The 288358-nt window shown below is 46.1% G+C and overlaps 2 protein-coding genes across 3 annotated transcripts in view; one reads left to right on the top strand and one right to left on the bottom strand.

Annotated features, from left to right (window-relative positions):
* The first annotated feature begins 89422 nt into the window (after positions 1 to 89422).
* Positions 89423 to 212742, top strand: KCNMB2 (potassium calcium-activated channel subfamily M regulatory beta subunit 2). 2 transcript variants are annotated; one of them, XM_056850013.1, is made up of 5 exons: positions 89423 to 89538; positions 186658 to 186777; positions 196281 to 196430; positions 202452 to 202647; positions 212184 to 212742. In XM_056850013.1, exons 2-5 carry the CDS (start codon positions 186722 to 186724, stop codon positions 212466 to 212468), a joined length of 687 nt encoding a protein of 228 aa, XP_056705991.1. In that variant the 5' UTR covers positions 89423 to 89538; positions 186658 to 186721; the 3' UTR covers positions 212469 to 212742. The 2 variants fall into 2 exon arrangements, with proteins under 2 accessions (XP_056705991.1, XP_056705989.1); XM_056850011.1 differs by having other exon boundaries at positions 196260 to 196430.
* Positions 212743 to 279330: 66588 nt separating this feature from the next.
* Positions 279331 to 288358, bottom strand: part of ZMAT3 (zinc finger matrin-type 3) — a 25739-nt gene continuing 16711 nt past the window's right edge. Inside the window, exons 3-6 of the mRNA XM_056850171.1 lie at positions 287038 to 287157; positions 284655 to 284821; positions 284399 to 284499; positions 279331 to 279561 (exon numbers count right to left, since the gene is read on the bottom strand). Coding sequence (XP_056706149.1) covers positions 279350 to 279561; positions 284399 to 284499; positions 284655 to 284821; positions 287038 to 287157 — 600 coding nt within the window. The 3' untranslated portion in view covers positions 279331 to 279349. The remainder of the gene's footprint in view (positions 279562 to 284398; positions 284500 to 284654; positions 284822 to 287037; positions 287158 to 288358) is intronic.

Genomic DNA, 288358 nt, shown 5'->3' with positions numbered 1-288358 from the left:
AAGACAGCGCAGTCCTTAAAAACAAACCCCTGAAGAAAACAATCCCCCCCAACAGTCATGGGGGGGGGACGGGACGATCCCCAGGCCGCGTTAACTCCGCTCCCCTTCGCCCCCCAGATCTTCCGGCGGCACATTCCCTTGCAGATCCCTGCCTTTTAAATCCCGCCTGGTCGTTTCCTTCGCCCCCGATTTTGCAAACAAAACAGTTTCTTTCTCAGATCTCTAGAGACGAAGGTTTTCTTATCAGCTTTTAAAATCGGGCTCGCCACTAGTTGTGCAAACCCCCCCCCCACAAACACTTTTTTATTTTGCAAAATGCACGCGTTGCTCCCTTTTCCCCCCAAACCCTGCCCCCCTCCCACCTGTTTGCAACGCGTTTGCATCGAGAGCGCGCTCGGGCGGCCCAGGCTGCCTTGCAAACGTTAAGCAGCCCGGGCTCAGGATCGCGCCATGGGAAGCGGCTGGAAGGAGCCACCACGCCGCCTGCTGCAGCTGGCCCCTCTTGCCAGTCCCTGCGCCAGCCGCCGGAGAGTTGGGACCGGGACGTTGCGGGGTGGCGGGAGAGGCTTTGCAAATGCAAAAGTAGCAGCTGAGAACGCAGCAGCCGCAGCAGCTGCCTGGGACAGAAGCCCTGGCAGACTGGAGCGGGGGGGGGGCGGGGAGGTTGGAGGGGCTTTTCTGGCCACCAGTGGCAGCAGCAGCAGCAACCAGCCGCGGAGGCGAAAAAAAGAAGCCGCCCGAGCGCATGCCTCCTCCCCACCGCATGCCTGGAATCCAAGAGGAGGGGGGGGTACTAAGCCCCTACCTCCTAAGCCCCTGCTTCCCAGCTGGGCGGCAGGGAGTGCAGGGAAGGGGGCTTTGAACTGCTCGGCGCTGCAGCGCCGAGCAGTTCAAAGTCCTCACCGCCCAGTTGAGCCACGCGTGCCGCCAGAGAGGGCTATGCGTGCCGGAGTCGGCACGCGTGCCATAGGTTCACCAACACGGGTCTAGACAAACTGCAAACTAACAAGTCACAGGGACCAGACGGTATTCATCCTAGAGTTCTTCAAGAACTCAAATGGGAAATTGCTGAACTTCTAACAAAGATATGTAATATGTCCCTTCGATCAGCCTCTGTACCAGAGGACTGGAGAATGGACAATGTAACACCCATTTATAAAAAAGGTTCCGGGGGGGACCCAGGAAATTACAGGCCAGTTAGCTTAACGTCTTTTCCGGGTAAATTAGTGGAAAGCATTATTAAAGATAAAATTGTCAAGCATATAGAAGGGCAAGGTCTGCTGGGCAAAACCCAACATGGCTTCTGTAAGGGTAGGTCCTGTCTCACTAACCTATTAGAGTTTTTTGAAAGCGTCAATAAGCATGTGGACAGGAATGAGCCTGTGGATATTGTGTATTTGGATTTCCAAAAAGCTTTTGACCAAAGACTGCTAAGCAAACTTCATAGTCACGGGATAAGAGGATAAGTCCTCTTATGGCTGAAAAATAGGAAGCAGAGAGTAGGAATCAATGGTCAGTTCTCCCAATGGCGGGATGTGAGCAGTGGGGTGCCTCAGGGATCTGTGTTGGGACCGGTGCTTTTCAACCTGTTCATCAATGACCTGGAGTTGGGGTTAAACAGTGAAGTAGCCAAGTTTGCAGATGACACCAAATTATTTAGGGTGGTTAAAACAAAATCAGACTGTGAAGAGCTCCAGAAGGATCTCTGCATACTGGAAGAATGGGCATTAAAGTGGCAAATGAGATGCATTGTGAGTAAGTGTAAAGTGATGCATATTGGGGCAAAAAATCCCAGCTTCACATATACACTGATGGGATCTGTGCTGGCAGCAACAGACCAAGAAAGGGATCTTGGGGTGGTAGTGGATAGCTCAATGAAGATGTCAACCCAATGTGCGGCTGCTGTAAAAAAGGCAAATTCCATGCTGGCCATAATTAGACGAGGAATAGAGAATAAAACTGCTGATATCATACTGCCCTTGTACAAATCTATGGTGAGACTGCACTTGGAATGCTGTGTACAATTCTGGTCACCACACCTAAAAAAGGATATTACAGATCTTGAGAAGGTGCAGAAAAGAGCAACCAAAATGATTAGGGGACTAGAGCAACTGTCCTATGGGGAGTGGTTGAGACCCTTAGGGCTGTTTAGCTTGGAAAGAAGGCGGCTAAGGGGAGACATGATAGAGGTCTATAAAATTATGCATGGTTTGGAGAAAGTGGACAGGGAGAAGTTTTTCTCCCTGTCCCATAATACTAGAACACGGGGTCATCTGCTAAAGTTGGAGGGTGAGAGATTCAAAACCGATAAAAGGAAGTATTTCTTCACACAACGCATAGACTTGATGGGCCTTGGTCTGATCCAGCAGGGCCTTTCTTATGTTCTTATGAAATCTCCAGCTAGTAACTGGAAGTTGGCAACTCTAATTATACTCCATTGAAGTCCCTCCCCTCCCCAAACCCCATCCTCCTCAGGCTCCACCCCCTAACTCTCCATGTATTTTCCAACCCGGAGCTGGCAACCCTATCCTTAATCAGAAGGGGGCATTTGGATAAGGAAAGCAGAGGGAAAGGGGGGGCATGCTGACAAAATTACCGTAATGCAAAAGCCACATCTCAAGTAATAAATGACACTCGTAGCACAGTTCATGCATGCAAATATATATTTTCTAACAGATTCCAAGAAGCAGAAAAGTACAGATTGGTCCTGTGGATAAGGCCCGAAACATCGATTTTCATTTCCCTTGTGTTGAAGGTCAATAGAAGGTTGCACCAGCCCCATTTTTGTGCTTGAGGGCAGCTGAGATGTTGTAAACAATTGGATTGTTCATCATGGAATCGCTGGCAAGAAACTATTGATATTTGCACCATCATGTTGATTACTTATTTCATGCTTGGTCCTTCCATGCATTTACGGACTGGGGACTGATGAATTTTGAATGATGACATGGCCGATATGTATATCATTGCATCTTTTATGAGAGGACTTTTTTTTAATGAAATCCACTTTGGCTTTCTGGTGTGTGACAAATGTATTCCTTCTATATTGGAATCTGCATTTCACATCTTTCGGATCACATCTAATCGGATCGGTCCAGTGTCATTTATTGCTCAACGGGTGGCCCTTTTGGTTTCAGTTGCATATGTACGAGGAGCTGAAATTGGATGATAAGGCTCTCTCTTCCAAAGATTTTCCTCCTGGTGATGATGATGCAGAGTGTAATATTACATATCTCGAGGTGTGACTTTTTCATTAGTAGGATCTCAAGCTAACCATACTGAAACAGCTTCGCTCTCCTATGAAGTTGGTGTCTTTCAGATACCAAGTGATGGTAGATGTTTCTGATGGGCAAACAGATTTCTGCCAAGCTTATTTTATATTTATTGTAGCATTCATGCATTTAACTCTTTGAAATCCTTCTTTCTCCATGTGGAAAAACTATGTAATTCACCTGATTCCCGACAGGAGAAAATAGCAGAGTGTTTAAAGAGAGAAAAGAGCCCCGTGCCGCAGAGTGGTAAGTTGCAGTACTGCAGTCCAAGCTTTGAGTTCGATCCCAATGGAAGTTGGTTTCAGGTAGCCGGCTCAAGGTTGGCTCAGCCTTCCATCCTTCTGACGTCGGTAAAATGAGTACCCAGCTTGCTGGGGGTAAAGGGAAGGTGACTGGGGAAAACACTGGCAAACCACCCCCCTTAAACAAAGTCTGCCTAGTAAACGTCGGGATGTGACATCACCCCGTGGGACAGGAATGACCCGGTGCTTGCACAGGGGACCTTTACCTTCATTTATTTTCAAAGAGAGAATGACACGACTCCCATGCCTGTAGTAGCTGTGTGGTGTTGTGTTAGAAGGTACAGCTTGCCAGGTCACAATGATACAAGGTTGAGAGAATCTGTGAAGTTGCTACCAATCAGCAATAAAGATGCTTGGATCTGTTCTGGAAGTTCATTCTGCATGATGTTCCACTCCTCCTTAATTCCAGTTTATCAGTAATTTCTAAAAATGGCACCAGAATTAGAGCATATGCAGTTTTCCACAGCCTTCATTTCCATTACTTTATATGAATCTTACCTTTCCCTGTCACCAAGGTGCACATGTGAAGTGGTAACACACTGCAAAAAAAGCAATCCCTGTGATTGTATGATTGATTACCTCCAGCTTTTTTTTTGTGCGTGGCTTTAGTGGTCTAAAACACTTGTAGGTAAAACACCACTCAAAAGGAATCTTGAAACACCCATAACATAAATCCACATCAAGTTTGCTTTTTTTTTTGCAGTGTTTTATTAGTGTCCTTTGGTAACATAGAGAGGGTGAGGAAGAGGTAAATGTAAAGAAGGCTGCACATACTGTACATACACCGTGCACTGCAAAAAAAGAAAAGAAATCAGAACTAAAATGTTTTTTTAGGGCATTTATTTGCTGTCTCTGTAGGAGGGCTGCTTGAGGTGGCTCACAGAAAAAGCATTACAGTGAAAAGCAGTAAAGCGGCAATTAAAAAAAACATTCTGCCCAGAAGTAATAAAACAGCCAACATAAAAACAGCACAAGGACTTAACTGCAGGGGCACAAAAGCAAGATTCAGAGTTCTTGTAGGCAGCCCCAGCAAGGAATGTAAAATAACACAGGCCATAAAATCAGTGGTCAAATGCTAAAATGGCTGACCAAAGGGAGAGAGGTCTCAATTAAAAGCCTGGTCAAATAGAAATATTTTTACCTGGTGTCTAAATACCAGAAAAGTAGGTACCAGGAAGACCAGGGAACACAGGGACAATCCAATCGAGAACTTGCCTTGCATGTAATCGAAGGAGCTCAAACAAAGTATTCGTTCACCTGAGGAGCATGTTCACGGCAAAGTTCACAGCACACCTACATTTATCTTTATTGTGATGTATTATTTTTGAGGGTAAGGAGAACTTCCCACACATTATATTTCTCAGGCCCTGACCATCAAATACATATTATTAAGGGAGCTTTGCTAAAGTTAATTGCATTTAAATTAAAGTGCAAATTATTCTCTGGAAGACAAATCTTCATGGCCAATATTTATATATTAAGCTCCATCATTCTGCTAAATCATCTCTAGAGAACGTTTTTAATAATTTCCCCCCTTGGGGGATACTTTTAAGCCAAAATTTGGCCTTGGAAAAAAAGGGTTGTGTCATTTTCTTTAGCTTTCATATGAACCGCCCCCATCGTTTCTTCTTATGTTCCACCATACAATTCCTGAAAGAGTGTAAAAAAGACATTTATACCTTTTGAAAAAACTATACTTACCATAATCATTGTAGCCTTGTACCTTGCTACATTTTGTTGTTCTTCGTCTAGTTTGTTCTGTGTTACATTGTAACCTTTTGTCACTGTTGTTGATATTTGCCAAGCACTGTATGCATGTTTGTACTTGATAATATATTTAGTTCATTTCTGAGAGCTTAGTACTATTCTTTAACACAGCTAATCTTTATAGTACCAGTGCTTAATTTTGCTAGTAGCCTCCAGGTACTAGCTGGCGATCTCTTGCTGTTACCACTGATCTCCAGCCGTTAGAGATCAGCTCACCTAGAGAAAATGGCCGCTTTGGCAATTGGACTCTATGGCATTGAAGTCCCTCCCCTCCCCAAACCCCACCCTCCTCAGGCTCTGCCCCAGCAACCCTACATAGTATAGCATGATCTCATCAGTTCTAGGAAGCTAAGCAGGGTTGGTACTTGGATGGGGGACCACCAAGGAATACTTAAGAACATATGAAAAACTATGTTGGATCAGACGAAGGCTCATCAAGATCAGCAGTCTGTTCACACAGTAGCCAACCAAGTGCTTTTAGGAAGCCCACAAGCAAGGTGAAGGCAACAGCAAACCACCTCTGCTTCTCGCTTTTCTTGAAAGCACCTTGCTGGGGTTGCCATGAGTCATTTGTGACTTGACAGCATTTTACATGTGTAGTAAATTGGTTGACTCTTAGGAGTCTAGACTAGTGTTGCTTTGCAACTAGAATGCATAGTGCTTGCTGTTCGTTTTTTCTTTTTCTTTTAATTTTATTATTAAGGGGAGGGGGAATGCAAAAATAAAGAGAAGTAACAGTGCTCAAGTGCTTGCTGTTGTGGCTTTCTTTGTCCCATCTCAGCCTACGCATTTGCAAATCAATTTCTCTTCACAACTATGGTCTAAGTCTTTAGTACTCTCTCCTCTGAGGGAAACGTACTCTTTGAAGAGAGATTCAGGTGGGTAGCCATGTTGGTCTGCAGCAGAAGAGCACGATCAAGTCCAGTTAGGGTTGCCAACCTCCAGGTACTAGCTGGAGACCTCCTGCTATTACAACTGATCTCCAGCCAATAGAGATCAGTTCACCTGGAGAAAATGGCCGCTTTGGCAATTGGACTCTATGGCATTGAAGTCCCTCCCCTCTCCAAACCCCACCCTCCTCAGGCTCCACCCCAAAAACCTCCTGCCGGTGCTGAACGGGGACCTGGCAACCCCAAGTCCAATAGCACCATAAACACCAACAGGTTTCCAGAATCTAAGCTTTTGAGAGTCAAAGCTCCCTTTGTCAGAGCCAAGTCCTCTTTGAAGGTGAAGCTACAAATCCCTTGGCTCAGGTAGTAGGATCCAGAGGCAAAGTCTTTCCATTATTAATAACTCTTGTTTGCTCTTTCACAATCTGGCCTCCACCATTTGTGAACCTGCAAGCAGAACAGAACCAAGCATCTGTGTCCTCCAGACCACCAGGGACACCGTAAGCCTCCTGTTTTGGCTACCTGCCTGAGAATGGAAAATGAGGGAGGCTGTTCAGCAAGGATATGCAATGAAATTCTATTGATTAGTTGCTGGTTCCTTTTTTTAAAATAACATTCTTTATTTTTTACTACCAATTACTTTTGTTTCCATTGCTGTTTATTAGAGTTGCCAAGTGCCAGGTGGTGGCTGACAAACCCCCGCCAATCCACCTGGCTGCCTGTCGACCAGCTGAGGGTCGGCGGGCAATGTGTGCACCACATCACTTCCGGTTTACACCCGGAAGTGCCGCATCACAAGGGGCCATTTACCACTCAAACTCCCAGTTTGAGTGGTAAAAGATCCTTTGCAATGCAGCACTTCTGGGTGTAAACGCATCTCAAAGGGTCTTTTACCACTCCATCTTTCCCTCACCTCAGCCAAAAAAACCTCCCGCCGGAGGAGAGGGGGGACCCGGCAACCCTACTGTTTATGAGAAACATATTTCCACTCATACAGGTTGAGTCACCCTTATCCAGACTGCTCGGGACCAGAAGTGGTCCGTAATTCAGATATTTCCATTTTTTGGAATATTTGCATATACATAATGAAATATCTTGGGGATGGGACCCAAGTCTAAACACCCCAGCATTCAGATCCCCACTGGCCTCCAAACTGCACATGGAGGTCAGAAGTTGCAGGCAGCGGCGATCTGAATGCCCTAGCAGCGCAAAACTGAATGCTGGGCTCTGTGGAGCCCAGCGTTCAGCTCTGCACAGTCTATTTTTGGGCTTCAGTTTTAATAAACCCGAACATTTTGGATTTTGGGGGAAAAGCTGAATCCATCATATTTGGCTTTTTGGGTTTTTTGAAAATTTCCAGGTTTATTAAACCCAGACCTGAACAATACCAAAAAACGGTGCACAGCCCTAGTCCATACAACATATATAACATATTTATTTAGAGGGGCTGTGGCTCAGTGGCAGAGCATCTGCTCAGCATGCCAGAGGCCCCAAGTTCAATCTTTGGCATCTCCAGTTAAAAGGATCTGGCAGTAGGTGATGTGAAATACCTCTGCTTGAGACCCTGGAGAGCTTCCGCCAGTCTTAGACCATACTGACCTTGATTGACCCAATTGCCCGACTCAGTAGAAAGAAGCTTCATGTGTCATGTGTTCATATGCTGTTCGATGTGTACTCTAAAGGAAAAGGTAAAGGTCCCCTGTGCAAGCACCGGGTCATTCCTGACCCATGGGGTGACATCACATCCCCACGTTTGCTAGGCAGACTTTGTTTACGGGGTGGTTTGCCATCGCCTTCCCCAGTCATCTTCCTTTTACCCCCAGCAAGCTGGGTCCTCATTTTACTGACCTCGGAAGGATGGAAGGCTGAGTCAACCTTGAGCCGGCTACCTGAAACCAACCTCCGTCGGGATCAAAGAAACTAGTCTTGCATTTGAGTAAATGCCTAGAGGCACCTGGTAGGCCACTGCGTGAACAGACTGCTAGACTTGATGGGCCTTGGTCTGATCCAGCATGGCTTTTCTTATGTTCTTATGTAATGATCTGATTCAGTATAAGGCAGGTTCATGTGTCCCTCTTTCCCAGCATCTGAAAGTTACCAAGAGGAAGAGAGACTGTAGCTCCTCTTACCAGCCACCTATCAGTAGCTGTCCATTGGATGCCCTCCCGGCCAGCAACCATTCTGTAATACTCTTTCACAGATGCAGTTAGCAAAGAAAATGATATCCAGGCAGGTAGACTGTCATTGTTGAGAACAGTGAGAACACTGGAATTGCCCACAGAGCTGGGCATCTCGTACCTTAGTCTAAGGTAACAGAGAATTTCAGGCTAGGGAAGTGCCAAAGGATCCATCTCCTTTGCTTTCAGAAACTCCCAGATGTATTTATGACTTGTAAATGTCTGGATGAAAAAAAGCAGAGGAGAGTTCACTTTCCTTGAGTTATGCTGTGCCCTTCACTCCAAAGGGAGCCAAGATGGCATGGCCTATTATATCTCACACTTGCTCAGCCATGGGCTGATGGTCTCTGCTTTCATCCCACCGTGCCCACTGTCCTGGCAGCAGATGTCTGCTGCCAGTGAAGCCGAACTGAAATTTTCACCCACCACTGATTTAGTCAGCAGGGCTGCCTGCACTTTTGGATTCTTGCCCGGTCTGTTTATTTTTTTCCCCTTTGCTTAAATCCAGGTGTGAAGTGAACCACATCGTATCTTAAGATGTTTCTTCAGAACTGCCCGTCTTAAAGCTTAAGCTGAGCATCCCTAAAGGAGGTCCTCTTGGTTGATAAGGGAGATGCAATATACATTCAAGCTTTGTTTTTTCCCTGAGTGTTTTGGTTGGACCAGGGGATACAGACTGAGAGAGCCCTTTGCTCCTCCAGTTGTGGGAATGAGGATGGATAATACCGGTGACCGACAGAATATGGGCCTGTAATTCATATAGGGTTTCCAGGTCCCTCTTAACCACCGGCAGGAGGTTTTGGGGACAGAGCCTGAGGAGGGTGGGGCTTGGGGAGGGGAGGGACTTCAATGACATAGAGTCCAGTTGCCAAAGCGGCCATTTTCTCCAAGGGAACTGACCTCTATCAGCTGGAAATCAGTTGTAATTGCAATCCCCTGAACTATATGCATGGGAAAGTAGCTCACATCATGTCTTCATCTTGTGCCATCACTGTCAGATGAAAAGAAGACCTCTCCAGTATGAAGGCTAGGGTCAAGAGTAAAGTTTGCAATGTTTCTCTAAGGAGGAGGGGGCGTCCATTTTGGGACCCCATAAAATTGGACCCCCCCAACCCAATCTTCACCAAACTTTGGGGTTCATGCAAGGAAAGTCCCTTCAAGCTATGCTGCAAATTTGGGAGCTCTATCTCCAAAAATGCCCCCACAGGAGCTTTGAAAAAAAAATTCACATAGACTATAATGGACCTGAATTTTTCAGTAAACCCGAAAATAAGCCAAATACCAATATTTACTGGTATGGCTTATTCCGGGTTTACGGGGGGGGGGGGCAAAAAAATCAGGCCCAATAAACCCGAACCTGACATTTACCGATTTTTTGTTTTTTGCACAACCCTAAAAATGACAGCTCACCACTCAGCATGGGGGGCTCAGCAAACCCGCCTGAGGATCCTGACCTGTGGTTTGTGGACCACTGAGACGATAGCATCACTAAACTGCCTAGATCTGGAGATAAAAATATGTCTAGAAAAGTTTAAATTTTTCCAGACATATCTAAATTCATGCACCCATAATACCATAGTAAACGCCCAAATTCTTTAATTAATTACAAAATGGAGCCATAACTCAAATTCCAAGATTTGCCATCACTCTCGACTTCCCTACATACAAAGGACAACCTAGAAAGATTCCATTGTTAGGAGCCATTTCTCTTTCTTCTTTCTCTTCCTGACCTACCTCATCACACCAGGGCTGAACAGGCTTTTAGTGGATGCTTCCAGCCATCAATTCTCCATTGACTTTGGGAAAGTTTTCATTCAGCTTTAGCCTTTGGCTTGGGCATGATTTAAAAACATCATCTCAGCAACTTTATTATCTCCCTGACAATATTTCATCCTCCTCCCAACCAAGTCCAAAGTACACTGATATTTTTACGAAGGCTTTTGTTGGGCAGGACAGTGCCTCTAAGTTATCACTGGGAGATAGGACAGTTGTGGAAGTCATGCCTAAATAATGATATGTGAGGCTTCTTCCAGAAACAACTGTGGCTGCTAGGGTGGGGTGCAAGAATCTTGGTGCAATGATGGGCGTCCCATCCTGTAGCCTTGTGGAAAGTCAAGTTGAAGCTGACAGTGGTGACTAGATGTGGTATCAGGCTTTAGGGGGACGTGATGCTTCCCTGTACAACAGGGCTTCTCGTGTATCAGAGCACAGCAGGCAGTAAGAGCTGGTGGACATACCCAAGTGAAAGAGCCAGGTCCCGGTATTTAATGGGGGGACATAGTAGCTTAGTTGGGAAGTCTGTCCAAAGCCAACATTGGAACCAAAACAGTCTATATAGGCAGGATGGAGAGAAGGGAGAAACAAAAAAAGCTCAAGCAGTGAGAAGAAGAAGAAGAAGAAGAGTTGGTTTTTATATGCTGACTTTCTCTACCACTTAAGGGAGACTCAAACTGGCTTACAATCACCTTCCCTTCCCCTCCCCACAACAGACACCCTGTGAGGTAGGTGGGGCTGAGAGAGCTCTAACAGAGCTGTAACTTGCCCAAGGTCACCCAGCTGGCTTCATGTGCAGGAGTGGGGAAACAAATCCACTTCACCAGATTAGCTTCCGCCGCTCATGTGGAGGAGTGGGGAATCAAACCTGGTTCTCCAGATTAGAGTCCACCGCTCCAAACCACTGCTCTTAACCACTACACCATGCTGGCTCTCAAAGCATGGAATGGGATGAGTTTCCGAGTCAGTGAGTTGCTTTGCTAGAAGTTACTTTGTTGACTGGACCAAAGCTCCTTGCAGGCTTCCTTTGCAAGGTGGGGAGAAGAATAGAGTGAACATACCGAGGGAGGAGCAAGATCATGATGGCAAATACCATCCCCAACTTGAGCAATGATTTGAATGGTATATAGATTCCATGTGAACCTAAGAGGTGCCCTACTAGATCAGACCTAGGATTGCCAAATGTGTGTGTGGGTCAGAGCAGAGCTTCCTGTCACAGTCCTGTTCCTCCCTCCCGTGTATTCATTCTACCCCCAGAGAATGTCTGAAAAGAGGTAGCGTCTCATTGGTTGGCCTAAAATAAAATTATGTAGGAGCGGTTGCATGGAAGCATGGCTGATGACAGGGTTCGTGGCCAAGAGGTCCATGGTTTTTAAAGGGCAGTAGGGGATTAGAGCCCCTGACCTGGATGGCCCAAGCTAGCCTGATCTCATCAGATCATGGAAGCTGAGTAGGGTAGGCCATGGTTAGTACTTGGATGGGAGACCAACCAGGAAGTCCAGGGTCACTGCGCAGAGGCAGGCAATGGCAAACCGCCTCTGAGTATCTCTTGCCTTGAAAACCCTACAGGGCCACCATAGGTTGGCTATGATTTAATGGCTCTTTCCACCACCAATGGTGGTATAGTGGTTAAAGAGCAGTGGTTTGGAGCAGTAGACTCTGATCTGGAGAACCAGGTTTGATTCCCCCACTCCTCCACATGAGCGGCGGAGGCTAATCTGGTGAACTGGGTTTGTTTCCCCCTTCCTACACATGAAGCTAGTTGGGTGACCTTGGGCGAGTCACACTGGGCCTCTGGATTCCACTGAAGATTTCCCCAAAATTGTGAGGAAAAAGATACAGGTTGAATATTCCGGTTCATCATTCTATCCTAAACGTTGGCAGCCATTACAACGCCTCTCATGCTTTTGACACAATTTGAGATCAGGCTGCCAAAAAAAACCAAATAAGACTGAATAAGCAAATGGAATGAATGAACAATACGCTCGTTTGGGCTGCCATAGCACCATCTGGATCAGAGTGCCTCAATATCTTTGCAGTAACCCCGGGCATAGATTCAAGTTGCCTACCCATTCTTTTCTCTAAAGGGTACTGTGCCGAGGCCTCCTGTCCCTGAGGGATCCCCTTCCACAGTGTAGACTCGAACAGAGAGCGTTTTGTAAATACGAGCAAAGAATCCTCTGAGACTTATCGGGATAATGGCTCCATTTGGAAGAGAAGGTTCTTGCATGTTTTTCTGAATTATCTGGTTTGCCAGAAGTGAATGATGGTTTCTGGGAACATGTGATACGGGCTAGCGTGCCCCGGAGTCGTTCTGCCTTATCACGGAGATCTTTTATTTCAGGTCTTTTTAAAATGCATGCTGGTTCCCTGACAAAAGGCAGCAGCTTCTTCAGAATGGCTAAATATCAATCCGAACAAAAATGTTGCAGAGTTGGGGCTCAAACTTTGAAAAAGAGGGTTGGTACAAAGGCAGTCTAATTGTTTGTTTTTTAATACACATACCAGGAAATACAGAACATAGAGATATAGCGTGTTCTCTTGGGCTACATCTCTGTAGATACACAGCCTGCCTTCCAGGTTACCTGCCACGGGCTTTCTTGTTTTGATATTAGCTGAAGTAGCAACAGAAACGGCCGTATCTGACGAAGGCAGCTTAGACTTCTCGAAGGTTTATACCCCGAAAATCTTGTTTGGCTCTATTTTACTCAAATCTAGCTCTCCTACTGCAGAACAACATGGCTATCCTTAGGGTTGCCAATCTCCAAGTATTAGCTAGTGATCTCCTGCTATTACAACTGCTCTCCAGCCGATAGAGATCAGTTCACCTGGAGAAAAATGGCCGCTTTAGCATTTGGACTCTATGGCACTGAAGTCCCTCCCCTCCCCAAACCCCGCCCTCCCCAGCTTCTGCCCCAAAAACCTCCTGTCAGTGGCGAAGAGGGACCTGGCAAGCCTAGCTATCCTCTTTAAAAGATTTTTGGGGGGGGGGGTTTCTTTCAGACCCATCATCCAAAAAGCAAAAAAGGAAAGTAATTTTCTCTTCCCTCCTGCCCTCACGGACTTTCCGTGCAATCCTGAAGGGAGGCGGAGCCACATAGGAACCGGTACGACACGGACACCAGCGCAGGGTGACTGACGCCAGCCTCGGGGTACCGCGCAGCAGCGTGAGCCTCCTGCGCCAGCGCTGCCTCCCTAGCAGCATATATCCAGCATGAGTGCTCACACCAGCATCCTGGGGGGGGGGCATTCCCGAGGCATTCCCAGGGGAGGAGCTGCCTTTAGGCAGCTTCCTAACCCCTTTAGGGATGAAAAAGAGCCCTTTTGCAGGCATCGAGATACGAATGCAAAATCTTGGTGCAGCCCCAAGGAACTCTATGGGGAGTTCCACAGGGGATTTTTTTGTTTTTGCAAAAAATACTTGTAAATTCATTTTTTGGAGTTTGGACTTTGGCATTTCCCGAATAAAAACAGGTCGAATTTTGCCGAATCCCAATTTTACCAAATTTATTTTTTTTCAACAGCCCTACACTGGCAGCAAGTTGCCCCGGAGGCGGCACAGCTGCACCACCTTAGGGTTGCCAGGTCTCTCTTCGCCACCGGCAGGAGGTTGGTTTTTATACCCCATTTTTCTCTACCTTTTAGGAGTCTCAAAGCTGCTTTCAATCGGCTTCCCTTCCCCTCCCCACAACAGGCACCTTGTGATGCAGGTGGGGCTGAGAGAGTTTGGAGAGAGCTGTGACTAGCCCAAGGTCACCCAGCTGGCGTCATGTGGAGGAGTGGGGAGACAAACCTGGTTCCCCAGATTAGAGTCTGCCACTCATGCAGAGGAGCAGGGAATCAAACCCAGAGCAGGGAATTCTGCAGATTAGAGTCCACCACTGTTAGCCACTACACCACGCTGGCCCTTAACATGCTGTGTGTGTGTGTGTGTGTGTGTGTGTGTGTGTGTGTGTGTGTGTGTGTGTGTTAAGTGCCGTCAAGTCGCTTCTGACTCATGGCGACCCTATGAATGAAAGTCCTCTAAAATGTCCTATCTTTGACAGCCTTGCTCAGATCTTGCAAACTGAAGGCTGTGGCTTCCTTTATTTAGTCAATCCATCTCTTGTTGGGTCTTCCTCTTTTCCTCTTAACATGCTACTAGACTTCCTCTTAACATGCTACTAGACTCAAATCTTACTGCAGACCAAGATGATTACCCACTTGAAACTACACACAGGCATACCAAAAAAAAATTAACTAGAAGGGGGGGGGAAGAGAGAGAAATCCTCCCCCAAAGCCTGATCAGAACTAAATATTTTCCAGAAGGGTCCGAATGTTGAGAGCAGTTTTTGAGCATCACTTAAAGGAAAAATGAGAGAAAGGAAATCGGTCGGCTCAAGCCTCTCAGGGTTTAGTGAATCCCAGGAGGGAAATTTGGAGGGATTCAAATTGTTCCGCACCTTCTGCAATTCTTTGTGAGCCTTGAATTACAAGTCCAAATATCTAGTAACTCTGAATCACAGACACTTTCCATCAGTAAATGGGTTAGTCCCTCTCTCTTCCCACATCTGTCTTCCATTTCCATAATTATAAAGGTTTGCGGTTGTAGAAGTTGGCCGAATCACTTGCAAGTTGTATCAACATTCTAATTGAATGGCATAAAAGACTTTTCCAGCAGCAATCTTCACACACATAATCTATCAACATTTTTGAAGCGACGTCTCCCCCTGCCCCCAAATCTGGGATGGCTGTTTTGCTTCATTTAAAAAAAAAAGACGTTTTCCATCTATGCGTATTAAATACAGTCCCGCATCTCTTTAATGTAAGACCTTGGTTTTACAGTCGCCATGTATCAAAGGTAAGCACCTCTCTTCCATTGGGTCTTTATACTGTCTTTCCCAGGCAAATATTTCAAGATTTGTAGTGAAGTTGCTTGTATAATCCAGTTTGTACAGATGTCATTCTGAAACGCTTCCTTATTTATGAGCTGCTTTGGAAGCAGGAAGGAGACAGATGCTCCGCTTAGATTACACTCGCTTCTCTCACAGGTGCCAATCGGACGGCTTTGGATCGCTTCCAGGCACAAGAGCCTCCAGTGAAAAAAACCTGTCAGAATAATGTTACTTGTTTATTGTATATATTTATATCAAAAGTAATGTGAAGTCCTTGGGTTTCCCCCATCTTCGGCAATGTTCTTCACCCAGTGAGGAAATGGCTGTATTAAAGATTATAGTACTATGGGGAGCAATAGGGTGGGTGATTGCTTATATGACAAGGGAAGAGGATAATGGATGGAGTTTAGACTGTCAGATAAATGGTGAAGTGCTATATTGCAGCTCAATGCATTTTCTGCGGAGCCTGTTCTCCACCATAGCCACCCAGGCAACTTCTTGGGTAAGCACAAGGAAGATCAGGATCAGAGGAGCCGTGGCTCAGTGGTAGAGCATCTGCTTGGCATGCAGAAGGTCCCAGGTTCAATCCTCAGCATCTCCAGTTAAAGGGACCAGACAAGCAGGTGATGTGAAAGACCTCTGCTTGAAACCCTGGGGAGCCGCTGCCTGTCTGAGTAGACAATACTGACTTTGATGGACCAAGGTTCTGATTCAGTATAAGGCAGCTTCATGTGTGTTCATGTGTGTTCATATGCCTATTATATTCAGTGCTTTGGAACACAGGCAGGCCAATGCTGCTGCAGTCACCTTGTTTGTGGGCTTCCTAGAGGCACCTGGTTGGCCGCTGTGTGAACAGACTGCTGGACTTGATGGGCCTGGGTCTGATCCAGCAGGGCCTTTCTTATGTTCTTATGTTAGGGCACCAAAGCACTGTGGGGTAGACCTTGGTCTCAGGAGCTTGGAAAGTGATGGGCCATCTTTGGTATGGTTCCTAGTTTGGTACCTTCTCCTGGCCCCATTTGGCTGCCGGCCAAGTCCAAACTGAGCCTCCATAGCATTTGCTGCCTGGCGGATATACCTTGCTTCGAGTGACAAAATTAGGGCTGGCAACCTCTAGGTGGTGGCTGGAGAGCTTCTGGGATTGCAACTGATCTCCAGGCCACAGAGATCAGTTCACCTGGAGAAGGTGGCTGCTTTAGAAGATGGACTCTATGGCATTCTATTCCAATGATGTCCCTCCTCCAAACCTCGCCCTCCTCATGTTACACCCTCCCCCTCAAATCTCCAGGAATTTCCCAAACCAGAGCTGGCAACTCTAGCCAAAATGACTTGAACCAGTCGTGCTTTTCTGTATGCTTTTGGTGTAGCTTTACACAGGAAAGGCACACACAGAACAATGGAGTGGGGAAAGTGCTGTTGTGCAGATGTGTGATATACTAGCAAGATATACTAGCAATCATGTGGATGGTGCGCAGCCCAGCAGCCCATATATCCTAGCCAAATGCCTCCTTGAAGCCCCTAAACAAGATACAAAGTCATCAGCCTGTCGCCATTCTTAGTCTCCAGCATCTGCTCTTCAAAGGTAGATTGGGTTGGAATATGGAGGTTCCATTTCTCTACGAGAGCTAACAGCCGTCAATTGACAGGCCCTCCAAGTTAACCTAGAGATGCTAGATGCTGACCCTGGGACCTTCTGCATATAAAACACTGAGCAATGGCTAATCTCTCTTTTTTTCAAAACTAGGGAGGAGCTAGAAACATCAGTCCAGTTTTTTTAAAAAAATAATCAGAGGGAGCAATTCTATGTGGGTCTACTCAGAAGTAAGTCCCCTTTTGCTCAACGGGTCCTATTCCCAGGAAAGTGTTCTTAGGGTTACGGCCAGAATCCCTACTGAAATTTCTAGTAGGCAAACAGTGCATTCCTAAGGAGAATTACTCCGGTCTAAGCCATTTGCATTGAACAGGCTTAAGCTGGAGTAACTCTCCTTAGGAATGCACTGAAAAGGAACAAAGGGCCAGTATTCTGTTCATTTTTTTCCTGGAACACTCCAAAGTGCTACTGGTCTGCATATTCTGCAGACAAATTTCCACTGTCTACCATCGCCACCTCTCTCTGACCCATTACCAATCAATTAACTAATTAAAAAGGTTTGCCCGAAAGCTAAAATCGAAGGCTAAACAATTATGGGTCTCCTCTTTCCAAACAAGGGGGGGGAACCTTCCTCCTTAAATAACCTTTTAGAAAAATTTCCCCCTAGGTTTTAAAAGACCTTGCTCATTAGGAAAAGTGTTTAAACAGCCTTTGAAGGGGAAATGTCTCTCTGTAATAATGATTTACCCTTCAAAGCCACTGAAAAGGAGAAAGCTAAAAGGCAATACGCCTAGACCATGGGGCACTCTTTTACCCAGGGGCGGTCTTAGCCACAGGGTGTCCAGGATAGACGCCTGGGACCCTGAAGGGGTCCCAGCTGGGTTCCCCTACCCACCCTGCAGCCAGCTGTGCAAGCCACTGCCCTGCAGACCCTGCCCCAATTAACTCTGCTTGAGACTTGGGCAGTGCAGAGAGAGCCATTGTAATGTAGTGGTTAAGAGCGGTGGTTTGGAGCAGTGGACTCCGATCTGGAGAACTGGGTTTGATTCCCCACTCCTCCACATGAGCAGCGGACTCTAACCAGGTGCACCAGGTTGGTTTCCCCACCCGTACACATGAATAGGGTTGCCAGGTGTCCGCTGGTGGCGGGCAAACCCCCGGCAATTGCCCCCTCCGCCCGCCGACCACGTGAGGGTCAGCGGGCAAACATGCACGCTCGTGGCACTTCCGGTTTAGAATCGGACGTTCCGCCTCGCGAGGGGCCTTTACCTCTTAGTTTGAGTGGTAAAGGGCCGCTTTACCACTCAAACTAAGAGGTAAAGGCCCTTTGAGAGGCAGCACTTCCGGTTCTAAGTGCTGCATGTGCGTCAGCACACATTGGCGTGTGCATGTGCACACACTTTAACGCAAAAGCCTCCTGCCAGGGGAAAAGAGGGTCCTGGCAACCCTACACATGAAGCCAGCTGGGTGACCTTGGGCTAGTCATACTCTCTCAGCCCCACCTACCTCACAGGGTGTCTGTTGTGGGGAGCAGAAGGGAAGGTGATTGTAAGCTGGTTTGATTCTTTCTTAAGTGGTAGAGAAAGTCAGCATATAAAAATTAACTCTTCTTCTTCGAGTGTAGCATATCTGCCCTACAGTTAAGGTTACCAACTACTGGAGATTTGGGGGTGGAGTCTAAGGAGGGTGGGGTTTAGGGAGGGGAAGGGCCTCAGTGAAGAATAATGCCGTAGAGTCCACCCTCCAAAGCAGCTATTTTCTCCAGGGGAACTTACCCATAGCAACAATTTGGCAGATTGTATGATCTGTTAATGTGTCTAGGCTCCTAAAGAGAAAAACAATAAAGATCACAGATTAGATGACAGCCTGGCCAACCTCCATGCTATGGATATAAACAAAACATAGCCACCCACACCCTGATCTTTTCAGTGTTGAGGGAGATGGAAATGAAATTATAGTATTTTAAATTAAAAGAACATGTCTACACATCTTCTGTTTTGAAAGTCAGAATGAAACTGGAGATTAGTGAAAATGGGTTCCTGAGGTTGAGAAAATGATTCAGGCTGGTTTCAGCTGGGTTTCTATCCCCAATATTGTATAAAACCACACACCTACTTTTTTTTTCCTTTGAAAAACTAGCTTGGATAAAGTCTTCCCATGGAAACAGTTCGTCTAGAAACATGTGAGCAACATTTGTCATAAGAACAGCCATTCGGGTTGCCAGCCTCCAAGTACTAGCTGGAGATCTCCTGCTATTACAACTGATCTCCAGCCGATAGAGATCAGCTCACCTGGAGAAAATGGCCTCTTTGGTAATTGGACTCTATGGCATTGAAGTCCCTCCCCTCCCCAAACCCTGCTCACCGCAGGCTCCGCCCCAAAAACTTCCCACTAGTGGTGAAGAGGGACCTGGCAACCCTACCAACCAGGTGCCTCTAGGAAACCCACAAAAAAGACCACTGCAGCAGCATTATCTTGCCTGTGTTCCAAAGCACCTGATATAATAGGCCTGCTCCTCTGATCCTGGAGAGAACAGGGATACATCATGACTAGTAGCTATTTTTACTAGTAGCCATTAATAGCCCTCTCCTCCATGAACACGTCCACTCCACTTTCTTTGCAACACCCCCACACACACACACACACCTTCGGACTCGATTCATCCTTGTGTCTGACAAAGGGAGCTCTGACTCTTGAAAGCTCATATCCCAAACATCTTGTTGGTCTCTAATGTACCACTGGACTCAAATCAAGAATTTATAAGAAGACAATTGAAAGCATCACATTGTCTTATTAAACATCTAACTGCACCTTTTTGATCATGCTTTTTCTTCTAAATATTTGGGGCACCCCCCTTTTTCTTAAATTATCGACAATGAGCTCTGAGAATGGCAAGAAACATGCAGTCTGAATCGGAGGGCAGAAAAATAAATACCATTTTGAGAATGTGGTTCGGTCTGTCTCAGATGAATAAGTTTGGTTTGGGCATACCAAAGAACGGTTTCTATCGAAGTAAACGAATGATCAGTGATACCAGAAAGAGTCTGAGATTCAAGCGTAGCAATTCATTTCATGCGCTAGTTATTGAATGATGAATTAATAACAGTATCATAGATACAGCGTCTTCAGTGAGAGCTCTTTTAAAGATTGCATCAACACTTTGATTAACAGAGAAGAGGAGAGAGGATTCAAAATGTTCATCATTCCAGGGAAATCAAATGGTGAATTCAGACAAATATTGCCAACAGTTTGTGGTTACTTTAAGATCAAGTTTCTCTTTTTTTCTTTTTTTCAGGTTGGAGATTTTATTATTTTCTTTCACCTTTCTTGCTGAGACTCAAGGTGGATTATGAAATATAAAATGGTACAATCAGACACCTTAAGGCATTAAATGAGCAATGTAACAGGTCTAGGATTATAGAATGGGGAAACAATACAAACAAACGGTCAAGTCAAGTTTTATTTCGATACAATATCAGCTCTGGGTAAAAATCAAAGTTAGGTTAAAAAAATAAAATAAAATAAAAGTTTTTTTAAAAGATATTTTATTAACATTTTCAAAGAAAAACAAAACAAACAGACAAATTACATACACATACATTCACACAATTTGAACTCCTTCAGGGAGTCTATTTCATCTTACATTTCAAACATCTTATACGTTGTTCTTATATTCTACAGTTTGGTTAATAAATTCTTTCTATACTATATAAGCTAATCCTTATGTTTAACAGTCTACCCTTTCCATTTAACATAATCAAAATAACATTCCCATTTCTTTTGGGATTCTTCAATCATCTTCGCTTTCATCAAGCTGGTCAGCCTGGCCATCACCGCAAATTCATCCATCTTTTGTTGCCACTTTTCCAAATCTGGAAAATGTCTTCAGTTAGCCGTTTACAAATCCCACTAGACAGGAGGCAGAATTTGGCTACTTGAATCGTTGTCTCCCGAGAGGAGTCTGCTAGGAGAAGGAAAACTTTAGCTTCTTCCGTTCTCCCAGGAAAGGATGACAATATGGGGAGAATGTACTGCGATCTTATGTTGTTGTAGAAGGGACATTGCAGCAGAACATGTTCTATTGTTTCCATTTTTTCTGTTTTGCATGGGCATACTCGTTGAGGCCAGGTATACTATAAACAGTAGTAGTGGTGGAAAGCGCTGTCAAGTTGCAACCGACTCATGGTGATCTCTCATGGGGTTTTCAAGGCAAGAGGTGATCAGAGGTCATTTGACATTTCTTATCTCTGTAGTGCATCCCTAGACTTCCTTTGTGGACTCATATCCAAGTGCTAACTAGAGCCAACTCTACTTAGCTTCCAAGATCTGATGACATTGGGCTATCCTGGGCCATCCAGATCAAGTCACTGTAAACAGTACAGAAAGAAAAGTAGAATTACAAAAGTAGAAGACGATGCAGTAATATGTTTGGCACATTTTTTTTAAAATCCCACTTCTCAGCCAAATGTCTTCCAAGGCAGCTAGCAGAGATACTCTACAGTTAAAAATAACAAGTAACATTTTAACCAATAAAATTTCAAATCACCTAGTAACAGGGTGAAGCCAGTGCAAATAACAGCTTAGGTAAGATAATAATTTGTGCATTCAAGGAGCAAGAGGAGGAGGGAAAGGGAGAAAAATGGAAGAGGGGATCAAATAGGATCCCGTGGATCCATTCGGCTTTCACGAACCTCTTGCATCATGGAATGAATCCTTCCACCAGAGGTAAAATCCCATCCATAGCCAAAAAAAAATAATAAAATAAAATAAACAAACCAGCCAAAAGTCTGAATGAATATTACCTATATCTATCCACAGTTATCAACAGAAAAACCCTGACTAATAATTGCAATTATCAGATTTCACACTGTAGATAGTAATAAGAGTGTGCATTTGAATATTTCCAAATAGTGCCCATGTATAGGTTTAGATCAGAAATACCTGAAACAAAACTAACTAGGGAATTTCACGTACTATTTTCAATCGGAAAGATCTGAATGCTCACTCCTAGATAAAACCTTAATAAGGCACTTGTCTAAGTTGTATCTCAAAATCATGAAAGCAATCAAAATCTCTGGAACATTTTTGCCACCTCTTGGATGAATATATTCTATCAATTTTGCATTTCAGCAATTTTTCTCGTGTCGCCAATACATTCTTTTACCGTTGGCCTTTCCTCTTTTTGTTGCTGAAGGTGTAATTCATGTGAAATTTCCCCCCAAGTTCAGGCAGAATGATTGGCATCTAATAATTAGAGTCATACCTAGCATTTAAGTGTTATACAGTCTGACTTTCAGTTGGTAAAAAAAATGCAATCAAGCTTTAAATCAAGACGACAGGTGTTTTGACTTTGATTGGCGTTCGAATTTACAAATGGGAGCTTGCTTGAAGAACTAATGTCTTCAGATACCTCACAGAGAGCTGTCTCAAATTGCTGTCAGTTATGCTGACAATCCCCGAAATTTGCTTCGATCCGATTTGATTAAAGGATTCAAGGGCTAATCAGAGATTGAAGAGCGCCCGAAGGATTTCACATAATCAGCTTGTGAGCATATTCAGAATTGCTTCATGTGGATTTGTTACCTGTTTAATCTCCTTGATTAAAATGTGGGGAAAGTGTAGGGTTTTATTTTAATTTTTTTGCCTCCTCCTTGTTTAGTATGCTTACGGTTGAAATGGGGACTCTTAATCTGTGTGAGTGACAGGTTCTTTTCAAAGATAATCTGGAGCAATACAATTGTTGCCTTTTCTCTGATTGCTCACATGCCACTCCACATCTATGGATTTATTTACGTAAATGTGTTTATAGACTGAAAATATTTTGATTCCACTTTTCCCAAAAGAAGGCTCAAAGCAGCAGAACCAACAATTGTCTTCTGGTTGCCATCTTCTAGTGGTTCTAAGGTGGCCGACTTGGCATCTACTAGAGTCAAGGTTCTTTGTTACCCCCAGAAAAGTACATTTGTTACCACCTCCTGCCCCATGGCTGGTCTGCTCTAGACCAAGCTCCTCCCACAGGGACTAGATGTGGACCTGACTAGTGGTGGGATAGGGTTGCCAACCTCCAGGTACTAGCTGGAGATCTCCTGCTATTACAATTGATCTCCAACCGATAGAGATCAGTTCACCTGGAGAAAATGGCCACTTTGGCAATTGGACTCTATGGCATTGAAGTCCCTCCCCTCCCCAACCCCTGCCTGCTTCAGGCTCCACCCCAACAATCTCCAGGTATTTCCCAAACTGGAGTTGGGTTGTGGTGGGATGGGCTCAGGAGGACTCAAACGGTGGCCAAAAATCTCACCCAGGGTTCCAGACTGCTTGTCCACACATAGATCAGAACCTCCTGACTGGGCTACAGAATTAGCTGGTCAGGGAGGAAAAGGGAATGCTTAGCAGACACACATGCATATAGCACCTATTGGTGGATAGAGTTGCCAGCTCCAGGTTGGGAAATACCTGGAGATTTTTGGGGTGGAGCCTGAGGAAGGTGGGGTTTGGTGAGGGGAGGGTATCATGCCATGGAGTCCAACTTCCAAAGCATTTTCTCCAGGGGACCTGATCTCTCACCTGGAGATCAGTTGTAATAGCGGGAAATCTCCAGCCACCCCCGAGAGGTTGGCAACCCTATTACGTGGAGGATCGGGTGAAGACCAAAGAACAGTACACTCCATCTATCTGGGATGGTCTGTCCTCTTCCACCAAGCGAACAGCTTCGGGAGGGACGCACATGGAGCGGTGAGGGAGGTAGGGGACACCCACCAAGCCAGCCATATCAGCCGAATCAACCCTGGCGATCAATGGGGTGACAGATGTCGCAGCCAGATCACCCTCACATCCAAGGAGGATTGGGTGATTACAGGGGGGGCACATCTTTGGAAGTTTTTAGGAGTTTTTGAGGGCTCTTAAAGTAGGGTATCAGGTCCCTCTTCGCCACCGGCAGGAGATTTTTGGGGCAGAGCGTGAGGAGGGCGGGGTTTTATTGTGTGTACATATCTTTATATCAGGCTGATGAAGCTACTTTTGTAGTGAATACGTCCGGAGCCGCGTTACCATCTGTATCTCCGTTGCCTGAAGACACATTGACATTGATATTGTCTAAAATATGACTCTGTCTTACATGAACTTTTTTGCACTTATTATCAGCAACTCCAGCTGATTTTTTTCTTGACGTTGTTATTTCCTTGCTTTGTAACCCTTGTTGCTTAGCTTCATTTGTACATTTATTTCTTTGTAATATAGTTACAGCCTTGGCTGTTTTGCTGCCTGCTATCCATTGCCTATCGTCTCATTCAATTTTGCCTACTACTGTTTTATTTGCATCATTACTATTTACAGTAGAGTGAGTTATTGGCATAACTACCTGGCAGTTGGCAACCCTATCTTAAAGGGGTTGCAGGCCCTGACCAGGATGGCCCAGGCTAGCCTGATCTTATCAGATCTCGGAAGCTAAGCAGGGTCAGCCCTGTTAGTACTTGGATGGGAGACTACCAAGGAAGTCCAGGATCACGATGCAAAGGCAGGCAATGGAAAACCGCCTCTGAATGTCTCTTGCCTTGAAAACCCTACTGGGTTGCCATAAGTCTGTTGCATTGTGACAGCATTTTACACACGCAATGGGGTTGCAGCAACTGCGAGCATTTTGGTGGAGGGGAAATGGGGGTTTACTGTTGGGTATAAATATTATAATTGATAAATGAATACAGATCTATGGATTCAGGTGAAGGCCCATTAGTAAAGGTTCATGGGATTGACGTTGCTAAAAGCTGGATGGGATGGTGCTTCCCTATCTTTCTTCAGCAGATCTTTCCACAAGATCAGAGCATCAACCAAAAATGCCAACTATCATTCCAAAGAGGAATGCATGTACCTGTTCCATCAACACTTGGAGGTCTCTCTCTCACACACACATACAGGGTGATCTTGACAGGCTGGAGAAATGGGCTAGAACTAATAAAATGCACTTCAACAAAGACAAATGTAAAGTTCTGCATTTAGGTAGGAAAAATCATATGCATAATTTAGGATGGGGGAGACTTGTTTGAGCAGTAGTGTGTGTGAAAAGGATCTTGGGGTCTTAGTAGACCAAACACTGAACATGAGTCAGCAGTGATGCTGTAACTAAAAAGGCAAATGCAGTCTTGGGCTGCATCAACAGAAGTATAGTGTCCAGATCACGCAAAGTGATGGTATCGCTCTACTCTGCTCTGGTTAGACCTCAACTAGAGTACTGTGTTCAGTTTTGGGCACCACAAGATGTAGACAAGCTGGAACATGTCCAGAGAAGGGCAACAAAGATGGTGAGGGGTCTGGAGACCAAGTCCTATGAGGAAAGATTGAAGGAGCTGGGTATGTTTAGCCTGAAGAGGAGAAGACTGAGAGGGGATATGATAACCATGTTCAAGTACTTGAAGGGCTGTCATATAGAGGAGGGTGCCGAGTTGTTTTCTGTTGCTCAGGAAGGTCGGACCAGAACCAACGGGTTGAAATTAAATCAAAAGAGTTTCCGTCTAGACATTAGAAAGAATTTTCTAACAGTTAGAGCGGTTCCTCAGTGGAACAGGCTTCCTCGGGAGGTGGTAAGCTCTCCTTCCCTGGAGGTTTTTAAGAAGAGGTTAGATGGCCATCTGTCAGCAATGCTGATTCTGTAACCATAGGCAGATGATGAGAGGGAGGGCATCTTGGCCATCTTCTGGTCACTAGGGGTGTGGGGGGGGGAGGTAGTTGTGAATTTCCTGCATTGTGCAGGGGGTTGGACTTGATGGCCCTGGTGGTCCCTTCCAATTCTATGATTCTATGATTCTACACATACCCCCATTTTACTGTCCCCAATCTAGTCCCATTAACAAAAGCCCAGGGTACAGAAATGACACTGATGAAGCTTCTCCAGAATCAGATGGAAGTGCTATGACCACTGATCTGCACAGCCTCCTGAAGTCCCTATACAGGACTGCAGTTGTGACACCTAGGAGATCTGGCCAGCTTCAGATGGGGTCTTCATTGCATGTATTCAGACTTACCCTTCCAATGGGGTAGCCAGGTCCCCACTGGCCACCTGCAGGGGATGAGGGGGTAGGATTGTCAGATAGAATCATAGAGCTGGAAGGGACCATCAGGGTCATCTAGTCCAACCCCCTGCACAATGCAGGACATTCACAACTACCTCCCCCCACACCCCCAGTGACCCCTACTCCATGCCCAGAGGATGGCCAAGATGCCCTCCCTCTCATCCAGATTGGGAAACTCCTAGAGATTTGGGGGTGGAGCCAGGGGAGAACAGGGACCTCAGTGGGGTACAATGCCTTAGAATCCCCCCTCCAAAGCATTCATTTTCTCTAGGGGAAGTGATCTCTGGAGATGAACTGTAATTCAGGGAGATCCCCAGGTCCTACCTGGAGGTTGGCATCCCTACCCTCTACTGTCATAGAAAAGATGCTAATGAGCCAGGGAGGGTTTTGTCTTTGCTGGAGGAGGAGAAGGAGAAGAAGAAGAAGAGTGGTTTTTATATGCCGACTTTCTCTACCACTTAAGGAAGAATCAAACCAGCTTACAATCATTTCCCCTTCCTCTCCCCACAACTGACACTCTGTGAGGTAGGTGGGGCTGAGGGAGCTCGAAGAGAGCTGTGACTAGCCCAAGGTCACCCAGCTGGCTTTATGGGGAAGAGTGGGGAAACAAATCCAGTTCCCCTGATTAAAGTCTGCTGCTCATGTGAAGGAGTGAGGTATCAAACCCTGTTCTCCAGATTAGAGTCCACCACTCCAAACCACCACTCTGAACCCCTGCACCACGCTGGCTGTGCAGAGCTGGATTTAGTTTCATCCGCCGAAGACTCAAGCTCCCAAAAAGAGTCAATACCCATTCACACTAGGCCTGTCAGCATAGCGGAAGAGACAGACTGATATTGAGCATGAGAATTAGGAACAGTTTATCCTTGTCTGCATTTCACTGCAATAGATGAAAGCGCTTGTGTTCTCGGGGGGGGGGGAATCAGTGTTAGCAGCTGCGTGCTTCACTTGAATCTGTTTGCAGCCAGTCCAGATTCTTAAAATATTCGCCCTGCAGATGTAAGCCCCGCAAAACCCAATTAAACAATGTTGCCCTCATAATTTACCAGGCACTTAAAGTCATCATCCCCCTTTTTAATCCTGACAGCTGGCCAAACACTGGGTTTCGCTTCCCCTTTTGCTTTGCATGAACACAGTAGCCATAAAACTCCAGTCCAGTGAATCAACTGGAATTAGGTCATTAAGACAGGAAAGGACGTTTCATCAAGTGTGCGGTACATAACCTGATCTGTAGAAACTAAATCTTAACTTGCAGGAAAGCTACTTACAGTGGCAGGGGACAGGGAGGAATGTCGAAAGTGCTTCCACCATAATTTATGATTTCGTTTAAAACGTTGGCAAAAACCCTATTGAGCTTTTTGGAGGAAATCCATAGATATAAAAGACAATTCTATGGTTCTGTCTCTTTGTCACACTTTAATGTCACCAGGGAGAGAGAGAAAAAAAACCCTTAAAATAAAGTGAATCTGCCAATAGAAGCCCTAATCTTGATGGTCCTGGCTAGTCCAATCTTGTCAGATCTCAGAAGCTAAGCAGGGTCAGCCCTGGTTAGAACTTGTATGGAAGACCACCAAAGAATTCCAGGATTGCTTCGCCAGGCAGGCAATGGTAAACCACTTCTGTTTGTCTCTTGCCTTTAATACCCTATGGAGTGACCATAAGTCAGCTGCAACTGGACAGCACTTTCTATAGGGTTGCCGACTTCCAGGTACTAGCTGGAGATCTCCTGCTATTACAGCTGATCTCCAGCCGATAGAGATCAGTTCACCTGGAAAAAATGGCGGCTTTGGCAATTGGACTCTATAGCATTGAAATCCCTCCCCTCCCCAAAACCCGCCCTCCTCAGGCGAAGAGGGACCTGGCAACCCTAACTTTCTACCTCAATGGACATTCCCCTTTTGTGTTAAAAAGAAGAGTAAGGAAAAGTTAAAGAAAAACGAACACATTTTCTTTCTGCTTTTTCCATAAGGACCACCTGACCATTCTTGTGATGGAAAATGGCAAACCATCTCTGTTTGTTTCTTGCCTTGAAAACCCTATGGGGTCACCATAAATTGGGCCCTGAGATTTTCTGGGGTTACAACTGATCTCCAGGCGATAGAGATCAGTTCACCTGGAGAAAATGGCCACTTTGGCAATTGGAATCTATGGTACTGAAGTCCCTCCCCTCCCCAAACCCCGCCCTCCTCAGGTCCGCCCCAAAACCCTCCAGGTATTTCCCAACGTGGACCGTGCAGCCCTACCCTCACTCCCAGTGAGGTAGGCAGGAGCTGCTGTGGCCGCGGAAAGCTGACTGCCTGAGCCTTGAATGAGGCGGGGCACGAGCAGCCATTGCTGCTGACCTGACCGGGGAAGGGTTGTGGCTCAGTGGCAGAGCATCTGCTTGGCATGCAGAAGGTCCCAGGTTCAATCCCCGGCATCTCCAGTTAAAGGGACTAGGCAAGAAGGTGGTGTGAAAGACCCCTGCCTGAGACCCTGGAGATAGGGTTGCCAACTTCCAGGTGGTCAGTACAGGAGCGAAAAACACATATAGGTGCAAAGACTGTTTATATACGCACTCATAAATACACAAGGTGAACAACACATACAATCATATCAAGCACAAATGAAGTTATTCCTCCCTGAATATTAAGTATCTGTTATATCTGCTCACTTACCTGCATGAGCCCTGACCTGGATGGCCCAGGCTAGCCTGATCTTGTCAGATCTCAGAAGCTAAGCAGGGTCAGCCCTGGTTAGTGTTTGGATGGGAGACCACCAAGGAATACCAGGGTTGCTGTGCAGAGGAAGGCACTGGCAAACCACCTCTCTGAGTCTCTTGCCATGAAAACCCCAAAAGGGGTCGCCATAAGTCGGCTGCGACTTGACGGCACTTCACACACACACACTTACCTGCATGAGATGTATAGAAAATACAGAAGATTGATGTGTATACTTTGAGAGACATTGCACTTTTGAATTGAACTGTTCCTTGTTACCACCATCCCTGAGATGGTTTTGTATGTTTGTGCTTGATATGATTGTATGTGTTGTTCACCTTGTGTATTTATGAGTGCGTATTATATTAGACACAGTAGCATATAAACAGTCTTTGCACCTATATGTGTTTTTCGCTCCTGTACTGACTTCCTAATCTCCCGATACTAGTACAGTGGTGTCTATTTTCTTCCCCAACTTCCAGGTGGTGGCTGCAGATCTCCTGCTGTTACCATTGATCTCCAGGTGATAGGGATCAGTTCCCCTGGATAAAATGACCGCTTGAGCCATTGGACTCTATGGCATTGAAGACCCTCCCCTCTCCAAATCCTACCCTCCTCAGGCCCCAGCCCCAAAATTTCCAGGTAATTACAACCCAGAGCTGGCAACCTTCCCTGGAGAGCTGCTGCCAGTCTGAGTAGACTTTGATGGATCAAGGGTCTGATTCAGTATAAGGCAGCTTAATGTGTTCATGTGGCTGTCTCCTCCGCTGGGAGGGTCATGGGTGGCCCAGCCTCCAAGCATGGGGCCCTGGGCAGCTGCCCCTGTTGCCGATTGGTTAAGACCACCCCAGACCTTTTTGCCCAAAAACTGGAGTGTCGGCACGGAAACTATGTACAGAATGCCTCCTTCCCTTAACCCACTGGTTCCCAACCAGGGGTCCGTGGACCCCCAGGGGTCCGCGAGAACTAAATTAAGGTCCGCGAAACAAAGTTATAAACCCATAATAAAGTAATATTTTCAATTAAAAGCTCTCTATTATAAAAATATATATTCAAATATTATTCTAAGCTTAATGTTTAACTAACAGTTATGATTAAAGTTTATTTTCAAATTCTCGGAATTTTTATTTTGAACCTTGGGGTCCCTGCACTGAACAAAAAAGTCCTTGTGATCCCTGGTCAGAAAAAGGTTGGGAACCAGTACTGTAAATTATCTGCATATACTTTTTCAGATGACGTTTCTTAAAGGCTGTGATTTGGGGGGGGGTAGTTGCATGGCTTTGTTTTCGAAGTCTTTGAAGGCTGGAAGCATCTGTCATCTCCTTTTCTTCTTCCTTTTCCATCCGTGGCTGTGTTTTCCTGCTTGTTCCAAAGAGACAGGAAATGCTTGACAGGCAAACAGAAGGGCTTTGTTGATAGAAGAAAAATTGGTTTTTTTGGGGGGGGTGGGGAAGAAGCGATCGTTCCAGGAATGACTCGTTTGTTAATTGCATCCCGACTGTAAAATCTGCTTGCGGAATGTTTTTTTTTTTCCATTTCCTAAAATATCACAGTTTTACTTCTCTCCCGTTTTTCCTCCGCGTACTTAACCTCTAGATTTGTTTCGTGAAAACGACTGGCCGGGCTAAAGCACGACGCATCTTTGCGCTTCTCCCCGACCCGATGCATCAACGGTTGTTTTATTTAGACTTTGCACTTGATTTGACCCTTGTCTGCTCTGCTGGTATTAAACTGACGCAAATTAGAGATGAAGCACAGCATAGCAGGTGAGAGAGAGGGGGGGGGGAGAGAGAGAGAGGCCATCATTGTAGAATAACTGAGGGCCATTTCACACACAAAATGTTTTTGCCGTCAAGTCACATCTGACTTATGGCGACCTCTGGTGGGGTTTTTAAGGCAAGAGATGTTCAGAGGTGGTTTGCCATTGCCTGCCTCTGCGTCACGACCCTGGACTTCCTTGGAGGTCTCCCATCCAAATACTTGCCAGGATCAATCCTGCGTAGCTTCTGAGATCTGACGAGATCAGGCTAGCCCAGGCTATCCAGGTCAGGGCAATGTATTCATACAATAGACAGAGACAATTCTGGGTTTGTTGTAGGGTTGCCAGCTCTGGGTTCAGAAACACCTGGAGATAGGGTTGCCAAACTCCAGGTGGTAACTGGAGATTTCCCACTATTACATCTGATCTTTAGACGGCAGAGATCAGTTCACCTGGAGAAAACGGACACCTTGGAAGGTGGACTCTATGGCATTATGCCCCTTGAAGTCCCTCCCCTCCCCACACCTCACCCTCTTCAGGCTCCATCCCCAAAATATCCATGTGTTTTCCAACCCAGAGCTGTCAACCCTACCTAGCGATTTCGGGGGTGGATCCTGGGGAGGGTGGGGTTTGGGGAAGGGAGGGACCTCAGCAGGATATGATTCCATACAGTCCACCTTCCAAAGCAGCCATTCTCTCCAGGGGAACTGATCTTTGTTGTGTGGAGACCAGTTGTAATTCCAGGAGATCTCTAGCCAGCCACCACTTGGAGGTCGGCAACCCTAGTTGTTACCCTGTATACATTCTGTGGGAAGCTGCAGGCTATTCCTGCTCCCTGATAGCAGCACGTCTGTGATGCAGTATTCATGGCATCTTGTATTCACACATCTCATTTTTAGATGTGTGCCCTTGAGGGCTCTTATCCAGTCCGCAAGCCAGCCGAGGCAGCCACCACCACCCCACTCTCGATCTGGGCGGGTGAGGCATGTCCCGGCCCATCCAAGTGACGTTTATGTCATATCCGGTCCTCGTGACAATTCAGTTCGACATCCCTGCCTTAAAAAAGGTAAAAGTCCCCTGTGCAAGCACCAGGTCATTCCTGACCCATGGGGTGATGTCACATCCCGACATTTCCTAGGCAGACTTTGTTTGCGGGGTGGTTTCCCAGTCATCTTCCCTTTACCCACAGCAAGCTGGGTACTCATTTTACCAACCTCGGAAGGATGGGAGGCTGAGTCAACCTTGAGCCGGCTACCTGAAACCAACTTCCGTTGGGATCGAACTCAGGTCATGAGCAGAGCTTGGACTGCAGTACTGCAGCTTACCACTCTGCACCACGGGGCTCCCTGTCTTAGGGGTACATAAATGTAATGGTAGAAAGGGTAAGAACAGGGTCAGAATCAAGTAACTGAAGCTGAATCACTTTGGGGCTTGATGTCAAGTAGGGTTACCAGGTCTGGGTTAAGAAACACCTGGAGATTTTGGGGGTGGAGACTGAGGAGGGTGGGGTTTGGGGAGGGGAGGGACTTCAATGCCATAGAGTCCAATGGCCAAAGCAGCCATTTTCTCCAGGGGAACTGATCTCTGTCGGCTGGAGATCACTTGTAATAGCAGGAGATCTCCAGCTAGTACCTGGAGGTTGGCAACCCGAATGTCAAGTCCCATCCAGTGCTTCATTTGTCAAAAGAAAAGAGGGCAGGCTGATACTTTGGAACTTCATGCTGTGATCTGGAATCTGCTTTCTTGTCCCTGCTGCGTTTGGGATTTTGGGTCCCCTATTGGTAAGGATAATCCCTTCTGTCGACGTTCAGAGGCCCCATGTGCCTCATTTTTACTTCATCTCTTCCAGGACTAAACAATGGGAATGAAAATAACATGAATCCACCATATTTATATAGCAAGAGGGGGCAAAGGCGCCAAGGGGAAGAGGCTGATATTGTTGCATGGAGTGGGACTGGCTGTTTTGAAAACTGATTCCTTCTGAGACCATAGAAAATACAAGCAGGTCACATTGAATACAAGCAGCACATCGATGAATGCTGCCAACGGTCCCTCCAACTAGCAACTGCTCCAGAGCTGGGTGAAAATGCTGTGCCCCGAACATCCCTTTCTTCAGTGGCATTGAGCCTGGGGAGGGGGGGCAGGAGTTTGTCCTGGAACCACCCCTGAAAGACTCGTACCATATAGCAAAAGACCACCCATAGTGGGGTAGGGATGCCAGCCTCCGGGTGGGACCTGGGAGTCCCCCAAAATTACAGCTCATCTCCAGTCTATCGAGATCAGTTCCTTTGGAGAAAATTGATACTTTGGACGGTGGACTCTATGTAGGGTTGCCAGCCTCCAGGTAGTAGCTGGAGATCTCCTGTTATTACAACTGACCTCCAGTCGATAGAGATCAGTTCACCTGGAGAAAATGGCTGCTTTGGCAATTGGACTCTATGGCATTGAAGTCCCTCCCCTCCCCAAACCCCACCCTTCTCAGGCTCCGCCCCAAAAATCTACCGCCAGTAGCAAAGAAAGACCTGGCAACCCTAACTACCCTAACTCTATAGCATTGTACCCTCCTGAGGTCCCTGTCCTCCCCAGTCTCCATCCCCAAATCTCCAGGATTTTCCTAACCTGGATCTGGCAACCCTACCCCCCTCCAGTGTAGGATTGCCAGGTCCCTCTTCGCCACTGGTGGGAGGTTTTTGGGGCGGAGCCTGGGGAGGGTGGGGTTTGGGGAGGGACTTCAATGCCATAGAGTCCAGTTGCCAAAGCGGTCATTTTCTCTTTCGGCTGGAGATCAGTTGTAATATCAGGAAACCTCAAGCTAGTACCTGGAGGTTGGCAACCCTACACCAGTGGCCAGGGGGGACCTGGTAACTCTACAGTGGGGTGATTGGGGGCTTGGAGGGTGGCCATTCCTCTGGGCATTCAACACCCCACCTGCCCCACCTTACTGCGGGGCCTTACAGCTGAGCAGCAGGGCGGGAGATAGGGTTGCCAGGTCCCTCTTCGTAACCGGCGGGAGAGTTTGGGGGCGGAGCCTGAAAAGGGTGGGGGTTGGGGAGGCAAGGGACTTGAATGCCATAGAGTTCAAATGCCAAAGTGGCCATTTTTCTCCAGGTGAACTGATCTCTATCGGCTGGAGATCAGTTGAATTAGCAGGAGATCTCCTGCTACGACCTGGCAGTTGGCAACCCCAGTGGAAGAGGGGCAGCAAACGGCAGCTGGTTGACAGCCAAGGGAGGTAGAGACCATGCTCCCTCTAATCTTGAAAGCCATGCCTGCCTCTCAGCTGTTCAGGACGGTGTGGCAAGGTGTGAAGGATATGGGAGGGCATTCCCAGGCCATTCCTACTCCCTATCAGGGAGCAGAGCAAGAGGAGGGCCATTGCAACCAAGTCTAGGTGGAAGTGGATGAAAATGGGCTTCCCTTAGCCACAGTGGTCTGGTTCTGTCTGTAAGACTTCCCACCTGGCAGCCTAGGTTGCTCACCGCCACTCAGTAGAGCAGGGAGGGGGAATTGGGGGGGCAAATAGGCATTGTGCCAACCCCTCGACATCACTTCCAGCACAAAACCGGAAATCACGGTGTCTGTGCGCTGCCTGTTTGCATGTCCCTGCGAACCTAAACTTCCCATCCGTTGCCGCCAGCGTTCAGCTGGCAACCCTACCTCTATCAGAAAGCAGACTCTCTTGCGTGGAATATAATTATTTTAAATCAAGTTACCCTGACTGGTTGTTTCTTTGGAATGATGATTTTGTGTGGGTGTGTGTGTGTTCTCAACCCTGAATGGTGTTGTTTTTTCTCCAGAATTTCTTGGGCAGTAGTCAGAAAAAAAAGGTTGCAGTGCATCTCAATAACAAACTCTGGAATCCTTGGGGATGGAAACATAACAAGAGCTGGTCAAAGGGAACGCATGCAGTGTAACCGGACCATGTCTGGCTGAATGTCCAGAGTCCTGGAGAGACAGAGAAATCAATCCCTGTGAATATCCATCCTGATCAAATCAAATGCAGACAGAAAAATTCCTCAGGTTAATGCTTCAAAGTAAACCAGTGCCCTTGGGTGCTTGGGGATTGATTCCTGGCCTTATTAAACCTTGGGTCCCTGCCCACCATCCTGATTTGCACTGCCCGTGTCCTCCGGCATATATATATTTGTAAACCTCGTGTGCGGTTGTCTTGCTATAATTGCAGGACAGTTTTATGTTGACGATATTGTTAATAGGCCCATAGCTGCATAACAGATAGATTACATTACCATTACGTTAATGCCTAGTTAAATTTTTACATCCCGTACCAAGGCTGTCAAAGGATAATGTGGTTTGCTGAATGGCAGCGACAGAATGAAACAATATCAGATACTCATCAGTAGGGTTGCCAGGTCCCTCTTTGCCACCGGCGGGAGGTTTTTGGGGTGGAGCCTGAGGAGGGTGGGGTTTGGAGAGGGGAGGGATCTCAATGCCATAGAGTCCATTTGCCAAAGCAGCCATTTTCTCCAGGGGAACTGATCTCCATCTGCCAATGGAAATCAGTTCCCCTGGAGAAAATGGCCACTTTGGCCATTGAACTCTATGGCATTGAAGTCCCTTCCCAAACCCTGCCATCAGGCTCTGCCCCAAAACCCTCCCATTGGTGGTGAAGAGGGACCTGGAAACCCTATTGGGAGCACTTGGGGTATTAGGGGGAATGTGTGTGTTTGTGCGTCAGAATCAGTAGTTGTTGTCACAGTGGTTGCAACTCAGCCCTTTCTCGGGCATGCCCATATTTCTGGATGCTGTAGCTTCACAAGCAGCTATAGAGACCACCCATCATAAAGACAATCCAGCAGACTGTGTTTCCTCCCATTTGTTAAACACACTTAACTCTTGGTTAGATTGACACACCACTGGAATAACAGCGGGTGTTTTTGGCTGACATAGGGGTATCAGAAATCTCTCGTCCTGTAAGGTTCTTGAGGTAGCATCGTAAAGCCAAACCATCTTGTTGGGTACGTGTCCTCCCCCCACTTGGAGCTCTCCTCGGCCTCTCTTGGGCTAGAGTCTATATAACCATTCAGTTCTTTGACTTGGCCCGCTTCCAAATCTCTCGTTCTGGTGCCAGAATCTATTAAGTTGGTTCTTCCAGTCCATTTCCCTCCTATTGAAAGGACCCGAATGCCAGACTCGAAAAGCCAATACACGAACAATGACCCGTCTTGTCAGCTCACCATAGAAAGGCTTTGAGCACTGCTATCAAAGAACAGTCTCGCGGTGCGCATTGTACTCCCCCATGCTTCCAATTGATTCCCCAATGTCTGATCTTTATCACCTGGTTTCGGTTGGCTCTCCTGTAGGAAGTAACTGTGTGAAGAGAAGAACCATGTGATCAGTAGAATTAATGGGACTAGCGCATGGATACCCACTGGCCTGTAGGCAATATCTTAGAGACTTTCAGGCAGCAGGAAACCACCAGGATTGATTTCTGCTGCAGGTCTTTCTCTGCTGCCGGTGCAGACAATGAACACAAACTTCAGTTATGTCCTATTTTATCTGACTTACTTTTGGAAGCAGTTAGATTTTTATGCGAGAGGGGAGAAAACAGGCTGCATAAGCATTCCTATGCAGATGTCTTTCAACATTAAAGGACTCTCAATGTGTTCTGAAGTGTGCTTGAATTGGGGATGAGCAAACATTCCCCGTTCCATTTCTTTTTATATCCTTGCATACTTTTGTCAATTGCCTTTGTTCTCCACTTTTCGTTGTTGGCTTGCTAGATTTGTCTGTCTTCTGCGCATCAGCTGCATGGCCTTTATGACATTTATACAGGGGTCATTCCTGAGGCAGAGTGTTCCTCTGACCACAGAGGCTCCCTGAGAGCCAGTGTGGTGTAGTGGTTAAGAGCGGTGGTTTGGAGCAGTGGACTCTAATCTAAAGAACCAGGTTTGATTCCCCACTCCTCCAAAGGGGCGGCGGGCGCTAATCTGGTGAACCAGGTTGGTTTCCCCACTCCTCCACATGAAGCCGGCGGGGTGACCTTAGGCTAGTCACAGCTTTTTAGAGCTCTCTCAGCTCCACCTACCTCTCAGGGTGTCTGGTGGAAATCTCTTCCATCTGCAGAAATTACAGCTGGACAAAACCCAACGATTCTCTTCCCATAAATCTTCTGCCAATGGAGAAAGTCTTTGTCACATGACAGCTTAGCACAAAAGAGTCATTGGATCAAACTGGGTGGAAGGGAGACATTGTGGGAAGGTGATTGTAAGCCAGTTTGATTCTTCCTTAAGTGGTAAAGTCAGCATATAAAAACTATCTCTTCTTCTTTTTCTTCTTCTTCTTCTGCCAATGGAAAGCTTCACCAGTGTGGCATAGTGGTTAGTGTGTTGGGCTGGGATCGGGGAGACCCCGGTTCAAATCCCTGCTCTGCCATGGAAGCTTGGTGGAGTGCCTTCAGCCAATTGCATTCTCTTAGACTAACCAACCTCACAGGGTTGTTGTGAGGAAAAATGGAGGAGAGGCGAGCAATGTAAGCTGCTTTCAGTCCCTATAGGGGAGAAAGATGAGTTTAAATGAAATACGTTATACATAATAATTAGCAGAATGGAGTAAAACACACAACCTTTGATATGTCTGTGTACAACGCATACCATTTCTGTGATGAATATAAGCATAATGTACAATGTTGATCTATTTTAAACACTGAAATTTCAGCTGTCCCTCTTATATATAGTGGTTTGGCTGGTTTTATACTTTTTAATTATGTTTCGTTAGATTTTAACTTATATGATTATATACCTAAATCACCTCTCTAAATAAATATCACCTCTCTAAATAAATAAATTTAAATAAACAAACAGTGGTTAAGAACGGCGAACTCTAATCTGGAGAACCGGGTTTGATTCCCTGCTCCTCCACATGAGTGGCAGACTCTAATCTGGTGGACCAGGTTGGTTTCCCCATTCCTACACATGAAGCCAGCTGGGTGACCTTGGGCTAGTCACAGCTCTCTTAGAGCTCTCTCGGCCCCACCTACTTCACAAGGTGACTGTTGTGGGGGGAGGAAAGGCGATTGTAAGCCACTTTGAGAGTCCTTACAGTAGAGAAAAGCAGTGTATAACAACCAGCTCTTCTAACTGAGTTGCATGCAAGTGCTTCTTTGTAGAGTTGAATCAGGGTGTGTGTGGACTAGGCCTAATGCAAGATGTTAAAAAAAACAACCTATGTTGTTTTTCACACAGAGCTGTGGTTCTTTCCAGGGTGACCCATGTGCATGCTTTCTCTTGAGGTGCTTATGAAATTTGCAGAGGGGAAACACTTGTCAGTCTTTAATGGGACCATTTTAGAATGTGTGGTTCTAGGTAATCAGGGGAAAGATGTATGTTAGAGTTGCCAACTCTGGGTTGGAAAACAACTGGAGATTTTGGGGTTAAAACCTGGAGAGGGAATGATTTGGGGAGGGGCAAACCACCTCTGTTAGTGTCTTGCCTTGAAAACCCCATAAGGGGTCGCCATGAGTCGGGTGCGACTTGACGGCACTTTACACACACACAGGACCTCAGTGGAGTATAATGCCATAGAGTCCACCCTCCAAAGCAGCCATTTTCTCCAGGGGAACTGTTCTCTGTCGCCTGGAGATGAGTTCTAATTCTGGGAGATCGCCAGGCCCCACCTGGAGGTTGGCAACCCTAAAGTATATACGGCTCGGCACAGATGTCTAGGCTTTCAAAGGCATTGTTTCTCACCAGAGCAGCTGGGAAATTGATTGGCTGGAAACTTACAGCACTATTCTTCACTCCTGCAGTTTATCCAGACAATAACCTGCTAGGCTGAGGGGGTGTGATGGGCCCAAGGTCACCCAGCAAGCTTAAGAACATCAGAACATAAGAAAAGCCCTGCTGGATCAGACCAAGGCCCATCAAGTCCAGCAGTCTGTGCACACAGTGGCCAACCAGGTGCCTCTAGGAAGCCCCACAAACAAGACGACTTCAGCAGTACCATCCTGCCTGTGTTCCACAGCACCTAATATAATAGGCATGCTCCTCTGATCCTGGAGAGAATAGATATGCATCATGACTAGCATCCATTTGGACAAGGAGCCATAAATAGCCCTCTCCTCCATGAACATGTCCACTCCCCTCTTCAAGCCTTCCAAGTTGGCAGCCATCACCACATCCTGGGGCAGGGAGTTCCACAATTTAACTATGCATTGTGTGAAGATATACTTCCTTTTATCTGTTTTGAATCTCTCGCCTTCCAGCTTCCATGGCAGAGTATGAATTCAAACGTATGTCTCCCAGATCCTAATCCACCACTATAATTACTATACCATGGGAGTTACCGCACTTTGTATTCCCAGCAATGTATTAAGAGTTTGAAAATGTTATAAAAAACATCGCTTTAAAAGGGTTTTTGGATACCACGAGTTATAAATGGTTGGAAGACGTCTTCCCAGCTAAAGGGGCCAAACAAAGTGCGAACAGTATTTTTTATAACGTTTTTGAATTCTTAATCCATCGGTGGGAATACATAGAAAGTGCAAACAGTATTTTTTATAACATTTTCAAACTCTTAATACATTGCTGGGAATACAAGTGCGGTAACCCCCCATGCCGGCTATCGGGGGAGATGCCAGCAGTAGTTTCACAGTAGTGGGTCTCATCATCTCATGGCTGTTGATGGGAATCCGCTGCTCGATGCTGGCATGCACATATATTGTGGTGGTAGTGCAATACACGATACAGGTGGATTTGACCCCCTCTTGTACAAAAAGAGCCAGATTCAGTCCTCAATACACATCAAGCTATAAATTAACATTTTCTGGTCAGCTATCAGTTAACCTTTTTTTCTGAAAGCGCATCTAATAAAGATAAATGGGTAGAACCTCTGCTAACTCTGGCCAAATTCTCCGTAGTTTCTTGAACAAAGGGGATGTTCTTTCTTCTGTAGCAGAAATGAGCTCTCCTCTCCTGTCCTCTACTCACCTCCATCCATCTTCTTTCTCCTGCTGTCAGGAGGACTATATTCTCTCTGCTTCGGTTCTTCTGACCATGTTGGTACAATATCAAACTCTTTTATGGGGGTGTGCCTTCGGCAAAACTGGACCGGAAAACCCCCTGAAAAATACCGATTATCCCCCACAAACAGCAGCAATTTAAGGGAGCTGAAAAGTAGATCCCAAATAATGCTGAATTTTCCAGCATTTTTCGGGCTGCTTCGGCCCTGCTGCTTTTTTTTTTTTTTAGTGGAGGTAATCCCCTCTCCCCTCTTCCTCTCTTTCTTTCTCCCTTTCCCCATCACTTACCTGCTGGCTGGGTCTCGGAGGCGGCAGGAGGTACAGGTCTGAACGCTGGGCTAGGCTTGGCCTGGCCCAGCCTTCAGCTCTCCACCACCACCTCCGAAGTCCATGTGGTTCTTGGAGGCGGCAGACTGCACAGAGCTGAACTCTGGGTTTGGCTGAGCTGAGCCGAGCATTCAGCTCTGCGCTGCCTGCCACCTCCGGGATGCACGTGAACTTCAGAGGCGGCTGGGATTTTTCAGGGGTTGAGTTTAATAGACCCTAAAAAATTGAATATCTGAAAAAAGCCCAAAAAAACCCAACCCCCCCTGCTTTGTCTTTCCCCCCCCAAAAAATGTCCAGGCCTATTAAACCCAAACCTGAAAAATACCGAAAAAAGGGTGCACACCTCTACTCTTTTATGATTACCAGTGTTGATAGCAGTTGAGCTTAACCAAATAAATGTTATGTTGACCAGCTGCCATACCACATGACGATCTGGGCAACCAGCCCTGCTGAGTTACTTTCCAAAGGCTGGCTGCAGTGATAGTCTTGGGGAAATGCCAGGGCTCTTACCAGTGATATTTTTATGGGCAGCATACCTGAGAAAATATAATGTGAAAAGCAGGAGGATCACTATCTGTACATGCATATCGCATTCTAGTTATGCAGATACATGAAGGATTCCCAGAACCAGTGATGTGGTAGCCATGGGGAATGGTGGAATGGTTAATTCAAGGCCCCTGAGAGTGAACCCCTGTGGGGTAGCAGTTTCAGGATTTTGCTATCTGCTGCTGTTGCAGTAAGCAACCCCATCCTCCCTGACTGGAACAGCAGCAGCTTGGTAGTGCGTTTGCATCCCCTGTCCTGTAATGACACTTCCATACCACTAGAGACCCAGCGTGGTGTGCTGGTTAAGAGGGGTGGACTCTAATCTGGACAACCGGGTTTGATTCCAGACTCCTCCACATGAAGCCTGCTGGGTGACCTTGGGCTAGTCACAGTTCTCCCAGAACTCTCTCAGCCCCAGTTACCTTACAAACTGCCTGTTGTGGGGAGAGGAAGGGATTGTGATTGTAAGCCGCTTAGAGACTCCTTAAAATAGAGAAAAACATACTCTTCTTCTTCTACTGCTAGTCCTGGATCCACAATAGACTCCTGGAAAATATATACATATTGAGAATTTTATTTGTTTATGTGGTTTCAGGCCACTGTTGTAGATTTGATGGGGTTCATTGATATCACTGTCATTAATGTACCAATTGAAAGGTAATCATCATAACTCTTGGATTTGCGTTCCTAAAGTCCTTGACTTTATGGTCATAATCCAACACAGAATTAGTCACAGTTAATCCTATTGATTTCGACGGGCTTAAGCTTGCTTAACTCTGTGTTGGACTGCCGCCTCTACATTCAGACCAAGCCAAGACCACGTGAGTACCTAGAATAGACCAGGTGCCCTTCCAATTTTGGCCAGCCGCAAGCAAACTGAGCAGCGGCCAGGCGATTGGTGTTCTTGTTCACACAGCACTAAAAACGCGCAGACAAAGAAAGTGCTCCCAAATGCCCATTTGGACTGTCACCTAATTAGGGGAATCTTTGTCAGTTATGCAGATGAGTTTTAGCCAGCTCTTCAGATAATTAATCATTTACATCTGCGCTTGCAGGTCAAGGAGGTGTAAGTACCTGTGATGCACCTGCCTTGCAGAAGCTGAGGGCATCTGAGTCTGATCAGTGCTGATGGGAGACCTCTTGGGAATACCACATATGCCTTCTTGAGTTGCGTGATGATGGGGAAAGTGGGAGATTAATTTCATCCCTAAGAACAAAAATAATTGTACTGAACCATAGGGAGGCTTCCTTTGTTTTTAGAAGATGCACACATGTGGTACAGCAAGCATCTTCACTCCCGTGTGACATTCACTCCCATACATAAGACAAGAGGAAAAGTGCCTTCTAAGATAGCCCTTGCCTTCTGCATCATGTAATGGGTTATCATCATCATCATCATCATCACTGGCAGTCTTCAAGCAGCGGCTGGACAAACACTTGTCAGGGGTGCTCTAGGCTGATCCTGCATTGATCAGGGGGTTGGACTAGATGGCCTGTATGGCCCCTTCCAACTGTGATTCTAGTAGTAGTAGTAGTAGTAGTAGTAGTAGTAGTAGTAGTAGTAGTAAAATCTGCTACCCTATCAGTCAGGGGCAGCTCTTGATCAGCTTGATCAGCTTCTGCTTATTGGTCAAACATATTAATTGATTAAACATTGCATTCTCAGCATCCACAGAAATGACTTGAAAGTTCAACTTATTCCTTTCTGGCAATTTATCTCAGCAATGGACTTTGTTCCCAGTAGGTGGGGGGAAATGGTTCTAAGTGTTGCTTCCACTCCGGTTTTATTGCTGCGTGTAGATTGGTGGCCTCCTCGCACTCTCTAGGGAGATGCATTTCCACAGGGCTAACCACCTCTTGTAGGTGATGCAGGTCAGGTCAGAGGCAATAAGAGACTGCTGCAGGTAATAAGGGGGGAGGGGTGAATGTAATTTAATGGCATTTGAATGTATCAAATGACCTCATGTAGTCAGACCAACGATCCCTCTAGTGTGATGCTATCTTCTTTTATCAGCAGCCGCTCCCCAGAGTCTTTCCCAGCCGTCCTACCTGAGATCCTTTCAAGTGGATATGCAAGGATCAGGTTGCCAGGCGGCTTACCTCCACTTCATGAAAAGCTTCACCTGTCCATTTGCACAGCTTAAGCCTCCAGGCCTACTGGAAACCCTCTGTAAGGGATTGAACCTGGGCTCTTCATGGGATGCTAAAGCACACATTATATTATACCACTGAGTGATGAACATTCACCCTGACCTGGATGGCCCAGCCTAGCCCAGTCTTGTCAGAGCTAAGAAGGGTCGGCCCCGGTTAGTACTTGGATGGGAGACCACCTTGAAAACCCTACGGGATCACCATAAGTCAGCTGTGCCTTGACGACACTTTCCACCACCATGGAACCCCCCTTCATAAGAGCAAGGAAAACATCTTTCCCACCCCTCCTCACCAATTTTGTTTGGGAAAATGAGTGCAATTTCTTTCTGCTTTTTTCATAGCAACTACCTGACCACTCCTGCGACAGAAAACACTAGAGGTGGCCCTACCATGAAGCAGCTGCTTCAGATGTAGGGTTGCCAGGTCCCTCTTCACCACCAGTGGAAGGTTTTGGGGGCAGAGCCTGAGGAGGGCAGGGTTTGGGAAGGGGAGCGGCTTCAATGCCATAGAGCCCAGTGGCCAAAGCAGCCATTTTCTCCAGGGGAACTGATCTCTAATGGCTGGAGATCTGTTGTAATAGCAGGAAGTCTCCAGCTAGAACCTGGAGGTTAAATAAAAGCGCAAACATGTATAATTGCTGTATAATTGTAGACTATCCAAAATGAACAGCAACACTGGCCATATATATGAAATTGACAATTTACTGTGCACTAATACAACGTGACAACTAACAAAATCTACCTATACCTAATCCTATCTATATCTATACCTATATAAAAATGTGACATACAAAAATACAAGATACTTATACAATTTTTCAACAATAGCAAAAACCTTATACAATTTCAGTAGCCTGTAGAGAGTTACATAGTGTAAAGTTCCTGATTAATTTGAACAACATGTATTTGTCACCTTAAAGATGCAGCAAGGACTGGTGCTTTGAATAGACTTGAAACTTCGCTGCAGAATGTTGCACTATTGGGAGAACTGACATTGGGAGAACTGATCTGCCCCAGAGAGCACAGGTCACTGGGCAATTCTCCTGTACAAGACCCATTGAACTAAATGGTGACCCTGCAAGAGGATAGTAATGTTCCTAGTCATTTACGTGAAGCCAGCCCTTCCTGTTGAAACGAGCCTCATGTTAACTTCAGAGAGTTGGAGATGTGAAGGCTAGTGGGTGGTGGAAATTTCGAGGAGCCATGGAAACAGCTCCTATTTTCAACTTTAATTCTTTTCCCCACTTCTCAGGTGGCAAAAAACAAAGAGATGTGCTTTTAAGAAACTTCCTGTGCCATCCTAAGCAGAGCTCTGAGTGCGTGTAAAGTGCTGTCACGTCGCAGCTGATTTACGGCAACCCCTCATGGGGTTTTCAAGGCAAGTGACGTTCACAGGTGGTTTGCCACTGCCTGCCTCTGCATAGCAACCCTGGACTTCCTTGGTGGTAGCCCATCCAAGTAACTAACCAGGGCTGACCCTGCTAAGCTTCTGAGGTCTGATGAGAACAGGCTAGCTTGGCCCATCCATGTCAAAGCTGGCAGAGTTACACCATTCTAAACCCGTTGGGTGTAACTTTCCTTAGGATATCACTATAAGGTACTTAAATTCCATAAATCTCCCAAATAGTACAGTTTTATATTCTGATTCTGTTATACATTACTAGATTTGAGTCCAGTAGCACCTTAGAGACCAACAAGATTTGGGAGGGTATAAGTTCCCTTCGACAGAACATTATATAGGGTGGTTAAAACAAAATTGGACTGTGAAGAGCTCCAAAAGGATCTCTACAAACTGGATGGATGAGCATTAAAATGGCAAATTAGACTTATTGTGAGCAAGTATAAAGTGATGCATATTGGGGCAAAAATCCCAACTTCACATATACACTGATGGGATCTGTGCTGGCAGTGACAGACCAAGAAAGGGCTCTTGGGGTGGTAGTGGATCGCTCGATGAAGATGTCAACCCAGTGTGCAGCTGTTGTGAAAAAGGCAAATTCCATGCTGGCCATAATTAGACAAGGAATAGAGAACAAAACTGCTGCTATCATGCTGCCTTTGCACAAATCAATGGTGAGACCACACTTGGAATACTGTGTACAGTTCTGGTCACCACACCTAAAAAAGGATATTGCAGAGCTTGAAAAGGTGCAGAAAAGAGCAAGAAAAATGATCAGGGGGCTAGAGCAACTGTCCTATAAGGAGTGGTTAAAACGCTTAGGGCTGTTTAGCTTGGAAAGAAGGTGGTTAAGGGGAGACATGATAGAGGTCTATAAAATTATGCATGGTATGGAGAGAGTGGACAGGGAGAAGGTTTTCTCCCTCTCTCATAATACTTTCCTTTCCTAGAATGCAGAGTCATCTGCTGAAGCTGGAGGATGAGAGATTCAAAACTGATAAAAGGAAGTATTTCTTCACACAATGCATAGTTAAACTGTGGAACTCTCTGCCCCAGGATGTGGTGATGGCTGCCAACGTGCATGGCTTGAAGAGGGGAGTGGACATGTTCATGGAGGAGAAGGGTATTCATGGCTACTAGTAAAAATGGATACTAGTCATGATGCATACCTCTTCTTTCCAGGATCAGAGGAGCATGCCTATTATATTAAATGTTGTGGAACACAGGCAGGATGCTGCTGCAGTCGTCTTGTTTGGGGGCTTCCAAGAGGCACCTGGTTGGCCGCTGTGTGAACAGACTGCTGGACTTGATGGGCCTTGGTCTGATTCAGCATGGCCTTACTTGTGTTCTTATGTAAGAGGCAAAACCCAAATCCAGCTGTTCTACTGCAGACCAATATGACCACCCTCTGAAGTTATAAATTACGTTGTTCATCTTAAATTATTAAAGCAGCTAAAGAAGTTTCTATTTTATCAGATAGAATTTAATATATTATATATTAGAATTTAATATATTTTATATTATAATATATTTCTGTGTTTCCCCAACTATCCATTTTTTCTGAAAAGAATGGGGAAAGGGGAGGCATTCCACAGCTTGAGAGAGCCCAGCATGGTGTCGTGGTTAAGTGCGGTGGACTCTAATCTGGAAAAACAAGTTTGATTCCCCACTCCTCCACGAGGGGAGGACTCTAATCTGGTAAACCAGGTTTCTTTCCCCACTGCTCCACATGAAGCCAGCTGGGTGACTTTGGGCCAGTCACAGTCCTCTCCAAACTCGCTCAGCCCCACCTACCTCACAAGGTGTCTGTTGTGGCGAGAGGAAGGGAAAGCGATTGTAAGCCAGTTTGATTCTCCTTAAAAGGTAGAGAAAGTTGGCATATAGAAACCAACTCTTCTTCTTCTTCTACAATTCTGAAAATTTTACATCTCTAGGGGAATGGTCTGCCATTTGGATTGTATCGTCCCAGGGCACAAAAAATGTTTTAGCTGTTCCTCATGAGCACTTTGTTATTCCCCTGTTTCTCGGCCTCCTGGTTGATGAGCCATTTCTGCTCTCATTATGGTAATCGGATAACATTTGATTCCAACAAGTTGCTGCAGCAAGAGCAGCTGAGAGCGGCGTAAGGGAGGCAGAGCCCGACTTCATAATGTATGCTGTTCCCGCTGTTCCCGGCACTGATTGTGAGAGAAGGATACAGTCGTGGGCAATGAATAGCAATTTTTACAGCACTCAGGGGAAAACAGAAGCCTGAACTCTTGGAAAATGTTAAAAGATGCAATCTGTGTCCTAGTCTGGTGCCATGGGGGTACAGTAAATCTTTTAGCTGGGGCGTACTAAGCAAACAAAGATCGCCGGTGGCGGCCCTGTTTTTTAAAGTTAAATTAGGCCAAGCTGCCAATATAGCCTTTAAAAGTGTGCTAGTCAATATTCATAATCTTTATGGGGCAGTTTAGAGCCAAAGACTTCCTGTACAGCATCGCAGAGCTCAATTAGGCTAGACACTAGAAAGTCAGGATTGGATCGCCCACAATTTTTGTCCAAGCAAACAGCAGCTAGGGGGCGCAATTTGCATCAGGGCTGCAGCACTCAGAAAGGTGGGGAGGATTAATCTTTCCTCCCTGTGCCATTTTCCTGATTTAAGTCCATTACTATTTCTTCAGATCTGCTACATGGAAAAAGACAAGGGAAAGAGCCACTCAGAGTGGCATGAAATTAAGAAATTGCATGAGTGAAAGGGATTGAATTCCCTCTCATAAGTACATAAGAAAGGCCATGCTGGATCAGACCAAGGTCCATCAAGTCCAGAAGTCTGTTCCCACAGTGGCCAACCAGGTGCCTCTAGGAAGCCAGGTGCCTCTCTTCCCCCCACACATCCAACTGCTGTTCGCTTTTTCCTGGAGGCCTGGCTTGAGATCTCCTGGTATGGCATCTCGGTTGGCCTCTGGTCAATCTTACAATTTGGGTTGCCAACCTCCAGGTAGTTTAGAAAAAAACACAGTATTCAGCTCTATATGCAAAAATATCAAACAGTGTATTACAAAATAGTGGAGACAACAGTGAGGTGCAAACAGAAACTTACTTACAATCCTAAACACAGATTATATACACATATATGGGGATATCTTCTATAGAGTCTAACAAGACTTCAACAAGGTCTTTAGTAACAATTGTTTTTAAAGACTAAACAATATCAAAATGCCGAAGTATCGAAAGCAAGGGATATCATTTCTAGTCTACCAGGATGCTCCCAGGCTGTCGTTTTTGGTCTACCAAGATCCTGTTCTTTTAGGGATCAGCTGTCAGGTCTGATGTTCTTTCGCCAGTTCCCAATCCTCCAATAGTAGGGCATTACAGATGTGGGACATGCAGTGCCTGTTCCCTAAGCCTGCCTGTCAAAGAATTCAGTTCTGTCACCACTTCTTTCAAGTTTAAATTGAAGCATTTTTCCAATTGTGGCACTAATAACGTCATTTACATTATTACTTGTGCATGCTCGAAATTTTACGTGAGTAGCACCACAAGACCAGTAAGACTTCATATCGGTGAGCATCGTTCTAGAATTCGCAATAGAGTCCTTGATGCCCCACTTGTATCCCATTTTTTGGAAAATAAACATAACGAAAATGACCTACGTTTTTTCGTCAGCTGGGTCTTTAAAAATAATCAGTTAATGCTTCTAACATTCAATAAACCTTGTTGAGACAAGAATACAAATTTATACATCTCTTGAATACATTAACACCGAATGGTTTGAATACCAAATTAGATTTAACATGTTATATTTAGCTAGACCTTATTTAATCTCATTCAACCTATTTACGCATCTGTAAGGACCGTAGTTTCTATTGCTTAGTTAGATATCTGCTAGGATCTTTCTTTCCCCCTCTTTTCGCTTGTCAGCTTTGTCTCCTATCTTTGAAAAACATAACACCTGTGATTTGACCTTTCAATTAGTTTTGGTATTTGTAGTGAAGCACACTAACATAGTCTCAAGAGAACCTTTGAAAGAAAACAGAAGCAGCCCAATACATGGCGCCATGAATTTCATTATTACAGGTATTATTTTTGTCTGTTACATGCCTGCAAACTAATTATTATTTTTAAAAAATGGTTGTTGTTATTAATAACATAGTAAATGGAAGCTTATGAACATTTTATTATCAGGCTGAAGAAGCATAATTCTGCGAAAAACATTTTGAAAATTCCGGAAGACGTTTTCCAACTTGACTCATCACACCATTCTTCCAAGATAAACAGGACTGTTTCCCTTGCTTTCGATACTTCGGCATTTTGATATTGTTTAGTCTTTAAAAACAATTGTTACTTTTTTAATAAAGTTTTATTATTTTTATAATAAGAAAAACAAAACAAAGTATAAAAATCGTAACAAAGAAAACAGAAAAGAAAAAACATAAAAGATACAGAGATACAAAAAGAGCACTTATACAACCATCAAAAATTACACCATATAATATAAATTGTAAAATACACAGTGCTCTAATGCCCACCACCCACCTTACCAGTTTGTCCCATCACCAAAAAACCTCCGGATAAGTGTTTTCACAGTATTTAATATTACCTTATACTATTATTATTATAAAAAACATTAAATTTTATCTATAATTCATTAACTATACTTGTAAAATTCATTTTCGCCAGTTTATCCCAAAATGCGACTGCCTTTAACCATGTTTTTTTTTAAACTCTGCCATATCTTTACCATGTAAAGAAACTGTAAGTTTGGCCATCCTCATATACATCCACAATTTCTCTCTCCAGTCCTTAATTGAAGGTTTATTTACTTGCTTCCAGTTTTTTGCTATTATAATTCTCTGTATTGACATATAACTCTATCACATCTATCCATATTATCTTTAGGGATTCCCAATAAACAAAAACAATTGTTAATAAAGACCTTGTTGAAGTCTTGTTAGACTCTATAGAAGATATCCCCATATTTGTGTATATAATCTGTGTTTAGGATTGTAAATAAATTTCTGTTTGCACCTCACTGTTGTCTCCACTATTTTGTAATACACTGTTTGATATTTTTGCATATAGAGCTGAGTACTGTTTTTTTCCCCCTAAACAATATACTGTACAGTACAGGTGATTTGAGGTGCTTAACCTCCAGGTAGTGGCTGGAGATCTCCCACTATTACAACTGATCGCCAGGCCACAGAGATCAATTCCTTTGGAGAAAATGGCCGCTTTGGCAATTGGACTCCATGGCATTGAAGTCCCTCCCCAAACCCCACCTTCCTCAGACTCCACCCCCAAAATCTCCAGGTATTTCCCAACCCGGAGCTGGCAACTCTACTTACAATGCCCTGATGAAATAAGCCTGTCAACTGAGCGAGGGTACCGTTTCAGACGCCCCTGAGGAGAAGCGAGCAGATTTCAGTGAAGAAGGAGCGAGACTCTTACCAACAGTTAAAAGTGTGCCGTTAGATGTAGATTAATGAGCAAAATCCAGCACCTCTCAAGAGCAATCCATGTGCTACAGCTGGAAACCCATTGTCCATAAGGGAAACGCCTAGGTTCCCACTTGGATGAGATGGTAGTACAGCAATACGGCTCTTGCATTGCTTTCTGTCAAGAGTAAATATCTCCTGTTGCCATGCCAATACTAAACTATACCAAATAACTATGCAAAAAGGTTGGACAATGAAGAAAGCTGATAGGAAGAAAGTAGATGCCTTTGAAATGTGGTGTTGGAGAAGAGTGTTACAGATACCGTTGCATGTTTCTGGCATGGCGCTGTATTGGGGACAGCCGGCTACTTACTGCAGCCCCCCAGCCCTGGCCACCCTTGGCATGCAATAACCACCCCATGATCTTTATACTATGATGACCTTAGCATACGATTAAACACATGGAGACAGTAGCTGGAATGGAAATGGCCACAACTTTATTGGTTACAGCATCAGGCATTGCCGTTGCATAGGGGCTGGATCCAAGGCATCGGCCTGACCCGCCTGCCGACCAATGCATCCTAATCCCAGCCCGCCTGTTGGGAGTAGCCTGAGATGGCCGTATGTGGGCCGTACTTGGGCGGAAGCCTGCTGTGTGGGTCCCTTGCCACTTGGCGGGAGGCCACCACCCGGACAGCCCCTGATTGGGCATGTCAGGACTCCCCCAAAACCCCTTATTGGGGTCCCCAGAATGGGGGAAAGGGGGCACCCTTTCCCCCAAAATGGATCCGGCCCCATGCCAAAACTGCCGAACGTTGTGATGAATTAGCACAAAGTTGACATAACGACCAAACAGCCCAAGTAGAGGGAGGGAGGGACAAATTAGGAAGCAGACTCAGCAGACTCAACTTCTAAAATACCTAGCTGGAGGAGCCGAGTGCAAAAGCTGAGGTCTGAGCCTGCCTGCTGGCCCCGCCCCTATTGAGCCAGGGCCTGATTGGTCCATTTGAAATATTGGGTGGGTCAGGAAGGTATGCAGCAGGGGAGGGAAAGTTCCAGCTGGAGTTAGAAATGCTATGGCTCCTTCTCCAGCTTCTCCACCAGCCGCCATTTTGTAGCAGCATGCTGGCTGCCCCGCTGAGCCCCTGCCTCACCGGACAACCCCCTGAACCTTGTGCCGGCTCCCAACCCTCCCCAGCGCATGCCAGAAAACTGGGCTTGTAGGTAAGTCTAAGCCTTCCTTTTTGTACACCTTACCAGAAAACAACTTCCCAGAGTGATGTAGTGGTTAAGCCATTAAGTGGTTAAGAGCGTGGTGTAGTGGTTAGGAGCAGCGGACTCTGATCTGGAGAACCGGGTTTGATTCCCCACTCCTCCACATGAGCAGCGGATTCTAATCTGGTGAACCGGGTTGGTTTCCCCACTCCTCCACATGAAGCCTTGGGCTAGTCACCTTGGGCTAGTCACAGCCCTCTTAGAGCTCTCTCAGCCCCACCTACCTCACAAGGTGTCTGTTGTGGGGGACAGGAAGGGAAGAAGATTGTAAGCCGGTTTGATTCTCCTGAAAAGGTAGAGAAAGTTGGCATATAAAAACCAACTCTTTTTCTTCTCTTTGGTGGGAGGGAACCAGCAAAAGGCCCCACGCAGGTCCCTGAAGAGGCGGCATATAAATTTCCCCGATGAATAAATATGTAGGAAATTGGCATTATAGGCGGTGGGTTTTCCAGCCGCCATGTCTCTGCTTGAACATTGACGTGGCCAGCATGCAGACAGAGAAAACAGACGGCGGCGGACTTAGAATTCACAGCAGCGTCACTAAGGCAGCCCTCTCTGAATGCAGAGCTGGTTCGGAGGGCTGGAGCCGCCTGCCTGATATGTAATCGCCCCAGCTATAAATTACTAAACTTCCATAGAAGCTTCATTTGTGTGATCCAGGTGTGGGTTTCCTGCTTTAATAACAAAATCAACAAAAGATCTATCTTCTCGGCACCAGCAGTGCCTCCCAAGGATGTAAACACATTCTTTTCTTTCAGCACTGTCCTTGACGGCTTTCGAGTTCATTCGCTAAAGAGTTAGATTTGAGTCCAGCAGCACCTTAGAGACCAATAAGGTAGGGTTGCCAGGTCCAGCTTCGCTGCCAGTGGGAGATTTCGGGGGCAGGGCCTGAGGAGGGTGGGGTTTGGGGAGGGGAGGGACTCCAATGCCCTAGAGTCCCATTGCCAAAGCGGCCATTTTCCCCAGGTGAACTGATCTCCATCAGCTGGAGATCAGCAGTAATAGCAGATCTCCAGCTTGTACCTGGAGGCTAGCAACCCTAATTTTGGGGCACAAGCTTTCGAGAGTCAAAGTTCCCACCTTCAGATACCCTGTATCTGATGAAGGGACCTTTGACTCTCAAAAGCTTATACCCCGAAAATCTCATTGGTCTCTAAGGTGCTACTTGTCTCAAATCTAGCTCTTGTTCCGCAGACCAACATGACTACCCTCCTGCAACTACTACTCATTAAAGGAGAGCGGCCACCTTATTTTTTTTCTAAGCAGAGCTCCTCTGTAGCATTGTACCCATAGGGCTTCTTTAGTTGCTGGCTCAGTTTCTTCCCTTGAGAAATGCCATTTGTTTCTCTGTGCGTTTAATTGATTCCGAAGTAGCTAGCAATAATGCCATAAATGCCAACGACAATCATAAAAACCTTTAAAAGCGGGAGGGCAACGCCATTGCAGAAATAAAGAAAACCCATTAACAGAAAGGAGTGTTATTAATCCTGAATCGTTTCTTTAAAATTCACTGTTCCACCCAGTGTGGTGTAGTGGTTAAGAGGGGTGGTTTGGAGCGGTGGACTTTGATCTGGAGAACCGAGTTTGATTCCCCACTCCTCCACATAAGCGGTAGAGACTAATCTGGTGAACTGGATTTGTTTCTCCACTCCTACACACGAAGCCAGCTGGGTGACCTTGGGCAAGTTACAGCTCTCTCAGAGCTCTCTCAGCCCCACCTACCTCACAGGATGTCTGTTGTGGGGAGGGGAAGGGAAGGTGATTGTAAGCCGGTTTGATTCTGCCTTAAGTGGTAGAGAAAGTCGGGATATAAAAACCAACTCTTCTTCTTCTAAACAGAAGGTGCTTTCACACATACTGAATAATGCACTTCCAATCCACTTTCAATGCACTTCAACGATAGTTTGCAAGTGGATTTTGTCACTTCACACAGTAAAATCCAGCTGCAAAGTGGATTGAAAGTGGATTGAAAGTGCATTCTTTGCCATGTGTGAAAGTGCCCAGAGTTTACATCTTTCCTGAGCCTATTGATTTCAGTTGATTTAGAAGGGGAGGTCACTCTGCTTGGGATTGCCCTGAGAATTATGCATCCTGATTTATAAGTCTTTTGTATGCTGAACGGTGTGATTTCATTGGAGGGGCTGCAGCTCAGTGTAAGAGCATCTGCTTTGCAAGCAGAAGGTCCCATGTTCAGTCCCCAGCATCTCCAGTTAAAAGGATGAGGCAGGAGGTCATGGGAAAGACCTCCCTCTGAGACTCTAGCCGCAGTGCCAGCTAGGGTTGCCAGGTCCCTCTTCACCACCAGCGGGAGGTTTTTGAGGAGGGGAGGGACTTCAATGCCATAGAGTCCAATGGCCAAAGCGGCCATTTTGTCCAGGTGAACTGATCTCTATCGGCTGGAGATCAGTTGTAATAGCAGGAGATCTCAGGCTAGTACCTGGAGGTTGGCAACCCTATTGCCAGCCAAAGTAGACAATACTAATTTCGATAGGGCAATGGTCTCGCTCAGTACTGGTTTTAGAGGAGCCTTTGGTTTGAGGAGATGAGACATATCAAGTGTTCTAGCTCTCTGGCTGGGGGTGGCAGTGGCAAAGTAAAGGCAAGGATGGCCAGCCAGGGAGAATGGGTACCAGAATGCCTGAACCACTATGGTTGGCAACTCTACATATACTTCTTGGTGGCAACAATCCACAGTGTGCAACTGATCAAGAAAGGCAAGCCTACATACGTTCTAGCTACTACTGAAATTGTGCTGCTAACATTAAAAGGCTGAAAGATAATGACAGCTGTTCAGCTTCTTCTAAATCCAATTAATTTTTACAGGAGCTCTTAAATTTTCACTGCAAAGCAGGAAGCCATTTATATATATATATATATTCATACACGCTCATATATATGCAGACAGAGAGGGAGTGAGAAACTCACTTGACTTCAGGCAAATTCGATGGAATAAGACATTTTAAATGCAAAATCAATTTCTCTGCTCATACTTATGCCTAATAGCAGAATTAGCAGTCAATTAGATTTGGTAAATAATTAATGGAATGTATTCGAAGGGGGACTCAATTCCAGCCGCCTGGGGGTAGGCGGGGGGGCTTCAGAATCATTGTCGCTTTCCGCGTTCCGGCAAAAGAATCCAGGAAAACAACTAAGATTTTAGAGCTGTCAATGTGTCTATTAACAACAACCATGTTCCCGTCATTTCGTTATCGCCTACAGATGTTGTATAGAAGGAATGTCGGCACTGAGGTGCTGAGCTAAAGGCAGCTGGATAACAAAACTGTAGGTTGATTTTCTGATTAGGTGTTCTTGAGGTGTCAGCTCGGTCAGATCCGCTTTATTCTCTCTTAATGAAACGGCAGAGTTGTTAAGAGGGAGAAAAAGAATCTTTCAAGTAACGTTCTTGCATTTTTAGTTTGAGGTTTTTGAAGAGGAGTGACATTTTTACTGCCATGTTTTGGAAGGAAGGAAGGAAGGAAGGAAGGAAGGAAGGAAGGAAGGAAGGAAGGAAGGAAGGAAGGAAGGAAGGAAGGAAGAAAGAAAGAAAGAAAGAAAGAAAGAAAGAAAGAAAGAAAGAAAGAAAGAAAGAAAGAAAGAAAGAAAGAAAGAAAGAAAGAAAGAAAGAAAGAAAGAAAGAAAGAAAGAAAGAAAGAAAGAGCTAATAGGAGGTGGGCATTATTTATAAGATTATGCATTCTATGGAGGGGGAGTCAGTAAGGAGAAAAATGCTTCCCAAAATGCTAGAACTTGGAGGCCCCAATAAAATTGGTGGGCAGAAAATTGAGGCCAAAAATTATTCTTTACACATTGTGTACCTATTGGGGAGAAAAATGAGGAATGAATGAATAAATGAATGGAACAGCTGTGGCCAAAGGTAGCACACCCCTGAGTCCCAGGGGCTGGGAAGCCAGGGACAAAGGCCCAAATCTCTTCCTGTTTTTGGCTCCCAGCCTCATTTTTGGCTGCTCAGGGTGAATTTTATGCTGCTGTTGTGCCCTATCTTCTTTTGATGGTGCTAGCCTGTTATTTAATGGCTGTGTTGTAATGGATGAAACTACAACTGATCTCCAGACTACAGAAATCAGTTCCCCTGGAGAAAATGGCTGCCTTGGAGGATGGACTCTATGGCATTATACACTCAACAAGTGGGAACCCATGAGGACTTGCGGGGAGCATCTCATTTCCCCCTCCCCCACTATTTCCTCTTTCCCTGCCTCAAAATTCCCCATAGTCTCTTCCCTTCTATTGCTTCCTTCTCTCCTTCCCACCAAACCTACCTTTAGTAGAGCCAGCGTGTTGTAGTGGTTAAGAATGGTGGTTTGGAGCGGTGGGCTCTGCTCTGGAGAACCAGGCTCGATTCTCCACTCCTCCACATGAGCGGCAGATGCTAATCTGAGGAACCAGGTTGGTTTCCCCACTCCTACACATGAAGCCAACTGCGTTACCTTGAGCTAGTCACAGCTCTCTCAGCCCCACCTACCTCACAAGGTGTCTGTGGTGGGGGGAAGAAGGGAAGGAGATTGTAAGCAAGTTTGATTCTGCCTTAAGTGGTAGCGAAAGTCGGCATATAAAAACCAACTCCTCTTCTTCTTTTTCTTCTTCTTCTTTTGTTCCTCTATCTTCAGCATTCCCTCCCCCCACCCAGCAGCCTCTACCAATGAAAACGATGGCCCAGTTGTATGGAGCCAGCCACTGGGCCCGGCCCACTTGCAAGGTAGGGAACCCTCAAGGACTTTTGGGGGGAGCACATCACTTTCTCCTATATCCCGCTGACATGGCTATTAGAATACAGATGATGATGATGATGATGACGGTATTATATTCTATGGCATTGTACTGTGCTGGGGTCCCTCCCATCCCCAAACCTGACCCTTTCCAGGCTCCACCCCCATATCTCCAAAATTTTCCAAATCCAGAGTTGGCAATCCCAGGAATCAGCTCATTTTTTTAATGGCTAGGTTTTAAAGGTGTTGTCTTAGTTGTAAGCAACCTCAAGCTGGTCAACAGCTTGGGAAATACCTGGAGATTTTGGGGGTGGAGCCTGAGGAGGACGGGGTTTGTGGAGGGGAGGGACTTCAATGTCATAGACTCCAATTGCTTCAATGTCATAGAGTCCAATTGCCAAAGCTGCCATTTTCTCCATCCCTATATGCCATCCGTTGATCTGTAAGCTACATGCTCTTCAGTGTTTGAGATAGACAGTCATCTCTCGCTGCAATTTCCTTCCCCGATGGAAAAAGCCACGGCGAAATGGGGCTTACCAGGCTCCCATCTCGGGATGAAGTTTATTCATTTCATCTAAACATCTATAAGCAAGCTGTATTGTTGGACTTCTAATTCAGAAAAGGCTAACCTTCGGCTACATAGCGGTTGAAAATCTAGTCCGGGTTTTTCTTCAGGCATTGGAGCGTCTCAGTCTCCACTCCAACTACAGCCGGGACAGTTTTGCGCTGAGCTCCCTATAGCCGCGCGGCTTTGAAATATATCAATCTTCTCTTCTGTAACTAAATACAGACTCGGGAATTTGTAACAAGTATTATATGTTGTGACATTTTCATTATAGTTTTGTGTGTCATCAGTGCCTGGCGTGTTTGTTAAATTTTCTCCAGGTGAGCTGATCTCTATTGGCTGGATATCAATTGTAATAGCAGGAGATCTCCAGGTAGCACCTGGAGGTTGGCAACCCTAAAATAAATGCATAAATCATTTTGATGTAGCAGGGCTGTTCTTATGTTTTCACGTGCAAGTTTTTGGACAACTTTCCTCCCCCCTCCCCAACTCCATCTCTGCCACCTTATGGAGCTACGATCCATTTTCTGCATTCTGTTCTGAGATATTAATTTTGCAGGTACCATTACAAAACTAATTTTCATTTTAAAGCTCAACTGACAAGCCACTGAATGTATTGATGCTCTTGATGTTAGTTTAAAAGGACATTTTTAAATAGCTCAGGATGTCAGTTGACAGTCAAAAGGGTAAATTTTAATGATGCTCTTTAATTTTTTCACTTGACTGTCAGTAAATTTGCTTTTGATTGATAAACATGCCTGTGAGGAAATTAGATTTGGCTTTGGTGAATGGAAATCAAGCACTTAGTTGGGGGCACTGTTTAGCATATCCAAGAGTCTGTTGTTGTGGTGGTTTGGTTTTTACTTTATTCTGTTGCTCCCTCACTCCAGGAGTTCAAGTGCTTTAAACGTTTGCTAAACTGAATTAAAAGATTATGGCCCATGGAGAATCCCATCATGCACTGGTTCTCCTGCTTTTTTGAAGTGGGAGGCGGGAGCCACTTTTAAACTGGCTCCACCTTTCAGGATACACTTGCAAAGTACACTTCTTGCTACTTACCCTCCGAACATAAAAGCGTAAGAATGTCATAGTTAAATTGTGGAACTCCCTGCCCCAGGATGTGGTGATGGCTGCCAATTTGGAAGGCTTTAAGAGGAGAGTGGACATGTTCATGGAGGAGGGGGATATCCCATGGCTGCTAGTCAAAATGGATACTAGTCATGATGCATACCTATTCTCTCTAGTTATCGGAGGAGCATGCCAAATATATTAGGTGCTGTGGAACACCGGCAGGACAATGCTGCTGCTGCTGTCATCTTGTTTGTGGGCTTCCTAGAGGCACCTGGTTGGCCTCTGTGTGAATGGTCTGCTGGACCTGATGGGCCTTGGTCTGGTCCAGCATGGTTTTTCTTATGTTCTTATGTATGTATGTTCTTCTGTCATGCCATTTTACACTGAACAAGACCAACACACCTCAGATTTGGTATTATCCCAGCAACAATGATGGCTAAAAGGTCAAATATGACAAGTCAGCATTCATCACCGTCACTCTTAGTGGGTAGGTCAATGTAGAGGGGGGAGTGGGGTTAAGGTTGCCAAGTCCCTCTTCGCCACCATGTGGGAGGTTTTGGGGGCGGAGCCTGAGGAGGGCGGAGTTTGGGGAGGGGAGGGACTTCAGTGCCATAGAGTCCAATGGCCGAAGCTGCTATTTTCTCCAGGTGAACTGATCTCTATCGGCTGGAAATCAGTTGTAACAGCAGGAGATCTCCAGCTAGTACCTGGAGGTTGCCAACCCTACGTGGGGTCACAGCAACAAGCTCTGCCCTGTACCAAAATGTCTTCACTGGAAATGTGTGTATGGAACTTAGGGGTGGATACTATGTCCACATAATTGTAAACCTTGCTTTTCTCCAGGATTCCCATTCATAAGAATGTAAGAGTGTAAGAATGTAAGACCAATGGTCCATCTAGTCCAGCATCCTGTTTCCAACAGTGGACAATCTGAGGCACTGGGGAGTCCAAAAGTAGCCGTCTCTGGCAACAACCCTCCCCTGCTGACTGCTCCCTAGCATCAAACAATCAGAAGCATTCTGCCTCTGAGCCAATTCAGCTTTCATGGTTCATAGCCAATAATTAGAGTTGCCAACCTCCAGGTAGTGGAGGTCATGCAGATTTCCTCCCTACTCACACGTCCTTGAACTTGTGAAACTAGTACCCCTGGTGGACTATTCATAGAGTATTGTTTATAGTTTCTTGTCTTTGTTATTGTTGTTTGTCATTTAATGCACCCAATACACCTTGTTATACACCAGCTGTGTTTAATTGGTTATACTAGCCTCCCCTGTACTCATTTCCTTTCCGGTGGTATCAATACAGAGGTTTTTATTTTGGTTGCTCAATCTCCAGGTAGTGGCTGGAGATCTCCTGCTGTTACAACTGATTTCCAGCCGATAGAGATTAGTTCACCTGGAGAAAACGGACGCTGCAGCAATTGGAGTCTATGGCATTGAAGTCCCTCCCCAAACCCCACCCTCCTCAGGCTCCGCCCCAAAACCTCCTGCCAGTGGCAAAGAGGGACCTGGCAACCCTACCAATAACAGGCCTATTCCCCATAAATCTGTACAACCCTCTTTTACATTTATCGTGTAGCTAAAGCAGTACAAGCGTACACATGTATGCATATATGTTCTATATGTACATTACAGAGGATGCGGACAGTTCTAAGGCAGGGCTCAGTAGAGTACAGCTTCTCCCATACACCCAGGTTAGAAAACAAGCTTGGTTGCCTTCTTCTGCCCTTTTCCAGGGCTGCAATATCCTTTTTGAGATAAGGTGACCATAACTGAACACAGTACTTCAAATGAGGTCTCGTTGTAGATCTGTACAGGGGCCTTACAATATTGATTTATTTTCAGTTCCTTTCTTGACCATCTTCAGCATGGCCTTTGCCTTCTTCACTGCTGCCACACGCTGAATCAACATTTTCATTGACACTACACAGCGTTCTTTCTACCCACACAGAATGTCTTTAAAAAGGTAAAAACTTATTGCTTTCTCAACAGCCCAGAGAAGAGCAGTGGTTAGTGTTGGACTAGGATCCCTTAGACCCTAGTTCAGAACCTCATTCTGCCATGAAACTCTGTGGCCAGCGTGGTGTACTGGTTAAGAGCAGCATGGTGTAGTTGTTAAGAGCAGTGGTTTGGAGTGGTGGAGTCTGATCTGGAGAACTAGATTTCTTTCCCCACCCCTACACATGAAGCCAACTGGGTGACCTTGGGCTAGTCACAGCTCTGATAGAGCTCTCTCAGCCCCACCTACCTCATAGGGTGTCTATTGTGGGGAGGGGAAGGGAAGGTGATTGTAAGCCGGTCTGATTCTTCCTTAAGTGAGAAAGTAAGTTGGCATACAAAAACCAACTCTTCTTCTTCCTCTGCATAACAGCCCCAGTCTTCCTTGGTGGTGACCCTTCTTAGCTTCCAGGCTCTAATGAGACTGGCCTGTTAAGGAAGCTGCATAGACAGCATCCGTCTTCATATATGTAGTACAGATTTCAGACGGCACAAGGCAGGGTTTTCTCTTTGGACCACCAGTAGATTGCAGGTCTGCCTTCCAGTCTGCACTGGAATAGTTTCAATCGGAAATGACTCAAACCAGCTGCTGTCCAAATTGTCTGACAAGCAGTTCCCTGCAACCTGATCCCTAGTTACAGAAGACCATGGGGTGGATTTTGATGGGGAAAGAATTGTGGACGTAGTCATCCAAGGAAGCATCACAGCAGGCTGTCTATAAAGCCACAGAGCTGATGAGGAGACCAAAGAATTGTGGGACTCCACATGCAAGAGAACATGCTGGTTCTTGGCAGAGGTTCAAAGATGCTGTGCTACCAACTTCATTCACAAGGCTTGCCTTGATCACCCAGACATTATCTTGGCCTAGAGCTACAATAAACTGCCAGGGAAAGCTTTTTTAAAAATTAAAAAAAAAACCTGGCATTTGTAAATAACCCACATCTGCAATGTACTTTTGGAAGAAAAAATGCTATTGCATTAAAATTCGGATACAAAATAGTATTTTGAATTGGTTATATGGAGAGCTGTCTCCGAGATGAGTGGCTTTTTTGGAGGTTTATGAGGTGTTCCTCTATGAGGAGCTCAGGAAGAGGCAGAGCAATGGTCCTGAAAGTCAGCTAAATTACTAGGGTTGCCAGCTCCGGGTTGGGAAATACCTGGAGATTTTTGGGGCGGAGCCTGAAGAGGGCAGGGTTTGGAGAGGGGAGGGACTTCAATGCCATTGAGTCCAATTGCCAAACCGGCCATTTTCTCCAGGGGAACTGTTCTCTATCGGCTGGAGATCAGTTCTAGCAGATCTCCAGCTAGTACCTGGAGGTTGTCAACCCTATAAATTACCAACTTCCCAGTGCAATGTGCAGCATGCAAAGGTATATTGCAGAGTATTCACTCTGCCCATGCATGGTGATTGTAAGGTTCCAGAGTCCCAGCTGGTGCTCTGGGTGATCTCCATGCGCGCCCAAAATCCTTCTGCAAGTCATAGGGTTCCCATGGCAGGGAATCCTTAGCAAACTATTATGGACAGTTCCCTACCAGTAAAAATGTTTGAAAACTACTCCTCCAGAAGAAAAGCTGTTCATGATCTGGGAACACATATCTTCGTGCAGCAGTGGAGCATCACTTCCGCACACGGAAGGTCCCAGGTTCAATCCTGCAGTTTGAAAAAATGCTCCTCCAGAAGAAAAGCTCTTCATGACCTGGGAGGACATATCTAAATGGCTTTGCTCAGCTGTGGAGCATCTGCTCTGTAAGCAGAAGGTCCTAGGTTCAGAGGAACATGCCTATTATATTAAGCAATTGCAGTGTAGCTTTGTGTGCTTACCAGAAGCTCTTCCGGGAAGAGACGGTGCAGCTCTCGGAATGACTGGAAACTCTATGGTTTTCATAGTGTTTCTAGTGATTCCTAGAGCTACCTTTTGTCACTTCTGGTAGGAATTTCCATAAGCACATGGGCAGTATTTTTTTTTGTAATCTCACACAATGCTGTGCCCCCTTCAACCGCCCCTTCAACTGCCTGGCAATCCTAGCTTTATATCTTGGTCCGGAATACACAAAGTAGTAACCCAGTTAAATATCATAATTACACACAAACACTTGAGGATGATTCCGAAGAAGAATAATTTGCAGCCAACAAATATGAAGCATGTTCTTGAGCAACAATGCTTTTCGCCGACCAGCATCGTTGCAGACTAACTCGAGGGTGTTAGCTGAAGAGTGGTCAGCTCTTTAGATGGCAGAGAGAATCCTTTTCATGAAGCTTCCTCTCTTCCCAAATAGCCTTTTGAGCACTGTGTGACCTCTAGAGAGCTTTGGGGATCTCTTTACAACAGCAGCTTCCACAAGAACAGCTAAAATCATCTCTCTTTCCTAAACGGTATCCTCATTTAAGGTCAACACAGATTATCACACAATAGGATGTTGTGTGCTTTGCAGAAACTCCACCTGAGGCATTCTTTTCCGAGAGGTGATATGAGAAACTTCTAGCTTTAAGGTCAGACTTAAGCCAGCCATGTAAGGGGATCACACAGGCTTCTAATATCAATAATTAAATGAAAATATGACAAGGAATACACTTGAACACATGAAGCTGCTTTATGCTGAATAAGACCCCTGGTCCATCAAAGTCAGTATTGTCTACTCAGACAGGCAGCGGTTCTCCGGGGTCTCAGGCAGAGGTCTTTCCCATCATCTGCTTGCCTAGTCCCTTTAACTGGAGGTGCTGGGGATTGAACCTGGGACCTTCTGCATGCCAAGCAGAGGCTCTCCCACTGAGCCACAGCTCTCCCCAAATTTGCATATGATGGAAAGTATAGCTATGAAGAGGAGGAGCATACATTCTTCCTTTTTTGGAAAAAAAATGTAAGAGCCCTGCTGGATCAGACCAAGGAATCCACCATCCAGGTTCCAATGGAGGACATGCCAATTCCTCTGGGCATAAGCGGGCACAGAGGCCAACACATGACCACACGAATCTGCCTTATATTAAAGCAACAATTGGTCCATCATGATCAGTATTGTCTGCTCAGACTGGCAGGGTCTCAGGCAGGTTCTCCAGCAGACACGTTTCACATCATCTAAGGCCTGGTCCTTTTTGCTGGAGATGCCGGGGATCGAAACAGGGACCTTCTGCGTGCCAAATGGATGCTCTACCACTGAACCATGTCCCCAGCCTCATGGCCAATAATATGCCAAAGAACTGGATAAATTTGTAACTGTAAAAATGACCAGCAGGCATGAGCCATGATGGCTCAGAGACTCCTCTATGCTCAGAGGCACCATGACAACACAATCCTATGCAGAGTTACTCCAGTCTAAGCCAATGGAAATGAATGGGCTCAGACTGGAGTAACTCTCCTTTGGATTACACTGTAAGCACTGTTGTGGCGGAGAGCAGTGGAGGACTGATGATGCCTTCTTGAGCTACCTGTAGGTTTTCTGGGGGGGCATTTTGGGGACTGGGATACTGGGCTAGGTAGGCCCTTGTTCTGAGGCAGCAGGGCTTTCTGTCTGAGGACTGGGAAAATGCATCACAACATAGAAAAACTAAGAGGCAGGGAGAAAAGAGGCCGAGGGGGAAGAAGAAGAACAAGAAGAAAAACAAGAAGAAGAGGAGGAGGAGGAGCTGGTTTTTATGCCCCAATTTTCTCTACCTTTTTAAGGAGTTTCAAACCGGCCTTTCCTTTCTTTCCCCACAACAGACACCTTGTGAGGTAGGTGAGGCTGAGAGAGTTCTGAGAGAACTGTGACTAGTCCAAGGTCACCCAGACTGCTTCTTGTGTAGGAGCGGGGAAACAACATGGTTCGCCAGATTAGGGTCTGGCGCTCATGTGGAGGGGTGGGGAATCAAACCCAGTTTTATACCCCAATTTTCTCAATCTAAGTGGCTTACAATCACCTTCCCTTCCTCTACCCACAACAGACACTTTGTGAGGTAGGTGAGGCTGAGAGAGTTCAGAGAGAACTGAGACTAATCCAAGGTTACCCAGCAGGCTTCATGTGGAGGAGTGGAGAATCGAACCTGGTTATCCAGATTAGAGTCCACTGCTCTTAACCACTATACCACACTGGCTGAGGCAAGAAAGGGGGTGAATAAGAGAGTAGTTTCTGAAGGAACAGAGCCCAAGATGAGGAGAAGCTGTGCACCATGAGGAAAGGCAAGAGGGAGAAGACTTGGTAGGCAGGTAGAAACAGACTGTCAAAGCCATTTTAAAAGTTCAGCCCCATTACTTAAAAGTAAAAGGATCGTGACTATCCCCATAGCAGTTTCATTCTTACATTACTGGTGCAAAGTGGGAGTTGGGGAGGAAGATTCTTGACAGCCGCAACCATAGTATAAAGGTAATGTATGAATCACCCTTTTGTTAGATATAGAAGTGAAACGTGTAGGGATGGCTAAAAGATGCAGCTGCAGACTGCCAAGAAGAAGAAGAAAGCAGCTCACTGAATGGTGTGGTGTGGTAGTTAAGAGCGACGGACTGTAATATGTAGAAATGGGTTTGATTCCCCACATGAAGCCTGCTGGGTGACCTTGGGCCACCAGTCACAGTTCTCTCAGAACTCTTACAGCCCCACCTGCCTCACAAGGTGCCTGTAGTGGAGGAGGAGGTGACTGTAAGCAGCTTTAAGACTCCTTAAGGTTGAGAAAAGCAGGGTATAAAAACCAACTCTTCTTCTTCTTTCATAGAATAACCCGATTCCTTCTCCTATGAAAGAAGAAGAGTCCTCTTCATCTGCTTCCTCTGCATCCTCAGCTGAAGAAGCTTTTCAGTCACCAAAGATGCCTTAAAAAGACACAAGGAAATGGCCACTCGTCTTCCAAGAAATGTCCTGCCCACCAACCAAACTAGCTCAAAACTGCTTCGTTTAGTGATACTCAAACCAGAGAGAATTGAGGAGTGCTGAAACCAGCCCAAAAGTATCCATATTGGAAGAGTTTCCTGGCCTACAGGAGTGTGAAGCTGGGTTTTATCTGAAGTGGCACCCACTGTACAGAACTTCCTTCGGAGGGAGATCTCCTTTCCCCACTTATGCCTTCACTTCTGTTTTGAACTTCTTTCAACTACTGCTTTGATGCCATTTTAAAAAGAGAGTTCTTCTTGCTAACTACCCAGTCCAGCCAATCAGAGAGCCATTGTGATCTTTTATGCCTTGCCTGAGTCAAACACTTTCTCACTTAACAAGCATTTATGGATGGAGTTTTCAACAACTGCTTTGATGCCATTTTAAAAAGCAGGTTCTTCTTGCTAGCTGTGCAGTCCAGTCAGTCAGGGAACCATGATGATCTTTCAGACCTTGCCTGAGTCAAACACTTTCCCACTTAAGCTTGCTAGCTATGCAGTCCAGTCAATCAGGGATCCATGATGATCTTTTATACCTTGCCTGAGTCAAGCAGCTTCCCACTTAAGCAAGCATTTATGGATGGAGCAGTATGTTGTTTGCCCGGGTGTACATTTTTACCAAGCTGCCAACAACTACCCTTTTCTCTAATTTATTTCTATTTGGGCATTTATTTGATTTTCTGGTTGTTCTATGGTTTTGTTGTTGTATGGGTCATTGAGTGCCTCTCTGGGTATAAATGTAACCCATAAATGTTATAATAAATAAATAAGCACAAACCAATTACATCAGGCACCATCAGAACCATGTGCCAAGGAAGCTTCACACCACGCAAAGTTAAACTGTAGAACTAACTACCCCAGGATGTGTTGATGGCTGCCAACTTGGAATGCTTTAAGAGGGGAGTGGACATGTTCACGGAGGAGAAAGCTATCCATGGCTACTAGTAAAAATGGATGCTACTCATGATGCATACCTCTTCTCTCCAGGATCAGAGGAGCATGCCTAATATATTAGGTGCTATGGAGCACAGGTAGGACAATGCTGCTGCAGTCGTATTGTTTGTGGGCTTCCTAGAGGCACCTGGTTGGCCTTTTGTGTGAACAGACTGCTGGACTTGCTGGGCCTTGGTCTGATCCAGCATGGCTTTTCTTATGTTCTTAAGCTGTATGCCGGTTCCCTAGTGCTCCGTGCCTGTAACACCACAGATGGTTTTAGGCGGTAGTTTCTCATTGCTGTAGACAGCTGCAGGAAAATGCCCCCTTGGAGTGATTGATTCTCAGAAACCCCCATAGGAATCCTTCAGCAGGGTCTTTGACAGTGGTGGCGAGTCACATGTTTCAAGTATTGCTCATAACTATGGAGTTCAACAGGCCCGTTGTTCGAAGAAAAAGTTTACCTTAGTCTCTGTGGAAATTAGGTGTCCTCCTCAGTACAGATTTGCAAACATGAAAAGACAAGTCAGGTAGATGGACTAGAATCTCAATTACATAGGATCACAAGGGCCGAGGGTTTAGTTTCTGCCAACATTTCAAAAAAAACCAAAGCCACCGTTTTGACTAAGTGTCTAAAATGCAAATTGGCCTGTACTTCTGATGATGAAGGCAACTCCAAAGGCATGGAAGGAATAGAAGTTTCCCCCTGGAACATCAGGCATTTCACCGTTAACACACCAACAGAAGCAGACATTAATTAATGCTAAGTTGCAATGTGGTTCTTGCGATGTAACATATTGTATTCCCCAATGCCCCCACCCCAAAAAGTCACAGGAAGGAATTTTTTTGAGAAGGACAGGAACGAAATGCATACATCAAAAGGCAGAGGTAACCATTCTCAACTTCCCTGCGAGGATAGGCGGTACTATATTTTGCCTGTTTGATGGGGGGATTTGTCAAATCTATCTCATGGGGCGGAAAGTCTTATATATTTTATTTAAAAGCAACATTTCAAGGTGATGCTTTCAATGGCTTTGAAGACAAAACATCAAAACCAGAACGATGCACTCGGTTTTATATTGACACACATAGCGCCTGCTGATTCCCGTTTACAAAACGACATGTAAATTAAGGAAAAAGAACGCATGGTCAGGTTGCAACCAACTCAGAGCAAGATTTTTCTCTCTCTCCTATCGTACTAGGACAACTTGATAGGCAATAAGGGAAGTTGATAGGTGATAGGGTCAGGACGGATAAAAGCAGTTATTTCCTCAACAAGAAATTAATTTGTACAATTCACTGCCAGGAGATATAGAGATGGTCACAAGCATACATGGCTATAAAAAAGCCTTAGGTTAGTCAGAATACTAGAAGCTAAGCAGGGTCAGCTGTGGTTAGTCCTTGGATAGGAGACCACCAAGGAAGTCCAGGGTTGCTACGTAGGGGCAGGCAATGGCAAGCCACCTCTGAACATCTCTTGCTTTGAAAACCCTATTGGGTCACCATAAGTCAGCTGCAACTTGATGCCCCCCCCCACAAAAAAACAACAGATTCCTGGAGAAGAAGCCCATCATAGAATCACATAGAATCGTAGAGTTGGAAGGAACCACCAGGGTCATCTAGTCCAACCCCCTGCACAATGCAGGAAATTCACAACTACCTCCCCCCCCACACACACACACCCAGGGACCCCTGCTCCATTCCCAGAAGACGGCCAAGATGCCCTCCCTCTCAGGATCTGCCTAAAGTCATAGAATCAGCATTGCTGACAGATGGCCATCTAGCCTCTGCTTAAAAACTTCCAGGGAAAGAGAGCTCACCACCTCCCAAGGAAGCCTGTTCATCAATAGCTACTAGGCATGCTTGACCACCTGGCAGTTTGGCTCACGTCTTCACCATTCATGAACAAGGAGTTGGTTTTTCGATGACTGGTTTGACTGCTCATCAGTAATTAAACCCCAAAATACAAAAATATGTGGCTGAGGGACATAGACTCATAGATTTAATTAACCATGTGCAACAGTTATGACTACCTATATATACTGATTAAAATACATCCAGGTTACAATCCACTATAATTCTACTGGCATAGAATCAAGAGTCCCTTTGCAATCCTTGAGCTTGTTCTTCCAAGTATCATGGATATCTCTTCAACGATGCAATACCAGTGAATCAGTTAATAAATAAAGCTATAAATCATCTGTTCAGTATCGGTAGAAAAATAATTGGAAATCATCTCTTCAGTATCGGTAGGAAATCATCTCTTCAGTACTAATAGATACGACGCTGGCTCCTAATCCCGTTTCGTAAAAATCTTCATCAGAACTTCATATTTGGTCATTTATGCATGGTCACTTTAACCTCCTTTATTCCCCGTTTCAGCCAGGATCAAACTTTTCACAATACCTCATTCCTTGGAAGTTCAACGCTGCTTCGATGCAAAACGAACCCAGCTTTTCCCATTCCTCTTCTGGCGCAAGTTAAATCGTTCATCCTGGCTCATTACATTTAAAAAAAATGATTTTTTTATTGTTTTCATATTATGTTAGTCCAACAATTTAACAACTATAAAAAGAAGAGATAATTTAAAAAACACAATTAGCGTTATTAATAATAATAATATTTGGTAATCTAAATTAAACAAATTTAAATTTAAATTGAACATATGTTGACTTTCCCTCCACCCCTTCCATCTAATTATAGAAAGTGTACTCTTTTGCCTAAAGGTACTAATCCTGATATTATATTAAACACTAAAATCTTATCAACTCAAATAATAACATAATTTGATAATAATAATACCAAATAAAAGGATTATAACTAAAGGATTAGATTAAGGAATAACCTTTAAACATCCCCATTTGAAATTCATTTTCACAATACATTCTCCATGCCTCCCATTCCCCTCCCATTCCCCTCCCATTCTGGTTTATCAATGCTGTAAGTTTCGCCATCTCCATCAATTCCAACATCTTTTGTATCCAGTCATTTTTATCTGGTATTTCCACCGCCTTCCACTTAGCTGCATTTAGCAACCTTGCTGCAGTGGTGGCATATATAAAAAATGTTCTTTGAGTAATTATAGTGCGCGGTATCATACTTAATAACATCATCTCTGGTGTCTTAGTTACATTACACTGTAAAATCAGTCATATTTCTTTATATATCATATCCCAATTTGACTTAGCTTTTTCACAAGTTCACCACATATGATGAAACGAGCCTATGTCTTTATTGCATTTCCAACATTTTGGTTACATTGAGTCATAGGACATTGCAAGTCTTTTCAGTGTTAAATACCATCGATACATCATTGTATATATATTTTCTCTTAATGATTGTAAAAGAATGAATTTCATATCTCATGACCAGAGTCTTTCCAATTTATCTAACGTTATATCATGACCTATCATCTGTGCCCAACTAATCATAGTTGGCTTTATCCGTTCTTGTTCACAACAAATTTCCAACAATAACTTGTACATTTTAGATATTAGGTGGTCATTAGTAACCAATAAAAGTTTCTGGAAAGTTGATTTACTTTTACAAAAAACTGTCTTCATATCTTGGAGAAAAACAGAGTTAATTTGATGATACTGAAACCAGGTTAATGATCCTTTACTTCTTCATATTCTTTAAGTGAACATTTTGTACCTTCCCGCTTTAAAAGGTCTTGGTAAGTAAGAAATTGGGCCATCCTGGCTCATTACAGAGTCACAGAGCGTGCATACTCCATTCTCGGGTTGAGCTTCCCTGCCATCACGCCCCACCCTTTTCCGACCTCCTCCTCAAAGCAGCATGCAGGTGGGAAAACAGAAGATTGGCTTCTCTCACAGCCAATCACAAAGCAGTGTGTAAAGAGGAGGGTATTAAAGTGCTTCCTGCTTTCTGCTACCTCAGAGCTCTTTCTGATACTTTCAGATACTTTTGTATTTTGGGGTTTAATTACAGTGTTGGTGTGGCATAGCTACTATTTTTCCTTGACTGACTGCTCATCAGCCCATTCATGGCTTTCGAGGAATTTGTTTCATGGCATCCTTTCCTACCCATGCAGCCCGGTGATTTTTCGTGCCCACTCATTCTCAAATGGCTCTATCGAGTTCTACGACCTTCCCCCATCCTTGCTGAGTAACTGCTCTGCCCAGCAGGCAATGGTTTCATTAGACAATTACATCAGTCACAAATCATATCAATCGGTCATAAATAAATGTGGTGTTTTAATAAAACCCTGCCCTTTGGTGATCATCTAAGTAGTCCCTAGTGATGCTAATGGCTGTCGATCGGCTTGAATGGGCAGCATCTTTGCGCATAGGGAGTCTTGGAAAAACCCATGCACAAACCTATTCGGCAGACATTCGCGGCTGTTTGGCCCAGACTGCCGAACAGGTTCGTGGCGTAAGTTTCAGCATCCCTCATAGCTACTAGCCATTGTGACTATAAAGTCATTACTGACCCATGGGGTGACGTCACATCACAATGTTTACTAGGCAGACTGTGTTTATGGAGTGGTTTGCCATTGCCTTCCCCAGTCATCTACACTTTCCCCCAAGCAAGCTGGGTATTCATTTTACTGACCTCAGAAGGATGAAAGGCTGAGTCATCCTTGAGCCAGCTCCCTGAAGCCAACTTCTGTTGGGATCGAACTCAGGTCATGAGCAGAACTTGGACTCCAGTGCTGCAGCTTACTCCTCTGCACCCTGGGGCTGTTGTGACTAAAGGAAACATGTAAATCCATAGGCAGTAAATCTCTGAATACCAATGCCAGGAGGCAACGTCAGGGGAGGGCCTTGCTATCCTGTTCGTCGTCCCTCCAGAGCAATTGGTTGGCCTCTGCGTGAAGCAGGATTCTTGACTAGATGAACCACTGGTCCAATCCAGCAAGGCACTTCCTATATTCTTACATTCTCTCCCTTTGGTTGATGAATGGGGAATCCCAATCTCATAAGGCCTCATAAGGCTCTAGATCACGATCACCATCTCATCCTGTCCATCCACTTTTCACTTGAGCTTAAACCTAAAAATTATTCCCTACCACCTAACCTGTACAAATACATATGCATGTGTTGCTGAGGGCAAGTCTCCAAGGAGTTATACAGCAAATGTTGCCACGAAAGTAATGATGGTAATTTCCCTATTGAGGAAAACAAATGATGCCCGAGTTAATGTGGCATCCAACGAAATTTTCATTTTAATAATTATACATTAGTGTGTTTTTAAAAAAAAATGTCACGCAGAGACTAGCTGCATTTAGAATAGCCAATCTAGGCAAAAGAAGAAAGGGAAAGAGTTTTAATCATACTTTTGCCCAAGGCATAGAATAGATGCCATGGATCATACACGAGCAAATATATTTATTGGATGGAAAAATGGGACTGTGACCTTGGAGCAGGACCGGTCATTAATAAACATTGCAGGATCCCAATTAATGGGCTATTTGAATGCCCTTCCTCTCCGGGCCGTCCCATCCATTCTCCTACACAATGTTCATTAACTAGTGGGGTGGGGGACGGACCGTGTGCATTTCGATGTGTTGCTCACGCCGAACTGTCGCAGCAGCAGAGCGTTTCTGAGACTGAAAAAGAGAAGTAATATATGTTCCTTCTAAAAGTCAATCCAGTTAAAAGGAGGCAAGAAAAGGAAATTGGACCTCTTTATCGAGGCTCATGAACCGTTCATTGATCAGACACCACAGATACAATCCAATATAAGGGATATGTGTACTCAGCCAAGCGATGGGGAGGGACACAACCCGGCTCATCAGATTTGAGTCCCTCCCTGGAGGGAGAGATTTCAGCAGAGGGAAGCAAGTTTCTGAGGCTCATCCTTGGACTTATACAGTATGATGAAGAAGAGTAGAAGAAGAGCCGGTTTTTATACCCCAGTTTTCTCTACCTTTAAGGAGACTCAAACTGGCTTACAGGGCCTTGCCTTCCTCTCCCCACAACAGGTACCTTGTAAGGTAGGTGAGGCTGAGAGAGTTCGGAAAGAACTGTGACTAGCCCAAGGTCACCCAGCAGGCTTCATGTGCAGGAGTGGAGAAACCAACCCGGCTCATCAGATTTGAGTCCGCCACTCATGTGGAGGAGTGGGGAATCAAACCCTGTTCTCTAGATTAGAGTCCAGCGCTCTTAGCCACTACACCACAATGGCTCTCTATTGCTATTTGTTGTTATTGGGTTGGATCCACTTTCAATCCACTTTTCTCCAATCAACTGTGGGCTCGAAGTGGCTCAAAGTGGGGAGTGGCCATAGCTCAGAGTTAGAACAGCTGCTTAGCATGCGGAAGGTCCCTAGCATCTCCTGGAGAACTGCTGCCAGTCTGAGTAGATAAGACTGACCTCGAGACAAGAGTCTGGTTCAGTAAAAGGCAGCTTCATGTGTGTTCATGGGTGTCCAATATTACCACCCACACAGAGACACAACAGAAAACTAGAAATATTTCAAACCAGATTAATAAAAAAATCTACCACTGACAGGAAGGAGGTGGCAGAGCAGCTGGTAGCAGTTCTGCCCTTGATGGTAACAACCTCCCTCTCCTGGCAATCAGATGTTCTCTGAACCTGAGACCTTCTGCATATGGAGCAGGTCATCTACCACCAAGCCACCACCCCTCCCCTGCTTCACTAGCAAAATACCTATTGTTGTGACAAGTGAAGTATCTCTGTATTGTATGGTGATGTGGGAGGGGCCAAGGTCCAGATGATTGTTGTCACACTGACACCCTAATGCAGGGGTCTCAAAACTGCGGCTCCAGAGCCGCATGCGGCTCTTTGGCGTGTTGAGTGCGGCTCTCCGAACTTGGTTCGGAGCCCCTGCTCTTGCACCCGCTCGCGCTGGCAGCCGGGCTGCGGAGCCAGCGCGCCTGAGAGCGGGTGTGCTGTCTCTCCCCCCCCCCGCCGTGGAGAATGGCCAGGTCCCCCTTTCCCTTGCCCTCAATGGTTGGGAGGCTAAAGCCTCCCCTCACCTCTAGCCGCGCGATTGCTGGGCGGGCGGCTCGGCGGTTCCTCCCCCCGCCTATCAGCTGTTGGGTGGGGCGGGCTTCCTTTGGTAGACCTGGCCTCCGGCTGAGTCCTATTGGGAGGCCATGTCTACCCACTGGCTTTCTTGGCGGTAGACCTGGACTCCGAGGAGGGGAAAAAGTCCCCCTTCAGAGGCCAGGTCTACCAATTGGTTCTATGGGCCTCCGGAGGCCAGGTCTACTGCCAAGAAAGCCAATGGGTAGACCTGGCCTCCCAATGGGACTCAGCCGGAGGCCAGGTCTACCAATAGGCTTTTATGGCGGTAGACCAGGCTTCCAGACGAGGACTCCGGACGGGGAAATGGCAGGGACTTACAATTTAATTTTTATCAATAAATAAGATCACTGTTAAGTATGATATCAAGTTTTATTCAGTGTACCTATAGTTTAATTAAGTTTTAAAACTTTAATTAAAGTTTATTAAGTTAATAAACAGTGTACCTACCTATATAGTTTAAGTTTAAGAAATTTGGCTCTCTTTTTTTTTTTTTTTTTTAATAAATATTTTTATTGGTTTTTAATAGTAAATGGGATACAGAAGGAAAAAAGGGTAATGGGGTGGGGGAAAGAAAAAAGAATATATACACATATAAGTAAATAATACATGGATATTGTACAGCATTAATGTCTCTAGTAGTACTGCCCCTTTGTAAAGTGTCATAATAACTTACATTATTAGCTAATTAAGTTTGATCTCAAGTAAGAATCTGCTGCTGAGTCTCAAAAGGTTATATTTTTTTTGTTTTTGTTTTTTGTTTTTATGTATTCATAGAAGGGTTTCCATTTGTCTCTATTTCGTTGTTGAGTATCTTTTTGTAATATTTCAGTTAACTGTGCCATTGTTATGTACTCGTATGCTTTATCAATCCAAATCTCGATTCGTGGTATTCTATTTGTTTTCCATAGAGATGCTAAAACTACTCTTGCAGCTGTAATTAAGTATTTTAGCATATCTTGTTGATCCTTGTCAATGTTATCTGGAGTTTTACTCAGTAGATATAGTTTAGGATCATATATTAACTTTTGGTCGATAATGCCTTCTACATTCTTATGTATTTTCTTCCAATATTTCTGGACCGATTTACATGTCCACCAACAATGATAGAAAGTGCCTCTGACTTTGTGGCATTTCCAACATAAGCCAGATGTCGAGCTGTTCATATTTTGAATATCACTCGGCGTCAGGTACCATCTATGTAGCATTTTCAACCAATTTTCATGAATCCCTTGGCATAAGGTGAATTTAAGGTTTCTGCGGAATAGCTGTTCCCACTCCTCGATTGTTATGATTGTTCATTCAAGTTTTCCATCCATTTAATTTGGCATGACTTTATTTGTTCATCTTCCGTGTCATATGTCACCAAGAGCTTATAGATTTGTACTGTTGATATTTGGCTCTTTTCACTAATGAGTTTGCCGACCCCTGCCCTAATGTTAAGTCCGCGTGGGGAGGACACACGAGGTCGGAGACGGAGTTCCAACGGCAACTGCTTTATTGCGAATAAGAACAGAACTGAACTACAGTGGTCAGACCCCCAGCTTATATGCCCCCCTGGCCGCCTGCAGCCACTCCCCCATAGACCGTGATTGGGGGGGAAAACAACCCTAGTGGCCAATGGGCACTTACAGTCTTAGGAGCCTTGGAGAACCCCAAGCTCAACGGGTTTCCCCTGCTTACTGTTAACATACTTACATACATACACAACAATAACATCACTTCTGGCATGAACCCAGGAAAAGGTTATCATGGTGGAGCGACGCTCTAAGATTCAGTTGAAATACTATGGTTTTACCATAGTGCCAGCATGACACTGATTCCCCGCCCCCCAGTTTTGCTCCTGCTGTTCCACCGAGCAGTAGCAGAAGAGGTGGGGCCTGGGGCAGGAGGTCTCCCACTATAGTTCCTGCTATAGTGGGAGACTTGGCCAGTCTAATGTGTTGGTGGGCCTTGTTTATGGCAGGAGCTGCTGGATGTCCATGGCAGGACAGCTGCTAGTGAGAGCCAAGTCACCCATTGATGGCAGAGGGCTGGCTTTGATTTCATAGAATCATAGAGTTGGAAGGGACCACCAGGGTCATCTAGTCCAACCCCCTGCACAATGCAGGAATTTCACTACTACCTCCCCCACGCACCCCCAGTGACCCCTACTCTATGCCCAGAAGATGGCCAAGATGCCCTCCCTCTCATGAACTGCCTAAGGTCATAGAATCAGCATTGCTGACAGATGGCCATCTAACCTCTTCTTAAAAAGGAAGAAAATTATTTGAAGGCCCAGACTCCTCACAAGAGTTGGGGGAAAGGAAAAAAGAGATTTTGCCTATTTTAATTTAAACGAATACAACCCCCATCATTTGCACAAACATTCATTGGCTTTCTTTATTAGGGAGAGAAAAGGAGACAAGGAGCGGGGGGGACATAAGAACCTGAGCTATAGGTTGTCTGCTCTATTAATCACCGTTGGATAACTTCAGCCTAAGCAGGGTGCAACAGAAACAGCCTGTGAGAGGGTTCATTATTCTGGGAAGAAATATCTTGCCACTGCTGGAGGGAGTGGGAGGATTGATGGACTCACCCTGATGAGGAACACAATGATATACTCCTTCTCCACCCAAGTGCCTGAGGACAAACAAAAAAAAAGCCCCAAACACTGGCAGAATAGGGATGGTTGTACCTCGCATACTTTCTGTAGGGTTGAGGAATCCAAAATGCATTGTGTCAGGAAATTTCAAAACGTTTGATTTATTGATACAAATGAATTTATTTGCTCTGAAAAGCATGTGACTCAGTTTATAGCCTCAGCCCACAATTGATTGACCAAATTTACTAACTTGAGATGTAAGGGTGGCCACAGGCTTGGAGGGCTTTTTCAAATGAAAAAAAAAGGTCAAATTCATGGGGAAAAGGTCTATAAACAGCAATTCGCCATCTGCGAGAAATGGAATCTCCATGTTCAGGAGTGAACACACATGAAGACATGATGCTGCCTTATAATGAATCAGACCCTCGGTCCATCAAAGTCCGTATTGTCTACTCAGACCGGCAGTGGCTCTCCAGGGTCTCGGGCAGAGGTCTTTCACATCACCTACCTGCCTAGTCCCTAACTGGAGATGTCGGAGATTGAACCTAGGACCTTCTGCATGCCAGGTAGACTCTCTACCGCTAAGCCACAGCCCCTTTGGTATACCCCTTTGGCATACTTTGGTATACCTCAAAGTGATAGACACTGAGAACAAACCCACTGGTGCAATTCTGTTTTAACTACATGTCCTTAAAGCAGTATTTTGATTATTTTATTTGCCATCAAGTCATAGCTGAATTATGGTGACCCCAAAGGGTTTTCAAGGCAAGAGACATTCAGAGATTTGCCATTGCCTTCCTCTGTGTCACGCCCCTGGTATTCCTTGGAGGTTTCCCATCCAAATACTTGCCAGGGTCGAGGCTGAGGGTATGTGACTGGCCCAAGGTTACCCAGCAAGTTTCCATGGCAGAGGGAGGATTCGAACCTGGGTTTCCCAGACCCTGGGCCTAGTCCAACAGCTACACTGTGTGTGTGTGTTCTAAATAAATAGTATCAAACCATATAAGCAAGCTGTTGAGAGACAGCGTGGTGTAGTGGTTAAGAGCGGTGGTTTGGAGCGGGGGACTTTAATCTGGAGAATCGGGTTCGATTCCCCCACTCCTCCACATGAGTGGTGGACGCTAATCCGGTGAACTGTATTTGTTTCCCCACTCCTCCACATGAGGCCTGCTGGGTGACCTTGGACTAGTCACAGTTCTCTCAGAACTCTCTCAGCCCCACCTACCTCACAAGGTATCTGTTGTGGGGAGCCAGTTTGAGACTCCTTAAAAAGGTAGAGAAAATAAAATAAAACCCAACGGAGTTTGTACTTTAACGGCGCTTGGACCACAAATGTTTATTGCTCTCTATTTTCTTACAAAGGTCACATGAAAAAGCCTGGGGGAGGGCGGATTACACTGAAAGAGTGTTCTGAATGTTGATGTTGTTATGCACACAGGTGCGAATAAAAAGCCCACATTAGCAAACGAAGAACCCGAGGCACTTAGGTGTCTGCAAAAACATTATTGGCATTTGAGGCTGTGATAATCATTTCATAATATAAGCAATTGTATTATGAGCCTGGAGATTGCAGACGATTCATTGCATAATGTATCATCCAGAGGTCTGGATTCAATACCTTGACTTTTGTAATTTCCGAAAGCGGAATAAATGAAGATGGCAATATGGTTGAATCTTAATTTATGGCACAATGCTCTGCATATTTTAAACAGAGGGGTTCACTACACGGTCAAGCAAAACTCCAGCAGTGGGCATAAGCTCAGGAGCTCATGTGCAGAAGACCAGACTTAAATTAAATATAGAATCATAGAGTTGGACGGGACCACCAGGGTCATCTAGTCCAACCCCCTGCACAATGCAGGAAATTCACAACTACCTCCCCCCACACACACACACCCAGTGACCCCTGCTCCATGCCCAGAAGATGGCCAAGATGCCCTCCCTCTCATCATCTGCCTAAGGTCATAGAATCAGCATTGCGGACAGATGGCCATCTAGCCTCTTCTTAAAAACCTCCAAGGAAGGAGAGCTTACCACCTCCTGAGGAAGCCTGTTCCACTAAGGTACCGCTTGAACTGTTAGAAAATTTGTCCTAATGTCTAGACAGAAACTCTTTTTATTTAATTTCAACCCGTTGGTTGTGGTCCGATCTTCTGGAGCAACAGAAAACAACTTGGCGCCCTCCTCTATATGACAGCCCTTCAAGTACTTGAAAATGTTTATCATATAACCTCTCAGTACAGATGTCAGTAATGTTATGCCCTGACCTGGATAGCCCAGGCTGGCCCAATCTCAGCAGCTATCGGAAGCTAAGCAGGGTCAGTCCTGGTTAATACTTGGATAGTTGACCACCAAGGAAGTCTACAGTTGCTGCACAGAGGCAGGCAATGACTATCTTCTGGCAACAGAAGGGGACAGACAAATCTCTCTGGGGAGAGAGTTCCAGAGTTTTGTTGCCACAATTAACAAAGCCCTTTCCCTAATCTCAGAATATGGGGGAACCTGAAGCAGGGCCTGTGAAGATGACCATAATGGTCAGGTGGGTTCATAAGGGTGTTGGCAGTCCTTCACGTTTGTGGGTTCCCAAACCATGTAGGGTTTTCAGCACAGCACTTGGTTAACAGAGATGCTGTGGAAACTTTTACTGGAACCACTACCCTCCATCTCTATAGAGTCCCAAGGCTAAAGAAGAAGAAGAAGAGTTGGTTTTTATATGCCTATTTTCTCTACCTTTTAAGGAGTATCAAAGTGGCTTACAATCACCTTCCCTTCCTCTCCCCACAACAGACACCCTATGAGGTAGATGGGGCTGAGAGAGCTCTTAATAGAACAGTGACTAGCCCAAGGTCACCCAGCTGGCTTCGTGTGGAGGAGTGGGGAAACCAACCCCGTTCTCCAGATTAGCGTCCACCGCTCATGTGGAGGAGTGGGGATTCAAACCTGGTCCTCCAGTCTGCCGTTCCAAACCACCGCTCTTAACCACTACACCACACTGGCTCTCCAGTGGATGCAGGATGTACCTGTGTTCCATGTAATATGCCTACAGGGCTTCTTTAGGGTAGCTTTGTTAGTTCCTCTCTGTGCCACCAGTAGTCGGGTCAAGAAGGAGTGAGAAAGCCTTGCAGCAACCTCTTGCAGGCCTCCTCCTTCAGGCGCAGTTCAGCAGTGGAATCGGCTGCCTAGGGAGATGGTGAGCTCCCGCTCATGGGCAGTCTTCAAGCAGCAGTCGGACGAACACTTGTGAGGAGTGCTTTAGATTGATCCTGCATTGAGCAGAGGGTTGGACTAGATGGCCCCTTCCACCTCTATGATTCTATGATATATAGAACCATAGAATCATAGAGTTGGAAGGGGGACATAAAGGCCATCTAGTCCAACCCCCTCCTCAATGCAGGATCAGCCTAAAGAATCCCTGACAAGTGCTTGTCCAGCCTCTAGTTGAAGACTGCCAGTGAAGGGGAGCTCACCACTTCCCTAGGTAGCTGATTCCACAGTCGAACAACTTTTATTGTAAAAAACATTCTTCCTAATGTCCAGATGGTACTTTTCTGCCCATAATTTAAACCTGTTATTGTGTTTCCTATCCTCTGCTGCCAACAGGAACAGCTCCGTGCCCTCCTCTAAGTGACAGCCATCAAATACTTAAAGAGAGCAGTCATGTCTCCCCTCAACCGCCTCTTCTCCAGACTAAACATTCCCAACTCCCTCAGCCTTTCCTCGTAGGGCTCTGTCTCCAGGCCCCTGATCATCCTCCTCGCTCTCCTCTGCACCCGCTCGATTCTGTCCACATCCTTTTTGAAGTGAGGCCTCCAGAACTGCACACGGTACTCCAGGTGTGGCCTGACCAATGCCACTTCTCAAAGGAACGGGTTGACTTTGCCAACTCCCTGCCCTTTTTCTGCCCCTACCAGTAACTGCTCTTCTTCTTGGAGTGGTGGATTCTGATCTGGAGAACCGGGTTTGATTCCCCACTCCTCTACATGAGCGGTGGAGGTGGACTGGATTTGTTTCCCCTCTCCTACACATGAAGCCAGCTGGGTGACCTTGGGCTAGTCACACTCTCTGAGCCCTATCTACCTCACAGGGTGTCTGTTGTGGGGAAGGGAAGAGAAGGTGATTATAAGCCAGTTTGATTCTTCCTTAAGTGGTAGAGGAAGTTGGCATATAGAAACCAACCCTTTTCCTCCTCCTTCTTGCAATCAGCCTGCCATTCATCACTCATTCAATTCCCTCTTTTTAGCCATTATTACTTCTATTTCTTTATGGCAATTTCCTGTCCTTCTCCATTCTTGGAGCTGATTATCTTAGTGAAACTTGTCTTGTCTTATGGGGCTGGGTTAAAAATCAAAGACTGGCATTTTCTGGAGAGGAACGAAACATTTTCATAGATGCTACTCAGAGCTTGTGGTGGAGGCTGACTCCTGCAGCCATGATATTTGCGAGACAGAAGGTCCCATTCATACAATCCACTTGAACGTGCTGCAGAATTTTTCCTTGGGCTCCCATGGGCCACCTTGTAAGTTCATCAGACTGAAGACTAGGCGGGTAATGGGAGACTTTTTTTTAAAGTAAAAGCTGGAGAAAAACTGGCTGTGAACACCAGGGAAGAACGTCCAGCAAAGTGCGAGAAAGAAACACAGCGCGGCAGAAAAACTCCCTTTCTTGCCTTGAAAAGATGCCAGGGCCACGCAGGAGACGAGACCGCCTCCCCCAATGGATGGCAGCTGGGATGCATGCAGGGTTGGGAATGGGATGCAAAAATAGTCTCAGCCACCTTTGGCTGCTTTCCCCAAATAGCAACGCGCCGCTGAGACAATATGGGGCTGGAAAACGAGATTGTGGATAAACGCAATTTTTAAAAATAATTACATCTCTTTCTTTCTCCAAGAAAATGGGGGGTGGGGAGAGAGAGCAGGAAGGTTTGAATGCTCCCACTGACTCTGTATTAATAAATCAAAGCTATTGTGTGCCAGAAGCCAAATGCAAGAAATATCAGATTCTGTTCTTCCCTTTTCAAATCATTATGAAGGTGATTGAAGTGAGTAATACTGGGAACAGAGACACGGAGAGAAACTCTATGATTCTATGATTCCTGAAAACCTTCTACAGCCCACTCTAATCTAACCAGATTTGCACAGGTGGTTTCGCTAATACAGGTGTACCACTAGTTATTATCAGCCAGTTCTTCTGGAAGATTGACCCCAGGATTGTGCAAGGCATTAGATCCAAGCAATGCCTGCGGGAACTACCACATGCCTGGTGTTATCACCACCCTAATTTTTCAACACTTATTTCAGAAAGAACGAGTGGGGGAAGGAAAGAAGCCAATCACATAATAGATTTGCAGAATTCTCCAGTGTCATTTGCAACTACTTCCATACTCCCAAGGAGTATGGACTGTCAAAAGTGTTGGGATTTGTTACATTAATCTGCTTCAACCTCCAGATCAAGTTTTCTCCATTTTGATAGAATGTTCCATTTTTGAGAGGGTATGCATGTAATGTGTTTCTAATGCTGAAGAGAATGGGGCAAGCAGGAGTCTTATGGTCTCCCATAGGGCTCCCTCAAGTGTATAAGATGATCAGCCCATCGAGGTAAGATCCTGTTTCAGCAGGAGGAGGAGGAGGAGGAGGAGGAGTCTTATGGTCTCCCATAGGGCTCCCTCAAGTGTATAAGATGATCAGCCCATCGAGGTGAGAGCCTGTTTCAATAGTGGCCATCGAAGAAGAAGAGGCGAGGAGGACGAGGAGTTGGTTTTTATATGCCGACATTCTCTACCACTTAAGGAAGAATCAGACCGGCTTACAATCACCTTCCCTTCCCCTCCCCACAACAGACACCCTGTGAGGTAGGTGGGGCTGAGAGAGCTCTAAGAGAGCTGTGACTAGCCCAAGGTCACCCAGCTGGCTTCATGTGGAGGGGTGGGGAAACCAACCCACTTCATCAGATTAGCGTCTGCTGCTCACGTGGAGGAGTAGGGAATCAAACCCGGCTCTCCAGATTAGAGCCCGCCGCTCCTAACCATCACTCTTAACCACTACACCACGCTGGCTCTCTGACATCTTCAAGGGGCCTTCTTTTGGTGCCCTTGCCATCTAAGGCAAAGTGGGTGGCAACCTGAGAAAGGGCCTTCTCAGTCGAAGTCGAAAGTCTTTATTGGCATTAGAATGTAGCATACAAAAGTAATTACAATAAGACCATAATATACAAAGTACATCAAACCTCCGTCAGTTCTCAGTCGTGGCGCACTGGCCCCAGATTTTTGGAATTCCCTCCTGAGGGAGGTTTGTTCCCTGAGTCATTGTCTTCCACCAGCGGGTGAAGACTTATCTATTTTGTTTGGCATTCCCTCACTGACCCTCCTTCCTGTTTCTGCACTTGTTTCACTTTTATGTGTTTGTTTAGTTATTGTCCTCAGTTATTTTTATAATATGTATTGTTACGAGTTTGTTTGAATGGTTCTCATTGCTCACCGCCTGGGGGACTGTAGGTTAGGTGGAAAGGCAGCATTAAAAAATTTAAATAATTAAATACATAAAATTATCCAGAAATCAAACAGTCCAGGCACAGGAGAAACAGCCACATGGTTGGTGGCATTCAGTAGACTGTCCTTGAATATCCCCCCATGAATAGATGCTGTGGAACACAGGCAGGATGGTGCTGCTGCAGTCATCTTGTTTGTGGGCTTCCTAGAGGCACCTGGTTGGCCACTGTGTGAACAGACTGCTGGACTTGATGGGCCTTGGCCTGATCCAGCATGGCTTTTCTTATCTTCTTATGTTCTTAAGGCTTTAAGAGAGGATGTGTTCATGGAGGAGAGGGCTATCCATGGCTACCAGTCAAAGTGGATACCAGTCATAATGCATACCTATTCTCTCCAAGATCAGAGGAGCATTAGGTGCTGTGGAACCCAGGCAGGATAATGCTGCAGCAGTCGTCTTGTTTGTGGGCTTCCTAGAGGCACCTGGTTGGCCACTGTGTGAACAGACTGCTGGATGTGATGGGCCCTGATCTGATACAGCAGGGCTTTTCTTATGTTCTTATGTTCTAATCTTCTTTATAAATTCACATAACCCATTTTTGTGTTGTGGCTGTTGCCAACTACCACTCAGCCTTTATTGACTTGACCCCAGAAATATTTCTGTGCACTCAATTATCTGCAGGGCAACTTCATCTGTCGCCTTTCCCAGCATGCCTCTGTAACTTTCAAACCGTCGGATGTGTATCTATTGTTTCAATCTCTGGAACACTTGTACCTAATGGTCCATCAAACCCATATCAGGAAAGCTAGATGCATAGATCGCTCACTTTTCACCAGTTACAAAGTAGCTTCAGGTTGCTGCTAGAGACATGACTTAAGAATGGAAATTTGGCAAAGTAATGTTCTATAAGTAGAAGAAACACACGTTAATGCGGTGGTGGAAAGGGCCATCAAGTCACAGCTGGCTTATGGAAACCCCATAGGGTTTTCAAGGCAACCGACTAACAGAGGTGGGCTACCATTGCCTGTCTCTGCATAAAAACCCAGGACTTCCTTGGTGGTCTCCCATCAAAGTATTAACCAGGTCCAACGCTACTTAGCTTCCAAGATCTGACAAGATCGGGCTAGCCTGGGCCATCTAAGTCAGGGCACACATGTTTATACGTGGATTAAATATGGGCATAACCCAACGTCTCCTGCCTGTCTTCAGTCTGAGGTTACTTACAGGGAGGTTACTGGGAGCCAGAGGAAAAACTTGTGGTATGTGTAAGTAGTTTTATTAATAGGAACCTATGATGTGCAATTAGAGGAGGGGGAAGGAGGGGGGCAATAGGAGGTCTTGTCCCATTCAGCTATATGATCTGATCTGGAGCAGAAGTTGTGTCTGTAATACATTCATATGGAGCATAAACTGTACAAGCCCCTGAAATGTGGGTTCTGAACCTAAGCTGATACTTGAGCCGCTGGGGAAAACACTAGAAGTGCTTCTCTTATATACCATCCAATAAAGGGCAGTATAGCTATTCTTTGGTCAGCACCATGGACAAGGCCTCAAAGTGCCTAGCGATGGCCAGCAATGGAAAAACACACGTTTTTAAAATAAGAAGAAAAAATGGTTTTTATGTGCTGATTTTCTCTACCTTTTAAGGAGAACCAAACCAGCTTACAATCAACTTCCCTTCTTCTCCCCACAACAGACACCTTGTGAGGTAGGTGAGGCCGAGAGAGCTTGAAGAGAGCTGTGACTAGCCCAAGGTCACCCAGCAGACTTCATGGGTAGGAGTGGGGAAACCAACCTGATTCACCAGATTAGAGTTTGCCGCTCATGTGAAGGAGTGGGGAATCAAACCCTGTTCTCTAGATTAGAGTCCACTGCTCTTAATCGCTACACCAAGCAAAAGTCCCTGGAACACACAGAGAAATAAACCCTGGCACCCAATCTAATCATGTTCCAGTCATGTGCTCAATGAACACAAGGAGAGAGGGGAGCAGGCATGAGCATGCTTTCCCTGCCCCACATCTATGCGTGATCACTGACTCATGAGCACAGCATCTATGTTTTGAGGAACTGAACGCATGTAGGCTCAGGAATGTTAGAAAAACAGTGTTGCCAATTGCAAGGATGGCAGCTGTGTATATACATTCCCTCCATGTGTAGATTCCATGCTTGTGAGCCAGTGATCATGTGGTAGGGCCAGGACCACTGGGATCATACTGGCTCCCCTTCTACACATTTTGATCAAGCGTGCAATCAGAATGTGTATCTAGAACCAATCTGATTCTACATCAGCTAGGTGGCATAAAACATACTGAGATTAGCGTTACACCACTTGGAGAAATAGACTCATCAAGTACACTTTTAAAACAAACTATGATGGCAGTAGGACCTTATGGCTCAGTGGTAGCATGCACATCTTGCGTGCAGAAGGGCCCAGATCCACTACTCAATATCTACAGCGAAAGGATCTTAAGGATCTCATGATGGAACAGACTCCTCTCAGCCTGAATGTTGGAGAGCTGCTATAAATCAAAAGGGCTGAGGAAGAAAAGATAGACCCATGGTCTACCTTAGAATAAGGTAGTTTTATGGTGGGTAGTGGAAAGTGTTGTCAAATCACAACTGACTTATGGTGATCCTGTAGGGTTTTCAAGGCAAGAGACGGACAGAAATGGTTTGCCATTGACTGACTTTGCATAGCACCACTGGTGGTGGCTTTTGGTGGTCTCCCATCCAAGTACTAACCAGGACCAACCCAGCTTAGCTTCCAAGATCTAATGAGATAAAGCTAGCCTGGGTCACCCAGGTCAGTGCGGGCACACACACACACATCTATTAATCTATTACTACTACTATTATTACTATTACTACTACTACTGGATCCAATGGTTTTTAGAGGCTTCTACTGTTGCTGATTAGATTCTGAGTTGCAGATTGGTTGGCATTGTTTTATTTCCTTCGGCTGTGTTGGTTGCTTGGTTCACTGGTTGCTTTACTGATGTGTGCGGTATGGTGTTTTTATGGTTTTATTGGCACATATCCCCACACATAGTTCTGAAAGCTCACAATGCCACCTTAAAGACTAACAAAATTTCTGGCTGGGTATGAGCTTTTGTGAGCCACAGCTCACTTCTTCAGATACAGCTAGAATGTGATTATCTGAAGAAGTGAGCTGTGACTCACGAAAGCTCATATCCTGCCAGAAATTTTGTTAGTCTTTAAGGTGCCACTGGACTCCTACTCTTTATTGTTGCCTCCATTCTAAATGTTGTAAGCCACACTGTGTACCACATGTATACTCCTTATAAGTGTTTTTGGAAATACGTTGTCAGATCCCCCGGAATTTCATGGGTTGCATATAGTGCTTCTCCACAGAAGGCAGAGAAAATTGAAGGGAGAGATGATGACGTAATACCAAACCATTATTAGTGATGGAGTTCCAAGATCTTCTATTCACAGACCTGCAGAAGGCATTCCCTTGCCCTGAGTTCAATTGCCTCCCACACATAACCATGAATAGAGGACCCCAGGCCTGCTTTGGGCAAGGCCTTGGGCGATGAAATCATAATAACCTGCATGAAACTCCTAAAACAATATTTCAGCATGGTGTAGTGGTTAAGAGTGTTGGTTTAGAGTGCTGGACTCTGATCAGGAGAACCGGGTTTGATTCCCCACTCCTCCACATGAAGCCAGCTGGGTGACCTTGGGCTAGTCACAGCTCTCTTAGAGCTCTCTCAGCCCCACCTACCTCACTGCGTGTCTATTGTGGGGAGGGGAAGGGAAAGTGATTGTAAGCCGATTTGATTCTTCCTTAAGTGGCAGAGAAAGTCGGCATATAAAAACCAACTCTTCTTTTAGCATCTTCTCATAGGATCCGTTTCCCAATATCCTGAAGGGGAAAAAAGTCACAGTTTTGTTCTAAGTTATACTTGGGCAACAATTTAATGTATCCTCGGTTCATATCATTCTTCAAACTTTCAGCATCTATCCTGTCTGTTGTTCAAATGGTCATACACATAACTATTCGAGCAGATAAAAGAACAGGGAGGTTATACACGTCACCCCGGGAAGAGGTAAGCGAGGGGCAAAGAAAAAAAGGTATCCACAAATAATAATGCATGCATCTTGCGCAGTCTTAGGTGTAACCACTTGGAAGTCAGGAAGAGAAATTGCTTATATCTATCTCTCTGTTGTGCCTGGTCTCCGCTAGGTATCCTCCATGAATTTGCCCTGCCCCTTTAAAAAGCGAGTGGCCGTTATTCCATCAAGAGCTCTGCTTCTAGACAAAAATGCACCGATGGGATTAGACCCTTTGTCCGGCCCTCACAAGATAAAGAACTGAAGTGAGACCCTGTGACCTACCACGCCTGCACCTTCCTCTCCTCTGCCCTAGACCGACAATGGAAATTGTTCCCACGGAGGCCAAAGGACTGGGCATTTTAACACAGAGGGAGGGGGCCCTTCGTCGAGCGGGCACAGGAGTCTCCGAAGAACAGAACCATTTCCCCACTGCCGAGGGCAAGTTCCTTCTCCGTCTCTCAAGCTGCCATTTAGCACATGCCAAAAACCTTCCTCTCCGTTCCAAGAAGGAAAGGTCAGTCGAATGAAGACAGGTGCAAACGCCGGCAAGAAGCAAGCTGACAATAAAGCTTAGGTAGCTGAATGTCAATACCAGAAGGAACACCGTTTGGGCTGGTGCGAACCTCTGAAACTGCCTCATTGTGAGTCAGTCCCTCGGTCGGCCGAGTGCACTCCTGTCAGCTGCAACTGGCGGAAGCGCTCCAATATCTTTCTAAACATCTGCTACTTGAGGGATAAACCTGGGTTGGCCCCATACAAAGCTGAAGGCCCAGCCTGGCAGCAACAGCTTTATACCTCCAGGCTAAATCCAATTGGACCTTTCAGTCAGGTGATCTCAGCAGTTCTCACTGGATCCCTCCTGTCAACGTGTGCTTCCTCTCCTGGCCATCTTGACCAGGGTGCTGTGGTGCCGAGGGAATTGGGCCAACAGCTCTCCTTGAAAGCAGGCCGTTCAGGGGGCACCCAGTACACATGAAGTTGCCTTATACTGAATTAGACCCCTGGTCTATCAAAGTCAGTATTGTCTACTCAGACTGGCAGTGGCTCTCCAGGGCCTCAGGCAGAGAAAGGTCTTTCACATCACCTACTTGCCTAGTCTCTTTAACTGGAGATGCCGGGGATTGATCCTGGGATCTTCTGCATGCCAAGCAGATGCTCTACCACTGAGCCACGGCCTCTCCCGAAAAGGTTGAGAAAAGTTGCTGCTAACACATGAAGCTGCCTTCTACTGACTCAGACTGATTGGGCTATCCCGGTCAGTATTGTCTCCTCTGACTGGCAGTAGGTCTCCAGGGTCTCAGGCAGAGACCTCACCATCACCTCCTACCTGATCCTTTAAACTGGAAATGGTGGGGATTGAACCTGGGACCTTCAGCATACCACGCAGATGCTCCACCTCTGAGCCACAGCACTTCCCCTCTGAGTACCAGGCTCAGTAGCTGGTGACCCTCAGTTCTAGATTCAAATCTCCACAACACCTGGCAGTAACCTTCCCCACAGGGCTGTTGTGAGGACAAAATGCGAAGGGATGAGGCTTGGCAGTAGAGCATCTGTTTGGCCTACAGAAGGTCCCAGGTTCAGTTCCTTGCATCTCCAGCTAAAAGGATCAGGTGGTATGTGCTGCAAAAGACCACCCAAAACTCTGGAGAGCCTCTGCCAGCCTGAGTAGACAACACTGACTTTGATGGACCAAGGGGTAGTATGGGGCAGCTTCATGTCATGCATCCAACCTGTATGCATGCAAACCATCCTGAACTCTGTGAAGAAAGGGTTAGATACAACTGTGAGCTGTGTATACATAAGAAGTTCATTGCACTGTATCAAACCCTTCCAAAATAAAAATGTTAAAACAGTACAATGGCATTTCCTAAGGTTGATATCTATAACCACATGCCAGACGCATTTCAGCCTGTTTGGCATTCCTCAGTGGTCAATTGAAACCCATGTAAAACATACACACATTTACAGATATATATACATATACAGACAATATATATCAGACCAGGTATGTATGTAGGTTGTATAATATGTTACCAATTATACAAACATCTGGTAAGATTGTCTCAAGTTGTTATACTGGGCTGTATATGTCTCCCGTATAAAATGTGTGCAATTATCAACCTGGTAAAACATTGTTAATCCTATGGGGTCACATAATCCTATGGGGTCACATAATCCTATGGGGTCACATAAGTGAGACTTGGCAACACTTTCCACCACCACCACAATTCCGAGAGTCTGACAAAGGGAACTTTGACACTCAAAAGCTTCTACCCTGGAAATCTTGTTGCTCTTTTAAGGTGCTACTGGACTCGAATCCTGGACTTTCTATGTCACTTTTGTGGACCTGGTGATGAGGAAGGTGAGGAAGCATCCCTTGCTTTTTCCACCTGAAGAAAGGTCTAGAGTTGTAAAAGGAAGGGGAATTGATTTCTGATCCATCCCCCCCCCCCAAAAAAAGGTGCCTTGTTCAGGAGAAGGAGGAGGAGGAGAAGAAGAAGAAAAGTTGGCTCTACCTTTTAAGTAGAATCAAACCAGCTTACAGTCGCCTTCCCTTCCCCTCCCCACAACAGACACCTCGTGAGGTAGGTAAGGCTGAGAGAGCTCAAAGAGAACTGTGACTAGCCCAAGGTCACCCAGCTGGCTTCATGTGGAGAAGTGGGGAATCAAACCCGTTTCTCCAGAGTAGAGTCCACCCCTCCTAACCACTACACCAAGCTGGAGGAGGCAGGAAAGGCCTAATCAATAACCTGAATGCCCCCAGACTGACACATCATGGCCAATTTCCCAGGAGGCCTCTCATATCACAATACCATAGCCATGTCTGCCAGGCCACCCACCGCTCTGCCGTTCTTCTAGGCAAAAAAAGAGTATCGCCCAGGCAGAATCCTGTTGTTTTCCTCTCTTCTCGAGCCTTTGATGGCAAATGCGGCTGCCGCCTACTTGAAACCGGAGAGTTTTTAACCTCACTTTGAACTAGCTTTATTTGACAATACCCATTCTCCCAGGAAACGGCGGTCTCTCACAAAGCAAACATGCAGCCCGGGGGGGGGGAGGGACACGCCGAAGAGGAGGCGATTATGCACACACCAGAGAGGTCATCTGGCATTCTCATTTCCTGGGAAGGTGGTGATTAAGTGGTTGTTCTCCCCGCACACACACCAGCGTGTTGCCGTGTCTAGACCCATACAACCGGCTGACGGCCTCACGCAACTCCCAGACCGACAGTGCCAACGTAAGCAGAGTTACACCCTGCTCGGATCACAATGAACTTAGAAGGGTGTAACTCTGCTGGGCCCTGGGAAATGCCTTGTTACACAGACAGGGCTCTGCCTCCCATTCGGCGCCCACAACAACAATACCCGTTTCCTGTCATTTCTTGACATGACACACGCAGGGATGAAATGCTTTCTGAACGGTGCTTTCCAGTGCAAAGATACTAAATTGGCTGTACATTACACACACACAAATACACAATCACTGTCTTCTCTCCCCCACCCCCACCCCAAAAAATAAGGCAGGCTTTGCCACCCGGCCATCACAACCCCAGAATGGGTGTTTCCCTGAAACACTCACCGTCTTGCCATAAACACACACACACACACTGGTTCTGCATAAAATGTACCCCAGACTCTGCTTTCCCTTCTCACCTCTCTACATTTTATCTTTAAATTGAACTGGCTTGTGTTTGTGTGTGTGCGTGTGTAGAGCGCGAATCACTGGAGAGGAACAGCCAGTTACCAAGGAAACTCCCCGATGAATCAGAGAGACGGACTGGGTATAAGATCTAGACATACTGTATCTTCTTAATTCATGAGACCATAACATTTGAAACGAGGAAGGAGGGGGGGGGAGAGAGAGAGGAAATACGAGCCCAGACTGGGAGACACGCGTCCCTCCCACCAGCACCAAGGACAGCGCTCATTGTTTTGCCGGGGCTAGGCGAGCGGAATCCGAGATGGACTGAGGGGGGTTTCTCTGGAGCGCTCTGGCATCCGGGGAAGGGGGCAAGGAGCATCAATACCACCCAAGGACAAAGTGGTCCAGATGGAGGTGAGTGGAGAGAAAGCGGAGGGGCTGGTTTCCGTCTCGTTTCCACCCAGGAGTGGAAAAGAGGAGCGAGGGTCCAGGGAGCCCCGGAAAAGCCTCTATCTGTCTGCTTTCCTGCTGCCTGGATGTGTCTGAGAAGTGTAGGTTTGATCTTCTGTCTTCTGGCTGGTTGGTATCCCTGGACAAAGCGTTGAGATTTATTTATTTTAAAAAAAAAATCCTAACCGGAAGAAAATCCCCAGCTCCTGCTAGTTGGTATTCAGTTTCCCGAGCTCTCCTCTGCTTTTTGAAGGTTGCCTCTCTATTACAGTTTGAAATCCTGGCAAAGAGCCCTCTGTCCGCGTTCTGACTTCCGTACAGTTTCTCCAAGTGGCAGGCGGAGTGACAGGTTTGGCCCGAGAGGCATCGAAAAGAGTGGGGTCCCCTTGGCGATTGCACAGCATGAACCCCCACGTTCCTCACTGCCCAAGGGAGTTCGGTAATGTGCACGAAGCGTGGGAAGGGCTCGGCCAGCCAAAGAGATGTAAACACGGCAGAAGACCAGTGGAGTTTTCAAAAATGCGAAAATAACTGGAAGGCTCGTCCAAGAAAGTTTGACTGCGTGAAGATCGCCTTTTCTAGACTCTCTGGTTTGGGTGCAAATTGTTCTCAGCAAATGGATTGGCGTTCCTCCTTTTAAGAAAATTCTGGCTGTTTTTCCACCCTTCCTGGGTGTAGAAACAAAAGCCCGTCAAGAAAACATCGTTGGGAATGGCAAGAAAATCACCCAATAATTTTAATTGAAAGCAAAGACTTATGAAAGCATCCTTCTTGCCAATAGCTTGGTTTCCCTCCTCCTCGAATGTGAAAACTACTGAAGTATGTAGATGAAAGGGGGGAAGTCTCTCTGTGTCAGATCCAATTCAAATCTCCATATTGGGAACAGCTGGACCACGGTTGCTAAGGTAACTTGATCAATTAAAGATTCTCTAATAGAAGAAGACAGATTGAAACGTATGTTCGAATGGATATGGGCGGGGGGAGAGACAGGAAGCCACAAATGTGTCTAGGAATAGTGGTATAAACAAAGCGAGGTTAGATATATTTCAGAAGAAAGATTGCTAGGTTAGGTGGATTTTGTAGGATGGGGGAACTGGGTTGTTGAAGTCCAGGATTCCAAAGGAAGATGTTTTACAGGCAACTTGCTTCAAGCGCTCTTTTATGGCAAACATTATACCCTCTCGCCTCGAGAATGAAATTAGTCGCACGACACATTTATGATATGCAACAAAAGCCTAACGAGATTAAGGTCATAATGTTTTAGTGTTGGGCACCCTAACTTCAGTGCCTGTAAAAAATAGATGTGAAATGATGTGTTTTCATGAGCAGATGTCTTGGTCTGAAATTCTGGGACAGAAAAGTCTTTCCGATATGTTGGAATGAGTTGCAAACAGCCCCGAAATACTAAAGAGCTGTGCAAAGGTGAAGCCTGTTACTGTCCACATCGAAAAAGAAATGCAAGAAAATTCTAAGCAATCACTGGGTTGGTTACAGTGCAATCCTAAGCACAGTTACATCCTTCTAAGTCCATCAAAATCAATGGTCTTAGAAGGGTGTAACTCTGCTTCAGATGGCACTGTAGTTTCCGGTCATTCTTTAAAAACAAAAACAAAAAGTACTTGCCATCTTGTGCCTAGTTCTAGGAAGAGACTGTAAGATCCATGTACGACATTCTTCATTATCTAAGACACTTCTTAGGTGGCTTCTCTTTAAGGAGATATGGACCGAGAACAAACAAAGGTTTCAGTGTTCCGAGTTCAAGAATTTCCTGGTTAAGGGCTGCTTCCATTTTTCATAGACCAGGTTGTTGTTGTGGTGGATGATGATATTTTTGAAATAGATAATGGCTACCGTTGAATGCTCATTGAGTAGAGGCAGTGCTGTGGTGTGATAAGCAATGCCCCATCCTAAGCATGTTTACTCAGAAGTAACTTTTGCTGAATTCAGGGAGACTTGCACATCCCAATGCTATGCTCATTCACTCCGAAGTAAGCCATGCTATGTTGACTCCCGATAAGAAGGTGTAGAACAGTAGCTTTTCTCTGAGTATCCTCAGTGTAAAGCTCCACAGACACACCCTGCAAGTAACCTTTCCTTTCAAGTGTACCGTGACTTTGCTTTTGTGCTCTGAACCCCCTGCTCTGGAGAGGGGTTATTTGGCAAACAAGAAATGTCACCATGGCCTTTGTCGATTAATTGTGGTTTTTCTTTTCTTTTTTCCCATCGGAGGGTACAAAAAATGTTTTCAGGAGGGCATGGTTTATTTGACAGGTGGAAGCATTTGAAGTATGGGAGTCTGTGACTGTTTTGCTCTGAGGTCACCCAGCTAGGCAGGAAACTTAGTGGGGGAGTGAACATTGGTCTCTGGCGTGAATCGAATGATTGAAAGGTCCTCAGAACTCATTTCCCTTCATGATCTTTGGGGCATTTGCAAGCAGTGGTGTAAGCTACGGAAAGTTTCATGTGAAAGAAGGAAATGCTTGGTCTTTTTTGCACAGAACTTATCGATGTCAAGTGTGGCTACTCCTGTACAGAGAACAAGCAGCATGCTAAGTGAACTTCTTGAGAACTTTGAGCCAACAGGGAAATAAGTTTTCTCAGACTTATTTTATCCTCCATTTACTTTACTCCATGTACTTGAAACCACCTTAGGTGACTCTACCTATCGCTCTGTCTGGTCCACACTTTGAAGAGGTACTTTGTCGCCTTCAACAGTGTACAGCATAATTAAACAGTGAGCAATCAAAAAAAATTATTTAGTGTACTGATTATCCCTGACCTGGATAGCCCAGGCTAGCCCAGTGTTCTCAGATCTCAGAAGCTAAGCAGGATTGGCCCTGGTTAGTACTTGGATGAGAGGCCACCAAGGAAGGCCAGGGCTGCTATGCAGAGTCAGGCAATGGCAAATCACTGCTGAACATCTCTTGCCTTGAAAACGTATGGGGTCACCATAAGCTGGGTACCCAGCTTCTGTTTTCTAGGTGGGTTTATTCCCCTCCTTTTTCTTCTAATTCTGGGGTCACCATAAGTCAGCTGTGACTTGACAGCAAAAAAACTAAAAACAAACAAACTGATTATGGAAAAGTCTGTCTTTCTTGATTTCCATCTTGAAAGTGCATTAGAGAATATGACTGGAAACAAATGTTATGCTCTTTTTTCTCTAAGGATCAGTGGGGAGATGGGGGTTTTTCTTTGCATTTAGAGTTCAGGGGGAATGAAAACTTTATTAACTTACCATCCAAATGGGCCGGCAAGAAGGAACACTGCTGAAGCTGGAGGGTGAGAGATTCAAAACAGATAAAAGGAAGTATTTCTTCACACAACACATAGTTAAATTGTGGAACTCCCTGCCCCAGGATGTGGTGATGGCTGCCAACTTGGAAGGTCTTAAAAGGGGAGTGGACATGTTCATGGAGGAGAGAGCTATCCATGGCTACTATTCAAAATGAATACTAGTCATGATGCATACTTATTATCTCCAGGATCAGAGGAGCAGGCCCGTTATATTAGATGCTTTGGAACACAGGCAGGATAATGCTGCTGCCGTCGTCTTGCTTGTGGGCTTCCTAGAGGCCCCTGGTTGGCCACTGTGTGAACAGGCTGCTGGACTTGATGGGCCTTGGTCTGATCCAGCATGGCCTTTCTTATGTTCTTATGTTAACACATTCCTATCACTGACTCACATTCCAGCACCAACAAACGAGCAGCAGAAGGAAAATTGCTTGCAGGGCTGAGGCTTTCTCTAATTTGGTACCTTCGGCTTTGAAAGTATTTGCTCAGCGGAGGACCCGAAGTCAAAATCTTCTTAAGACCTATGAAGAAGCAAGGTCATCTTGGTAGATGGAAGGTTTTTGCAGGAGGCACTACCTTTCAGGGGACTGACGCATGGGTCTGGGTTTGCTCATTTGAAAGGCAGCACCATAAGAACAGAAGAACATAAATATCTCCCTCCCTTGGTGGCTCTTTCCCTTTCCCTATCACCTTATTCTGTGGTTTCAAACTCATAATTGGCACATCATATGTCTAGTCTCAGGACCATGGCAACTATCCTATGTCTCTGTGTAGTAGAGTATGAACATTTTCCCGAGCAATACTAAGAATGGTTTTTTTAGGCTAGAACATATGGTAGGCAGAAGTGTAGGTCCGACACTGAGATTTCAACTGCAGGAAAAGAGATGGGAAATCTGTTCATAAGAGCATAAGAAAGGCCATGCTGGACCAGACCAAGGTCTATCAAGGACCAGACCAAGGTACATCAAGAGTTAAAGCTCCCTTTGTCAGATACAAGTCGGAAATTTCCTACTTGTATCTGATGAAGGAATCTTTGACTCTTGAAAGCTTAGACTCCCCCCAAAAAAAATCTTGTTGGTCTCTACTTTGCCACTGGACTCAAATTTAGCTAGTCTACTGGAAACCAACATGGCTACCTTCTGAAACATTTGGAGGTGACGTTATGGTGCGTACAGATCCTGAACATAAGAACATAAGAAAGGCCCTGCTGGATCAGACCAAGGCCCATCAAGTCCATCAGTCTGTTCATACAGTGGCCAACCAGGTGCCTTTAGGAAGCCACAAACAAGATGATTGCAGCAGCACCATCCTGCCTGTGTTCCACCGCACACAGGTGGAACAGTCACACCAACCCAGCTTCAAATAAGCAGGAAAATGTACACACACAGAAATACATTCAGAACGTAAGTATATAAGAAAAGCCATGCTGGATCAGACCAAGGCCCATCAAGTCCAGCAGTGTGTTCACACAGTAGCCAACCAGGTGCCTCTAGGAAACCCACAAACAAGACGACTGCAGCAGCACCATCCTGCCTGTGTTCCACTGCACCTAATAGAATAGGCATGCTCCTCTGATCCTGGTTGAAGCAGCACTTGTCAAAATAGCCTGTGCTTTTCCTTTCAGATTGTGGCATTTCTCTTTGATTAGAGAAGTGGTCTGTCATCTTGCAGGTCCTTGTAGAGATAAGCAGTACGTGGGGACTAACACTTTTTTTTTAACCAAATAGTATTGTCTGGTGTGGGACACTTGTGATGGCAAGGGGAACCAGGGGAGGAGAAGAGGGCCGGGAGATTCTAATAGCTAAGTCATTTGAGCATAATTTACCCAACCTAGAGCATGCAAGCAGGCTGTAGAGGCAGCGCAAGGAAAGGCAGAGGAAAAGCCAATGACATCGGAGCACAAAGGTTGGCAAGCAGGCAGAGGCGTTTTTTAACATGCCCCTCTGATTCTCGATGTACTGGAATGGGTGCAGTTGTCCAGGTGGGCTCAAGGGTACTCCCTCCTTCGTTCATTGTTCATACTTCCTGGGTGGATGGTGTAGTGGTTAAGAGCGGTGGTTTGGAGCAGTGGACTCTAATCTGGAGAACCGGGTTTGATTCCCCACTTCTCCACATGAGCGGTGGAGGCTAATCTGGTGAACTGGGTTGGTTTCCCCACTCTGCACATGAAGCCAGCTGGGTGACCTTGGGCTAGCCACAGCTCTCTTAGAGCTCTCTCAGCCCCACCTACCTCACAGGGTGTCTGTTGTGGGGAGGGGAAGATGATTGTAAGCCGGTTTGATTCTCCCTTAAGTGGTAGAGAAAGTCAGCATATAAAAACCAACTCTTCTTCTTCTTGATCCCTAGTGCTGACAACCAGTTCTGGAGCTAAGCTTGGGTCTGACTTGGTTTAAATTAAGCTTTGGTGGCAGGGAGGAAGTGCATGAGATCTTTGGCATCCACAAAAAGAATCTGTCTGCGCCTTACAATTGTCTGTGAAAAGATACCCTCGCTAGCACATATTAGATGCTTTGATTGTATTCTGGTATACTAGACATGGTTGACTTGCACTAGGCAAGAGACGTGGGTTTAGATCCCTTTGTAACGCACTCTCGGTTAACTGGTCCCTGGAAAATGTTATGAATTGTGTCCACTGAAAATACTCAGCATTTAAGCTGATGAAAGATGACATCAAAGTTGTCCACAGAGTATGAAGATGAGAAGACTTTTGGCTCAACATTAGGAAGAACTTCCTGACTGTTAGAGCAGTTCCTCAGTGGAACAGGCTTCCTCGGGAGGTGGTGAGCTCTCCTTCTTTGGAGGTTTTTAAGCAGAGGCTAGATAGCCATGCTTATTCTGTGAACTTAGGCAGATAATGAGAGGGAGGGCAGGAGGGGTCACATCAGGGTTTGGCTCTCATGGCCCTTTCTTACATGCCCAGGGAAATGCCGATCACCACTTTGGGTCAGGAAGCAAGTTTCCTCCAGGCCAGGTGGACCAGGGATCTTGGAGAGGGGTTTTTTTTTTTGCCATCTTCTGGGCATGGAGCAGGGGTCACTGGGGGTGTGGGCAATAGCTGTGAATTTCCTTTATTGTGCAGGAGGTTGGACTAGATAACCCTGAAGGTCCCTTCCAACTCTGTGTTTCTATGATTCTAAGACATTTTTGTACATGAAAGCCATCAAGAGAGGAGAAAGCCATGCCTGTATATGAAGTAGCTCTCTAATCCATGTTGCAAAGGGTTTTTACACAACCTGACCTGGTTGTGATGGCTTCTATGGGTTACTTGATGGAGCTGTGAAAGGATTTCTTTTCCGACATCAGATGTATATGCCCAGAGTCCCAGGGTATGAAAGAGGGGTTATGATGCAATACCCCTACTGAATCGAGAAGAAGAAGAAGAAGAGTTGGTTTTTATATGCCGACTTTCTCTACCACTTAAGGGAGACTCAAACCGGCTTACAATCACCTTCCCTTCCCCTCCCCACAACAGACACCCTGTGAAGTGGGTGGGGCTGAGAGAGCTCTAACAGAGCTGTAACTTGCCCAAGGTCACCCAGCTGGCTTCATGCGTAGGAGTGGGGAAACAAATCCAGTTCACCAGATTAGCCTCCACCGCTCATGTGGAGGAGTGGGGAATCAAACCCGGTTCTCCAGATCAGACTCCACCGCTCCAAACCTCCGCTCTTAACCACTACACCACATTGGCTCTAAACGCAAAGGGGACCAGAGTTGAGTTTCAGCTACCTGTTGAGTGTCCGCTTTTATGCAGACCTTTATTTGCTTCGGTGTGATGTGCAAAACAGAGCATTTTGCCAGAACTCCCAGTTAGAAGCGGGAGACCTCCTCTGAAAACCAATACCTAAACAGTCCAGCACTATAGAAAGGCAACTGTTTGTAAGCAGGGAGGCTCCGCTGAATACACAGGACTTCGTGCTCAAGGTGACCTCTAAATTCGTTTGAAGGGAAGGTCAAGAGTGCCATTCTCAGCGAGGATGTAGATTCGCAGTACAATACTAACAAGAGAGTCCTCATTCCTGTGTCAGCCTGCATGGGAAGAGGGTATGTTTGAGAATGAGGAGACAGACTGAGGAGCTTTGGATCAAAATGTGTTTTGCTGGCCATTTGGCATGCTTCTCTGTTATTTCTCAGGCACTGGAAGCACTGTATTTTTTTTCCTGTTCAGATTTTTAACTATCCTGATTCTCAGGGACAGGATGGGACAAATAATGAGAAAAACAGAACCATCGATAGGGTTACCAGGTCCCTCTTTGCCACCGGCGAGAGGTTTTAAGGGCAGAGCCTGAGGAAGGCGGGGTTTGGGGAGGGGAGGAACATCAATACCATATAGTCCAATTGCCAAAGCGGCCATTTTCTCCAGGTGAACTGATCTCTATAGACTGGAGATCAGTTGTAATAGCAGATCTCCAGCTAATACTTGGAGGTTGGCAACCCTAACCATAGAAGAATCATAGAATCATAGAGTTGGGAGGGACAACCAGATCATCTAGTCCAACCCCCTGCACAATGTAGAAAATTCACAACTACATCCCCCAGTGACCCCTACTCCATGCCCAGAAGATCAATAGGTCCCTCATTTATTTGCCTATAATAATTTATTAAAACACTTATAGCCCATCTTTTTTTTTATCGAGATGGCTTACAGGGATATAACATGCAATAAAAGCAAAGAATCAAAAATGATAAACCTAGGCAGTAAGTGCCATAACCTACAATGCAAAGCGAAACCTTCTTTATGTATTTAATTTGCCAGCAAATCGCAGCTGATTTATGGCAACCCGGCAGGGTTTTTAAGGCAAGAGACATTCAGAGGTGGTTTGCCATTGTCTGCCTCTGCATCATGCCCCTGGTATTCTTAGTCATCATCATCATCATTCCTTTATTGGCCCAAAAACATAATACAGAAGGGTACAAAAGGAATGGAGATATTAAAAAGTGCCCTTTGCAGAATAGTTAAAAGACATATTGTCGAAGGCTTTCACGGTCAGAGTTCATCGGTTCTTGTAGGTTATCCGGGCTGTGTGACCGTGGTCTTGGTAATTTCTTTCCTGACGTTTCGCCAGCAGCTGTGGCAGGCATCTTCAGAGGAGTAACCTCCAGACTAACAAAGACTACAGTCCACAATAGCCATGCAGATTAGTTTTGGATTTTACACATTAACAGATCACTTCAGGATACAATGGTTCCATATTAACATACCACACCCTCATTAGCACATTATCTTGATACTTACAGGACAATGGTTAGCACATTACCTTTGTTACTTTTTGCAGGACAATGATTCAGCTCAAACCCAACTCCTTTCTGACTATATATTACTCTTCCTACACACTTGACACTGAGAGACACTGTCCTTCAGTGTTACTCCTCTGAAGATGCCGGCCACAGCTGCTGGCGAAACGTCAGGAAAGAAAATACCAAGACCACGGTTACACAGCCCGGATAACCTACGAGAACCAGTTAAAAGACAGTTAGATCGAATAGCGCTGTTTGTTGATACTGCCATCTAATTAACTGTTTGGCGGGCTTTTAAAACAAACTTTAAAAACTGTGCCACCGTCTCCAATATATGGGGCGAACGATTGTTCAATAAATAGGAAACGTTAAAAGAATCTGAGGCATTGCCCCTGGTATTCCTCGGTGGTCTCCCTTCCAAATGCTGCCCAGGCTGACCCAGCTTAGCTTTCAAGAACTGCCAAGATCAGTCTAGCCTGGGCTATCCAGGTCAAGGCAAAGACCACAAATCCATCAAAATTAGCTGGTCTTTCCCTACTTCCTACCATTTAGGGAATCACATGAACCTCCCTGTGAGGGGCATTTTTCAGCCACGGTTCCACCACCTTCCGCTGACCTTCAAAGGATGGGTGAGGGTGCTACAAGCAAGGCCTCTGTAGGTGACCTGATTTGTATAAAGCAGTGCTGGATCCGGAATTTGGAGTAAGGGAACATTTTGGACAGGATACCCCTCAATGTCACCACCCCTGATCCAGGCCTTTCATTTTTTATAGATATTTTAACCACCATAACACAAGCACCTTAGGCTGGAGGGCTGTAAACCAATTCACCACCCACACCTCCCTTATCTACTAAAACATCTACCTTCAGCTTTGGGAATGTGAGGCAAAGTGGATGTGTTTCTCTCTTTTCCCCCTGTTATACAGGATTCCTTGGTCGTTAAAACAGCACAGCATATATTAAACCGGATCCCTTTCCCCATTGTCCTGTAGTGTTTGCTATGGGTTATATGGGTTGATCAGAATACAGGAGTCCAGAGTAACAAACATGCTTAAGTTTATTACATTTGTTCACTTGGCATTTAATGCCTACTTACTCTAGTATGGTAGATGACCCAAGTCCCCGGAGCTGAGAGCTGACCTATGTTTAGTGGTTACAAACAATGTTACAAAGATGCCAGCGTGGTATACTGGTTAAGAGTGGTGGTTTGGAGTGGTGGAGTCTGATCTGGAGAACCGGGTTCGATTCCCTACTCCTCCACCTGAGCGGCGGAGGCTAATCTGGTGAACTGGGTTTTTTCCCTCTCTCCTCCGCACGAAGCCAGCTGGGTTACCTTGGGCAAGTCACAGCTCTGTTAGAGCTCTCTCAGTCCCGCCTACCTCACAGGGTGTGCGTTGTGCGGAGGGGAAGGGAAGGTGATTGTAAGCTGGTTTGAGTCTCCCTTAAGTAGTAGAGAAAGTCGGCATATAAAAACCAACTCTTCTTCTTCTTCTGGTCTCAGACCAGGAAACAATAACCAGAAAAGCCTTACCAGTTCACTGTTTTTTATAGGAACAGCACACAAACCCTGTCAGTGTAGTGCAGTCATTAAGAGTGGGGGACTCTACTCTGATGAACCGGGTTTGTTTTCCCCGTAAACATAAAGCCTGCTGGGTGACCTTGGGCTAATCACAGTTCTCTCTGAACTTTCTCAGTGCCACCTACCTCACAAGGTGTCTGTTGTGGGGAGGAAAGGGAAGGCGATTGTAAGCCACTTTGAGACTCCTTAAAGGTAGGGTAGGCAAGGTATTAAAACCAACTCTTCTTCTTCATGTCTAAACTCCCTTTTGGACTCCCTGCCTATTCAGGCTTTCGAGAATCCAAGCTCTATTTGTCAGATAACTCACAAAGGGAGCTCTGACTCTTGAAAGCTTATATCCTGAAAAACCTGTGGGTCTCTGAGGTACTACTGGACTTGATGGGGTCACCCCCTGACCCAATCTTCCCCAGACTTGGGGGGTTCTTGTAAGGAGTGTCAACTGCAGCTACCCTGCAAATTTGGTGGCTCTACCTTTAAAAAAAAAAAAAACACCATCACCCAGAGCCCTGCAAAGTTTTTCCATAGGGTTTAATTGACCCAACATTTTTCAGATATTCAGAAAAAGTAAGGGGGGGGGCAATATTGATATGGAAATTCAGGGGTTTTTTTCCAGATTTTCCCAAAATATTCAGAACAATTAAACCCGAATCCGAAAACTGCAAAAAAAAAAAAATTGGTGCATACTCCTACCTTCCAGCATGGTGTAGTAGTTAAGAGCAGTGGTTTGGAGCGGTGGACTCTGATCTGGAGAACCGGGTTTGATTCCCCACTCCTCCACATGAGCGACGGAGGCTAATCTGGTGAACTGGATTTGTTTCCCCACTCCTCCACATGCAGCTTGCTGGGTGACCTCGGGCTAGTCACAGTTCTATTCTCTCTCAGCCCCACCTACCTCCCAGGGTGTCTGTTGTGGGGACGGGAAGGGAAGGTAATTGTAAGCTGGTTTGAGTCTCAAGTGGTAAAGAAAGTTGGCATATAAAAACCAGCTCTTCTTCTTCTTCTTCTTCTTCTTCTTCTTCTTCTTCTTCTTCCATGGCCTTTTTTCTGCCTCTCCCCACAGGTTTAGGGTAGTGCTGTCCATCTAGCTTCTTTCTCATACCAGTGCCCTTTCGCTTCAGCAGATCCTTTATAAATGCATCTCACATTTTTCTCTGCTGGGCAGGTGCAAGCCCTGAAAGCTATTAATCAAGGAAGATGAACCGTGCTCAGCACCGTTGACTCTGCCTCTCACATCAGATCAGCTGGTGCAGGTGGACTCGACCAGTGGGGCGTTGCTGCTGCCAGCCTGCCGGCCACAAACTTAAGACTCGCTAAGTAGATTGACCTTGCACATTAATGGCAGTGCCTCGAATGGGAAGCTCATCCCCAGCAGCAGCATCGCTTCTGGTATTTCAGTGATAGGACAGGCAAAATGCATTTTCCTGGTGATCTCTTGATAGCTAGAGGAACAATGAGTATCAAAATATATTCCCAAAGTTAGGCTGAATAAATGAAAAAAAAAGTAATGGAGATTTAGCGACTGTTTCTCAAGACGGCTGTCTGATCGGCAGTAGGTACAGTCGATATAATGGCTTAGAGTGAGCGCTATCAGCCAGGAAATCCCTGAGTTAAAACTGATCTCAGCCAAGAATTCACTAGGGGGACATTGCGCAAGACATTACTTCACATCGTCAACTCCTCGAGTGCAATACAGAAGTAATAACTGTAGCCTACCTTACAAGGGGTTGTAAGATTACTGAAGATGAATGTGAAGTCCTTTGAGCGCTTAGAGAAGGAGCTATTTATAAAGGGCTACGCTATGGTAGAGCCAGCGTGGTTTAGTGGTTAAGAGCAGTGGTTGGAGTGGTGGACTCTGATGTGGAGAACTAGGTTTGATTCCCCACTCCTCCACATGAGTGGTGGAGGCTAATCTGGTGAACTGGATTTGTTTCCCCACTCCTACACATGAAGCCAGCTGGGTGACCTTGGGCCAGTCACAGGTTTATTAAGAGCTCTCTCAGCCCCACTTACCTCACAGGGTGTCTGTAGTGGGGAAGGGAAGGGAAGGAGATTATAAGCTGTTTTGACTCTCCCTTAAGTGGTAGAGAAAGTCAGAATATAAAAACCAACTCTTCGTCTTCTTCCTGAGTAGCCATTAACCATGTATAGCCCAGAATACTCCATTTATTACTGGCAATGGGAGGCTACCAATCAATTGTGCATCTCCTTCTTAAACCTACCACCTGCTAGTTACTCCAACTAAGGGGGAGATGAGCAATGGATCCCCTGCAGAATTCAATTTTACTATCAATATTTTTTTTAGATACTCTGTAACCTCCACCCACCCGGACCTAGATAGCCTAGGCTAGCCTGATCTCATCAGATCCCAGAAGCTAAGCAGGGTAGAACCTGGCAAGTATTTGGATGGGTGACGTCCAACTAATACCAGGGTTGTGACGTGGCGGTAGGCAATGGTAAACCACCTCCAAACATCTCTTGCCTTGAAAACCCTATGGGGTCGCCATAAGTCAGCTGTGACTTGACGGCAAAAAAACACCCATTAAATACTTTTGCACTTTGTTTGGTAATTCTTCAACCGATGCTGGAAAATCTGGAATGAAAATGTAAGATCCACAGTATTAGAAGAGGTTGAATGGGTCACATGTCCAACACTCTGTAGCTAAAGCAGCCATCCAAATAAATCTTTTCAAATTCTTCTCGAAAGCCTTCCAGGAAATTCCAACAACCTCTCAGGGCAGATTATTTTGTTGCTGAGCAATTCTTGTGCTTAAGAAATGTTCTATTAGATGTGCAGTTGTCATTCTCAAGGGCAAAAGGGCAGGTTGAGCTCCCCCACCCCTTTTCTAACATCAGGTAGAACTCATCTGTGCCTTAGAATGACCTTCTCGGACTCAACTGCCCCCACACACATACACACTTCTTCTTCTTCTTCTTCTCCTCCTCCTCCTCCTCCTTCTTCTTCTTCTTCTATTACCTGGAGATTAGCAGGAGATCTCCAGGTCTTACCCTACCATGATCCCTCTGAGAATCAGTGGTTAGCAAGATGAGACATGACCTTCTCAGTGGTGACAGCAAACTTGTGGACTGCCCCTCACAGGACACCCACTTCGATCTCTTCGTTGGTGTCATTCAACAGACAAAGCCTTTTCTTTTGCACTAGGCTCTGGACGGTTTTGATTTCAGTTGTGGCTAGGATTGCCAACCTCCAGGTGAAATGCTGGAGATCTCTCGCTTTTACAACTGATCTCCAGCCGACAGAGATAAGTTCACCTGGAGAAAATGGCCGCTTTGGCCATTGGACTCTATATCATTGAAGTCCCTCCCCTCCCCTCCCCAAGCCCCACCCTCCTCAGGCTCCGTCCCCAAAATCTCCAAGTATTTCCCAACCCAGGGCTGGCAGCCCTAGTCCCCACTGGAGACAAAAGTGGGGTAAAAAAATACCTAAATGAAAGTTGCTTAACGATTCTAGCGTTCCTGCCTTCCTGACCTTGAGCCGTAGCCTTTACACTCTCTCCTAATACCACAGAGCCTCTCCTTAATGACAGCATTTCCTAGTTTGGGCATTTTTTAAGAACTCTTTCGAGCACAAATGTGCTATGCCGCCCTCCAGTCATGGCTTCAGGGGTCTGCTTAAGTGTCTGTCCCTACTCGGTCATCACATCCATTGTTTATGTAGAGAACACGGGCTAAATAGGGGGCAAACATATGGGCTCTCTCAGCTTCCTATTCTTGAATAGCAGCTGCCCCCCCCCAAAAAAAAAAACCAATTCAGGGTTGAGACTTTAACATCTGTTTCTTGTCTCGGCTGCTGTGCAAGGGACGGCGATCAGTAGTCAGAAGATGCTCGGGATGTTTTCGGAGGGCTTCTGTTGCCAGGGCAACTACCTCCTTGTTATCAGTGTGTTCTCCACATCTGGCTCACTGGGGCATTTGCTGTCAGAGTATAGGGAATATGTCAGGCCTTGGGGGGAGGAACAAAGGAAAGGGAAGCATTAAAAAAATAAAGCATGCACAACAGGCATAGATCAGTCACTTCGTTTTTCAGATCTTGTTTCATGGGATTATAATGACAGCTGTAAAATGGGGATTAGACAGATTCGTGGAGGATAGGTCTATCAGTAGGGTCGCCCGGTCCCTCTTGGCCACCAGGGGGAGGTTTTGGGGGCAGAGCCTGAGGAGGGCTGGGTTTGGGGAGGGGAGGGACTTCAATGCCATAGAGTCCAATTGCCAAAGCGGCCATTTTCTCCAGGGGAACTGATCTCTATCGGTTGGAGATCAGTTGTAATAGCAGGAGATCTCCAGCTAGTACCTGGAGGTTGGCAACCCTATCTATCAGTGGCTCCTGGCCCTGGTGACCAAAGGGGACCTCCCCATTTACAAGCAGTAAAACTCTCGACACCAGTACCAGGAGGCATCATAGGGTTGCCAGCTCCAGGTTGGGAAATACCTGGAGATTTTGGGGATGGAGTCTGAGAAGGGCAGAGTTTGAGGAGGGGAGGGGCAATAGTGGTGAATACTGTACACTTGGAATACTGTGTACAGTTCTGGTCACTACACCTAAAAAAAGGATATTGCAGAGCTTGAGAAGGTGCAGAAAAGAGCAACCAAAATGATCAGGGTACTAGAGCAGCTGGCCTAGGAGGAGCAGTTAAAACGCTTAGGGCTGTTTAGCTTGGAAAGAAGGTGGCTAAGGGGAGACATGATAGAGGTCTATAAAATTATGCAAGGTATGGAGAGAGTGTACAGGGAGAAGCTTTTCTCCCTCTCTCATAATACTAGAACACGGGGTCATCTGCCGAAGCTGGAGGGTGAGAGATTCAAAACTGATAAAAGGAAGTATTTCTTCACATAACACATAGTTAAATTGTGGAACTTGCTGCCCCAGGATGTAGTCATGGCTGCCAACTTGGAAGGCTTTAAGAGGGGAGTGGACATGTTCATGGAGGAGAGGGCTATTCATGGCTACTAGCAAAAATGGATACTAGTCATGATGCATACCTATTATCTCCAGGATCAGAGAAGCATGACTATTATATTAGGTTCTGTGGAACACAGGCAGGACAATGCTGCTACAGTTGTCTTGTTTGTGGGCTTCCTAGAAGCCCCTGGTTGGTCACTCTGTAAACAGCCTGCTGGACTTGATGGACCTTGGTCTGATATATTGTGCACAATTGTATTTAAAAACACAGGGCCTGAAATAAGGCTTCTTAAAAAGCACAGAAATATTTTCAAATATTACCAACACAAATACAGTTGATGTTAGTACATACAATGACCAAAATAAGACCAGATGCGTTTCAGCCCTTTAAAGTCCTTCTTCAGTGGTCATACAGGCATAATTTTACAATACACATCCTGACATTTACACAGACATAATACAAGGTTTTTAAAAAGCCTATTATTCTGTGTGCCTTTCTATAAAATATTTCATCCATGTGTCTTAAAACATGGCTCACAGCTCACACCTTGTAAGAGGGATCCAGCTTTTCAGGATGTGTATTACATCAACAGCATCTCCAGTTAAAAGGATCGAGTGACGGGTGATGTGAAAGACCTCTGCCTGAGACCCTGGAGAGATGTTGCCAGTCAGAGTAGACCAGGGGTGTGATTCAGTACTAGGCAACTTCATGTGTTCATTTCCATTACTCCGTGTAAGTGAAAGGAGTGAAAAGCCCCTTCCCTTCACTCCATTCATTCACATGGAGCAGGGAAACAGGGTTGCAGTTAAGAAACCCTTGCGAAAGAGCAAATTGCACCCTACAGTATAAACATACAAAATAGGTAGTTTGGAAGAACTGTTGTTGTTTTTTTGCTTAGTTCAGCCTGTGGGTTGAGTATTAATAAGGCTCGGTTCAGTTTAATAACTAAATCCCAGCTGAACCACTGTTTTTGCAGGGCGTCTTTATTCTGGGGATGGCGGGCAACTGGTTTTTGCTTAGTTAGCAAAGTCGTGGCTTAACCTCATTGTGGCGACTGGAATTTATTTTAAACAGAAGGATAAAATTCAGCCTTCTTGCAATGGATGGAAACAGATGGCTTCTTCTCTTCTTTTCCAGCATTCCAAACATACCAGAGTGAAACAATTCGCACAGGTACTTGCAGGAATAATAGGAAGAACTATGCGTAGCAAAATCGACATACTTGCCAAGTGGCATTCCCCTCTGAGGCAGACACCTGGGTAGGGGTTGTGGCTCAGTGGTAAAGCCTCTGCTTGACATGCAGAAGGTCCCAGGTTCAATCCCCGGCATGTCCACTTAAAGGGGCTAGGCAAGTAGGTGATGTGAAAGACCTCTGCCTGAGACCCTGGAGAGCCGCTGCCGGTCTGAGTAGACAATGCTGACTTTGATGGACCAGGGGACTGATTCAGTATAAGGCAGCTTCATGTGTTCGTGTGTAATAATGGGAGAGCAATGGAGTGAAGGAATGAGAGTACTGACCAGTCCTGTGTTCAAATGATGATGAGAAAATTCTCCTGGCTCAGTTCCCAATTGGGATTTGCTCTGTCTTGACTATTGCTCTAATGATCTTCTGTCAAATTGTGCAGAACCTTGAGGAGCAGTACCCCAAAATACTTCTCCCCATTTCCTTTGTCTCCACAGTATCTGCAGGGACTGGAGGATTTCTTTTTTTAAAGTTCTGTAGGTGTGCGTTTCATGACACCGACGATCGGGGGTCCCAGCAAAAGCACAACCATATGTTGCTCCTGACTTATGGTAACGCCATAGAGCCAGCATAGTGTAGTGGTTAAGAGTGCTGGATTGGAGCAGTGTACTCAGATCTGGAGAACCGGGTTTGATTCCCCACTCCTCCATATGAGCCGCGGAGGCTAATCTGGTGAAGTAGATTTGTTTCCCCACTCCTCCACATAGGGTTGCCAGGTCCCTCTTCGCCACCAGCGAGAGATTTTGGGGGTGGAGCCTGAGGAGGGCGGGGTTTGGGGAGGGGAGGGACTTCAATGCCGTAGAGTTCAATTGCCAAAGCGGCCATTTTTCTCCAGGTAATCTGATCTCTATCGGCTGGAGATCAGTTGAATTAGCACGAGATCTCCTGCTACTACCTGGCAGTTGGCAGCCCTACCTCCACACGAAGCCAGCTGGGTGACCTTGGGCTAGTCACAGCTCTCTTAGAGCTCTCTCAGCCCCACCTACCTCACAGGATGTCTGTTGTTGGGAGAGGAAAGGAAAGTGATTGTAAGCCGGTTTGATTGGTAGAGAAAGTCGGCATATAAAAACCAACTCCTCTTCTTCTTCTTCTTCTTCTTCTTCTTCTTCTTCTTCTTCTTCTTCTTCTTCTTCTTCTTCTTCTTCTTCTTCTTCTTCTTCTTCTTCTTCTTCTTTCAAGGCAAGACACATTCAGAGGTGTTTTGCCATTGCCTGCCTCTGCCCTGCGACCCTAGGGATCTCCCATCCAAGTACTAACCAGGGCCGGCCCTGCTTAGTTTTCAAGAGCTGATGAGGTAAGGCTAGCCTGGGTCCTCCAGGTCAAGGATGCATACTTGTAGGACTTTTTAAAAAATTCACCAGTGTATGCACAGATGCTGAGGGTTATTTTTAAAACAAACAAACCATACAAACATCTCACAAACTGACAGCAGGGTGGATCTAGCCAGCTTTCTAATACAATCTTGCCCAGTTCGTTCCTTACTACAACCCCTGTCCCACATGGCTTTTATCTATACAGGTCCCATGATCTTCAGCGTCATCTCTTTTTTTGGTGCTCAAAGAGGACCCCTTCTGACTTTTACAGCCACCAAAAAGTTGGTTGGACCCAACTCGTAGTTTCTACAATCGATTCATTACAAAGAGCAGTCTGTGGGGGAGATTCAGTCGCAGAATCCATCCTAATAGGATTCTGCAATCACCTCCTCTGCAAATTTATGGAAGAAAAGGGTCTACTTTGGGACAGTCTTATTGACGTTCAGACATAGTTTCAGCCTGGAGGGATTTCAAGTCTCCTTCCTTGGGATGATGTGCTCGTTTTCACGTTGTTCAGAGAAGCAAATTAACATGAGACCGTTTCTGCCTCTGAGAGGGGAGATCTTGTTCCTTGGTAAGTTCATTAATCTGAATAATGCCTTCATGTTAGCTCCTTAAAGTTCACAAGGCTCAGTTTCCTGGTAATTGCGAGATGTTATTGCTTTTCCACCGAGGAAGCCCTACAGAGGACCATGAATATGGAAGCAGTTGTTTTCTCTCCCTCTGCTGTAAAACTGGAGTGTCACACAGGAAGCCAGTTTTCAAACAGGGTACTTTCACAGAACTGGGGTATGCAAAATCCATCGGATCTGCGGGACTACCTCTCCTGGTATGCTCCCTGGAGGACTCTTCGTTCAGCCAGTACCATCCTTTTAGTGGTCCCCTACCTGAGGAATGTCCAGCTGGCCTCGACCAGGGCTAGGGCTTTTTCGGCCCTGGCCCTGCCTGGTGGAATAGACTCTCTAGTGAGACCAGGGCCCTGCGGGACCTTAAAGAGTCTTGCATGGCCTGTAAAACAGAGCTATTCCGCCAGGCCTATGCTTGAGGTCTACTACAGTTCCCTATATATGAATGCTGGCCTCCCTTACCCTCACCGCTGTTATACGTCCCTGTATCGAACTGGGACTTTAGTTCCATCTGCTCGCCTAGTTGTAGGATTGCCAGGTCCCTCTTTGTCACCGGTGGGAGGAGTTTGGGGCGGAGCCTGAGGCGGGTGGAGTTTGGGGAGGGGAGGGACATCAATGCCATAGAGTCCAATTGCCAAAGCGGCCATTTTCTCCAGGTGAACTGGTCTCTATCGGCTGGAGATCAGTTGTAATAGCAGGAGATCTCCATCTAGTACCTGGAGGTTGGCAACCCTACCTAGTTGTAATTTTATGTTTTACATTTTAGAGGCGCCTTAAGTAAATTAGGATATTTGGTTTATTTAACTTTTTACAGGGCTATTTTAAATGCTGTTTTAATGGTTTTTATTGAATAAATGGGATATTATATTCCTTGTAAACTGCTCTGAGCCCGGTCTTGGCCAGGGAGAGCAGGGTATTAAATTGAAATAATAAATAAATAAATAAATAAATAAATAAATAAGTGGCTATTTGGCCTTAAATCTCAGCCTTGTAGCTGTGAAACTCTCTCCTTCGTTCCCTGTGATCAAGACTCTGAGACCATGAAGCCGCCAGACTTAATCTTTGTGGGACCCGACATCTCTAGAAGAAAGAGCTTAATGGATTCCGACTCATTTCTCTTTGGCTTCTATCAAAGGTCAACCAAGTCGAGAACAACACAGGCCTCTTTGTCATCTTCCTTAGAGGTTGCGTTTGCATCCGGCCGTTGCGCTTCACCTGTTCCTGCGCGAGGCTGTTAGGTTTGCATGCCTTTCAGTGCATTTTGCGCTCAGGTCAAAGCGAGGGGGAAGGCGCACAGGATTGCGGGACGGCCCGAAGATGGTCAGGAGCCCGAAATGGTTCGGTTCTGCAAGTGCAACTTTGCAACGAAGTAGTCCTCTGCTTCAGAAGTGCTAGGACGTTCTAAGGATAATGCTAAGAGCCTAAGGCTGCTTGACTACGCCCTGAAGACACTCTGCCGTGGCAGTACAGAGGAGGCAGGCTGACTTTCTCCAGGCTGGAGTTTTTGAAAGCAGCCAGGAGCTGTTCACCTTGTCCCTGCCTGTCCGCAACCAGAATTCTCAACTCCTGCTTTTCCTTATGTGCACTGACCATTGGTAAGGACTTGGTACTGCATCGTGATTTTCGGTTCTGATTTGCAAGGGCTGGAAAACCAGTGTCTTGTTAACCCCTCCCAGGCTTGCTGTGTAGGCTAAAGCGTTCTTAGACAATCTCTGGAGGTAATTCTGCAACTGCTGTTCTTTCCTGACAGGTAATAATGGAGTTCTGCACACAGCTTTTTGGTGAGAGAGAGAGACAGAGAGAGACAGAAAGAGAAAGGCTGAGAGGCAAAGTGGCACCTTTGTAGATCTCTGTTCGAATTGGAGTCAGTCTGTCTTGCAGGGTGCTTTTCGGTCAGCTTCTGGCACAAGGGGACATGTCAAGACCTGCATTATCTGCAAAGTTCCACTGTCCTCAGGGCCCTAGTGCCTGCCTGGTATTGCTGTTGCCTTCTGCTTCATTCTCCCCTGCCTTTGCACGCTTATCGTTCTGGCATATTGCTTTCAGACTGGATGATAACGGGTTCGCTGGTCACACGGTGTCAAAAGTTTCCTAGGCTAGGTTGAAGGGGGAGAGGGGGGGAGCCAGAGGAATTGCTCTTTAAACGAAGGCTGCCGTTGGAAACTCAGTGCGTTCCTATTTAAAGCGAAGAAGTCTAAGCTGGAATAAGTAGATGGCGGTGTGTAATTTGTTTCGGCGCTTATTGACGAACAGGCATCGGGTTTTCGAATGATCTGTGTCAGCAGGCTTATTGGCTGTGTTTCCCTTGTGCAAGCCTCTCCTATCAGTCTGCCTGCTTCTGGCATAGCCTTCCTAGGAGGCGACTTCTTGTAGATTCCCCTGTTCATTTCCCCAATTACTTTCTCGGCTGTGAAAAGCTAATGGGAATCCACTAGGGTTGCCAACCTGCAGGTACTAGAGGGAGATCTCCTGCTATTACAACTGATCTCCATCCGATGGAGATCAGTTCCCCTGGAGAAAATGGGCCGCTTTGGCCATTGGACTCTATGGCATGGAAGTCCCTCCCCTCCCCAAACCCCGCCCTCCTCAGGCTCCGCCCCAAAAACCTCCCGCCAGTTGCAAAGAGGGACCTGGCAACCCTAGAATCCACACAGAAGTCTCCTCTGTAAGGAAGTGTGTGATTTTTATATATCTTCAAACTGAGAGAAAGGGCTCATTTGAATATTACACGGTGTTTTCCTGCATGGAAGTTCTGGGTTTGCAGTAAAACGGTAGTTGTCGAAGGGCATTTTCCCCCCAACCATCTATTCTCTTTGGCATTTATATAGCACTGTAAAGTTTCCAGTCTTTATCTTGTTTATTCATTCACACTACCACAATGCTGGTGGTATTAGCATGGGGTGGCGAGCTTCTACGTGGCAAGAAAGTCATCCTGGGATTGATTGAGCTTTTCTTTCTGCCTGCAAGGCCTCTCTTTAGGGTTGAGAACTCCGGGTTGAGAAATATCTGGAGATTTTAGGGGTGGAACCTGAGGAGGGCAGGGTTTGGGGAGGGGAGGGACTTCATTGGGGCATAATGCCATAGAGTCCAGCATCTGGAGTGGCCATTTTCTCCAGGGGAACTGATCTCTGTAGTCTGGAGACCACTTGTTATTCAGGGAAATCTCCACACCCCACCTGGAGGTTGGCAACCCTACTGTCTTCTCACCCATCTTCTCATCTATCTAATTTTATTCTGCCCTTCCTCAGGGCAACATACATTGGGTTAAATCCACCACAGCTTGTTGACGTGCAGAAGGACTTATGTCTAGGAGGAAGCATGACCTGTTTGCCTCCTCTCTCCCAGCCCAAAATGTCCCCTGAAATTCTGCTCTTGTGTGTCCCCTACTCTACAAAAACAGCATTTGGGAGGCATTGGGGGCTGCAGCGAGAAGAGGGAGGTGAGAAAGTCACACTCCGTGGGTCGAAATCCTTCTGGCCATGGGAAACTCTAGGGGATGCAAGCCAAATAGGGTTGCCAGGTCCCTCTTTGCCACTGGCGGGAGGTGTTTGGCGCAGAGCCTGAGACAGGCAGGGTTTGGGGAGGGGAGGGACTTCTTTTTTTAAAAAAATCTTTTATTGTTTTCCTTCATTTAATACATCCATGTAAAAGTCAGCATTCAACACTAAGAGTTAATAAAAGTAATAAAAAATCTGTAATAAGCATATAGTGTCTTCCCCCTCACTCTCTTCCACCTACAAATAAAGTGTATATACTTTTGCTAATTGAACTAATCCCCATATTATTTAATGAATATATATTTATCTTATCTAATATTGTTCATTCAATACCTTAATATAATCGTGATACAGAATATATATGAGAGATTAAATCAAAGAATATCCTTTAAATGGTCCCATCAAAAATTGATTTTCACAATAAATTCTTCAAGCCTCCCATTCCCCCAAAAATTGTACATTATCATTCTGATTTATCAAAGCCATAAGTTTCGCCATCTCCGTCAATTCTAGCATCTTATTTATCCAGTCTTTTCTGGTCGGTATCTCGTCCATCTTCCACTTAGGAGGGGAGGGACTTCAATGCCATAGAGTCCAATGGCCAAAGCAGCCATTTTCTCCAGGTAAATTGATCTCTATCGGCTGGAGATCAGTTGTAATAGCAGGAGATATCCAGCTAGTACCTGGAGGTTGGCAAGCCTAAAGCCAAAGTCCCCCCTCCCCATTTTGTCCTCAAAACACTGCTGTGAGGTTGGTAAGGCTGAGAGAGAATGCTTGACCTAAGATCAGCCAACAAGCTTCATGGCAGAGTGGAGGTTTAAAGACAGGCCCTCCCAGATGCTAGCCCAACATTGTAACCACCCTGTCACATTGGGGTCCTTGGGTGACCCTCTTAAAGATGGAATACATACAGAGCTAACCCTAACAGCCCATTCCTGAAACAACCGCGTGCAGGGTCAACGGGGAAGGGGCGCAGCGGTGCCTCTTCCTAAGCCAATTCGAGCACGCCAGGGGAATGGAAAAAGCCATTTTGTGGCTGTCAAGAAGTTGAGACCTCTCAATTTCTTGGATTGTATTATTTCTTTTGGTTCAGGCCTGGGAGGCCTATGAATTCTGTGTTATTGGGATTTTAGACCAGAAAAATAAGTTTCCTTTTGAAAACTGCTTCTGTGGAGGGAGTAAGCCCCAGCTGGTGCTAGTTAACCTTTCCCCTTTTTGGAATGCAAGGCCGTGCATTGCCATGGTAATTAAATGGTTGGTCATCATGACAATGTCCAGGTGCAGGTAGTTCTGCAGGCTTCCTCACCTGAACACATCTCTGAGTGAGTCAGCAATTCTGACCAAGCGATTAATTAACAGCTAAGTGCTTGCGTTTTCTCAATTGGCCTCTATGACCTCATGCCACTGAGAAAACGAATATAAGGACAAACCAACCCTTGAGAAAACTATGCACGCTTTGGGGTGCACAGCAGGAAGGCTGTGCTGGCTGCATCACAACCCATTTGATTTTGGCCCTTGAGGGGGAAACTGGTCAAGCTGACCTGCTTGAAGAAACCTTTGGACAATCTTTTGAAACTCTTGAATGCTGGAAGCATCTTTGGAAGTTGGTAACTATAAACCTGATGCAAGAAACCTTTGCCAATCCTTTTGGACCAAAAAGGCTTTTGAATGTATTAATTAGCTAAGCTAAATAGTTTATTATTTTCTTGCTTAACACTTCATGACTTTTTCTTTCCTGTAAACCAGCTTGAATCTTATAAATAAATTGTTAGCCTTTAAATGGCTTGTGTCTGTGATTTTGGGATTCCAAGCCTAAATTCTAAGTGCCTTGTGTGAGTGTAAAACCACCTACCAAAAACCTAAGACATTTTTAGGAGTGTAATCTTTCCCTGGCAGGCCTGTACCTTGCAGGGTAAGCATTGCACTTAATTTTGGAGTGAGTTGGGAGAGGATTGCCCTTATCTTCTCCCTGAAGCTCAATCTTTTGAAAGGGCTGGTGGCAGCTACTCCTTGGACTTGGGGCGAAAGCCTGGAGTTCAAGGTTTTGTCTTTTGGAAAACTTTTGACCAAACCAAAGCAGCCTCCAACTGGTGGAGACAGGTTGGGGAGCTCTTTGACAGTGGCTTTTTTTGTTTTCAACAGGGCTAAAAGCCCCGTTGAAAACAGCGAGGCTGCACCTGCTAAAAAGCAGGTGCAGCACCACCGTTCCCGGCGCTGGTGTACCGTGGCGAACCGGGATAGGAAGCCACCTAACCAGCGGCTCCTCCCCCCGGCTCACCCCCGGAATGCCCCCCTGAGCCAGCATAGGGGCGAGGAGAGGCCGCGCCGGCATAGGGGCGAGGCGCGGTCCCACGCGTGAGGTCATGCCGCCTCCAAAGAACCTTCGGCCCAATTCTCAGGAATGGGTTGTAAGAACAGTGGACTCTAATCTGGAGAACCGGGTTTGGTTCCCTGCTCCTCCACGTGAGCGGCGGACTCTAATCTGGTGAACCGGGTTGGTTTCCCCACTCGTACACATGAAACGTGCTGGGTGACCTGGGGCTAGTCACATTTCCCTCAGAACTCTCTCCGCCCCGCCTCCCTCACAAGGGGTCTATTGTGAGGAGGGGAAGAGAAGGCGGTTGTAAGCCACTTTGAGACTCCTTAAAGGTAGATAAAAGCTGGGTATGAAAACCAACTCTTCTTCTTCTTATGCCCAAACTACCCTCATATCTTCTAGAAGAATATGGTGTTGGCAGAGTCGGTCTGTAGACATGGCACTCCACAACTTGTCTTGTGGTAATAAGTCTTGCATTCTGATCTGCCAGGTTCTATAATTCTTCTCTGTTAAAGGTTCAAAGTGAAGACACTGATCTCCACGGGGGGTAGCCATCTTTGTTCCTTGGTCTTTGTATGCTAACTCTGCTGAGCCTTGGGGCAAACTTTTCTTTTAATCAGTTTAACTGAGTCTGGGCCACCATAACCTTTGTTGGCAGAGTATGCTAAGTATGCAGAGAAGGATCAGACTCACTGATTAAAGATAAAGTTGCCTTTATTGAGGGAACTACATTTTAGAATAGGAAAGCTGAGAGACAGACTATCTAGCTAAGGAGGGGGAGAGAGGGCAAATGCAATCTTGGGCTGTATCAACAGAAGTATAGTGTCCAGATCACGCAAAGTGATGTTATCGCTTTACTCTGCTCTGGTTAGACCTCACCTAGAGTACCGTATTCAGTTTTGGGCATCGCAGTTTAAGAAGTATGTAGACAAGCTGGAATGTGTCCAGAGGAGGGCCACAAATGGTGAGGGGTCTGGAGACCAAGTCCTATGAGGAAAGGTTGAAGGAGCTGGGTATGTTTAGCCTGAAGAGAAGACTGAGAGGGGATATGATAACCATCTTCAAGTACCTGAAGGGCTGCCATATAGAGGATGGGGTCGAATTTTCTGTTGCCCCAGAAGGTCGGACCAGACCTTCAACCAACAGGTTGAAATTAAATCAAAAGAATTTCCATCTAGACATTAGGAAGAATTTTCTAACAGTTAGAGCAGTTCCTCAGTGGAACAGGCTTCCTTGGGAGGTGGTAAGCTCTCCTTCCCTGGAGGTTTTTAAGAAGTGGTTAGATGGCCATCTGTTAGCAATGCTGATTCTATGACCTTAAGCAGGTGATGAGAGGGAGGGCATCTTGGGCATTTTCTGGGCATGAAGTAGGGGTGACTGGAGGTGTGGGAGGGAGGTACTTGTGAATTTCCTGCATTGTGCAGGGGGTTGGACTAGATGGCCCTGGTGGTCCCTTCCAACTCTATGATTCTTAGATTCTATGATAATGACTTCTGAGAAGAAGGAGGAAATTGTCCCCTAAGAATATCAGTCTAAGAACAGACAAGAGATGTGAAAAAAGGATGGAAAGGTCTCTAATCTTACAGCCCTAACTAGCTGACCACTTGCCCACCCCCTGCTGAGTCTTCTTCTCAGTTCCTTTGCATGCTAGACGTTGCGACTCTTCCAACAGATGGTGGGTTCCCTTTTGCTGGTGACCAACAGATGCAACCACCTCCGATAGAGCATTTCCAGCATTCATTCTTCCTCCCCTCACCATGCCCTACATGCTTAGTCAAAAGAGGTCCCGCGTCACCACTGCCCACCTTACAATGACTCGGCGATCAATCCAAATTACCTCTTTTGCTCCGGTGGGGGGCTGGCAACACTACCCCTGTCCCTCAAAGAAAAGAAACTGAGCCTGGAGTTCAGTTACGGAGAACCTCCGGTTCAACTCACGGTCTGTTGAGAGGCATGGTTTTGATTTAGAAGTGTATTTATATCTTGACCTCAAAAATACCAGATAAAGACATATGCTTCAGTCACATTTTCCTTGATCAATATTTAAGCAGATGGATTGTTCCTCGCTTGGGGCCATACTGAGGGTTGCCACCTGTTTCGTGGAGACATCCTCTGTCTCTCTGATGGTATATTTATATCCCCTCTCTTCATTTGGAAAGCTCAGAGCGGCTTACTTTAGACGTGATGTGGTTTCCCATCCAGGCACTGACAAGGTCCATAACTGCTTGGTTTCAACAGGGCTATGGAATCAGGTGTTTCCAGACCACTCAGGGGGCCCTTTAATAGCCTCAGGTAGGGTTACCAGCTCCAGGTTGGGAAATATTTGGGGGGTGAAGCCTGAGGAGGGAGGGGTTTGGAGAGGAGAGGGACCAATGCCATAGAGTCCAATTGCTAAAGTGGCCAGTTTCTCCAGGGGAACTGATCTCTGTTGCCTGGACATCAGTTGTAATAATGGGAGATCTCCAGCTACCACCTGGAGGTTGGCAACTCCAGCCACAGGTGGAAATTCAAGCAGATATACAGACAACACAGCTTTTCCTGCCTGTAGATCTCCTCCTTAGGAAAAGCTGAATGCCATAGAGTCCAATTGCTAAAGTGGCCAGTTTCTCCAGGGGAACTGATCTCTGTCACCTGGACATCAGTTGTAATAACGGGAGATCTCCAGCTACCACCTGGAGGTTGCCAACTCCAGCCACAGGTGGAAATTCAAGCAGAAATACAGGCAACACAGCTTTTCCTGCCTGTAGATCTCCTCCTTCGGAAAAGCTGACTTTGCCGCTTGCCAGACAGCAATTAAAGGCCCAGAACCTCTGCCAGTCAGAACCCCAGACATATTGATTTTCTACCACAAATGCAAGAGACCGACCACAGTACGATGCCAGCCACTTTGGGTAAGGTTTTGTACAGAAGCAAATGCATTCTGCTCACTCACACACAGAGTACCCATTCGAGCCAAGCCTTGTTGCTATCTAAAGCCTGCTTCTCACTAAGGTTGCCAGCTCTGGATTGGGAAATACCTGGAGATTTTGGGGTGGAGCCTGAGGAGGGTGGAGTTTAGGGAGGGGAGAGAGGTTAATGGGCTATGATGCCATAAGTCTACCTTCAAACACTGCCATTTTCTCCAGGTGACCTGATCTTTGTCGCCTGGAGATCAGTAGTAATTGGAGGAGATATCCAGCCAGCCACTACCTGGAGGTTGGCAGCCTACTTCTCACTGAGGTGGTCTGCTTGTGCCTGAGCTGTAGTATATCAAGCTGTGGATGGGGGTGGGGGTAGTCTCTCATGGCTGAATGCTCCTTTATGTGTATGAAAAGGGCCATCAAGACACAACCAACGTATGAAGAAGAAGAGTTGGTTTTTATACCCCGCTTTCTCTACCTTTAGGAGCAGCTTACAATCACAGTCCCCTCCTCTCCCCACACAAGCACCTTGTGAGGTAGGTGGGGCGGAGAGAGTTCTGAGAGAACTGTGGCTAGCACAAGGTCGCCCAACAGGCTTCATGTGGAGGAGTGGGGAACCAAACTCGGTTTTCCAGATTAGAGTCTGTCGCTCTTAACCCCTATACCACGCTGGTGAACCCATCGTGGGGTTTTTAAGGCAAGAGACGAACACAGGTGGTTTGCCGTTGGCTTCCTCTGCATAGCAGCCATGGACTTACCATCCAAATACTAACCAGGGTCGACCCTGCTTAGCTGCTTCCGAGATTTGTTGAGATCAGGCTAGCCTGTGCCATCCGAGTCAGGGCATGCTCCTTTGTATAACAACAACAAAATTTACTTGAGAAACTAGCGTAGCCTTCTTTCTGACATCAGTTTTATAGACAGAGACAACTGTTCGCATGGCAGAGAAGTCAATCGCATGACCCACTCTGTACACCTTTAGTCTTGGGTGGAGCTGCCAGATGCAGATTTACCATCTCCTGGAGAATATTTTTTTATCAGCTGGAAAGATTAAAACATATAGGGCTGTTTAGCATGGTAACAAGGCGGTTAAGGGGAGACATGATAGAGGTCTGTAAAATTATGCATGGGATGGAGAGATTGGACCGGGAGAAGCTTTTCTCCCTCTCTCATAATACTAGAAGGCGGTGTCATCTGCTGAAGCTGGAGGGTGAGAGATTCAAAACAGAGAAAAGGAAGTATTTCTTCACACAACGCATCGTGAAATGGTGGAACTCCCTGCCCCAGGAGGTGGTACTGGTGATGGCTGACAACTTGGAAGGTTTTAGAAGGGGAGTGGACATGTTCATGGAAGAGAGGAGTATTTGTGGCTATTGGTAAAAATGGATGCTAGTCATGATGCATACCTATTCCTCCCAGGATCCGAGGAGCATGCCAAATATATTAGGTGCTGTGGAACACAGGCAGGATGGTGCTGCTGCAGCCGTCTTGTTTGTGGGCTTCCTAGAGGCCCCTGGTTGGCCACTGTGTGAACAGACTGCTGGACTTGATGGGCCTTGGTCTGATCCAGCATGGTTTTTCTTATGTTGTTATGTTCTTATGTTAATTACAGGTGTATGTAAAGGCTTTCGCCATCAAAATGCACCCAGTTCCAGTAAAAATGTGCTTTTCTCCCCTTGCTTGGGTCTCAGCCTGTGTTAAAAAGAGAGAATTTCTGTTGGTTTTCCTAGAAAGAAAGCCCTTTCTGGCAGGTCTTGATTGTATTGCTTCATTTGTACTACAATGGATTACACATTCACTCTAAATTCATGAACAATGTGGAGAGCATGAATAGGACAAAATTCCTTTTTTTCCTCTCTGACATAATACTAGCCCTCTAGGTTATTCATTGAAATTGATTGGCAGTCAATTCAAGGCTAATAGAAGCAAGGACAACTTCACCTAACACACTCCGGGCGTATGGAATGTATTAACGGAAGGGGTGTCCCCTGCCTCTAGCTCAGCTCAGATGGCTGTTTAAAAAGGACTGGGTGACATTTCCAGAGGAGAAGACAGTGAACTCCTGGGAGCCAGGATAGCTCAACTTGAATCTCATTAAGGATGCCAGCCTCCACATAGGACCTGGGGATAGGGTTTCCAACCTCCAGGTGGTGGCTGGAGATCTCCTGCTATTACAGCTGATCTCTAGGCCACAGAGATCAGTTCCCCTGGAGAAAATGGATGCTTTGGAAATTGGACTCCATGACATTGAAGTCCCTCCCCTCCCCAAACCCTGCCCTCCTCAAGCTCCGCCCCAAAATCTCCAGGTATTTCCCAACCTGGAGCTGGCAACCCTACCTGGGGAACCCCTGGAATTACAGCTGATCTCTAGACAACGGAGATCAGTTTCCCTGGAGAAAATTGATGCTTTGGAAGGTGGACTCTGTGGCATTATACCCCACTGAAGTCCCTCTCCTCTCCTCTTCTCTGGTCTGTCAAAGCGGCCATTTTTTCCAGGGGAACTGATATCTGTCGCCTGGAGATTAGTTATAATAGCAGGAGATCTCCAGCCACCACCTGGAGGTTGGCAACCCTACAGACAGCCTATGTATGACACGTTCATAACAGAAACATATGGGTTAGACCCCTTCCTCCTTTTTCTGCCTGGAAGAGGTGGCTTAGTTGGAAATTAAGATATGCGAAGCAGAGCTGAATAAGTACTTTTTGCTACTTCCTAACTAGGTCTACCCAATTGTAAAGTAAATGCAGTCGTTTAAACTGCTGAAGTAAATGGCTTCTGAAGCGTACAGTAATATAAATGCAAAGCATCTGTTGTTTGCACAACTTAAGGAATTTTCTCCCCTTTTTCTTGTAAAGGTACGGCTGTACGCTCTGCCTCCAAACATTGGTTTGAAGATGCATCAAGTTGTTAGCATTAAAATTGCAAAATGCGGTGATTTCAGATAGGTTTGTAACTGGAATATTAGCTTAGAGAAGGCAGGTTGCTGAATAAGAGACAAGAGGGAATTAAAATAGACTAGTAAACAGCCGGCATCTCGGTGGCCTATGGCAAAGCAGAATTGCTTCTAGTAATCGGGCAAAGAAATAAGCGTAAATTGGATCATAGATCTCTCCTGGCATGAATCCATGCACCATGTGAGATCATCCCAATGGGTCCTTTTGTCTGTCCTTTTTACTGGTGGTGGAAAAAGCTGACTTATGGCGACCCCGTAGGGTTTTCAAGGCAAGAGACATTCAGAGGTGGTTTGCCACTGCCTGCCTCTGTGTAGCGACCCTGGGTTTCCTTGGTGGTCTCCCATCCAAATACTAACCAGGGCTGACTCTGCTTAGCTTCCAAGATCTAACGAGGTCAGGTCGCCTGGGCCATTCCTCTCTTCTAGGCTGGGGCCTTTGGCATCTGTGAGGAATCAGGCTTTTCCTTTTCAGACGTTACATCTATACTCACTGGAAGCCCACCAACAGACTAGCATGCTGTCACCATTTCACATGAATAGGGCAGCACATAGATGGTCACCACACCTACAAAAGGATATTGCAGACCTTGAGAAGGTGCAGAAAAGAGCAACCAAAATGATAAGGAGACTTGAGCAACTGCCCTGTGAGTACCGGTTAAAACGCTTAGGGCTGCATAGCTTGGAAAGAAGGTGGTTAAGGGGAGACATGATAGAGGTCTATAAAATTATGCAAGGTATGGAGAGAGTGGACAGGGAGAAGCTTTTCTCCCTCTCTCATAATACTAGAAGGCGGGGCCATCTGAAGCTGGAGGGTGAGAGATTCAAACAGAGAAAAGGAAGTATTTATTCACACAACGCCTAGTTAAATTGTGGAACTCCCTGACCCGGGATGTGGTGATGGCTGCCAACTTGGAAGGCTTTAAGAGAGATGTGGACATGTTCATGGAGGTGAGGGCTATTCATGGCTACTAGTCAAAATGGATAGTAGTCATGATGCATCCCTATTCTCTCCAGGATCAGAAGAGCATGCCTGTTAGGTGCTGTGGAACACAGGCAGGATAATGCTGCTGCAGTTGTCTTGTTTGTGGGCTTCCTAGAGACACCTGGTTGGCCACTATGTGAACAGACTGCTGGACTTGATGGACCCTGATCTGATCCAGCATGGCCTTTTTCATGTTGTTATGTTCTTGTGTTCATATGGGGACCGCATCACTCAAAGCTGTGTGTGCATGGTAAATCCATGGGTGAACTGGGCTACTGTTGTTTAGAGCTAACCACGGACAGATGGATGTAACACTGCCAATGGTTAGCACCAACAATGAAAAAGAAAGGGGACCTGCATGAGATGGAACAGGAACGAGGAAGACAAAGACTGTGCCAACTTGCAGGGTGCTCCAAGGCTACGAGACTGTGGAGTATTATGTCCGAATATGTCCTCTCTGGACCACGATTGTCTTCGACTGTATACTTGGTGGGCAGTTGAACCTAAATCTGGGAGGATAAGCCATGCCCATCTGCTCCTCATGCTACTGACAGCCAAGAGCAAACCAAGCCTAAGTAGCATTGACCACACCTCTGGAGGTTGCCCTGGATGGCAGAGCTGAAGGCAATGCCCGTTGCTACCTCCTGAACTGCCACTGGCTAGGAGTGGGATTGAGATTGATGGGAGTGTCCCACCAATATGTCAGAACCCTCTTCCACTTATGATGCTCCAAGCTGCTGCCTATGTTGCTTGGGTAGTAAACCAGTCCTGCTAAGGCCTAGTTCTCACAAACTGGAAAAGAAGAGACCATAGTAAGCTGTTTTGGATCCTCACTGGGGAGAAAAGCAGGTCACAAATAGAAGAAGAGGAAGAAGAATGACTCACAGACAGAATTCCTAGGACATCACTAGGGCTGCCAACCACCAGGTGGTGACTGGAGATCTCCTGCTATTACAACTGATCTCCAGCCGATAGAGATCAGTTCCCCTGGAGAAAATGGCCGTTTTGGCAATTGGACTGTATGGCATTGAAGTCCCTCCCCTTTTCAAACCCCGCCCTCCTCAGGCTCCGCCCCAAAAATCTCCAGGCATTTCCCAACCTGGAGCTGGCAACCCTAGAGGTCACAGAGTTGCAACAAGTACTGAAGAGGGCAACCAAGATGATCAAGGTGTTGGAGCCCCTTTCCTATGAGGAATGGCTGAAGAGTCTGGGACGTTTCAGTTTAGAAAAGAGACCAGTTTAGGAAAGGGAGGGCATGATAGAAGTTTATAAAATTAACCATGAGGTAAAGAAAGTGGGTAGAGAGAACTTTTTCTTCCTCTCCCAATTTGGAGGCATCCGATTAAGTTTATGAACAGTAGATTCAGGATGTGGGGGGGAGGAAATACTTCTTTTACTCAGTGAGTGATTAACATGCGGAATTCACTGCCAGAGAGCAGTGATGGCCACAGGCAGAGATGGCTTGAAAGGGAGATTAGACAGATTCATGGAGGAATGGCTCTATCAGTGGCTGCTAGCCATGGTGACTAAAGGAAACCTGTGAATACCAGTGCCAGGACGTAACATCAGGGGAGGGCCTCAGCCTCTATGCCCTGTTGTTGACCCTCCAGAGCACTGGTTCCCAACCAGGGGCCCGTGGACCCCCAAAGGTCCACGAGAACTAAATTAAGGTCCGTGAAACAAAGTTATAAACCCATAATAAATTAATATTTTCAATTATAAGTTCTCTATTATAAAATATATATTCAAAAATTATTCTAAGTTGAATGTTTAACTAACAGTTATGATTAAAGTTTATTTTCAAATTCTCGGAATTTTTATTTTGAACCTTGGGGTCCCGGCACTGAACAAAAAAGTCCTAGTGGTCCCTGGTCAAAAAAAGGTTGGGAACCACTGCTCCAGAGTAACTTGTTGTCCATTTGTGAGACAGGATGTTGGACTAGAGGGACCACTGGTCTGATCCAGCAGGGCCCGTCTCATGTTCTTGTTTACTGCTTGCAAGAATGAGGCTGCATCTACTTTTTATGCGCCGGAAGATTTTGTCAGATGTTGGAGCATTCATTTCTTTTTCCTGGAGTCGTACAGCCCAGGCATGGGTTTATCGCCTCAGCTGAGCCTTCGTCTATTAGCACTTGACATTTTGGATGATATTTGGGATATCCTTATTAAAAAAATATTTCTAGCGCTGCTGAGTAGTGCTGCAAATATAGTCTGGTTTCCAGAATAAAGCTTTTAATAAACAAATATTAAAAACGGTAACTCTGAGGTCTATTACCATGGTAACTTATTAAAAGAATATCCCTTCCCCTTCTGTTCAATATGTAGTCAGTCTGTTGCAAAACCGTGATCAAATTTCTAAATGCAAGAGCCCAGAAATCAAAATCTTCACATTGTTTCACATTCCTATGCTTAGTTAGGGTTGCCAGCTCCTGATTGGGAAATATCTGGAGATTTTGGAGCCTGGGGAGGGCGGGGTTTGGGGAGGGGAAGCACCTCAGCAGGGTACAATGTAGGGTTCCCAACCCCCAGGTGGTGGCTGGAGATCTCCCACTATTAAAATTGATCTCCAGCCGACAGAGATCAGTTCCCCTGGAGAAAATGGCCACTTGACCAGGATAGGATTATTTGTCAATATAGTTTTGCTGCTGCAAGAATTGTGATAGCTAAAGTATGGAAACAAGCGAATAAGCCTTCAATTATCGACTGGAGAGAAAAATTATGGATGTATATGAGGATGGCCGAATTAACGGAATTTCTACATGGAAAAGATATGGAAGAATTTAAAATAACATGGTTTAAGGCCACCTCATACTGGGAAAAGTTGGCAAAAATGGATTTTACTGTATTAATTAATGAGATATAGAAACATGTTTTTTAACAACTTTATCTTTTGTATTATTAGTTGTAAAAATACTGTTTAGACACTTCGGAAGTCGGGTGAAGGGTCACTTTTAGGTGGGTGGAGGGGAAAGGGTATTTTTGTTTAATTGGTACAATACAGTAATTATGAATGTACTAATTACGATATTAGAATACCCTTTTACACTTTTTTGTACTTTGTATTTTTGTTGTTTTAATTATATATATATATATAATATAGGGTTTTTTTCTTTATACTATATTTGTTTGGTTTTTATGTTTTGTTACAAAAAAATTAATAAAAATTTATTTTAAAAAAGGAAGAAAAAAGAAAATGGCCACTTTAGCCATTGGTCTCCATGGCATTGAAGTCCCTCCCCTCCCCAAACCCCGACCCCCTCAGGCTCCACCCAAAAAAACCTCCTGCCAGTGGGGAAGAGGGACCTGACAACCCTAGTACGATGCCATAGAGTCCAACCTCCAAGGAAGCATTTTCTCTTAGGGAACTGATCTCTGTAGTCTGAAGAACAGTTGTCATTGCAGGAGCTCTCCAAGGGAGGCTGGTAACTGTAAGGTTGGGAAATTCCTGGAGATTTTGGGGTGGGGCTTGAAGTTAGGGTTGCCAACCTCCAGGTGGTAGCTGAAGATCTCCCACTATTATAACTGATCTCCAGGCGATAGAAATCAGTTCTGGAGAAAACGGCCGCTTTGCCAATTGGACTCTATGGCATTGAAGTCCCTCCCCTCTCCAAACCCTACCCTCCTCACACTCCACCCCCAAAATCTCCAGGTATAGGAGGTATAGGGTTGCCAACCTCCAGGTACTAGCTGGAGATGTCCTGCTATTACAACTGATCTCCAGCCGATAGAGATCAGTTCACCTGGAGAAAATGGCTGCTTTGGCAACTGGACTCTATGGCATTGAAGTCCGTCCACTCCCCAAACCCCACCCTCCTCAGTCTCTGCCCCAATAACCTCCTGCCAGTGGCAAACAGGGACCTGGCAACCCTAAGAAGGTAGGCTTTGGGGAGGAAAGGGACCTTAGCAGGATATAATTTTATAGACTCCAAAGTGGCCGTGTTCTCCAGGGGAACTCATCTCTGTTGTCTGGGGATCAGTAGTAATTCCAGGAGTTCTCCAGGTCCCACCTGGAGGCTGGCAACCCTACAGAGCACAGAAACTGACTGGCCGAATTGTGGAGCCAGCCACAGCACGAGCTCGGAAACAGGCAACATGTTTTCTTTGAAGGGCCAGACCGCGGAGCAAATGTCCCCTGTGTCCAATACACAGTCTGGCCCTGTTTGTAGCCCTGAAGAACGCTGGCTTGGAGTTAGCCAAACTCAGCCATCACCAACACTGCAGTGCCAGTCTAGTTAATCAATTCGGAGGCCTTGGAGAGACTCGGGGAAAGGCCCGCCAGCACATTACAAGCCTCCACATTAGGTAAATCTAATGCTCGGCCTTTACAGCGTGGTAGGGAAATCACCCAACAGCAGCTCGGCGAAAGCAGCCGAAACAAAACCAGAGCTCAAATTACTAAGCGATGTCAGGTTGAAATAGGGTTGCCAACCTCCAGGTGCTACAAAACCAAAAATCACCCGGTTCTGTAATGAGAGATTCAAGACAAAGAACAGCGCTACGAAATTATTCAGCAATTGCAAAATTTATAAAGCTAATATATAGAACTGTACCGAAGCACCTAACTAACTACCTATCTAATGACATGCAACATGTAGACAACATAACATACAAAGTGGTACTGAACAACAATATGTACAATTATATACAAAAGGCTATCATAGCCAAAAATAGTCCCACACGAAATCAACAGGAAAACTTAAATATCTTAAATGTCCAGAAAAGTCAGCCTAAAATCAGGCTTAAGCAATCTTCCAAACCCGTTGATTTTCTTCCATTTCACTAGTCAGCTGGGGTTTCTTAAAATGGATAGCTTCTCGTGTCCGGTGGGACCCACAAACAATGTTTGTTCAGAACCGCAAGAGTAGCCTGTTTAAGCCCACAAGAACGCTTTTCTGGAGTTTGCGTACAAGTCCGCTTGTGCCTGGTTCTACACATCCAGGAAGCTGCCCCTCCTCCAGTTCTCTATGCGAGAATGCAGTCTTCAATTGAAGAAGAAGAAGAAGAAGAAGAGGAGGAGGAGGAGGAGGAGGAGTTGGTTTTTATGTGCCGACTTTCTCTACCACTTAAGAAAGAATCAAACTGGTTTACAATCACCTTCCTCTCTCCACAACAGACACCCTGTGAGGTGGGTGGGGCTGAGAGAGCTGTGACTAGCCCAAGCTCACCCAGCAGGCTTCATGTGTAGGAGTGGGGAAACAAATCCAGTTCACCAGATTAGCCTCCGCTGCTCATGTGAAGTAGTGGGGAATCAAACCCAGTTCTCCAGATTAGAGTCCACCACTCTTATTTCCCCGCTTTGTTTCTCTACTCCTCCACAGGAAGCCAGTTGAGTGACCTTGGGCTAGTCACAGCTCTCTTAGAGGTCCCTCAGCCCTACCTACCTCATAGGGTGTCTGTTATGGGGAAAGGAAGAGAAGGTGATTGTAAGATGGTTTGATTCTTCCTTAAGTGGTAAAGAAAGTCGGCATATAAAAAACAACTCTTCTTTTTCTGCTGCTGCTTCTTCTTCTTCTTCTTCTTCTTCAATGCCATTGAGTCCAATTGCCAAAGCTACCATTTTCTCCAGGGGAACTGATCTCTATTGCCTAGAGCAGTGGTTCTCAAAGTGGGCAGTACTTCCTCCTGGGGGCAGTGGGATTACCTAGGGGGCACTAAGAGGCAAGGGGGCAGCAGGGGGCACTAGAGGTGGGCCCCTTCAGCTGTGTTGTTCACTCATTTACAATAGATCAAGCGACGGCACCATTTTGTTGGTTCTTGTAGGTTATCCAGGCTGTGTGGCCGTGATCTTGGTATTTTGTTTCCTGGCGTTTCTCCAGCAGCTGTGGCAGGCATCTTCAGAGGATGCTGGCGAAACGTCAGGAAACAAAATACCAAGACCATGGTCACACAGCCCGGATAACCTACAAGAACCAATTAACTCTGACCATGAAAGCCTTCGACAATATATCAGAATTTTTTTCCAGACTTTGAAGAGCTGGTACCACTGGATCAAGTTCATCAGTTTTGTTGAATAAATTTCAACTAAAAAGTTTTAATTTGATTTTGAATAGATGTGCAATTAATTGTTGCCGTTTTGAAATGTTATTGTTCTTATTCTTCTTTAGCGGGTCATGCAACCCCCTATTTTGAATAAGGCTTTTTGTAGGGTAGGGGGCTTGGGTTGAGTTTGTGGAACCAAGGGGGCGGTGCCCTGAAAAGTTTGGGAACCACCGGCCAGTTGTACTAGCAGGAGAGCGCCAGCCACCACCTGGAGGTTGACAACCCTAGTCAATGACAGGATGCTTTCGAGGAAATTGATTCAGAGGGTCGCTGTGAGTCGGAAGCGACTTAACACCCACAGCTCCAAAGAGGAATGGGAAGGTGGGCATGAATGCATGAGAAGGGAGAAAGGTGGTGGAAAGGATGCATGACACACACACCCATTTCCTAACCTTGATTAAGAACTCATATCCCGTAACATCTGCTTTAGTTCAGAGACAGAAAGACAATCCTACTTAACTCCGACGTTACGGTTAGTTAGCCCCGCCACACAATACGTGTCTGTGCCCTTTCATGTGCAGAATTTATCGGCTTCCCTCTGTTGTTTCCAAGGGGTAATTCTCGCCGCAATTCAGGATGATATAAAAGCCTCACTAGCAAACTTCAACTACCCTTGAACCGCACGTAGGCCCATGCTTCCTCGGCTGATTCAATGTACCTGTGGCTTTCCTTTCTCCTTTGCAAGCTTTTGGCCCCTTTTGAGCTGTGCTCAACGATTGTAATACTTTTTTGAACCCTGTGGGATGCACGCTGCGGGCAGCAGATACGATACACAGCCGGGTTGTTTTCATTTGGGCCAGAACTTAGCCAAAGACGGAGCTTCAAAGATCTTGTGCCAAGGTGGAGGCAAAAGATCTTGTGCCAAGGTGGAGGCATCTCACCCGTGGCTCCATTTCACCCCAACTAGGAATGTTTCAGAGAAAGAGTTTTAATTTATCACATGGCAGTTTCCATTTTAAGAACAAAACTTGTTTTTAGGTATGTTTCTGGGTTTTAAAAGCCCCCGTTAGCTGCTATGAATGGACCTTTTTAGACCTTACATCCATACGTATCAGGATTCCAGCAACTTCACATATTTGGAACATGCATTACCCATGGCACTCCAGTGTGGCGTAGTGGTGAAGAGTGGCGGGTGGACTCTAATCTGGAGAGCCAGGTTTGATTCCCCACTCCTCTACATGAAGCCTGCTGGGTGACCTTGGGCCAGTCACAGTTCTCTCCGAACTCTCTGAGCCTCACCTACCTCACAAGGTGTCTGTTCTGGGGAGAGGGGGAGGGAAGGTGATTGTAAGCCACTTTGAGACTCCTTAAAGGTAGAGAAATACAGGGTATAAAAACCAACTCTTCTTCTTCTGATACACACGGTCACCACATCATCTGAATGGGGGCAATGCATATATTTTGTATGTGTGTGGGGCTTTGGTACATGCAAACCAGAACCCTGAGAAGTCCAGTAGTTGGTTAAGACATACCAAAGCAGTATGCAAATGCAAACTATACATGTTGCCCCTGTTCAGACAATACGATTACTGAGCACATCAGGAGGATCTATACCCAGGAGGGTCCCAGTAGATGTGAATCTTAACAGATGAAAAGGTTTAATGTGACCATAACATGATACTGAAAGAAGGTAAAAGGTGGTTTCAACCTGGTAAGCCCAACCAAGTTTTTCAGGGACAAGGTTCCCCTAGCCATGATGTGATAGGGTTGCCATTTCCCCCCTGGTCACCACCAGGGGATGGGGTGGGGGGGTAGGGTTTACAGATCCAGGTTGGAAAACTAATGGAGATTTGGGGATGGAGCCTGGGGAGGACAGAGACTTCAGTGGGATACAATGCCATAGAGCATGCATTTTCCACCTTCCAAAGCATGCATTTTCTCCTGGGGAACTGATCTCTGTAGTCTAGAGATGAGCTGTAATTCTGGGGGAACCCCAGGTCCCACCTGGAGGCTGGCATCCCTATGATGTGACAATTTCCTTCCCCCTTCCCAAATTGCTTGGGAGGATCTGGCCCTATCTGGAAATGCTGCAAGCCAGCTGGTTAGGATTGCCAGCTCCAGGCTGGGAAATACCCGGAGATATTGGGGGTGGAGCTTGAGGAGGGCAGGGTTTGGGGAGTGGAGGGACTTCAATGCCATAGAGTCCAATTGCCAAAGCGGCCCTTTTTTCCGGGGGAACTGATCTCTATCGGCTGGAGATCAGCTGTAATAGCAGGAGATCTCCAGCTACTACCTGGAAGTTGGCAGATAAAGGAGAGACTCTCTCTCTCTCTCTCTCTCTCTCTCTCTCTCTCTCTCTCTCTCTCTCTCTCTCTCTCTCTCTCTCTCTCTCTCTCTCTCTCTCTCTCTCTCTCTCTCTGTGTGTGTGTGTGTGTGTGTGTGTGTGTGTGTGTGTGTGTGTGTGTGTGTGTGTGTGTGTGTGTGAATATGATCTGTCTGGGGAAGGAAGGCACCTCTCCCACAGGGGTAAGTGAGAAAGCTGTCTTGTGTGTGTTTACCAGCTGTTTTTATGCTGTTAGGTTGATCGATTGATAACTAAAGAAGGCCTCCCCCCCCTTTTCCACACAGGCTTTCTGCTCCTTTATGGTTCCTCACTGATGAATCTTGAATATGGGCTGGCTCATCAAAACATCTCCAAAGAACCTATTTATCTCAGGTAGGGTTGCCAACCACCAGGTAATGGCTGGAGATCTCCCACTATTACAACAGATCTCCAGCCGATAGAGATCAGTTCACCTGGAGAAAATGGTTGCTTTGGCCACTGGACTCTATGGCATTGAAGTCCCTCCCCTCTCCAAATCCCTCCCTCCTCAGGCTCCGCCTCCAAAATCTCCCACCCCAGAGCTGGCAACTCTAATCTCAGGTGGCGCTGGCCCGGAACTAGCTAGGCACTTTCCTGCCTTCTGATTCCCTTCAAAGAACAGCTCCCACTGCTACCCAGTTCCATGCGCTGATCATAAAGGGCCAGCAATAAGTAGGGATGCCAGCCTCCAGGTGGGACCTGGGGATCCCCCAGGATTACAGCTCATCTCCAGACAACAGAGATAAAGTTCCCCTGGAGAGAATGGATGCTTTGGAGGGTAAAATCTATGGCATTGTACCCCACTGAGGTCCCTGTCCTCCCCAGGCTCCACCCCAAATCTCCAAGAGTTTCCCAACCTGCATCTGGCAACCCTACCCCCCATCCCTCACCAGTGGCCAGGGGGTGACCTGGCAACCCTAGCAATAAGGCCAACTGGAATTCCTAGATGACCTTTGGCTGTCTACCCACCGAGGCCGCAAGAACTTCTGACACTCTCTGTTGACACCAATTTATTTTTATTTATTTACAAAATATGTAAATTTTGTACCCCACCCTGTGAGGTAGGTGAGGCTGAGAGAGCTCTAAAAGAGCGGTGACTAGCCCAAGGTCACCCAGCTGGCTTCATGTGTAGGAGTGGGGAACCAAATCCAGTTCAACAGATTAGCGTCCACCACTCATGTGGAGGAGTCAGGAATCAAACCCGGTTCTCTAGATTAGAGGCCACTGCTACAAACCACCGCTCTTAACCACTACACCATGCTGGCTCTCCATGAGCGGCAGACTCCAATCTGGAGAACTGGGTGTGATTCCCCACTCTTCCACATTAGCAGCCTACTCCAGTCTAGAATCCTGCTGGGTGACCTTGGGCCAGCCTTACCATGTGCCCGGTTCCAGTGGGCAATTGCCCACCAGTTAACCAAGCTGGATACAGAAATCAGGCTGCTTCTGGTTGGCGGATAAGAGCGGCAGATTCTGATCTGGTGAAGCGAGTTGGTTTCCCCACTCCTCCTCATGAAGCCTGCTGGGTGACCTTGGGCCAGTCACAGTTCTCTCAGAACTCTCTCAGCCCCACCTACCTCACAAGGTGCCTGTTGTGAGGGGAGAAAGGAAGGCAATTGTAAACTGCTTTGAGATTCCTTTCGGTAGAGAAAAGTGGGATATAAAACCAATTATTCTTCTTCTACTCTTTTCTCCATGTGAATGTTCCCTCGTCCTGTTGGTTTGCTTCCTCTTCTGTATGTACTACAGGAATAGGTTTGCGAGGTAGGTTTTGGGGGCGGAGCCGGAGGAAGGCATGGTTTGCAGAGGGGAGCCCAAGGAGGGTATGGTTTGGAGAGGGGAGAGACTTCAATGCCATCGAATCCAGTTGCCAAAGCGGCCATCGGGTGAACTGATCTCTATCAGCTGGAGATCCGATGTAATAGCAGGAGATCTCCAACGAGTACCTGGAGGTTGGCAACCCTATACAGGAAGAATCAACATGGTGTAATGTGAAAGTCCGCACAGAGGCCTATCCGGTGACAAGTAATTCTGTGACTTACATGCAACCCACAGATAGGGATGTATGCCTTTGAAACATCCAATGAAGCATGACTCACCAAGGCATCAGGTGCAGGGGGCTTGTGAGTGTCAAAACAGAAATGCTCTTTCCGTCCTTCCTGGGAAGGGACTTGCTGTCTTCCCCCCTTATTTTATCTTTTCAGCCGCGGACATTTGGCTGTACGTCCTCTCCTTATTTCCAGGACGCTTTGTCCAAACCCTGCCAGCAACTGTCAGCTACCTTCCATAAGGCCCTCACTTACAGGGCTGCGTCCCCTATGGAAATCGGCAGACTTCCATGCGCGTGGAGACGAACTGCTCCGGTAATGCGTGCATGTCGGCAAACTCCTACAATCCATCTATCTCAATCTATCATGCTCGGCAGAGCCCGGCTATGGCTGCCAGAGCAACATTCCATTAACTTTTCCACCCTTTATTACACGCCAGGCCACGGGTAATCTTAATCTTTCTCTTCTTGGCAAGTGATTATCTCTCTGCATTGCTGGTGGCCGGGTTGCCTGTTGTGCCCATGAACGGCTTGGAAGACAGGCGAGCGATAAAGGGCTTAGTTAATGGAACTGATTTCCTACGTGGCCCAGAGGAGTGAGTGTTCCGCTTAAGTCCCCTTTCTTGGCGGTGCATGAGATGCAGCAGACAGATCTCATTCTCCGGCTGAAACACCCAAGCATCTCCTTGGGAGGGGGCAATGGTTTGCTCATGTTCATCAGCAGCACAGGAGAAGGTAGACATCGCCTCTGGACCTAATCTGCCACCGTCCAGGTTCAAGCCAAGCACCTACGGCATTGCGACAGGATCTTGGCTTGGACTGAGTAATGGCACAGGAGGAACAAACGGGTATACCTCCTTTGAATACATGAAGCTGCCTTATACTGAATCAGACCCTTGGTCCATCAAAGTCAGCATTGTCTACTCAGACCGGCAGCGGCTCTCCAGGGTCTCAGGCAGAGGTCTTTCACATCACCTACTTGCCTAGTCCCTTTAACTGGAGATGCCAGGGATTGAACCTGGGACCTTCTGCATGCCAAGCAGATGCTCTGACACTGAGCTACAGCCCTTCCCCTTTGGAGCAGCAACAACAAAGCTGGGCTCGGGTGTGGATCAGGTAGAGTTGCCAACCTCAAGGTGAGGCCTGGAGATCTCCCGGAATTACAGCTGATCTCCAGATAGGGATGCCAGCCTCCAGGTGGGACCTGGGGATCCCCTGGAATCACAGCTTATCTCCAAGCGACAGAGATCAGTTCCCCTGGAGAAAGTGGATGCTTCGGAGGGTGGAGTCTACGGCATTCTACCCCACTGAAGTCCTCCCCTCCTCCCCAGGCTGAATCCCCAAATCTCCAGGAGTTCCCCAACATGGATCTGGCAACCATACTCCCCCATCCCCCATCGGTGGTCAGGAGGGACCTGGCAACCCTATATCCAGTCCATAGAGATCAGTTGCTGCTTTGGAGGAGGGACTCTATAGTAGTCTGGATATCAGTTGTAATCATGGGAGATCTCCAGGCCCCGCCTGGAGGCTGGCAACTCTAGCCTGTACAGTAGAGTTCCAGCCTCCAGTCTCCCAGCATTGCCTGCTGCTTAGAGCACAGAGACCTCATTCTGCCCATTGCCTCTCATGGGTAGCAGAGCCGAATCACTCCCTGGAAATTAGCCCATCAAGGAGAAAGGTTTAGCTGGAGAGCCACTCAAAATTACAGCACGCACCCCCCCCCCCCAGGGCCCTCTGGAGTGGTACAGTCAAGAACTTGATGACCTCATTCTACATAACATATAAAAGACCCTTGAGAGACAAAACACGCTGCCGAAGGACCACCACGCGACGCATCTCTTGCTGGAGTGTACCACTTCAGACTGTGGTGGTGGGGTAATCAAACATAAGTGTACTACTTCAGGCTGTGTGTGTGGGGGGGGGGTAACTAAACGTGATTTGAATGCCCCTCCCTCATGTGAAAAAGATTCAAAGCTAGCATGCTAGGGAGTAGGTAGGGTTGCCAGATCCCTCTTCACCACCGGTGGGCGGGTTTTGGGGCAGAGTCTGAGGAGGACGGTGTTTGGGGAGGGGAGGGACTTCAAGGCCATAGAGTCCAATTGCCAAAGCGGCCATTGTCTCCAGGGGAACTGATCTCTATCGGCTGGAGATCTCCTGATAGTACCTGGAGGTTGGCAACTTTAGGAGTAGGCCAAGTTAAGCTTAGTTTAGAGCAGGGCTTAAACTTTTTTCCACTCGCGACCCCTTCTTAAACGACCCCAGGTATATAGGTATATAAAATAGGTATACAGATCTTTTACTGTTGCCAAATTTTTCGCGACCCCCACATTCAGTTTAAGTTTAAGAAACTTTGGTTTAGAGTACAGTACGAATAGTTCAGCAGTGGAATCGGCCACCTAGGGAGGTGGCGAGCTCCCCCTCACTGGCAGTCTTCAAGGAGCGGCTGGATGAACACTTGTCAAGGGTGCTCTAGGCTGACCCTGCATTGAGCAGGGGGTTGGACTAGATGTCCTGTCTGGCCCCTTCCAACTCTGTGATTCTATGATTCTAAGTTAGTACCACTGAGAAGCGACTTCCACACAGAGGAGACCTTAAAAGCAAGCCATTCAGTCCCTGTGCTTTGTAGCCCAGATCCTTCGTGTTATTTTTGCTATTCTATCCTGAGAAGAAGAACAAGCAGCCATTTTTAAGCAGACAGAAACATGAACTGACCCTTCCCAGCAAGCCTCTCCCTGGTTTTACTCTCTGTCATATTGTGGCAGAACAAAAGGCAAACCAAGAGCGAGAGCCATGATCATTCTCCAGCTCTTTGTCTGGTCTTCTCCCTGCTGTTTGTGCTGATATTTTGCCGCCGCTATATGCTATTCATCTGCATAAATAAACCAACGGCTTTTAAATGGCAAGCCTCGTGCCAGCCAGAAAACGAGGGCGATTTAGAATTTTTCATCCCTGATCCTTTTGGCTGAAAAACTGCTTTCATTATCAGTTTTTTTTGCCGAGTGCAACTTGTTTTTGAACCACACGTGACAGATTTGTCCCATGACATTGACGTTGCTTGTAATGTTATTTTGCATCCGTTGCAAATAAATGGCATGTCAGTTACAGAGGGCATCAATGGGCATTGAAATGGCATAAGAGTAAAGTTGCCAGGTCCCTCTTCGCCACTGGCGGGAGGTTTTTGGGGTGGACCCTGAGGAGGGCGGGGTTTGGGGAGGGAGGGGAGGGACTTCAATGCCATAGAGTCCAGTTGCCAAAGTGGCTATTTTCTCCAGGTGAACTGATCTCTATCAGCTGGAGATTAATTGTAATAGCGGGAGATCTCCAGCTAGTACCTGGAGGTTGGCAACCCTACATAAGAGGGACAAATGAATCGGGAAAACCATCAATAGAAACGAGGCAAATTGAAGGCTTGGATGCTATGAACATGTTCTGTGAGTGCTAGTCTTTGGCCTTTTATGCATGGGTTGTTCGTCGCGGTCATGCTTCGACAACTTTGGGACTTTGTTTTAATGATACATGTATTTTCTGACCTTCAGAAGTCGTCTCGTTCTCCCCTTGCATTATCCCTGCATTTTCAGGATGCTGTTCTTCCATGAGTTTAAAGTAGGCCTTGATCCCAAATTGAAAGTCAGTCCAGTGCATACTTGTCACTTTGGGTTTTTCTCCCCATGCCCATTCTCGCTTCTCCCTCTTACTTTTCTTTCCCCCTCATCCAACCTCTCAGGTTCAGATTGAACTGTTGTGAGAACACTGAAATAATCACAAATGACTAGGGTTGCCAATCTCCAGGTAATAGCTGGAGATCTCCTGCTATTACAACTGATCTCCAGCTGATAGAGATCAGTTCACCTGGAGAAAACAGCTGCTTTGGCAATTGGACTCTATGGCATTGAAGTCCCTCCCCAAACCCTGCCCTCCTCAGGCTCCATCCCTAAAACCTCCTGCCGGTGGCAAAGAGGGACCTGGCAACCCTACAAATGACCTATGTGGCTGCTTATATGGTCAGTTTCACAAAAGTAGCCTTGTCAGGCCTCCCACTATGATGAGAGGCCTCTTGCTAAGGTTGCCAGCTCCAAGTTGGGGAATACCTGGAGATTTTGGGTTGGAGCCTCAAGAAGGAGGGATTTGGGGAGGGGAGGGACTTGAGTACCATAATGGTGTAGTGGTTAAGAGCGGTGGACTCTAATCTGGAGAACCAGGTTCGATTCCCCACTCCTCCACATGAAGCCTGCTGGGTGACCTTGGGCTAGTCACAGCTCTCTCAGAACTGTCTCGGCCCAACCTACCTAACAAGGTGCCTGCTGTGGGGGTAGGGTTGCCAACCTCCAGGTGCTAGCTGGAGGTTTCCTGGGATTACAACTGATCTCCAGCCCATAGAGATCAGTTCACCTGGAGAAAAATGGCTACTTTGGAAGGTGGATTCTATGGCATTATTCCCCACTGAAGTCCCTCCCCAAACCCCACTCTCTCAGGCTCCACCCTGAAAGTCTCAAGGTATTTCTCAACCTGGAGCTGGCAACCCTATGTGGGGGGGGGGGAGGTGATTGTAAGCCGCTTAGAGACACCTTAGAGAAAAGCGGGGTAGAAAAACCAAGTCTTCTTCAGTGGGGTATAATGCCATAGAGTCCATTTTCCAAAGTGGCCATTTTGTCAAGGTGAACTGATCTCTGTCGCCTGGAAATCAGTTGTAACCCCAGGAGATCTCCAGCCACCACCTGGAGGTTTGGAAATTAGCACAGAAATAACTGTACAAAGCGAACACACATGTAACGTGTTTAAACATATATTCAACCAAAGTGCAGTGATACATATAAGACACACATACAACTATGTACACAGATATACAATGTTTTTTTCTGATGCAGTCTTTGTGCAAAAAAAATATTTCTATTGTAGCAGTACAGTTATTTCTGTGCTAATTTCCAAACCGTGTGGTAACAGCACAGGAGTGCTCTTTTTTGTGGTTTACCACCTGGAGGTTGGCAACCCTACCTCTTTTCAATCACTGTTGGCCACTGCCACCCCAAGCAACAGCAGGAGAACATTTAAGAATCTTACCACAGGCCTCTATGGTTTTGCCATAGAGTTTCTGGTGATTCCTAGAGCTACCCAGTGACAAGAGCCGAGCCTTACACTGGCTTTACAAACCAGCTCTCATAGAGGTGGAACCTCCACCCCACAAGCCACATCTGCGGCTGATTTATCTGTATGAAAAGTTTTTTTTTCTGTCAGGGGAAAAAAAAACAGGTTTCAAACCAAGCTTAATATCACTTTCCTGAAAGCTGTCACACCAACCATTTCCTTTTCACTTTGGCACCAAGTATTTATTCAATGGCAAAAGAGAGGCCCTTGAAAAACACAATTACACAAGCCCCAAAGACGGGCGGAGAGAAGGGAAGTTTAAAGCGCGTTCATTTTGTAAAACAGGATTGAAAGCATTTTCCCAAATCATGAATTTTCCATTGGCTGGTGATATTAATAAATTAGCTCACCGGTGCTTTCAAGTCAAACGCAAGCTGTTCTTAAGCCACTTCCTTAGAAGCCTGCATTCTGAACGCTATTTGTCTGTTTGTTCAAATAAATACCGTACGGACTTATCAAAATGGGCACAAACAGCAGGGAGAAGATTGGGCAAGCACAACCATAACAATACAAAAAGAAAGGTGTGCTTTTTCCCCAGGGGAAACGGAGGTTTGTTTAATTAATTGAAACGCCTGCTCCGACAATAGCCGCTTCTGTGCCTCTTCCTTTCCTTTCCTCCCCTAAAAAAAGGCAATTATAAGCAAGAAAAACACACTGATTCAGGAGGGAGGCAGACCCCCCAAAAAAGCAACTATTGCCATGTTTCAAAGCAATGGAAAACAGAGGAGGGGCACAAAGGAAAACCTGAGAGACTTTGTGGAGCATTTCATGTGTCCCATTTTGCCTTTTTAGAGTGTTTCCTTACGAGGAGGTTTTACAAGCGTGTGGCCTGTGAGTAGGGTTGCCAGCCTCCAGGTACTAGCTGGAGATCTCCTACTATTACAACTGATCACCAGCCGATAGAGATCAGTTCACCTGGAGAAAATGGCCGCTTTGGCAATTGGACTCTATGGCATTGAAGTAAAACCAGAAGTGCCGTCATCGCATGCACGCACCTGTGGCCACTTCAGCCCCACCCCTTTAAGCCTCCTGCCGATCAGGTTGGGGAACCTGGCAACCCTATTGTGATTCCAGGTGATCTCCAGGCCCCACCTGGGAGTTGGCAACTAGGGTTGCCAGGTCCCCCCAGGCTACCGGTGGGGGATGGGGGTAGGGTTGCCAACCTCCCAGTACTAGCTGGAGATCTCCTGCTACTACAACTGATCTCCAGCCGATAGAGATCAGTTTATCTGGAGAAAATGGCCACTTTGGCAATTTGACTCTATGGCATAGAAGTCCCTCCCCTCCCCAAACCCCGCCCTCTTCAGGCTCTGCCCCCAAAATCTCCTGCTGGTGGCAAAGAGTGACCTGGGAACCCTACTTCTGAGGAATCACCAGAAGGGAAATTGTGATAGGGAAATTCCCCTGACCCAAAACTCCCTCTCCAGAACATCACAAGCCCTCCTAGGGTTGACAATAGGGATGGCAGGCTTCAGGTGAGACCTGGGGGTCACCTGGAATTACACCTCATATTCAGACTCAAGAGATCAGTTCCCCTAGAGCACTGGTTCCCAACCGGGGGTCCGTGGACCCCCAGGGGTCCGCGAGAACTAAATTAAGGTCCACGAAACAAAGTTATAAACCCATAATAAATTAATATTTTCAATTAAAAGTTCTCTATTATAAGATATATATATTCAAATATTATTCTAAGTTTATTGTTTAACAGTTATGATTAAAGTTTATTTTCAAATTCTAGAATTTTTATTTTGAACCTTGGGGTCCCTGCACCGAACAAAAAAGTCCTAGTGGTCCCTGGTCAAAAAAAGGTTGGGAACCACTGCCCTAGAGAGAATGGATGTTTTGAAGGGTAGATTCTATGGCATTTATATCCCACTGAGGCCCCTGTCCTCCCCAGGCTCCATCCCCAAATCTCCAGGAGTTTCCTGACCTCGATCTGGAAAACCTACCCCCCATCTAGGGTTGCCAGGTCCCTCTTTGCAACCGGCGGGAGGTTTTTGGGGTGGAACCTGAGAAGGGAGGGTTTGGGGAGGGGAGAGACTTCAATGCCATAGAGTCCAATTGCCAAAGTGGCCATTTTCTCCAGGTGAACTGATCTCTGTCGGCTGGAGATCAGTTGTAATAGCAGGAGATCTCCAGCTAGTACCGGGAGATTGGCAACCCTACCCCCATCCCCCACCAGTGGCCTGGGGGGACCTGGCCACCCTCCTGACCTAAATGTCTTTCCTTCTTGTCCTCTGTCCCATTTGCCTGATTTTCTGCCCAGAATTCTTCCAACTTTGGGGGGCTTATTCCCAGAAAGAGTTTCATATCTTGGCTTCTACTGTAACATATCAGGTAACCCAGTTCGTTTTTCCCCCATCATACATCTGGAACAGGTAAGGCTGCCAACCTCCAGGTGGTGGCTGGCAATCTCCTGGGTTTACAACTGATCTCCAGGCGACAGAGATCAACTCACCTGGAGAAAATGGCTGCTTTGGAAGGGGGACTGTGTGGCATTCTACCCCACTGAAGTCCCTTTTCCCCCCAAACCCTACCCTCCTCAGACTCCACCCCCAAAATATCCAGGAATTTACCAACCCAGAGCTGGCAGCCCTAGGAACGAGTGAGCTCGTAACTGAGTAACTCGTAAAACCGCTTCATTTGCAACTGAATAACCCCCCAGACACCTCTGTAGGCTGAAGAAGAAGACCTTCCTTTTTAATAGAAATTATCTACACAGGAGACATCATCGTACAATAAATTGTATTGGCTTTATTTTCCAAACAGTTGATTAGATAATTATTCCTCTTCACAGCTAGGTTACCTCGTGGCAATGACTAAAGTCTTTATGCTGAAGATCCGGGTGACTCTTTTGTCAATGGGATTTTCTCAATTAAATGGTTAGATGATTTTATTTATAGATAGATGGATCGACAGAGAGCTCATACGTAGAGTGCCAGGGAACATTTTCGTCCCCCTCGACCGTGTCTATAAATAACAGCAATTTGCCATAATTAGAAAACATGAATGTGCTGAACACCCTTCATTAATTCTTTACCATATTCTTTGCAAAGGCGTACAGATGGCCATTAATATTCTGTGATACTTCATTCATCTGTCGTTGATACCAAGGCCCGATAACACAGCTTTAGTTAAAGAAGGGCAGGGCAGATGTGGAGATGTGTCCCTCTCAACAGCCCTTCAAAAGTGAATTGTTTTCAGTGGGCACTCTGCCAGTGAATTTGGAGGGCATACTCTCAGCTCTCTCTCTCTCTCTCTCAGCCCATTTATTACCGAACCATTTCCTCACCCCTGCCTCCTTTTTCTGCCTCCTTTCCCAGGGCAATTTTTTAAGAAGCATTGTTCAGTTCCATCACAAAGCAAACTTGGGCTGTGTCAACAGAAGTACAGTTCAAGCAAAGTGATGGTATCGCTTTACCCGGCTCTGGTTAGACCTCACCTAGAGTACTGTGTTCAGTTTTGGGCACCGCAGTTTAAGAAAGATGTAGACAAGCTGGAACGTGTCCAGAGGAGGGCAACAAAGATGGTGAGGGGTCTGGAGACCAAGTCCTATGAGGAAAGGTTGAAGGAGCTGGAATCTGGATATGTCTAGCCTGAAGAGGAGAAGACTGAGAGGGGATATGATAACCATCTTCAAGTACTTGAAGGACTGTCATATAGATGATGGTGCTGAGTTGTTTTTTGTTGCCCCAGAAGGTCGGACCAGAACCAACAGGTTGAAATTAAATCAAAAGAGTTTCTGTCTAGATGTTAGGAAGAATTTTCTAACCGTTAGAGCGGTTCCTCAGTGGAACAGGCTTCCTCGGGAGGTGGTGAGCTCTCCTTCCCTGGAGGTTTTGAAGCAGAGGCAGTATATATAGATAGTCATAATGTTTGTGCATGTTTCATTAAATCTATGAGTCTATGTCCCTCAGCCACATATTTTTATATTTGGGGGTTTAATTACTGATGAGCAGTAATTAAATCCTTGTTCATGAATGGTGAAGAAGTGAGCCAAACTGTCAAGTGGTCAAGTATGCCTAGTAGCTATTGATGAACAGGCTTCCTCGGGAGGTGGTGAGCTCGCCTTCTCTGGAAGTTTTTAAGAAGAGGCTAGATGGCCATCTGTCAGCAATGCTGATTCTATGACCTTAGGCAGATGATGAGAGGGAGGGCACCTTGGCCATCTTTTGGGCATGGAGTATGGGTCACTGGGGTTTGTGGGGGAGGTCGTTGTGAATGTCCTGCATTGTGCAGGGGGTTGAACTAGATGACCCTGGTGGTCCCTTCCAACTCTATGATTCTGTGATTCTATGAAACCAGCTTCAAGCATAAAATGGATGTTCTTCTGGCTCAGTGGAAGAGCTAGGTTTGCAAGCCTGAAGCTGAAAACCAGCGGGAGACTTATTGCGTTGTGGTTGGCCCTTACTGGCAACTCTGTGACACCACTGGCAATGCAACGACATCACTTCTGGTTAGGGTTGCCAGCTCCGGTTTGCAAAATACCTGGAGATTTTAGGGGTGGAGCCTGAGAAGGGCGAGGTTTGGGGAGGGACTTCAATGGGGTATAATGCTATGGAGTCCACCTTCCAAACTGGCTATTTTCTTGGACTGATTGAAATTGAAGTCCCTCCCCTCCCCAAACCCCGCCTTCCACAGGCTCCGCCCCAAAAACCTCCCGCCGGTGGCGAAAAGGGACCTGGCAACCCTAGTTCACAGTTCTCTTGGGAAACCTTTTTCGATTAATTGCTTGGGGGAAGGATGCCAGAATCCATTATCGTGACTTACTGCTTCCAGCTTCCCTCCGTTTTCAGACAGCACACGCCACTTTAGGTCCTGCATAGGGGAGTTCAAACCTATCCCAGCCTCCACTGCAGATAGGTAAATTAGAACCATGGTGGTAAAGCAGAGTCAGGCTTCCACTGTCTGGGCAATTATTAAGTTTTCGCAGCGATATTTTTGCCTTTTCAAGCACATTTTCTGCTAGCGTGCCCTAAACTCTACGTTATTAACGATAAGCCTGACCCGAGTTCTGCCCTGTAGTTTTTGCTGTTCAAATCAACAGGGAATCCACTTAATGCTTTAAGCATGGTTTTCCTTTCTTCCCACCAAACACCATAAAGTATTGGTAGTGCCTCCATGGGACTAATGTGCTGTTTTGCCAGGGAGATAAATACAACAAAATTTCAAATCTTTGGCTCGGTTTATTCCTCCTAAGAGGGCACAAGGCAAGCCCTTAAAACTCCCATTAAGGGAGATTCGTCTGCTCAGCCCCATTTGTGGCCTGTTGTGTAAACTCCAGATCCTGCTATTACTTTGCAGGTGTCACTAGTCTTGTTCAAAGCCCTGACGGGGCCTTCAGCAAGCCAAGGAATTATGATGATAATTGAAAAAGCCTTAGAAGTGCCATTGCACTTCTAAGTAATAATGCAGTAGACTTCATGCCAAGTAGATGAACTCCATTTGGGAACACGTCAAGTAATGACCGACTGCTTTTGAGCACATGCAAAGTGTTTTCCCCCTCAATGTGGCTCAGATTATAGCCACGTTGCTGGATGTACAGTAGGATTGCCAACCTCCAGGTACTTAGAGAAAGAGAGGCTCAGTGCTGTATGGATAATGGAAAGAATCCAGACAGAACTTACACAATATAATAGAGTCATAATTTATAAAGGTGAAAGTAGGTGCAAAAGTGAACAATATATACAACAAGGTAACAATAAGATACACATATGAATATAAATGGCAGTCCAGCCACGTTTTGCTCATGGCTTCATCAGCTATATGTATCTTCTGGTCCTATTTGAGACTGTGTGTTTTTTCCTTGCACTTTACGGATACATATAGCTGATGAAGCCATGAGCGAAACGTGGTTTGGATCTAGACAACACATCCTGACAGCTTCCCTCCATGGCTCTCGCCTGGGACATCGCTTTCCAGCAATCTACAACACATAGAGAAGTCTATATTTGATTATTAAGACTGACTTACCTGTTACACAGGATATTCAGAATTAGATACTGACTTACCTGGATTCCAGGATATTTATATATTGAATTTGTTCTTCTGCTGGACTGCCATTTATATTCATATGTGTATCTTATTGTTACCTTGTTGTATATATTGTTCACTTTTGCACCTACTTTCACCTTTATAAATTATTACTCTATTATATTGTGTAAGTGCTGTCTGGATTCTTTCCAACCTCCAGGTACTAGCTGGAGATCTCCGGCTATTACAACTGATCTCCGGCCGACAGAGATCAGTTCACCTGGAAAAAATGGCCACTTTGGCAATTGGACTCTATGGCATTGAAGTCCCTCCCCTCCCCAAACCCGCCCTCCTCAGGCTCCACCCCAAAAACCTCCCACGACGGCGAAGGGGGACCTGGCAACCCTAATGTACAGGAATCTGGGGGGCCATTCAAAGTAGGAGTCCTTTCACACTCTTATACACAAATATCCAATACGTCAGGAAAGAAAATACCAAGACCACTGTTACACAGCCCGGATAACCTACGAGAACCAGAGTTTTCTTTGTTTTTGTTTTTTTGCTTCATGGGGAAGTTTTCCCGTGGATTGTTGGCTGCTTCCTCCTTCTGCCAGGACTGTGGGGGGGTTGGAATGGAAAGTCTGGGAGGGGGGATTAAGAGAGAGCAAATGGGAGAGGGAGAAGAAGGTATTCTACGGGTTATATGTGTTTGGGTATGTGGCAGACAGACGGATGGATCGACGGACACGTGGATGAATGGGTGGGTGGATGAATGGATGGATGGGGGTGAGACTGCTTGGGGTGGCTGCTGCCCAAGGAGGAAAGGTACTGTGGTTCATGAGTGTGGCTCTGTGCTAAATCGGAGTGGCTTACAGCACTGCTGTGAGAGCAGGAGGGATGGAGAAGTTGGCTGTGGAGTTTCTCCCCTCCCACTGTAAAGAGAGTTCTGAACAAGATCTCAGGGTTCTGAGACTTTGGGGATTCCCAAATGAAGCCTGTAAAGACTTGTACAGAAGCCTGAGAGAAGGATTTGGAGCTTGGGCTCCTGGTAGGGTTTCCAGGTCTCCAGCTACAGTGGGAGATCACCCACTGGCAATCCCCCAACCCCACCACTGCTTGATAGGCCAGCGGGGAGGGATGCTGGGGGGGGGAAAATCACCATCGTTCAATGGCATGACATCATTTCCAGGGCAAACCTGTAAGTGACATCACACCACTCTAGGATTCAGTGGAAACTCTATGGTTTTATTATAGAGTTCCAGCTGAATCCTAGAGTGGTGTGACGTCACTTCTGGGTTTTCCCCAGAAATGATATCATGATGTCAAGCCACGGCGTCCCTCATGTCCTCACTGCCACCTCTAGTCTTGAGCTTGACTCCCATGTAGTTTGAGACCCGGGTATCGGCAATTGGTATATGAAGCAGGGTGCGAGAAACATTTGGACCCCACAGTCGATTGGTGGGGGCTGAAATTTAAGATTGCGTCCACAGGGCATCCATCCATGTTCCTTGCACTCACCGTTAGATTCAGAGGAAAGCTTAGGGAAGTTCCTACAGGAAGCCAAGGGGAACAAATGACACCCCCCCCCCAAGACTCCATAAGCAGAATTTTTGCTCATTCGAGTTTGAAGGCACTTTCTCACTGAAGCGCAATCAGCAATTAATCATTTCCAATTCCCTACCTGTTGCCCTTCGTGGGGAACCTAAGTATATTTCACAGGCTGCCTGCTATAAGCAAACGTGCCTAGTAAAGCAAATAAATTGTCCTTTTTTGCATTAATGACAAAGCCGGGCACAGAATACGGCAGGCAAGATTCAATTCGCACCTCGGTGTACCCCCGCAGTGCTGCATAAACTCTCATAACATTTTGGCTGCTTAAGTCAGAGCAACAGTATCTCCTTCCCCATCCTGCTTTACATATAAGAAGTGCTGGAGTCCAAATGATATGTAAATGCCACGGCATTCAGTTTAGCCATCCCCTGCTTCATCCAATATGCATTAATAAATGTTGTCAGATTCATAGTGGCGATGTCCCAAGGGATGGAGACTCCTTGGCAGGGTTCCAGCTCTGCAAAGCCCTTTTTTTTTTTCCTCCCAGGGTCTGCTGAGAGCCAAGGTTATCCAACCTCCAGGTACTAGCTGGAGATCTCCTGCTATTACAACTGATCTCCAGCTGATAGAGATCAGTTCACCTGGAGAAAATGGCTGCTTTGGCAATTGGACTCTATGGCATTGAAGTCCCTCCCAAACCCTGCCTTCCTTAGGCTCCACCCCCAAAACCTCCCGCTGGTGGTGAAGAGGGACCTGGCAACCCTACCACAGACCCCAGATAAAGACCCACTCACACTACCCAGAACCAGCCCAGGGCATTCGATTTGCCAGGCTTAGGTTTACCACCCTCCAGGCAATGACCTGGCCTTCTCCTTAAACTACAAGTGATCTTCAGACTACAGAGTCTTTCCCATGGAGGAAATGGCAGCTTAGGAGGGTAGACTCTGTGGCATTATACCTTGTGGAGGTCTCTCCTCCTCCCCAAACCACACCCTCTCCAGCCTGCACCCCCATATCTCCAGGAATTTCCCAAAGAGGCATTGGAAACCCTGGCTTTCATACTAGATTTTCCAAGTGCCAGGGAAGGAGATTGCAAGCCCGGTTTGATTCTTCTTAAAAGGTAGCGAAAGTCCCTTGAGTTTGTTAGGGGAAAATAATACCTTGCCGATCATGCCAATTACCTCTGAGATGCTGCCTTACAACTCGGTTTCTTGGACTTTACACTAATTTGGAACTGAAACATGTTGCCTAAGGAAAATAGGGATTCTCTAGACACTTTTCTTTTAAGAAGCATCTAGGGATGTTTTCTTTACAGGGTTTTTGCCTCAAGGCTAGCATTGGCTTTATCCACAAGGCTATGCTGCCAGACACTTATAATAACAGGGCTGTTTTCCAGAAAAAGAGATTCCACCATCTTTTGGTGACCTTCAGTTTAACTTATTCAACACATTCCAGTACTTCTCTTCTAGAAGTACATTCCGGTATTTCTCTTCTAGAAGTAGAAATGTACCCTGGCAAAACATTCCAAAGTCTGTAGTAGACATTCTGGGTTTTTGTGTGTGTGTGTCTTTTTGTGTGCATGTCAATTCATTCAGCATTATAAATTACTCTTTTTAAGCAAAACCCCTGAATGGGGTTGTGCATGTGTATTTGGGTTGTAGTTGCACAGCATCATGGACTTTGTAGTATTAATATTACATAAGCAGCTGTTTTCCCATATGTCTCAGCAATATAGTTTGGCACGAAATGATTGAAATATCATGAGATGGGAGGAGGGGATGTGTGTATTCTCATTTCTCTTACTAGATGAAGACAGTTGGCACAAAAGAGATTATCTTGAGAATGCAGATGGTCTGTTACAACATCATGAAAATATTGTGAAAATGCACATGTTATGGCATGAAAAGGTACAAATATTTCGCAGTGCCAAGATCATAGGAATATATAACGATTGTCCACGTAAACATGATTTGTATGATGATCTGCCAAAAAAATGTTAAATTTTGGAGTCGCTACCAGAAACGCTGCTTCAAAATTAAAGAGACAAAAGTACAGTTTTTGCTGTAGATTTTGCAAAGGGGGACATAAATTGTTCTTCTGTTTTTGGAACATATCTCCAAAAAGTCCCACTGTGCTACTATTAAAATACAGAAGATTATAACACGTTCGTTTTATGGTGCATAGGGACCATGTCAAAATTTGCCTATCAGGCACTCATGTCTTGGCTGAATGAAAGACAGAAAGCACAGGGAAACTTTAGGTTTGGGAGAGAGGGTCAAAACCCTGAGTGGATAGTGGTGCAAAGTGCCATCCAGTCACAGCCAACTTATGGTGACCCCATAGAGTTTTCAAGGCAAGGGGCATTCAGAGGTAGTTTGCCATTGCCTGCCTCTGTGTAGCAACTCTAGACTTCCTCGTCAGACTCATATCCAAGTACTAACTAGGGCTGACCCTGTTTAGCTTCCGAGATCTGACAAGATCACGCTAGCTTGAGCCATCCAGGTCAGGGCTATGTGAATCACCCCCCTGGATGTGTGATGAAAAGCAGGGTTCTAAGCGTGGCTTAGTGGTTAAAAGCGGTGGACTCTAATCGGGAGAATCGGGTTCGATTCCCCACTCCTTGTCACGAGTGGTGGACTCTAATTTGGTGAACTGGGTTTGATTCCCCATTCCTCCACATGAGCGATGGACTTAGGTTGCCAACCTCCAGGTGGTGGCTGGAGATCTCTTGCTTTTAAAACTTATCTCCAGAAATCAGTTCTCCTGAAGAAAAAAGGGCTACTTTGGCAATTGGACACCATGGCATTGAAGTCCCTCCCCCCTCCAAACCCTGCCCTCCTCAGGTTCTGCCCCCAAAATCTCCAGGTATTGCCCAACCAGGAGCTGGCAACCCTAGGCAGACTGTAATGTGAACAACCAGGTTTGATTCCCCACTTCTCCACATGAAGCCTGCTTGGTGACCTTGGGCTAGTCACAGTTCTCTCAGAACTCTCTCAGCCCCACCTACCTCACAAGGTTCCTGTTGTAGGGAGGGGAAGGGAAGGCGATTGTAAGCCACTTTGAGATTCCTTAAAGGTAGAGAAAAGCAGGGTATAAAAAACAACTCTTCTTCTAAAAGCTGGGACAAAGTAATTCGTTTTCCACCAGCTTTTCAGGTTTCCCCTAGAGTTCAATGAAAATTTCATCTTCCATTGCCAAAGAGAAGAAATGAAATTTAGATTCCCAGCTGGGGAGCCAGCCGTGGAAACCCTGCTGTGAGCCCAGGATGTTGCCGCAGTAAAGTGGCCAGATAGAAGAGTACTCTGATCCCTTAAAAGCTCAAAACAGCAACATTTTCCAATTGCTGGCTCCAGTTAATAGCAATCCACTTCTGATAGCAGGGTACAAAGGACAGCAAGTGAATCGAACAGAGGAAATAGAGGGGGAAGGAAAGAGGAGAGGACAAAGCCCCAGGAGAGAACAGAGTGGGGCTTTTTAAAAAAATGTGCATCTCTGGTCTTTGCAATATGCCTCGCATTGACACATAAACATCTGGCAAAAGCCTCTGAATGAAAGAAGAGATAAAATACCGGCATGGATAGGATGCAGGTCCCGCAATTGCGTTGTGGGGAACATTATGAGGAAATGGCATCTCTTTAGCAAAACACTTCATCTTGATTTCCTGAGCATCATTATGAAATGATTTTCATGCATTGGCATTGTGTGGGAAGGCTCTCTTTGAGCCCCAGACCCTGGCATGTTATGTTTTTGCTACTCTCTGAAATCTATCAATCCCAGTCTTATCATGGGGACAGAATAAAGACGGCTTCTTCCCCGATTTCCCTGACTTTGTCATGCCAGACTTCAATGAGAAGCCATCAGACCAAATGGCGAAGCGGGAGTTGATCAGCCCGCGGTGTCCTATGTCCGCCATTAAGCATCAATTCCTAGAAATGGCTCCAATCTGCATTTGATCCATTGGCAATTCTTTAAACAGCTAAAAGCCATGGACGTTTTACGCGTGACAGTTTTCAAAACTGTCCTGAGATACCTTGTGCTTCCTTGGGAGGGGCCAAGGCTCAGTGGCAGAGCCTTTGCTTGGCAGAAGGTCCCAGGTTCAATCCCCAGCATCTCCAGTTAAAGGGACTAGGCAAGTAGGTGATGTTAAAGACCCCTGCCTGAGACCCCAGAGAGCCGCTGCCGGTCTGATAATACTGACCTCCCTGGAACTCCCTGCCCCAGGATGTGGTGATGGCTGCCAACTGGGAAGGCTTTAAGAGGGGAGTGGACATATTAATGGAAGAAAGGGGTATTCATGGCTATTAGTTAAAATGGATACTAGTCATGCTGCATACCTATTCTCTCTAGTATCAGAGGAGCAAGCCTATTCTATTAGGTGCTGTGGAACACAGGCAGGACAATGCTGCTGCAGTCGTCTTGTTTGTGGGCTTCCTACAGGCACCTGGTTGGCCACTGTGTGAACAGACTGCTGGACTTGATGGGCCTTGGTCTGATCCAGCAGGGCCTTTCTTATGTTCTTATGACCTTTATGGATCAAGGGTCTGATTCAGTATAAGGCAGCTTCATGTGTTCATGTGTTTATGCGGAACTTTACAGGGAGAAAAACCATCACAGCAGGCCAGGTCCCCAGGGGACAATCTGTTCAATGCTATAATATATAGCCGCAGAGGGACGTTGGGTTTTCCCTACAGGCAGAATGGCATCCTGCTTGAACTGAGTGCACAAATGAAAAGAATCCACTACCTGGAGGTTGGCAACCCTCGTGTCAGACCATCTACATCTAGTTCATTGTGCTGGCTCTGCCTGTATTTGGATCTTAGGCCAGGGGACGTTTCCTTCTCCAGCCACTTGAGATCCTATTAGCAGAATCACTCCATGTGCCGAGCTTTCAACAACAACACTGTTGGTAGCCTCTTTTGGACAACGGGGGCAGCCAGCAAGTGGTACTGGAAAGTGCCATCCAGTCACAAACCCGCTTATGGTGACCCCCGTAGGGTTTTCAAGGCTCAGGGGTGGTTTGCTAATGCCCACCTAGCATAGTGACCCTTGACCCTTGTACTTCCTTGATGGTCTCCCGTCCAAAGACTAACCAGGGCTGACCCTGTTTAGCCTCTGAGATCTGACCCCAAATGTACAGTATTACCTCAAATTCAAGACTAGGTGAGAATCTGTCGCTACATTCTCATACAAGTTAGTTCCATACCACAAAATTTTTAAGGGGTTGTCTTACATTCAGGGTTGTCTTCCTTTCGAGGACATATAGGCAGTTTTCTACTTTCTCTTTCTTCTTGAACATATGAATCTGTCTTCTACTAAGTAAGACCACTGGTCTCTCCAGGTCAGTAATGTCTCCTTTGGCTGGCAGCGACTCTCCATTGGGCACAGGTGGGAGTCTTTCACAATACCTACTACCAGACCTTTTTAACTAGAGATGACAGGGATTGAACCTTAAACCTTCTGAATGCAAGGCGTGGTAGTTCAATGGCCAAAGTGGCCATTTTCTCCAGGTGAACTGAACTCTGTCGGCTGGAGATCAGTTGTAATAGCGGGAGATCTCCAGCTACTCCCTGGAGGTTGGCAACCCTAAGCCCATCCCTTGTTCAAGTGCCCATTCTCCTTTTTTGCTTCTTCTTCCAAACCACTTATGTTCAAACACAAATGGACAAGAGGGGGACACTTGCCAGTAACGGATACAGTAGCTATTTGTTAGCAACATGAAGACGCTGATTTTGCACCTGCAGTAGAGAATGCGTTTGACGTCATGAGTTGGTCTCTGAGCCTCTAAGTGGCCAGCAGCCCTGCGCCGTTCTTAATGTGCTGACATGATGGTAGCCCTTTTTCAGATGTTATAATAGCGCATACCAGGAGCCTGCCAACCATGCATATGCATTACCCGCAATGCATTACCCGCAATGTTCCCGGGACATGCGGTTGCCACGCGGCAGCAAAAGGGTAGTGCATGGATTTTGCCCACTCATACAGCCTCTGGACACGCTGCTTTTTTCAGGAGTTTGGTATATGGACTGGAACTAAAAATCCACCCTGTGACAAGGAGGGGAAATCTCTCCGTCACCTACTTCGCTTTACCTCAGACAATTGGGACACCAGAGCCTTTACTCAGTTCAACAATAAAACAACAGAATTTTATTGTATTTCACAGGGAAAGGTATGGGAGGGAAAACTAGTATTAAGGAAAGGTGCAAAATTTCTTTATCTGTGTATTAGGTATCATCTGTGCTGCATTAGATAAAATATCATCTGTGCTGTATTTGTTGAGCAACTCATTATGTAACTCATATATATAAAATGAGTGGTTGTGTTGATACAAATCATATATACATATACATATAATGAGTTGCTCAACAAATACAGCACAGATTATATTTTATCTAATACAGCACAGATTATATCTAATACCCAGATTTTATCTAATACAGATGATATTTTATCTAATTTAGGTTTCCAACACTTTAGCTTAGTCCCATAACCTGAACACAGAGGTTTATGTGTATACTCTGATGCCTAAAACTAGGAAATGTGGAGATTCTCTCTTCTCCTTCCCTTTATCTCTCTGTGGAATTACTTCATAGCACTTAGAGTAATTTTCATACAACACTTGGGCCAGGAATACCTCCTTCCCCAGAGACTATTCCTCCCCTCAGTGACTAGAGTAGGGACCTTTCTCCCCAGACTCTCTCTTTTCTCACCCTTCAGGTTTTTGCCCCAGTCACACTAGGCACAACCTATCACACCGGAACCCAGAATAAAAGATCCCTTCTCCTCCTGCAGCTCAGAGTCTCTTCCCTTAAGAAGAAGAAGAGTTGGTTTTTATACGCCAACTTTCTCTACCACTTAAGGGAGAATCAAAGCAGCATACAATCACTTTCCGTTCCCCTCCCCACAACAGACACCCTGTGAGGTAGATGAGGCTGAGAGAGCTCTAAGAGAGCTGTGACTAACCCAAGGTCACCCAGCAGGTTTTGTGTGTAGGAGTGGGGAAACGAATCCAGTTCACCAGATTAGCCTCTGCCACTCATGTGGAGGAGTGGGGAATCAAACCCGGTTCTCCAGATCAGAGTCCGCCGCTCCAAACTACCGCTCTTAACCACTACACCACACTGGCTCTGCCCACTTACAGTCACTGACAGAAATTAAGCTTCGCCCACTTAGTCTCTGACAGAAATTAACCCTTAGTCCGTCACACACCCATTGCCCCTCACATGGTGACTGTGTGCATCAAGAGGATCTACTTGACATTGGCAGCCTCCTGCAATGAATGGACTGTAACGTCCAAAAAGGGTTAGTGTCATGAGGCAGTCCTCAGTGGGAACCAGAGGCTCTTCTTAACCACAGGAAAGGGTCTTCGTTGCCAAGATGTTGGGAAATTAGCTGTGCAAATGCAGCAGAGTTACACCCTTCCATGGCCGTTGAGGTCAATGGGGCTTAGAAAGCAATAATTCTGTTGAGGATTGCCCTGTGAGCCCATTTCACCTGCATGGGGAAGGAAGCATAACAGCTTGGCCTGTTGAGCACATGAACACACATGAAGCTGCCTTATACTGAATCAGACCCTTGGTCCATCAACGTCAGTATTGCCTACTCAGACCGGAAGCGGCTCTCCAGGGTCTCAAGCGGAGGTCTTTCACATCACCTACTTGCCTAGTCCCTTTCACTGGAGATGCCGGGGATTGAACCTGGGACCTTCTGCATGCAAAGCAGAGGCTCTACCATTGAGCCCCTCCCCTCCCTCTCTGTTGACCACAGAGAACTTCACAGCAAGCCCATCGGCACTTTGAATGAGGAACTAGATAAGCTCGGCCATGCAGGTCGGGACTTTCGCGATCCTTAAAGCTACAGGCTTAGGAAACAGGCCTTTTGGGGAGCCTGCACGACGTGAGGAAAAGATAAATTGGGACAAAACCTTTGACAGTGACATTTCAAGGACATTCGTTTAAGGAAAGAGCTTGTGTGTGTGTGTGTGTGTGTGTGTGTGTGTGTGTGTGAACGGTTTCCAGTGAAATTCAGTCTATTGTTGCGCCAGGTGGGTGGGTGACGGTTTGATGTAGGGATAGCTTTGCAATAAATAGAGCGTGCCTCTCTGCAGAGGTGGAGATCGCTCTCAAGGTTGCTGCTGAAATAATGCAGCATCTCATGCTTTTAATCAGAAAGTTACCTGGGAGTAATACCGGGAAGGACATGGGGAATGGAAGTTAGTCTATCTGGACAGCTGCTGTGGAGCAGAGATGGAGATGCCAGCACAGCCTTGACAAATGCCGGAAGATTTTTTGAGGGTGCTGCCTTGGTATGGTGGAGTTTATGGCATCACTTCCAGGTGACGCTCTAGGAATTTCCCGTTATCTCTACTATAGAGATAGGGGGAAATTCCTACATCATCATGATGGAGGCCATTTCTGTAGCTGGCACCCGGGGGGGGAGAATTTGGGGGGCAGGGGCAAGATTTTCAGGGCTGTCAAAGAGTTTGGGGTGAATCCTAGATTACGGCCCCAACATATCGACATCACTTTCGGTTTTGTGCCAGAAGTGACATTACACATTGGCATGGCACCAATGAGCCCCCCCCCACACACACACACACACATATCAACACTGGATTTTGTATTTTTATTGATTTTCATATTACCAATCTCCAGGTGGGGCCTGAAGATCTCCCAGAATTACAGCCCATTTTTTGACAACATAGATCAGCTCCTCTGGAGAAAACGGCTCCTTTGGAGGGTGGGCCCTTTGCAGGGTTGCCAACTTCCAGGTGGTAGCTGGAGATCTCCTGCTACAACTTATCTTTGGGTTGCCAACCTCCAGGTATTAGCTGGAGATCTGTTATTACAACTGATCTCCAGCTGATAGAGATCAGTTCACCTGGAGAAAATGGCTGCTTTGGCAATTGGACTCTATGGCATTGAAGTCCCTCCCCTCTCCAAACCCCACCCTCCTCTGCCTCTACCCCTGAATCTCCAGGAATGTCCAAACTCAGAGTTGGCAACCCTAAGTGTCAGGCTTCTGGATCACCACCACGTTTCTTAGCTACTGTGTTCCACTGGTATTAGAGGCTTAGCCTGGTTGTTCAAATCAATGCCAGAGGTGTAATGCCTGTAATCATTATTATTATTATTTGATAATATGCTTTTGTGTTCATTCTGTATACTTGCTTTTATGGAAAGGCTAGGACTAAAGTATAAGAGCTGGTTTGAAATACTATGCATTCATGTGCACACACACATGAGGGCTTTGGGAAGGTGGCATCCAGGAGCCAGGAGCCAGGAAATCAGGCTGTCGGTGTCTGATACAGCCTTCCACCAAGACACGGCCCAGAATTACCTACGGCCTAAGGAATGTTCCCTGCCCCAGATCATGTAACCAGCTAAGGTACCGCCTCAACCCCCACTGATAGGCCTATGCTAATCCAAAGGTATTCATTATTGGATCTTTGTATGTCTATGCTCTGTATTGTGTGTATTGTACCACCCCTGACCAGAGGTTATAAATGCTGCGGCAATCCTTTGTTTGACTGTGAAGACTGTCCAGCGCATTTGGGCAGTTTCACCCGGTATGTATATTGGGCCCAGTAAACAACTGTTTTGAACTATCAACCTCCTACTGTGTTATATAATTCAGAATTAATATTATGACACAGGCATTTCAGAGGGCATCACTCATCAGCATGGAAGCGCTGCCTAGAGATATGTGAGTGGCCAGCTGCAAACGTGGGACTCGTGCCCAGCCAGGAGAAACTGAGTCTCGGAATAGCTGAGGTTGTAATTTTCTCCCTTCCAAATGGCAGGCTGACAGATAGCCTCCCGTCTGCTAGTGTCCAGCCCCTGCTCAAAAGTTGCATTGACAAAATCCATCAACCTATCTCCCATCTTCTTCTTTGGAGGAGGGGAGTCGAGGATGCTGGTACTTAATTTCCCATCACAGAATTACTCAGCAGGGTGGCCAGACTGCAACTCAAAGGATCTTTTAATCCTTAACTTGCCTGCCGCAGAGGAGATTTGGTCACCCCTGTGGTTCCCACCCACTTTCATACTAATCCCATTGTTCCTAGTGTCATAACAGACCAGGGAATAGGGTTGCCAGCCCCAGGTTGATGGGAGACCTCCGGGGGAGGTTAACCTTAGAGTTCTGGGCAAACGCTAGAGAGTCATTCATCACCGTTACATCACGTGGGGAGTGCTGGCGGAAGGTGGAAGGGCAAGAGATCGTGGGTTTGATTTTCACCTCTGCCAGATACTTTAGACAAGCCAATCCCTCTCAGCTTTAGAAGAGGAGTTGGTTTTTATACCCCAATTTTCTCTTCCTTTTAAAGAGTGTCAAACCGGCTTACAACCACCTTCCCTTCCCCTCCCCACAACAAACACCCTGTGAGGTAGGTGGGGCTGGGAGAGTTCAGAGAGAACTGTGACTAGCCCAAGGTCACCCAGCAGGCTTCATATGGAGGAGTGGCTTAGATTATCTGTAGTAGCAGTTGTGGTGGTTTTCTTATCATCTGTTGTGGCTGTTGTTTTTCCTGCTGGTCAGTGACCGTATTAAGAAATTATTATTATTATAACCCAGTTCACCAGATTAGAGTCTCCCACTCATGTGGAGGAGTGGGGAATCAAAGCCGGTTTTCCAGATTAGAATCCACTGCTCCTAACCACTACACCGGTTCTCTCCTCCAATACAGGGATAATACTGGCATTCGTGACAGGGATGCTGTAATAATTATTATGATCCAGTACATTTTTATTCCCACGCAGAAAATAGTGAAGATTTGAAACTACTACTGCTGAAAGTTAAAAGAGAAAGTGCCAAAGCAGGACTACAGCTGAACATCAAGAAAACAAAAGTAATGACTACAGGAGAATTACTCAGCTTTAAGGTTGACAATGAGGAAATTGAAATTGTGCAAGACTTTCTATTCCTTGGCTCCACCATCAACCAAAAGGGAGACTGCAGCCAAGAAATCAGAAGGAGATTGAGACTGGGAAGGGCAGCCATGAAGGAGCTAGAAAATATTTTGAAGTGTAAGGATGTGACTCTGGCCACCAAGACTAGATTAATTCATGCCATCGTATTCCCTATTACTATGTATGGGTGTGAAAGCTGGACAGTGAAGAAAGCTGATAGGAAGAAAATAGATTCCTTTGAAATGTGGTGTTGGAGGAGAGTGTTACAGATACCCTGGACTGCCAAAAAGCAAATCAGTGGGCTATAGATCAAATCAAGCCTGAACTGACTGACTGTAGAAACTAAAATGACTAAACTGAGGCTATCGTATTTTGGTCACATCATGAGACGACAAGAGTCACTGGACAAGACAGCCATGCTAGGAAACGTGGAGGGCAGCAGGAAAAGAGGAAGACCCAACAAGAGATGGATTGACTCAATAAAGGAAGCCACAGCCTTCAATTTGCAAGATCTGAGCAAGGCTGTCAAAGACAAGACATTTTGGAGGACTTTCATTCATAGGGTCGCCATGAGTCGGAAGCGACTTGACGGCACTTAACACACACACACACACACCCTTCTCCCAAGGAGTTCCAGGCAGCATACACGGATCTCCCTCCCCCATTTTACCCTCGCAAAAAACCTGTGAAGTAGGTTAGGCTGAGAGAGATTCAGTGCCCCAAGGTCACCAGGGCAACTTCATGGCTAAGTGGGGAAGCACTTCAAAAATGCAGAGGGGCATGATGGCTCTCACTTAGCCTAGTCTGCAATTTTTATTGTTTTGCATAATTAGGTTTTTGCAAGCCATTGAACTGTGCAGGTCAATGATGTTGCCCCCTCCTCCTCTCAACCACTGGCAATCTTATTCAGACAGCCACCTTTCTGGCATTAGAGAGCATAACAGATTCCGTAATGAGGGTTGCCAACCTCCAGGTGGAGCCTGGAGATCTCCCAGAATTCTGATCTCCAGACAACAGAGGTCAGTTGCCATAGAGAAAATGACTGCTTTCTCTCATAATATCAGAACGCAGGGTCATCTGCTGAAGCTGGAGGGTGACAGATTCAAAACTGATAAAAGGAAGTGTTTCTTCACATAATGCATAGTTAAATTGGGGAACTCCCTGCCCCAGGATGTAGTGATGGCTGCCAACTTGGAAGGCTTTCAGAGGGAAGTGGACATGTTAATGGAGGAGAGGGCTATCCATGGCTACTAGTCAAAATGGATACTAGCCATTAGGGCTGTTGAATTAAAAAAAATTCGGTATAGTTCGGATTCGGCCGAATTCGGCCCATTTAGATTCGGGATATGCCGAAGTCCGAACTCCCCCACTTCGGATCCGTTCAATTCGGCGGGAATTCAAAGTTCGGGGAAAAAATTCGGCCGAATAAAGCCATTAAAAACACAACCGCGCCTTTCCACGGCTCGGGGGGGCATTTTTGGGGTTAGAGGTCCCAAACTTTCAGCAGAGCTTCAAAGGACGTTTATTGAAAGACTCCCCAAGTTTTGTAAAGATTGGGTCAGGGGGGGCTGAGATATGGGCCCTGAAAGGGGTCCCCCCACCCTTAATGTGCATCTCTCAGCAGAGCTTGCCGCCCACGCACAAAGCTCCCAGCCCCGACAACAGTTTGCAAAACAACTGCAAAGCAACACAACCTTGTAAAACAACACCTTTGCAACAGGAAAAACCAGAAGACACACAACTGAAACCTCCCCCCTCAAACCAGGGAGCGAGAGACTCGAGGGGGAACACACACCCCAGGCAGAACCGACGAAAGCCCCCTTTGGCTTCCCCCCCACCCACAGAAACTGCTCCCTCCCCACACACACACAGACTCTGCTTTCCCCCTCACACACACACATACACAGGAGAAAAATTATAGATTAAAGCCCCCAAAGGGGTCTTACTGTGGCTGTCTTCTGTTCCATCAGGAGGGGCTGGGGAACTTGTAATCCAAGATGATTCCAATTAGGCCCGGGACGTTTTGCTCTGGAGAAGATGCACATAGGATCGGCTGATCCATTCATCCCAATAGGGAAAAGGGGAAAGGGGAAAGGGGAAAGCCCATATATCGGGACCCCCTGACCCAATGTTCACAAAACATGGGTGGTCTCTTAAGAACACTGGTCTGAAACTCCGCTCAAAGTTTGGGATCTGCACCCCCAAAAATGCGCCCCCTGCAGCCACGGAAAGAGAAAAGGGGGGAGGCGATATTTCTGCCCCCACTGAACCCATCTTTACAAAACTTGGGTGGCATCTTAAGATTAATTGTCTAAAGCTATGCTGAAAGTTTGGGGGCTATATCCCCAAAAAAGCGCCCCCTTCAGCCACATAAATGGAAAAAGGGGGGAGGGAAAAGGGGGAGAGCCCATATCTCGAGACCCCCTGACCCAATGTTTACAAAACTTGTGGGGTACCTTAAGAAGCTTCATCTGAAGCTCCACTAAAAGTTTGGGGTCTGTACCCCCAAAAATGCGCCCCCTGCAGCCATGGAAAGAAAAAGGGGGGAGCCCATATCTCGGGACCCCCTGACCCAATGTTTACAAAACTTGGGGGGTATCTTAAGAAGCTTCATCTGAAGCTCCACTGAAAGTTTTGTGTCTGTACCCCAAAAAATACGCCCCCTGCAGCCACAGAAAGGAGCAAATGTGCACAAGCACTCCCCACACACACACACGAGGATTTCGCTCTCTCTCTCTCTCTCCCTGGCCGGGCCGCACATCAGCTGATTCCTCCAGTACTCAATCCTGACTGATTGGCCAGAAGAAGACCCAGGTTGGCCACCGATTGGCCGGGGGAGGAGAATGCTGCTTACTGACGGTTATGCTGCTTACTGACGGCCCCGAATTTGCTGAATTTATTCGCGAACTCCCGAACTCGCTGAATTCGGCCCCCCCGGTTGCCCGCCAGTTTTGAGTTCGGTTCCTCCCGAACTAAAAACCACCGAATCAGGGGAAATTCGGCTGATTTTCAGTTCGGGCCGAACCGAATCAACAGCCCTACTAGCCATGATGTATACCTATTCTCTCCAGTATCAGAGAGGCATGCCTAGTACATTAGGTGCTATGGAACACAGGCAGGATGGTGCTGCTGCAGTCGTCTTGTTTGTGGGCTTCCTAGAGGCACCTGGTTGGCCACTGTGTGAACAGACTGCTGGACTTGATGGGCCTTGGTCTGATCCAGCATGGCTTTTCTTATATTCTTATGTTCTTAAGGCTTTAAGAGGGGAGTGGACATGTTCATGGAGGAGAGGGCTATCCATGGCTACTAGTCAAAATTGATACTAGTCATGATGCATACCTGTTCTCTCCAGGATCAAAGGAGCATGCCTATTATATTAGGTGCTGCGAAACACAGGCAGGACAATGCTGCTGCAGTGAGTCATCTTGTTTGTGGGCTTCGTAGAGACGCCTGGTTGGCCACTGTGTAAACAGACTGCTGGGCTTTATGGGCCTTGATCTGATCCAGCATGGCTTTTCTTATGTTCTTACTTTATGGCATTATACCCTACTGAGGTCCCTCCCCTTCCCAAACCCGACCCTCCCGAGGGTCTACCCTCAAATCTCCAGGAATTTTCCACCCCGGAGTTGGCAACCCTAGCACACACATGAACACATGAAGCTGCCTTCAAATGAGTCAGACTGTTAGTCTAGAGGTGTGCACTTCAAAAATTATTCTGTATCACAATGTTGGGAAGGGTATGATTATTGTTCCCTTTAAATATCAGGTATATTATTATCGTATCAAGAAGTTGTGTCAGGAAAAAATTCTGTTTCAGTTAATATCAGATGTCTGCTGATTATTTCCTATAGGGAAATATATTTCCTATAGGGCAATATATTATTTCCTATAGGCAAATAAATTTGGGTTTCTAGAGCAGCTATTTTTTAAGCAAATGACACCAACATTTCAGTCCTCCCTGTCTACTAAAGAGCCCCCAGGTTTCAAGCAAATTGGATGAAAGGGTCCTGTTTCATGGACCCCCAAAGAAGGTACCCCCAGCCATCCTTGTCTCTATTGTTTCCTATGGGGGGGGAACCCATTGTGTGAAACCTGGGTTCAAATCCCCATTCAGCCATAAAGCTCACTGGATGGCTTTGGGTCAGTTAGCCTCTTGAATCATAACCTAATTAGAACCTGCAAAAGAACAGTAAATAGATGCCGAGGGAAGGCACTGAGTGATACCTCTAAGAACCAGTGTGGTGTGGTGGTTAAGAGCAGTGGTTTGGAGTGGTGGACTCTGATCTGGAGAACCGGGTTTGATTCCCCAATCCTCCACATGAGTGGAGGATGCTAATCTGGTGAACTGGATTTGTTTCCCCACTCCTACACATGAAGCCAGCTGGGTGACCTTGGGCCAGTCACAGTTCTCTTAGAGCTCTCTCAGCCCCCGCCTACCTCACAGGGTGTCTGTTGTGGGGAGGGGAAAGGAAGGTGATCGTAAGCCGGTTTCATTCTTCCTTAAGTGGTAGAGAAAGTTGGCATATAAAAACCAACTCTTCTTCTTTATGAGCAGCAGCAGCTCATGATGTGAATGCAGGCGGAGAGCTGAGAGTTTTCAGCCAGTTGTCGTTGGAAATTGGGGTTCAGCTGTGCAGTTGCTCACTGGGGATCTCATCGCAAGCAATGCTGGAAGAAACATATTTGCCTTTTGTGTGCTTGCCTTGCATATTTGTAAATAATGCAAGTTTTACAAAGATGTTATCCAAAGGAAACCTGGGTCTTTTATGCATAGCTGTTTCTCTCGCTGTCACCCCCTGATGACCTGTTTTATCTCGAATTTGAAAATGCGGGCAAAACGCGGAGAAATGCAGAAGGGGAGCGAGGCGACCTCTGACGGTCAGCAACGGCATGCATGATCAAAACTAAGATCCAAAGTCATTGTGCGGGGCCTTCTCAGTTGTGGCACCAAAAATATGGATTTCCCTCCTCAGGGAGATTGGTCTGTCCCCCTCTATCATAGTCATCCATTGGAGGTGAAGATGTATTTGTTTAGTTTGGTGTTCCCTCGCTGACAATTCCTTTCTGCTTAAGTGTTTCATTTAATTGTTGTTTTTAATTGTTTTATATAGATATATAGATATAGATAAAGTCCCACCCCTCCCCAAACCCCGCCCTTCTCAGGCTCTGCCCCAAAAACCTCCTGCCAGTGGCGAAGAGGGACCAGGCAACCCTACTGGTGACGTTCTTGCCAAAGAGGAATCTCTGACTGGGTACGTTATCTAGCCTGAAACAGAAAGAGGAAAAAAGTATATTACAGTGTACATGGGGCGTTGAACTCAATTGTTATGAGGGCTGGCAATAATATAAATGTCACTTGGTTGGGCCGGGTCATGCCTCGCCAGCCCAGATTAAGAGCAAGGGGGTGGCTGCCTCGGCTGGTTCGCGGGCCAGATAAGAGCCTTCAAGGGGCCAGATCCGGCCCACGGGCCTCATGTTTGATACCCCTGGTACAGACTTCTGTATCCAGCATACCATTGGCTCTCTGGACCTTCAAAGGTGAAGTTGCCATCTCTCACAACTGACTCATGGCAACCCTACGAAGTTCCCACATCATGGGGCTTTCAAAGCAGGAGATGGGCAGAGGTTGTTTCCCGTGGCCTTCCTCTGCATAGCAGCCCCAGTTTTCCTTTGTGGTCTCCTACTGACTCTGCTTAGTTTCCTAACTCTAGCCTGAGCTATTAGGGCTCCTAAGGGTCACAAAAGCTATTCTATTATTATGAAACATTTCAAAAGTAGTGTGAGGGGAAGCTGAAAACTTAGTTCAGTACAGGCATGTTCCTTTTCTGTCTTGTGCAAGGGCTGGGGGGAAAATAGCTCTATATACATTCAGTGGAGCTTTATAGCCATTGGGGGGGAAATTTAGTTGTGGAGGACACCTATTGGCCAGTGCCCGTGATGTAGTGAACACCTCCTCCCTGGAGCAGTTTTGTCTAAGTGTTTTCTAAATGGTTCTGAATAATAGCCTTGCTGGTATGCATGTGTTACCAAAATAGGATCACACTGTGAGTAAAAGACCTGCTATGATCACTGTCCAAATGGTACATCTGTCTTCACCCTTTATGTACAATTCAAATGCATCCTGTGTAGAGAGGCAGGAAGTCAACAAAGCCAGCTTCTGCCCTTCTTCCACCTCTGGCCGCCTATGCATGAATGAATGAGTGATTATCCCAAATCATCCCCCTCTACTATCATCCAGCCAAGCTCGCGCTTCTGTCACAAGATAATATATCTCGGATCCACCCCTTCTTTTCTTCCAAAAGCAACAAATAATTTCTACCCTAATGTCCTTGATGCTGGGTTTCTAAAAGAGATATGATTTCCACTGTGCGTCGCTTGAATTTGTACATGTCTCCGCTGAATGCAAAAGGGGAATGATAGTGTTTTGTCAAACTGTGATGACAGAGAGATGGAAGAATGGTTGAGTAGTAGAAATGAGGTGGCACGTCTGAAGTTCAGGACTTCTCTGCACTGCTCTTTGGATCCCATGGAAACCCTGTTGCAAGGACCTGTTGACACCCAACCACTAGGATTTCCAACCTTCAGGTGGTGGCTGGAGATCTCCCGCTATTACAACTGATCTCCAGGTGACAGAGATCAGTTCCCCTGGAGAAAATGGCTGCTTTGGCAATTGGACTAAGGCATCGAGTCCCTCCCCTCCCCAAACCCTGCCCTCCTCAGGCTCTGCCCCAAAAATTTCCGGGTATTTCCCAACCCGGAGCTGGCAACCGTAGTGCCACTGGACTCGAATCTAGCTTTTTAAATTGGATTTTAAAAAAGAAAAGACATAAATATGATGAGAGAGAGAAAAGATCTTCCCAAAACTCTTTTAAAACCTCTTACAATCAGACTCTCTGATAAAATGATTTATTTATTGTTTCTGGGGGGGTCAATAGAGACGTGTCATTTATGGATACCGGGTGCAGCAGAGTATAGCGTTGGCCCCTAGTACATCTGACCCTGGCCCTTCAGGACACCCTAACAGGACCAGAGATGGCAAACCTAGCATTCAACATGTCATGTTCTGTATCAGCACAAACCTGTTTCTAACTGACAAGGCATGAAGAACTTCCAAAAAAAAATCTTGTCAGCTATGAAATGACAGACAGACATGTCCATTATCACTTGTTGCAGGACAGCCATTGCAGTCAGATGCGACACACCAAGGAAAAGGACCCGCAAAACCCATTCTTTGTCAAACAAGGATGATGAAAAGTGGGTACACATGAACACCTGAAGCTGCCTTATACTGAATCAGACCCTTGGTCCTTCAAAGTCAGTATTGTCTACTCTGACCGGCAACAGCTCTCCAGGGTCTCAGGCAGAGGTCATTCACATCATCTACTTGCCTGGTCCCTTTAACTGGAGATGCTGGGGATTGAACCTGGGACCTTCTGCATGCCAAGCAGATGCTCTACCACTGAGCCACAGCCCCTCCCCATAGTCACTCTTATCCGTTCACTTGAGAATGCCGGACATTCAGTGAGAAGCCAAAGGGCTTAGTATCCCCATTTCACAGTCTAATCCATTGAGGTTAACTGCTGCAGAATGTCAGGTTTCTGTTGCTAGTGTCGTCAGCAGCTGGCGTTTGAGAGCTTTTGACATGAAAACGGTACAATTTGATGCAATCAAAGTCAGCTCTGAACGGTAAGACTGTTTTTAACGCCAAACGGAGGGGGAAGGAAGGGTTCCTATGCAGTGTAGGACTTTTCTCTGTACCAGATCTAATAGCAACTGTGATCCAAATTTGCCCCGTGCCTGGCTGCATGAAATTGCATGCCAGAAGAGCCAATAATGGGTACTAGCTGAAGATCTCCTGCTATTACAACTGATCTCCTGCAAATAGAGATCAGTTCACCTGGAGAAAATGGCTGCTTTGGCAAAAGTCCCTCCCCTCCCCAAACCCCGCCCTCAGGCTCCGCCCCAAAAACCTCCCACCGGTTGCGAAGAGAGACCTGGTAACCCTACTGGTTGGACTAGATGACCCTTGAGGTCCCTTCCAACTCTGTGCTTCTATGTTCCAGGCTGACTCCTGCAACTGACAGACAGCAGGAGGCATCTGGATTGGCCAAGCACAATACAATCTTTAGGAACCTGGCCTCCTGTCCTTACCTGATCAACAAAGCCATGCTTCTCAGTTGGGGTGGGAAGAGGGGGCAGCATCTTCCATCCCCAAGCAAGCAATTGGTGCTGACATTTTGTTAGTAAAACTTACGGTGCACTAAACAACGTGCAACCAGAGACTGTCATTCAAAGACAATGGAGGCCTCGCTTCACTGCCTCAGGCTTTATTCCAAGCAACTGAGGACCAAACTGGCAACAACTTTTCCCTTACTTCTCTGGCCAGAAACTGCATTTCCAGTTCTTTACTGACTAGATAAAGTATTGTTGCAGCTCCCTCTGTTGGTCTGGATAACTATCTATGCTAACACTGTGTATGACACACCTATTCACTCCTGCATTTGTCAGCCTAACTAGAGATATTTTACACATGCCTTTCCGTAGTTGTTTGGGGAACAAGGATCCCCACAGCAGAGGACCCCCTTCAGAGAGCCAGCATGGTGTAGTGGTTAAGAGTGATGGTTCGGAGTGGTGGTCTCTAATCTGGAGAACGGGTTCGTTTCCCCGCTCCCTCACATGAAGCCCGCTGGGTGACCTTGGGTCAGTCACAGTTCTCTCCGAACTCTCTCAGTCCCACCTAACTCATTGGGTGTCTGTTGTGGGGAGAGGAAGGGAAGGTGATTGTAAGGTGATTTGTAAGCCAGATTTGTAAGGGAAGGTGATTGTAAGCCGGTTTGATTGTTCCTTAAGTGGTAGAGAAAGTCAGGATATAAAAATCAACCCTTCTTCTTCTTTGCCATAAAGTCCAATGGCCAAAGCAGCCATTTTCTCCAGGGGAACTGATCTCTATCGCCTGGAGATCAGTTGTAATAGCAGAAGATCTCCAGCCACCACCTGGAGGTTGGCAACCCTAGTTAATGATAAGACGTCTGGGCTAGTCACAGTTCTCTCTGAATTATCTCAGCCCCACCTACCTCACAAGGTGTCCGTTGTGGGGAGAGGAAGGGAAGGCGGTTGTAAGTCCGTTTGAGACTCCTTAAAGGTACAGATACTCAGGATATCAAAACGAGGGGTGAGTTTAAACTTTGCCCTTCTTAAAACGCTGGGAAGCCTAACTAAACTGAGAATTTAATTGAGGTTTGCTGGGAGAGGGTTGTGATTGTTGTGCCAGTGGGTGATTAAGGTTGATTGCTGCCTGAAAGCTTGATTGTTACCTTGTTAAGTGGGGTTGTTGTGATTGGAGCTTGTGTGTGAGAGGTGAGGGCTGTGAGCATTTAAATTCCAAGGCTCTTGCCCTGTGGCTCTTAGCCTGTGGATCGTGACTGGGGATCTGTAGGGTGAGTATAAAATCTTGTTATCTTGGCAGAGTAATTCTCTCCATCCAGTTGGAGTACCGAGCAACTTGAATATCTATGTGAATTAGCTGCAGGGCAAGGAACTTCGGCACTCAGTTCTTATTTGGTACAGGAAGAGTGCAAGAGAGTAAAGGGCAGGGTTACAACACCAAAAAATAATATAATAATTAATTAATTAATTAAATACCAGTTATGAAGGCAGAATGCCAGCAGGGGTCAGGGGGCTATCCAGTGTGTTGCATGGAGTGTCACATGTATGATTATCTGCCTGCTGGACAGAAGTCATGGGTGTGTGCTCGGTGCAGGGAGCTCCTGGCTCTCAGGAAGCGAGTTCACTTCCTTGAGGCCGAGGTAGCTCAATTAGATGAGCTGAGGCAGGCAGAGAGAGAGGTGACTAAGGACTCCGGGGATGAAATAGTCACATCCCAGTCCCAAGGTGACGGCAACCTGCCAGTCACGGATGATGGAGCCCTTGGGGAAGGAGGCCATCTCACTGAGGTAAGGGGATGTGGTACCTTAGAAGGGACCTCTTCCTTGGTGGATGAACAGATATCCTCTCGTACCGAGGATATGCCTCAGAGGGGAGGGGGGCTTCTTGTAGTGGAGGATTCAATCCTTAGGAATGTAGATAGCTGGGTTTCTGGTGGGTGCATGGACTGCATGGTGACTTGCCTGCCTGGTGCGAAGGTTGCAGACATTACCCGTCATATAGGTAGTCTGGTAGATAGTGCTGGGGAGGAGCCAGTGGTTGTGGTGCATGTTGGCACCAACGACGTGGGGAAATGTAGTCCAGAGGTCTTGGAATCCAAATTGAGGTTGCTAGGCAGGAGACTACAAGCCAGGACCTCCAAGGTAGCTTTCTCAGAAATGCTACCTGTTCCACGTGCAGGACCAGCTAGGCAGGCACAGTTGGTGAGTCTCAATGTGTGGATGAGACGTTGGTGCAGGGAAGAGGGCTTTAGATTTGTAAGGAACTGGACAACATTTTGGGACAAGCCGGGCCTATACAAAAGGGATGGGCTCCACTTGAACCAGGATGGAACCAGACTGCTGGTGCATAATATAAAAAAGACGGTAATATAAAAAAGGTGGCAGAACTGAACCTGGGGGGAAAGCCGACAGGAGCTGAGAAGCATCCGGTTCGGGCAAACTCAGTTCACACGGACAAAGGGAAAATTGCTTCAGATTGCCCACATAGGAATTACTTAGACATGAAAGGGAATGGGGAAAAAATGATGGTTAGCCACTTAAAGATGCCCAAAGGCACATGCCAGGCAAGTCGAAAGAGAGAAACAGTGTGGAGGTGTTTCTATGCTAATGTTAGAAGCCTCCAAGCAAAAATGGGGGAATTAGAGTGCATGGTTTTAAGGGAAACCTGGTGGAGGGGAGAGATCCAGTGGGATACAGTCATCCCTGGTTACAAACTGTATAGAAATGACAGGGAAGGGCGTATTGGAGGGGGTGTTGCTATGTATATCAAGGAAGGCATAGTGTCTAATAAGCTAGAGACCATAAAAAGGGCAGACTCGTCCACAGAATCCTTATGGGTGACGATTCTGGGTCCCAAAGGAGATTTAGTACCTGGGACGTTCTATTGGCCCCCTGACCAAATGGCTCAGGATGATCTTGAGATGGAAAGTGAAATTAGGGAAGCATGTAAAAGTAATGAAGTAGTAATAATGGGAGACTTCAACTTCCCTCATATTGATTGGATAAATGTATGCTCCAGTCAAGCCAAAGAGATAAAAATTTTAGATATCCTAATGACTGTGCCCTCGAACAGTTGGTCATAGACCCAACCAGAGGGGAGGTGATCCTGGATTTAATACTCTGTGGTGCTGCCAATGATTTAGTGCGGAATGTGGATGTAGTTGAGCCAGTTGGCAATAGTGATCACAATGGCATCAAATTTAATTTATCTGTAAGTGGGAAAGTGACTGGGAAATCTCACACAATTACCTTTGACTTTAAAAGAGGGAACTTCTCTAAAATGAGAAAACTGGTAAAGAGGAAGTTGAAAGGAACAGTTAGGAGGGTTAAATCTCTTGAAAAGGCTTGGGGGTTACTCAAGTCCACATTACTAGAGGCTCAGCTAGCTTGTATACCACAGGTCAGGAAAGGTAGTAATAAGTCCAAGAGGTCATGCTGCATACCTGTTCTCTCTAGTATCAGAGGAGTATGCCTATTATTTTGGATGCGGTGGAACACGGGCAGAATGGTGCTGCTGCAGTCTTGTTTGTGGTTTCCTAGAGGCACCTGGTTGGCCACTGTGTGATCAGACTGCTGGACTTGATGGGCCTTGGTCTGATCCAGCAGGGCCTTTCTTATGTCCTTATGTTCTTAACTCTTCTTCATCTTCCCTACTGAGGAGAAAAGTGGGGTATAAATTAAGTAAGAAAGTAAATTAGGAGTTCCACTAGATGATATGGAGGAGGGAGAATGGACATGGGAGCACTGCTTTTGGCAACAGACTTATGTATTCTGAACAGCGAGATCTGCCATTCCAATGATGCTTCCCTCTGGGAGGCGTGTTTTTAGAAAGCAATGAACCCAATCTACTGGAAAGGTCTTCTTCTTGATTTGAGCTTGGAGACTGCTGGTGCATAGATTCCCAACAGGAAAGTGTGGGTCCAGTGAGCAATGTAGACCTGCTTAGGATTACTGTAAACCCACTCCTTACCCCTGGCTGGCTACAGGCATTAAAAAAAATTCTGGTTCTCCTGTCTGAATCTGCACAGTCCCATCCTGGGTTGTTTTTAGGTCATGCTGAGTGTGGAGGAACATCAGCAACTGGAAAGAGGTGATAAGGGGCTCCCAAATATGGCTTTACAGACAGCACAGATCTTTTTAATATGGCAGCTTACAACCAACGGAGTCCTTCTTGAATCCTTTCTAGCCACCTCTCTGAAGATACTGACCACCTTAAGTCGCACTCAGATATGGGGGGGGGGGAATCACCAGCCCTTGACAAGCAAAGCTAGACATTGCAATCCAACCTTGACAGGAGATTAACCCGAGAATGGAGAGTGAATATCGTACAAGGAGGAAAATGCTGCTGAACTATCTAATGATCTCTAGAGCAGCTTTTCACACTGTTGAATGGGGGGGGGGCATTGATCTTGGCGCAATAAAAATGGGAAACTTCTGCAGCTAGGACTTTTGTGCCCGCTGATCTGTTTTAATTTGTCAGGCGTTATCACTTTGTGTACTGTGTCTTGGGTACGCACGTACAAATGGTGCAGTGGTTAAGAACGGTGGTTTGGAGCAGTGGACTCTGATCTCGAGAAGTGGGTTTGACTCCCCAGTCCTCCACATGTGGCGGAGGCTAATTCAGTGAACCGCATTGGTTCTCACCCCCCTCGGAAACCCAAGTGCTGTGACAAAAAGCATTTTAAAAAATGGAGCTCTCGAAAAGGAACGAGAGGGAGGGAAGAAACCTAAGCCTCATTTTTGAAAGACTTTCTTCTGCCCAGAAAGAACTCGGAGGAAGCAGGAAGCATCTGAATCCCTGCCCCTTGACACGCTGCTTTGTAATTGGCTGCGGTGCTTTTTGTGAGAGAAATGTCACACCGCCAAGCTTTTGTGTCCCACGCTTTGCCTTAAGCATGGTGGTTTCACCCAGGCCGATCTCAGGGGAAATCGAAGAATCTGGTTAACAAAGGAACGGGAAGTCCCTGGATTTGTGAGGGCTGGCTGCGAGGTCATCTCTAATGGACAGGAAACTCGTGCATAACTCCAAGGAACAACCAAGACAGACTGGGGCCGAATGTGAGTGACAGTACCGATGCATAAATGAGCCTTCAGCCAGCCACACACCCTCAGCATAACCTACTTAGCAGGGTCCATAGTATAGATAAAATGGAGGAAGGCAGAACCAAACCGTGAATGCCCCTCTGAGCTCCTCGGAGGCAGGCAAGAGAGAAATGTGTTAAATAAATAAATAGCGTAGCATGGCTTAGCATGAGAACCAGCCTTCAGAAACCAGCCCTCAGAAAAATTAATTCCCCACAGCATTTCCCTTGGAGAGCCAGTGTGGTATAGTGGTTAAGAGTGATGGTTTGGAGCGGTGGACTCCAATCTGGAGAACCGGGTTTGATTCCCCCACTCCTCCACATGAGCAGTGGAGACTAATCTGGTGAACCAGGTTGGTTTCCCCACTCCTACACATGAAGCCAGCTGGGTGACCTTAGGCTAGTCACAGTTCTCTTCAAGCTCTCTCAGCCCCACCTCCTCACAGGGTGTCTGTTGTGGGGAAGAGAAGGTGATTGTAAGCCGGTTTGATTCTTCCTTAAGTGGTATAAAAACCAACTCTTCTTCTTCAAGCCGGAGAGCCAACATACTGCAGTAGCTGGAGGGTGAGATTAGGACCGAGAAGATCTGGGTTTAAATCCCCCTCCAGGCTTGAAGCTTAGAAGATAAGCTTGGGCCTGTCTCCCCTCCCCTCCTCCAGCCTACATCACAGGATGAAATTGAAGAAGGGTAGCTTTATGCTTCTTGGACGAAGGGCAGGAGAAAAAAATATGGTAGATACATCCGTAGTGGCAATGAACAATCTGGGAGCTTGTCCTTTGCCCGCCATGGAAGGCAGAAAGCACAGAAAATCTCAATGCTACCATTCTTTTTCCCAGGAGGTCAGGGAAAATGTCAGCGTGGAGAGTTATGCCGCTTCTGTATCAGGCTGCCTTGGAAACTGTCGGCTTTCTCCACAGAAGGCCAATAACTCTGAAGCCAAGAGGTCAAAAAGCTATTGGCCGGCTTTTTGCTTTATGGGCTTATGTCTCTCTTGAAGGAAGGAAGGAGCTCCCTTCTCCTCGAAACTCCCTGCAAATAGAAAATGGATGCAGCTGGTAAAAGACTGAGGTAGAATTTTTCTCTGTGCTGGTTTAGTTTTCTATTTTTGGAAAGGGATTTCCCCCCCCCCTTTTTTTTTTTGAGAGCCAGCGTGGTGTAGTAGTTAAGAGCGGTGGTTTGGAGCGGTGGGGTCTGATCTGGAGAACCAGGTTCAGTTCCACACTCCTCCACATGAGCGGCGGAGGCTAATCTGGTGAACTGGGTTGGTTTTCCCACTCCTACACATGAAGCCAGCAGGGTGACCTTGGGCTAGTCACACTCTCTCAGCCTCACCTACCTCACAGGATGTCTGTTGGGGGGAGGGGAAAGGAAGGTGATTGTAAGCCGGTTAGAGTTTCGGCAGAGGTTGCTAGAGCGTCTGTGTTGTTCTGGGTAAACCCAGAAGTGGCGTGGGCGCAGCGTGCGGGCGCACATCCATGCATTGCCTGCCGACCCTCAGCTGGTCAGCGGACAGCTGGGTGGATTGGTGGGATTTTGCCCACCACCACCGGGCAATTGACAACCTTATTCCTAACCCAGAGTTGGCAACCCTACCCCTTCCGCCTGCCAAAGACCCACCCCATAATGTGCAGTGTCCTTCTGAATCATCTGGGTTTAGTGACTCTTTCAGCAGCAACTTTGTAGAATTCAGATGGCAATATCCAAATTAAGAAGTCTTTGCTGGATCCTTGAGCTCAAAGCAAGACTGACAAGAGTCTCTCATGTCTAACCTTTTGGAATGGCGGTAGTGATATCATTTAGCATTACAATTTTACAGACGATTAGGTTGTTGGCGTATGTTAGAAAGCGTTGCAGCTCTACAGGCGAGTAAGCACAGAAGACTCAGCACGTAGTACAAAAGTGCTCTTTTATTCACAGTGACAGAATGCTCCGCTTGGTCATCAACTCTCCACAACCCACAACCCAATACATATATAACACACCTATATACATATCTGGCATAGTCTCTCAGCCAATCACCTGTTGGCTGCCTTGTCTCCAGGACTATCTAGCTCAGTCCAGTACAAGCCAGTTTTTCTGCTCAGTCATTGAGCTGTCATGTGACACCACCAATCACCTGGCTGTCACATAGATCTTTTACATCTGCTTGCCATCTGCTTGCCATGTGCAGTCTCATATTCCAACACTCCTCCTAGACTGACATTGCAAGCCCCAATTTGCTTCTAAATAGTTCAAACTTTTCAGTAGACAAACATTTGGTGAAAACGTCAGCAATATTTACATTTGAAGCACAATGTTTCAGAACCATTAAACCATTGTTTACCGCTTCCCTGACATTCTGGTATCTTATTGTGATGTGTTTACTTCTTGTTCTTATACCTTGATATCCAGCCAATTGCTGTGCTGCAGTATTATCACAGTAAACACTTACAGGCATTTCATATTCAAGATTTAGGTCTTTAGCCAGTTGACACAGCCATTCCAGCTGAATCTCACTGTCGCTTAATGCAGAATATTCTGCCTCACATGTGCTGGTAGCTACATGAGTCTGTTTTAAAGACTTCCACATAACCAGTGCCCCATGTAGAAATAACACGTACCCAGTGGTAGACTTTCCTTCTTCTCTTTCCCCCCAACTGGAGTCACTATACACTGTGATTGTTTCCTCTGCATCAGCCTTTAAACACAACCTGGCTGAAGCTGAGCCTTTTAAGTATCGCAGCACCCTTTTTGCTGCATTCCAGTCTTTCATGTATGGACATGCACATTTCTGGCAAAGCAAATGTACTGCCATACAAATGTCTGGTCTTGTCCAACATGACAGATATAACAATGAACCCACCAACGATTGGTATTGATTTTTATCATGGAATACCTTATCATCCACCTCTTTCACATACCCTGTTGTCATGGGAGTCTCAGTGCTTTTGGCCTCTGTCATTTTAAATTTTTCTAGGAGCTGTTCAATCTTTTTCTCCTGGCACAATTCAAAATATCCTTCTGGGTTCCTGGTAATTTCTACCCCCAGATAATTTTGAATGTCACCAAGATGCTTCATTTTAAACAGTTTTCCAGTTGCCTCCTTAAACCAGTTTAGTTGTTCTTTTGTATGACACAACAAACAAAGATCATCAACATATAAAAATACAACACAGTCAGAGCCCTTTACACATTTGGTAAACATACAAGGATCAGCAACACCTTGCTTAAATCCAAGATTTGCCAATGCTTCACTAATGCATTGGGACCATGCACGTGCACTCTGCTTTAATCCATACAGAGCCTTATGCAATTTTAATACTCCTTGTTTACCCTTGCATTCAAACCCAGGGATCTGCTCCATATATATTTCTTCACTTATTGTTGCATTCAGATATGCAGTGGTGAAATCAAAATGGTGCACTAACATGTTATCTCTGACAGCTTTACACAATGCAGCTCTTATAGTATCAGCCTTCACAGTGGGAGCAAATAATTCATCAAAGTCTTGCCCTTCAACTTGGGAATAACCCTTAGCCACAAGCCTGGCCTTACGGAGTATCTTCCCTTCTGGACACTGTTTGACTTTGTAAAGCCATCTGCACCCTATGGCTTTTCTTTGAGCTGGCAGTTTTGTTACAGAGAATACCTTATTCTCTTTCAGGGAATCAAACTCAGTTTGCATGGCTTCTAGCCAGGCCTCCTTTTCCCTGCTTTCCAAAGCCATTACCTCCTGAAAGCTCTTTGGTTCTTTGACTTGTACATGATTTACATCAGTGGTCTCAAAACCATACCTCTCTGGGGGAATTCCTTTAGTGCTCCTGCTTGACACCCTAGGAATCTGTCTCCCCTCTTCAGCCCTTGGCGATGAAGCCCTTTGAGGAGACCCCTCCTGCTTCACCCCATCTGCATCCTGTGAGAGATCTGTCAATGGTAGCCCAATTTCTTTTGGCTCCTCCTGTCCATGAATTCTGGCCCAGTTATTACCCTCACAAAAATTCGCAGCTCTGCTGTAGCTGAGAGAATTATGTTCATCAGCAAACCTGTATGATTTCATGCCAGACTGATACCCAAGGAAGGTTAGTTTTTTAGCTCTCGCTCCTCCTTTCCTTCTCTTGGATATTGGCACATCAACCCAGGCTTTTGTACCAAACACTCTGAGGTAACCTAAGCTAGGATCCCTCTGGTACAAAACCCTATAAGGTATGTCTTGTATGGACCTGGTCCAGATCCTGTTGGAAACATAGGAGGCGGCCTTTATTGCTTCTGCCCAGTATGTCATTGGCAACCCTGCATCCTGCAACATGGAATACATTTTTGTTTGTAGCATTCCCCCATGTCGTTCAGCAACACCATTTTCTGCTGGCACCGCCACGTTGGCAACTCTGTGCCTCACACCTTGCACCTCTAACCATTTCTTAAACTCATTTGACATGAATTCTCCCCCAAAATCTGTTTGGAGAGAATCCAAGGTACATTTAAGTTGTTTCTGCACTCTTTTGGCCCAATACTTAAATGTTTCAAACACCTGTGACTTCTTTTTCAAAGGATACACCCAGGAGAATCTGGTGCAATCATCCACCAGAATCAACGCGTAATGGTTACCTGAGTGACTCTCCCTGTAGGGGCCTATTACATCTGCATGCACTACCTTTAATGCAGTGTCTGAGAGTCTCTCACTATGCTTAGCCACTGGGTAAGCCTTAGATTTGGAACTTTTGCATACCTCACAATCCAGGTAGTTCCCACACTCTTTAACTTTTTCCTTCCCCAGTAAGGCTAGCGTTTTCTTTATGGTCTCATAATTTGCATGAGCCAACCTTCTATGTAGCAGATGTATGCAATTCTCATGGGGGCTCTTATTAGTTATCATCTTTGCCTCCACATGCCTATTTTCTACCACATACACATTATTACACATTTTCCCTGTAAGAAGCACTTTCCCACCTTTGGATATCTTACAAGCCTTGTCTGTAAATGTTACAGTATATCCAGCCCTGTCAAGGGCACTTACACTTAGCAAATTATTCTCTAGTTCAGGGACACATAGCACCTTTTTAAATGTATAGTTCAAAGCTGGGAACCACACACTCCCCTCACGTGTCACCTCAGAATTCCTTCCATCAGCGAGGCTTACGTGCGGCAAACTTGAGTCCCGTGTGTCTTTTAAAAGTTCCTGATGCCGGCAAATGGTCTGTGACGCACCAGAGTCTAAAATCCAGACACCGGCTGTGTCACTGTGCTCAGTCAGCACCAATGATGCCTTCTGACCGCTCACAAACTCACGTGACGACTGGTCCCTTCGGCTTTTCTTCCTTGCTTCTGGGCAGTCACGCTTTAAGTGATTTGTAGCCTTGCAGATGTAGCAACGTCTGACCCTCAGAGCCACGTGCTGCTGTAAATCACCCGGCTTTCTCTGCTCCGCATTCCTTTCTCCGCCGGCAAACCTCCGCGTCTCCTGGCTTGGCAGGTTTCCCTCCGGCTTGGCAGGCTTCTCAGGATTTCTTGCAAGCAATCTCTTTTCATGTTCCAAAATTCTTCCAATAACATACTGTAAAGTTAGTTTATCAATTTCAACCGACTCCAGAGCTGTAATTAGCATGTTATACTGCTCAGACAGAGAGCTCAGGAGTATATAAACTTTATCATCCTCCGGTAGAGTTTTCCCCCTCTGCTCCAGCATTTGGAAACATTCAGTCAGTTCATTTATATGGTTTCTCACAGGAACTGACGGCAAAAGAAAAGTTCTGTACAAACGTCTCGTTATGGCTATCAAAGAGCCAGCTGTTTTTTGGACGTAGACCTGTGATAATGAGTTCCAGGCTGCTTTCGCTTTCAAAGCTCCCGTCACATGGACAAGCTGGTCGTCAGCCACGCTCAGCACTATGCGTGCCAGTGCCTTCTCATCTTTCACCACGTCCTGCGGCGTCTCAGGATCCGGTGGGTTGGAGACATAAATCCACAGTGCCTCTCTTTTAAGGTAGTGTTGCATTCGTAACGCCCACACATTGTAGTTGGTAGAAGTGAGCTTCTCCACAAGCAAGGACATTGCAGCTTGAGCCATAATTTCTCCCGCTCCCTGCTGCTCCTGCTCCGTGTCGCTCTCCTCCTCCGCCTCAGACGCACTGCTGCTGACAGACCTGCTGGGCACCTCCTCTGCTCCGTCTGACTCAACCTCAGACATCCACTCGCCTTCTGCTCACCACAGCCCTTGTTCCACAGATAGTACCTCTGCTCAGAACCTCCAGGATGTAGCGCAGTTGAGCTGAACTGGGCCCATAACCCTGTTGGCGTATGTTAGAAAGCGTTGCAGCTCTACAGGCGAGTAAGCACAGAAGACTCAGCACGTAGTACAAAAGTGCTCTTTTATTCACAGTGACAGAATGCTCCGCTTGGTCATCAACTCTCCACAACCCACAACCCAATACATATATAACACACCTATATACATATCTGGCATAGTCTCTCAGCCAATCACCTGTTGGCTGCCTTGTCTCCAGGACTATCTAGCTCAGTCCAGTACAAGCCAGTTTTTCTGCTCAGTCATTGAGCTGTCATGTGACACCACCAATCACCTGGCTGTCACATAGATCTTTTACATCTGCTTGCCATCTGCTTGCCATGTGCAGTCTCATATTCCAACATGTGTGTTTGTGTGTTAAACGGTGAACGTTTTTGGCTTGCCCTGTTAATGAAGCAGGCCACAGTAATGATATCACAGATGCACAGCTCCGAGGCAGCAGCGTTGTACGGCATAATGAAGGCCCCTTCCTCCATAAATGACTCCTCCGGACATTTGCACTGATCTAGCCCTTTGGCTATCAGCTACCACAGTGCTATTGCTCTGAGAAGAAGCGCAAGGAGCTTTCGGCATTCTCCTACTTCTATTAGCTGCTTTTTGTGGGGAGAGAGCCTAGAAACTTGGGAAGATTCTTCCTTGTACTGGAGGCGAACTGTATTCAGATCAAACCAGGAAGGAGCCATGGTTCACTGGTAGAGCCTCTGCTTGGCATGCAGAATGTCCCAGGTTCAATCCCCAGCATCTCCAGTTAAAAGGATCAAGTAGAAGGTGATGTGAAAGACCTCTGCCTGAGACCCTGGAGAGCAGCTGCCAGTCTCAGTGGACAATACTAAGCTTGATGGACCAAAGGTCTGAGTCAGTATAAGGCAGTTTCATATGTTCAAAGCTAGTGATCTCTGGGGGGGGGGGTTTCATGTTTTCAAGGCTAGTGGTCTCCAGGGCTTTCAACTGTGGGGACTAAATTCCAGGTTGTCAGGTCACTACGGAGATGGGCAACTCATGTGATTTGATGTTTGAGCTGTGTCTAGGTGGTGAGTGGACCCATAGTGGCTTTTTGTTTGGAAGCCCATAATGCTCTTGGCAGTCAATTCTACCATTCTTAATTTACGCTTGGTGGACACTACTGTTTCTCATAGATTTACATGAGGGAGGATTCAGTCATGAGATTCCCACTCGCACACACTCATTCTAAAGTGGTATTGTCCCATGAAGGGACAAATGACACGCTTTTTCCAAAACACCAAATCTTCCATGGGAAACTTTTATAGAAGCATTCCTGTCTCTGGCAGAGTCAGATTGTGATACTCCAAAGGGGGAAAGAGAAAAAGTAAAAATATAATGTTGTAAGCCTCCCCTTCCCTGGAGGTTGGCAACCCTACTCTGAGGGGCCTTGGCTCACACCGTTCAGTAGCAATATCAGCACACCAGTTGTGTCTTCCTGATCTGCTGCCAGTTTATGAGTACAGGCAATAGGTAAGGCAACACCATTCCTGGTGCTGCTGGTAGTGTCTGAGTGGAGTGGTGCCTGCAGTGTTGACCAGTAATACCGCAGGGCCTATTCAGCTTGGCTTGACCTGGATCATTTTAAATTCCCAATCTGCCCTTGATTGGCTGAGTAGTGCAGTACTGTATACACCCCATTCCCGTCTAGTGCAAACAGACTTCCCTTTTAGAGGTATATTCCGCCCCAATTCAATGTTATTCCCTTCTACCTTAGTGTGTACATAACCTGCCTGCACCACTTCTGGATTCTGTGAGCAAGTATATCCAGTTGCGTTGAGGGGCTGTGGCTCAATGGTAGAGCATCTGCTTGGCATGCAGAAGGTCCCAGTTGTACTGAGGGGCTGTGGCTCAGTGGTAGAGCATCTGTTTGGCATGCAGAAGGCCCGAGGTTCAATCCCCGGCATCTCCAGTTAAAGGGACTAGGCAAGTAGGTGATGTGAAAGACCTCTGCCTGAGACCCAGGAGAGCCGCTGCCGGTCAGAGTAGACAATACTGACTTTGATGGACCAAGGGTCTGATTCAGTATAAGGCAGCTTCACGTGTTCATGTGTGTTTATCATTAAATTCCAAGTTTTTCTTTTAAAATGTTGCAATTTTTCAACATGACTACCAACAACACTGACTGGCTGTGTAGGGAAACCTACATTTCCAGTGTCCTACAGTCCTTTGATATAGTTTATCTTACCAGGTGTTCAAGACCATCTAAGCCAGGGGTGGGGAACGTCAGGCCCGGGGGCCATATAAAGCCCGCGGAATCATCTGGTCTGGCACTTTGTGGGTCCTGGCAGATCTCTAGCTCAGAAGGATCTAGACTGGTGATCCGCCTCCTCCCGTGGACAGGAATAGCCTCTATTCAAGGCAGATGTGAGTTTGTTTCACTGAGAAAAGGAACCTTTTCCCCCCCGAAGAAGAGTCATTTGCTATGGAGTTGCTAGGACTGCTCAACAAACTGTGTCTTGTGTTTGCTGCCCTGCCTGAATCTCTGGGGCCCAGCTGGGAATGGCAGAGCTCAAAAGCGAGTCGCTCTACGTGGCAGACACTCGGAGCCGTCTCCGGTCATGCCTCTTGGCTAAATGTTTGACCAAATATATCAGGCTAATTTTTAAGTTGATAATTTTGTGTGGCCCCCGAATTATGCTATAAATATCTAAATGGCCCTTGGCAGAAAAAAGGTTCCCCATCCCTGATCTAAGCACTGATTTATAAACATTCGCTCTCATATTTGAAGCAACTGCATCACCTCATTGACGGGAGCATTATCATCATCTCCATCGTCAGTTTTTACTTTTATGGCACCTATCGCTGTATTAGATGCCATGTAAAATATTTCCATTTTTGTCGATGCGGCCCTACTGCCAGCTTGCAGTATAATAAATGTTATCTTTTTTTGCTCTTGGCTGGTAAAAAAAGAGGGGGAGATTACTCATATTGTGGTTATCTTTGCCCTGACAGCTGCAAAGCAACTGCGAGACTATTTTGAATTGCATGCTAGGAGCTGTAATCTGGATGTTTGCTCTCGGGCGCTGTCTGAATAGGTGCTAAATCACTGCTATGTGCAGCCGCAGGTTATCCCAGTGGTGTGCCAAGGGGCACCATAGTACCCGCCAACATTTTCCTGGCACCCGCCAGGAAAGTGGGTGGGACCAGGTGGGACTTCTGCCCAGCAGGGCTTCTGATTGGCCACTGGAGATCTGATTGGCTGTGCAGATTTTTAAAAAATTGCTTCCACAACAGCTCTCACCACATCAAAAAGATATTCACTGAAGGTAAGCTGTGTGTAAGGAAATATTTTTAAACGATATGTTCCTTTTTAAAAAGGATTCCTGTTAAGCAGAGCTTTTGCCTGAAATGTTGAGGAGTTATTATTAGTTATGCATAACCTCACACCCTGACATTTTCTGGTTGGCTTGGCTCCGCCTCCTTTGGCAGCCATTTTCATATTGGCTCTGCCTCCTTTGGCAGCCATTTTGTTGTTATGCCTAGCGCCCTGTCTAAAAATCCCAGAGGTGCCCACAGGCCCAAAAGGGTTGGGGACCTCTGGGTTATACCTTAGGGATGTTTAGGATGCTGTATCTGATATAAATGGAGGACCCACACAGATTCAAGGGGAAATTCTCTTTCACCTACTCCCTCTTGCTTTTCCTCTTTCCCTCCCCCTGGAAGCACCTGCAGCCTCTCCTCTCTCCCCCTCTTCTCCCCCTCCCATCTTCAGCATTCCTGCCCCAGGCAGAGTCTCCCCTTTCACTCCTCCACCCACCTACCTACCTTGTTCTGTTTGTCCCCCTAGGACAGTCTCTCCCCCCACCCATTGTTCTGCTCCCACCCCCATTCAGTTTTCCCTTTTTACCATTTTCCCACACATTTTTGCTCCAGGTACTAGCTGGAGATCTCCTGCTATTACAACAGATCTCCAGGTGATAGAGATCAGTTTGTCGCGGTTCGGGCCGTTAAGTGCCTACACTCTTAGAAAGGACCCCTTCCTGAGAAGGAATATGTTATCTTATTCAGCGAGACACCACTAGACCGGAATCAACGGTTCCTAGAAACTTGTTACGGTTCCTAGGACATCTCTTGAACACGCCAATAAATTTGTAATACTGGACAAGAGTATAAGAATAATAAAAACACATTTATTTACATCATATAATATATGCTTTTGAGTGTAAGTCTTAAAATATTCTATAAGGCTAGACATCATTAGTCTTAAACATGTTTATGTAACAAGAAGTAGCAAGTAATCATTCACAATCTCTATGCCTCCATAAAGGAGTATCTAAGTCAGAATATACCTCATAAAGTATCATTAGTGCAATGCACCTTCATTCAGGTTATAAAGTTACGGAAATCCTGTCAAAATATGGTTAATTCTTTGGGGAAAGATTAGGTTAGAAACATCCTAGCTTAAATCATTCAAAACATCATACAGAAGACAACATCTCTTGCTATGTCATCTGCAAACCTCTAAATAGCTAAGTTCTATAAGAACATATGAATTCATCCTAAAGTATCTGTATTTTCTAAGTCTTGAATCCTTAAAGACTTCTATCAGTATTCTTAGCTATAAAGAAGACTTCTGATCATCATTAAGATCAGGCATTGTCTATATACATGCCATGCCTGTTCCTTTAGTATTAGACAGCAATGCTGAATATATAAATACTATGTGTTAGCTTAAAGCTGTTTAAAGTCTCTCTGGCAGTGCCAATTGTAGAGAGTTTTGTATGTGAACTTATGGTTCAAATCTGTGTATGCGCTGTATAATGTATCAGCATTGTGCATATCTCACAGAGTACATAGAGTCTCCTTTTCCATCAGGAACATCTCTGGTCTTTACTCTGAGGAGGTTCAGAAGTCCCTCTGTTAAGTAGAGGACTTTCTGACACTATCTCAGAGGTCTATCTATTAGTCCTGTGTTCAGGGTGTTCTTTAGCATTGGTAAGCCAAATAGGTTTAATTTGTAAGAATCCATTAATCCAATGGACTCTCAGTGTTCCAATATATGGAAAGATCACTGCACTTAGAATTCTTATCCTTTGAATAAGAATCTAAGGGTCTCCATCCTCTTCTAGGAATAGAGCAGTCTCACAAGAAGACTGTGAATATTGTAAGATATGTTGAAATATCCAGATCTTGATACTCCAAGATACCTCAAAGAACTTCTGTCCACGCAAGGATCAGAGTCTCAATGTTTTACATCTCAGGCCTCTGAGATAGAGAGATGCTGTGTCTGTGCAGCTGCAATCTGCCCAGCAACAACATTCTGAAGTACTGGCTATCCTGCTCTGCCTTATATACACTTCAGATCTATGTTATCAACACATCTGCAGTATGTGTTTTTAAAAGTAGATAAAGTCGTTATCTCCATCTGATGATGTAGATAATCTGATTATTCTTCATACATCAGCATTTCTAAGGTGTGCTGTGCACCCCTCACCCTTTGAATTAGCATATTTTTGGAGGAAATTGTATTCCACATTGAGGTGTGGTGCAACCACACCATTGTCCTTTCTCAGATATGTAACCATATCTGATGCTTGACTCTTATCCCTATTAGAAAAGGTTTTCCAATACTACAGTACTACTTTTCCCTTCTGGAGCAGGTGTTGTTTTATCTATTCCTCTGGCAATGTTCCCAGAGTACTGAGGAATACAATTCTGTATTCTTCTAAGGCAAGTTTCTTCTCAACCTTCTAAGGCAGGTTTCTTCTCAACACATGTCATACTTAATCTTTTATACGGTTTCTTATAGGGTTCTAAGGGTTTTTTATAGATTTTCAATGGCAAAACTATCAAAGGCCGTAACAAGTTCATCTGGAGAAAATTGCCGCTTTGGCAATTGGACTCTATGGCATTGAAGTCCCTCCCCTCCCCAAACCCCGCCCTCCTCAGGCTCCGCCCCAAAAACCTCCCACTGGTTACAAAGAGGGACCTGGCAAGCTTATCCACACACACCTCCTCCAGTTTTACCTTCTCTTCCTCATATAATTTACCGTTTTTAGTCCGTCTCCCACACTGATTCTAACATAGGCTTTGGAGACTCTGCAATATGGGGGGGGGGGTTGCCTAGCAATACCCAAAAAAGCTGCAGCAACCTCACAACATAGTCTGGTAAGATCAGAGGCATACATTTCTTTAAAAAGCAGACACTACTACTATGATTTGGGTTTTTTTTTTATAATCCCCAAGTTATTTTTTTACAATTAATATGCATTTTAGGGCTGAGTTCAGAATCAGATATGATGAGTTTTAAACCTTTTTTTTTTTTTTTTTTTTTTTGCATTTCCAGTATAGTATAGATATTGGCATCAGACTACAATCTGGAGACCAAGGTTGCAATTTTCCACTCCTGTCATGAAGCTCGTTTGGTGTCATGAAGCTCGTTTGGTGACCTTGGACAAGTCACAATCTCTTAGCCTAGCCCAGTGGCAGATCTACTATGAAACTAATGAAGCTTAAGCTTCAGGGCCCCTAATCCGGCAGGGGCCCCCGAAGAAACTTTTTTTAAAAATGAATGAATTTCTCAACAAAATCAATGGATTTTTTTTAAGTTTTTGTTATTAAATTAAGGCTGTTTTAGTGATAGAATCATAAGCCAGTGGGTTGAAGTACTTAATATTGACCTTAAAATATGCTCTAGTACCCATTTCATATGGCCTCAAAATGTCCCTGTAATTGGTCAGATTTCAAAATTTTCTCAGGGGCTGGCAGTACCTGAACCCCCACCTGTATTTCCTCACTGAGTTTGCCAGAATCTACTCATCACCTACATTTTGGCAGCTGGATCCTCTAATCCTTTGTTGGTGCACAGTTTAATAGTTCTATAGCTCAGCCCTTAGGCTAGAACCAATCGGAACCATAAAAAGACATCTGAATTCTCAATTTAGGCTGCACTCGTCTCGCTTGTGCATTTTAACACCAAAAATCAGATTTTAACCTCTTTATCCTTACAAGCCCCCTCTGATGACCTTGTACCTCTATTAGAGAATGAACCAACCAATACATCTGCCATAGAACAACCCCACTGAAGAAGATAACCGTGATTACCCAGGCCTCATTGCTGGTTGTAAAGGGGGCCCCATAATAGGTCAAGCTTCAGGGTCCCAAAAATGTAGGCCCACCACTGGCCTAGCGTACCTCATAGGGTTGTTGTAAGGAAAAAATGCAGGAGGAGATAACCAAATGCACTGTCCTGAGCTACTTGGAGGAAGGGTGGAAGGATAGAAAATTAGAAAAAGATGCAACCAATTTCTGGAACTAACAAATTAAATTAAATTAATGTCTATCTATAGCTATACATCATCTGTGTTGTTAATGCCCAGAATTCTTTCCCATTTTTCTTTGAGTTTTGCTATCTCCTATCCCAAATTATTGCCTTTTCACCCCCTAGATAAATATAAACCATTTTTAATAAGCCTCTGGACATTTTTATATTCCTCATGGGCTATTTCCAGCTTAATAAGAGCCCTCCTTGTCATATTTCTCTATGTTTGAAGCAAGGAGCTGAATTTGAACTTGTAGGGAGAATGTCAGATTTTGCCCCCTTGTGTTACGACTCCAGACATACTCAGATGACTTGGCGTGTAGAAGAGGAGGAGGAGGAGGAGTTGGTTTTTATATGCCGACTTTCTCTACCTTTTAAGGAAAATCAAACCAGTTTACAATACCTTCCTCTCCCCACATCAGACACCTTGTGAGATAGGTGGGGCTGAGAGAGTTGGGAGAGAAATGTGACAAGGTCACCCAGTTGGCTTCATGTGTAGGAGTGGGGACTCAAACCCAGTTCTCCAGATAAGAGTCCACCGCTCTTAACCACCTCACCACCAGTGAGGGGGAAATTATGCCAGCTGGCCTGCTTCCCCCCTGCCCCGCTGCTCATTTTTGTGCGTTCACCAGAGAGTCTATGTGCATTTATACTGACTTTGAGCCTAGGTTCTTTCTGTCTGTACCCTACATTTCTGGAGAGTACATATCATATATTCAGAGTTTAGGCACATAAAACCAGATCAGTCATTCTAAGGAATGCACAGAGGTCAGAGATTCTCACCCTCACCAACATCTTCATTTAACATGCAATGTCATTGGAATAGGATTAATATGTGGCCCCATTTGAAAAAGTCACATCATCTGGAAAATCTAAAATGCCTGGCTTCTGACCTTTAAGAACTGCTGTTTTAGCCACCCAAAGCACTTTCCTCTTCAAAAATCATGGAACGGAACTGCCACTTTCCTCACAAATTATTGTATGACTACCCCAGAAATAATCTGTAGCTAGGCAGGAGATAGGGGAAACAGAGACTCATGGTTTGGGGGAGGCAATCAGTGGCCCCAGCACTGGGACAACCTGGAAATGATGTAATTACTCTAGCATGACGCTCTAGCATTCAACCCAAACTTTTGTGGTTTAACCATAGAGTTTGGGGCAACTGCTAGAGTGTCACCTAGCGTGATGACGTCACATTCAGGTGGCACCAGAATAGACAATATCGTACTGGTGACTCGAATCACAGCCCCAATTTCCCCAGGCATTTCCTCCTGCTCTTCCCATCCAAATTGCCAAGTCCTGTGATTGCTTTTCATCTGCTTTTTGGGTTGAGTTTGGGTGGTGTTGGGGGAAAAAGAGATGTAATCATTGTCAGGGGGGCTTACTGTAGCCCTTGGTAACCCTGTCCCTAAGTAGGGTTGCCAGGTCCCTCTTCGCCACTGGCAGGAGGTTTTTATGGCGGAGCCTGAGGAGGGTGGGGTTTGGGGCGGGGAGGGGCTTCAATGCCATAGAGTCCAATTGCCAAAGCGGGTATTTTCTCCAAGAGAACTGATTTCTATCAGCTGGAGATCAGTTGTGAAAGCAGGACATCTCCAGCTAGTACCTGGAGGTTGGCAACCCTATTCCTAAGTGGGGCCATCCCCCTCCCTAACTATCTATTTAGTGCTTCTTGTATTCTGCCAAGTAGCTCAGGGTGCGTGTTTCTCCTTTCCACATTTTATCTGGGAGAGCCAAGTTCAAATCCTCATGCTGCCATGGAATTTACTGGAAGTCCTTCAGCCAGTCATGTGATATCAGCCTGATGCACCTCACTGGCTCACCTGATGAGTTCAGAAGAAGAAGAAGAATTGGTTTTTATACCCTATTTTTCTCTTTCTTTAAGCGGCTTCCCTTTCCCTCCTCACAGCAAACACCTTGTGAGGTAGGTGGAACTGAGAGAGTTCGGAGAGAACTGAGATTAGCTCGAGGTCATCCTACGGGCTTCATGTGGAGGAGTTGGGGAATCGAACCCAGCTCTCCAGATTAGACTCCGCCACTCTTAACCACTACACCACGCTGGCTCTCAGCATGAGAGATTTCAACTTGGGTCTTCCAGATCGCAGCACAACTCCCTAACCACTGCATGACACTGTATCTCTCCCTCCCACCACCCCCAATCCAAGGCTATCGCCTTGCCTCAAAACATTATTGCTGTTGTTATTTTTGATGTAAAAGATCTTCATGATGATGTACATGGTGGTGAACAATTCTCGGTACCCCCAGAAAAAGGAAATATTCGAAGCGGCAGATCCGTTTGAGAGGGTTGTTGATGGTAATTGCCGGTTAGGGGAACTCACAGAAGACAGATTCAGAGGAGGAGGCTTGTGTTTGGCAGACATATCGTGGGAGCTTGTACTGGGCACTGAAGGGGAGGGGAGGCATATAAAAGGTAGCACAAAGCAGAGAGTGGGAGAAAGGGAACCTTAAGAAGAGTCACTATTATGAGAAATAAAAGGAATGACAACAGAACCTAGGTGGGAATCAACTGGAGCCAAGGGGTGGAGCAAGAGGGATCCTTCTGCTTTTCAGACTGTGCTGACTGCTCATTGCAGCATAAAAAGAAGCCCTACAGCAGTGGTAATGACTACAGGAGAACTACACAACTTTAAGGTTGACAATGAGGAAATTGAAATTGTTCAAGACTTTCTATTCCTTGGCTCCACCATCAACCAAAAGGGAGACTGCAGCTGAGAAATCAGAAGGAGATTGAGACTGGGAAGGGCAGCCATGAAGGAGCTAGAAAATATTTTGAAGTGTAAGGATGTGTCACTGGCCACCAAGACTAGATTAATTCATGCCATCGTATTCCCTATTACTATGTATGGGTGTGAAAGCTGGACAGTGAAGAAAGCTGATAGGAAGAAAACAGATTCCTTTGAAATGTGGTGTTGCAGGAGAGTGTTACGGATACCGTGGACTGCCAAAAAAACAAATCAGTGGGTTATAGATCAAATCAAGCCTGAACTGACCCTAGAAGCTAAAATGACTAAACTGAGGCTATCGTATTTTGGTCACATTATGAGAAGGCAAGAGTCACTAGAAAAGACAACCATGCTAGGAAAAGTTGAGAGCAGCAGGAAAAAAAGGAAGACCCAACAAGAGATGGATTGACTCTATAAAGGAAGACACTGCCCTCAATTTGCAAGACCTGAGCAAGGCTGTCAAAGATAGGACTTTTTGGAAGACGTTGATTGATAGGGTTGCCATGAGTCGGAAGCGACTTGACGGCACTTCACACACACACACACACACACACACACACACACACACACACACAGCAGTGGTTCCCAAACATTTTGGGCCACCACCCTCTTGGTTCCACAAACTCAACCCCAGCACCCCCTACCCTATTCAACAACACAGTTAAAGGGGGCCATCTCTAGCACCCGCCCCGCTACTCCCTTGCCTCTTAGTGCCCCTTAGGTAATCCCACCCCCCCCCAGGGGGTAGTACTGCCTACTTTGGGAATCACTGCCCTACAGGATCAGGCTGAGGGTCCATCTAGTTTCCAACAGTGCCCAACTAGATGCTTCTGGAAGTCTGGTTGACCTTTGGATACCTTTGGGTACTTTTTGAGCTTGGAGGTTCTCTCATGTTCTTGTGGCTTGTTGCCACTGATAAACCCACAGATTGCGAATTTGCCCAGCCCACTTGTAAAACTGCCTAACCCACTGGCTCTCCTCACCACTTCTTGTGGGAGTGAGATCCACAAGTTAAGAATGTGCAGTGTGCCCAAGTACTTCCTCCCCATCTCTCCTGAACCTCCCGCCCATCAGTTTCATGGGGTGACTCAGCCACAGCATAACAGGACAAGCAAGGAGGCCGATAATTCCTAAAAAAATAAAGGCTGGGAGAGACCAATCGAATCACCAGTCCGTTTGAACCTGGCATGTGCAAAACAGCCATTGTGATACAGTGGTTATTTCCTTACCTGGAGAGGGCGACCCTAATTTAGCCATCTGATTATGGTAGTGCCCAATTGTGGTAGATTAGGCTAGCAAGATCCCTGTTTTGGCAAGCTGCTAAATGGTGCAACAAATAGAGTTCTGCCAACATTTCTGATCTGGGACTCCTGATACTTCATAGTCTGACCTGGAAGCACTGCTTTGTGAGCTCCAGGCTGAGAGCGCAGCTGGAGTCAAGGTCGAGTAGCTCAGAGGTTTGTTATGACGGCCTGCGCCTTACGATAACTGTAATCTATCATGGGAACCAGGCTCAGCCTGGTATCCAACGGTGCCTTTCTGATGTATATGTTTCAACCTGCCCGCTTTCCCCCACGTGAGCCCTCGTACCTTTTCCTGCAAGTTGCTGCTACACACCTTATGCTTCCCAAATAAACTGCTTCTTAGACGACTCTGTCTGGATGTTCTGTTTGGGATTTGACAGGTGGAGGCATTGCTTCTAGGCATGTAGAGGCTGCCTATGGTTATTCATCCTTGAGATAAAAGAACTTTGTATGCACAAAATGGCACTCTGCTGTTGTTTTTTCCTGGTTATTTTACATGTTCTAAAAAACAAGCGTTTGCAATTAAAACTGGGGTTCAAATCCCCATCTTTACCTTGGAAGCTCACTGGGTAACCTTGGATGCATCACAAACTCTCGGCCTGGCCTACATCGCAAGGCCCTTGTGAGTGAACGGAGGAGGGAAGAGTGATACTCTAAGCCTCTTTGAGTCCCCACTGGGGCGAAGAGCAGGACATAAATAAATGAATAGAAATGCAGCTGTTTTATAATAAGCATAATCCGATGCACTGTTAGATTAAGCACTTTTCCTTTTTTTAAAAAAAGCAAGTAGAGTGATACGCTCATTGTGCTAACACACCCTGCTTCAGAAGCCACTGAAAAACCAACTAGTACAGAGTATCTGAACAGCAATCGGTGAGACAGTACTGGGAAGGATAGGGTTGCCAGCTCCAGGTTGGGAAATACCTGGAGATTTTGGGGGAGGAGCCTGAGGAGGGCAGGGTTTGGGGAGGGGAGGGACTTCAATGCCATAGAGTCCAATTGCCAAAGCGGCCATTTCCTCCAGGTGAACTCATCTCTATCAGCTGAAGATCCGTCACAATAGCGGGAGATCTCCCGCTAGTACCTGGAGGTTGGCAACTAGGGTTGCCAGCTCTGGGTTGGGAAATATCTGGAGATGTTTGGGGTGGAGCCTGAGGAGGGTGGGGTTTGGAGAGGTGAGGGACTTCAATGTCATGGATAGGGTTGCCAGGTCCCTCTTCGCCATTGGCGGGAGGTTTTGGGGGCGGAGCCTGAGGAGGGCAGGGTTTGGGGAGGGGAGGGATATCAATGCCATAGAGTCCGATTGCCAAAGCGGCCAGGTGAACTGATCTCCATTGGCTGGAGATCAGTTGTAATAGTGGGAGATCTCCAGCTAGTACCTGGAGGTTGAGCAAACCAAAATCAACACCTCTGCACTAATATCGAAGATAAGGAAAGTAGTGCAGGAATCTTAGGCTATAATTAATACAACACAAATGAGTGAAACATCAAAATGTAATCAATGCATACAATAGTGGAAAAGGACAAACATACAACTATATACAGTAGTATTTCAATAATCCACAAAGGTATGTGGTACCTGGAGGTTGGCAACCCCAGGGAAGGAGTACCCGGTAGAGGCATCGCCAGGGACCCTTGGGGTGAGGAGAGGAGAGTCCCTGTTGAAAGGCACAGAGATGCGGTCAGGGAACAACAGAGACAGGGAAGCAAGCTGTCTTTAATGTTTACACTGAATGCCTCAATTAAACCCCGGCTCAAGTAGTCATGGAGGATGCAGCCACGTTGCTAAGGTCCCCAAAGCAGGGCCCATTGGAGTGCTAGCCCGGAGATGGACTTTAACCTCCGTTTTAATTTGCCAGCCGGTCTGGCAATAGATCAGTGCGTCCTCAGCACGCCGGGGGCCCACATAATTGTTCGAAATCTTACGGTTGCTTGGAACCAGTGGATAAACAGCGGCCCGTTTCGGAAAGCAGCAGGGGTGGGGGGAAGACCTGCCAGGCAAACAGGACCAGCTCAGGAGTTTTAGTTAACCATTATCGGGCTTGCTATGTGAGCGAAAACGGTAACTCGGAAAGGCAGGGGAAATACGGTTTCATTAAGTCGGACAGAAGCGGGAGGGAGGCGAAGAGGATGGGTGGGGGGAAGAGCCGAAGATAATTTAATGTCAAGCTCGCCTCCTGGAAGGGAAGAGAAAGGTCATTCCTGCTGTTCTGCATATCACCTGGAACCATCTGAAAGCCTATCTCCATGGAGCTGGGTCTACACGGCCTTTGAGGCGCGAGTTGGGATATTGACGTCGAGGCCTGATGGATGGAAGGTGGCCCGGCAGGTTCCCAGCACGTGGTGACGAAGGCTGTCCCTTTCCCCCTAGGTCCTACCGTCATCCCTCCAGGACCTCCACGGAACGGAGAGACAGCGGAGATCAATCCTCTAAGATGTTCATTTGGACCAGCGGCCGGAGCTCCACGTCATACAGGCATGACGAGAGAAGGTACGTGGCGCCGGGGTGGCTTTGCCAGGCAGCCATGTGCCCGCTTGCCTAACAGCAATAACATGCCAGCTCTCCCTGTTAAATGGGTAGGATGCTGAGGGTGGAGGAGCAACTAGGGGGGTTGGTCCTGAAATTGTAAGGACCTATTGGCTACAACTAGTGTGGTCAAACGCGGCCAGGGAGACTTTTGTTTCGTCCATGCCCACATTATTTTGGGGGAAGGGCTTTAAAAGTTGTGACTGTCATTTGGAGCGGCCAAACTCCTCCTGTACTACTATTATGACAGCATATTTTAACCAGTCAAAGGAATGCCAGACATTAGCATAATTGTCTATTCCCATACAGAAGTGCTCCACTATTTCAGAAAATATTTTTTCCTCTTGGAGGGATTTTTGTGATTTGTTTCTGGGGGGGGGATATTTTGCCCATACTCATCTTCTCAAACACTGTTAATATCTCTGCCACCAACTAGTAACATATAACTTGAATGGCATTTGCATCGTGATGATTGGTTGTCTTAGAGAGCTACCACTGCTTGAATCTCATTCACAATTACTCAAAGAGTTGTGGATTTCTTACTAGGGACCAGTTTGACGGTAGCGTCCCATGAGGAAAAAATACCTACCTTGACCCAATCTGTTCCACCCTATATTTCAGGAGGCACCAACTCCTATTTCTTACTCATTATTCTATACATTATGGTTTATTTGCACACATCTACAGATGCAGTCACTGGATTACCAGTGATAAACATAAATCTCTTTCTGGTGGTTACCTAGCCCATGGACACTAGGGTTGCCAAGTCCCTCTTTGCCACCAACGGGAGGTTTTGGGGCCAGAGCCTGAGGAAGGCGGGGTTTGGGGAGGGGAGTGACTTCAGTGCCATAGTCCAATTGCCAAAGCAGCTATTTTCTCCTGGTGAAGTGATCTCTATTGGCTGGAGATCAGTTGTTAACAGCAGGAGATCTCCAGCTGGTACCTGGAGGCTGGCAACCCTAATCCGTCCCCCAAGTTGCTCACGATGTGCCCCCTTCCTGCATTTTATCTTCACAACGTTCCTGTGTGGTAGGTCAGGCTGAGAGAGAGTGATTGGCTCTATGTCATATAGAAGATGTCATGGCAAGCAGGGGTTTGAACCTAGATCTCCTGAGGCCTAGTGAAACACTAACCACTACATCACACAGTCCTACGCCGACTCTGTACCTTTGATAACCTCAAGCATTATGGCTTATAGTTTTTCCTTTCTACATTACCTTTATCTGTACGGATATGTCCTGGAGTTATGTTTTTATTACATTTCTATTCCATTTTATGGCAGGATGATAAAGGTGGCTTACAACCTAAAATTCCAGTCGCAAAACAAAATTAAATGCACAGTTTAAAAATAAAATTTTAAAAAGCCTATTAAAATTCCATGTAGAAACAGACCAAAATCCATAGCCAGAGCATCACGTAAAAAAAATTCAAAAAGCTACAAGCCATAAATTACCATTCATAAAACACAACATTTATTTATTTACTTACTTTATTTATAGCCTGGCTTTCTCACTCAGGCTCGAGGCAAGATACAGAATAAGGGCAATGTATTCCTGCAATTTTCAGGGCCCATTTCAGCTTGCAATGGCTTCAGAAAAGATAAATGAGATTAGGCTAAGGTAAGGAGGCAATTCCACAAAAGGAGCGGTGGAAAGTGCAAGAGGCAAATCTCCAGGTGTTCCCCAAACCAAAGTTGGCAACCCTACAAACAGAGGTGGTTTGCCATTGCCTGCCTCTGCAAAATAATCCTGGACTCCCTTGGTAGTCTCTCCCATCCAAGTACTAACCAGGTTCTAACTTGGGGAGGGGCTGTGGCTCAGTGGTAGAGCACCTGCTTGGCATGCAGAAGGTCCCAGGTTCAATCCCTGGCATCTCCAGTTAAAGGGACTAGGCAAGAAGGTGATGTGGAAGACCTCTGCCTGAGACCCTGGAGAGCCGCTGCCGGTCTGAGCAGCCAATAGTGACTTTGATGGACCAAGGGTCTGATTCAGTATAAGGCAGCTTCCATGTGTTCATGTGTTCAAGTAAGGTTGCCAGGTCCCCCCTCGGCTCCAGCAGGAGGTTTTTGGGGCAGGGCTAAGGCAGGGATTGCCTGCACATGGCCGCACCGACCAATCGTGTCATTTCCAGTTTAGACCCGGAAGCACCGCATCGCAATGGTCCTTTTGCCGCTTTGAGTAGTAAAAGGCCCATTGCGATGCGGTGTTTCCCTGCTCTTTGTAGATATCTGCCTATTTCTGCACTAGTCTGGCAATCTGAATTCCGGTTTATTCAGAAGATCTAAGCATTCAGCATTAGTGACACTGAAGACAGCAACAGTGTAGGCTCCCAGGGCTTAGATGGCTTGTCAACTTTCCCTTTACCCACCATCCAAGTATGCTCCGGGTTACAATTGAAGTTTGTGACATTTGCACTGGAAAACTACCTTGGGGGGGCCTGGTGTGGTACTCTCCTTTCCCATTCATGCATTCCTATCCAATCTAATCCTCTAACTCAATTTGCTTTTACTGTCATTAATCCTTTCACAGCCCCCCCTAAAAACACGAAACCCCAAAATGATATAATGGAATATATAAATCTCCAAGACAATATAAAGCACTAGATCATGTCCAAAATCAATAGCGTCTTCATTTTTGGGTGACATATAGCATTAGCTGAGCGAACAGAAGCGACTACAGAGGTAATAATGTTGCTTAATTGTATTCAGCCATTGATTTTACAACAGTTAGCAATTGCACAGCAGTACAAGAAGAACCAGCATATTTTGGGAAACATTTAAAGGGTTCCAGCTGGGTAAAGTATCAGGCATCATTTGGCAAGCCAGGGATCTGACGAGAGCAAACCCAAAAGAACACAGAAGGTTTTTAAAAGAAGCCATGCAAATAGGTTGCCAAGTGCCCAGTGGTGGCGGGTAAAATCCCGCCAATCCACCGGGCTGCCCGCCGGCCAGCTAATGTCCGGCAGGCACCCAAAAGTGACGCGGACACTCTGGGAATCTCAGAGAAAACTCTATGGAAACCATAGAGATTGCCCGAGATCGCTAGCGCTTCCATGTCCAGAAGTGACGCGCGCGCACTGTGCACTACAGCCACAGCCCCAGAAAGCTCCCGCCGGTGGAGCTACGGGGTCTGGCAAGCCTACGTGCAAACCAGGCTCAGAGGAGATTCTCGGCCTGCACCGGGGTGGCTGAGATCCCTGCCTATTGCTTTTCGCGTCCTCCTCCAACCCTACAAAAGCTTCAAAAAATTCAGGGGATCCTTTGGAACTAGGGTTGCCAGGTCCCTCTTTGCTATTGGCGGGAGATTTTTGGGGTGGAGCCTGAGGAGGGTGGGGTTTGGGGAGGGGAGGGACTTCAATGCCATAGAGTCCAATGGCCAAAGCAGCCATTTTCTCCAGGTGAAATGATCTCTGTCGGCTGGAGATCAGTTGTTGTAGCAGGAGATCTCCAGCTAGTACCTGGAGGTTGGCAACCCTATTCGGAACAGATTCTGATGCAGGACATGGAACTGAAGTGGAAAGAGGAAAACCTAAGCAAGCCCTGATGTACACGTCAATGTGCTTGTGTGTGCGTGCATGATTGTTTCTAGACGCTAGCTGGAAAGGCAAGAGTCTCTCTCTCTCTCTCTCTCTCTCTCTCTCTCTCTCTCACACACACACACACACACACACACACACACACACACACGTGTGTGTGTGTGAAAATAATGGGGTGTCTGTTTAAACTGCAATCTTAAACAAGATTCTCCCCAAATCATCAAAAAAGACACCGGTCCATTAATCCCCCAGATCATATATTTGCCGTACCATCATTATATATCTAAAAATAGATCAGTGAGAGAAACAGTAGAGGCTGTTGTGGGGGTTGGGACAGAGAAAAGGGTACGTGGGTGGATGAGACATGGGGCTTACTCCCCCCACTGGCACTGGTCCCCTGCCACCCACTTGGCAGGGCAGTGGGGAGAAATAAAGGGATATGTGTTGCTTCAAAGGGAAACATCATTTCTGGTGACAAAGTGGAAGTGATTGGCATGATGCATATTTGAATGTCACCATCCCCCAGAAATAGGGTTGCCGTTGGGTTGCCAGGTCCCTCTTCACCACTGGTGGGAGGTTTTTGAGATGGAGCCTAAGGAGGGTGGGGTTTGGGGAGGGGAGGGACTTCATTGCCATAGAGTCCAATGGCCAAAGCGGCCATTTTCTCCAGGTGAACTGACCTCTACCGGCTGGAGATCAGTTGTAATAGCAGACGATCTCCAGCTAGTACCTAGAGGTTGGCAACCCTACGCACATCCCAGGACCATAGCTACTGCTCCCTCCACTCACTGCTCTTGCTGTTTGCCAGCTGGGGGATCCAGGTAGGGTTGCCAGGTCCCTCTTTGAAACCGGCGGGAGGTCTTTGGGGTAGAGCCTGAGGAGGGCAGGGTTTGGGGAGGGGAGGGACTTCAATGCCATAGAGTCCAATTGCCAAAGCAACCATTTTCTCCAGGGGAACTGATCTCTATTGGCTGGAGATCAGTTGTAATAGCAGGAGATCTCCTGCTACTACGTGGAGGTTGGCAACCCTAGATCCAGGCTTGGCCCTGAGCCGTCAGTTGCAGGAAGCCGTGGCTCAGAGCATGACCTGCAGCGTCTCTCCGCTCGCCAGGTGACAAGGCATTTTGTCGCAAGGGCTTTTCGTTCCAAGGCCTCGGTAGACTCAATAGCGGCAAGCCAGTCTCCTGAAATGCAGGTTTGTGCCTGAATTGCTTTGTCGATGGATGCTTCCTGCAATATCTCCGCTAAGCTCTTTTGCCTCTCTCTGTGCATTTCATGGCTCACAGGCTCCCTTAGAGAGAGAGAGAGAGAGAGAGAGAGAGAGAGAGAGCCTGCTCACAACCCTATTTAATTAGCTCTCTTGTTCCTTCATTGTCCATTTGAATCACGTTTATGCGCTGGTGCCATTGTTGACTGATTATGCCGTGCCTATTTTATGTCTACAGAATGATGTAAGTGATGCCGTGCGATCGGTTAATGTCCCGGAAACGCATGACAATGGCTGCCTTTTCCCGCCTGCTTTCATTTCGGAGCAATGCCAATTTTGACAGCCAGCCATCGACGTTAAATACATTGTGATAAATAATAATAGCCCCGAGACACCGGTTTTAATCTTGCCCATCACTTCTTCAACGAAGCTTGCCTTATTCGGCCCAACCTACGTAGCCCAAAAATACAATTCTTGCAGTGTCAAAAGGGAGGGGGGGGGGCTCAGAAGGCTAAACGATTCTCTTTTTTTCGTGCAAGAGTTAGCAAGCTTTTAAAGAGCTGGAGCCTTTCTTTTAATCAATTCCTAGAAATGCTTGGCGGAAAATTAGAAGTGAATTGCACCGCATTGATAGTGGTTGGGTCAAAGCAGACGAGATGCTAGAAGGTCTGTGAACGAACCCCCAGTGCATTTTTATCGCTCAACAGCAAACATGGAAGGCCCTGGTTTGGATTAGGGTAATTGTAATTTGGGGGGGGGGTGCGGGAGAAGCAGCTGCCCCAGATTTCAAAGGCAGACATGAGACAGGGGAAGCCACCTCGGCCTGCCTCCCATTAAAGGCCTCTTGGGGAACACTCACCCCAGGAGGAGAAGGCACGGTAGGGTTGCCAGGTCCATCATTGGCACCGGCAGGAAATTTTGTGGCAGAGCCTGAGGAGGGCGGGGTTTAGGGAGGGGAGGGACTTCTATGCAATAGAGTCCAATTGCCAAAGTGGCCATTTTCTCCAGGTGAACTGATCTCTATCGGCTGGAGATCAGTCGTAATAGCAGGAGATCTCCAGCTAGTACCTGGAGCTTGGCAACCCTAAGGCAGGGGGGGAAGTTGGGGGGAAGTTGGGTGGAAGGCAGAGGACGCCGCCATGGCCCTGGGACAGCCGGAAATCCCCTGTGTGGCATCTGGCACCCTAGCCCCTAAGGGACCCCAGGTCCAACAGGTGGTGGGGGGTAATTCTTTTCTTCTGTGATGTTTTCCCAGTGGCCTGCCAGAATTGTGATTTGCTGAACTGGGAGAAACATACAGGTTGAATAACCTTATCCAGACATCCAATATCCGGACTGACCCAAAAACTACTTTTTGAGCCGGCATGCAGGCATTACTCACAGGCCCTAAGCAGTTTGCTTTCTGATGGTTCAATGTACACAAAATTCCCCACTCCTCCTCATGAAGCCAGTCACAGTTCTCTCAGAACTCTCTCAGCCTGACCTACCTCACAAGGTGTATGTTGTGGGGAGAGGAAGGGAAGGTGATTGTAAGCCGGGAGAAAATAGGGGTATAAAAACCAATTGTTCTTCTTCTGCCAAAGAAAATGATTACCCATAGTGATATCATAATCTGATGCAGAAAGGGCTAACAATCCATATCTCCACAAGTCAATATCAAGAGACTCAGAGCTGCCAGACAGGCAGTATTTATGATTTTATTGATCCGACCGGCAAAAGAGAGATCTGCTAAGTGATCTGTATCGGGACCTGAAAAGGCAGAACCTCCCAATTCAGCCAGGCTCTTCCCCTAACTTTCCAGATTCTGCCCATGACCTGCCAAGCGCCACCCCAACCCTTCCTGCAGATTTGGGTGTGGAGCTGGGGGTAGGGTTACCAACCTCCAGGTGGTAGCTGGAGATCTCCCATTATTACAGCTGATCTTCAGCCGATAGAGATCAGTTCACCTGGAGAAAATGGCTGCTGTGGCAATTGGACTCCATGGTACTGAAGTCCCTCCTCTCCCCAAACCCCGCCCTCCACAGTTTGTGCCCCAAAAATCTCCAGGTATTTCCCAACCTGGCACTGGCAACCCTAGTCAGGGAAGGGCAGGGTTTCGGGAGGAGAGAGACCTCAGCATAGGGTTGTCAACCTCCAGGTACTAGATGGAGATCTCCTGCTGTTACAACTGATCTCCAGCCGATAGAGATCAGTTCCCCTGGAGAAAATGGCCGCTTGGGCAATTGGACTCTTTGGCATTGAAGTCCCACCCCTCCCCAAACCCCACCCTCCTCAGGCTCCGCCCCAAAAACCTCCCGCCGGTGGCGAAGAGGGACCTGGCATCCCTACATCAACAGGATGTAATGTCATAGAGCGCACTCTCTAAAACAGCCATTGTCTCAGGGGAACTGATCTCTGTAGCCTGGAGATCCAGTTGTAATTCTGAGAGATCTCCAGGACTAGGTTTGCCAACTGCCAGGTAGTAGCTGGAGATCTCCTACTCTTACAACTGATCTCCAGCAGATAGAGATCAGTTCCCCTGGAGAAAATGGCCGCTTTGGCCATTGGACTCTATGGCAATGAAGTCCGTCCCTGCTCTTCTCAGCCTCCACCTCTAAAACATCCCACCGATAGCAAAGAGGGACCTGTCGTATCACTGTTGTATGGACATATATTTGACATAATCTGTATTTCTTTCTCTGGGCTTCTACAATTTTTATACCTCTATGGATTGTTGGCATTTTATGTGTCACTTTATTCTACCACTAGATAATGATTCCCATAAAGAGTTTATGCGGCGTTAATTGGCAACATTGATGCTTCCTTTTCAACTGACAGATGCAAGCCACAGGCAGGGAAGCGTTACTTTACATAGTATTGCACATCAACTATTACCATTTTAGGCACTAAAATAATAATATGCCTAAACGATGTCTGGATTTTGATTGTTCAGAGGGGATCCATAAGCCCGACTCGCAAGCTCACTACTGGCACTCTGGTTCATCTGCTGGAAGGGCAGAAGTCCCACCCCTCAATAATGTATGCATATGAAATGGCCAGCGTGGTGTAGTGGTTAAGGTGTCAGTTGGACTAGGATCTGGGAAGCCCAGGTTCAAATCCCCACTCGCGCCATGGAAGCTTGCTGGGTGACCTTGGGCCAGTCACACACTCTCAGCTCTGACTCTGACTAGTATTTGGATTGGAGACCTCCAAGGAACACCAGGGCCGTAACGCGGAGGCAGGCAATGGCAAACCATCTCCAAACGTCTCTTGCCTTGACAACCCTATGGAGTCACCATAAGTCAGATGTGACATGATGGTAAAATAATAATGATGATGATGATGATGATGAAATGGCATTCCCCACAGAAGCCCTTGTAACTGTTCTGCTCCTCTCCTTCTCCTCCCCTCTTTTTAAGGGGGAAGAATAGGCCAAATGAGACCGCTGTGCATATAATCTTCTGCACTGATGTCCTACTATATATGTATCATTGAGGGCCTGGTGGCAGGGTTGCCAGGTCTCCCTTGGCCACTGTTGGGGGGCAGGGGGGTTAGAGTTGCCAACTCCAGGTTGGGAAACTCCTGGAGATTTGGGGGTAGAGCGAGGGGAGGACAGGGACCTCAGTAGGGTACAATCCCATAGAGTCCACCCTCCAAAGCATCCATTTTCTCCAGGGGAACTGATCTCTGTAGTGATCTCTGTATTTTGGAGATGAGCTGTAATTCTGGGAGATCCCCAGGCCTCACCTGGAGGCTGGCATCTCTACCTGGTGGACAGGAAAAGGGAAACTGTTCTTCCATCACACTAACTGGAGTGAGTAAAGAACTAGACCTTCTGCTCACATTTCTTACTGAATCTCCATCCACATATTTCAAAATCTTCCCTTCTCACTTTAAATTTATTTCATGTTTATTAAATGCGTCCAAAGATTCAAGAAACTCTTCTTCTAAGTGCAAATGCTGTTTTTGTCCCCTGGTAAAAACTCAGTTGTGCCAGAAAACTATTAACATGGACAGTACCTTTCATGTGCAAAACACTTCTTCCAAGGAATTATTCTTTCTGTGAGGGTTGAACTATATATTATCAGAAACACGCAGCTACTGCTGAAACTGGCAGGTCTGTAGAGTCCCCTTCTCCCTTTCATAATGTGCATTTCAACTTTCCATATGTCCTGATGTTCTAATACTTAGCATTTTCCCACCCTACCAATGGCAGTCAATGTGGTGGACAGCACAAAAATTTTACACAAGGCAAGTTGAGCTTTACATTATGAAAGGGAAGTTGACACAGAGCTGCCATTTTCAATAGCAGCCACATACTTTTGATAAAATGTAGTGCTACTCTGGTTCTTGCGTAGAACAGTGCCTTTTGTAGTGTCTCCTAGATTGAATCCCTTCAGAGGGTGTTGAGGACTGCCTGGACTTACTTATCAAGATGAATAAAATTCTTCCTGGGTGCATTATTTAAGGAAAGTAAAGTTCGACCCAGTTATCCTTAGTCACATTTTTTTCATATTCCCCAAAAGGCCTTTTTCAACATTTTATCAACAAAAGTCAATAACGTAGTTTGTATGTCAGTGATTTTTTTCCTACCAGGTCCAAGCAGATTGTTGAAACCTGGAAACCTCCCATGGGAAAGGCCATGACGATGGAGCCATCCATCCTTGTAGAGGGTTTATTGATTAAGTGTGAACTCCACATAAGAATGTATTGTTTTCAACCTCAGAAATATTTACCAAAAAATCAGGGATCATGATCTACTGGACAAAAGGAAAACAGTCACCGCTCTGAAAGCAGGAGAAGACCGGGCCATACTCCTCGGACTGACGATGATGGTGTGTTCCATTATGATGTACTTCCTTCTGGGAATCACGCTGCTGAGGTCATACATGCAGAGGTAACTCTTTTCTTCTGTCATCTTGTTCTAAAACATCTGGGAATGCCATGAAACTGTGTGCAGAAAGAGAAATCCCAACTTTTAGACCTAGAAGGCATTAGGAGTTAGCCTTCAAAGAACAAACATATGCACCCTCAATTCTCAGCCCAGCCTATTAAAACTGGCCTCCACTCAATCAACTGAAACTTTAGTTGATTAATCTCTGCTGATCATCGGTGCGTTCCTATGCAAAGTTAATCCAGCTGAAAACCATTGAGATCAATGGCTTTAGACTGGAGTAAACCTGCATAGAATTGCACCCTAAAGCTTGCAATTTTATAAAATTGGAGAGATGCACAAATGCTATTTTGATTTCTGGTGTATTACAATTATGGGGGTGAACAAAGAAAATGTTAAATTGGCTTTTTCTTCTGAATGGTAACTCTGATTTCAGTTGTGAGGTATTGCACTGTTTCTTCAGGTGCACCTCTGTGGAGGTTTTGGCAAATGTATATTGATTTAAACTTAATTGAACATAGATGAAGCATTGTGTTCTTGTGCCTTAACTTCCAGATGACCGGCAGGGAAGGTCACAAAGACTGGTTGGTGAGTCACCAGGCTGCTTACAGTGGGATGGATCCACTCGTTCTCTTCCTCTATGCGAAGAGAGACTTCTTTCTCCAATGGCAGGAGCTTCCAATGGAAGTCTTCTTCCAATAAAAGATTCCTCACTTAACAGAAGGGAGCTGTTGGACTCAGTCCAACAGCTGCTGGAGAAAGAATCCTTCTGTTGGAGGAAGGCTTCGTCCTCCAATAGAAGAAGCTTTCTTCCAGGGGAAGGAGTCGTCTTCCAATGAATGATTCTTCACTTAGCAGAAGATAAAGTCCAATGCCTGCTAGAGACAATGGTCATTTATGCATGGGAGTTTTACCTGAGGTTCGTTGCTCACTGGACCCACATCTTCCTGTTGGGAATCTGTGTACCAGCAGTCTCCAAGCTCGAATCCAGTCCCCGCCCCTTTAAATGATGCTTTGTAATTGGCTTACTTTGTAGTGCTTACTGTGAGAGAAAATCCCCCCCAACCTAATTGCCAAATAAAAAAGCATTTTAACAAGTAAAAACAAAAAAACAGAGCAATCTAAAAGGGGGGGAGAAATCCAAGCCTCATTTTTAACAATACTTTATTTTGCTCGGAAAGAGCTCTGAGGAAGCAGGAAGCAGTTGAATCCCCGCCTCTTTACACGCTGCTTTGTGATTGGTTGCATGCTTTCTGTGACAGAAACCAAGCTTGAGTGTCCCACGCTTTGCATTATGCCCAGGGATTTCACCCAGGCTGAGCTTAGGGGAGAGGAAAGAATCGGGTTAACAGAGGAACGGGAAGGTCTGGGATTTGTGAGGACAGGCAGCAAGGTCATCTCTGAGGGACAGAAAACTCATGCATAACTCCAAGGAACAACCAAGACAGACCGGGAGCAAACATGAGTGAAAGTACCCATGCATAAATGACCAATGTATTGCAAACCAGCAAAAAAAAGTTGCCACGTCCCTAGGCCAGATTCCACTAGTGAGTCTCCTGCCCTGTTTGTAGTCTTTTCATTTATGCTTGGGTTGGTCCCTCATAACAGAAAAAAACATATGGCGAACTAGTGTTCAAATTCCTGGAAGTGCAATTTGCAGTTATACACCAATTATCTTCAGATGTTGATGTTCCGAGCAAAAACTAGAAAGCGAGCACAAAAAATGAGGTTCCATGCCCAGGCTGATCTTAGCATGCCCAAGTGTTCTGCAAAATAAATGAGCAAGAAAGGTTTATACAGAGACAACAATAATTGGAATACAAATGTGTGGGCCTACTAGAGAGGGTAGGTTATGTAACCCTTCCATAGCAGGATGTGGTGGAGGCAAGCGGACTACTCCACATAAGCCACAGTCACTGAATGGTGACTACTGGGAGAATGAGCATACTACTAGCTGTGGGTTTTGCTTTTATGGAGCTGTAGTAGCAGAATGGAGAGGAAGTGGGATGTGCTGTTATAGAGGGGAAGGTCGCCCCCAAATCTAGATCTCGACCTAAGTGGAGGTGGCAGTGTATTATTAGCAGCATATTGCTTCTCTCTACTTTTCCAGCATTCTGCTTTTTAGACATGCTCTGAGCATGATGATCCTGAGTGTGACAAAGGTCTTTTATGCATGGGCACTTTAACTGACTTTTTCCACTGGTCCAACTCAGTTTTTCATTGGGGTTATGCATGAGTTTTCCGTCCCTTAGAGATGACCTCACTCCCAGCCCGCATAATGTCTGGGTGTTCCCGAACCTGTTGTAACATGATTCTTCGATCTTCCCTGAGATCAACCCAGGTCATATCATCCCCATTTCCATGCATAAGCCAAAGAACGGGAAAGAGGAGCTGGGGGGGGGGTTACGTTTTTCTCACAGAAAGCACTACAGCCAATTACAAAGCAGTGTTTTCAAGGGGCGGGGACTCAGATGCTTCCGGATTTCTGCTGGTAATTCTTCAGTACTCTGGAAACCCTAGGACTTTCTCCAGGGCAAACAACAACATGCATAGCATTTTTAGGATTTGGACCAGAAAGGTGTGGGTCAAGAGAGCCTCAAAACCCAGGTAAAACTCCCATGCATAAAAGACCAAAGATAGAGTTTGAAACTGGCTGTTTTGTAGAAATAGTATATATAATATGATATTTTAGAGGGATATATGAGAGGGAGGGAGTAAGAGATTGCCAGAAGGAACTGAATTAGCAAATAGGGTCTGGTTCCATCTCATGTTCCTGGCCCATCACAACTAAATGACATGTTGTGAGTGGCGGGTGAGCGGACAGATGGATTATACTTTGGAAGATGGAACAGATGGAATGAGTTCGGTATATGCCAAAGCAATCACACCATTGTTTCAGCACTAAGCACATCATCTCTATAGCATGCCTTGAAGGGACATCGCCATTGGTGGCCCCGCTCAAGCTTAGCGAGGCTTTGATAAAATAGCCTTACATATCCTATTACACCGAGATGTTAGCGTAAGGAAAAATGGGGGCCAGGAACGGGAGTCAGCAGATCCATGTCAGAAAGAACCTCTCTGGGTAGCAAGTCAAAGGGTCAGTTTCCATCCCTATCTATTCCATAACTGAAGCAACGTCTCAATAATTACTACAGTGATCTGCGAGAGCCAACGTTGAATATCCTTTGCCTTGTATTTAGAGCAAACAAGGGGTTAAGCAGCCTTTGGAGAAACATCTGAGTGGGTAGCCCCTGCTATTTACATTCCTAAATCTGTTATTTTCTCCGGGATCCTTAATTATATATCCCTGCCAATTCCAGTTAAGGTCAAAGTATTCCTCTGGAATCCCAGGTGATGTTGCAGCCCCACATGATAGTCCATCTAAGGATATCAAAGCACCATGGTTACCTGAAATTAATTAAGCCTGACGGTGCTTCAGTGAGGTAGAATGTTGGAGAGTTTTTTTAAAATATATATATATAGCTTTTAATAATGTTTAGACCAGTGTTTCTCAACCAGGGTTCCCTGAGAAATTCCTAGGGGTTCCGCGAGAAATAGTGATGAATAGGCTAATCATATGTAAATCATATGTCATCATATGTAGGGTTCCCTGAGACATGAATATTATTTCAAGAGTTCTGCTAGGGTAAAAAGGTTGAGAAACACTGGCTTAGACACATTCATGGTCTATCAGTGTCTATCAGTAATAATAAATGGACCCATTCTGTTTAGGGACAGAATATCTCTATCAGATGCTGAAGATGTCCATTAGGGAAAGCCTTCAAATTAGTGCGAAGCCAAAACAGGGTCAATTTCATATGCCTTTTGTCCCGATAAGTCCCCCTCTTTGGCACATTTGGCTCCACAGTTGTGACACTGTTCAGAAGGGATGGCGAGCATCTTCTCATTGCCAAGGCACCTGGGCCAATGTTCCCTCGGGTTTGGTTCCAACTACAGATGTCATTTCTCCACAGTGCATTACTTTCCACAAGAAGCACATCTGTCTGCTCCTCCCATTGAGAGAAACAAAGTGCAGAGGAATTAATGAGATCTGCATGCAGATGGGCGTCCCATTACAAGGATGCACCCATTCAGTTGCATCAGCAGAAAGGGGCAATTATCTCTTACACACACACACACCAAGCACCAGGTTTCAAGAACCATGCCCCTGAGCAGGCATCACAATTGAATTAAAGAATGGAAGATGTCTGTGTTTTCATAAACATTTCCCCACTTTTTTAATGAAAATTTCGGCAAGCCACCTATGAAAACATCCTCATTCTGGAACAAATTAGGTTTGTCTTTAAGGTGCCCCTGGACTTCTGTTGAATTTCCCCACAACAGACTAACAAGGCAACCCCTCTGGAATAACACTCATAGTTGTGCATATCGTGTATGTGTTTGCCAAGCTAATGGACCGCTGAAGGACGAAGAAAGCTGCAACATCTAGACTGTGAGGAATGAAGGTGCTAAAACTGTTTATTCATTGAAATATTTATTCTCCACTTTTCTCCCTAATGGAGGCTCTAAGCAGCTTACAATAGCATTCTCCTTTCCTCAATTTTATCCTCACAACAACTCTATGAGGTAGGTTAGGCTGAGAGAGAATGAGTGGGCCAAGGTCACCCGTAGGGTTGCCAACTGCCAGGTAGTAGCAGGAGATCTCCTGCTAATTCAACTGATCTCCATCCGATAGACATCAGATCACCTGGAGAAAAATGGCCGCTTTGGCAATTGAACTCTATGGCATTGAAGCCCCTCCCCTCCCCAAACCCCGCCCTCCTCAGGCTCCGCCCCCAAAACCTCCCGCCGGTGGCGAAGAGGGACCTGGCAACCCTAGTCACCCGGCAATCTTCCATGGTGGAGTGGGGATTTGAACCTGGGTCTCCTAGATCCTAGTCTGACCCTCTCACCACTCTACCAGGCCGGGTCTGCTAGAACTGCGAGGAAATTTCTCGCAAATGTATGGGAAACGTTTAGGCTTGACACTGATGTTGTTCAGCATGATCCAAACGAAAGAGATCTGTGCATCATTTTTATTTTCTGTCACAGAACTGTGACATGTTTAAAGTTTGAAATGGTGCTAAATCAAACATGTTTTCTGTGAATAATCAGCAGCAATAGCTACTGATGTCACGAATGCACTAAAGTCTCCCTTCAAATGGGCCATCTGCTAGGAGAAAGGTTTCATATTCACTCTGTGCAGTTTATTACCTCCCTCTCTCCTCTTTTCTTTCTGAAGATACCTCTGCCACTTACAAAGTGATTTGGGGAGACTAAGTGGATAGACAGACTTACGGATTATGTGCGCAAAATTGTTGAAGAGGAGGGTTGATGTTGCACCTCAAGGTCGTAATTACTGTCAAAGTGGAAGTAAGAGTGAATCTCCCACATGTTTGCATAAGAACATAAGGAAGGCCATGCTGGATCAGACCAAGGTCCATCAAGTCCAGCAGTCTGTCCACACAGTGACCAACCAGGTGCTTCTAGGAAGCCCACAAACAAGACGACTGCAGCAGCATCCTGCCTGTGTTCCACAGCACCTAATATAACAGGCATGCTCCTCTGCTACAGGAGAGAATAGGCATGCATCATGACTAGTATTCGTTTTGACTAGCAGCCATGGGTAGCCCTGTCCTCCGTGAACATGTCCCCTCTTAAAGCCTTCGAAGTTGGCAGCCATCACCACATCCCGGGGCAGGGAGTTCCACAATTTACTTATGTGTTGTGTGAAGAAATACTTCATGTTTGTGAATATCCAACGGATACCTCAGAATGCCCCATAGTTAGGGAGCATGGAGAAGGTATTAGAAGTTACCGCTTATCTTGAAAGTTCAGTGCAATTTTCTAAGCTGGAGGACTGGGAACAGCCTCACCTGCCGCAGTTTTAGCAGGCAGGGCCCCCTCTGGAACTGGAGGATTCTTCAGGAAAGGGGTTTGGAACTGCCTACTAAAAACTGAGATCCAAGCCTCTCTCTCTTCCTGTTCTCACTGTGTTTTGTCTAAACTGTCTTTCCTCGCCAGTGTTTGGACAGAAGAGACGCAGTGCACGCTCCTCAACGCCTCCATCACAGAAACGTTTAACTGCTCGTTCAACTGTGGTCCGGACTGCTGGAAACACTCTCAGTACCCCTGCCTGCAAGTGTATGTTAACGTAACATCTTTGGGACAAAGGTATCTACTATACCACACAGAGGAGACAATGAAAATTAATTCTGAGGTAAGACTCTGGGACGAATTCCATTGCAAGTCAACTTTTTGCAGCGGGATAGTGCTTGTGGCCTTTCTCCAAACAGAGCTGTTCATACAGGTATTCCCAAAACTGCATGTGGAATTTATTATTTATTTCCTTCATTTATGCCTCACCTTTCTTCTCGAGGTGGCTCTCGTAATTCTCCTCTCCTCCATTTTATCCTCACCACTACCTCCTGTGACTAGGGTTGCCAGGTCCCTCTTCACCACCCGCAGGAGGTTTTGGGGGCGGAGCCTGAGGAGGGTGGGGTTTGGGGAGGGGAGGGACTTCAATGCCATAGAGTCCAATGGCCAAAGTGGCCATTTTCTCCAGGTGAACGGATCTCTATCGGCTGGAGATCACTTGTAATAGGAGATCTCCAGGTAGTACCTGGAGGTTGGCAACCCTACCTGTGATATATGTTAGGCTGAGAGTGTGAGACTGGCCCAAAGTCACCCAGCACCCTCGCAAGTATATTGACATAAATAATTTTTATACAATCTGGCTTTGGAAAGAATTTGCATTTCCTCGAGGCAGAATTTAATCTGTATTATTGTTGATTTCCATGGCTCAACATATAAATATACTCAGCTCAAAGACACACTTTTCTCTAAAGAACAGAAAATTTCAGGAATGATTTCTTTATGTATTCTTTTTTTCCCAAGATGTGTAGCATGAATCCTTAGCATCTCCAAGGCTGCTTCGCATTTAGCTAATTCCCAGTAAATTCACAAGTCTCTCTTCGAATCAAAACTGCAACACTCGTTGCTCTGTCCCTTCTTGCAACCTGAAGGTTGTGACGTTGCAAAGGCTAGAGAGAAATTTCCAGTCTTGCAAGGAACACCATGCTTTCGTTCGGCTCCTGATCGCTAATCAAGTGCCATCTGGAGCAAAACAAACATCCGCGATCGATAAGGCGCCCAAACTCATAACAATACATTTACTAACTCAGTAAACCAAGGCGGTAAATTGAAAAGCGGCTCTGTTGATCAATAGGTATCCCAGGTCTGGTTCACTGCCCAAGCAATCCAAATGGCAACTTGGGGTGCCAAGGGGGCAGTGGCAAGGGAGGAAGTGACATCTGTGGGTTTTGCCTCTTACATTCACGCTGCTGCCTCTTGGGCTGCAAGACAGTGTACAGAGGTGCATCCTCTTAACCCCGCCTTGGACCTTGCTGGGGCAGCATGGGAGAAAGAACTGGGGTGGCTCAATAGTTTGAGCTGGCCCTTAAAGACCCTCTAGCCCAGGGATGTCAAACTCAACTGTTACATGGGCCAGATATGACATAAATGTCACTTGTTCAGGCCATGCCTCGCCAGATTTGGGGATGCTCTTGTTTTAGGGAGGGTGTGCTCAGAGACCAGGATTTTGTTTTGTTTTTCTTCCCCTGTTCAAAAGAAGAAGCAGTCATTCCATAAGTTGAAATGTCAGATTTTTTAAAAAGCCTGGATATTTAATGGGGGTGCAAGCTTGTGGGGCAAATCAGTGCTCCGGATGGGCCAGCAGACTCACTAACCCACATCGGCGACAAACCGAACTACTAACTAAACATTCCCATTGCAAAGGCAAAAAGAACTTAGCAGGGCTGTGGAAAATATAATGAATGCTGGAAAATATAATGAATGTTGCGAATGCAGGAACAGAGCGGCGCTGTCTGCCAGGCCGCGAGCACATCTGTGCCGACGCAACATTACCGTGTGCATCACGGCTTCTTCCTGTGATGTGAAGCTCTTTCTCCAGATGGCTGTTTGTCTTTGTTTGCAGAAAGGGGCACCGGGAGGTCCCTCGTCTTTGCACTGATGACGTTCAGGCACATGTATCTCTTCATTATCTGCCTACGGTCGCTCAGAAGATAACAGTCGTAGCCGCGCAGAAATTTAATTGCCCGAGATAGGGTGAAATCAGATACTGGAACACAGATCCCATTGATTGCTGGCAGATGTATAATTGCGAATGCCAGCGTAATGACCTTGCATAATCACTTGTTTTATGATGTTGTGCTGGCACAGCAGTAGGTCTACCCCCTTGAAAGGGCTGGCATCGTGATTCTTCAGGCCTTTCTGGGAAAGGGATTTATTCTACAATGAGCAAGCAGCTGCTACTGGATTGCAATAGCGGATCCAGTGTCTTCCCAGCGTGGTGTAGTGGTTAGTCATAGAATCATAGAGCTGGAAGGGACCTTCCAGGCCATCTAGTTCAACTCCCTGCTCAAGGCAGAATCAGCCTAGAGCATCTCTGGTCGTTTATGCATGGGTACTTTCACTTGCATTCTCTCCTGGTCTGTCTCTGTTGTTATGCATGAGTTTTCCATCCATTAGAGAAGACCTTGCTGCTAGCCCTCATCAATTCCGGGACTTCCCGTTCCTTTGTTAACCCGATTCTTCCCTCTCCCCTGAGCTCAGCCCGGGTGAAATCCCCATGTATAAGGCAAAGTGCAGGACGCACAACCTTGGTTTCTCTCACAGCCAACTACAAAGCAGTGTGTAAAGAGGCAAGGATTCAAATGTTTCTTGCTTCTTCTGAGCTCTTTCTGAGTAGACGAAAGGCTTTTCTAAACTGAGGCTTGGATTTTTGGGGGGTTGGGGGGGACTTTTCTCTCACAGTAAGCTCTACAAAGTAAGCCAATTACAAAGCAGCATTTAAAGGGGCAGGACTTGATTTGAGCTTGGAGACTGCTCGTGCATAGTTTCCCAACAGGAAAGTATGGGGCCAGCGAGCAACGGACCTCAGGTAAAACTCCCATGCATAAACAACCTCTGACAAGTGCTTGTCCAGCCTCTGCTTAAAGACTGCCAGTGAGGGGGAGCTCACCACCTCATTAGATAGCTGGTTCCACTGTCGAACAACTCTTACTGTAAAATACTTTTTTTTAATATCCAGCCGTTGGTGCAGAGTGGTAAACTGCAGTACTGCAGTCCAAGCTCTGCTCATGACCTGAGTTCAATCCCAACGGAAGATGGTTTCAGGTAGCTGGCTCAGGGTTGACTCAGCTTTCCATCCTTCCAAGGTCGGCAAAATGAGTACCCAGCTTGTTGAGGGTAAAGGGAAGATGACTGGGGAAGGCACTGGCAAACCACCCCGTAAACAAAGTCTGCCTAGTAAACATCGGGATGTGACGTCACCCCATGGGTCAGGAATGACCCGGTGCTTGCACAGGGGACCTTTACCAGCCGGTACCTCTCCACCTGAAATTTAAACCCATTTTTGCGGGTCCTATCCTCTGCTGCCGACAGGAACTGCTCTCTGCCCTCTTCTAAGTGACAGCCCTTCAAATACTTCAAGAGAGCAATCATCTCCTTCCTCAACCTCCTCTTCTCCAGACTAAATGGTGGACTCTAATCTGGAGAAACAGGTTTCAATCCCCACTCCTCCACATGAGCAGCGGATGCTAATCTGGTGAACTGGGTTTGTTTCTCCACTCCTACACATGAAGCCAACTGGGTGACCTTGGGCTAGTCACAGCTCTCTCTTGGAGCTCTTTCGGCCTCACCCACCTCACAAGGTGCCTTTTGTGGGGAGAGGAAGGGAAGGAGATTGGAAGCCAGTTTGATTCTCCTTAAAAGGTAGAGAGATAAGGCATATAAAAAACTCTTCTTCTTCTTCTTCATATTTTTCCAGCCTTTAAAAACAACATTATGCCCACAGTCCTAAGAACAGTTTCCTCGGTTTAAGCTGCACTGGATAACCTGGGACTTACTTCTGATTATAGCAGCTAAGGATTGCTGCTATAGCACTGGGGACAATTTCAGAGAGTAGCCGTGTTAGTCTCCAGTAGAATAGCTAGAAAGGGGTCCTGTAGCACCTCAGAGACCAACCACATTTGGGGGTATAACCTTTTGAGAGTCAAAACTCCTTTTTCAGATATCTGAAGAAGGGAACTTTGACTCTCAAAAGCTTGTACCCCTAAAAATCTGTTTTGGTCTCTAAGGTGCTACTGGACTCAAATCTAACTGGAGACAGTGTGACTTTTCCCCATGAGCTGACTCCATTGGCGAAACCCAACTTACAGCCTGCATTGCTGCAGGGGAACAGCCAAGTCGTGGGGCTTTCCTACTGTAGCTCAAGCCAAAACGAGTTGGAAGGTGTGGCCATTCTGCTAGTAGAACGCTGAAGCAGAGGTAGGCTTATTGGTTCTTGTAGGTTATCCGGGCTGTGTGACCGTGGTCTTGGTAAATACCAGCCCGGATAACCTACAAGAACCAATGAACTCTGACCGTGAAAGCCTTCGACAATATTTAGAGGTAGGCTTAGTTCACACATGCGGGAGAATGAGATGGTAGAACACTGAAATGGCAGAACTGACTGCAACACTTCAGACTGGAGGTGGAGGATCGCAGAAGATCATATTTTGAAACACTCCCCTCCATTTCCAAGCCAATAACTCTCTTACACCAAGTCCTCCTCCAACAGAGATGCATAGTTAAATTGTGGAACTCCCTGCCTCAGGATGTGGTGACGAAGGCTGTAAGAGGGGAGTGGACACATTCATAGAGGAGAGGGCTATCCATATGTTTATTACTGCAATTTTAAAAAATCAACCGGTAGGAATTGATTTTGAGCAGAAGAGCCACTGGAGGGGAAGGCTGAACAACCTCTTTCCCATCTCCTCCATGTTGTTCTCTGCTTAAATTCATAGCCTCCCCAGAATGCTTTTGGTTTTCAGAAACTATCAGGAAAAGTTATATTTGACTGTATGTAATATCTTGCTTGGCTCTTATCAGCTATGCCTCCGTTGGCTCTCGAAACCTTGAAAACATCTGCCTATTTCTATTAAGTCCCTTAATTCCTCCCAGTTGTCTTTCCTCTTAATCTAATGCAGGTACAGTTAATGCTTCTTTAACTCCTGGCTCTATATTATTTTTTTTCCCTTTGACATACTCCTGCACAAGCTGATTCCCAACTCTTGCCCCTTGATGGTTATGCTTGACTTTTTGACCCAGAAGGGAATTAAAAGATTCTTCTCTTTCAACCCACTCAGATTACTGAAACGAATCTTCTTCTGTGCTGAGCTGTTCCTTACCTGCCTCACATGAGAAACAAGCTCCATATCCAAAGAGCTGATGCGGAAGCCAGCAGATTGGCAGTCTGTCCAGGATAACACCATCAGAAAGTCCTCTGCTACTTAGAAAAGTGTAGTTTATTTCACAGTGCAAAGATATATGTAATACAGATACTTCTTACACACTCTCCGCTCATAGCATCCCACACAGAGCTTCAGTTCCACTCCATTATATACACCTAGTGGACGCAGCCACCAATCACAGTAGATGCCTAGTCATTCTGACATGGCTCCTGTATTGCATCAGCCTCCTGGTCATAACCGGATCAGGCCAGCTCCCTCTAGCACTCCAGGGACTTTCCAGGCTGATTGCATCATTACTAGATCCATCTGATCTAACCTGCACCTGTCAAACTAATCTGACAGCCTTGTAATCTTGACAAGAGCAGCTAATAGTTCCCAATGAGGGCTGATGATGCATTGAGCTCCTGTTGGACTCTGCAGACTGATGATGTCATTGTGTTGCTCACCTATTGGGTGTTACTATTCACTTAAAAAGAACAATAGGGCTACACCAAGCAACATGCCGGCAAAGATGCAAGGTGACTAGTGACAGCTTTATTGTCATGTAAAGCCCCAATAGGAGCCCCGTGGCGCAGAGTGGTATACTGCAGTACTGCAGTCCAAGCTCTGTTCATGACCTGAGTTCGATCCCAGCAGAAGTCGGGTTCAGGTAGCCGGCTCAAGGTTGACTCAGCCTTCCGTCCTTCTGAGATTGGTAATTGAGTACCCAGCTTGCTGGGGGTAAAGTGCAGATGACTGGGGAAGGCTCTGGCAAACCACCCCATAAACATAGTCTGGCTTGTCAATGTGATAATGTGACATCACCCCATGGGTCAGGAATGACCCGGCACCTGCACAGGGGACTACCTTTACCTTTTAAAGCGCCTACACATTTCACTGTTTAAGCTTCATCAGGGGAATCTATTAAAACATAATGGCACAACATTTTTTTATTAGAGAGATTAGCTGAGCAAGGTCAGAAATCCCAGATCAGAATTGAATCCATGAGGGGGTCAAAGTCTGCTCAACTAGTATCTCTATAAAAAATGTTGTGTCAGTCTCCACTCAATAATAGAACTCAATTGCTGTGGAAACGTTCAACAAAAATAATTCTGGTTTATATATTTCTGTAGTGTCTTGTTCCAAGTCGTATACATGGGTTATTTATCTTATTCTGTGTAATGTGTCCTTTCTTGGACTTATTTTAATCCTGTCTTTTTAATTAAGAGAGCAAGCATGGTGTAGTGGTTAAGAGCGGTGGTTTGGAGCGGTGGACTCTGATCTGGAGAGCCGGTTTTGATTCCCCACTCCTCCACACGAGCGGCAGACGCTCATCTGGTGAACTGGATTTGTTTCCCCACTCCTACACACATGAAGCCAGCTGGGTGACCTTGGGCTAGTCGTACTCTCTCAGCCTCACCTACCTCTCAGGGTGCCTGTTGTGGGGAGGGGTTGGAAGGTAATTTTAAGCTGGTTTGAGTCTCCCTTAAGTGGTAGAGAAAGTCGGCATATAAAAGCCAACTCTTCTTCTTCATCATAGTTTGTAATATTTTTAAGATGTGGTTCTTCTATTAGTTAGATTTATTGTAAAATTATGTTTTTAAAGATCCCCCCCCCCCATGAAGCTTCTGCAGCAAAACGCCTAGGGGCTTTACATGACAATAAAGCTCTTCCCAGCCACCTTGTAGCTTTCCCCCTTTTTTGGTTTGCTGTTACTAGTCACTTGTCAGGTTCTGAGTCTGCCCTAAACAGCCTGGTGCAGCCTCGGATTGCCGCCCCCCACAAACACCCTGTAGTCACAATCAGGGGTCTAGAAACCTCATCATCTTAATTATTAAACAAAAACTGGAAAACAGACCCCCTCCAGTACTAAATGTTATTTGAGCCCCTTATGACTATATAATTGCATGCTTAATTTCAGGGCAGGAATGAAAAAATTTAAAAAAGCAGTATTACGCTTTGTAAGTCTACAAAACTACAAAATAAAATTTCTCCCCTTTAAAGCATACTCTCTGCTGCTCTTTGCTGTCTTCGGAAGCCCCTTGTTCTCACATTAAACTGAAGGCAGAACTAGGGTTGCCAGCCTCCAGGTACTACTGGAAATCGCAAGCACTTATGGAAAAAAAAAATATTCCAGACAAGAATATGCTGTTAAATATATTCAAAAGACTCTAGTCTCACGAACGAATTGATGTATTTCCAAATGGATTCTACACATGTGCTGCATGATATTGCATCAATTGTTATTTGTACTAATTAATGTATGTGCACTTAATCTTTTGAATATATTTAACAGCATATTCTTGTCTGAAATATATATATATATATATATTGCCATAAGTGCTTGTGATTTCCAGTAGCTTTTGCTTGGGGCACTAGATCCAATTTTGATTGCCAAAACCTCCAGGTACTAGCTGGAGATCTCCTGCTATTCCAACGGATCTCCAGCCGATAGAGATCAGTTCACCTGGAGAAAAATGGCCGCTTTGGCAATTGGACTCTATGGCATTGAAGTCCCTCCTCTCCCCAAACCCCGCCCTCCTCAGGCTCTGCCCCAAAATCTCCAGGTATTTCCCAACCTGGAGCTGGCAACCCTATCCTTCCCAGTACTGTCTCACCAATTGCTGTACAGATACTCTGACCTAGTTGGTTTTTCAGTGGCTTCTGAAGCAGGGTGTGTTAGCACAATGAGTGTATCATTCTACTTGCTTTTTTAAAAAAGGAAAAAGGCTTGCCATCCGTTCCACAGGCTGGGGAGGCAGCTTCCTGTAGCAATCAGAGCACGAATCCAAAGGCAGCCCCCCCACCCCGGAGTCTGTCCAGGTTGTCATTTTCCACTGCCGGCTCAGCCGTCGCTGACACGGCTTCAGAAAGAGCAGCGCTCCCATCCCAGAAGGTCAGGATTAGCAGCCCTCTAAAGGTTGACAGGATAGACAGCCTTTCTGCCTCTCGGGTCACGCCATCCTCAATAACCACTTTCTGAACAGATGTAGGAGGAAGGTGCTTTGGTTTTCAGCGGTGATTAGAGACTGCAAGTCCTGTTAATCTAATTTTAATGGACCAGTGCAAGCAGCAAGACATCACTTCCAGCAAATACCCAGAAGTGACGTCACATTTGGGTTGCCAGGTCCCTCTTCACCACCGGTGGGAGGTTTTTGGGGCGGAGCCTGAGGAGTGCGGGGTTTGGGGAGGGACTTCAATGCCATAGAGTCCAGTTGCCAAAGCGGCCATTTTCTCCAAGTAAACTGATCTCTATCGGCTGGAGATCAGTTGTAATAGCAGGAGATCTCCTGCCACTCCGCGAGGTTGGCAACCCTATGTCACACAGTGCAATGTCCATGTGATGCTCTGGGACTTGGGTAAAACTCCATGGTTTTGCCCGCAATCCTAGAATGTCACATCAATGGCACTACACCAACGTGATGTCACTTCCAGTCTTTGTTGGAAGTGATGGCGTGCCAGTGGCACACCACCATTTTGCCCCTTCCCTGCACGCTCACCACTGCTAGTGGTGAGCCATCAGCAACCCAATTCTGAAGCCTTGCAGTCTGAGATCCATTTTAATTGAAGATTCCAGCAATTTCCAGGAGCCTGGAGGCTTTAGCAATACAAAGCATGCATTCTAGTGCTGAGCTACTGCCCTCCTCTTCCTTCCCCCCTTTTCACTTTACCAGAAGCCAAGATTGTTTTACAGATCAAGCCTATAACCACATAATCCTACCTAAGTATTAATCATGGGTATCAACTGTGCAGATGTTTTGAATCTCCCGAAGGTATTATGCATAAAGGCACTTTTTAAAACAAACGACACTTAAAATCAGCTTCTGCCTTTCTCCGTTCTATAATTCAAGAGTAAAGCCTGCACTGGCTAAAAAGTCTTTCAAAAAAGCCTATAAAAATATTCTCAAGAAAGCATTCTAGACACAAAGATGTACAAGAGATCTCCACTCCCCCACCAAAAAAAAAATCATCCCAAAACAAGGTTATTGTGTCTTTCCAGTGGGGAAATATCAGGAGTACATATAGTTTAAAAAACCCTTTCAGTATGTCTTCTTGCCAGGAGTTCTGGGAACTGTACTTTTATGAAGGCCCTGGATTCTAGAGGTAGGGTTGCCAGCTTTGGGTTGGGAATTACTTGGAGATTTGGAGGGTGGAGCCAGGGGAGGGCAGGGTTTGGGGAAGGGAGAGACTTCAATGGGGCATAATGCCGTAGGGTCCACCCTCCAAAGTGGCCATTTTCTCCAGGTGAACGGATCTCAATCACCCGGAGATCACTTATAATCCCAGGTGGTCTCCAACCACCACCTGGAGGCTGGCAGCCCTATCTAGCGGAGAACCTTCACATAACGACTAGCCTGGGGAAGAAAGCCATGACAGGTTCGGGTGAACAGTGAAAATGCTTGGAATATTCTGTTTGGCTGGAGACCGACCGCCTTTTCCCTGTTTCTCGTTTCCTCAACAGTGTTCTTACATACCCAAGTGCGGCAAGAACTTTGAGGAGTCTCTGTCTCTCGTGAATGTCGTCATGGAAAACTTCAAGAAGTACCAGCACTTCTCGTGTTTTTATGACCCGGAAGGGGTCCAGAAGAATGTGCTGCTAACCAAACTTTACAGCTCCAACGTGCTGTTCCACTCACTCTTTTGGCCGTCGTGCATGATGGTGGGGGGCCTCGCGATCGTTGCCATGGTCAAACTGACCCAGTACTTATCCCTGCTCTGTGAGAGGATCCAGCGGATCAACAGATAGAAGCAGAAAGCCTGCTTCCTGGATTGCTTTACAGTGAAAATACTGGGGGGGGGGGGTTCATTCTTCACCAAAGAACCTTAAGTTTGTAACGTGTACGTCTGTTCTAAGTTCCTTATATTTTTATGAAGTAGAGCAATAATGAAAAAGGCTGTTCTATATGCAAACGTGATGCTATGATTATGCAGAGGATGCGAGAAGGAACCACCGTTTGCGTTGACCGTCCGTACGATCTTGATTTTATGCTGCAACTTAGTCCTCCTTTCTTTCTCGTTTTCTCCTCTCTCTCTCTTTTTTTTAATCTACAGCCAAAATAGGGCTCAGTGTGACCATTGCCAAGCTTTGTCAATGAAGGCACCGACATTTCCGTGGAAATCCATTCTTGAGGGATGTATTACGTCGCCGCACATATTTGCGCCAACCGTTTCGGTTCCATTTCAGCCGTCAGCATCGGAGAGGGAGGGCTGAGAGGAGGTTTGGAGAAAGCAATCAGTAGACTGGCTGAAGTGGAATGGGGATGGACGCATATACCTAGATCCAGAATTTTGTATGGGTGTTGCAGCTCCAGATGCCTCCAACTGAGGTCAAGGGGCAAATACACAAGTTTGCAAGCGCTCGTCGCTGCAATCTCAGGCCCCAATCCAGAGAATATGAGTCCTGCTTGAATCCCATTGAAGTCAATAGAAAAATTTAGTTGTGATTAACTGATGTCCCATTTATTTCACTGGGTCCTGGTGGGTTAATTTTAGTGATGCACCGTTAATTTCAACAGGCGACTAATTTTCTTTGGATTTACGGGGTGGGGCCTTGAAATTTCTGGATCCGGGTGATAGACCAAGTTGCCTCATGCTCAGGGTTAACCTTTCCATTCTGGTGTTCTAGATATCTGTCAAAACCCTTTTTTTTTTTTTTTTTTTGCAATACCTTTTATTCATTGATCATTATCTACCAAAGCTACAGCCAAAAGACATATCCCACCAATCTCTAAAATGTGTCCATTGCTTTCATTTTCTACTCCAGCCTGAGCCCTGTTGGCAGAGATGGGACCAGAACATCTGATGTACAACTTTTATTATTGCATTTTTTCTTGCATTTGCTACCATATCACTGTAAAGAAGAACTTAAATGGGGGTGGGGGGGACACAGTCGGCTATTTTTTCATTTTTTACTTCCAACTATTTTAGATTTTTTTACGGGATATTTAAAAAAAGAATACTAGACAAGAAGACAAAAGGGAATATTATATCTAGTGGCGTATTGTAATATGAATATGTTATATTTTATTATTTCTTTTACTAACTGGAAAGTCAGCAGTATCCTTCTTGTGATTCGCACTCCCCGAACCTGGATATAACCATAACCAAGAAAAGTAGCGGGGAAGGGCGGGGTTTCTAACACCATTCACGATCTCATTTCAGTCCAAATAACTTTCATTGGTCCTTAGCTTAGAAGGCATCTTCCAGATTGTAAGATCCAACCCCGGAACGGTTAGCATAGAGGCAGACGACCTTTATGGCCCCGACTGTCAAAAACAAAACCCAATCTGCTGGTCCTAGGGTTGCCAACCTCTGGGTGGTGGCTGGAGATCTCCTGGGTTTACAACTGATCTCCAGGTGACAGAGATCAGTTCACCTGGAGAAAATGGCCACTTTGGAGAGCCAGCATGGTATAGTGGTTAAGAGCGGTGGTTTGGAGCAGTGGACTCTAATCTGGAGAGCCGGGTTTGATCCCCCACTCCTCCCCATGAGCGGCAGACGCTAATCTGGTGAACCGGGTTGGAAGCCAGCTGGGTGAGCTTGGGCTAGTTACAGCTCTCTTAAAGCTCTCTCAGCCCCACCTACCTCACAGGGTGTCTGATGAGGGGCTTCCCAGGTCCTGGTCCAACACCTTAACCACTACACCACACTGGCTCTTTTAACTACTACCAAGAATTTTTTCTTCCAAGGTCAATTTGGGGGAGAACAATGAAATTCAAATAACTCAATACATACATGTATTGCGTGGCTACAGTGCTGCGTTTTTAATGTCTGGCAGTGCATTACTAAGGAGAGTTATGCCAGTCTAAGCCCATTGAAATGAATGGGCTTAGACTGGAGTAACTCTCCCCAGGAATGCACTGCAAGTTCTGCATTCGTGCTAAGTGTCCCCGGGTGTTGCCTATGAAAGAAAAACCAAACTCAAGAATTCTCTGTGCTGTACTAATGTCTAAACAAAACTGGCAGCATACAGAATAAGCAGTGCAAAAAATCTATTAAAGAAAATAAATACAAATGCAACTACAACAATATTGAACTCACTTTGGGCTCGTTAACAAAACTGTTCTTTGTGAAGCCCCCTTTTTCCTCATCGCTACAAACTTTCTTTGCCTTATTGGAAAAATGAAGGAATATAACTAGGTCAACAATTGTTGTAATAGTATATTTACTGAATGTCAGTGTGAATGTGTATGTATTGTTGTAGTGGCATTTGTATTTAGTTGCATATGATGGCCCATTGCCAATTATAGCCTTTTTTTTTCTTACCAAACTCCACCCCAAAGGAGACCCTTTTTGCTGCTCAGGAACGGCAAGAGCAGATGAAAAAGGGAAGACCCTAAGAAGCTAGGAATAACCGGGTGTGTAAAGCACTGTCAAGCCACAGCCGGCTCATGGCACCCCCGTAGGGTTTTCAAGGCAAGAGATGCTTTGCCATTGCCTGCCTCTTTCTACCAGCCTTGGACGTTCTTGGTGGTCTCCCAGCCAAATACTCAACAGGGCTGACCCTGCTTAGCTTCTGAGATCTGTCAAGCCTGGGCCAGTCAGGTCAGGGCTGGGAATAACAACAACAACACCCCAAAAAATTGGAAGGGGAGGATAGATCTGAGAGAAGTAGCAAAAGGTCAGTAGGTGAGCAGTAGCACACAATCATGATGTTAGATGCTAGAGTCAATGGGCAGCATGAAGGCGAAACAGTAAGCCCAGAATATCAGTGGTTAGTGTGGGTGTGTATGAAGCTGTCTTATCCCATTGGTCTACCTGGCTCAGTACAGTCTAAAATGGCAGGCAGAGGTTCTTTTGGGTCTTGGGTCAAACAAAAAGGTTTTTCCTAACACTGGTTATCTGAGATCGTTTTAACTTGACCCTTTTGGAATCCAACATGAAAGGGAGGTAACCAACTAGGTAGTGAGTTGCATCAATTCTATTCCGTCCCCCCCTTTCGAAAACGACATCGTATGCACAACTTCCTTAGACGTTAACCACAAAAACACTCGTAACAAGTTTGTACACTGAGCGTTGCCCAAAAGGAAATCTCCAATCAACCCGTGGAACTGATGTCAAATGTTCTGAAGGAATTATTTGAAAGAGTCTTGGAATCAAAGGTTTTCCTCCCTTTTGTTGTTGTTTTTTGCCAAAAGGAGAAAAGCACATTTGGTCTGCCCAGTCCATCCATTAATCCATCCTCCCCCTCCCCAATAATGTAATGTTGGAAAACTTTATGGTGTTACAAGATTCCATGAACTGTGCACATGTTGTCTGAGCTGTACAAATGAGTCTGCAGCAGTGAAATTAATCTTTGATCTTGTAATCCATAATGCAACTTTTCTCAGGCAAATAAATTCCTGGGGCGTGTAATCAGGACTTCAAAACTGTGTGATTTGGTACAAAAAAAATTATTCAATTAAAACTTTGAGATTTCATTATGCCTGGCAATCAGAAATTGCTTGTTTAAAAAAAAAAAAAAACTCCTTTGGAAGGCTTCATTTTTAAAGTCTGGTTTTAAACAAGTTCTGGTTAAATTCAGTCTGTTATTCATCTCCTTCGCTGTCTACAGTGTGAACCTAAGAAAACTGGAATCAAGAATCTAAGTTATTTAGAAGCTCTTTCCATTGTTTTGGCTCTATGTCTGAATTTTCATCCTTTTTTCTTAATTTTAAATTTGATTTCTTGAATATATAAATCAGTAATCCCCAACCTGTATCTCAAGGGATGCTCAGACACCAACTGGTTCTGCTCATGTCCTGCTTGCTGATCACAAAGAAGCTGATTTTTGACAATCAGTTCAACTATTCATCAGCTGGTTTGTGGCTGTTTAATAAGGTGCTTTACTGTATTCCTTCCTAACAGCGTAATTGGCTTTTCCTGCAGCCTTGGCCACCATTTTCCCTGCTATTCCACTGGAAGACAGTTGGAAGTGTTTTTTTAATGGAAATTACTGTTGTGTTATTGCAATCTAACATTTTTATCGCTGAAGTCTCAGTTTCATTTTTTTAAACGTAGGCCATTTATGCAGGGGTATTTAGCATGCGATCCCTGCTGGACTGCTTTGAGGCTTCCTTTGCATTATTCATGATTTTACCAACCTTTAGAAGTCGCTTCACTCCTGCCTTGTTCTTTCCCCACAGTTCTAGGATGCTGTTTTATAACGAATTTAAATTCTGCTTTGAGGCAAGAGCGAGGCAAATCCCCGCCATTTCCATATATAGTCCTAACTTTGGGTTTCTCTCCCCACACCCATTCTGGCTTCTCCCTCTCATATGTCCCTCCCATCCAACCCCTTCCCTCAAAGCAAAACATAAAAGAGGGAGCAAAACCTTCATGAAATGTGCAGGAAGACACCAACTGAAGAGAGGCTGGACGGAAGCTCCTGACAGGGAGCTGTTGAAGAAAGGAGGGGGGGAATACCCAGCTTTGAAAAAGCACACACTCAGACAGGGAACAGACCTGACCCACCCCTTCCAAGTAAACTGCAACAAGGCTACGCGTTTTCAGGGGGAGGGACTCAGAAGCTCCCTGATTCACTGGAGATGCATAATTAATCACAAGGTACTCCTGGAATTTCTTGGGGGTGGAAGCCCTCATGCATATGATGTTTGAAAATTCGGATCAGAAAACTCTGCAGCAAACCAAACAAAAACTTCCTCTGCATAAATGACCTACATCTCCAGCCTCTCCCATTGCAGATTTGAGTCTAGTAGCACCTTAGAGACCAACAAGATTTTCAGGATATAAGCTTTCAAGAGCCAGAGCTCCCTTCATCAGATACTGACATCCCAGATCTTAGTCTGACACTCTAACCGCTACACCACACCAGCCCTAACGGGATTGGCCCTAACCAGTCATGATAGTGGAGTGGCCCATATTCAGATGACCCTACTAACTATAGTAAGTTTTGTTTAAAGCATGGTTTCTAGAGATGTCTGAAGTGAGCCAAAGAATCATTTCTCTCTCTGATCAGTGTGTCACTATCATGTTCTCCCTGTGGATCAAAATAACATTACCTCAGAAGCACATAACTTTTGCTTTTTTGCCCCAATTGCTTTTTCGCACCAGAAAAACTGTGTTTTTTTTGGGGGGGGGTAATAATAGGAAGAGGATATGGCAGGGGAAGAGTGCCCCTCCACTCTCAAGCACAGGACAAGAAATGGTTTGGGGTTGATTTGGGGTAGAGAAGAGGTTGGAGAAAGAGTGGAGTTCCTTCTCCCTTTGCTTTCCATTGCCCCTATTTTGTTAGGGGGAGGGGGAAAGGGGGCTGTTGATGGTACAGGTCAAACTGCATTTTTTCTCTATGTTCCTTTTAAACAACTTTTTTTCTTGGCAAGCGCAGATGCCAGGACTTCTTTAGCCAAGGAGAAAAGATTTAACGCTTTCACCCTCTGTTGCTTTGCTACTGAATCTCTCTCCCCCCCCCACCAGCTGTTTTTGCCCCACTGTGGGACGAACCGGCAGGGGAGAAGGCTAAAATTTCCCCCACCCTCTTTCCCTCCCACTCTTGCCTCCAGGAAAAAGCAGTCCCAGGACCTGCATATGCAAAAGGGAGAAAAAACTAACTGGAAAGGAAAACAAGGGAAAATGGTAACACGTAGATTGATTTTTTTTTTTAAGATTTGTTTATAGGATTTAAGTCAGCCTTAATTCAGCTGTGTTTCCCTCGAACTTTCCAAAGCCCCAATATGGTAAGACTTTCTTTGTACAGAAGATGGTGTCCCCTTAACAATAGTAGTTGCCTTTTCCTGAACTTTCCAGGAAGATACAAGCTACAGTCTGAAGGCATGTTACCCCAATTGTATGTATTTATTGAAATAGTTTTACCCCCACCTCTCCTCTTGGCTCAAGACGTCTTACAGTAATAATCTGTAAAAATTACAAGTTAAAACCAAAATATACCTAATCACTACATGAGGGAAGCCAATACAGTTGGAGTGCACAATGGCAAAGATTAGGTTTACCAGCCTCCAGGTGATGCCTGGAGATCTCCCAGAATTCCACCTGTTTTCCACATGACAGATTAGTTTCCCTGGAGAAAATGGCAGCTTTGGAGGGTAGACTCTATGGCCTTCTACTCCACTGAGGTCCCTCCCCTTCCCAAACCCTGCCCTCCACAGGCGCCACCCCCAAAACCTCCAGGAATTTCCTAATCCAGAGTTGGCAACCCTATAGCACTGCAAACCTCCAGGTAGTAGCTGGAGATCTCCTGTTATTACAACTGATCTCCAGCTGACAGAGATCAGTTCACCTGGAGAAAATGGCTGCTTTGGCAATTGGACTCTATGGCATTGGAGTCCCTCCTCTCCCCAAACCCTGCACTCCTCAGGCTCCGCCCTAAATGTCTCCAGTTATTTCCCAACCCTGAGCTGGCAACCATAGCAAAGATGAAGCTGGAAATCATCATATGAATCAGCCCTCGTTTTCCCCAACAGAAGTTAGTCCAATAAAATGGTTTCCTCTTGTCGACTGTGTGTCATTCTTTGGGTGGCATCGCTAGGGAACCAGGCTCCACAGAATGTTCTAGAAAACCATTTACCATATTTTTCGCTCCATAAGACGCACCTGACCATAAGACGCCCCCCCCCCAGCTGGCCATCGGATCAGGGAACGCCAGCTCGCACCGTCCCGACGCGTCCAGCAGGCTCTGTGCGGGCCCGCCCGCCTCCCAGCTGGCTGTCGGGACGGGGAACGCCGGCTCCCATGCTCCCGCCGCACCAAGCTCTGTGTGCCCTGCCCGCCTCCCAGCTGGCCATCGGGGTGGGGAACACCGGCTCACGTGCTCCCGACACACCAAGCTCTGTGCGCCCCGCCTGCCTCCCAGCTGGCCGTCGGGGCGGGGAACGCCGGCTCATGTTGTTCCAGCATGCCCAGCCGGCTCTGTGCACCTCGCCAGCCTCCCAGCTGGCTGTCGGGGCGGGGAAAGCTGGCCCACGTTGTTCCGCGCGCCCAGGCGGCTGGCGGGAGGGGAGGGGGTCCCTCTGCCCGGCTCTGGGAGTCCCAGATGGACCGGGCTAGGGTCCATAAGACGCACATTCACTCCATAAGACACACAGACATTTCCCTCACTTTTGAGGAGGAAAAAAGTGCGTCTTATGGAGCGAAAAATATGGTACATTCAAGCTTGGCTACTCCAAGTGTTATTTCCTTGTGCTGCCTGCAGCCTCTCTTTATGAACAATAATTAAGTGCTTTCTACATCTCTTGTCATGGGTGACCAACTTGGATGACAGAAAAGTAAAGTGTTTAAAACAGGCTCCAGAACGATGACTGGGGAAGGCACTGGCAAACCACCCTGTAAACAAAGTCTGCCTTGTAAACGTCGCAATGTGACGTCCCCCCATGGGTCAGGAATGATCCGGTGCTTGCACAGGGGACCTTTACCTTTTTTTGAGATGTTTGACTGTGACTTTAGTTCACCAAAATGAATATAAATTTGAAGGGGGGGTAGAAGGTCAGTAGAAAAAGTGGGAAATAGCAGACGCCGTGACATCTCAGTGAGACCGCAAAGCTTCCTTAAAACTCAGAGCCATTTGAAATGCAGTCAGGGCCACACGAAGGAACTGGGGCTGGTAATTCACTTTAAACGATTGTTTTACCTCACTCAATCCAATTACTTTGCGTTCTTCTGCTGCCCTGCCAGTCTCCCCGTTAATGTCAACAGAATGATTACAGGCTGCAACAGCGTCAAGATGTTTCACCCACAGGAACACCGGCAAAAATATTTATGGCCCGACTCATGGAAAGCAGCATTTGATGTGCAAATGTTAAGCATAATCAGCTCTGCTGTCACTAACCAAAAAGAAAAAGAAAAAGCAGGGGGAAACACAGCCGCTAAAATGTCATCTGTGGAACTTTAAAGAGCCGCATTCTTGTCAGCCACGTAAATCTTTGAGCAAACGGACTGTGGATTTGTCAATCATTTCCTGCAGGCGTGAACCTCATTATAGCTGTACACCAGTTGGGGTCCTTAGTTAAAGGGTCATGGAAATCTGAATTTCAACATTTAGGAAGACTTTTCTAACAGTGGGACAGTTTCTCAGTGGAACAGGCTTCCTTGGGAGGTGGTAAGCAATCCTTCTCTGGAGGTTTTTAAGAAGAGGCTAGATGGCCATCTGCCAGCAATGCTGATTCTATGACCTTAGGCAGATCATGAGAGGGAAGCCACCTTGGCCATCTTCTGGGCATGGGGGTGTGGGGTGGTAGTTTGGACTAGATGACCCTGGTCAGATGACCCTGGGCATGGGGGTGTGGGGTGGTAGTTTGGACTAGATGACTCTATGATTCTATGATTCAGCCACCCAACTCATGCTTTGGAGGTTCTGAGCATAGTGGCCACATTACATTGTTGCCACATCCGTTTTGGAAGTGGGAGAAGTACTAGGGTTTCCAACTGCCCAGTTGTGGCTGGCAATTGCCCGCCAATCAACTGGGCTGCCCGCTGACCAGTTGATGGTCAGTGGGTGGAAGCAGGAAGGGAAGAGCAATCTCTCGGTGCATGTATGCGCTCCTGGTGCAATACTGTTACTTCTGGGTTTACCCTGAAAGTTTCAGCAACAGGTGGGATGCTCTAACCATGACCTCCAAAAACAGCAAAGTAAGAAGAGGAGCTACGTGGGCCGAGGCATCCTTTTAGTACAGGGGAAATTATTAAGGGATTAAGCCACAGGCTTCACAGAAGAGGTATGTTTTTAGGGAGGGGGTTGAAGGAAGATTCGGGAAGCAAAGCAATCGACCGATTGAGAAGAATGAGCCGAGGCTCCCAACAGCACTGGCATTTGCCGTTTTGAGTTGGATAAACAGTTTTGATTAATTAACAGCTTAGCAAATCAAAGAAATGTGGGCAGCGTTCTCTGAAAGTCAGACACCTACATCAGTTGGGTTGCCAACTGCCAGGTAGTGTGTGTGTCAAAAAATAGTACACGGCTCCAAAATAGTCAACAAGGTGTAAACATATATTAATTGCTAAACAACATCAACATCCCAAGTGGGAATACAAAGTCACACACATATATATGAACAAGACAAAGAACAAAGAAATGTAGCTAGTAACTATGCTACAAAGCTACTAGGTACAAAGGTAAGTTCAGTGTATATACAATTCCAAAATGGTAAGTCTAATGTCTCTGAACAAAATCTTTTCAGGAACTGTGGTGAAGTCAGAGAAGAACAAAAGATGGAAGCGTTGTCCGGATGTACTTGACCGCTTTCACTGTCGTGGGACAGCTTCTTCAGCCATAAGCTTCAAGAATGTTATTGTTTCTTAATCAGGAGTTACTGCAAAATTTAATCACAAGTGTCTTATCCCTCTATGCGCCTAGCAGGCTGCTTTGATGGAAGCTGCTTGGTTCTAAGAAACCAGGTCAGAGACATTGGACTTACCATTTTGGAATTGTATATACACTGAACTTACCTTTGTACTTAGTAGCTTTGTAGCATAGTTATTAGCTACATTTCTTTGTTCTTTGTCTTGTTTATAATTCAACTGATCTCCAGCCGATAGAGATCAGTTCACCTGGAGAAAATGGCCGCTTTGGCAATTGAACTCTATGGCATTGAAGTCCCTCCCCTCCCCAAACCCTGCCCTCTTCAGGCTCTGCCCCCAAAATCTCCCGCCGGTTGAGAAGAAGGACCTGGCAACCCTACACACTAGACATGGGCAGTGATGCTGATCCAGTCAGAGGAACCTGCACAGATTCATTTATTAATTATTCGGATTTATACCCCCTCCCCTCCCCCAACCTCCATTTCTGTGCGTTTTGCCCATGTTTTCCGGATGCTGTTTTAGCGAGAATCCAGAAAACGCAGGCAAAACGTACAGAAATGTGCAGGGAGAGCGAGGCGACCTCTGAAAGGCATGCATAATCAAGGCATGCATAATCAAAATGAAGCACCGGAGCAGTTGGCAGGGGTGACCGCGAGGGAAACAGCCCTTCATAAATGGCCAGTGAAGACATTTCCCTCCAGAATTTGGTGTATTTAATATGCATCCAAAGGCACCTGAGATGGTGGCTCCTTGCTTGACACTCAGCTAATGCGCTTGGAGATTCATCTAGGACCCTCCACAATCAGCTGAGGTACCTCACGGTATTCTCCACATTAAACAGATACAGCAGCCTGGCCCATACTCTGAATGCTTTGATCGCTCTGGATGACGAGGCACCAATTAATCCACTCCATGTCCCATGGAAGTGAGAGGTCCTTCAACAGAAGCTCAGAGAGAGGGGGAGAGGCATGCTGGTTGCAAAGCGAATAAAAGGAAATCATAAAACATGCCACCCCGGTTGGAAAACATCTGAGGCCTTTGGAGCGCCTCCAAATGGCTCGTCAAACAGGATCTGAGGAACATGAGCCTCATTAGCCCAAAACGGTTTAACGACCTCAAGCGCTTCACACTCTCTTGTCGTCCTCGGCAACAAATCTCGGTAATGTAGACCCACGCTTGCTCCAAGGGTTGCCAACCTCAAGGTACTAGCTGGAGATCTCCTGCTATTACAACTGATCTCCATCCAATAGAGATCAGTTCCTTTGGAGAAAATGGCCGCTTTGCCAATTGGACTCTATGGCATTAAAGTCCCTTCCCTCCCCAAACCTCGCCCTCCTCAGGCTCTGCCCCGAAAACCTCCCACCTGTAGCAAAGAGGGACCTGGCAACCCTACTGGGTGACCCTGGGCTAGTCACAGTTCTCTTAGAGCTCTCTCGGCCCAACCTACTTCACAGGGTGTCTGTTGTGGGGAGGGGAAGGGGAGGTGACCCTAAGCCGGCTTGATTCTTCCTTAAGTGGTAGAGAAAGTTGGCATATAAAAACCAACTCTTCTTCTTCTAATAGTAATTCTTCAGCGTTTCAGACAAAAACTCTTTTTAAGGGGGTGCCTTTTAAAATGAATGTCTTGTTTAAAGTTATTTTCTTGCATGCTGCTTCCGTTACACAGTGCAGATCTTTGTGCTGTGGTGGCAGCTGCTGCCGAAGCAATTTCCTAAAAATCTGCACAGCCAATGAGATTTCCGACGTCCCGCTGGGCAACAACCCAACCTGGCCCCACCCATCTCCTAAAAGCACTTGGCAGGGACCAGGAAAGGAGTCGAGAGGTGCCATGGTGCATGTGGGCCCCACGTTGGGGACCCCTGCTGCACACCATCTCTTGATGTCCCCTACAGGAGCCTGAAAGGCCACCCTGATCAGTTCAAACCCCCTACGCAGAAGGTTGCCTACATTTGTCCCTGAGAAACACGATCTGCTGACTGTGCAAGATGCATTTGCTCGGCCGCCAAACAAACAGAAGTTTGGAATCAGCTAATAGGGCAAGACAGCTGTACGGTATTACAGAAAGGAGGTAAAACTGTCGAAAGCAGCAAAGCGCAACTCCAAGGGGGGTCCTCGCTTCGTGTGCTATTGCTTCCCTTGCACCACGTTGCCAGATGGTTAAAGACGGTTAGAAAAGAAATTTAGCACCTATCCCCCCCTCTCACCTTTCCCCCCTCGAACGCACCCAAAACAAAATTGCTGCCTCTTATGGATCTCTCGCTCATTTGTACAGCTGCTGATGACTTTGCAAAGTTTCTTGAAGGGCTTTTAAAAAATTAATTGGCACAGTGCAGAATTCTATGGCCTGCTTTCCAGCCGTGTGAAGTAGGGTTGCCAACCTCCAGGTATTAACTGGAGATCTCCTGCTATTACAACTGATCTCCCTCCAATCGAGATCCATTCCCCTGGAGAAAATGGCCGCTTTGGCAATTGGACTCTGTGGCACTGAAGTCCCTCCCCAAACCCCTCCCTCCTCAGGCTCCGCCCCCAAAACCTCCCGCTGGTGACCAAGAGGGACCTGGCAACCCTAATGTGAAGCCCAGAGGCCCCCTTGATCAAGTGATACGTTCCAAGATCTCCAGGCTCTAGGCGCAGTGTATGGTTGACCACCCCCAGGTGGGGCCTGGAGATCTCCTGGAGAAAATGGCGGCTTTCCATGCTGGACTCTATGTCATTATACCCTGCCCAAGTCCCTCCCCAGGTTCCACCCCCCCCCAATATCCAGGAATTTTTTCAAGCTGGAGTTGATAGCCCTAGAACAGTCCTCATAATAATAATCAAGATCAAGCCATAGTAATAGGATAATGGCACCAAATGATCTGGATGGTCATGCCAGAATATGCCCCAATGAATCGAGCAGGGGAAGGGTCATACCCCAATGGCAGAGTGCTGGCTTTGTACATGAAAGTTCTCAAGTTCCATCCACATAGGGTTGCCAGGTTCTTCTTTGCCACTGGCGGGAGATTTTCGGGGCAGAGCTTGAGGAGGGTGAGGTTTAGGAAGGGGAGGGACTTCAATGCCATCGAGTCCAAATGCCAAAGCGGCCATTTTCTCCAGAGGAACGGATCAATTATCGGCTGGAGATCAGTTGTAATAGCAGGAGATCTCCAGCTAGTACCTGGAGGTTGGCAACCCTAGATTCACAACAGTTCAGATTTAAAGCTCTCAGGCACCACATGTTTAGAAAAGCCTTCCTCTGCCCATGATCCAAGACTGCCAGTTCCCATATGGCCCAGCATGTAGGGTAGTCATACAGTAGGATTGCCAGTTTTGAGTTGGGAAATACCTGGAGATTTGGGGTGGGGGGGTTGAGCCTGAGGAGGGTGGGATTTGGGGAGGGGAGGGACTTCAGTGTGAGCTAATACCATCGAGTCCACCTTCCAAAGCAGCCATTTTCTCCAGGTGAGCAAATGTCTGTTGCCTGGAAATCAGATATAATAGAGGGAGATCTCCAGCCACAACCTAGAGGATGGCCACCCTACCATACAGTGTGGTCCCAACATGCCAAATGACAAGTCATTTTCATCTACAAGGGGTCCTAGCACATCTATGCCTATATAAGTAGACCCCTCTGAGAAATTCTTTCTATCTCCAGTTTGAAACCTTCAGATCTCAAGAGCTGGTTTTACTCCGGTGATGGCATTTTTCAACATAGGTTCTGCTGCCATTAACAGTTGTATACCTAGATTTGAATCCCTCCTAGAATTTCTACATGTACAAGGTGATTTTTGCTAATTCCACACTCCTGTGGAAATCCAACCCTCCCTGAAATGCTGCTTTTGGTGCACAGGGGATCCCCCACTAATATCTGGGTGGGGGGGTCGGAGGCCTCCTGCAAGAGGGGGAGCAATTGTCCTCCCCTTATGTCCGTAGAAATTCTAGGTGGGATCTAAGTCATAATGTGGGAGAGAAAGCATGAGACCAAGTTCCTTCTGTGCTCTTGCACAGGGGACTAGAGCAAAGCAGTATGAGGAGCGGTTAAAATGCTTCAGGCTGTTTAGCTTGGAAAGAAGGCAGTTAAGGGGAGACATGATAGAGGTCTATAAAATTATGCATGGTATGGAGAGAGTGGACAGGGAGAAGCTTTTCTCCCTCTCTCATATTACTAGAATGTGGGGTCATCTGCTGAAGATGGAGGGTGACAGATTCAAAACTATTAATAGGAAGTATTACTTCACACAACACACAGTTTAAATTGTGGAACTCTCTGCCCCAGGATGTGGTGATGGCTGCCAACTTGGATGGCTTTAAGAGGGGAATGGACATGTTCCTGGAGGAGAGGGTGTATTCATGGCTTGTTAGCCTAATTGCTCGGTTATAAAATATATGGGGAAATTAGCGTTCAATAACCAGCAGTGGGCATAACCTGGGATCGTTTAACCAACGTTTACGGGAGTCCAATCCGAGATTCAATAGGAAAGACGAAGGCAACTGGGTTTAGTTTAAAGGTTTTTACTTAGTCAATTAGGTATGTACACAAGCATACAAATATCATAAAAACAACGTTCATACAGAGGCTAAGAGCAAAAGAGAGGAGATGAGGGATGGTCGCCAATGTGTCAGGGATCGATGACGGGCGATACGTTACCTGTCCTGTAGAGGTAGGTGTCCTAGGTTCCGTGGACTAAAACACTAGAAAGTATAGGTAGAGTAGAGGGGTACCCAGGGAGGGAGAGTGGGGGTGAGCTATGCAAAGCTCCACACGCAGAGTGACGGCAAAGATGCCAGGAGAAGACCTAAGGTAACATATGGATCCCGGGGACCCCAGTTATACTATTTTCCGAGGGGGAGGGGGATGGGATTACCCTCACGGTTCCCAAGCTGAGACAAAAGGTGACAAAAGGATTAACGATCGGCTGCCAGGGTGGGGAGATATGATAATTTGGTAGACTATACTGTCTCCATTGATTTGCGCAACCCTAGGGGGATCAGGATACTTTTGCTGATGGGTTCTGCTGCTCATACACTGGTTGCACATTGCGATGTCAGGGAAGGCATTCCATTGCGTAGCCGGAGGAAAATAGTTTGTTTGTCTAAACGTTGCTTAATGCTGCACCGATTAAGCTGATCAGCTCAGGTGGGGGGGGGGGGACGTGCTGCCGTTGTTTGCGTGCTGTCAGCTCCCTGCGATATGGCTCCCACTGGAATGGGGGCACTGCGAATGGTGGAATCCCTCTGTTTCACTGGAGGGTTGACCTGGCCTCTGTTCCTTGACTGCTGGCTTGCGGGATGTCAGAGAGCTCCTCTCCAGGTGGCTCTGGGCTTGCTGCTTGCTCTGGAGAGGCTGGGGCAGGCATTGGCTGGAGGTTGCCATGACCAGTCCAGGATACAAACAGTCCATATCGTAACAGGCTGCTAGTAAAAATGGATACTAGTCATGATGCATACCTATTCTTTACAGTATCAGAGGAGCATGCCTATTATATGAGGTGCTGTGGAACACAGGCAAGATAATGCTGCTGTAGTTTTCTTATTTGTGGGCTTCCTAGAGGCACCTGGTTGGCCACTGTGTGACGAGACCGCTGGAATTCATGGGCCTTGGTCTGATCCAGCAGGGCTGTTCGTATGTTCTTATCTTGAATCAGGTGTGTGCTGGCCCCATCCTAGCATCAGATAAATATCAGGTGACGTTCATCTAACAGCTAACAGGAATTTACTTCTTGAAATTCCTCCCTGCAGATTTGGATGTGGAGAAAACACCAGGGTAGTCCCTGTTAGCTCAGCAGCAGAGAGCATAATGTGCATGCCAAAGACCTCTGGCTCAGTCCCTGGCATCTCTAATTAAAAAGAATCTCTCAAGCAGCAGGACCGGTAAAGATCTCTTCTCCTTGGAGAGCTACTGCCAGTGTGAGTAAAACACACCAGGGCAAAGGGATCTATGATCTAACTTTAGGGGAGGCAACTTTTTAATATTCTTTCCGCATTTGGCATGTTTTCATCCAGTGGTTAATATCCGTATCTGCTATCTAATGATAAGCCATTCCACAAATTAGATATTTGATGGCATTTAATGGATAACATGCTATGGTGTTTAGTACTGGATAACGAAGAGCCATATTAAGGTGCTTTTTCTTGCTGCATTTAGTAACTCCTTTCACTTGTATTTTTTTCCCACCATCTGGGCTATTATGGGAATTTTGGCTGCTACCTGCTGGTTAGATTGCTTGTTTATGGTTATTGGATTTTAATGGCGTTTACCATTTATTGCGTAATTATATTGATTTTCAACTGTTGTATGTCAAACTCCGGTGCTTCTAGATAGAAAGGGGACTCATAAATACAATCCGTCAGCCAGCGACTAAATGCATGAGGGACGCCTGCCAAAATCATCAGCATCCAGAAATGCCGGCAAAAAGTCTAACATGTTATCAGCATATTCCTACACAGAGTTACACCCTTCAAAGTCCATTGTAGGCAACAAACTTAAGAAGGGTGTAAGTCTGCTTAGGACTACACGGGAAATCCCATAGTATTTTTGGACAGGATCTGATGCAGTGACTCAGGGCCAGTGTCAGCATATCCTGAGGTAGAAGAAGAAGAGTTGGTTTTTATACCCCAACCTTTTCTCTATCTTTAAGGAGCCTCAAAGTGGCTTACAATCGCCTTCCCTTCCTCTCCCCGCAACAGACACCTTGTGAAGTAGGTGGAACGGAGAGAGGTCAGAGAGAACTGTGATTAGCCCAAGGTCACCCAGCAGGTTTCATGTGTTGGAGTGGGGAAACAAACCCAGTTCTCCAGATTAGAGTCCATCACTCTTAACCACTACACCATGCTGGCTCTCCATATAGCATATTGTAAGATCCTATTATGTAATTTCTGTACCACTTAATGGGTCATGTTAATAATTATGCTGTGCTTCAGTTCTTTCTGGTGATTCCAGACTTCTAAAATCCTAATGCATTGGTTAGTGAATGTCCCATTTGGTTGATTGTACTCACTCACTATGTGAGGGAGGACATAATTGCTCTCTAAGTATTTGAAGGGCTGTCGCTTAGAGGAGGGCAGGGAGCTGTTCCTGTTGGCAGCAGAGGATAGGACTTGCAATAATGGGTTCATCATCATAACTTTATTACCATCATAGACCAGTATTACAGAAGAAAAAAGGAAAGCAGCAGTTCAATCCAATGACAACATAATTCGAGTCTTAAAACTTTTAAAAATGCAACCTTCAACCCTTTAAGACCATTTAATCTGTAATGGTTTTATTTTCTTTTTCCACGAATCCTGCTTATCAAAAAGCAGAATTTGGCTACTTGGAATGGGTTTGGTCTGATAACAGAAAATCCAATTTAATTTCATCGGTTTCATCAGAAATCCTATCTAATAGAGGCTTTAGAAATTTAATCTAACCTCCTGATCATAAGGACATCTCAAGAACAGGGGCTTCCGGTGGTGCGCTGGGAAGAGTACGACGTTCCCTCAGGTTGTCCTGGGGGAAATCCAAGTTTGCGCTAAATTAGGGGTGATATATGCACCCCAATCCGACCCTTGCAAGTGGGTCGGACAGCAGGAATTCCCTGCAGCCCGCAAACGCAGTTTGACCTCCCAAAGACTCTGAGGGAGCTTTTTATAAGTCCCCCAGAGCTTTGGACGCCGGTCCTGCGAGGGCAATTAGGGAAAGGAATCGCCATAACGCAACTTTGGCATAAGGCTCTACCCTCCACCACCTTAACACCAACATAAGGACTATTTTAAGAAAAGAACCTCACCTCTCGATGCCTAAGTGAGTACAAAGAAACCTTCGTCTTTTACTGGCATTACCGAATAACCGGGGGGTAGATGAAGATATTCCCAGTACCTCTGCTCCTCCCTTATTTCAATCGGGAAAGTTTGATTCGTAAATTCCATCAGGATTAGCGGCAGGAGCCTTATCAAATAGATCAGCTTAAATCAAAACAAAGAGTTGGAAGGACGCTTAGATGACGGACTAAAATCTCCACCAATGAGAAGCAACTTTGAGGGAAGGGGAGGGTGAATTTCTTCCTGATTCTCTGGTGAAAAAGAATTTCCTGCCACGTTAGCAGCAAGGGATTCATCAGACCGGAAGCCCCTCTATACCACCCTCTCTATCATCTGAGTCACAACAACAGGAAACAAGTCGTAGGACCGGATACGCGTCGCACTTGAGTAACACAGAAACAATTCCTGAAGGAAACAACCATCGAGATGAGGCGGTAGAAGGTCCACGGCATATTCAACTTCCGGAATACTTCCTGGTAGATCCGACCTAGAGTGTCCAGTAAAACTCATTGGTATTTCAAAACTTTATTAAGCTGTTTTAAAGCCAAATTTGGCTCTTTTCAACCCGAAAAAATTATTAAGCTGATCATTGAATTACCCTCTATCAATCACCATCTGGAGGGCCCTGTCTGAGGACATGACTTTTACCAGCTTTATTCCAATGTAAATGTCTGGAACCCGGCCCCGTTCTGGCTCACTGCATAGCCCTGCCTATACTAAACTGAAGGAGTCAGCACAAGTTTCAGCTATGGAAAAGAAATTACAGGATATGTTAGCCAAACAAACAGAGGCAACAACCAAGCAGTTTGAACAGATGTCTACACAGATGGCACAGCTAACTTCTATGATGACAAATCTTGGACAAACATCTCAAGCTATTAACCACAAATTGGATGTGGTAACAGGAGACCTTAAAGAAGTAAAAACTCAAATGAGCACTATGCAGTCAGATATGCAAGCAATGGATTCATCAGTAAAGAAAGTGATGGAAGAGCATAAGGATACAAAGAAAAAATTAGCAAGCCAAGAAAAACAGATTGAAACAATACAATTAAATCAGACTGCTGTAAAAGATCAAATAGCCATGATGGAGATGAGAGTGAGAGAGACCAACCTTCGTCTGCGCAATTTTCCAGATATGATGGGAGATAACAAAGTAACTGCAGTTCCAAATCTGGTCTACCTGTTTCAAATGGACGAACAAGAATTGAACCAAGCTATTAACAGAGTATACAGAATACCATTACCTGCTAGAATGAAAAGGTCTAAGCCAAGAGACCTGATGATAGTGTTCTATGACACTAGGATTAAGGATAAGGTCATGAAGATGCATTATGACAATCCGGTGTCAGCAGGAGACACTCCTCTAATTTTATTAAAGGACATACCAAGACATCTACTCTCACAGAGGAATAATGATAAAGAATTCGTGTCTGTTTTGAAAGCTAATGGTATCAAATATCGCTGGATTATGCCACAAGGCTTGGCTTTTACCTACAAAGAAATGAAAATGACAATTACATCTACAGCAGATGTGGGAAAATTTCTGAGGAAATATAAATCAGATCTTAAAGGATTAACTGGGGATCAAAAGGAAGAGGAAGAAGAACAACAAGAAGAAGAAGAATCACAGGGAGCAGCAGGAGGAACTAAATTATAGACTGCATATTTTGCTTCAATAATCATTGTACCATGGCAAAAGTAATTTCTTGGAATGTGAACGGTTTGAATGAAAAAACTAAAAGGGCTAGAATTTTCAAATATCTACAGAAATACAAATACTCCCTAATTTGTTTACAAGAGACTCATATAGCAAAAAAACACAAAAAATATTTGGATAGGCAAATGCTTGGACAAGCATTTGTGGCATCGGCCAAAACAAAAACTAAGGGAGTAGTAGTATATGCTCATTCTAGCCTTAGTCCTGAATTACTATATAAAGACAACGAAGGGAGAATTGTAATTATAAAAACTAAAATATTGGGGCAAAAGACAATTGTGGTAGGAATATATGCTCCCAATGAAGGAAAAACAAAATTTTATGGACAATTGCATGAACTGATCTCTCAGTATGCCAATGACCAGATTCTATTGATGGGTGACTTAAATGGCGTTATCCTCCCAATTTTGGACAAAAAATCAAAAGCAAAAGACGAAAATGAAGGATGTTTACCCAAAACCTTCTTCACCATGGCTACAGAATTGGAATTACAAGACATCTGGAGAACAATGAATACTACAGCCAAAGAATATACCTTTTATTCAGCGAGACATGATTCACACTCCAGAATAGACATGATTTGGGCTAGTAAATCAATTTTCACGCAACTACGTAAAATACATATTTTACCAAGAACTTTTTCTGATCACAATCCGGTTACATTTGAGTGGAACAATAAACAAGCATTTAGATGGCGATTGAATGATAAACTTTTAAAGGAAAATAAGATTCAAAAAGAATTATATGATTTGATTAAAGACTTTTTTGAAGTTAATCTTAATGGAGAAACTACGCTGAATATAGTGTGGGATGCATTTAAAGCAGTTCTAAGAGGATTTATGATACAGAAACATGCAGCGTGGAGGAAAACTCAACTACAATTTACCAATAATATACTTTGGGATTTACAAAATTTGGAACAAAAACTTGTTATGGCGTTACAAGAAGAAGAGAAAAACGAAATACAAATGAAGATCTCTGTATCTAAACACCAATTAAATTTGGTCATAATGGAGGAAATGAATAAAAACTTAAAATTTGCCAAACAAAAATATTTTGAACATGCTAATAAACCTGGGAAATTTTTAGCAACACAACTGAAAGACTCATTTCAGAAGAAGATTATAACAAAAATTCAAACTGCTAAAGGACCAGTTCATTCAACTACAGATATACAAAAAGAATTTGTTTCATTTTACACTAAGCTGTATCAGAAAGAAAATATTTCAAAACAGAAAATAGATAAGTTCTTAAATTCAATACAGATGAATATTCTTTCAATAGACCAACGAGAATGGATAGATGCTCCAATTACAAGGGAAGAAATACAAGAAGCAATAATGAAACAAAAACCGGACAAGACACCTGGACCAGATGGAATTACTGCACTATTTTATAGAACATTTAGTGACAACCTAGCAGACTTTTTTGTATTACTTTGCAATACAATTTTGGATAAGGGAGTAGCCCCAGAGACTTGGTCGCATGCATATATATCGTTGATACCCAAGGAAGGAAGAGATCCAGAAAAAACATCAAACTATAGACCTATTTCGTTGTTAAATGTGGACTATAAGATTTATGCTTCGGTCTTATCGAATAGGATAAGAAAATTTATTAAAGACCTTATACATGAAGATCAGGCGGGCTTTGTTCCAGGAAGGCAAATTAAAGACAATATAAGAATCTTATTGGACTCATTAGAATATTATGATCAGAATATTCAACGATCAGCCGCCTTTGTATTTTTGGATGCGGAAAAAGCCTTTGATATGGTCTCATGGGATTTTATGGAAAAAACATTGGAAATATTAAATTTTGGAGACCGTTTTTTGAAAGGTATATCGGCTATTTACACATCCCAACAAGCGAAAATCTTGGTGAATGAATCAATGTCGGAAAATTGTCAAATTAAGAAAGGAACTAGACAAGGTTGTCCTTTGTCTCCGTTATTATTTTTGTTGGTGTTGGAAACATTATGTTGTAAACTAAGGAGCATGGAGGACATTCGCGGTCTAAAAATTAAAAAACATGAATTTAAATTGAGAGCATTCGCGGATGACCTCCTGTTAATTCTAGAAAACCCAACACAATCAATGAAGATACTACAAGAAACTCTGCACGACTTTGGGGAGATATCGGGATTTAAAGTTAATCAAGAAAAAACAAAGACAATATTCAAGAATTTACCAGAAATAGAGCAACAGGAATTCATCTCGTTTACAGGTTGGGAGAAGGCCAACAAAGTTAAATATTTGGGAATCTGGATCTCAGCGAAGAACAAAGAATTGTTAATTAACAACTACTTTAAACTATGGGGTAAAATAAAAACTGATATGATCATTTGGTCAAATAAAAAGTTGTCACTACTGGGACGTATTTCAATAATTCAAATGAATGTGTTACCAAGGATGCTCTTCTTATTCCAAAACTTGCCTATAATATCACATGTTAAATACTTTGATATTTGGAGGAAGGACATTTTAAACTTCATCTGGCAAGGGAAAAAAACGAGGATTGCTTATAAATATTTGGTGGACCTTAAAGTCAGAGGAGGTTTAGCATTACCAAACTTTCAACTTTACGCTGAAGCAGTAGCCTTAACATGGCTAAAAGACTGGATTATCTTATCAAATACACGTTTACTGGAGCTTGAAGGCTTTAATAATATTAGTGGATGGCATGGCTATTTATGGTATGACAAAATCAAGATACAAGCATCATTTAGGAATCATATAATCAGGTCCTCTTTATTGCGTATTTGGATGAAATATAAACATATTTTGGAACCAGCAACACCGATGTGGATTTCACCGCAAGAAATGTTAACACTACGTCCACTTAGACCGGACAAATTTATAATCTACCAGGAATTAATTAAATGGGAAGGGAAAAAATGTTCATTAAAGGAATTTCAATTTTTTAAAGAGGATCTACAATGGTTGCAATACTGTCAGATTAAATCAGTTTTTGTACAAGATATGAAAAATGGATTTTCTAAAGAAAAGTCCCCTTTCCACAAGATGTTATTAGATAACAATTTGAAATTGATCTCGAAAATGTATAATCTACTTTTAACAATATATTGTGAGCAGGAGACAATTAAACCAACTATGATCGACTGGGCTCAAAACATGGGACATGATATTGCTTTAAATAAATGGGAAAGACTATGGTCAAAAGATTTGAAAGGAATAAATGCGCAATCAATTCGAGAAAACATTTATAAAATGATGTATAGATGGCATTTAACACCTAAGAAGATTGCAAAGATATATAAAGTGACATCCCCTAAGTGTTGGAAATGTAATAAGGAAATTGGTTCCTTCTATCATATGTGGTGGACTTGTGATAAAGCTAAAGATTTTTGGGATATGATCTACAATGAATTGAGATTAATAGTACAAAAAAATATACCCAAAACACCAGAAATGATGCTATTAAGTATGATACCTGATGATTTGCTAATACAAAGAACTTTTTTGATCTATGCTACAACAGCTGCAAGACTGCTTTATGCAGCAAAATGGAAAGGGGCAGAAATTCCCGAGAAAAAAGACTGGATTGGGAAAATGTTTGAATTGGTGGAAATGGCAAAACTTACAGCCATTTTAAATGAAAAAGACAATGTTCGATTTTTAGGGGAATGGGAGGATTGGATGAAATATTGTGAATATGAATTAAACTGGGGAAAATGGAGGAATACTTATTAATCTGATCTAGAGGACACAATTAATATTAAGAGTTATAATCATTTATATTAATAGAAGATGTTTTATGAAAGTTAAATGAATTTATGATAGTTAAGATCAGACCAATTACGATGGGATGAATACTTTATTAAGAGGCGGAGAGAGGTGATGGGGAAGTCGTAAATTTTCCTTTAATTTGTTTTTTTTGTTATGAATTCAAGAAACCATAACAACATAGAGTTAGAATTTTGAATTTCATATTGCTTTTATTGTTGTTTACTATCATGGAAAATTTGTATTATAAAAACCAATAAAATTATTATAAAAAAAAATAAGGACATCTCAAGAACATATGTTCCTTTGTTTCCGCAATAATGGGTTTAAATTGTGGGCAAAGAGGTACCGGGTGGATGTTAGGGAAAAATTTTTTACAATAAGAGTTGTTCAACAGTGGAATCAGCTACCGGGGGGGTGAGCCCCCCCTCACTGGCAGTCTTTAAGCAGAGGCTGGACAAACACTTGTCAGGGATGCTCTAGGGGCTGACCCTGCATTGAGCAGGGGGCTGGACTAGATGGCCTGTATGGCCCCTTTTATGATTCTATTCTAATCCAACTTGACCCCCTGTGAGAAAGGCAGTCTATAAATAACATAAATATATTAAATAAGTAAAAATAAATACCAACCTTGCTTAGCTTCCAAGATCTGATGAGACAAGGCTACCCCATGCTGCCTTGCCTCCAGCATGGTGTAGTGGTTAAGAGTGGTGGTTTGGAGCTGTGGACTCGGATCTGGAGAACCGGGTTTGATTCCCCACTCCTCCGCATGAGAGGCAGAGGCTAATCTGGTGAACTGGGTTGGTTTCTCCACTCCTACACATGAAGCCAGCTGGGTGACCTTGGGCTAGTCACACTCTCTCAGTCTCACCTACTTCACAGGGTGTCTTTTGTGGGGAGGGGAAAGGAAGGTGATTGTAAGCCACTTTGATTCTTCCTTAAGTGGTAGAGGAAGTAGGCATATAAAAACCAACTCTTCTTCGTAGGGTTGCCAGCATTAGTTTGCTTCCTTTTTTTTTTTTTTTTTTTTTTTTGCAGAATCTGAATTCCATGTTTTGGGAATGTTGTGTGTACAATCATGGGGACTAGAGAGTTGGTTTTTAAAAGTAGAAAGCAGAAGATTCTGGCATTCTTCATGGAATTCTGTGAACACTGATCAAGGGTAATGTTACAGAATCAAAGATACTTTTGGGGTTTTCCCCCCTGTAATTTATTGATCTTTGATTACTTGTATGCAAACGCTTGGGCTGCAATTATTTCCTATCTTGGTTTGTAGTGGTCATTTTTCTCCAATGGTTCTGTCACATATTTGATATTTTCTGAATACCCATGTGCCAGCTGATATATGTGTTCTATTATCTGTTTAGTCCTATGGAAGATTTGTCTGGTCCGATGGCCCAGGCTAGCCTGATCTCATCAGATCTCAGAAGCAAAGCAGGGTCAGCCCTGGTTAGTATTTGGATGGGAGACCACCAAGGAATACCAGGGTTGCTGTGCAGAGGAAGGCACTGGCAAACCACCTCTGTTAGTCTCTTGCCATGAAAACCCCCAAAAGGGGTCGCCATAAGTCGGCTGCGACTTGAAGGCACTTTACACACACACACTACTGGTAAGAGTTGCTGGAACCATGACCGCCCCTTTAGGACTTCTCTGTTTTCTCTTTTCCCTCTTTTAGGAGAGGTAATGCTGTGTTCCGTCACTAGGTGTCACTAGACACAGTTTGGCTTGATTGAGGAGAGCTCTTGCTTTGTTCTGTATCTGATCGCTGCTGTTTGAAGCTTTTGGCCATAAGGAGTAATCTTGTGTGCTGTAAAGCTGTGTTCTAATCAAGGAAAAATAAACCCACACGTGTTCTTCCCCAAAAAGAACTGCATTTGTAAAAACAGAAATCAAAGACATCTGCTGCTAAATGCTGGTAACCAACCAACCAATCCTTACGTTAGATCAGTCTATAAGTGGAACACGTTCAGAGTTTTGAACATCACACTAGGGCCGTTTATACACGGGAGTTTTACCTGAGGTTCATTGCTCGCTGGACCCACACTTTCCTGTTGCGAATCTATGCACCAGCAGTCTCCAAGCTCAAATCAAGACGCATTTGAGTCCCCGCCCCTTGAAATGCTGCTTTGTAATTGGCTGTAGTGAGAGAAAAGTCCCCCCCTACGGAAACCCTCCTGCCACATTAAAAGTTATTTAAAAAACAAAAACAAAACAGAGCTCTCTAAAAGGAATGGGAGGGGGGAAGAAACCCAACTCTCATTTTTTAAATCCTTTCTTCTGCTCAGAAAGAACTCTAAGGAAGCAGGAAACATTTGAATCCCCGTCCCTTGACATACTGCTTTGTAATTGGCTGTAGTGCTTTCTGTGAGAGAAACGTCACTCCCCCAAGCTTCCGTGTCCCGTGCTTTGCCTTACACATGGGGATTTCAGCCTGGCTGATCTCAGGGGAAATCGAAGACTCGGGTTATTGGAGGAGCAGGAAGTCCTGGGATTTGCGAGGGCTGGTCGCGAGGTCATCTCTAATGGATGGAAAACTCATGCATAACTCCAAAGAACAACTGAGACAGACCGAGGGCGAACGTGAGTGAAAGTATCCATGCATAAACAACCTAGGAAACACAACTGGAAAGAATACAGATGTTCAGTGTGGTTAAAGGTCTTATGTGATCATTAGTTATTTTCCAAAATGGTTCCATACACTTGAAACCTCATTGAGAGGGCTGCCAGGCAGTATTCATTACCAGATGTCTTTAGCAAATCCGCTGTGCTGTCTGTTTTCAGGCGATTGTTTGGACCAATTGCCTTTGCTTTTAGCCAAACAATTCACAAACCACACATAACCAGAACACAAGGTGAACTCTACTAGATCAGACCAGCTTCCTGCTTCCCACAGTGGCCAGCAACATGCTGCAGAAGGTCCTCAGAAGGGGCACCGAGTCCACAACCTCCCCCTGTTGCTGCCCCCAGCAAGCTGCATCCGGAGGAATACTGCATCTAAACATGGAGGCTCCATTTAATCGTTGTGACTAATAGCCATTCGTTGGCCTGTCTTCCAGGAATTTGTCTTGAAAGCCATCACATCACTAGTTTGTGCGGTGGTGAATTCCACAAGTTAAATCTGCATGTAACAGGCATGGCGAATATGGGTGGGGTCAGTAAGCAAAGCCCGTACCCCAGCAAGGGAGTGCTCTGAAGCCTTCTGCTTGGCACACAGTTTAGGGACACCGATTCACGATGAGATGAGTCGGTGTCCCTAAACTCTGTGGCGAACAGAAAGCTTCCATCTAATTCAGCATCCTCAGTTTCACCTACGCAGTCCTAGGTAGAGTCTAATGCAGGGGTCCCCTATGGGGTGTCCATGGGAACCATGGCACCTGCCAACACCTTTTCTGGTGCCTGCCAAGTGTCTTTAGGAAGCGGGTGGGGCCAGGTAGGGCTTACGCACAGCAAAGCTTCTGACGGACTGTTGGAGATTTGATTGGCTGTGCAGATTGATTTATTTTTTAATTGCTTTGGCAGCAGCTGCCACCACAGCGCAAGGATCTGCACGGTGTTACTAAAGTTAAGCTGTGGCAATCATTTGGTGCCTGGCTCCGCCTCCCGTAGCAGAAGACTCACGGAAGGGAAATAAAAAGAAATAAAGGAAAGCCTGCAGAAAGTGAAGAAGGAGATTTGGTTTTTATATGCCGACTTTCTCTACCACTTAAGGGAGACTCAAACCGGCTTACAATCACCTTCCCTTCCCCTCCCCACAACAGACACCCTATGAGGTGGGTGGGGCTGAGAGAGCTCTAAGAGAGCTGTGGCTAGCCCAAGGTCATCCAGCTGGCTTCATGTGTAAGAGTGGAGAAACCAACCCAGTTCACCAGATTAGCCTCTGCCGCTCATGTGGAGGAGTGGGGAATCGAACCCGGTTCTCCAGATCAGAGTCCACCGCTCCAAACCACTGCTCTTGACCACTACACCATGCTTCCTCGAAGCTTCAGGAAACCAATTCCCTGACACCTGTAGAGAAGTGCCACCTACGTAGTCAAAACTCACAGTGCAATTCTATTCAGAGTAATTTCTAGGGTTGCCAGATCCGTCTTTGCCACCGGCAGGAGGTTTTGGGGGCAGCGCCTGAGGAGGGCAGGGTTAGAGGAGGGGAAGGACAATGCCATAGAGTCCAGTTGCCAAAGTGGCCATTTTCTCCAGGGGAACTGACCTCTAAAGGCTGGAGATCCCCAGCTATTTCCTGGAGGTTGGCACCCCTAGTAATTTCATTGGTTTCAGGGGGTTAATAGTGAAGTAAGCCTGCATAGTGTTACATTGTCAGGCTTTTAACTGCCTGACCATCAAGTGGGCAGCAGCTGACCTCACCCCGGGTTGCTTGACCTGCAAGTCCTGCTTCAGCCAATGCATTTGACGCTCCATCGACATTTCAGCTGCCTGCTTCCCTTCCATCTGTTCATGGGTTCGCATGGCAGTCTGCCAGCCGCTCTGGGGAGAAATGTGTTTTTCTCTGTGGCTTCAAGGAAAGGTGAAGGCAGAATTGTAAGTAACCTACCTGAGTGGAATTCCCAGTCAGAAGTCAGGTTCATTGAAAAATAGCAGGATCGCACCAATGGAGCCTTGGTACGGCTAGTAGTACAAGGGCTATGATTATATCACTCAAATGTTCACGAAATTATAGGGAAGGGAACAAAGCAAAGGAAAATAATTACTTAACAATGATATGGCTGCTTCCTGCAGTTGCCACCTGTTTCTAACCATGTGTTTGTAACAGCTGCATTGCAGGAGAAATTCAACTGGTGCACCTCTACCCAGGTTGAGAGAGAAAGCTTCGTCTGCTCACATTGAGTCTTAGGATGCTGCAGATTTCACGACAAATGTGTTCAGTTGTCAAATGTACCATGTTCGGCTGTGATGATCAGACTTGAGCCGATTAGCGGGTTTGCTCTGTTCAGTGCTAAACAACTCAAACGCGTAGGGCTGTTTAGCTTGGAAAGAAGGCTGTGAAGGGAAGACATGATAGAGGTCTATAAAATTATTCATGGTATGGAGAGAGGGGACAGGGAGAAGCTTTTCTCCCTCTCTCATAATACCAGGATTTGGCCTACAGACAAAATAGAGCAGGCCTCTTACACCAATTTTGCTAAACATTTAGTTACTAAAAGTTGGGGATGGTGAAAACTCATTCAGGCAATGTTCTCAAAGCTAAGGGTTGATACATGTGAACTAGGGATGCCACCTCCAGGTGGGACCTGGGGATCTCCCAGAATTTCAGCTCATCTCCAGACTACAGAGATCATTCCCTCTGACAAAAATAGAAGCTTTGAGGGTGGACTCTGTGGCATAGTACCCCACTGAGGACCCCAGGCAAACCCCCCAGATCTCCAGGAATTTCCCAGTCTGGATCTGGCAACCCTGCCCCCCCCCATCCCTTGCCAATGGCCAGCTGGGATAGGGTTGCCAGGTCCCTCTTAGCTACTGGCGGGAGGTTTTTGGGGCGGAGCCTGAGGAGGGTGGGGTTTGGGGAGGGACTTCAATGCCATAGAGTCCAATTGCCAAAGCGGCCATTTTCTCCAGGTGAACTGATCTCTATCAGCTGGAGAACAGTTGAAATAGCAGGAGATCTCCAGCTAGTACCCGGAGGCTGGCAACCCTAAGCGTGGACCTGGCAATCCTAGTATGAACAATGAAAACCAGCTGCTCCTGCGGGATAGAACAGACCATTTTCCAGGTGAGAGAGCATCTCTTCTCCTTTCCGTGCCCTTGTGGTGCAGTAGACACAGCTTCCAACAGAAAGCCTTTCCTGCGTAGCAGATTAGCTGCGTCATTGAACATCAGCAAAAAGTCCTTCACGGAGGAAATGAAATCAGTGCACCTCAGGCAACTTCTCCCCTTAGCACTGAAGATGTTGAGGTCGTTAGGCAGCAATAAGAGAGTAATGAAGGAAGAAGCACATCTTGGGTAGCGATGGCAGCACATTGTGGAGATTTGCCGCTGCCAGGGTTTGGGGGTTTTTTTGCTTTTTAAAAAACTGCAATTCGGAGAAGCAGGATGCTCAAGAATGCATTGAGAGTAGGGTTGTCAACCTCCGGGTACTAGCTGGAGATCTCCTGCTATTACAACTGATCCCCAGCTGATAGAGATCAGTTCTCCTGGAGAAAAGGGCCGCTTTGGCAATTGGACTCTATAGCATTGAAGCCCCTCCCCAAACCCCGCCCTCCTCAGGTTCCACCCCCCAAAACATCCTGCCAGTGGAGAAGAGGGACCTGGCAACCCCCATTGAGAGGGAAGTTGTTCAGGTTGCCAAGGAACCGAGGAGGAAACTGGGGGTGGACTAGGATTGCCAACCTCCAGATGCAGTCGGGAGATCTTCCAGAATTACAACTCGGGTTGCCAACTCCGGATTGGGAAATACCTGCAGATATTTTGGGGACAGAGACTAAGGAGGGTGGGGTTTGGGGAGGGGAGGGACTTCGTGCCATAGAGTCCAATTGCCAAAGCAGCCATTTTCTCCAGGTGAACTGATCTCTGTCACCTGGAGATCAGTTGTAATAGCAGGAGATCTCCAGCTAGTACCTGGAGGTTGGCAGCCCTACTTTCAGAGAAAACCAGGTAGTAAAACAGAGGGTGGCTCTAGGAATCACCGGAAACTCTATGGCTTGGGTGGTAGCAACCCTAATACCCTCCCATCTCCTCTGAGCTTCTTTTGGCTTCCAACCACCAGCCTTGACATTCAGAGAGTGGAAGGAGTTAACTTGAGCAAGACTGGGACATTTATTCTTAAGAGAAGCAAAAAAAAAAAAAAGAGGTCTTGATAACCAGCCGCATAATGTGTGTGGTGATATATATTTTTGAAGCAAGAAAAATAAAAACCGGAAAGAAAGAGGGAGACTTCTTCAGTGCAGCCCGCCCTTCTGAGGCCGGGCATCTCCCTGATGCAGGGGGACCTGGGGATGACCTTTCTGTGATTATATTGTCAAGCAGAATTGATCTGAGAGGGAAGGGATGAATGCCCCATCTTTTTCTCCCCGTGGTCACATCCTCTCAGGCTATGCTTCCCAACTACAAAAGAATGGGTAACACAAACTGTTCTTTTGTGGCGAGTTGCATTCTGTCTGATCCCCCCGCTCCCAGTGGCTGGGCGGTATTCAGGGAGGCAGGGAATATGAACAAACAGTAGGAGGGTGGGGCGTCCAAAATAAAAAGGAGGCTTCTGGTCTCGCTAAGCCCACTCAGAAACCTCCTTCCGGGGCGACGTCTTTGTTCCCTCTTCCTTTCTTTGGCTAAGTATAGAGGCTAAGCTGTCAGTGGTAAGGCCTCCTGTTCCCATTCATTCTCTTTCACAGATAACTACTGCACACGTCTAACTAAAGTTTTGGGGGATTTCTCTTCCTCTTGGGAAGTATTTCCCAGATCTTTGAGACCTGGGATGCAGAGGTTTCCTGTTTCTGGCTTAGAACTGGAGGGACACTTCACTCTTCACCCTAACATAAGTATGCCACTTCAGTTTTCGCTGGAAGCAACACTGGTGTGCCTGTCCCTCTCTCGTTCCTCCTAGGCTAGGGGATGGCCAGCCAGAGGTGGCAACACTAAGTTCCTAAGGCATGACCTGGCAACCAGTGGGAAACTGGGGAGACATGGGGACACTGTTGGTGACAGCATGATGTCACTTCCAGTGGAAATCCAGAAGTGATGTCGTGCCTCTGCAAGAATCACTGGAAACTCTGTGAGCAATAGGGTTGCCAACCTCCAGGTACTAGCTGGAGAGCTCCTGCTATTACAACAGACCTCCAGCTGATAGAGATCAGTTCACCTGGAGAAAATGGCCGCTTTGGCAATTGGACTGTATGGCATTGAAGACCCTCCCCAAACCATGCCCTCCTCAGGCTCCGCCCCGAAAACCTCCTGGTGGTGGTGAAGAGGGACCTGGCAACCCTAGTGAGCAATTCGTGCATCGTTTCCAGCGATTCCTACAGAGGACTGATGTTTAGGGTTGCCAACCTCCAGGTACTAGCTGGAGATCTCCTGCTATTACAAGCTATCTCCAGCCGATAGAGATCAGTGCACCTGGAGAAAATGGCCGCTTTGGCAATTGGACTCGATGGCATTGAAGTCCCTCTCCTCCTGAACCCCGCCCTCTTCAGGCTCCGCCCAAAAAACCTCCCACTAGTGGCGAAGAGGGACCTGGCAACCCTATTGATGTTGCCACACTGTCAACCCAATGGCCATATTTTGTATTTTTTCCCCTCCCAACACCACTCTGAGCGGCGCCAGGAAAAGGGAGCTGGTGCAGGGGATTCCCCACCCCCAGTGGATATTGGACTGCTGCTGCTTAAAGATTTCAGCCAGAATCCGTGCATTTGCTCAACTTGTACATTTGTGAAGAAACAGTTCAACACAAAAGGAGCCATCATGATATATTGGTTATTGATGCCTTTACAAGGGGCTTAGATAGATTCAGAGAAGAAAGGTTAGTGGTAAGGACAACATATACTGAGCTCTTTAGAGGAAGAATGGAATACAATGAAATAATAACATGGTGAACTGGGTTGGTTTACCCACTCCTATCCATGAAGCCAGCTGGGTGACCTTGGGCTAGTCACAGCTCTCTCAGCCTCACCTACCTCACAGGGTGTCTGTTGTGGGGTGGGGAAGTAAAGGTGATTGTCAGCCGGTTTGATTCTTCCTTAAGTGGTAGAGAAAGTCGGCACATAAAAACCAACTCTTCTTCTTCCTCCTCCAACCCCCTCCCTCCTCAGGCTCCACCCCCAAAATCTCCAGGTATTTCCCAGTCTGGAACTGGCAACCCTAGGTTTTCCCTGGAAGTAACATAATGCTGTCATGCAACTGCACACCCCCACATGTCCCCACCCACCCAGACTCCTACCAGGGCTAGCAAACCTATTAACTGGAGATGCCGGGGACTGAACCCAGGACCTTCTGCCACTCTCTACCTCTGAACCATCACCCTTCTGATATGCCTGTATTATTGTATCAATTCCCAATGACAATAACACAGTAGGAGGTTGATAATTCAAAGCAGTTTATTAGGCCCAATATACACACTGGGTGAAAATTGCCCCAAAGGCGCAGGACAACTCACACAAACATCAAAGGAGTGCAAGCACGGATATGTGTGTGTGTGTGTTAAGTGCCGTCAAGTCGCTTCCGACTCATGGCGACCCTATGAATGAAAGTCCTCCAAAATGTCCTATCTTTGACAGCCTTGCTCAGATCTTGCAAACTGAAGGCTGTGGCTTCCTTTATTGAGTCAATCCATCTCTTGTTGGGTCTTCCTCTTTTCCTGCTGCCCTCTACTTTTCCTAACATGACGATCTTTTCCAGTGACTCTTGTCGTCTCATGACGTGACCAAAATACGACAGCCTCAGTTTAGTCATTTTAGCTTCTAGGGTCAGCACGGATATAATCTTTGGTAATGGGAGGTACAAAGACGTAATACATGGCGTCAATACATAGAACCAATAATAGATATTTAAGGATTTGAATACCCTATTAGAGAATCGGAGGCGTTACATAGAAGTGGTGATCTCATTCTCACTAATGAGCAGTGAAGACCCTCATGTTCAGGTGCTTCTCTGTTTGATCCTAAATTACTGCAGTTCTTCTTATCTTGGACCCTGGCTGCTGCCAAGGCTAACTAAGGGAGTTTTCCTAGCTGGCCCTTATGAGTGGGGAGCCAGCTTATGAAAACATACTCGGGCCTTCTATGGATTCTCTAATTAGCTTCTAACGAGCAAAGCTGGGCCTCTTATACTCAAGGCCTTTAACATATATATGTGCTTGGTGTGACTTTAATCATAGATGCCAACTCTTATACACTGAGTCTGGCATATTCATAAGTGCAGATTATACTTTATTGATTACAAAGAATATATTTCAAATCAGAGAATACGTTTCCAATACATTTTTAGGGAATGAATACATTTCTTCAGTGAAAGAATACATTTTCAATAACATATAAAGATTTCAGGCATTACACTTCCACACACTTCAGTCCAGTCAGATGTTGCTTGACCTGTACAGGCCTTCGTTTATCAATCTGAAACGGTGGTGCCCTTTTCTTTCGCCCCCTTTCTCCTTCCTTTTCTCTTCCTGAATGCCCTTTTTCCTGCTCTGCCCCATAAAAGGCCCTTCCACCTACTTTTCAAAGCTAATCTTGGAGCCTTCCGTTTCCAAGCATTGTTGAAGTAGCACTCTTCTCTCTTATTTTATCCTCCCAGTCTGTGGAGGATTGCGGGCTATTTTTAACAGCGTCGCTTGGCATGATAAGAGGCTTTAATTACACGATAAAGTGTGCTAGTGTACGAGGGTGTCGGCTTTCTTAAAGGGAGGGAAAGGGTGGCTCTGTAAAAAGCCGTGCGTTGTGGGATTGTTGCATAAAAGCCTCTGCTTTTAAACTCTGTGCAGGTTCTGGAACTGTTTTGTCAAGAAATGAGGGGAGGTGGAGCCCAAGGCTCCCTAGGTAGGGTTGCCAGGTCCCTCTTCGCAACTGGCAACCTCTTCGAACTGGCAACCTCATTACTAACCCCTGGCTAGTAATGGTGGTTCCCGGAGAGGCGAGAACCTCAGTGGGGTATAATGCCATAAAGTCCACTCCAAAGCATTAGGGTTGCCAGTTCCCTCTTTGCCATTGGCGGGAGGTTTTGGGGGCGGAGCCTGAGGAGGGCATGGTTTGGGGAGGGGCTTCAATGCCAAGAGTGGCTACTAGCCTTCCACTTCAATGTACCATGATAATTTCATCTAGCAACGTGATAGACGCACATCCGTTGTGTTTATGAATTCCCGCTAGACAAAGCTTCTGCGAAATGGGATTTGCACCGGGTTCCCATCTCAGGGATTACAACCTTTATCATGAGGATGACGTGATCTAACCCGACTCTCCAGTGCATGAGACTGGGCGCTTTTTCATCACCCTCAAGCTTGGGCATATGTGTTCACCCGAAGCGTCTGGAATTATACCTTATGTCCTGTTAATTCTCAGAACTTTGAACATTACTTTGAATAGTTACTCGGGACTGTCTGTTGACACCATATATTTGTTTTGTAATGTTTGATTTTGCCTGTTACTTTGAATAATCACCAATTAGCTATTGGTGCTGTTTCTTGTCTTTAACTACCATTTCTCAGCACGAGGTTCTTTTTGAATTCCACTACCTGGAGGTTGGCAACCCTATCCCTAGGGGTAGGTCTGAAGAAACCTACTAGAGATAGCTCCCCAAGGGAAAGTATAGAACTCACAGACATGAACCTGCTACATTTAGGGGGGGGGCACCTCTTCACACTTCAGTCCTGTTATTTCTCTTCGGTTTGTCAAGGTCTTCCCCACAGCCTGTGACTCCATCTGGATTGTAGAGCCATCCAGTGGCATAAAGTTGCAACGAGCCTCTCTGACCGTCGTGTGCCGTGCGTGATTTTCCAAGTGGATCAGAGAGTATCATGTTGCATACTTCGACTTTTGACATTTTAAAAGGCGGTCGATTTTAGCATTTCTAGACTGTAATTTCTTAAACTAAACTCTTGGGTCCTAATCCAGACAATGATAGTGTTGAACAGGCGAGAGCGTATGAGTGGTTTCATTACGACACAGGGCATATTTAGTCCATTTGAACTCTAGGGGGAGCTGTAGTGCGAATGCTTCTCTTCTTTTACCCCTGGTTCTGGCTGTGCTTCCTCCCTGCTAGGGTTGCCAACCTCCAGGTGGGGCCTGGAGATCTCCCAGAATTACAACTGGTTGCCAGGTCCCTCTTTGCCACCGGCGGGAGATTTTTGGGGCGGAGCCTGAGGAGGGCGGGGTTTGGGGAGGGGAGGGACTTCAATGCCATAGAGTCCAATTGACAAAGCGGCCATTTTTGTCCAGGTGATCTGATCTCTATCAGCTGGAGATCAGTTGAATTAGCAGGAGATCTGCTGCTACTACCTGGTAGTTCTCATATAACAACTACCTGTGCTGAATACAACAAAGTTTAAATAACAACAGCACGAGGGCTCAGTTTGAAAATCAGTCATACAATTATTTAGTAACAACAATTTCTGCAGTGCTTAACACAAAATACAAGTTGCAAAATACATCACAAAAAGAATCACATCAATATCTCAAAGGAGCAAGTCCACTGCAACCCATAGGGGAAGCTATGAGCCAAATCAAAGGTAAACCTCTTATGAAGATAGGAGAACCCTTTTGGGTTTACTGGTCATTGCTGTGAGGTATATTTACCCTTAGAAGCTTGTTATTTTGTTGCAGTTCGCAATAACAATATATTGGAGACCAACTGATGAAGCAATTCTTTGCGAAACGTACACCGATCTAGAGGTGTCGTCTTGTTGACCGTTGATTGGACTCTGCATGCTTACATACTTTTCTCATTGGAAAAAGCGGAGCGCTCCAGTGGGGCAACCCCGCGTTTTTGGAATAGTGGAACTGAAAGGAAGCTTACCACTTCTTCATTATGGTCTCAACTTACCTTTGATTTGGCTCATAGCTTCCCCTATGGGCTGCAATGGACTTGCTCCTTTGAGATATTGACGTGATTCTTTTTGTGATGTATTTTGCAACTTGTATTTTGTGTTAAGCACTGCAGAAAATGTTGTTAGTAAATAATTGTATGACTGATTTTCAAATTGAGCCCTCGTGCTGTTGTTATTTAAACTACCTGGCGGTTGGCAACCCTACAGATGACAGAGGTCAGTTCCTCTGGAGAAAAATGGCTGCTTTGTAGGGTTGCCAACCTCCAGGTACTGGCGGGAGATCCCCTGCTATTAAAACTGATCTCCAGCAGATAGAGATCAGTTCCCCTGGAGAAAATGGCTGCTTTGGCAATTGGACTTTATGGAATTGAAGTCCCTCCCCTCCCCAAACCCTGCCCTCCCCAGGCACCACCCCAAAAACCTCCCGCCAATGGCAAAGAGGGAACTGGCAACCCTAATGCTTTGGAGTGGACTTTATGGCATTATACCCCACTGAGGTTCTCGCCTCTCCGGGAACCACCATTACTAGCCAGGGGTTAGTAATGAGGTTGCCAGGTCCAGGGGTTAGTAATGAGGTTGCTCAGAAATGAGGTTGCCAGGTCCCTCTTCGCCACCGGTGGGCGGTTTGGGGGCGGAGCCTGAAAAGGGTGGGGTTTGGGGAGGGGATGGACTTCAATGCCATAGATAGGGTTGCCAAGTGCCCGGTGGTGGCGGGTAAAATCCCGCCAATCCACCAGGCTTCCCGCCAACCAGCTGAGGGCTGGCTGGCACCATGTGCACGCACAACAAGCCTACGTCGCTTCTGGGTTTACCCACGTGGACGCTCTAGCAACTTCGGCCGGCACTCTATGGTTTCCATAGAGTTTTGGCCAAGACTGATAGAGTGTCCACATCACTTCCGAGTAAACTGGAAGTGACGTAGACACGCGGGCGCAGCGTGCCAGGCACGCGCGTGCACCGCACGCTCCAAGAAACCTCCCGCCTATGGGACAACAGGACCTGGTAAGCCTAGCCATAGAGTCCAATTGCCAAAGCGGCCATTGTCTCCAGGTGAACTGATCTCTATTGGCTGGAGATCAGTTGTAATAGCAGGGGATCTCCAGCTAGTACCTGGAGGTTGGCAACCCTAGTCGGAAAGCATCAACTACTGCTGGGATGAGAAGAGAGATAGAATTTGGAAGTAAAGCTGAGTCAGCTGTCTCCAAAGTGCTCTTTTGACATGTAAGCCTGGCCTGTTTCCTGAGGAGCACTTCTTGAGTTCTTTAATTATGTCTACGCAAGTACGCCTAACCGAACCCCACTCCCATTAATTTCCATTAGATCCAGTTGAGCACTCAAAAGCCTAATACAAATTTACTCTGCAGAAATTTACTCCAATAACCGTGTTCCCGGTACAAATTGGAAATATTGACAACGGGGCAATTTCTAAGCCAGGTTTTCCCTAACGTGACTGAAGAATATTAATCTTCATTCAAATGCGCTTTTGCTAAATACATCATTATGGAACAGACTTTTCTTCCCAGTTGTTTTTATCCCAACCAGAACTGGGGGAGGGGGGATTAGAAGATAGACAACCCAATTTATTTTCCATTGGGGTCTTTCTCTCTCTCTCCGGGAACCGTTCCTCCGGTATTGGGAGATATAAGCTCATTTAGCGCATCTTAGCTTTTAATTTGCTTCTGAATGACATTGGCTTGGATGCTGCAGGATATCCAAAGGGAAAACAACGGAAGCGGAGAGCTACTGGGGTTATCTCCCAGCAGTACATCTTCAGAACTCTTGATCACACATAAAACACTCTTTAGAATATAATTCTCTTTGTCACGCTTAATTTCGCAGGCTGTGGCTCAGTGGCAGAACGTCCGCATTGCACACAGAGGGCTCCAACTTCAGTGCTCAGCAGCTAGGGTTGCCAGGTCCTTCTTCACCACCCGCGGGATATTTTTGGGGTGGAGCCTGAGGAGGGCAGGGTTTGGGGAGGGGAGGGGCTTCAATGCCATTGAGTCCAGTGGCCAAAGCGTCCATTCTAAAGACTTAGTAGCACTTAGGTTTTTAGAAGAGGGGGCAGCAATTTTTGCTGATTCCCCCCTCCCACTGCAGACCCCCCCCACTTTGCCCCCACTGCTATTCCTGAGGGGCTGCTGACCCCCCCCCCATGTTATCCTCACAGCAACCCTGTGAGGTAGGTTAGGCTGAGAGAACGTGACTGGCATCAGGTTATGCGGCAAACTTTTTAGTCCCAGGGGGAGGGGTGAGCCTGAGTCCCCCACATCCTGAGCCTGCAGTCTAACCATTACACCACACTGACTGCCAGGGTTGCCAAACTCCAGGTACTTGCTGGAGATCTCCTGCTATTACAACTGATCTCCAGCCAATCAGTTCACCTGGAGAAAATGGCCGTTGTGGCAATTAGACTCTATGGCATTGAAGTCCCTCCTCTCCCCAAACCCCACCCTCCTCAGGCTCCACCCAAAAAACCTCCCGCCAATGGTGAAGAGGGACCTGGCAACCCTAATGACTGCCAGTGTTTTGGAATGCTTTTTCTGTGTTTAATTTAAAAAAAAAAAAACCTCTATGTGAACATAGAGGAGGTTGAATCTACCACGGTGGACCTGGACAGGATGAGAGGAAAATTGAATGTGTAGTTTACCGTGGGCATTACAGACTGCTCACGGGTAGGAGGATATAAATGGAAACCAAGGCCCAAAGATTACCTCAAGGATGTGGGTGACTGGCAAACATGATATGGCTGTCTTGCTGAAGCCAAGCATATTAGTTCCTAGAGGAGAAGAAGAAGGGTTGGTTTTTATATACTGATTTTCTCTACCTTTTAAGGAGAATCAATCTGGTTTACAATCACCTTCCCTTCCCCTCCCCACAACAGACACCCTGTGAAGTAGGCGGGGCTGAGAGAGCTCTGAGAGAGCTGTGACTAGCCCAAGGTCACCCAGCTGGCTTAATGTGTAGGAGTGGGGAAACAAACCCAGTTCACCAGATTAGAGTCCCCCGCTCTTAACCACTACACCACGCTGGCTCTCCTGGGAACCTTATCGGGATGCCTAGAAATCCACGCTGGAACAAAAATAATTAATACAAAGTGCAAGCTTGTCTCTTGAAATCTTGTGTAGACTCTGCCTGCATGTTTCCGAATTTAAGAAAAAAAACTAAATGTAAGCAGGAAATTCGCAGGTGTCTCAATTTTACACCAGACCATCTTCTCTACGGCAGTTTGCATCTACAGTCACCAAGATGATGAAATGCTCTGACTGCATCAAGACTGAGAGCCAAAGGGTTTATTTGCCAATTATTTAGGCTGCTTTCACCTCGCTGGGTCCCTAATCAGAATTCTACCCAAACTCCTGCACAGTCAGCAGGGAACTTGGTTCTTTTTAAAGCTCTAACACCATCCAAGAGAGTTTTTTTTTTTAACAAAAAATTGGAGAGCCCAGAAATATTTTTCACAAAACATTCAGGTACCATCATCCTTGCAAGTAAACTCGATTCACCGCAATGGTCTCCAGCCACTGAATTGATGTGTGTTGGGTCAGCTGAGTCATTCAATAATGATATTGATGAAGTCTCAGTCATGACTTCAGATAAACATCCATCACACCTCTTTAAGTAGCTACATTAGTTCCTTGACAGGCACTGTGTAGGACAGAGTCCATCAAGGAGTACTGGCCATCATCTTGCTTTTCAGACCATGCGGCTGCTGATCCACTTATCCGTCAGAGCCAGCATGGTGTAGTGGTTAGGAGCAGCAATCTCTTATCTGGAGAACTGGGTTTGATTCCCCACTCCTCCACATGAGCGGCAGACTCTAATCTGGTGCTCTGGTAATTGGACACTATGGCATTGAAGTCCCTCCCCTCTCCCCGCCCTCCTCAGGCTCCGCCCCAAAATTCTCCAGGTATTTCCCAACCTGGAGCTGGCAACCCTAGGTAGTAGGCATGGCAACCCAACTGCAAGCCAGCCCAGGTCCCTCCCAGGAGAATGAATGATGTATTCCAAGTGGCTGTTCCCAATTAATCTCAGTCTTGACTCGAAATATTGAAGAACTGCTCATCTTTATAGAGTGTGAGATTTCACTGACGTACAGCTTGCTGGGGGTAAAGGGAAGATGAATGGGGAAGGCACTGGCAAACCATCCTGTAAACAAAGTCTGCCTAGTAAACGTCGGGATGTGACGTCACCCTATGGGTCAGGAATGACCTGATGCGTGCACAGGGGACATAAGAACATAAGAAAGTCCCTGCTGGATCAAGGCCCATCAAGTCCAGCAGTCTGTTCACACAGTGGCCAACCAGGTGCCTCTGGGAATCCCACAAGCAAGATGACTGCAGCAGCACCATCCTGCCTGTGTTCCACAGCACCTACAATAGGCATGCTCCTCTGATACTAGAGAGAATAGGTATGCAGCATGACTAGTATCCATTCTAACTAATAGCCATGAATACCCCTTTCCTCCATGAATATGTCCACTCCCCTCTTAAAGCCCTCCAAGCTGGCAGCCATCACCACATCCTGGGGCAGGGAGTTCCACAATTTAACTATGCGTTGTGTGAAAAAATACTTCCTTTTATCTGTTTTGAATCTCTCACCCTCCAGCTTCAGCAGATGACCCTGTGTTCTAGTATTATGGGGGAGGGAGAAAAACCTCTCCCTGTCCACTCTCTCCAAACCATGCATAATTGTATAGACCTCTATTATAGACCTTTACCTTTACTCCAAAGTACAGCCCATTCCATTACAAAGGTGGCTCAGTACATTGGGCTGTAGGTGGTAGGTGGTGTAAGATGTAAAAAAAGCAAACGATTCCCTTCAAACTGTAATTAAAAAAAATAAATGCAAGTGAATTGCCAAAATATAATATTAAGTTCCCCCAACAGTCAGCCTCACTAGAAGAAATGCTTACATCGGCTTTTGGGGGGGGGGGGTTCTCCCTTGGGAAGGCCCCCTATAACAGCAGGGCAGTCTCCAAGAAAAACATTTTGCTGACTTAATCAGGGTTGTTGTTGTTGTTTTGCCATTTTCTGGGCATGGAGTAGGGGTCACTGGAAGTGTGGGGGGGGAGGTAGTTGTGAATGTCCTGCATTGTGCAGGGGGTTGGACTAGATGACCCTGGTGGTCCCTCCCAACTCTATGATAATCCCATTCTCTTAGCCTGGTGCACAACTCCAGGTTGCCCTTTCTCTCCCTTAATTTTGATTCGTCTGAAGAGCCGCTTGCCTGTGTGCTGATATCAAACAGCAGATATTAGGGTGGTTCATTTTGGAGAGCGTGAATTTGAGCCTTTTTATAGGCTTATGCTAATGATGCACGTCCAAACCTCTCTAACCCCGAATCAGCTTTCTCAGCTTTAATGACTTAATAGAGGCCTTTGATGGCCATTATGGGTATAAAATAAATCGAGACAAATCAGATGATCTCTTAATTGGAAATCCTTGTATTTTATCATCTGCAGCCCAGTGGCTATTTAAAATTTCAGAAGAGTGCATTCCATACCTGGGTACTTGAGCCCCTAATAAAATTCAGAAAACTGAAGAATGTTAATATGAAAATTGGTTTCAGATCTGATCTCTTTAGGCCTAAAGGGTCAACAGCAATTAATATGCAGTCAAATTAATACCTTGAAATTAAATATTCTACGTCTTACCTATATCCTTAGAGGCCTACCTGTTCATGGCCTTCAATTCTATTTTAGGAATGGATGCTCCCGGGATAATGGGAGAGCCCTAAAATATGTTTTAAGGAAAGGGAGATCGGTGGCTCAGTGCTAGAGTACCTGGAGAAGGTCCCAGGTTCAAATGCTGACAGCTCCAGTTTAAAAGAACTAGAGTCGAGTCCAGAATCTAGATTCGAGTCCAGAGAGCCAGTGTGGTGTAGTGGTTAAGAGCGGTGGTTTGGAGCGGTGGAGTCTGATCTGGAGAACCGGGTTTGATTCCCCACTCCTCCACATGAGCTGCGGAGGCTAATTTGGTGAACTGGATTTGTTTCCCCACTCCTCCACATGAAGCCATCTGGGTGACCTTGGGCTAGTCACAGCTCTCTTAGAGCTCTCTCAGCCCCACCTACCTCACATGGTGTTTTTTGTGGGGAGGGGGAGGGAAGGTGATTGTAAGCCAATTTGATTCTTCCTTAAGTGGTAGAAAAAATGGGCATATAAAAACCAACTCTACTTCTTCAGTAGCACCTTAGAGACTAATAAGATTTTCTGGAACCAGGCTGGTGGGTAAGGGCTTGTGCAGATTCTCTCAAGTTAAACAAAACTTTATTTCTAGAAGGTTGCCTTATATTGAATCAGTCCCTTGGTCTTTCAAGGTCAGTGTTGTTCACTCAGACAAACAGTGGCTCTCCAGGGTCTCAGGTGGTGGTCTTTCACTTCACCTACTACCATATGCTTTTAGCTGGGGATGCTGGGGACCAAGCCTGGGATCCTCCACATACCAAGCCAGAGTGGTGTAGTGGTTAAGAGTGGTGGTTTGGAGTGGTGGACTCTGATCTGAAGAACTGGGTTTGATTCCCCACTTCTCCACATGAGCGGTGGACACTAATCTGGTGAACTGGATTTGTTTTCCCACTCCTCCACACGAAGCCAGCTGGGTGACCTTGGGCTAGTCACAGCTCTCTTAGAGCTCTCTCAGCCTTACCTACCTCACAGGGTGTCTGTCACAGGGAGGGGAAGGGAAGATGATTGTAAGCAGGATTGATTCTTCCTTAAGTGGTAAAGAAAGTTGGCATGTAAAAACCAACTTTTCTTCTTCTTCTTCAAGCAGATGTTGTGCCACGGAGCCACAGCTCTCCCCCAAACCCTGCCCGCTCCAGGCTCCCCCCCCCCAAAACTCCAGAATTTTCTTGATCCAGAGTTAGCAACCCTATGAGAAACAGATGAAAGTATCCGCTTGCTTTACTTCATATTAACAAGGAATACCCTGCACGTTGGGGAACCCAGGTAGAACGTTTTGGCAAATATTTACTTGGAAATCTTTTAACTTTCTTCCAATTCAACATGCACACATTGCATTCCAGTGCCATGGTTTTAATTCTGACTGGGTTTTAATTCTTACCATACCTCTTCCCTGCCGCATTTTAATACAGATTAACACAGAGCGCCGGTTCCCATGACAGATAATTAATCGTAATGAATTATTTGTTTGGTCAAACAACAAATCTTACCGACAATTTTTTTTTTTTCCAGAGTTGGCAGGTATGTTCCAATCTTAGGTACCAATTCAAGCCTCCTCCGCCTCCTCAGGTTATGCATCAGATAATTTAAATATAGCTGGAAAGGTTTCTGATGATAACAGCTTCAATGCGGGCACAGCTGCAGTGTGGATTGAAGACACCCACATACCGACACACTGTAAGGGTGGCATGAATCATCCCTAATTTTAACATGGCATGCTCTGGGTCATTCGCAAATTGTGGTCTATGGCTGGAGGAATGAGATTTTTTTTTTAAGACAAAAAAAAATATTTCCAGGCAGAAATATTTTAAAATTCCTAGATTCCAGCCTTACTCAGCATTAAAATGATATCACTCCCAACCTATAGATACTTACTCAGAAGCAAGTACTGCATTCAGGAGAGCTTACTTACGTGTGTGTGTGTGTGTTAGTTAATGCTAGCAGCCAGCGGTCTCCTGCCAGATCACTTGTTTTCCCCACACAAGAAAGAGGGCACTGAAAGGCACCTACTTCGGGGGTCTGTAAAATTGAACCCCTTTGTTCCTTCTGCTTAAAAGGAGGTCTTTAGATTAGAGCAGTGATTCCCAAACTTTTCGGGCCACCGCCTCCTTGGTTCCACAGACTCAACCCCAGCGCCCCCTTCCCTAGCCTATAAAAAGCATTATTCAAAATAGGGGTTTGCATGACTAAAGAAGATCATAATAAAATTTCAAAACAGTAATAATGAATTGCACATCTATTCAAAATCAAATTAAAACTTTTTAGTTGAAATTTATTCAACAAAACTGATGAACTTGATCCAGTGGTACCTGTTCTTCGAAGTCTGGGGAAAAAATTGGATAGTTTCCACCAAATTTGCCAGCATGGTGCCATCGCTTGAGCTGTTGTAAATTAGTGAACAACACAGTTGAAGGGGCCCACCTCTAGCGCCCCCCTGCTGCCCCTTGCCTCTTAGTGCCCCCCTAGGTAATCCCATCACCCTCCAGGGGGTGGTACTGCCCACTTTGGGAACAACTGAATTAGAGGATGTTCGGTGTATTTTCTGTGTTCGGTGCCATTTTCCCCAATCTGCTGCCGTCGTACCTGAAAATCAGGAATAAATGGTAAAGGTGTCCTCCCGAAATCCTAGTTCCAAAATTATAATAATTTTTTTTCTCAGAACACACCCCCAATGTCGGTTAACTGTTGCTTATTATTTTATTCCTTTGCTCCTTTAGATGATTTTAGAATTGAGAATTTTAGAATGTGTTGGATTTTTTAAAGAATTGTTTTGTTATATTTTAATAGCACACTTCTCTCAACACCGTTGTGTAGTTGATCAATGACCAAAAGAAGTAAATGGGGAGGGACGACAGCTCAGTGGTAGAGCGCGTGTTTTGCACGCAGGAGATCCTTGTTTCAATTCCCTCCACCTCCAATTAAAACGGATTTCATGTAGCGAGTTCAGAAAGACCTTTGCCCGAGGGGCTAGAAACTCGTTGCCAGATGGACAAAATGGATTGCAGAGACTAATGATCTGCCTCGATATAAGGACGTTTCATGTGTTCGTCTGGCACAGTAATGGAAATCCCCAGAAAGCGCACCATGGACCCACAAACCACGGGAGACGAATGTGCTGCAGAAATTAACTAAACAAGTTCAAATGGCCAAATGTCTGAAGAACAAAAATGACTCTCTGGCCATCTGGTTTCTCTTTTTCAGATGTGCAGCTACAAGTTCTCAATAGCTTCTCAATCAGAACAATGTGAGGACTCCTATGCATTGTGAAGCCAATCAAACACAGTGGCCATTTATTCATGGAAGGTTTTGCATTGGATTTGTCACTCTCTAGATGCACATTTTCCCCATCCAAATTCTCAAAACTCTGCCTGGCGGCTTATTGTTGAGTTTTGAGAATATGGATGGGGGGAAAGTGCATCTAAAGAGGGGCAAATCCAATGCAAAACCTTCCATGAATAAATGGCCACTCTCTCCTGCACACACACAACCCAGTCCCTACAGTATAAGGGTTAGAGTGTTCAGCTAGGATCTGGGAGACCCAGGTGTGAATCCTCCCTCTGCCATGGAAGCTTGCTGGGTAATCCTGGGCCAGTCACACCCTCTCAGGCTAACCTCCCTCACAGGGTTGTTGTGAGGATAAAATGGGAGGCGAGGAGAACGATGTAAGCCATTTTGAGACTCCATTGGGGAGAAAGAAGAGTTGGTTTTTATATGCCCACTTTCTCTACCTTTTAAGAAGAATCAAACCAGTTTACAATCTCCTTCTCTTCCTCTCCCCACAACAGACACCTTGTGAGGTAGGTGGGGCTGAGAGAGTCCTGAGAGAACTGTGAGTAGTCCAAGGTCACCCAGCTGGCTTCATCTGTAGGAGTGGGGAAACCAACCCGGTTCTCTAGATTAAGAGTATACTGCTCCTAACCTCTACACCACACTGGCTCTCTATTGGATCTGATATAAGGCAGGATATAAATAAAGTGAATAAATAAATAATATTCTGACCATCTCCTGGGGGCTCAGGTCGAGCTCCTTCACGTCACCTCCTACCTAATACTTAAGAACATAAGAATATAAAAAAGGCCATCCTGGATCAGACCAAGGTCCATCAAGTCCAGCAGTCTGTTCAAACAGTGGCCAACCAGGTGCCTCTAGGAAGCCCACAAAGACCACTGCAGCAGTATTACCCTGCCTGTGTTCCAAAGCACCAATAGTAATGCTCATCTGATCCTGGAGAGAATAGGTATGCATCATGACTAGTATCCATTTTGACTAGTAGCCATGAATACTCCTCTCCGCCATGAACATGTCCACTCCCCTCTTAAAGCCTTCCAAGTTGGCAGCCATTACCACGTCCTAAGGCAGGGAGTTCCACAATTTAACTATGGATTGTGTGAAGAAATACTTCTTTTAATCTGTTTTGAATCTCTCACCTCTCTCATCTCTTTTGGTTTATTACTGTTGTGTTGGGGGTGGGATATGGGGATTGGTTCAAGGAGTGGAAAGGAGAAAAAAGGTGCGTACTTCGGGTACATAACCACTAAGGTTTTGTTATCCTAAAAGACCAAGTTAAGTCTTAAGGATTATGCTTTGTATACCAGATGAATGCCACAAACACTTATTTGAATCAACTATGGCTGCTTCCACATGGGGAAACCCCTGATTTAAATGAGTGTCCACAGGACGTCATACGCATTCTGAACATGACTCATCGGCCTCCTAGGGCTTTGCCCTTTAAACATCCCAAATCACTATGGGAAGGGGGTGGAGCTAAGCTCTGCCTTAAAAATGGTAGCGTTTAGCTTTGCATTCCCCACCAACCCATTTTTGTCCCTTTAAAGTGTTTTCCACCTCTTTTCCCAGCTGAGTCATTCTATAGTTTTATAGCACAGCTCAGCTGCTCAAGAGAAAGGGACTGTAGAAGAAGAAGAAGAAGAAGAAGAAGAAGAAGAAGAAGAAGAAGAAGAAGAGTTGGTTTTTATATTTTGTCTTTCTCTACCACTTAAGGAAGAATCCAAAGTGGCTTACAATCACCTTCCCCTCCGCACAAGACACCCTGTGAGGTGGGTGGGGCTGAGAGAGCTCTGAGTGAACTGTGACTAGCCCAAGGTGACCCAGCTGGCTTCATGTGTAGGAGTGGGGAAACAAATGCAGTTCACCAGATTAGCTCCACCGCTCACGAGGAGGAGTGGGGAATCAAACCTGGTTCTCCAGATCAGAGTCCACCGCTCCAAACCACCATTCTTAACCACTACACCACCCTGACTCCCACTACACCACGCTGGCTATAGCTTTATAGTGTGGCTCAGCTGTCCAAGGGAAAGGGACTATAGCTTTATAGTGCACCTCAGCTGTCCAAGGGAAGAGGACTGGGAAAGATGGCAAATCAGGGGCGGGGGGTGGGCAGTGCAATCTCCAGTGCATTTGTGCTTTTACACCAATGTGCCAGAGGAAAAGCATCTGGGGCAGAGTTGGGGGCAGCAGCAAGCAGCATAGGGATGGGGCACGGGGATGCCATTTCCACCTGCTTTCCCATTGCTTGCTGCTGCTGGGGTGAGAATGTGTTGTCATTCCTTGTTCAGAAATAGCATATGTATTTTAAAAAACTAATAGCTGAAACTGGAGTCTCGCCTAATACCAAAGTTATGAAAAAAACCCTTTTGCAAAGTCCCCTTCCCCTGCTTCTTGCTCATACCATCAGGCATGGGTAAGTCTCAAGTTTTCACAAGTCGCCTCTGGCTGCTATCATTTTGTGCTAATGATCCGGTCCTCGGCGCCAGCAGCCACCGTCTCACCCCCTCCTGGGATCAGGCGTTCATTTCCCTTGATTGTGTTTTTTAATTAAAATGCGAGGAATCTCGTTTTCGAAAGATAATCCACAGCCAGCTAAAATAGCAGAGCTGCTCTGGAAGGGGCCGAGATCTAACTAGAATTATTTAAGTTGCTAATTAAACAGAGATTGCTTTTGGAATGTTGGGATATTTTTATTCGCCCTTTTAAAAAAAGAAGAAGAAAAGAATTTCTGAGCTGCAGCCATTCCACCCCATCAGAAATATCTCAGAAGATAATGCCCTCTTCTGGATATTGCAAGAGGTTGAAATTGGCAGATATATGGCATTTTAAATACTTTATTTAATTGCCTTTTCATCTGAAACTATTGCCTAATGCATGCAAAAAAGACTTCTCTGCAAGATGAAGTGAGGGAAAAGAGCACCAAATGTCCATAAATCTCGAGCAGCAAGCCAGACACATCGATATGAAATTCATTTGACACCCCAGTCAATGAAGTATAGAAATGTACAAATAAAAACTAGTGATTTTGCCGACAGAAGACTTGGGGCTGTGGATTTCTTTTCATTTATGTCTTGCCCTGCATAAGTGCCCAGGGGGGTTATATGTTTTATATAAAACAGAGGGATCTGTGTCCTTCTAAAGACTTTCACTTATGTAGAAGCAGTGTGGTGCGATGGTTAGTGTGTTTAAACTAAGACCAGTGAGTCCTGGGAGAGCCAACGTGGTGTAGCGGTTCAGAGCGGTTACAACTATTACAATTGATCTCCAGGCAACAGAGATCAGTTCACTTGGAGAAAATGGCCACTTTGGAAGGTGGATTCTATGGCATTATACCCTATTGAAGTCCCTCCCCAAACCAAACTACACCCTCCTTAAGCTCCGCCCCCAAAATCTCCAGGTATTTCCCAACCCGGAGCTGACAACCCTAATTGCAGAGGATTTTGAAGGTGGGAGAGCATTTGAAATGGCATTCTTGCCCTGCGGCCTCAAGTTTTTGCAGTTCATTCTGCTGCAAGTGTAAACCAGGTCACAACTGAAGATGAATCAGCAAACGGGTGCCTTAGCAAATACGACAAAAACCATTTGGGGATCCAAAAATGTTCTATTTGGAGTACAGCCAAATGGTTGGCACAGTTTGGGCTGTGCCAGAGCATTGTGTTCAGTTCTGTTTTCTCAGCTCTCCGACCCGAGGTTTATTAACCACATAGAACCGGGAGTCGACGCACATTTTGATGGAGGGAACGAAACACTAAGTTATATTATCAAATTAAATCATCTGAAAGGTTACAGCTTTTTATACAAGGCACATTCATTTTGACTGAAATTAAATTCTTCCCAGTGCTCTCCTCCCACCGGGTGTCTGAAGGTGAACTGCCAAAAGTTTGAGTTGTCTGCCGGAGCTCAGAAGATGCAAAAGAGAAAGTGAATTTCAGCATGGCAGGCTGTAGGATTCCTAAGCCGGGCCCTAAGGCTTGCATAGCCCAAACAAGAAACAGTGTGAAAATGTGTTTGCATTTGCAAAGACAGCAGTTTCCAACCCACCATGTCTTTGCAAGGATTATTTGATTCCCCTGTCCCCAAACCTGGGACCCTGGAATCTCCCGATAATTTGAGCGAGACTGGGTTTGAATTCTCACACACAAAGTAGAACTAGGGTTGGACTCTATGGGATTGAAGCCCCTCCCCTTCCCAAACCTTAGGGTTGCCAGGTCTCTCTTTGCCACTTGTGGGAGGTTTTGGGGGCAGAGCCTGAGGAGGACAGGGTTTGGGGAAGGGCGGGACTTCAATGCCACAGTGTTCAATTGCCAAAGCAGCCGTTTTCTCCAGGGGAACTGATCTCTATTGGCTGATCAGTTGTAATAGCAGGAGATCTCCTGCTAATACCTGGAGTTTGAAGGGGAAATTGGCACCACTGTACCAGTATCACAGGGATTAGAAAATCAGTACAAGAGCGAAATTTGTTAACAAAGTGCAAAAGGATTTTATCATAAATGCTACTAATTTAACACAACAACAATAATATAATATATATATAATATATACAACATGTAAAATCCACTATCCTATTGAATATAACAAGGTGCAGCAAGCATGTCAACCTAGGTTATATGGATATCTCCAAAAGTCTCTATCAGAGTACATTCGCCGTTTTGTAGATAATGTTGTTCAAAACGTGATCAGAATGATGCCGAAATTCACAAGGATATGGCCATTTCAAATTCTTAGTTGAAAATTCTTCATCAGTCCTTCAAAAGTTATTTATATTGTATGACTACATGATCTTCACGGAACAATTCCAAGATAGTAAGCAATTCCCACGTAGGGTAAAGAAAAGTGTAGCAGTGTGTACTGTTACATACAACGGCGAATGTACTCTGATAGAGACTTTTTACATGTTGTATATATTATTGTTGTTGTGTTAAATTAGTAGCATTTATGATAAAATCCTTTTGCACTTTGTTAACAAATTTCACTCCTGTACTGATTTTCTAATACCTGGAGGTTGGCAACTCTATACATATAGGGTTGCCAGCTCCAGGTTGGGAAATACCTGGAGATTTTGGGGGTGGAGCATGAGGGCAGGGTTTGGAGAAGGGAGAGACTTCAGTGCCATAAAGACCAATTGCCAAGGCGGCCATTTTCTCCAGGGGAAATGATCTCTGTCACCTGGACATCAGTTGTAATAGCGAGAGATCTCCAGCCACCACCTGGGGGTTGGCAACCCTGTTTACATATATGAAGGCAAACACGGTACAGCATCTTCAAATCAGCATAAGTAGTAATGCAGCAAGATGGTCCCTTACTTGAGATCAGGGCTCAGTGGGGGCCTTATCTGAGTGGACCAGACATGGGCTTGGATCCAGAATGACATTTCCATGGTGGCAAGGGTTTCTACTGGCAGACCGTTATATTTCTACCTCCCCCTCCCATCATGTGCCCACCATTGTAGGGAGGAAATGATGTATCTGGAGATAGATAGGCGTTTGTGCTGGGGATCTACATTGAGCCTAAATGCCCGGAGGAACCAATTTTGGAGCGGGCACATACAGAGGCGTGCATACTCTACCACAGCCGTGGTAGAGGCCATGAGGCCTAACAACTGTTGTATATGATAGGCTGTTTGAAAACATTTCCTAGTGAACCTAGCCACCAGTTTTTGAATGGCGCGACCTCTTTGTACAGGGAGGAAGGCCCTGGCTTGCTCAGCATCCAAACGTGCTCCAATGAAGGTCTGCACTTGTGCAGGGACAAATTTGGACTTAGAAAAATTAACTAAAAGACCCAGGTTGTTAAGGACTGAAAGGACTAAATCGACTTGTGTGGCCAACTCCGACTGAGATGGACCCACGATTAACCAATCGTCGAAGTAGGGAAATATTACACAACCCTTCAGGGCAAGGTGAGCTACCACAACCGCAAGGCACTTTGTAAAGGTCCTGGGGGCCGTAGACAACCCAAATGGTAACACATTGTACTGGTAACATTTTCCATTATGTTCAAATCTCAGGTATTGGCGACACTCTGTGTGAATCGCGATGTGGAAGTAAGCATCGCGGAGATCTAACACTACGAACCACATGCCTGTTCAGGAGGGGAAGCATTTCCAGGAGCGAGAGCATACGGAATTTTCTGGTCCTAATAAAGGCATTAAGGTCCTGGAGATCCAGGATAGGGCGCTTCCCCCCCTTTTTTATCCACAAGAAAAAAGCAGGAGTAAAACCCGCGGTTCTGGTCGGAAGATGGAACCTCTGCAATAGCCCCCTTGGAGAGGAGACTGTCAACCTCTTGTACAAGTAGGTCAGGGGCAGGTGTTGGAGAGCGGCCCAACCGTCTATATGGAGGTAACATATCAAACTCTATGAAGTAACCAACATTTATTATTTTCAGAACCCAGACATTGTTGGTAATCGAAAACCAAGCATGGAAGAAAGCAGACAGGCGATCAAGAAAACAAACAGACACATCTAGTCATGCCTGTTTTGGCTTGTTAAAACGGGCCGGAGACCCTCTGGGGCCTTTGCGGACCCAAGGTTTGTTCTGGAACTTCCTTTCGTTTTGAGGGCGAGGAAAGGATGGGCGAAATGACGGTTGTGTAAAAGAACCCTGAAAACGGTATGGGCGGGAAGGCTGGTTGGCTTGCCGGCCAAAGTTACGCCGCTTAAAGTTGGGCGCCTGAGGGGTAATCCCTAGGGACTTTGCATTTGTTTTATTCTTTTTCAAGCGATCCAGGAAGGTATCCGTTTGGTCGCTGAATAAGGACGTCCCTTCAAACGGAAGGTCCTCGATATGTGATCTAGTATCATAAGGGAGCGCACATTGACGTAGCCAAGTGCAGCTGCGAATAACTATGACGGACGCAATAGCTTTACTGGACGAATCCGCCACGTGGTGTGCCGCTGTGAGCTGCTGTCTTGCTAAAGACATGCCTTCTGACTGAATGGCTACCGCCGAAGGACGCTGGTCATCAGGAAGGACGGAAATTTGAAGGGATACGCGATCCCTAAGGGAGTATTGATACCTGGCCATGACAGCAAGGAAGTTGGAAATGCGGAGGCCTACCGCACTAGGAATGTAAATTTTTCTAGCAAGGGTATCCAGTTTACGACCTTCTCTATCCTGCGGAGAGGAATGTGCTCCTGACCTATATTTACCAGGCAAGGCCTCCACTATGACGGAATTAGGTGGGGGGTGCTGATAAAGGAATTCTCCACCTTCCCTGCGAATCTTATAGAGAGTCTCTACTCTTTTGGTGGACGAGGGGACTGAGGCAGGCTTAGCCCAGTTGGTATGGACCACTTCAAGAATGCTTTTTATCATGGGGAGGGCCACAGGGCCTACATCAGGGCTTTGGAGGATATCCATAATATCATCTATCGGACCGGAATCCTCCCATTTAAACTCAATTTTAAGAGCCTTCGCCATGCGGATTAGTTGTTCCGCGTATAAGCGAACATCTCCCGTAGGAGAAACTCTATTCCCGTAGAGTCCCCAAAATATCCAGGTAACAGAGATCAGTTCACCTGGAGAAAATGGCTACTTTGGAAGGTGGACTCTAAGGCATTATACCCCACTGAAGTCCCTCCCCTCTCCAAACTCTGCCCTCCTCAGGCTCCACCCCCAAAATATCCAGGTATTTCCCAACCTGGAGCTGGCAGCAGCCAAAGCGGCATCAAGACGTCGTTCACTTGACAGATGACTTATGGTTTTCAAGGCAAACCCCATAAGGTTTTCAAGGCAAGAGACGTTGAAAGGTGGTTTGCCATTGCCTGCCTGCATTGCAACCCTGGCCTTCCTTGGCGGTATCCCATCCAAATACTAACCAGGGCCGACCCCGTTTAGTTTATGAGATCTGGTGAGATCAGGCTAGCCTGGGCCATAGAGGTCCTTAGGTACCGCCTCCAAAACTCTAGGAATTGGGTTCTGTTTCCCCCTCCAACCAAGCCTGGATAATAAGATATCAATACCTGTAATTTTTTCTCCCTGCCAGGTCTTCTATCCCTCTGCTTCTACCCGTTTCCCCAAAGCTGCGGCTTAGGAAAACGTTATCTGTTTCCAAATGCTTGAACACATGAAGCTGCCTTACACTGAATCAGACCCTTGGTCCATCAAAGTCAGTATTGTTTAGACAGGCAGCGGCTCTCCAGGGTCTCAGGCAGAGGTCTTTCACATCACCTACTTGCCTGGTCCCTCTAACTGGAGATGCCGGGGATTGAACCTGGGACCCTCTGCATGCCAAGCAGATGATCTGCTACTGAGCCACTGCCCCTCCCTTGCTCCAGTGCTGCTGTGTTAGAAGGTCTCTTTCCTCTTTTCCTTCCTTTTTAAGGCCTGCAACAAATGCATGTGCCACGAAGAGCCATTGTGGCCAAAAAGCTTTCAACGTACATAGACGTCATTTATGGCTGGCATTAGCGGATAAAAATTTAAACGGCACAATGATAGCTTCAGATGGGTTCTGGCTGGCAGCTGCTCAGCCGGACAGGTACAGAATATATATATGTTTCCTATTTGTGGTTTAAATACAGGCATGGCTTAGCTCGGTTAATTTCCAAATGGGCAGCTTTGGGGGATGGACATGCAGTAGGGTTGCCAGGTCCCTCTTTGCCACCGGCGGGAGGTTTTTGGGGCAGAGCCTGAGGAGAGCGGGGTTTGGGGAGGGGAGGGACCTCAATGCCATAGAGTCCAATTGCCAAAGCAGCCATTTTCTCTAGGGCAACTGATCTCTATTGGCTGGAGATCAATTGTAATAGCAGGACATCTCCAGCTACCACCTGGAGGTTGGCAACCCTACCTATGAATCAACGTCCTCCAAAATATCCTATCACCTGAACACATGGAGCTGCCTTATACTGAATCAGACCCTCGGTCCATCAAAGTCAGTATTGTCTACTCAGACAGGCAGCGGCTCTCCAGGGTCTCAGGCAGAGGTCTTTCACATCACCTACTTGCCTAGTCCCTCTAACTGGAGATGCCAGGGATTGAACCTGATACCTTCTACATGCCAAGCAGATGTTCTACCAGTGAGCCACAGCCCCTCCCCTATCATTAACAGCCTTGTTTAGGTATTGCAAACTGAGGGCCGGGGCTTCCTTGATGGAGTCAATCCATCTCATGTTGGGTCTTCCTCTTTTCCTGTTGCCTTTGACTTTTCCTAGCACTGTCTTTTCTAGTGAGTCTTGTCTTCTCATAACGTGGCCAAAGTATGACAGCCTCAGTTTAGTAATATTAGTTTCTACGGACAGTCGGAAGTGACTTGACGGCACAACACACACACACCCTTCCTGGAGTTGAATACGCTTCAGGGGGAACAAGTTTGGGTTCCTCTGAACACATGAAGCTGCCCTATACTGAATCAGACCCTCGGTCCATCAAAGTCAGTATTGCCTACTCAGTCCGGCAGCGGCTCTCCAGGGTCTCAGGCAGAGGTCTTTCACCTCTCCTACTTGCCTAGTCCCTTTAACTGGAGATGCCGGGGATTGATCCTGGGACCTTCTGCATGCCAAGCAGATGCTCTACCACTGAGCCACGTCCCCTTTGGATCAGAGATGACTGGCAACTTGCAGTCTCTTTGTAATATCACAGATATAGAAAGAAAGCCATGGTGCAGGCAAAGTGGTAGTTCTACAAAGCGGAAGGTCCACCCACAGATATCAAAACCTCCAAGGGTACTGCACCTTCACTGCGAGCTCTCTGTCTGCTTCTTTTTCTTCAGCTCCTCCCGACTCAAAGGGCTGTTTCTCTACACATACACCCTGCCCCCTCTTCTCAGCTGGGTGGAGGCACCTTCTCCAAGCTCCCCATTCAAGAAAAGAACTAGGAGGAGGCCATCTCCGAACAATTAGCACCCATTGAGGAAACCTCCACACAGCCATCAAGGGACACTGGCATCCTTTTGTCTTAAGTGCTGATTCAGGTCCCTGTACAAGAAACCACAGCTCATTCTCAGTCAACCCATTCTCAGTAATCAGATAGAAATTTTCATAACAATATGGTTTTTCTAGTATATCTGCATCACCATCTTAATCTTTAAATAAATGGGGGACAGGCTGATGAAGAGTAAATGAACTCAGCAGCTGTAGAGCCTTCAAGAATATGTAAGAGTGGGTTAGGGTTGCCAGGTCCCCCCTGGCCACCAGCAGGGGATGGAGGGGTAGGGTTGCCATATCCAGGTTGGGAAACTCCTGGTGATTTGGGGACGGAGTCTGGACAGGACAGGAACCTCAGTGGGGTACAGTCCCATAGAGTCCACCCTACAAAGCATCCCTTTTCTCCAGGGGAACTGATCTCTGTAGCCTGGAGATAGGGTTGCCATCTCCGGGTTGGGAAATAGCAGGAGACTTTTAGGGCAGAGCCTGATGAGGGCGGGGCTTGGGGAGAGTAGGGACTTAATGCCATAGAGTCCAATTGCCAAAGCAGCCATTTTCTCCTGGTGAACTGATCTCTATTGGCTGGAGATCGGTTGTAATAGCAGGAGATCTCCAGCTAGTACCTGGAGGTTGGCAACCTTCCCCTCCCCAAACTCCACCCTCCCCAGGCATTACTCCCAAATCTCCAGGAATTTTCCAAGCTGGAACTGACAACCCTACCATGGCCTCTGAGCTCTGTTTTCGACCCTCCAGGGCAAATGGTTGGCCATTGTATGAAATAGGACTAGATGGACCACTGGTCTAATCCAGCAGGGCCCTTCTTATGTGTAGTTTTTTTACGGCGATATCCTAGAAAGCCTGAAAGGAATCAAGACAATACAACAACAAGAAGCAGCAGCAGCAGCAGCAGCAGCTGCCTTATACTGAATCAGACCCTTGGTCCATCAAAGTCAGTATTGTCTACTCAGACCAAGGGTCTCCAGGTTCTCAGGCAGGGGTCTTTCACATCACCTACTTGCCTAGTCCGTTTAATTGGAGATGCTGGGGATTGAACCTGGAACCTTCTGCATGCCAAGCAAATGCTCTACCACTGAGCCACAGCCCATAACAACAAAAACAATAATAAAACCTAGGTATGAAGGGTACCTTGTCCTTTGACCAACATTTGTCCTTAAAAAAAAAAAAAAACCTTTGAAGTTCCTTCTTTGCTAATTTGATTGGAATGATTATCTTTCATTATGTTTGCATTAGGACAAAAAAGTCTTTCCCAAGCTGACACTAATAAGCCTAATTAGCAAAAGGGTTTGTGTTATGTTTGCTTAATACCCTGTTTGATTGATTTAAAGCCTGTTTACTTAGGAAGAACAACATGCTATAATTAGATTTTTAAAATAATAATAATAATAAAACCTTTCCTAATGACCTAAAAACAGGGAGGGAAAATTGACTGAGGTTAGATCAGGAAGAAGGAAGAATAAAACTGAAGGCTTATCGCCTGGAGCGAAGAATATAAAGCTAAATTAAAGAAGTTTTACTTGGCTAATTTAATCCGCGTGGTTGGAATTGCATGGATATAGCCTACTCAATCTGTAATCGAAATGTAACCCCAAGCATCAATTTTAGGATGAGTTGTGTGTGAGAGAGACCAGGCGTTGTGTGCAAGAGAACATAACTGTGTGAAGATGTATATATGGTGCTGAATTTGGGCACTCCAATACAACCTTTTCTACAAAACGTTCCAGCTTCCATTGTCACCACCTGCTTGAGCCTTAGCTTCTAGGCTGGTTCATGGCAACAGAGGAAATCTTGACAAGGTCTCCCAGCCATTTTCTCCAGGTCAACTGATCTCTGTCGCCTAATGATCAGTTGTAATAGCAGGAGATCTCCAGTTAGTATCTGGAGGTTGGTAATTCTATCTATGGCATTGAAGTCCCTCCCCAAACCCCACCCTCCTCAGGCTCTGCCCAAAAAATCTCCAGGTATTTCCCAACCCAGAGCTGGCTACCCTAGTTGTGAGGACAAGAATCATAAGAACATAAGAAGGGCCATTCAGCACCCTGTTTTACCCAGTGGCCAACCTGTTGCTCTGGAGGGCAAAGAATAGGGTATAGAGGCCAAGGCCTTCCCAATGTTGCCTCCTGGCACTGGTATTTACTGCTTCCGAATGTGGAGGTTCCACATATACTTTTCAGGGTATGATGAACCAGCCAGACAGCAGAATCTTAAAATGGAATAGTTACTAATGGTGCTGGATGGTGCTGGCTTGAAAGTTAGTTCTACAGAACAGGGGTAAGCAATAGGGTTGCCAGGTCCCTCTTCACCACCGGCGTGGTTTTTGGGGCGGAGTCTGAGGAGGGCAGGGTTTGGGGAGGGGAGGGACTCCAATGGCATAGAGTCCAATTGCCAAAGCGGCCGTTTTCTCCAGGGGAACTGATCTCTATCGGCTGGAGACCAGTTGTAATAGCAGATCTCCAGCTAGTACCTGGAGGTTACTAACAGAAAAAGAGACACCTCTGCACTAGTACCAAGAGGTTTGGAAATCAGCACAGGAGCGACTAGGTACAACAAAGTGCAAAATTATATATTAAGTGCTACAATAACAAAAACACAGTGTGACACATCACAATATACACATGAAAGACTCTACTATCCTAATATATACAATGCAAAAGTCCTATATGAGTATCTTCAAATTTCAAAATTCAAGTTCCATCTTGGTCCAAAGCAGGTACCATCCAGAAAGTAGAAGGGGAGGTCCAAAAAAGGTACCACCAAGCCAAGCAGAAGGGGATACGGCCATTTCGAATTCTTCTTCAGTCCCACTTCTAATCCAGTTCCGCAATGATTCTTATACATGTAATATCATTCAATTATGTATTCAGTCATCTTTTACATCAGGATAGTCAACTGGTTCCCGTAGGGATACAAGACGTAGCAGTAATTATCACCAGCTTCTCAACTCACTAAACTGTTCCTGCAGCACTGTGGTTTTCAAACTCTGTTTCAGGGACCTCGAGGAAACCGCTCACCCACTGCTGCCAATCTTTCCCTGCAAGGCATGGGTCGACACTTTTTGCAGGCAGAAGTCCCAGGTTCAGTACTTGATAGGGTTCCACATTTCCAGGTGGTGGCTTGAGATCTCCTGGAATCACAACCACTCTCCAGCCGACAAGATCTGTTCTCCTGGAAAAAATGGCCGCTTTGGAAGATGGACTCTATGGCATTATACCCCACTGAAGTCCCTCTCCCCCTCAAACCCCATCCTCAGGCTCCACCCCCAAAATCTCCAGGTATTTCCCAACCCGGAGCAAGCAACCCTAGTCCCTTGGTATTGCTAATTAAAGGATGCTCAGATAGCACTTAAAAGATGCTCAAGCAATAGGAAAGATCTGTCTCTGCCTGAGCCCCTGGAGAGATGTTGACAGTCAGAGAAGACAATACTAAGCTAAATGGGCCAATGGCCTGTCTTTATATAAGGCAGCTTCATTGTTTGGTCTATTCTAGGCATCCTTACAAATCACATCTGGCAACTGTAAAGCCCCGGAGGCCTAGCCAGCGTGGTGTAGTGGTTAGGAGCCCCGGAGTCTAATCTGGAGAACCGGATTTGATTCCTCATTCGTCCACATGAGCAGCGGACTCTAATCTGGTGACCCGGGTTGGTTTCCCCACACTTCCACATGAAGCCAGATGGGTGACCTTGGGCTAGTCTCTCTGAACTCCCTGAGCCCCACCTACCTCACAAGGTGTCTGTTGTGGAGAGGGGAAGGGAAGATTGTAAAGCGGTTTGATTCTCCTTAAAAGGTCGAGAAAGTTGGCATATAAAAACCAACTCTATTTCTTCACACATGCTGAATAATGCACTTTCAATGTGCTTTGCAACTGGCTTTTACTATGAAACCCAGTTTTTAAAACCCCTTTGTTTTCATTCAAAATGAAAACCAAAGTGGTATAGCGGTTAAGAGCGGTGGACTCTAATCTGGAGAACCGGGTTTGATTCCCCTCTCCTCCACATGAGTGGCAGAGGCTAATCTGGTGAACCGGATTGGTTTCCCCATGCGTACACATGAAGCCTGCTGGGTGGCCTCGGGCTAGTCACAGTTCTCTTCCAGCCTCAACTGGAAGGTGTCTGTTGTGGGGCGAGGAAGGGAAGGAGATTGTAAACCCGTTTGATTCTCCTTAAAAGGTTAAGAAAATCGGCACATAAAAACTCCTCTTCTTTTTCTTCTTCTGCATGGGAGCTGTGTGGACCCTACAAATATTCTTCAGAATCCTTTGTGAAGCACAGGAGATTCACAGTAGACAGTTTCTTTGGCATATAGGCTGACCCAAAAAGGGTTCCCTCAAAGTAGAAATTCTGCAGAAATGCCAGTACAGCAGAAGGCCAGATAATGATCTAAAACGGCAAAGAGAGACCACTAATCTGAAGAATGGCCAAGAGCAAGATGGTTTATTGAATAACAGATAAAGGTATTTCATTGCAGTATTCAGTGCAATCCTTTTTGCAAAGAATATTATACCAGATTACCAACCAAGCCCCTAAATTGACAGGGTGACGCCATCGGAGCAATTTCTCCCCTCAAGGTTTGCATACAGTGCATGTGAACAGATTCGTGTTCCAGGAATACAAAGACAGCTCACTTCCTTTTGTAACTCAAAATCAAAGGGATTGGTAATTCAGAATACAAGTATGTAGGGGTACCAACTTCCGGGAGGGGCCTGGAGTTCTCCTGGAATTTCAGGCGATCTCCAGAATACAGAGATCCATTCCCCGGGAGAAAATGGCAGCTTCGGAGGATGGGCTGTAGGGTATACCATAGAGTCTAGGAAAAACTGAAGTCTCCCTCCATGCACCGCCCCCAAATATCCAGGAATTTCCCAAGCCAGAGATGGCAACCCTTGATGGTGCTTCATACAACAGTGCCTTTGAAATTTAGGAGGCCCAAGGAAAGGTGCTTGCTCCTCTCAGATTATATTTGTCCTGTAAGGGGTGTGAGGGCCAATGGGACACGACTGAATTCTTCATGAAAGTTCTTCCCTTGGGAGTGCTACCACTGGACGCTCATAAAACAAAGGCCTGGTTCTTACAAATTGCAGAGGTGGTGATAAGCCTGGATCTGGACGAAATAATGTCAGGATTCTCATATGATTTTGTGCTTCTTTGTTTAAACAACAACAAAACTTGCACGTAGAAAATTAGCATGTCATGGAAAAGGCTAGGCAAGAACGCTTCCCCAAATCTAAATTTCCTATGAGCAGAGAATTTTAAGTATGGAGACTGAAGCAGCGTGATCCATACGCAGGTTTACCACTTCTTCTGCTTTCTGAAAACAAGGCCTAAATCTCAGCCCGTTTCTTTGACATTTGACTGCCTCCAAGCCTAGGGTGTGAATGAGCACAAAGACCTATTTCGTTGTCTCGAGCAAACATCAGAAGAGGCCCAGCAAGCATTTTCGCAATTTGGGGAAACGTTCAAATGATCCTTCAGCTCTTCTCTTCTTCTTCAACTTGATTTTCTTATCGGGTAGCTAAGAAATAATCCTATCCTATTAAGGGGGGGGGCGGGGAGAGAAACCCGCCAACCTCTACATGGGGCCTGGAGTTTTCCTGGAATTTCAACTACAGAAAAAAAAACCTGGAGAAAACAACGGCTTCGATTGGTAGACTCGCTGGCATCACATCCCTGCTGAGTTCCCTCCCCAAACGTCACCCTTCCCAGGCTCCATCCCCAAATTTCCGTGAATTTCCCAAACTGGAGTCAGCAACCCTTCCCTGCTCTAGAATTGCAGGCAAGAGCAAAAGCAGCCTTGTTATTATCCTGGCGGACATTCTTCCAATGCTCCAACTATGGACATGTACTAATGGAACTAGATAAAAAAAAGTCTGCATCTCGCTGCACCCCCCCCCCAAAAAAGTTCCTTCCCATCCAAAGTGTCCTCGTGACAGAAACAGATGTGAAGACACATGCCACAAGGCATTTGTAGAACACAGCTCCCAAAGCCTTGCTAACATGAAGACAAAAATAAGTGTGTTATTTCCACACACAAAAACCAGATCAAATGGAGCGCACACAGTAGATGCCAACTTATATGAGAAGCAGTTGGCAAACCCTGTCCCACACTTATTTCTAAGTCACACTTAACGTTGCACAGTGTTTTCGCAGGGTCAGTGCTCATGTTATGAAAGTCTCTCTGCCATCCTGGAAGGGACAGATGAAATTGTATCGGGGGAACCCTGATGAATCAAGGGCCGCTGAAAGTCAGCGACGATGGGGGGGGGGGAAGAGATGAAGAGGGATCCTGCCCTCTTCAAATATGGAGGGGTTTCCTTCCTCAAAACCCGCCCCCCTCCCAAATCTCTGAGGAATGAAGCAGGAGCCCAGGCGGAAGAAAAAGTCCTGTGGCACTGAAAGACTAACACATTATAGCATCTGAGAGCCCAGAGCCTGCTCTGTAAGCTGCATAAAGTGAACATAAGAACATAAGAAAGGCCCTGCTGGATCAGGCCAAGGCCCATCAAGTCCAGCAGTCTGTTCACACAGTGGCCAACCAGGGGCCTCTAGGAAGCCCACAAACAAGGCGACTGCAGCAGCACCATCCTGCCTGTGTTCCACCACACCCAAAATAATAGGCATGCTCCTCTGATACTAGAGAGAACAGGTATGCATCATGACTAGTATCCATTTTTACTAGGAGCCATGGATACCCCTCTCCTCCATGAATATGTCCACTCCCCTCTTAAAGCCCTCCAAGTTAGCAGCCATCACCACATCCTGGGGCATGGAGTTCCACAATTTAACTATGCGTTGTGTGAAAAAATACTTCATCTGTTTTGAATCTCTCACCCTCCAGCTTTAGCAGATGACCCCATGTTCTAGTATTATGGGTTGCGTAAGTGTATAGATGCACTATGAATACAGGGAGAGGACATCCTCACTCAGTATCACCAGAAGACAGATACTTTTCAGCGGGCACCAGCCACCCATGCAGCTGGGAACCACCAACATATGAGCATGTGTGAACAAGCCAAAAGAAGGCAAAGCATGTGGGCTTCTATCTGGCAATCCAATAGCTAAGTAGGGCAAAATAGTGACTTGCCGACATAACTTCTTTTTTTTAGGTTTTAATGCAATATGCTTTTTAACGTTCAGTTCCATTAAAAGGATGCCCAAACCCAACAGGTGAGAACATAATAAGCAAAGCGTTGCTGGATCAGACCAAGGTCCATCAAGTCCAGCAGTCTGTTCACACAGAGGCTGACCAGGTGCCTCTAGGAAGACCCACAAGCAAGACGGCTGCAGCAGCATCGTCCTGCCTGTGTTCCACAGCACCTCATAGAATAGGCATGCTCCTCTGATACTGACAGATGCTACAGATGTCTCATAAGTTGAATGAAATGGGTTGGCTGGGCTCAGGTTCTGGAACGCACTGGGGAACTGGGTGGACTTACAAATTCAAGATGGAAGGGTCAACAAAACTCCAAAGCTGTTTTGTTTCGACGATGAAAGCCGAAGTAATGCGCAGGGGCACCCTGATGCTTATGCAGAGGCAGTTGGTAACACAAAAGCAGGATGCCCTTTCTATCCAAGATGTCCTCCCAATTCACCTGCGCCAGTCTGGGCCATGCCATGTAACGGGCCAAGAAATGCAGCAAATACATACATGGGAAGCAGCCGCATCGCACACAGTTTGTGCTACTGTTTCCCACGGGGAGAAACTACTAGGCCATTGTGTCACATGGGCAACCGCATGATGCTAAGTTGTTGCGCCTTGAGAGAAACGTCCGCGAGCTTCCAAGGAATTTTGGGTCGACAATTCACTTCAGATTTCTGGGGACTGACCTCCTTCAAGGTACTACTGTGTGAAAAGTACATTTTATGTCTAAAGAACAAACAACAAAAATTTTAAAAAACACACACATGTTATCAAGGCGGAGAAAGAATGAGTCATACCATTTTCAGAAACCATAATAAATACCTAACATGGGATTTAAAAAGATGCCTTGATAGTCGATTAAACATGAAAAGAAACGGACGAGTCGAGGACTTAAATACTGATAAGCCTATGCATGGTCTACGTCAGTGGTTCCCAAAGTGGGCAGTACCACCCCCTGGGGGGAAGTGAAATTACCTAGGGGACACTAAGAGGCAAGGGGGCAGCAGGGGGGCGCTAGAGGTGGGCCCCTTCAACTGTGTTGTTGGATAGGGTAGGGGGCGCTGGGGTTGAGTTTGTGGAACCAAGGGGGCAGTGGCCTGAACGTTTGGGAACCACTGGGCTACGTGATCAAATAAATACAAAACAAATACACAGATTAGTAGCAGCAACGATCAGTCGATCTACTGGCCAACGTAATAACTGCAAATGCATTTCAAGTCTCTCTTCTTTGGCCTCCTCCAACATCCGCTCCTCCGACCAGATCTATACTGTTCAAAACAACATACAGGCTGGAATGCAAGCCTGCCAATCTGCTGTTCTTAGTAGCTGCAGTAGTCTCGATTCTCGCACACATTTCGAAACAGAGATACCCCAACGACAGCAGCTCGCATTTAGGTACACGTTCGAAAGTTCAGAGCCAGAATACATTACTCAAGAGGCATTTCAGGTTTCTTGATATTTAGCGATTCCCTCCCTTTGTAACTGGCCTTTGCTTCCTCATGTGGGATTTGATCTATTACGAGAAACTCTTAACACGACCCTCCTTCTCCCAACCAAGGACGTCTTGCCTGTTTCGTAAGATGCCACTCCTGCCTCTTGGGTTTGGGCATCCAAAGACAAAGCGAGGCAAGGAAGGAGAAAGACTTGGAACCTTCAAATCCCAGGTCAGCCACAAATGCGCCGAAACGGCAATTCCAGGCACACTTATTTGGGAACAAGTCCCATTGCTAGCGGCTTTTGACTTGGGAGCAATCATTATGTACGAAATCCATACTGATCAATATGAAGCAATCCATACTGATCAGTATGGAGCGGCTTTTGACATGGGAGCAATCAGTATGGACGAAAGGCCCACGATATCCAGCCAGAGAGCACACAACAAAATCCCACTGATTTGAGAACAAATGAGTTAAGCACATGCGTGAACACATGTGCTTAACTCATTCGTTCTCAAATCAGTGGGATTTTGCAGTGTGCTCTCTGGCAGGATATTGTGGGCGCTCCCACTCTCTCACAGGTACATCCCCTTACCTTTAACAACTCTATAGCCTATTTCACAGTGCTGGTACAGGGATACTGGAATTAGGAAAAATACAAAATTGGGAGGGGAAAGATAAGGAGAGACCAGTTTGGAAATTACTTCCACAATTCCCCTCCCATCCTAGATTCTCTAAACTCTAAACAGTTGCCTCCACCTTTACTTTACTAACACCCTGCTGTTCTGTATTTTCAATCTCATCAGGCTGGTCTTGGAAAATGTCAGTTTTCTTCTAACAAATTTGTGTGTGTAAAGTGCCATCAAGTCACAGCTGACTCATGGCGACCCCTTTTGGGGTTTTCATGGCAAGAGACTAACAGAGGTGGTTCGCCAGTGCCTTCCTCTGTGCAGCAACCCTGGTATTCCTTGGTGGTCTCCCATCCAAATACTAACCAGGGCTGACCCTGCTTAGCTTCCGAGATCTGACGAGATCAGGCTAGCCTGGGCCATCCAGGTCAGGGCCTAACAAATTTACAAAGTCAAATTTTTTCTGCATTACCTGGGAAATCTCTTTGCTCAAGTATGTAGAGACTTTATGCTTTGCAAGCGGCCTGATCTTGTGGCTTTCCTTGTCCTCACAAGAACATGAGAAAGACCACGCTGGATCAGACCAAGGCCCATCAAGTCCAGTAGTCTGTTCACACAGTGGCCAGTTAGGTGCCTCTAGGAAGCCCACAAGTAAGACGGCTGCAGCAGCATTATCCTGCCTGTGTTTCACAGCACAAGGACCAGCTTCTGGGCAGGTGAACACACTCACCTGGCAGCGCATTAAAAACTGATTGCTATTTCCTCGTACACAGGCAGCAGAGGAAAGACGCTTCTTGGAAGCATGCCTGAGACAGGGTGAGTCGGCTGGCAGGGCAGCAAGGACATCTGGCCAAGTCAGATGCTTCTAATTGAGCCCAGATACCGCCTGGTTTCGGCCAAGCCGTGCATTCTGTCTACCAGCCAAACATGTCCAGCTGCAACTGGTGGAGAGGAAACTGAGACCCAGGATTCAGTTGTATTGGCCAGGACCAGCCTTCCCACGGAGCAACTGATTTGATCAGCAGGTCCCCAGTGACGTCCCTGCCTCCACTTTCCTCCACCAAGTCAGCTTTGGAATCCAAAGCCTAGAGGACGCCATTTTGATTTTTTCGGCAAAGGTGCAAAAATGTCCAAAGGTTCGGTTCATTCATGCAGGAAAATGAGGCGGCAACGAAGCGGCAGGTGGTGGATTCTGGCTCTGCATGGTCCTTTGTACAAAACCTTCAGGCAAAAACTTCATGTACAAAAACTTTGTGAGTGCCAGCATGGTGTAGTGGTTAGGAGTGGTGGTCTCTAATCTGGAGAACGGGGTTTGATTCCCCGCTCCTCCACATGAGCGGCTGACGCTAATCTGGTGAACCGGGTTGGTTTCCCCATTCCTCCACATGAAGCCAGTTGGGTGACCTTGGGCTAGCCACAGCTCTCTCTGAACGCTCTCAGTCCCACCTACCTCACAAGGTGTGTGTGGTGGGGAGAGGAAGGGAAGGAGATTGTAAGTCAGTTTGATTCTCCTTGTTTGATTCTCAAATGGAGAATTAGTGAAGCAGAGAGACAGATTCAACCTCCTCTCTGCTCACATGGAGTTTTTTTTTTTATTAAACACAAAAAAGCATTCCAAAATGGGATCCTCAATATGCCAACTTTCTCTATCACTTAAGGAAGAATCAAACCGGCTTACAATCACCTTCCCTTCCCCTCCCCACAACAGACACCCGGTGAGGTAGGTGGGGCTGAGAGCACTCTAAGAGAGCTGTGACTAGCCAAAGGTCACCCAGCTGGCTTCATGTGGAGGAGTGGGGAATCAAACCCACTCCAAACCACCACTCTTAACCACTACACCACGCTAGTTCTCCCACCTGAAGCTGCCTTATATCAAGGCAAATCCTTGGCCCATCAAGATCAGTCCTGTGTACTCTAACTGGCAGCAGGTCTCACGTAAAGCTCTCTACCATCTCGCAATACCGTCTCCCGTTGAATTTGAGATGCCAGGGATTGAAGCTGGGACCTTCCGCATGCAAAGCTGATGCTCTACCACTGAGCCACAAGCCCTCCATGTTCTCCCACCTGCCCTGTGAAGTACAGAAGGTCATTCCACCACCTCCTTCTCCTGCATGCGTGAACCAGGCTTAAGATCAGCACCCGTTCATGCAGGAAATAAAGGGGCCAAAAAACCCAAAACCCATCAGAAGACATGTAGATGGGAAAAGTGAATATTAGCCCAGACATTTTAAAGGAAGAAATCCTCTTTCTAACATCCATCAGCGCCAAGCTAAATGAATGATATGGAAATGGCTACAGTCCCCTTTTCATACATCAGCAGAGTTGCAGAGCATCCTCAACCCCTAATCTTGGAATCCCGTGCTCAAAACCCCAAAATTCTGCAAGTGGAACTCCTTACATTCACAGGCATGCTCTTCAACTCTGCTTACCTGATTTGGGTTCTGTAGTAGTAGTTTTGGTATCGTATTTTGGTCACGTTATGAAAAGGCAAGAGTTCCTAATTTCCTCTCTCCAACCTTAGCTGACAGAACCTTTGCAATCCTAAAGCCACGAGACTTGGTCCGCCCAGTCCAACAAGGCCTACTCGGACTAGCGGCAGCTCTCCAAGTCTTCGGGCAGGGGTGTTTCGAGAAACTTTTAAGTGGAAGTGTGGAGTACTGAATGGGGTTTGCAAAGCACGGGCTCTGCTCCCAAGCCGTGGGCCCTTCTGCGGGGCTTTGACCGTACTCTGCTCCTCTCTCGGCATAACCGCCTGTGCCGCGGCTACAGTGGAGTAGCGGAGGTCATAGAATCACAGAACCACAGAGTTGGAAGGGACCACCAGGATCATCTAGTCCAACCCCATCACAATGCAAGAAATTTACAACTACCTCTTACCCCCACACCCCCAGTGACCCCCCTTACTCCATGCCCAGAAGATGGCCAAGGTGCCCTCCCTCTCATCATCTGCCTAAGGTCACAGAATCAGCATTGCTGACAGATGGCCATCTAGCCTCTGCTTAAAAAGCTTCAGGGAAGGAGAGCTCACCACCTCCCGAGGAAGCCTGTTCCACTGAGGAACCGTTCTAACTGTTAGAAAGTTCTTCCTAATGTCTAAACGGAAACTCTTTTGATTTAATTGATTTAATTTCAACCCGTTGGTTCTGGTCCGACCTTCTGGGGCAACAGAAAACAACTTGGCACCAGTTGTTTTCTTGCCAGGTGTGCCACGCACGAAGAGGGAGCAAAGTGCCCGGCCTCTCCGCGGCCCTGGCGTTTCTCAGGCTGAGCGCACTCATGCAAAGGGGAGTGCGGGCAGGGGGGAAAGGCAGCAGCAGAGTCCCCCCTCCGAATGCGATGATGAGCCTTCGCTAACGAACAAACACAAGGACGTTCGGCAGCCTGCGGAGCAGACGCCTGCCGAGCGTGAGCGAAAGAAAAAACCTCGGACCCCCCTACTTCACCGTTAGGTTTGAAGGCGGTTAGAAACGCGGAGCAAGCCAAAAGAAGAGGCCCCTAAGGCGCTGAGCACGAGAGCAGGGCGCGTGGATCAAGCAGAGGGCGGCGAGAAGTTGCTCCCATATTGGGCAGGTGAGGGAGCGGCGAGCAGGAATTGTGTCTCATTGTACATAGCCCAGGTTCTCCATCTCGTTCTTGTACCGCTGCTCGGAGACTTTACTCTTGTGCTGCTTGCTCTCCAGGTGCTGCCGGAACTCCGCCTCCTCGCTGGCGCCGGCATTGCACATGGAGCAGTAGAACTGGCCGCTTGGGGTGACGCACATGGCGAGGTCGCGGGGGATCCGCTGGCGGGAGCGCGGGTTGAAATAAGGTCCTGCAAGGAGGGAAGAGGAAGAAGACGTCGAGGCTCGGCACAGGAGGAGACAGGGAGCTACGGAAACACCAGCAAGAAACCGCCAAGAAGAGGCGGGCTGACCTCAAGTTGAGACAGCCGGGAATTGCCCTCTGCACATCAACACTTGTTGGTCATTCTAAGCCCTGCAAGGGCACATTCCACTGAGAAAATGTCAGATGCAAGGAACATGAGAACATAAAAAAATCAATGCTGGATCAGACCAAGGCCCATCAAGTCCAGCAGTCTGTTCACACAGCGGCCAACTAGGTGCCTCTTAGAAAGCCCACAAATAAGACGGCTGCAGCAGCATCGTCCTGCCTGTGTTCCAAAGCACCTAATATAATAGGGCATGCTCCTCTGATCCTGGAGAGAACAGGCAGGCATCATGACTAGTATTCATTTTGACTAGTGGCCATGGGATAGCCCTCTCCTCCATGAACATGTCTACTCCCCTCTTAATGCCTTCCAAGTTGGCAGCCATCACCACACCCAGGGGCAGGGAGTCCCACAATTTAACTATGCGTTGTGTGAAGAAATATTTTCTTTTATCAGTTTTGAGTCTGTCACCCTCCAGCTTCGGCAGATGACCCCCGCATTGTAGTATTATGAGAGAGGGAAGAAAGAGGGCATACCTAAGACTGGGGAGATCCACTAAAAAGGCTCCTGTCCCTAACAACTCCCTGCCTCCCCTCATAATCTAGGCCTAGGTTCGGTGGATTTTGTGCCCATATGCTCTGACCTGGATGGCCCAGGCTAGCTCGATCTCATCAGATCCCGGAAGCAAAACATGGTTGGCCCTGGTTAGGATTTCGATTGGAGACCACCAAGACAGTCCAGGGTCGCTATGCAGAAGCAGGCAATGGCAAACCTCCTCTGAATATCTCTCGCCTGGAAAACAGTATGGGGTTGCCACATGTCTGCTGCGACTTCACAGCACTTTCCACCCCCACCATGCCCTGTTCAAATGTTATCTGGACTGGGAGGTTGCATGGGCCGTCTGCATTCAGACTGCCCAAACTGGCCCAAGCTTTTTAAAAACTAGATTCGAGTCTAATAGCACCCTAAAGCACAACAAGATCTTTAAGGGTATAAGCTTTCGAGAGTCCAAGCTTCCTGGACTCTCAAAAGCTTATACCCCCAAAGATCTTCTTGGTCTCCTCGGTGCTACTGGACTTAAATCTAGCTGTTCTACTGCAGACCAACATGGCTACCCTCGGAAACTCTCTTCAGGGAAAGCTTAGACTCAAATCTAGATGTTTTATTATAGACCAATATGGCTACCCTCTGAAACTCTCTTCATGGAAAGCTTAAGACTCATATCTAGCTGTTCCACTGCAGACCAAGATGGCTACCCTCGGAAACTCTCTTCATGGAGAGTCTGGACTCATATCTAGCTGTTCTACTGCAGACCAACATGGCTACCCTTGGAAACTCTCTTCACGGAAAGCTTAGACTCCAATCTAGCTGTTCCGCTGCAGACCAACATGGCTACCCTCCGAAACTATCTTCATGGAAAGCTTTTTCTAGTTACTTTATGGGCCAACCAATCTGACCCATTCCCCAGTAAAACGAAGAAGCCAACTGTCCATCTCCTGGAATGTTTATTAAAATTCAGCCTCTGCAATGCCTGGGGAAAAAATAATTATTCCCACAACAGATGGCCTTGGAGGGTGGCTAACTTGCTCTGTCATTCTGAACGGCTGCAACGCAACCAGGAATCAGATCTAGTACTGCAGGAGTCAAACGACCCTGGTCTCGTGCCAAGGAAACGGAGCAGAAAATTGCCCCTGCTCGCAGCAGTGACGCAGAAGGGCAGATGGCAAATTAAGACGCAAGGTGAGAAAGCAAAGCGAACTGACAGGCACAGAAATCCTGGCAATGTGGGGGGGAGAATGTAGAGTAGATTATGGCAGAAAGACAGGTGAGGGTCAGCGGAAGCCAGACCCAAAGGTTCCAGTGCCGTCGGCATGAAAACGAGGTGCAGTGAAGTTCGCACACCTCAAACAGCCACGCGCCCCAAGAAAGACAGCCGCAAAAGCCCCAGAAGGCTCTGCCATCATTGCTGCCTTCCAAACCCCACATAAATTGTCTCGCTTACCAGCCACTACTGCATCCTTACAGTGGGGGCTGAGCCATGCCTCACAGAATCAGAGTTGGAAGGGACCACCAGGGTCATCTAGTCCAACCCCCTGCACAATGCAGGAAATTCACAACTACCTCCCCCCCACACACACAGTGCCCAGAAGATGGCCAAGATGCCCTCATGAACTGCCTAAGTTCATAGAATCAGCATTGCTGACAGATGGCCATCGAGCCTCTGCTTAAAAACCTCCAGGGAAGGAAAGCTCACCACCTCCTGAGGACGCCTGTTCCACTGAGGAACCGCTCTACCTGTTAGAAAATTCTTCCTAATGTCTAGACAGAAAGTCTTTAATTGAATTTCAACCCATTGGTTCTGGTCCGACCTTCTGGGGCAACAGAAAACAACTCAGCACCATCCTCTATATGACAGCCCTTCAAGTACTTGAAGATGGTTATCATATCACCCCTCAGTCTTCTCCTCTTCGGGCTAAACATACCCAGCTCCTTCAACCTTTCCTCATAGGACTTGGTCTCCAGACCCCTCACCATCTTTGTTGCCCTCCTCTGGACACGTTCCAGCTTGTCTACATCTTTCTTAAATTGCGGTGCCCAAAACTGAACACAAGACTCTAGGTGAGGTCTAGCCAGAGCAGAGTAAAGTGATACCATCACTTCGCGTGATCTGGACACTATACTTCTGTTGATACAGCCCAAGATTGCCAGCCCAGATCGAAAGTGGGGTGGGGTGGCTGCCTCGGCTGGCTCGTGGCCAGATAAGAGTTCTCAAGGGGCTGGATCAGGCCCACGGGCCTTATGTTTGACACCCCTTGGGGAGAAAGATGGGATATAAACAAAGCAAATAAATAAATACCCAGGCAGACCCCAGCACAGCCACTTCCAAATGGCCTCTTCTCCCCCCTTCCGATCTAACCCATAATGCTTAGGGAAGGCTACGGCCTAGGGCTTGCAAACAGAGAAATGTGCCGCTGAACAAAGGTTTCAGAATTCCGAGGCTTACTCTGCACTAAACGGCACGTGGGTGAGAACGGAAACCTCCCTGCGCCTTCGGCTTAGTTTATTTGCGCCCAACAAAGCTCACACCCAGTACCAGCTCAGAGGAGAAGCAAGAATAATGATGAGCGAGTATCACGGTTTCAGGGTGCGTGGGATGCAAGGGGAAGGCCGGGAAGATCCATTTGCACAAACTAAATCGACTTTTACGTGGCAGGACCCAACCTAATTTATGTGTCTTTTGTTACGTTATAAGCATCTTCCTCTTAACATTCTTTTGTTTCATCCCCTGTTCAGCAATCTGCAAGGTGGTCCTCGTGGGCACACTGGCAACTATAAATGTGTTTCCTAGCACCCACTTCCTTCTTCGCCAAAGCAAATAGCCAGTCCTGGCTTTCCTCTGCCAAACTGGAGCAGGAGGTGCTTCGTGAGAACCCAAGAGGGGTCACATTTGTGTCAGCAAGGAGCATGGTGTGGTGTTTAAGAGCGGTGGGCTAATCTGGAGAACCGAGTTTGATTCTCCCCTCCTCCACATGAGCAGCGGATGCTAATCTGGTGAACAAGGTTGGTTTCCCTACTCCTCCACATGAAGCCTGCTGGGTGACCTTGGGCTAATCACAGCTCTCTTAGAGCTCTCTCAGCCCCACCTACCTCACAAGGTGTCTGTTGTGGGGAGGGGAAGGGAAGGAGACTGTAATCTGGTTTGATTCTCCTTAAAGGCAGAGAAAAGCGGATTATAAAAACCAACTCTTCTTCTTCATCATCCATTCGGAAACAGCTCCCTCTGATGGATGCTTGGCTTACAACCTCCCAACATGCTAGTAGCTCACGGTAGCCATTCTGTGGTGGCACCCACTTCCCGTTCTCAGAACTCCAGAAATTCCCAGCAACGCTGGCCCATGTACTCTTGCAACTCCTCCTGGCTCTTTACTTTTCTTCTTACCAAGCCACTTCTCTCTATAGTTTGGATTTCTGAGATGCACCTGCTGAACACAGGCAGGAGAATGTTGCTGCCGTCTTGTTTGTGGGCTTCCTAGAGGCACCTGGTTGCCCACTGTGTGAACAGACTGCTGGACTTGATGGGCCCTGGTCTGATACAGAATGGGCTTTCCTTATGTTCTTATGTCTTCCAGATTAGAACAGCTGTACTGAGTTAAATTTTTCAACAGCATTCAAAAACATACTTGCTTCCTCATGCTTTCTCCTGTGACATGACTAACCTCCACTGCCCTTCCCAATAATGCCATTTGTCTAGTTTTCTGTAAGAACATAAGAAAGGCCATGTTGGATCAGACCCTGGCCCATCAAGTCCAGCAGTCTGTTCACACAGTGGCCAACCAGGTGCCTCTAGGAAGCCCCACAAACAAGACAACTGCAGCAGCATTATCCTGCCTGTGTTCCACAGCACCTAATAGAATAGGCATGCTCCTCTGATCCTGGAGATAATAGGTTAGATGGTAGACAGTATGCCTGAGAGTAGCCTCCACCTTTACCTATATTTATTGTATAGCACTTCGTTTTGAGATTCCTTCAGAAATCATGCACGACCCCGCCACTTCTTTCCACTTGCTGTGCCCCAAGCGCTGGCTTCCATTCGAGATCCGCTCCCAAGGAATTTCCGGTTCCAGACACAAAGATCCAGCCTGCCCCCAGTTACCAGGCAACGCAACCCCACAAGCCACCCGTCAATCAACGGTATCTAGGATACCGGCGTCGGCGTTACCTGTGTTATTCTGGACAGCGTGCACGTTCCTTCGGCTCTGCATCATCTTATACTCGTTCCCTTCCTTCCTCGCCCTCCGTTTGCTCCCTTCCGACGAATCCCTGATGTGGACGGCATTCGGCGGAAACAACAACACACACACAAAAAAGAGAAGAAAGGGCGGAAGATATATTTTACAGTCACCAACGGAAAGGCTAATGAGAAGCCGCGAGCGTCCCGACCACCCACCCGTGGGGGAGAGTTCAACAATACCTACGAGAATGAATTGTTCTGAGCTTCGGCCAGGCGCAGCCTCTTAGCGTGATTCTTCCCTTGGTAGTGAGCCTGGGCCACGGCCGGGGAGCTGAACGAAGCGTCGCACAGTTTACAGTAGTCGTTTTCGGTGGCCAGGATCACCCGGCCGCCCGGTTTGGAGGAGGCCCCCTGCGCAGGACAGGAAAACACGTTACGAGAAACCGAGGCAGCTCATCTTTTACCACGCCGTCTCCCACCCTCTTTGCCGAGCACAGGGTGAGCTCTGTAATGAGGGCCGGCGAACGGGCCTCAGAAGGGAGATTTTTTGGGAAGGGGGAGCAACAGCCTCTGCCCCCATTTGTGCCCCCCACCAAGGAGCCAGAACAACTTAGGCTCCTTCTCTCCCCCGGGCATTTCAGCATGGCAAGCTGTGCATGCCAAAGGTGGCGTCCTCCGTCCTTGCAAGATTCTCCGAGTGTGGAGGTGATAATAAGTGCCATCAAGTCGCAGCTGACTTATGGCGACCTCTCCAGAGCCAGCGTGGTGTAGTGGTTAAGAGCAGTGGTTTGAAGCGGTAGACTCTGACCTGGAGAACAGGGTTTGATTCCCCACTCCTCCACATGAGCGGCGGAGGCTAATCTGGTGAACTGGATTTGTTTCCCCACTCCTACATATGAAGCCAGCTGGGTGGCCTGGGGCTAGTCACAGCTCTCTCAGCCCCACCCACCTCCCTGGGTATCTGTTGTGGGGAGGGGAAGGGAAGGTGATTGTAAGCCAGTTTGATTCTTCCTTCAGTGGTAGAGAAAGTTGGCATATAAAAACCAACTCTTCTTCTTATCCTCTCATGGGGTTTTCAAGGCAAAAGAGGAGCACAGGTGGTCTGTCATTGCCATCCTCTGCATAGCAACCCTTGGTACTAACCACAGCCGACCCTGGTTAGCTTCCGAACTCTGAAAAGTCTGGGCTAGCCTGGACTACATAGGCTGTTAGTGGCCTTCTACGAGCTGGTATATTTATGTGTAGCCCTTTTGTCTGCAAAATGTGTCTGTCCAGTGTTCTTTGGTGGTGGGGTGAAGTGCCATCAAGTCACAGGTGACTTACAGTGACCCACATGAAGCTGCCTTATACAGAATCAGACCCTTGGTCCATCCAAGTCAGTCTTGTCTACTCAGACCGGCAGCGGCTCTCCAGGGTCTCAGGCAGAGAAAGGTCTTTCACATCACCTACTTGTCTAGTCCCTTTAACTGGAGATGCCAGGGATTGAACCTGGCACCTTCTGCATGCCAAGCAGATGCTCTACCACGGAGCCACAGCCCCTCCCCATTTGCCCTGCAATATGATGACATCACAGCATTGCATGCTCTAACAGCTGAGCCTTGTTACTTCCACCATCCAGCACTCAAAAGGTACACTGCCCCTAACGATGGATGTTCCATTTGGCTTCCTGTGGTTTCTACTGAGCATGCTTAATCCAGTTTTTAAAGCTATCTAAGCTAGGGATCATTTGCTACCTGCTTCCACAGGTGAAGCGACCTTAGCTGCAGAAAGAAGAACAGAATATTCACGTGGACCTTGAAATGACGTACAGAAAAGCAACCCTGTGACCAAAAAAAGGGGGGGGGAGACGACTACCAATTAATGCCATCAGCTACAGCCCAATTAAAGATGATGGAGAGGGAGGAGGAGGAGAAGAGTTGGTTTTTATATGCCGACTTTCTCTACCACTTAAGGGAGAAACAACCCGGCTTACAATCACCTTCCCTTCCCCTCCCCACAACAGACACCCTATGAGGTAGATGGGGCTGAGAGAGCTGTGACTAGCCCATGGCCACCCAACTAGCTTCATGTGTAGGAGTGGAGAACCAAATCCAGTTCACCAGATTAACCTCCGCCGCTCATGTGGAGGAGTGGGGAATCAAACCCGGTTCTCCAGATTAGAGTCCACTGCTCCAAACCACCGCTCTTAACCACTGCACCACACTGGCTCTCACCACGCTGGTGTTTAGAATAATTCCAGCCATGTTCGCCTTTAAGGTGCCACCGGATCCCTGTTTTATTATGCGGCTACAGACAAACACAAATTTATTCTAGCATAAGCTTTTGCGAGTCAGGCCTCACTTAAGAGGGCCAAACTAGCCACAAAAAACTCACTGTGTGACCCTGGGCCAGTAACTCTCACTCAGTCTGCCCTACCTCATTGGGCTGTAGTGAAGCAAAATGAGGAGAGAGCCATGTATGGTTGTCCTGAGCTCCTTGGAAGAAGAGCGGGCTTGAAACGATCAGGTAAGGTAGAGCTCATTATGATGTAAGGCCCCGAGAACAATATTCAAGATGCTCTCTCTTGACAGGGGAAGCAAACATACTTTTTTTTGGTCCCCTTAAAGTGGCAACTCCACAGAACTCACCTGGGGTGGAAGGGAAGCCACTGGATGTGCTGCTGGCTCAAGTGAACTATTCATTCTGGCAGGGGCCGGACAGCTATTTGCAGCATAGTAATTTCGAAGTTTCTTGCTATGGTTTTTACCCTGGAAAGAGAGTTTGCGTTAATGCGTCATAGGCAGCTGGAAACGTTAACCAACCCAAGGAGAACAAGGCCCCAGAAGGTCGGACCAGAACCAACTGGTTGAAATTAAATCAAAAAAGTTTCTGTCTAGACATTAGGAAGAATTTTCTAACAATTAGAGTGGTTCCTCAGTGGAACAGGCTTCCTCGGGGGGTGGTGAGCTCTCCTTCCCTGGAGGTTTTTAAGCAGAGGTTAGATGGCCATCTGTCAGCAATGCTGATTCTATTACCTTAGGCAGATGATGAGAGGGAGGGCATCTTGGCCATCTTCTGGGCATGGAGTAAGGGGAGGTAGTTGTGAATTTCCTGCAATGTTCAGGGGGTTGGACTAGATGACCCTGGTAATCCCTTGGTGGCATCTTGGACCTTGGGCTAGTCACAGTTCTCTTAGAGCTCTCTCGGCCCCACCTACCTCACAGGGTGTCTGTTGTGGGGAGGGGAAGGGAAGATGATTGTAAGCCGGTTTGATTCTTCCTTAAATGGTAGAGAAAGTTGGCATATAAAAACCAACTCTTCTCCTTCTTCTTCCCTTGCATCAGCCTGGTGGAACTCCTTCACATGAAGCCAGCTGGGTGACCTTGGGCTAGTCACAGTTCTCTTGGAGCTCTCTCAGCCCCACCTACCTCACAGGGTGTCTGTTGTGGGGAGGGGAAGGGAAGGTGATTGTAAGACGGTTTGATTCTCCCTTAAGTGGTAGAATATAAAAACCAACTCTTCTCCTTCTTCCCTTGCATCAGCCTGGTGGAACTCCCTTTCAAGTGAGACCAGGGCCCTGAGGGATCTTAAACAATTCCACAGGGCCTGCAAGAAAGCTGTTCCACCAGGCCTATGGTTGAGGACAGCTAAGGTTTAACATCCGTGCTGTGGTTCATTGACGGAACTGGGGCCCTGGCTGCCTGAGGCTGCAGCAATTTTAAGATTTAGAGCCATCGACTGCTAAGTGATTTTCATTTTTGAAATTGTACGCAATAATGGGACTCGCAATAATGGGTTTAAATTGTGGGGGGAAAGGTATCAGCTGGATATTAAGATTCTTTTTTAATTTTTTTTTTACAGTGAGAGTTGTTCGACAGTGGAACCAGCTACCCAGGGAGGTGATGAGCCCCCCCCCCGCTGGCAGTCTTTAAGCAGTGGCTGGACAAACACTTGTCAGGGATGCTCTAG

Source organism: Euleptes europaea, chromosome 5, assembly GCF_029931775.1.
Source record: "Euleptes europaea isolate rEulEur1 chromosome 5, rEulEur1.hap1, whole genome shotgun sequence".
NCBI lineage: Eukaryota > Metazoa > Chordata > Lepidosauria > Squamata > Sphaerodactylidae > Euleptes > Euleptes europaea.
The sequence above is the reverse complement of the archived record's forward strand: the minus strand, read 5'-3'. Positions and strand labels throughout refer to the sequence as shown.

Coding starts and splice junctions, on each gene's coding strand:
- KCNMB2 (XM_056850011.1), top strand. CDS start 186,722: ATGTTCATTTGGACCAGCGGCCGGAGCTCCACGTCATACAGGCATGAC. Junction 186,778..196,259: donor TACAGGCATGACGAGAGAAG/GTACGTGGCGCC, acceptor TTTCAACCTCAG/AAATATTTACCAAAAAATCA. Junction 196,431..202,451: donor CTGAGGTCATACATGCAGAG/GTAACTCTTTTC, acceptor TTTCCTCGCCAG/TGTTTGGACAGAAGAGACGC.